At 42.6% G+C, this 288358-nt stretch overlaps 1 protein-coding gene across 1 annotated transcript; it reads left to right on the top strand.

Moving 5' to 3' along the window:
• The first annotated feature begins 47724 nt into the window (after positions 1-47724).
• Positions 47725-213593, top strand: MED13L (mediator complex subunit 13L). The gene is made up of 31 exons (XM_041488317.1): positions 47725-47855; positions 66806-67043; positions 126575-126659; positions 130987-131070; positions 167565-167710; positions 168832-169026; positions 169418-169609; positions 173186-173348; positions 174173-174277; positions 176541-177269; positions 177942-178164; positions 178604-178709; positions 179230-179354; positions 180486-180585; positions 183893-184113; positions 187171-187376; positions 189625-190571; positions 191223-191402; positions 192991-193214; positions 193801-193993; positions 195576-196023; positions 197309-197528; positions 199846-200034; positions 201451-201674; positions 202120-202262; positions 203451-203609; positions 204814-204990; positions 207103-207257; positions 209144-209305; positions 209609-209721; positions 210737-213593. Exons 1-31 carry the CDS (start codon positions 47784-47786, stop codon positions 210867-210869), a joined length of 6657 nt encoding a protein of 2218 aa, XP_041344251.1. The 5' UTR covers positions 47725-47783; the 3' UTR covers positions 210870-213593.
• Positions 213594-288358: the final 74765 nt, after the last annotated feature.

Below are 288358 nucleotides of genomic sequence, written 5' to 3'. Positions count from 1 at the left end.
AAAAGCTTAGAACTCTTTGTTAGATGCTCTTTATGTGCTGTAATTTGGCTGATTAGGAAATGCAATTTCTTTATTTTTGCATTCTAAATTTCTGAGATCTTCCCGTGAGTTTCTAGACAAGGGGATAAGAGTCAAGTTTCTATGTAGTTCTTTCTTCCCTCTCCAGTTGTTCCAGGTTTATTTGTATAGCCATTAGTTCAGTGACATTCTATTCTCTCCTCTTCTCTGTGAGGTTTGATACCTAGAGCAGGCTGAAGCTGAGCTTTATTGCCACATTTCCTGCAGCCAACCCAAACAACCAGTGGCAAACCCTTTATTTTTGAGCTTCCCTTGTTTTTTTGAGGTTTGCAAAATATTTGCAAAATGAAAGAAGGTCTTAAAAAAATTTCCAACTGGTTTGCTATGTTTTTATTCTTGAATTGATTGTGCTGGCAGTTTTCCATGTGTTCTTTGTCTGCTTTGGAGCCAAACGGGTTCACTTGTGTGGCTGACATGCGACTTTGGAGCAGCTGCCAGAGCCTTTGAATAGCTGATGGCTCAACCTATCCAGCCCCAAGAGATTTAGTGGAAACCATTTTTACTGCTTTTCACATACTCTCAAAAGTGTTTGGGAAATGTCACTTGCAGAAAGCATCCCTGTAATGACTCTCCAGGACACGATGGAGAGAGTGGCTTTTCCTGACAGTGTCACGGAGACTCCAGAGAACAGGATAATACTTAGACCAAAAAAACCCACTAAACCAAACCAAACCAAAAGAAAAACAAACAAACAAAAAACCCAAACAAAACCCAAACAAAACAACCAGATGATGGCTTTGCTGTTAAGAAGACAATATCAGAGAAGGTTGAGGAAAGAGAACTGCTGACAAGGAGAGTGAGCTATAGGTTTTATCAGGAATATCCTTAGGCAAGGGAATGTTGATGAGGTTGAAGCTCTTGAATTTCTATTCTCGTGTTTGGTTTTACTGTCCCATGACTGGTTTGATTTTGTAGCTGTGGAATGGCAACAGGGTGAATCTGGGGCTGAGATAGCGATATTTTACATGAAGATTTGCATGTGGTAGTGAAAACCAGACTGCTCTGTATGAATATACACATGCACACAGGTAAAGTGATGCTTAGAAGTTCTTTAGTGCCTGACTTCAGACAGCCCTGTGTTCCGTTGAGGTGTCTTCTCAGTAGTATGTACAATTATGTAACAGTTTCTGTTACTTTGTGTGTCGATCTGTCACTCCCACACTGCTCCGCTAAAGCCAAAGACAGTTGCTTCACACATGAAACTTGAAAATGTGAAATTTTAAACTCTTCATGGGTTTCAGACACTCATCTCTCCTAAAGATGATCATTTATTGCAAGCTATAGAAGTGTTTCTGGATCAGAAAGCTCTGCAGTATTAATGGAGTATGGAGAAGAAATTCTTTTGGCAGTTCTTCACGTTGATAAAGGGAATAAAATCTTTGTTTCATGCAGTCCAGGACTGTCTGGTACTGCAGTACTCAGGGCCACAGAACTGTTGGGCTGAACATTTTATGTGAATCAAGTGACAAGAAGATCCTGAGTGAAATGGAGCTGGCAGCTCCAAACAAATGGCCACACAACTGCGCCTGCAATCTTCACAGTGTGTTTTTGGGTTTTGTCAAGACAATCCCCATATTTGATTTCCATAATTTGTAAAGTTTCTTTTTTTATTTATTTATTTTTTTTTTTTAGCTTTTCCCTGTCTTTTGCAATGCATTAGTTACTATAGTAACTATGCTGGGAATGATATAGAAAGAGGCTAGTGCACCCTAGCAGTGAAATAGAAAGCCACTTTATATAATAGTTGGAAATTTATATCATGGATTTGAAAATACAGCAGTTTTGTGGTGGTTCCCATAACCACATATGTGGTATAAGTATATATAGTGCTTTTATGTGCTCACTGGTAATTACCCTCTGCTGCCAACATCCAAAGGATGGCAACTGGAATTCTACACCTCAGACAAAGCTCTCTGACGTCCACAGCCAAGCACTTCAGCACCATCCACTGTCACCTCCTGAGGAAGTTTGGTTATTATGGAAAATTGCACCGGTAGGCACAACTCTGTGTTACACTGGATTTAACATCCAACAATCAACCGGGGCTGCCACGGGGCTGTATCTGCACTGGTCACCCCAGCAGGGATGCATTCCATGCCTATATTCCATGCCTATATTCCATGACTGCGCTCCCATCCCGCTAGTATGATCACAGAGTCTGGGCTGTGATCCTATTATCTCTTTAGCTGCCCTGCTCTGAGTCAGTGTTTTCACAGGTGAATGCCAAACATTGCAGGAAGCAGAGGCAGAGTAGAAAGTATTCCTGAAGCCAGTTCTGACCTGTAGCTCCTGCATAGCTCCAGGAGACACTGAAGTATGAGCTATTTGTTGATAATGATGTATTACACACCTGGTAACTTTGGCCTCTTCTGGTAATAAAAGACTTTTTTTCTTTTTCAGGGAGCATATTTAAGCACAGCCTGGTGTAAATTCATACTTTAGTAATTGTGTTCCACCTATCCCTGGAGTTCTGAGTGAAAGCATTACCATTCATTACTTCCTGTCCGAAACCCAGGGCTGCCAGCTCTTGTGATTTTATGGAGTCTCAGTATAGCTGTATTTTCAAAAAGTCCCAGCTCCTGAAGCAATGCAAATATGTGAACTCTATTTCATTACATAAAGGGCACACTTCTGGTTTTCTCAGCTGGGGAAAAGTCTGAACTAGCAACTCAGTGCACTGTAAGACTGGGGGGAAAATGTAATTTAAAGGTATATCCTTTTTAACGAAGTCTCTAACTTAAGCATGACTGATAAGTTTTGGATGTTTGCACTTAATAACAAGGTATTGTTTGCTTATTTTTGCTGCCATGATTTACTTGGGTGCTTGGATGTCCCTCCCTCACTGGTAGAACATCCTTTCCATTACCTCATAAAAGAGTGAAGATTAAACTAGAAACCTATTTAAGAAAATGTTTTGAGATCTTTGGATGGAAGCTGTGAAAAACACATCTGTCCTCTTAAATATGCATTAATGTATAAAGCACATTAAAAATTCAGCCCTTAAAGTCTTCATCACGTGACCTGAATATCTGCTGATGTTTCTTTTGACTCTTGAAGGCAGATTCTCGAGGAGCTGCCTAATTTCTTACTTTAACTCCACAAACCCCTTCAGAGCTGCATGGTTCTTAGGAGCAGGGAGGAACAGGGAATAGTTGAGAGAGAAAAATGGCAGGGAAAGGGAGGAAAAGTCTGTGTGTGCCTGTGGTTCCACCACCGAGCTTTCAGGAAACAGGGAAAGCACTGGGCAGGGAAAAAATGGTGAGTAAATTATTTCCCAGCTACTGACTTTCTGCAGGTTTTCTTGGATTTGAACTCCTGGAACTGACCACTGACACAATACTTGGCTGATGGTCTCACCTCATCCACTCCTCTCCCCTACACTGGCCATAGCCTGAGTTTCATCATATCCCACATCCAAGCTTGTGTTTTTCCCTTGTGAATCCATTTGCTTACAGGATTCCTCACTGTGCAGTAGTAGGATGTTTATTTCCATAACATGAACTGTTGGATTCCTGTAACTTGGAGCCTGGAGAAGGGGGAAAGAGCGGGAGGGAGAGAAATGTTTCTGTACAAACCTCTGGCTACAGAGCCCAGTAACCTCTCCAAAGCACTGTCAAATCTCAGCCAACTTCGAGAAGGGTTTGGAATTGTGCTCTAGGCAGGCCTAGGAGAAATTTGCATTGTTCACATTATTGCTGGTATTCTCTGCTTTCTGAACAACAGCCAACAGGAAATTCCTGGGACAAATCTTTCCACTTTTTTTTCTTTAATAAAATATTTAGAGGGAAAAAAAAAAAAAAAAGAAGGGCAAGAGAGTGAAACAAAGCTGTACAGAACAAAGAAGGCAATATCAAACTCAAATCACAGATATGTAAAATTTTGAGCTTCCTTTGTGATTTTATTTTTTTCTTCTGAAGGATTTATGACTTCACGTGTGTTGTTCCTGTGACATCAGATGGTGTTGCCATGGGAACTATTTTATTGTCAAAAACAAAAGAATTTTGAAGAGTTCTTTAGCAGCACAGGACACAAAGTGCAGAGGATAAAGAAACTATTTTTGTCTAGATGATAAATCTGCTTTATTAGACCCACGATTTTTCAGCTCTGTCCTGCTAGAAGCAAAAATAAATCTGGCAAAAACAACAACCCTTGCACCTGTTAATCAGAGACTGAATTTTTCCCTACATGCAAAATCTTGGGAATTTCCTTTCTTGTCTCCCCCTCCAAAAGACTGATAGCTTCCAAATGCTTTAGCATATGAGGAGAAACAACAATCTGCTCATATAAGCTTTGCAGGAGCAAGTAACAGGAAGTTTGTGTTGCTGTGGGCTTGGTTGCTTTAAATTGATGAAGTATAATGAGCAGAATGAAGTACTGAGGATTCAAATTTTGCTTCTATAATACCTCCAAAATCGAATTTCATGACAGATTTCATAGTTCATGTTATTAAATGTAGAGCTCTATAATTTGTACTGAGACCTGCACAAATGATGAATTCAGTGGACCCATAGGCAAAAACCCCCAAAATACTGTGATTAAGCATGGTTAATACATAGAATAATGTTCAAACCCTACTAACAATGACATGGGATCAAGCTGCTGAAAACTAACAGTTAACATGGAGCAAATCTGGTAGTTTTAGATTAATAAAAATAGCAAGTGTGTGGTGTATGAGCTCACTGGTAACATGCACTGCCAAGTCCTACAATCCAATCTGAATGTGTATCTACACACAGCCCAGTTTTCCTTAAGGAAAATATCAACACGGGTTCTGAGAGAAAGTTGTTTGAGGAAATTTTAAAATTCCTTTCACATATGTATCCTGCCCTGGTTAAGATTCTGCAGCTGCTGAATTCAGTGCCCCAGCACTGTTGCTGTATTTCGAAATACAAGTGATCTCATTGCCATATATTTGCTGGAGTAAAAGGAATATGCACAAGGGGATAGGTAGGTTAAATGCCATATGGTTAACCCCAACGTTCCTGTTTTAAATGACTCCCCATCTTTGGATGGATATCAGCATTTCACAATATTTTGCTGATCTTTTCCTTTGTAATGAGGTAACCTGGGGAGAGAGAGAATTATAGTGACTGTAATTACTTCAAATTTATATCTGCTCTCTGTCCAATCCACCTCTACAAACGTATTCCTGTAGACCTAAACAGCTTAGAAGTGGATCTGAGGGAATATCAAGGATGCAGAATCCCAGCATGGGAAGGAGAAGGAAAGTGCTGCTTAAACATTGACACATTGCCAGATGTAGTGCTTTTTAACATTGGTGGAGGCTTGTTCACACTTGTCAAATCACACTGTGCTTGCTAATGTTGCATTTTCATCAAATATATTAGCTCGCTCTCTATTCCCACTCTCCAGCAATCCTTTTATTTTCATTTTTCCTTCCTTACCTTAATTCCCCATTCTTTGTTTTCCCTTTTTGCCCTCATGGTTATTTTCTTTCTTTATTTCTGCCTGACTCCCCCTTGTCAGCTGAGAAAAATCAGTCTGACCCAATCTCTCTTTTTTTTAAACACGTAGGTTAAGCAGATGCCTGCCTGCAGGAATTTACAGTCTCAGCCTGATGTACAACATGCAAGGAATACATAGGCTGATATTCCAGAGTGAAAGTAGCTGTTAATCAGCAATTGAAGGATGCATGAAAGAAACACATTTGGGATCTCTTAGGGAAAAAAAAAGGTAATGCAGTGAATGCCTGCCCTGAAGGAAAGGGATCTTTTTTTGGTGCACCAGTGGGTAGTGTCAGTGAAGAAACTGAGTTCAGACCTGAGGAGCATTTTGTGTGGAATACTAGGATGCACCAGAAATAACAGGCTACAATATCTGGGAGTTCCTGATAGGTGAAAAAGGGGGTCTTAAATTAATTGTGAAAACAAGCTAAGGTTTATAAAGAGATTTAATAAAAATAACATAGATTAGCAGAACATCCCCTCTTCCCTTTCATTTTAACTGCACACAAAAGCATCAGGATTCTCATTCCTTGGCCCCCTCAGCTCTTTTCCCCATTTCCCTGTCATGTGGAAAGATAAAAAGAGAGCATTGAACTTGGAGTGTCTGATTGGGTTGGACAGGAGAAATACTGAGAAGTCTTTTGCTGAGGGCAGGTCTGTAGGCAGGGAAGGAGAGTGAGGGGAAGGGAGTTGTCCTGAAAGGCTTTTTTCTGGGGTCTTATCTGTTTCCATCCAAGTGGAGGATGGCTGACAAATGCAGACACTTAAACAAGGCCAGTGCTAAAGCAGAGCATTGCCCTTCGGTGGTTTGGGAGCTGCTGCTGGAGGGAGAATGTGCAGCAGAACAGAATCCTCGAGGATCACTGAGACAGCCTGAACTGTGTAGGGTTTGCTGTCCAGCTGGCAGTGAGTGCTTTCAGGGGCAGAGGTCATACTGTAGATAAATAATTTTTAATTTTAATATGTAAACCTTTGTCTTCTTATGGTGCAAAATGCTAATGCTAAATCTGCTCTTCACATAGATAGTTTTTTAGACGCTCAAAGGGAGGTTTAGCCAAGGAAAGGTTTCATCTCGTGTTCCCCCAGTAGGGTCTTGGACAATACAAATATGCACATTTATCCAAAAACCAGCAAATGAGTTGCTGAGGAAGAAAAGCCAGTGAAGACTCAGTTGTACCAGCCTTGCTGTGCACCCGGCACCTTTGCTGAGTGGGTTCTGAGCTGGGGTTTGGGTTTTGGGGCCTTTGCTGGGGGGTTCAGCTCCTTATATTGCCCTGGGTCAGTTACATATCAGATTCAGGACTAAAGGTACTGACTGTGTAGTATTTCTGTGGCCACTGCTGCATTGGAAGCCCATGGAAAATTCTGTTCATTTATGCTGTAGAAGCAGAGAAAACTCCTTGATTCACCAGAATTAATGGAGGAAAAACTACAGATCTGCTCTGCCTCCATATCTTGTCATCTTTTCAATGGGTAATCCCTGCTTTTGTGCCAGTTTAGGTTGTTGCACTCACACTTAATGTGATGGAGATTCCTAAATCTGATGGTTCTCATCCACAGCCTAAACTGTAAGGTTTTGGAGTCCTCATATCCTATGCATAACAAATGGAATATATCCAAGTACTTCCTTAAACAGTCCCTTCTCTTTCTGTTGTTCAGGGGAGGTGTATGGTGTGTTCAGACATCGGCTTACCACAAACCATCCCTCTTTCCACTGTGTGTAATCTGAGGCTTTCCTGTGTTTGGGGAAAGATTTGCAGGGGACTTAAGGAAATTAAGGATGGTAACATGTGAGAAGGTACAGAGCTGCTGGGATTCCCTGGAATGGCTGTGGCTATGATAATGAACTCCTATCAAACACCACTGGCTAAACCCCTGCCTCTGTGATTACTTTTCAGCTGAAAGGAACTCTACCTGAATTAGTGTTTTGATTTGAGCAAGAGTGCACTTTTAAAGAGAGTCACCTCATCAGTTCTGCTTTCTCTGCATTGGAGTGGGCTTAAAATGCATTGAATCAGTTTATTTTGGAGGCACTTAAACACAAAATGTGCTTTAGGAGTAACACAGCCTCCAGCCAGGATGTAAATACCCAAACCAAAGATTAGTTTTGCAGATCCTCCTAAACCAAATACACAGCTGGGCTGCTCTGTGCATGGAACCAGGTTAAACCTAGTCCAAGCAGAATTACAGGGCTGAATTTAGTTCTTGCTTTGGTCCACTGAGGTGCTGATATTTTACAAAATTACTGACACTATGTAGCTAGAACTGGCTGCAGTTTAAATGTCAGAATTAAACGTAAAGATGAGGAACAGGAGAAACAAGAATGACTCCCATGGAATACATCAGTTCATCCCTGCATTTCACGTTGTGAGGAACCGTGTGTCTGCCCCTCAGCCTTGTATCAGTGTCAGATACAAGAGCTTCTGGTCACCTTTCCATACCACATCCCTGCACTGAAGTCAGCCCCTCTTTTCTCCACACAGGAGTACATTGGTCAGCTTAAAATTTGTGAAAATTCACTTATCAGAAAAGAATTAAAGCTAAAACTTAGTATCAAGAAATGGAAAGGGTAAATGGTGTGGTGTGGGAGTCACAAGTATGTCCCACATGCCTATGCATTCCCTGCAGATTTGGCTCCCTTCGGTTCAAAGGACAGGGATACCTGAGGGAACTTGAATTTTCAATTCCACCCATGCCCCACAAAGGTCTTATGAAGAAGGAAGCTGAAGGTAAATGTTCCTGGTTTTTGTCTCTGGGGTGGGGCAGCTCTTCTTTGCTGCAGGCTGTGTGCCATCAATTTTGCCACTGTTCTAAAAAGAGAAAGATTTTAAAACTTTCATCTTGGAGTCAGGGAACAGCTGGGGTGATTCAGATGCTCTGGGTCCTGTGGCTGGCCCTGATTTCCTAATGCTTCTTGACCAGCATGAACGTAATTGTTTGGTTCTTTTGAGAAGGGTTGTATTTGTATTTTTGAGAAGGTTGTGTTTGGTTTTATTTTTTAATCATTAATGTGCATCCCTTGGATCCTGTGTTGGATCGCTGGTTACAGAAAAAGAACCACTCTGAGTGTGGGTGCAATGATAAGAGATTACAGCCTGGAGATTACAGCCCAGACACACAGGGAGCGATGGGACACAATGGATTTATGGGCTGGAGCAATACTTGAGGAATCCTGTCAGAGGACAGGGGGCTCTGCCATATGGAGTGCTTCAGATGGGATGAAGGAACAAAGGAATTCTCACAGAAGAGCAGTGCTGGCATTGTTTTCAAATCCAGTTTTTGTTCTCCTTAGTCCTAGGACATTTCATGGTGAGCCAGTCTAAATTATTACCTCCTAATGCTATTGCTTCTTGCTGTGTTTTTGCAGGAATATTATGATTCTTAATTTCTATGGTCCTTTCTACACCAACGCAGGGATGTTTGGCCACATCATTCCCAGTGGTAGCTGATGGACTTGTCAGAGTTGGGTTATCTGTGTCTTTGATCTCTGATGGAATGAAAATACATTATTGACTAAGCTTTGGTGGTTTTAGATTCTCAGCTGAGAATCTGAACTCAGAAGAGTGTGTAGAAATAGAAAAGAGTTTTAGGGACCCTGTCTGCATGCAGGAATCATTTCTGGAATGTGCTGAGTCTTTTAGCTTAACACTTCTACAGGAAAAAACCTAGAACACTGCAGTTTAATTCCTTCAGACTGATTTATAAACCAGATTTTTAAAGCAGAGGAAAAACTCCAATTTAATATTTTTATATGACTACAGACCATTCAAAGTGTACCAAAGTCACAAATCAGATCCCAGAAACAGAGTTCAGGATTTTACTTTCTGGATGGCCTTTAGGATTCAGTTTTCTAGACTTTTCTACAATCTTGTAGTTGACAGAGAAGACTGGTAAGTAATTTCTTAATTCCAGGAGCTGTGTCTTTGTGAGAAATACAAAATGCATAAAATACTGCAAGACCAGCTCCCCACAAAAAGCCCAAAAATGTGATGTTTGAGTTACAACCATCATGGTTGCTGTAAATCTTGATTAAATTCTTCACCACTGTCTGGCTTTTACGCAGTCTAAATAATATTTTTTCCACCTAAGAGTAAGGAGGATGACATGGGGCTAGGGAGGAAAACAAAAGGACAGTACTATGCAAATCTTCCCTTAGAATTAATTTGGGTAAAATTAGTTTTGATATTTTCTCCCCTATCTTACACTTCTCCTGTGAAAAGGGGATGAATGCCAGGATTTCCAGGGTAGAGTACAGGATGGTGGATCAATGCAGGAGTCTGTGGGCAGCTTGCCAGTGTGTACCCCTCACTGTTCTGTAATCCTGTGATCCCTAAATCCTGATAAAACATGGGTCTTTCTCAGTGTGTACATGGGCAAAACAGGAAAGTCAGTGACAGAAAGCCTTCCCAGACATGGTGCTTCAGAAATTTGGATTTGACTGCAACCATGTGCATCACATTCAGTTCAACCCACTGGGCAACACTGAGATTTTTGCCTCAGCCTAAAAATTGTCTCCATCAAATAATGAATCCTTCCATTTGTGGGTGTTTTCCAGAAATCTTCTCAGAAGCCTTGCAATATGTGCAAGAGAAAAAATACTTGCCAGGCTGATGCTGAATTCCACCCTCAGCCAGTCAGAGCTCTCCAGCTGCTGCCCCCACTTAGCTCCCAGTCTTGATCTCTCTTGATTTGAACAGGAATAATTTGGCAATTGCCTTTAAAGGTGCAATTGCCATTTGAGATGAGCATCAAGTCTGTTTTTTTACATGACCTGTTCCTTCCTCCCTTGCTTTTAGCAGGAGTTGTGCAGGTGAACTCATACCTCTAGTGTTCCAGGAGGTTCCAAGAGCTCAGCAGTTGATTTTAGGCTCCCTCCAGGCATGGCTGAGCCAGCTGCCCTGCATGTCTCCTTAGCTTCAGGGTAGAGGCAGGAGAATGTTCCTTTTCTATCAGTAAATAGCACTCCTGAGTGCTTCCCGGCTGGTGGCCATAGTCCCCTGCAGCATTTTCATTGATTTTGCACAGTGCAAAGAGGGTAATTTCTATCTCAGAGAGCACAGGACTCACACTGGGTTCCTCCAGACTGGGAAGAGCCAGCAGTATGTCAGAATCATTAAGGCTGGAAACGCCCTCTGTGATCAAGGACTCCAACCATTCCCCAACGCTGCAAAGGACACAACTGAGCTGTGTCCCCAAGAGCCACATCCACAGAGCTGGTAAATCCCCCCAGAGATGGGGACTGCAGCACTGCCCTGGGCAGCTGTGCCACCCTGACCAACCTTTCCATGGAGAAATTTTTAGAATATCTAACCTAACCCACCCCCCATTCCACCAAATGAAAAAAACTCCAAGTTATTTATTTGTATTAATGTCCTCCATCTGCTTTCTGACTTGTATTTTTTCTAAACTGGATTGAGATCCTAAGGTCAAACACAAAATGAGAAATAAAGTTCAGAGAGTCTGGGGAAAGTGAACTTCACTGTGTATGAGAAAAATTAATGAAAATTTTGGTAATAACTGATTTATCTCTTTCACTGGACTCTTGCTCATCTTTACATTGCATCCCTTTTTCTGACCAGAATCAAAGTGTTTTTCTTAGACTCCATAATGTAATTTGAAGGACAGCTTTGCTGTGTGGTATCATTTACAAATGAAAAGGAAGATGATTGTGTCCGTTGGTTGTAAATTTGCAATGTTTCAGTTCCATCCCAGCTTTATCCAGCTGGTGCAGGTTTCCTGGGAGGTGCTGGCACCACACAGCCACTGCAGTCCTGGGATTTGCTCTTCTGCTGGACTGCCCTGGGGTCCCTCCCCACCACACACTTCTTACCCAGCCCAGTGCAGTGAGGCTTGGAAAAGAAACTCATCTCCTGGCATTCCAGGTTTGGAGCCTGAGCCTGGGCTCTTTGTTCCAAGCCTGTGTCTGCATGTTTGTCCTTTGTGCTCACCCACAGCTCAGAATGCTGGAGTGGCTGCAGCACTGCAGTTGTGAGCATCCTTTGGCACTGCAGGAAGCACCCGCTGGGGATTGCTGGATATTCAATCCACAATCATAAACCCATCCTCAGCTTAAGGCATTTGCTTTTGCTAACACCACCTCAACCCCCACTGAATTGTTAGATGTAAAACTGTTCCATCTCCAGCAACTACTTTTGTTGTCTCTTTTTCCTTTTGGCCTTCTGGTCCCACTTCATTTTTTATATCGTTCCCTGCTTTTTTCTTTTTATTCAAAGTTGCTCTGCAGAGTGGCTTTGTCCTGCGAAAGCAGTATGCAGGAGCACCCTCAAAATCTCCAGCTATGTAAAGTGTGTGCAAGGATCTAAGTTTGGGAAGGGTGTCCCGTCTAAATCATTATGTTTTACTTGTCCATAAATTTTCAAAATAAATTAATGAAAAGTGAATCAAGTTCCAAGTCTCCCTTCAGCCCCTTAGTTCCTAAATCAAGTTTATAACCACGTGTGACCTTTAAGGTGGAGGTGCCAGGCCCTTGGTGCCTGCAGTGGAGTGTAAATCAGGGGCTGCTCAGCTCAATTCTGCTCCTGTCCCTGGCTGCTGTGTTTTTCCCCTTTTCCTGATTTTCAATATATTTTCTGGTTTGGACCTTGAAAAATTTAGGTCATCATGGGCTGAAAGCAGAGGATAGAGGTGATATCTGATTTAAATATGATTTACTGAGGATTCAGTATCCAGTATAGGATTCACTTGTGAAAAGTGACTGATGGAAAAGATTTGTTAAAAGTGTGTGATAATCAGATGTTCTGTGGCACCACAGCCATTTTCAGGGTCCAGCTAAAGGCACTTACAGCATTCACAATTGGGTTAGAAGTGAACATTTTGTCAGCCAAAGGAATTCCTTGAAGTCATTTATTTACTTCAGCAAAAGAAGGAGATCCTCCTGAGGCTGCTACTTCCAGGATTCCTTCTCAAAATCACCCTGTCATTTCATTTTTTGGGGTCTGTGGGTGTGGGTGTCTCTGTGATGGAGAAATAACGTTCATGGAGCTTTTGTACCATTGGTGTAGAAGCTGCTCTGGCAATTCCCCATGGCTTGTTGAATGCCAAGGTAAATAATAGCCAAAGACATGCATATACTATTATTCTCATAATTTCCTGCTGCCCTAAGGCAGCAATAACTTACACACCCTATTTTCCAAATGTTTTTAATTTATTTCTCATGAGCAGAATTATCTCATAAGGAAAACTCCTCCCCTTTGCAACCAGTCCCTGTCTCTTCTTGTCCAGCTGCCATAAACGAGGTGACCAGTCAAGGAAAAAGCTTAGGGATCTCCTGCTCACTTGAACTCCTGGAAGAGAGCACATTCAATCTCCTCAACTCATTCTCCTTGCTGGTCTGGAGCTCTGGAATTCTCTCTTCCTAAGCCCTAATCCTGCATGCAATGCTGCCTGCAACTCTGCAGAGAGATTTCATCCCTTATAATCCCATCTTGTGGTTCTTATACAGCTCCTGCTTTTCTCTCTGAGCCTGGACTGGGATATCCCTGTTATTCCAGTCCCACCTCTGTCATGTGCACCTGGAACTGGATTTGCAGCTTGCCTTTTGCATCAGCCACAAAGCTTCTCCTGAGAAATAGCAAAACAGGGACAAAGCAGCCAGTTCTATGTTTTCTTAACATTGAGGCAGAAGCATTGTCATAGGCCTTCAGTTCTCCTCTGTTAAGGGATATCTTTGTTTTTCTAGTACTTTTTTTCCACTTGATTACGGTCTATATTGACTCATGAATTGGTTTTGAGAGTGCAGCAAATGATGTGCAGTGATGACTACATGATAATTGAAAATGTAAGAGAAGAGACAACTCAAAATAAAATTCTGAAGATTGGTTAAGCAAATAAAATTACTCAAAAATACCATAAAATTATTTCAGTGAATGCTTAGGTGAAACTACAGTTTGAAAAGGATGTCCCTAGGCTGGACTGTGATTCCACTTTGCGACTCTACTCCTGCTTGAATATCCTTTCACATGAAGCTCGGGAGTGGGAGAATCAAGTCCTGAAAGTACATTCATATTTTTCATCTTTCCTTTTAATTTTGGGGGCTTGCAGAATATATTTTGCATTTTAGCTGTGAATAGACTGCAGTGGAAAGGCATCTCCTCCATTAGTTTGCAGGAATCTTTGAAACAAAAAGATTATTGTGCTTCCATGCTCAGTCTTGGAAACTAAAAACACAGAAATAAACAGTGAAAATTTGTAGCATTTGTAGAAATGCTGCAAATTGTTATACGAAATAAATTACTGCTACAAACGGGTAGCTACTAATGTTTCTCTTCTCTACACTCATGTAGTTTAGCCTGTGAAGTGGTTAAGGGAGCTAGAAAGCAGGATTAGGGTTTTTTTAACATGTTTTCTCTTTCTCAGATGCACTAACAAAGTGTTGTGGTAACTGGGTTGCAAACACATCTGATATGTTACTGCTCTCAGGGGTACATGAAGTAAGCAGGTTTTATTAATGTACTGGAAAGTAATCAAGAAAAATAAATTTTCTTCCTCTTTCTATGCTATTTATTGTGTGCTCTGCCCCATTCTCCTCCCTGCAGCTTCCTGCGGTGAGGGACGTTCTGCTGCCTTGTCTCCTTCCAGCCCCAAAAGCTGCTTTTTCCCAGCAAAACATGGTGATGGTGGAGGCATGGCTGGATGAGGGAGAGGAAGGGCTGGGGACGAGCAGGGTGGGCACAGCCTGGGCTCTGTGCTCACCTCAGGGGATCCTGGCAGGCAAGGCTCTGTGTTCCTGCAGTGCTGCCTGCCCAGGAAATGGCATTCCAGCAGGAGCATGACACGTGGGATAAATCCATGACGCTTGCATCCATTCTTTGGAACTGAGAAGAAAATTTTCATGTGTTTTTTTAAAATAAGCCCTTTTTTTACTTTGTTCAGTTTAGGCTTTTATAGAACTCTTTTCTCCTTCTTTTGCTTTTTGTGACTAAGTTTTTATCCCGCTTTTTGCTTGGCCATTTTCAAGGAACTCACAAGGCTTTAATTCTGATCTAAGACATTTGCTTCTGTGCTAAATAAAGCAGCAATTAATTATTAAAACCATACCTTTTGTGGCTGAACGTTCTCCTTCATAGCTGTTAAACTCTAAGACATATTTTGCTTTTTAATTATTCATATTTTAAAATTTATTTTGTGACTATACAGTAAGTGTTTTGTGGGAAACTGGGAGAAGGATGGCTGCTGCTGGAGACTGCGGTGTGGGTCAGGAACAGTTCCAGCTCCAATACAATCTTTCTGGATGGCTGGCAGTGCCTAGAAATATCCCAAATTTCTGCTCAATGCCTGTGTGAAAGCAGCTGTGGTGTTATTAGTGAGCAGCTTTGGTACCTTCCTTTATGCCCCTCAGCCCCCTCAGGTGAGACCCCACCTGCAGAGCTGCCCTGGGCCCAGCACAGGAAGGACCTGAGCTGCTGGAGCAAATCCAGAGGAGGCAGCAGAATGGTCAGAGGGATGGAGCAGCTCTGCTGGGAGGAAAGGCTGGGACAGTTGGGATTGTTCTGTGGGAGAAGAGAAGCATGGGACAAGGGCCTGGAGTGTCAGGGCAAAGGGGAATGGCCTTCTCCTGACAGAAGGTGGGGTTAGGTTTCCTATTAGGAAAAAATTCTTCCCTGTGAGGGTGGAAAGCGCTGACACACGTTGCCCGGAGAAGCTGTGGCACCCATCCCTGGAAGTGTGTCTGAGGCCAGGTTAGATGGGGCTTGGAGCAACCTGGGCTAGTGGGAAGTGTGCCCGCCCATGGCAGGGTGGGAACAAGATGGACTTTAGGGACTAATCCCACCCAAACCATGATTCTCTTACAGGTCTGACAAGGACACTGCCCTTCAGTGTGTTCAGGGAGCAGTCCCAGAGATCTAAACTGTTCTGCAGCGCCAGAATAACCACAGGCACAAAGCAAGTGAACCAGATGTGCCAACATGGAGTGCCGGGTGTTCTCCTCCTCTCTCCGTGCTGAGAGCCCCTGAGCTGGAACAGTACAAACCCCACATCTCTGTATGAACTGAGCCACCATTGCTTTGCCCTAAGAAAAACTGGTTCTTTGTGATGAGAAAAATGGCAAATTTATTTGCTTAAGGTTTGAAAGATATTTATGAGCTTTGGTAAGGAGGAAATTTCATCTCTGAACAAAGCCTTACACACCAGGTTCTTTGTGAACTGCCTGAAGCCCTTTGCTGTAATTATTCATCTGATTTGTGCAGAGTGGATTGGGCAGAGCCTATTCCTCCCAACAAACTGAGCCTGACTGCTCCAGCAGTGCTCTTTAAGCCTTTGCCTCTATGCTGGAAAAGCCACAGGAGCCCAGGAAGGGGAGATCTGAACTCAGCTGGTGCCAGCAGCCTGGGCTGTTCAGTGTGGGAGTTACGGTGGCAAAGCCACAGCAAAGGGAAACATCTGATGGAACCAGACAGGTCACTGCTGAGTTACAGGGTCCCGTGCTGCTGACAGGGCCATTTTTTTTCTAATGAGACTTAAAACTGGAGCTCTGACCTCCCATTGTGTGTTAGCACTTTCTGCAAGGGATGAGAAATTTGGTAGTTGGCTAGATTCCAGCCCGCAGCAAGTTTTTATATTTTGCCTGCTGAGATTCCCTCTGCAGTTTCAGGGAGACAGAGTTGCAAACTCTCATTATCCTGGGGAAGGGGAGACCATCCTGGGGAAGGGGAGACTGAGGGGCAAGCTCTGCCCAAGGGCAGCTCTGATCTGAGCTCAGGAAGAGGACCCAGGGAAAGGCTGAAGCTGTGTCAGGGAGATTTAGGTTGGATATCAGGAAAAGGTTCTTCCCCCAGAGGGTGCTGGGCACTGCCCAGGCTCCCCAGGGAATGGGCACAGCCCTGAGGGTGCCAGAGATCCAGGACCATTTGGACATTGCTCTCAGAGACAGGGTGGGATTGTTGGGGTGTCTGTGCAGGGCCAGGAGCTGGACTGATGATCTCTTGGGATATCCCAATCCAGTTGTTAGCAGAGATACAGCAACTGTTTGACCTGTTCAAAAAGGGATGCACTGCCACAGTAAAGCCCTCTCTGAGTGTACACATGTGTAAGCAATGGTGGTGGAGAAGGAAAACATATCCTCCTCTTCTCCCACACTAGCTCTGCCTGGACTCTGAGGGCAAGCCTGCCCTTTTGAAGCAAGGATCGTATCAGTTCCAAACAAGAAATTATTTTCTTCCAACTGATTGAGTGATTAGGAAGGTGCATTTGTACCCAGCTGCCAGCTTTGGAAGGATTCTTAAGGAGGGAGGTTGTCCCCACAGTTTTGATGTAAAATTATTAAATTATTCCAGAAGTATAATTTTAATTTCAGCCTATGTCTCTTTAATGTGAAGAGCCAGGCACTTGTGAAGAGATTCTAAAAGTCTAGAGGCACTGAGTGAACAGCCCAGGGATCAGTAAGAACAGGCACTTCAGGAGAAGAGAGGCTGTGGGAATTTGTTCTTTAGGGCTGGATATGTGTTTTGACTGGGCTAAAATCGATTTTCTTCAGAGAAAAAAAGGCTTGATGGGAGTAAGACACTATTCCTGCACCCTGTGCTTTGCAAACAAGAAACCAAGCTGTCTTGGAAGATTTCCAACATGAAGCAAATGGGTGTACAAAATAAATGGAAGCCCAGTGCACAAGTTCAGGAGTCAAACAGATATTCAGACTCTTGCTGATCATAGGGATTTGTTCATTACCTTGGGCTTAGAACTATTGCAAGGCAAACACGATGCTGTGGCCATTGGGAATGTCTAAATCAGATATCCAGCTCAATGCCTTAACTTTTTTCATTTCTATTACTGGACTACTGGGACAAATTTTGTAAAAGTCTTGGGCATTGGAAGCCGTCTTTTGGCTAGCTGGTTTGCTTTCTCGTATTCTTTTAAAGAAGTCTGCTTCTAATTGCTGGAAGGGCTGCATTGTTTTCCAAACCTCCCTTGGGGGCCCACTTAAAAATTAACATGAATTTCCTCAGTGCTGACGATAGCATTGGGTGCTGGATTCCCTCAGCCCAGCTCTGTCTCTCTGGATGTGCTGAAGTCTCTGGTCACCATGTACTGGGATTTTCCAGCATCCATTTTGCCCATCAGACACGGCCTGGCTGCTGCCAGCTGAGCCTGAAGAGCAGTAGAGCTTCATGTTGCCAGCTCTTCCCACACATTTTGTGGTGCCAAAATTATAGAATCATCCTGATCAGCAGAGTGGCATGGAATAACCCATTTTCTCAGGTTAACTGTTTGACATTCCCATGAGTTCCTCTCTACCCTTCGGTGGAACTTCATTGGGTGACTGAATTTCCATACATAGGATCTCCTTGGCATGGATTCCTTCCATTTCAGTGGTTTTATTTCCCTTGTGTGTGCACCTAATTTTAAAGATCTTTCTCCTTGGGATGACAGAATACTTTCTTTATAGTAATTAAGAAATGCTTTTGAATGATTATTCTGGAAAACAGCATTTACCTCTCAGTGGAAATGATTATGCTACACTACTTGCTAACTGAAAACCAGGGATATTTAATATTCTGGAGACAAGAGAAGACCTGGGGTTTAGTTACAAGAGCACAGTGAATTTGGCAGGGACATTCAGTGTAATGCTGCTCAGACTGCCTATGAGAGCAGCAAGTCTGGAATGTGTGCTGAGCAAGTAAGGAATCAGAGAGATTTCAGCCCAAATTAATTAGCATTATGTAAGTGGAGAAAAAGCAGAAATTTAAAGGGGAGGGAGACATCTGTTATGTCTTTGAGTTTCCAAGCCTGCCTGCAAATACAGGCCTCCTGGAAAGACAGGAGGATCTCCATGCTCTGGAAACAGGGAGTAAGTGATGAGGAGCCACTGGCTGAAATCCAGAGGTGTGGTCAGTGCTAATCCTGGCTCTGTTTTATGAGGGACAGTTTGCTCTTGCAGCTCTCTGGGATTATTTATTATTATGCTATGATGGGGATTATATGGCAGCAAACTGACACCTCCCTGTCCTCTCCCAACAAATCCAGGCAGAAGTGGCAATGTCTATCAGACTGATGGGTTAAATTCCCAAACACTCTTTTCTGCAGAACAAGAAGTTTTCTGTGATAGCAAGAAATCCTTGCTGAGGAATGTGTTGTGTTTTCTCCGAGGTGCTGCTGGCAAAGGCACAGTGGCTCTGGAACACTCCTGAATATCCCAGGCAAAGCAGTGATTGCAGTGGCAAGGTGGGAGGTAATGTTCCAGCAATTTGGAAATCACTGTTGAGAGTTATGATGTTTAGCTAAGGAAACACTTCTCTGAAATAAGACATTAAGGCAGACTGACTCCTTCTCCCCCCACTGCTTTCCTCTGGTGGAATCTATTAAAGCATGTTGTGAGGAATAAAAGGAGTGAGGTCAGGTCAGGCTGCATGGCCAGGGAGGTCAGACAGGGTTAAGCAGGTCAGGTCACATTTCTGTGTCTTCTGTGGTTCTCCAGGAATTTTGGGGTCACTGCTGAGGAACTGCTATTTGACCAGCTGTTGGTAATTTGAGCATTACACAAGAGCAAGTGAAGTCAAAGATGATTCTTGGAGGTGAATGATAAGTAAAAAGAGGAATGAATGGAACACCAATACATTAAAAAATTAAATCCACCCATCTTTTGTTTTATTCCCATTTTAAATAAGCTGTCATGGTTAGCTGACCTAGAAACAAGGACTGTATATATTTCACTGTGTTTGAGAAATTTCACTGTGCAGCAGAGGCTGTGTGTCTGGGAAAGGAGGACAGGCAACTGAGATGTGCACAAGGTGTTGTTCTCCTGTGAAAATTAACTTGTCACTTCAAAAGTGGCTGGGCACCAAATATGGACAAAAGCTACTTTGAATATCTGCTAAGAGATGGAGCCGTGTTGAAGGGCTAAGAATCATCTTTATCCAGTAATTGCCAAGTATTTAATAGCTTTTTTTAAAAAGTATATTATTGTGAGGTGGCTTTCATCACCATTCATCAGGCTGGCAAATGGAGACATCGGGAGGTTAAATAACTTGCCAAAGGTCAGCACAGACCAATGGCAGTGATGGCAGCAGTACCTGGTGCTGAACCTTCCCTGCTGAAATTATTGGCTCTGAAAGAAAGGAAGCTCAAGGGCCATAAATTAACTGCTCTTGAATGATGGAAATGCCAGTGGAATCAAGTAAGAGGAGAAAAACCTGCATCAGCAGCTTAGAGAGGGGAATATAGGGATGGATTTCCTATTCCCAGGAGAATAGAAGAAGGTGGAGTAAAACCTTGTTTGTTTAGGAGTTTTATTACTTTTTTTTTGTTGTTTGAATTCTGACTAAGAATTTGATGCAGGTGTTCCTAAATCTCTCAGTCTTTGCAGGCCAGTCTCCCTATAAAGTTATGATTTCAGGCCTAAAAGTAGCAACATAGATGGAAAAGCAAATTCCCTTGAGATTTTTGGTTTATACGTGAGTTCTTCTCCACAAGAGATGCATGTGGTTCTCTATCCCCTGACATACTTCTTTTGGATCTCCTGCTCTTGAGTTCTCCAGCGCCAGTAGAGGTAATGCTGAGAAAGCTCCAAAGCAGTGGGGAGCAGAGGGAATCCCCTGTCCCTTCACATTCAGTAAGCAAAATCATGTTGTGCAAAAAAGAATTTTTTTACAGCCCTGCAATACAAAGTGAGTTTCTGGAAGACAAATTTTGTGTCTGTGTTACTGAAACTGTAAGGACTGACATCCCTGGTTATGTCACTCCAGGATTTCTACTCCAGCTCCGAGTTCCTACTCACTGCTCTCCTCTACCCACTCCTGCTTGGCAGTTCTTCCTCCAAGCATTGGGTTTGGAGCCATGACAGATTTCTGAACAAAACAGCAATTTCTCTGCACTGTGATTCCCACTGTGATTCTGCATTGATGCACCTGCAACCCCAGACTCTGAACATTTCATATGCCTTTGTGCAGGAATGGTTACTTGGGAGTTGGGCTGGAGCTGGAGCAGAAGGAGAAAGCCCAGCAAAATACCATGTTTATTAAAGCATTCAATGAACTTACAATATAAGCTAATTGTATATACCATAAAATTCTACTACTACAGTAGTTTTATAGGGAGTGAGTGTTTTAAAATCATTTATGCCTAAACACATTTAATTCATGACAGATTTTCTGGTTTCTGAGTGCCGAAAATGCTCCTGTTACAGAGAACAAAAAGAACCATAAAGCTGATACTACAAGAAATTTTTGATTTTTCTGCTTCACAAACAGGGGAGCAGCCTTATGTGGATATTTGGTGATGGAAGAGTTGGAAAAGCAGGGTTAGAGAGGTAAGAATTTGAAGAAGGGAAAGTCACTGCCTAATCCTGAGGCACAGATCTCCCCCAGACATTTCATCCTGCCAAGGCAGCTTCTCCTATAGTTTGGGGTCTGTGCTCAGTCTGTGCTCTGCCTCTAGAAAACATCTGTGTGAACTCTTTTTTCTCATCTATTTTGGAAAGAACAACACAAGTCAAAAGTTGGTGATGAATTCTGGTGTTTTCTACATGTCAATAAACCAACCACTTTAGTGTTTCCCTTTGGGTTACGATAAACTTGAAATGTAGATACTCCAGTCCCACTGTCTTATTTTCAGTGGCTCATTAATGATGTGTATGTTGGGTTTTCCTCCATAACATGAAAAAGAATAATTCATTTAAAAACAACACAGGCAAATGCACTCTTTTTATAGCAGGAGGGAGAAGGATAAGTGTCAGTCAAGACTAGTTCCAAATCTGTCTTCAACAAGGCCTCCTACAGAATCAGTGGTACTGGCTGTGTGCCATCGAGATTACTCAGGGCTATAACTCTTTAAACAGTGTTTGTTATGGATTTCCACAGGAGAGAAATTTACCAGGGAAGAACAAACAGATCCTGCTATCGGGTTTCCTTACGCTCTGAAGAAGTGCTCTGAAGTGTTCACAGTGTTGCCTCAGATTTTTCAGAGTAGTTTCACTTTCTGGCTGTTGTTTTATCCTGCTCTATTTGCGGGGATGTGAAGTAGCTGAAACAGCTCACCTGTTCCCCACTGGATTGCCATGTTTTCCAAGGGGGGCTCTTCCTCAGCCTCGGCCAGGGAGTCCAGCAGGGGTGAACAGAAGGCTCCAAATTCGCTCCAAAAAGGCCTGACTGTGGAGATGAGCCAGGCTTGGAAGTGCTTTAGCCTCTGAAAACACACAAGTCTTTAAATGTATACCAGTATTAAGCTTCAGAGTTATTCCAACAATTTCATTCTCTGGTTCAGACAAAGCCTGGGAAATATTTCTTCAGGACACAGCCACCCTCCAATCCCCATCACTGGGAAATGGTCTCAAGTTGCACCAGGGGTTGTTCAGGCTGGATACCAGGAAAAATTCCTTCACTGGAAGAGTGGTTGAACATTGGAACAGACTCTACAGGGCAGGGGTGGAGTCACCATCCCTGGAAATGTTCAAAAACTAAGTGGAGACTTATGGGCTCTTCATGATGTGTTTTAGTGAGCATGGGGGTCAAAGGTTGGATGTGATGACCTTGGAGGTGTTTTCCAAGCTTAACAATCTTCATCCTGACAACTTCCCTGCCTGTTCTTTGGAGTAGGAGTGTTGAGGTTGTGTTGTACATTCTGGGGGGGAATGAATCTCCCATACTTGTGCTTAAATGATGCAAAAAACTCAGTGTAAACTTGGGGATGAATTTCACTTGATGGCAATTCTTGATTTTATTATAACCTCAAAACATTTGTCTTATGCAGGAATTTCTCATATGGCTTGTCCTTGCTTTTTGGCTTCTCTTGAAAACAGTTGTGAAGATTATTCCTTTAGGTTTACATAATGCTGATTTCCTTGAGCATTTATTCAACATAAACCACAAAGGAACAAAAAAAGTTACTGCTCATAGACAAACCAAGTATTTTAATAATTTATAGTCTTTTAAAAAATGTACATCTGATTATTTTTGGGGGCATCCCTACATGACATTTGCCATTTTTACAGATGCTAGGATGACTTTTTTCTCACTTGAAGAGTGGTGTAGCATTTTTTTGGTGCTGAGAGGACAGAGAGATGGACAGTGGCAGTGGCAGTGGAGGGATGGGAATTGCAGGGACTGAATGCCAGTGGTGTTGCCTTTTGGAACTGTGGCAGAAGAAAGCACGGGGAAGAGAACAGGCTAAATGACAGTGGCTGGGTTCAGGCAGGGGTCAGGGGACTCCAGAAGGATTCAGGACTCCATCAGGAAACACAGGGACTGTGTAATATTAGAGACTGGAGAAATGTTGGGAACAAAGAGGCATCACATGAAACAAGATGGAAACTCTGTGACAAGCCCAGGGAAGGCTCCAACTTGGCTGGGTGCTTGGAATTTGCTCCTCTTTTCCCTCCTGTTAAATGTTGGGGCCAATGGCCACAAAGGCAGGGACCTCCTGCTCTTGGGTATATCTCTGCTTTTACAGTCCTGTCAAGCAGCACTAATGTAGAGAAGTTGCTGGGAGCTGTTCAGACAGTAATTAAAGCTGTACTGACAATTAAAAGGAAAAACTCAGCTATTCTGATCTCAAAAAGGAACTTAAAATAGAAGATAAGTCAGTTCAAACGTGTCAGTTAAACAGCAGTGCTGGGTCAGCTCCTGCCTGGCTTACAGACCTATTAAAATGTCCAATGAAGACATGGCTGCGACCAGGAGAATCCACTCATTGCATAAGGTAACCAAAGCCAGCCCTCAGATAAAACAGTGTGTGGCTGATCTTTCCATCCCACCCTGTTAATTCACTGATTTCAGCAGTAATGCTCTTGGCTCGAGCACCAAACTTGTACAGGAGCACAGGTCCTCTGTTCTCTGCCTGCATCGTGTGTGGCAAAGGGATCTGCTGTCAGGTGTCTCTAGTCCTTGTCTGAATCACAAGAGGCTTCTATAATCTCTCTGGGAATTTTGATACAATCTATTACCTACAGCCTGGTGTGTGAAATGGATTCAAGAGCGAGGCTGGCAGAATTAAAGCACTGGGTGCTTTAAAAAGGGTGAAACTTCCACCTTTCCTATAGTGTAGCTTCCTGGGAAAGTTCAGCCTTCCAAGGAGAAAACACACCTGTCCCATGGCTCTGCATGGCCAGAGGCAGGGCCACTCCTTAGAGTGTTTTGGGTGTCTGGAGCAATGAACATCAGAGCCCAGGGCGATTTGAGGACAGCCTACCTTGCAAAAGTGTATCCATAGAAAAGGGGAAGGATCAGAGTACATCCCTGAACCAGGTAGGACAGAAGACACTTTACCATAGTCATTCTTCTGGCAGCTGCATGTGGTACAGCCAATACCTTGCTGTGCTTCAAGGGCAGAGCAGACATTTGCCTCTGGAGGAGGATGTGCACATGTTGATCCCACAGGAACAGCTGCTTAATTAATAAAGCCATGAGGAAAATTCTGTCTGGCTTTTTCCTTGCTTTTCTGACTTCAGAGCTGATGAGGCTGAGGAACAGAGGACTACACAGAATCTGTTTGCTGCAATGTCTTGGGACCTTCCAGCAGCAGAAAACATGCTTTTTAATGGCTCTTTTGTAGGAAATAATAGTTGTGCATCTGTACAGAGTTCACTAGCACTGTGCCATTCCATACAGGTTTAAAAGAATCACATGGTATGCAGAGCTTGAAGGGATCCAAAGGATCATTGAGTCCAACCCCTGGCCCTGCACAGTCACCCCAACAATCCCATCCTGTGCCTGGGAGCATTGTCCAAATGCTCCCAGAGCTCTGACAGCCTTGGGGTGTGTCCATTCCCTGGGGAGCCTGGGCAGTGGCACTTGAGCAGCTCCTGCCATGTTAAAACCCCAGCACTGAGTAGCACTTGGGCCATGTCACTCTGCAACAGGAAAACATTAGAAAGTAGGTCGTGGAAATAATTGTGCTGGTTCCAGTATACAATGGGGTCGAAAGTTCAGAGGGAGCTGGGGAATGCAGAGAGTTTCTTCTGCCTGAGTGCTGGACACGAGGTGCTCTCTCTGAGGGGCTGTGGAAGGACGATTTCTCCGAAGTGGGATGTAGCCATCAGCTGGGTTTGATAAAAAATGCAAAATTTACAGAACCATTTCTTCCCAGGAATTTGGTGTCTTCCTTTTCCCAAAGTTCTCTGGAGCAGAGTGGGCAGAAAAAAGGTCTCTATATTCAGATGTGCAAGTCCTACATACTAGAAATATATCCAGGTTTCTGGACAGCTCTGTGATGGTTTGCTCATTCCCAGTTTAAGAATTTATGCACAGGATGAGGGAGAAAAGGAGAAAATTTGATGAAGGTCAAGTTTAATATGAATTTTGGGTTAGGAGCTGTGAGTGTAAATGTTTTTAAAGCTTTTTTTTTTTACTTACAGGTTAAATTGTCTTCGAATTTCAAGTGGGATATTCATGTGATATTTTGGCTGCTCCTTCCCTAGGGCTAGGACACAGAATCCAAATCCGTCCTGTGGACTTGATTCAAATCCAGATATCGTTCTGATGTTTTGATACAGGCATTTGTATCGATTATAGAATCAGAATCACGGAATGGTTGGGTTGGAAGGACCTTTAAAGATCATCTATTCCAAACCCTCTGCCCCGGGCAGGGACACCTTTCACTATCCCAGGTTGCTCCAAGCCCCACTCAATGTGGCCTTGGACACTTACAGGAAAGAGATAGCCACAGCTTCTCTGGGCACTGTGTGCCAGGGCCTCACCACCCTCACAGAGAAGGGTTTCTTCCCAGTATCCCGTCTAACCCTGCCCACTGCAGTGGGAAGCCATTCCCTGTGTCCTGCCTTTCCAGGCCCTTGTAAATGGTCTCCATGTTTCTTGCTGATCCCTTCAGGCACTAAAAGGCCACAATCAGGTCACCCCAAAGCTTCTCTTTCCCAGGCCGAACAATTCCAATAGTTTAACCCTTTCCTTGTGGAAGAGATGCTCCATCTGGATTCACTCCAGCAGCTCCGAGTCTTCTCTACTCCTTTCAAAGCAGAAACTCTTTGAAAACTCCCTGGGAACCCCAGGACTCCCCTCTGACCTTGGTGTCTATGGCACACAAATGACATAAACAGTAACTGGGAGAACTCGGGCTGTGGGAGGGCTCTGCTGCGTAGCATAAGATCCTACTGCTGAATCCTCCTGGCTCCTGACAGGTGCTGGTTTATGTGTGTCCCTACAGGAGGGATGCACATAAACCATCGTGTTTAATAACTGTCAGTGGATCACTCCTCCATGAAATAGCTTAAGTCCTTTCAGATCCTACTGCCTCCAGAACATCCTGCATCAGTGAATCCCACAGTTTCAATTATGAAGAAAAACCCATGTTTTGTCTGGTTTAAAACGGATTTAGCAGATTTCTTCACCATGGCTCCTTAATCATTGTAATGTGAGAAACAGCAAATAATAATATTTCATCCATTTTATCCATGGCACTTGGGATTTACATCTCTGTCTTCATTTTCTCTTCTCTGAGCTGAAGATAATGAGTAAGTCCAGATTTTGTTACTGATGCAGAGTCCTTGCCTGGCTTTGCTCTTCCATTTGTGTGCATGTGAAATGAGGGCAACACTCCCCACACCATAATTGGTGCTTGTAAAGAATTTAAGGACTATTACACAGAAAAGCTGTTATTGTAGCATTCCAAAGGCTGCTTATAAATTTATTCTCAGGGATGAATACAGGTGACTTGAGCATAATTTGGTCATTCTCATCCACAAATTGATTTTCTCACCAAATACAGGTATCAATTAGAGACACCAGCTTCTGCAAATTTGGTCATGTGCATAATTCCCAGGATGCACACCCAAAATTCTCTTGGCTGTGCAATATGAATATTTGCATGTAAGAAAGGCATAGAGTGAGCCCATTCAGAACTAATCAGTATTAACTGAAAGAAGAGTTTCCCACATCTTATTCATTGCCTGCCTCATGACTCACTGCTCTTGCAAGACATCCATCATTCCTGGACCAAATGAAAGGAGAAGTGTGTAGTATTTCTTAAGTCATTTTAGCGTAATTAAATTTTGATTTGTCTCTTTCAAAACCCTTTTTTCCTCGCTAAATCTTAGAAAGAGAGATTACTACAAGAGTTTAAATAGCAACTTTCAAAGTCCTACTGGGTTCTCTTCTGAAGGGTTTGTCTGTAGTTCATTTTTTTAATCTTGAAAGCCTCTTTTTCCCTTTCAGATTGTCTGTGCAGATCACTTTGTTTTACTTAATGTAAATACTCCAGCAAATTTCAGAACCAAATAGTGATAGACGTGATTAGAATCAGAGCTTTGTTAAGTAGCATGACAAGATCCTTTATTTCAGCAAGGGAGATCTATCACCTCGCTTGCAAATTATCTCATGCTGACAGAGTGAAATGTTCTGTAACCTGATGAAAACAGAACATGATCTAACTGTATTGATACAGGATGGGAGAAATGCACACCGTGTTCAAAACAAGTATGTCAGGAAGAGTTCCTTCTTCCCCTGTTTTCATTTTCTGAGGCAGAGTGAGGTAATTGTTTCTCTGATAGAAAAGTGCAGGCAGTGCCTGGTGGATAGGTGAGTTTTAGTTCTTTGCTTATTAATTGACAGTTCAGGGTCTGTATAACAGGGATGAGGAAGAGCCACCTCATACAGAAAACATCACAGAATGCCATCTTGTGAAATTGGACACTGAAAACAATGTAAAGGCCTTTTTTCAGGGGAACTGATGGATTGTCTACAGGGAATTATTAAGACTCTCCCTTCCCTCAAATGCTTTTGGTGTCAGGGCTAAATTTTATTTGCTGTTACACCAAATCTCAGATTAAGTCATTATCTACTTCATCCAAGTCATACAGAGTCTGGATTAATACAGGGGTTGTTGGGAGGAGTGTCAGCCTAAAGGACATATATATCAACAGAGAAATAAAAACCCAATGGTGAAACACAGCATCTCTGAGCATTGATATGGAGCAGAATTATCTGGGTCAGTGGTCTTGTTCACTTCTTTGCTGGGTACACTGGTTTGCTCAGTGGATGCCAGAATAAGTTGCAATTCACAGACTCAAGTGCCCACACAAAAATCTGTTGGGATTTCTTGAGGTCAGGCAAGGGGGAGCTGCTCAGAGCTGGCTGCTCACACACAGGATTTTACAAATGTATGAACAATATAATTTAGCACTGGTGCAGGTTAAAGGAATCACCATCTTCAAACCAAGGGAAAAGGAGGAGGGACTGCTCCAAGTGTTGTCCAGGCTGTCCTTTGCCACTCTCCCCACAGATTGTTTGATAGTGCGCTTGAGGCTGAAGCCTCTTGCATGGACTCACTGTACGCAATTTTCAAAGGCAGTTTGCATGCCAAAGCAAATTCTTTTTGAGTTCTGTGGTCATTGGCACTGCCAAAGCTTCCCCCTTACTGCTCCACCACCACACTCCTCACTCCAAGCCATTGCTACAAAACACATTTGTACTGGAGAAATTAATTTCCAGCTGAAACAGAACACAAAGCTTCTACCACACTTACTGGGGAAGCAGAAGTAGCTATTTTTCAGATCATCAGGTGTATCAGTAAATGTACCTACTCCTTGTCAGTGTTTATTAAACCTATACTTAAACTGGGCTTTGAAATGGCAGAAAATTATATGTTGGGTTTATCATTAAGGGGGTGCTGGGGGAGAGGAGGACAAAGCACTGTCTGGAGTAGGAATAAAGAAAAAGGAAGGGTTTTATTTTTCAAACACTGTCTGCTGCTGTATAGGTGGAATGGAATGTTCCATGGTCCTTATGCTAGTCTTGACCAAATGTGTTAATTCTGAAATTTATCCCAAAATTTGAGTGAGGATGTGTGTACCCACAACTTAAGTCTTGCTGTAATTTCAGCATTTAAATTTTATGTTGCATTCTCTTCTTGTCCTAAACTGACAGGAAATGTTGTACTGATATGACTGCATACTGTTCTTATCAGAATAAAATCTCTGCTAACTTTGTTGATTATAGTTTGCTCCTGAATGGTGCTGGCTTTTACCACATCTATAGTGAAGAGTTATTGTTACACATTAGGTCAAGCTTCTCAAGCAGTTTTGAAAATTAGCAACAAAATAAATATATATGCCCTGTGCCACCACTGCTAGTCTTAGAAATGTGTGGGAACAAAAATATTTTTAAAAATATCTTAGAAAAAAAGTAATTTTTAATTGCTCAGCAAAATGGCAGGGCAATTACTTGGTTTTTTTGCTTCTAAACTCCTCGGTTCTGTATTACCCAGATGATAATTTTCTGCACTTGTATAAAACAAAAATAGTTTTTCTCTAAAAGATGAGATTTGGCACTTAGGGCAAAATTCCCCTCTCCAATCTGCAATGCAGATGCCATCACCGCAGAGCAGATTTCCAGCGCCTTCCTGCATTCAACTGATGCAGAAAACTTCCCTGACCTCCATGGGAGCTCCATGGAATGGGCCACAGGGGAGAATATTCCCCTGATGTACCTCCCATGTCCAGAACCAAATCAGGACAAACACTGAATTCATGCTGGGAGGAGCCATTTTAAACTGGTTCTTCTGCAATCAGATTTCCTTAGAATAACTGAGCAGGATCTGGTGGAGAACCTGGGATTTTGGCGAGGCTTTGCACAAGTCTGTGAGTGGTTTCACTTCCTGAATCAAAGTGACAGCTCTGCAAACCTACGAGTGAAAATTTGCCATCAAACCCAAATCCTGGCAGTCTGTGTTGTGTGCAGGAAGAATTCATTTCCCCACAGTGCTGCCCTAAAGTTCCTTGTGTCCTTCCATTTCTTCCATCTTACCACTGTCCCCCCAACACATCCCATCTGTCACATGCCTAAGATAACATGGAAAAATCCTGCAGGGAGCAGCCCCTGGGATGAAGTGGATCTGAATCCTTTTGGTACTTGTACCAGGGAAGGTCCCTTCCCCTGTGGAGGGAGAATGTGTTAAAGCCAACCCCAGTTGCTGGCTCTGTGTGCCTTGAGGCAATGAAAGCAGGATTTTCTCTTTAAAACACTGCTAATTAGAATGAATAAATCTAATGAAATAGCAACAGTGAATATTAATTGAAATAACCTCACCTAGATGTAGTTTGAATTTTTTAGTTGCTTTTTTGGCTATAAAGTCATACAAATACATTTGTATATGAACATCTATGTCTGGGAAAGTGTGAAAAGCAAAAAAATCACAGACACTAGTGGAAATGTATTTTTATAGAAATTTCCAGCAGAAATATTTGTTCAGCCATGCTGGAATCAATTTCCTTCTTCTCCCTAAATCATTGTATTTGTGGAAAAGAGGGAGAAGAAAGTCACCTAGTCCAGGTTTCTGGACCACAGTTGGCAAACAATTGAAGGTACTGGATGAAATTTTGAAAAACAGTTTTTGTTAAAATGAGATCAGAGCCATCCTGCTAAGAATGAGTAGGGCCTGGACACATTAGTAGTTTTAGAAACTGTTATTTTAGTAGTTTTCAAATGTTGTTTCTCTTGGTGCAAGGACTGAAGTCAGTCCAGGGGAGCTCATGAAACAAATCCCTGACATTCAAATTCTTCCTGCACTGCAAACAGAAGGGGCTAAAGCCATGGAGGGAATTGGTGCTGAAAACGGTTCTGGTGCAGTTCCTTCCAGTTTTCCAAACCCAAGATCTTAACTCTGAAAAATGTATTGTAACATAAAACAAGAGATTTTGGGTTCTATGGGGAAAATAGGAAGACTTTCTTTGCATCTTATTACTGGCTAACTACTTAAATTTCTGTCTGACTTCTTAAAATTAATTTCCTTTATAGGACAGCAAATGTTAAATGTGGTATCACATACACTTTTGTCTGGAATTTTGCTCTTTATAGAGATGTTATTTTTAAATTTCTTGGATGAGACAAGAGGCCTTTCTGTTAAAGTGCCTCACTTGGTTCTGTGGTTTCTGTGTTAGGTTGCTCCTCTATAATTTTTTTCATAACCTTGGGCAAGTCACTTAATACCTGCATTTCATTCAAACCCAAACTGGGTGCCAAGAGCTGGAACCTGCCTGCTAAGTCTGCCTTCATCACAGACTTGTGGAGTTGCCTCAATAAGAAGGAAATTGCAAGATTAATTAATATCATGTGTTCTGAGACTAATTCACTCCAAAAATTTCATGTGAGATACAATGGGAATAAATTATCAATATTGATTTAAATACATGGTTGGTTTTAAAAGAGGAGGTGCTGTCTCAACTTCAAAAAAGGTTCTGAGAGGTTTTGCCTTGCTTACATGATTCATACATTTTAAATGCAGTATTGATCTTTGCCATTCAGTGGAAATGAAGGGATAAAATTCTCTTTTTCAATTGTAGAATAATACAAAAGGAGCCACAATTATTTCAAAGCTTTCCCTTTCTACGTTGTAATCAACACCAGGGCTAGAACACACCACAGACTGTGGTGTGCAATCTTATCAGCTGCAGTGCCCCAACTCAGAGAGGTCTTGTCTGATCCCCCAGGACAGACTCTGTCCTGTGGGAGAAATTCAGTGAAAATCCTGCTGATCAAGGTCTCTCGCAGGGCATGATTTCCCATCCCCTGCCTGTTACTGCATTACACAAGAAATCTCCAATTTAGCCTCTAATCCTGGCAAGCATTTCTTGGCCCACGTCGCTGTCCTTTCATGTTGGCCAAGTTAAGAGGGGGAGAAGGAGGAGGCTGAAGATGAGCCAGCTGGTTTTAAACCCTTCAGTGCATTCTGTATTCCCTACACGTGGAATAAAGACAAGCTCTGGGCCTCTTGTTTGCTTTCTGGAGAATGGCTGGGTCTTGGGGAGCAGAGCTCACGTTCTCTTCGACTTGTGTCTCGTGAGTGGTATAGTGCCTAAAGACCAGGAGGGATAAACTTGTGCTCCAAAGGAAGTTGGCAATAAAGTTTGCTCTATAAAAAGAAACCTGCAGTTAGGATCCAGTTTCCTATTCTGAGTAAAGGCAGGGTGTCGAGTCAGAAATTCCGACCCAGCGGGTCAGGAAGGATTCCAGGACATCTTGAATCACAACTCCAATGTTCCCTTCCTTTCACCCTTTGGCCCAAGTCCCACTGGGATTACTACTCAGAATTATTTTATTCAATTCACTCTGTGCCTGGTGCTTGGTGTGAATACACACTGTGTTTTCCAAAGGCTGGAGCTTCTCTTCATGCCTTAACTGGTTCCTCTTGATTCTCCTCTACTTATTCTGCACATGAGCAGCTCCCCCCTCCACTCAGAAGACTTTTTTGTACCCAAACCACAGGAGACACTGAACTCTACCCTAAACAATAAGTGGCCTTGCTGTTCCCGGTGTCCTTGTTCCTCATATTTCACTTGTATATTATTTGGGTGCTGATTTTATTCCATGCTTATTTCTTAATGAGAATTATTTTGCTAAGAACACAGAAGATTTTTTGGACATATTTGTATTAGAAACTTTTCTCACCTTTCTGGTTTTGTAATGGCCCAGGTAGAAAATAGGAAATATTTCCCATAGTTGTCATTCTCAAGTGGTGCTGGCTTCCAACTATAAGGTCACAAAAATAGTATAAGAAGCCATAAATTGTATGTACTGTATATAACATGTGGTTCTGTGATACTTTATGATGAGAAGAAGTGAAAATTTCAAATCTGTCTGGAAAGAAGACAAAAGGTAAAATAGGGAAATCACTTGTAATGTAGAATCACTTAAAGCTGGTGAAATGGAGCCAGTGGGACACACTTACCTGGATGGTTCTACTGAACATTTATTGAATCCCACCCTCCTGGTTTCTTCCCCCCAACAGGACACTAAATGAGCTGACAATGGGATTTCTTTCTCTCCACAATTCTGCAAGCAGCACATGCTAAGGATGAAATGTCCAAAGGTAAAGATAATTCAGTAATTAGCAAAGACAATAGACACCTAGAAAGAGAGGAAAAATCTAAAAGGTGCAATAACAACCTTAGAAGGAAAATATCCTTGCAAGTCAGTGGAATTCATGGGATGAGCCTATTCCCCATGGTTTCAGTGGTTCTGTGGTTCAAAGAGATGTGCTTGCACAGGGCCTTACCTGTCTTTAGGTAAAGCAGTCAGTGGCAAAAGAAGGCAAAATAAGTCTGTGCTTTACTCATTAGGCTTTAATAATTCTCCTCTTTTGCCCAATGTATCTCTCACAGTGCTGCACACTGGGCTATCATCAAAGCAAGGGTGGGGAATGCTCCACCTGGAACAAACACCCTATAATTTAGTACTGAGGTCATTTCCATGGGAGATGTGGGCTTGAACCTCCTCAGAGAGATATCTCCCATTTCCCTGCTACCAGAGTGACAGGGGACATTGTCCTAGTGTCTGCAGAGCATGTTTTCAAAAAGGATCACCTCAGCTACCTAAACTAGAGGGGAATGATCTTGGATGGAGCTCCAGTTCTGTGGGAGGTGAGCAGAGGGGGCCACAGAGGTCAGCACTTTGTACCTGAGGACCACGAGGTTTAAACCTTGCTGGAGGAAGGCACTTCAAAAACCTCCCTCCCTTCAGGGTTTCTGCTGACATTTTGTCTCTGTGTCCATCTGCTGAGGAACCAAACCTTCCCCATGAACGTGTGTGCCAAGGACATCCTGAGAGAGCCGTGCCTTCCCTTGGGCAGAGTGATGAACAAGCCTGACCCCACTGCAAGCTCTCCCTCAGCTTTTTCCCAGACAGATTAACATCTCTGGGGGCTCTCAGCCTCAGACCAAACCAGCCATCAGGTTCATGCCATCCCCTCAAACTCTTGACCCTTTGCTACAATTTATCAGGCAGGTATGAAGTGATCAGGAATCCAAGACACATTATTTTAAGTCAATTTAGGACATGTATAACAGACAGAGAGTTTGGACGATGGAGAATCTAGCTGGTTGTTTTTTCTTTGCCTGAGAAAGTCTGGATCAAAAATCCAATGCTGAGCTGCAAAGATTCAATTCCTTTACCCTCCAGGACAGTGGCTGTTATTTTCCTTATTTTCCTCATTTGCTGGGCAGTTGCCCACAAGGCTTCAAACTGAGAGTCAGCAGGGAATGCCAGGCTTCCCTTCCCTGCCTTGCTCCAGCACATGCAGGTTATTTTGGAGGATGACTCCTTTGAAGAAGAAATAATGAACTGTGTGAATCAAACATTTTCACAGCAGTTGAAAACTGGAGATTGGCAGAAAAAGGGAGCAGGCAAATATTAAAGACAGTGTAGCAATAACAGGCAGGGAGTAAAGAGAGAGATGGGATAGAAGATAACAGGGTATGGGGTAGAGCACACAAGATAAGCAGGAAAATTAAGATGAGGAAAGGAATGTGGAAAAATAGAGAGGTAAAGATTGAGAAATCTGTTTCACCAGGTAAGCAAGCTGAGCTGTCTCACTTTGGAAAAAGGGAAGGTTAGAACTGTTGACTGACCTCTGATGAAATCTAGCATGTACTTTCACAACCTCTTAATAAGAGCAGTAAAGTAGTTGTATTGCATAATGGTCTGAGAAATGGATAGTTGTAACACATTCCAGCACTCCAGCTGTGCTGTCACTGCCAGGACACCAAACTCCTCATACTGGGTGCACTGGGGGTCCGGGGGGGCTGCTGCAGGTGCTTTTCACAAGGCAGGCTGTGGCCAAGCCTCACAATTTTAGTGTTTTTCCCTGGAATCTCTGTTGGACTCCTACGTGTCCCTTAAATGCATGTTTCTTTCATCTGAGGTTCTCTTATGGAGGTGAAAGAAAAGGTTTGGTGACTGGGTTTGGTGTTTAGCACTCATGGCATAATTGAAATTTCGGGACTTGAGGCTGTCATAAAATTTGTCCAAGGAGTTGAAGGCCTGTGGCCAAACACTCACAGCTGATCTGCGGGTTTGTGGTGTGAATGTCCCTGTAAGTGAAGCCTGAAGAGCTGGGGCTTCCCCCTATTCTTATCCTGAAAAATACCCTTAAATCTGTGTCCCACAGACATTTGCAATGGCCTCTCTGTGCATTCCAGACTTTACAGCTGGCTCTGAGGTGGGGTGACCACACTGTCAAACCCCAAAGCCAATGGATACTTCCCAAAGGCAGAGCCTGAAAACTCCCAGGCTGTGGTTTGCTCCTGTGGTGGAGGAGCACACGGAAAGCATTTGTTAAGAAGTGATTCCACCTTCCCCATTGAGTGCTGCATTCCTTTATTCCTCCTTTACATCACATTTGCCTTGTCGTTGTTTATTTGGGCACAAAGTCTCCTGCACCTCCAATCCCATCACAAATCCTCTGCAGGAGAGTGGTTTTTTCCTCCTGATCCTGGAGGCGCTGCTGTGAGAACCTGTGAGAGCACTCCCACAACTCTGCCCCAAGCTGGATGAACCCTGGGCTCAGGGAGCAAACCCCAGACCTGGAGCTGCTCCGCTTTTCCCTCATGCAATCCCAAAGCTGCTTCAAACCCCAGCAAAATTACACTGTGTGGTGTCATCTCACAGCCCCTGCCAGTGAATGTAAATGGCATAAAGAGCATGTGGAACAGATGGAATGAGACATGCACGTAAAGAATTAAAGTATTTGTGAGGGAATTTGGCAAGGAGGTTGGAATGCTTCAAGCACTGTGTACGGGGGTGGAGGGAGGGAGACCAGGATGAGTTGTGGGGGCCTCCATGCTGGTGATCCATTTCCTTCAGAAACAGTATGTGACCTATTTCTGTATTTGTGCTAAACATAGCAACAAATATTCCCTTCTTCCCACCTTCCTTCGGGAAGCTTGACAACTTCTTTAGCTGGAGAAAATGTTTCCTTGAGGAAAAGCTGTGAGCTGCTTGATTTTGCATTGAAATATTAGATGAAAATAAAGAGAGCAAAGGGAAAAAGGAAGGTCTGGATGGGAATAGGATGGCCTGTTACAATCAGGGACAGTGCCCTCACCTGTGGGCAGTGCAGGGAAGCAGTGGGGAAACAATCTGCAGCTGTTAAATTCACTTACATGAAACGACTTGGAATTTTCATTTTGAAATGGCTTTATGGATAGGCTTAGGCCAATTATTTTAAAAATGGCATTTTAGGAGATTTTATATACACACACAAAGAGTGACTTTGAGTGGCTCACCAAACTGGAAAGAAACAGGGTGAGACTTTATGTAAAAGAGACACAGAAAAGCCTCTGGGAAATGGAATAAAAAGTATGGAATTCTGCAGACTTTCCTTTTACAATTGCTCAAAGCAAACTTGGTAGCTCACATTTTTGACCAATTCATTGCATAACCTTTATCTTGGAAGGTACCTCAAAGTTCATGATAGTGGCTTGGATTGGCTTTGAGCAGGGAGCTCTCCATGCCACAGGTAACACTCACACAGATCAGGGTGACAGTTTTGTAATCTCCAGTCCGTCTTTCTCAGAGAGAGGTGACAGAAGCTCTGAATCTGAGGGTAAATGTTCTTGTTCGCTGCACAAAACATCTAAATTCAGAGATGGGAAAGGCAGAAGCTTTCCTGCAGCCACAGGAAAAGCTGAAATATTAACTAAACAGATTTTTGAAGGAAAAGAAGTGATGAGTTTTGAACAATGCAGACCAGCAGTTTAGGATAAGTAAACACCTGATGGTTTTCATTAAATCCATAACATTTCTCGTGGTGCTACTGGACTTTAAAGGAAGCCCCCAGCCAGTGAGTTTGCCCCAAAAGAAATCTTGAAACAACAGTATGAATAGAAGATACCAGTCAGGTTTCCCCTGATAATCATAAAAGGCTCAAATTACCTTCCTTTCCATCCCCAAAGGGGGCATAAATACTTCATTTATGAGATTGTTTACGCATGACTAATCTATTTCTACTTGCTAATTGTAATGACTAATGTGTGTTACAAGACAAATATTAGCTTGTAATAATACCTGAACAAGTAGATTTATAAGCGTTAAGCAAAAATACAAATAATTAGCAGAAGCTGACTGGCATTATCGTCTAATTAAGTGTAAAGACACTTTCTTTGTGAAAGCAAAAGCCTGAAGATTTCTCAAGAAGCTGTAGGAATAACTAGGCCATGCTGCTGTTCTCTTGATAAAAGGGCAGGAGTCAGGTAATATTTAATTTTCACGGGAGCTGCATTCAGTCACGCTTCCCCCACTGACGTCAGTGCAAGAAAAGCACTTTCGGCCTGTTCCTACCTGCTGAGGCCATATGTCCACTGGGAAGAATTTGGCAGACATCTCCAAGTAGAAGTAATTACAAGAGACAGGAGCAGTCCAGAGAGCAGAGTTTGGGAGTTATTTCTGCACTGCCCAGCTCCCTGCCTACAGCTCCCAGAGAGGGAGTGCAGCTCACCAAGCACTGGGTGTGATACACAGACATACTTCTGGGCTGCTTTGTTTAAATTAAATGTGAAAACCCTCCTCTTTAAAAGTGGGTTCTCTTTAGGTGAGGTGGAACACCACCTCACTTATTCCAGCCTATGGAATATGTCTGCAATTTCTGGAGATTCCATTATAAGGGGCAGATGGACCAGAGGGATTTTCCAACTGCTACAATGTAAATTTTGTGTTCAGGTCAAAGCACCACAGCTCATATTATATATGAAAACTGGATATAAAGGGGCACCATTGAGTGTGGTACCTCCTGAAGGAACAATGAGGGCTTACAGGCCAGAAACTCCCATGGATTGTGCCCTCCTTGCCTGAGAGGCAGGACTGGAGGAGTGATTCCCAGACTGTCCTGGGTGGAGAGATAGCTGGTTAATCCCAGGCTGGAGCCAGAGCACACACAGGGAGCAGGCAGCACCAGTGATGGGAGAATTTGACCTCAAGAAGCAAGCTGGGGCAGAAGTGTGACACTGTGACACAGGGGCTGAAAATTGATGGCAGTTGGCTCCAAAGGGACAAATTGGCTCTAAGGGTACAAATTGGATTTTGGCTCATAAATGGTGTAATTACCTCAAAAATAGTATTCTAGAGTAACTTGTTACAGTAATAATGTAATCCTTCATTCACCATCTGTGAGTAGCACCTGAAACATTTGACCTGTATCACAGACAGGCAGCCAGGAGTCTTGCCTGAAACCACAAAGTGAGCTGAGGGTTGTGCTGGAATTGTTACCCAGCTCTCATCCTTCCAAATCCTTCCTTCCATTTTGACATCATCCAAGTTTTCAGTATTCTGATAAGTGATTGGAATAGTTCACACTGAGGGACAGGATGAGGATCTCCTCCCTGGCAGGTACCACAGGGACACGAGGGGTGTGTCTGACCTCCAGCCGCAAATAATTCCAATACCTGGATGTAGACTGGGAATGTACTCCTCCTGCAAGCCAGGGTCTGCACCCAGTTGAATCTTAGCAAAGATTTTGTGTATTTACAATGTAAACAACAAGAAAACAATGATTTGTGTGCCTTCATCCAGTCCATCATAGTGGCTTAATATTGAGACCTAGAGATTCAGTAGAATTGCTACTCCTAAGTTTCTCCTTTTACTCAAACTCTACAGTTCTGATGTGAGTTTAGATTTTACACAAACACATTTCTTCCAAATACGGATTTGGAACACCAACTGTGTTTTGTCAAAATACTGTATTAGCTTGAAGGTGTAGAATAGAATTTAGGCTCTGCAGAGCGCTGTGACTTGTAGCTTTGTCAATCATTTAAAAAAATCTCTTTAGCAAAAGCAAGCACATTTCAGAATAACTTTGTATCCATCAAGCCACAGATCAGCAAGTGCAAACAGCACTTGTTTCCAAATATGAGGAGGAGGGTTTGTTTAAATCAGCAGAGCTGGTATTTGTCCATTTTAGGTCCATGTGCCAGAAAACTGAAGGTCACCTTTGATTAGACTGGACCAGGATCCTCTGTGATTTCAGAAAATACAGGGCTCATGTGAACCATTCCATCAGGAGGTGAACCTTGGGGAGGCAGGGACAGCTCCTTGGTTTGCACCAGGGAACACTTTCCTGCCAGGACTGGGTCAGTGTTACCCTTTCCATCTCCTTTGCAAACCCACTCAAATTTTTAATTTTTCTTCTGCATAAAATCTCAGTCAAAGGATTTTCAGCCAAAATGATTGGCTGAGAGGGATTGCAGGTATTCATTCTGTTGTGTGACTTAAACAAGGCCAAGAGGCTGCAGGCTCCACACAGGAAAATAATAAATATCCTTGTGTAATTCATTTCTTCTTATGTCAAGGAAAGACAAACATTTCAGTTTCTTCCTGAAATGAGTGTCAGAAAAATCCAAAAAAGCAATATTCACAGGGCTTCAGGAAAACAGAAGGCTGAACAGATATCTCTAAACTGAAAGATAGGCTCCCTTTACACAAATATTTCAAGGCATGGATAGTTTCTTGAGTAATCAAGAAAGCAATTGATTAAATTAAAAGCAGTTGAAATATTTTATTGTATATGAGTATATTATCTTGTAAGGTGAATATTTTAAATTTTTGATAATAAGAGTGGTAGCAAAATAAGATTTGCTCTGTAATTCCATTGTAAATTAGGGCATGTGCAACCTTAAAACCTCAGAAAAATGCATTGTTTCTGTTAATAGGGCTTGGAGACAGGGATGTCAACACAGGGCATCTCTGGAAGTCTTATGGCTCTAATTCCTTTATTCCTTCTCATAATTTCAGAGAAAGCTTTCAGCACAACATTTATCTGCAGCTGATGGATCACTGAATGCTTACAGCTGAAGAAAATGAACATCAAAGATATCCAGTAAATTATTTTAATGGTTGGATCTTTACCAGAGTGAGCTTCGCCTTTTGGATGTTTTGTTTCCCATAAAAATACAGTTCATATATGTTCTGAAGGCAGAATTTAGCCAGAGCTGACTATTTGCTTTGATTTACATTTCTTATAAGTGAGCTGTGAGTGGACTTGACAGCTCCATGGCCGAAGGGAAGTCCTGATACCGAGGTTCCAGAACAAAAGGGCCTTAATGAGGTCACAGTGGTAACAGAATGTAAAACAGAACATTTCTTATTCAATCTCATTATTACTGATGAGACTTCACTGGGTTGTTCAGGCTCCAGTTTGGAATGGGGTGAGGGGAAGCAAAGACAGAAGGAAGAACAGATCTAAATGTGAATAATATAGAAATTATTACAAATATCCCAATGTGTGTGCCTGAGTGAAATGCAGGGACATGGCTATTTGCATTTTAGTCAGTACACCTGACACTGAGCAGCTGGTTTAGTCTGTGGGTGAGTTCTTTTCAGGGGTATGACCTGAACCTCAATCTCTCTTTAAATGGTGAAGTCCATGGCAGTGACATCTACTCCAAACCCTCTGATCTCCACCCCATAAGTGCTCGCTGACTGTACAGCTGCCCTCCCCTCTTCAGATCCCAAACCTGTGGAATGGTTTGTTCTCTTTTCAGTTTACAACATAGCCTTGTGCTCTCAGAAATCAAGATGTACAAAATGTAAGAGCACAACAATAAAATATATTTTAATGACAAGAAAAATAAATCTAGAGGGAAGAGAAGAGGATAAATTGGCAATTCCTATTAAACAGTGCCTATAAGGATCTGAATTTGAACAAAAGAATCTGCACAGTGGTTGATGATGGCCTGAAGCTCCAGAGCTGTTGCCTAGAAAGTGTTTTTTATACCTTTCCAGACTGTGGTAACTGTTTCCACCTATGGATATTTGAAGGAGGAATTGTTGGAAGATAACAGAAAGCAAAGAGCTGCATTAATCCAGACTCTGATGTGTCACTGATCATAGACAGGAGTCACAGTTTTTATTCATCTTTTTTATAACATTATTTGAGAATGACTTTCAAAAACCCCAAAGATTTCTTAGGACTTAAAAGAAAAACTTCACCTTATCTTTTCCCACCACAGGAAAAGAAAATTATCTTTAGAATTAAAAAAAAATATTTGGAGTGATGAATTTCATTTGTCATTCTTTTCCTGCACTTTGTCCACAAAGGCCATACTGGCAGATTAATTTTTTGTTTGTTTTAATTTTAAACTGCAAAGTAAACCTTGTAAGTTTGGCAGGAGAAGCCCTTAGATATTTCAGTGCAATACTTCTTAATTCTTGTTTTTATAGTCATAAACACCTTCTAATGCCAGAGGGGAAGAGGACTTTAATCCAGATAAAATAAGATTCTTAAACCCTGAAAACTGTGCTCAGATTTATGGGCCAATTTTAGTATTTGGGCTCCCATGCCAAAGCTGCACATTCCACATGTGCAGCTCAGGGTGTTGCCTGCCTGGCTGATTGCAGGGTCATGGCACACCAAGCTGCAGCACCCATCCAGAGTTACCCCACAACCTATGCCAACATATAAACTCCAAGTTTTGTTCTCAGAATGTGTTTGCCAAATGTTATTTCCATATTTACTTTGCCTTTTTGACTTAAATATTTTTTTCTCTTGTAGTATTTTTATCCTGTGTCTTATTTAACACCTTTTAATAAGCTGAATTCTTACCAAGCGAGCACAACAACATCTGAAAGATGAAATCTCTCTCTTTGATGGTATGAAACCATGACCCAACAGGCCCATCCTCTGCCTGCAGGGCTACTGGGAGCTTCATGTTAGATTATTAAATCCTTCAGAAACTCAGGTATGTTTATTCCTAATGCAAGGTATCTCGCCAAATCACCATTCTTTCCTCTTTTGAGTGCAAAAATAATTTACAATTTAAAAGTATTTGCCATTTAGCTCTGCCTAAATCACACTCCCTTTTTACTCCTGAGTAGTTTCAGTTGTCATTTGCTTCTCTCTGTTTTTCCAAGCAGCTCATTTGCTTTGGTTCTACAGAATATTTAAATGTCAAGTTGCAATAGTGTCTCACAGAAACCAACAGGACAAGCTGGAGCACAAAACTGTTCCTCACTTCCACTTGAAAATAATCTCTTTCCTCTGCCTTCCTTGCAAGGTCTTCTGGCCAGTTCTCTGTCCCACTTGCACCTGAAGCTCCCAAAGCCTCTGTGAAACACAGACCATTCTTATTATTTCTTTTTAAAAAATCGAGTGAAAACCTGCTCACAGGTTTTGACACATTTTGACTGTCAAATGGGTCAGCATATATGGGACTGCCTGAAGCTTGATTTTTAAATCTTATCTCTATTTCCAACAACTTCTATTTTTTAGCATTACACTTGCTTGAAAGTAACAGTTTGCATTTACTACTTGCTTCATCCCTACCAGTTATACCTGAAATGTCATCTAAATATCACAGAGATGTAGGGAAGGAATCAATCTATTCTGCTCCTGAACTGTTTTTATCCTTTCATCCACAGCCACATTTCTAGAGATTTTCTCGGATTCATTGCTGGCAGTTTAAACTTCACACAGACAAATTTAGCCATCCTTTTTTCCGGGCTGCCTCACACTTCCATCACCAGTACAGGCACCCAGCTACAAGCACTGCTCTTCAGAAGGAGTTGGGCACCTTTGGTACCTTCCTTTCTTTCACTGTTCCTTCTCTGTCCATCCCACTCCTCCCTGCTCTCACTGAGCTCCTGCTGCTCCTCCATCCGTAGCAGTCAGAGATGATCTTTTCTCTTTCTAGAAAGCACAAGATTGTTTATCTCCCCTTGCATGCCTCTGCTTCCTTTCCTGCCTCTCTTCTATCTTTTACAACCCAGAGAACAAGCATCTTCTAAGATAATTTGTCTGTTTTTTGATAAAAATATGGGAGCACATCTGCTCCTGAGTCAGCTTAGACATCTCATTCTTGTCATTAGAACTGGAGTATTAATTTAAACTTTTTCTCTTCTCACTTTCCTAATGATGTGACCTTCAGATAATGGAAGTCCTCTACAACTGTTTGCAGATTTCTTTCAACATTATCTTGGAGGTGGAAAAACTTCCCCAGATTGGCTTTCCAGGTCATTAATCTTTCCTCAAACTAGTCTGTAATAGGCACTGTTAGTATATGATCGAGACAAGCAAATAAAATAACTCTCAGGGAATTTTCATGTGTAGGACTCCCAGGAGGATGTGGAACCCTTGACAAGGTTGGCTGATTCAAAGACCATGGTCTGATCACTGGCAGGACCTAAACTATGGGTCCATGAACAACTGCTTTGCAAACAAACCTTTTACTGATGTTTTTAATTTTCTTCTAGAAGTACCCATCCCTTCAGAAAATCAATATGTTCTTTTAAAAATCAGATAACTTTTTATTTTTATCAGGATTAAATAAACCTGCTAATGTAGCTATTCCTGTATCTTAATAAAATTAAATGCAAGTATACAGGCAATCTGTATCAGTGTTTAAAAAAAGAACTATTGGGTATTAGTTTGTTTTGTGAATTTTAAAATTATTTTGATGTTAAAATTAATTGTTGTTAATTAAGCCAGTGAATTAGTTTGGCTGGTTTGGTTTTGGATTTTTTCCCTCTTAAGTCTCCAATTTGTGGAAGTAAAATTTTGGTTTAAGAACAAAATAATTTTGAGTTGTTGTTTATAAACTCTTGAAAAAAAATGTAAGTATTGAATGAATTGAAAAACTCTTAAGAACTTCATGCTATCTCATAAAAAGTGGACAATGAGACCGCTGAGAACATGCCTGGAGTGAGGCTACTCAGCTGTGCTGTATCACGAGAACATACAAAAAGAGATTACATAAACCATGGTCAAAATCTTCTAAAATTCTGTGACTTTTAATCCTTGACAATGAACTTGCTCACTTGAGTACAATTTATTTAAGGACAACCCAAGAGCAGGGGCAAACAGATTTATTTTTCGCTTTTTCCTACATGGAACAGTTGGAGATCACTTGCTTGTGTGGTATTCATAATTTGGTTATCATATCATCCTCTCCTCCCTATTCTTTCCATTACATGGGAGGAAAACACAGAAAACAGTAAAAATAATACTTGATTAAATGAGACACAAAGCAATCCTTAGTGGCACTGCAGCCACTGGACTTTGCTCCAGTGAGTAACCATAATGTTCAGCTAAAATGCATGGAAAAATATGTTTCACCTGGAGATGAGTTGTCTTTGTCATGGAATGTTCAGTGCTGCTGAGTTTTGACATGGGCAAAGCTTGGCTGAACTCCAGTTCTGCTCCTGGTGTGAGAAGGGCCAAATTCTACACCCAGGGACAGGAGAGCCCTGTCTGAGCCTGCTGCTCCAGCCAGCTGTGTTCCTCCAGGAAATGCTCTTCCCATGGGCTGGGTGTACAGCAAAGGGGCCAGACTTTGGGACAAAACAAAGCCAAGCCCCAGTTCACTATTCCATCTTTGCTGGAGCCTCCTGTGACACCTTTGTGTCTTCCCCCAAGTCTAGTTTGAAGTTTAAGCAGCACCTGCTGGTGAAAGCAAAGGCTATGGAAGTGCTGAGCCATCCTCCTGGAAGAGCAGGTTTCATCATTGCTCTGAGCTCTGGGTAACTTGTTCTAGAACGGAGTAAGCTGGGCTATCACTGTTTGGAGTAATTTTGTCAAGGTGAGGGCTGGCTCATTCTCAGCTCTTTTTGCTGAAGGCTGAGACTGACCCAGCTGATCTCCACAAGCTTGGGAACCTTCAGTGGCTAAACTTTGGAATTGCAAATTAATCCATTGAGAGCATTAGTTAAGACTGTATCTTCCCACTATGGAAAAATGGTTATTTTGTATAGTAGAAGCCCCAGTGTTACTCTTCATGTTAATTGACTTTTGAAAAGAGGTAAAAGAAAACAGGGAATAAAACTGGAATGCCCTGAGTTGAGGAACGCGTTCCACCACATACCATCTCAGGTAATTATGCACAAGGAAGTGTCACTTGTGTGTGATATCTGTAAGTGGAACGGTGCCTGTTTGAAATAGTGCTGCTGTCAGGGACAGCAAGGGAACTTCCCTAGTCTGGTACTGGGAAGGGAAGGATTAGGCTGTAATGATTTCCCTTCTCTGTGATAACTGAATGAAATATAAAGTCAAGTACCTGGCAAAGGGTACTTGAAAAGAAATTTTACCTTTTTTTCAGTTTAAAGCCAAAATGGACTTGGCAGCGCAGGGCCGTGGTCAAAATGTGTGACCAGTACTAATTCCAAAATACAAGAACCAGCTACTCAAATTCAGAACATTGCCACAAAACAGGTAATTGAATTGCATTGCATGATTTTTAGTAAAACTAAAGGAGGGGAGATTTAGACTGGATGGCAGGAGGAAATTGCTTATGGTGAGGGTGGGCAGGCCCTGGCACAGGGTGCCCAGAGCAGCTGTGGCTGCCCCACCCCTGGAGGTGTCCAAGGCCAGGCTGGATGGGGCTGGGAGCAGCCTGGGACAGTGGAAGGTGTCTCTGCCCATGGCAGGGGGTGGCACTGGATGAGTTTTAAGACCCTTCCCAACCCAGGCCATTCTACGATTTCACAATTTTTAATGTATAAAGTATTTAACATTCATAAGAGTACTGGAAGGTGGCCAAAGCAGCACAGCATGAGTATGTTAACATTTCTCCTCACAAAAATGGACCTGAATCATCAATGGACCCCACATTTTCCTGACAAAATAAAGCATAATAAGTCACCACTACTTGAATGATCCAGATAAGAGGAATGGTGCTGACTGGAAACACCATTTGGAGGCTAGGCAGCATATGGAAGGAACAAGAATTCTGCAGAGTCCAATCCTGCACAGTATTTATCTGGGTAAGCAATAACAAAATTTGCAATTCCAAAATATTTTCTATAATAAGAAATTTTTTTTTCCATGGTAATGGATGTTCTTTTATTCCAGAAATAGGATGGATACTTCATCAAATGGTTTGTTGTCCCTGGGCCTCCTGTCTCGATAGGATGGGTGTGTGGTGCTGCAGTGGAGTTACAAAAGCTGTACTATTTTAATGCGGAAGGATGTGGTTTGGGGTTGGTTAATACACATTGCTTGACATATTTACAAGTGTCAGATTGTGTTCTCTGTTTATAAGACTTGTGCCAAAAGGAAGGGGAGTAACATGGGCCAAAGTACTTCCCTGATTGCGGGTGCCAGGACGTAACAAGCAGTTTCAAGGCTGTGACACTTGGACTGAATAAATTGCAATTGTAACTGAACTTGAATAATTTGTATTTGAAAACATTTTTCCTCACAGTATAGGCCCAGTCTTTGCAAGAGAGAATTCCTGCTTGATGTGGCAGGGAAGGGATTGAATGGATGATGGATTTGTCAGAGGAAACACACACAGAGTAAGAACTCTGAGCTGCGTGGAAATTTTCTTTTGGCTTAAATTCTGTTTCTTACTCTGTGTACGTAATTCAGGTAAATGTGATGCTTGTTTGTGGGAGAGATTTGTTACTATGAGGTAAATCCAAACAAACTCCAGTCAGCCATTGCAAGAGATGCTAATCTTAATTTATTGCCAAGAAAAGTAAATTGCAAAAAAGACGCTTAAATGAGATTAAAATCATGATAAGGAAAGCTGCCATTGAGCACTGAGTAAGAACTTTTTCCACTGAATCACATCATTGAAAATGTGCTGCATTTCTCTACTAAAGCTTAAGCTGAAATGCTCAATATCTTCACCTGGTAAGCACCATATTTGCTTTCTACCATCTGTGGAACTCTCCAGCCAGGAAGAAACTCGGGCAGGTGAGCTTAAATCTGCTCCCACTGGTTCAAATCAACGGGTCATTGCAAACAATACCAACATTATTTGTGATGAATTATCTCTTTTAAACCGAGTATCTTTTTCTTGCATGGTGCTGACTTAAGAGTTGGACTCCATGATCCTTGCGGGCCCCTTGCAACTCAGAATAATCTGTGGCTCTTCTCCAGACCGTGAATTTCATTTGTTTATCTAACTCAGGTGTTTTCGAACTCCCTTTATAGAAAACTGACATCAGGCAATGTCCTCGAAGCTGTTTCAGGCGAGCGCGGGGCGGCCCCAGGGCTGTGCAGAACGCGGGGTTAAACTGGGCTGTGAAGGGGAGCTCGGCGTGCTCTGACGCGGCAGTGACCACGGACGAGTTTTGAGGCCTTTTAGAAATTACTTTCAGCGCTCTCAGGTGCTGGGGAAACCCTCCGGTGAACCGCGGGATGGCCGGGATCGTGATTGCCCCGTGACTGGCACTTCCCTCCCGCGGACGGGACAGGGTCCCCGTGCCACGGAACATCCCGAGGTGGAACGGACTCACCGGGATCATCCATCAGCTCCTGGCCCTGCCAGGGCCACCCCAAAGTCCCGTCCCGTGCATTCCTGAGGGCGTTCTCCGAGAACACCTGGAGCTCTGGCAGCCTCGGGGCCGTGCCCGAAGAAAAAGAAAACCTTTCCCAAATGTCTGGGCAGCACGTTTGTTCTTTTTGCTTTTCCTTGATGGGTAATAAGAGAATTCTGTGTGGTTCAGAGACAGTAAATGGTAACTTTTCTTATCCAGTTCTTTATTTATTTAGTGAAAAAAAAAAGAAGCCCCTTTGGTAAACTTGTAACATCACAGAGTGAAACTGTTTCCTTTTCCAGTGAGACACTGGTTTTCTTATGTCCCGTGGTACTTTGTGGCTTTCAAGTGGTCCCCGGGGAGCCCGCTGAGTGTCCGAGCCCCCTCTGTGGGCAGAGCCCCGCGCTGCTGTCCCGTCCCATCCCATCCCATCCCATCCCATCCCATCCCATCCCGAGGGTCGGGACCCGACCCGGGGCCCCCCCGCCGCTCCCGAGCGCCCCCAGCGGGCGGCGGGCGCAGCGCAGCGGCGGCGGGAGGCGCCCCGGCGCCGAGGCCACGCCCCCGAGCCCGCATCACGTGGTGCAGCGCGGACCAATGGCGCGGCGCGGTGCGGGCCCGGGCGCCATTGCTGTCAGAGCGCAGGAGGCAGAGCGGGCGCGGAGCTGCGGCCGCTGCGGGCACGGCCGGCACAGCGCGGGCGGACAGCGCTCCCTGCCCGGGCCGGGCCGCGCCCGCACCGCCGTCACCCCGCGGGCAGCGCCGACGAGGCGGCGGCGCCGGCAGCGGGAGCGGGAGGAGGAGGAGGAAAACACCATCCACGCACAGCCAGCGGCGGCAGCAGCGAGGGGCGGCCGGGCGGGGCGGGGAGGGGACACAGCGCCCCCCGCCCGCCGACGCCTCCGCACGGGGCCGGGACCGGGACCCCCCCTCGCCTCGCCCGCCCCGCGTCCCGCACGGACCCGCCGCCCTCCGCGCGACCCCCGACCGGGGGGGGCCGCACCTGGACGCGGAAGGGCGGCCCCGGGCCCCCCCTTCCCCCTCTTCTTCTCCCGGCCTGGAGGAGCGGGGGACGCGTCCCCCCCGCTTGCACCGGAGAAGGGCCTCCCGGCTGGAGGATTATCGGCGCGGGGGCGGGTAGCGAGGAGCAGCGCGCCCGCCCCGGCCTCGGCGCGTCCCCTCCCGGCCGAGGGGCCGGAGCGCGGCGGCCGCCCCGGGCAGTGACGGGGGTCGCCCCGGGGGTCGCCCGCCTTGCCCCTCGCCCCCCGGCCGTCCCCCCAGACATGCCCCGCCGTGGCGGCCCGGCTCGCCGAGGATCATGACTGCGGCAGCGAACTGGGTGGCGAACGGGGCCAGCCTGGAAGACTGTCACTCCAACCTCTTCTCGCTGGTGAGTGAGCGAGCGGGCGGTGGGCGGGTGGGCGCCCGGAGGTGGCTCCGCGCCGGGTTTGCCGGTCGGGAGCAGCTGCCGGGGGTTTATAGGCAGGGCCCGGGGCTGCTCCTGCGCTGGCCCCTCCCCCGGCCCGGTCCCCGTGTTTATTTTGCTCCTTAGCGTGGTTTGCTGCGGGTCTGTGTATCGCGCTCGCAGCTGGAGAGCGGGGAGGGGACGGCTCTGTGTCCCCTGCGCGACCATCTTCCCTGGGTAAACAGGCTCCTCTCCCCGCCTCCCTTGGCACTCCGTGCCCTGTGCGCTTTGTGCCACCGAACCGGGGGGTTTTCTCTCCTCTCACAATGACAAACGCCATTTCAGCAGCAGCGAACGCTCATGTAGTGTGATCGACTGTCGGACTTAGCTCTGGGCTCCTGTGACGGCGTGTCAGCTGCTGTTACAGCCTGCTCTCCTCTTTGCACACATCGTGCTCGGGGGCAAGAGGTTAAAAAAAAACAACCAAACCTTTTAATTTTTTCTTCTCTGAAGAACAACAGCGTCTGACAGTAGTGTGCCGGATTGTTTGCATAGATGCTGTCTGCCCATCTCACTGGGAACTTCCTACGTGGATTGCGTGGTTTAATGTTGCAGAAATCATGGTATCAGTTTTGGCTGGCTATAGATCGGCAATTTAAATTTAAAATACGAAAACAATTTGTGTGTAACGGCAAAGTCATTTGGAAATACTTTGCTTTATTTTACCTGGCACGCACAGGAACATTATCCCTTCTGGCTGGGCAACAGCTGAGTGATCGAGAGGGCTGCTGGATCGTCGGGAGCCTTCCAGTGCTACAGGGATAATGTCGGAGGGGAGGAGGGACTTGTTCCGTGCGTGGTGTGGTGGAGTTAAAACCTTGTGATGCAACTTTGGGGGTAGCATGTGTGAAAGGGTTGTGGTGGGTGCCCCCTCCCCGCAGCAGAGCTCTGCCAGAATTGGAGGTGGGTGCATATGTTCTTCTTCTGATAGAACGGAAGAGATTGTTTTTAGCTCCCTTATGAAAATAAGGAGAGAGGAGAAAAAAGGAAATTACTTAGAAATGCAAATGTTTAAGCTCTTTCTTTTATGCTTTTTAACGTTATTGTAGTGTATTTGTTATTTTGTCTCAGAGGGTTGCTTTTGTTTTTTTTTTTTTTTAATCTACGTGTGTTTGGTGTATATTTTGCTCATACCTTTTAAGAATGTGGAACAAGAGCTGTAGTCTTCCACTGCTAGAAAACTGCCCCAAGAGCTTGTTCTGTGAGAATGATACATTTCTTACTTTGGCTTTTTATTGAACTGGTACGTTATGTAAGTTTGTATCGGTGCTTCTGTTTGAAGGCATGTAGTAATATTTATAAATATGTAGCAGTGCTCTGTGTATCGAGATGCGGGAAGGGTGATTTGGGGATTGTTATGGTGATTTTGACTACGCTGCTCTTAGGCGGGGAGGAAAATAAATCGGGCAGCATGAAGGGAACAATCGTATCTGATTGTAGAGGGGAGGCAGTGGAGGGTTTGCTCCTCACAGAGTTGTGAAGTCCCCGTTCATTAATGCAGGCTGGAGTGTGTGTTTGGAGAGGCGGAACTTCTCCTGCAGTTGCAATCTGCAAATCTGTCACTGGTAAAAATAATTGTTGGCATGCAATTAGCATAAATTACAAAGTGAAGCTATTTCATAGTTATTGTGGTTTGGTTGCTTTTTTTCTCCCACCTGACTAGGCTAGGGAAATGTTCAATTTTAAATGGGTGTGTAATATCACTGAAATAAGTTAAACGAAATTCTTTTGCAAGTGGCTTTAATAATAATGAGTTTAATGTGCAACCCTTTAATCTCCCAAGTAATTTTGTGGGAGGTATCTGTGCCTTAATGTGGTGCTGTGTATGAAACTCTGGTTTTTTTTGTACTCTGGCTGTACAAAAAAAAAAAAAAAGGACTCAAGTAGTAGTATTTTTAAAGTACAGCCTATGTGAAAACTATTAGGAAGATTTATTTTATATTGTGTTAGGGTTTTTTTGGGATTTATGTAGCAGAGAAAGATATTGAAAATGGAAACACTGAAAATATGTGGCCAGCACCACTGACCCTTTAACCTCAGATTGTCATATTCATTTCAAAATTTATGAAGTGTTAAAGCTACAGTAGTCTGGATTAGTAGTTAGAGAAACTTTTGCTAATCATTTACTTTTTCAGTGTAACAGAACAAAATCTAAACCAGTAGCTGGTGGGAATCCATTCATTCTTTAACAGCGAGGTAGATTACAAATATTTTGAAAATTGATTCTGCTATTAGAAGTTGGGGGTTTTTCAACTGCAGGTTTTGTTTTGTGTGTGAATCACAAAGAAATGTTCGTGACTGGAGAATTACAGTTCTGAAATAATTATAGTCTACCGTGATACTGTTTGTTCATGGTTTAGTAATATTTCTTGCCAGAGACATTTGTTTTGTGGAAGCAGGGATGCTGTCTCCCTGCCCTGGAGAAGCCAGAGCTCTGTGTCAGCTCTGTCTGGTTGCTGTGGTGGATTTGAGTTGGTTTAACAATTCATGGATTTCTATTTTTCTGTCAGCTGTAGACACACTAGAGAGGTTAGGAGCCTTTGCTGCTTCTGAATCTTCTGATGGGAAGTGATTTCTTAAAGCTTTATAGTAACTGATTCTCTTTTATTGGTAATGTCCAGACACTGTGGAGGCACTCAGTGGCGTGGGCTCAGAATGCATCGCCTGAGGGGAGGGCACGGTCTGAAGTGAAGGTTTTAAAGTTACCTTTGACTGTGCAGGTGCTGGGGGTGGTGCTGGACTGGCAGAGCTGGGTTCCATGGAATGTCCCTCTGGATTGCAGTGCTTGGCAGCACCGGGTGTGCGTGGTGTTCCAGCAGCACAGGGATCAGCACCGCTCTGGAAAATGGGTTAATGCTGGTGTGCTCTGGCAGGCAAAACCCCAGCCAGCCTGCACAGACATCCCAGTCCTGCTCGAAGTGTGGAGCCTTTCCCAGTAAGGTGATGGAAGGGCTGGTTTGCATCTTTGTTGTCAGAGTACTCCTCAAATAATAACCTGTTTAATCTGCTAAGTATAATAGTCTTGCTCATTAAAAATAGACTTTCTGTCTGAATTTGCTGTTCCTAGCACAGCAGTAGCACAGCTAGGAAATTGCAGTTCCTAGCACAGAGGGTAGGAACAGCAATTTCTGTCTGAATTTGCTGTTCCTACCCTCACTCTGTTTTTGCTGTAGTCAAAATGTCTGCTGGTGCTTCTGAAAAGAATGTCTGTTTTGATAAACAGTATTTAATAAGCCATTGTATGGGCCTGTTTATCTAAATACTAATTAAGAGCTGTCTAATAACTATTTAGAGACAAAATGTTCTGAGGTAATATGCTTTGTATTAAAACTTCAGCCTCAGCTGGCAAGCAGTCTTCCTGTGAATAATCCTTAATCATAAAAGTAGTCTTACTGAAATTAATTTGACTTTTCCTGTGAGTAAGTGTTACTTGTATGACAGCAAGGGCTTTCATGAAGATGTTTCCTCAACTATCCAGGCTTTGCTGTCATGGTGGATCCAAAGGCACAAGTCAGTCTTGGGAAATTGGGGTGAAGTTGCATAACATTGGATATACTGGAGCTGGAAAGAGTACAGCCAAGGGTGTTAGGAATGACCTGAAATTTGGAGGAGCTTTCATGGGGTAGAAAGATTTGGTACTGTAGGAATCTTCATGCTGGAAAAGACATGATTGTGTTCTGGGGAAGTGAGACCAGGTTATAGAAGCTGCTATGGAAGATGTCCCATGTTCTTGTAGAAGTGCATTCCTACAGAAACCCGCTGCCAGAAGGGTCCAGGCAGTGGGAATTGTGTTTGCTCTTGTTTAAAAGGCAAAGTTGAAAACAGTGAAGGCTGTTGTTACTGTTACTTTTTGCAGTTCACATCCAGGAACTGAAGTTGTCCCCTTTGATCAGTGAGTTTTGTTGGTGTTTCCAGAATAAAATAAAAGGAGTTAAAGCAACCTGAGGTGGTGTTTGGCTTATTCTCCTAAAGGTTCTTCATGGCATCAGAAAGTGAAGGTTGCAGAGGCTGCTGTGAGCTATTCCTTGGTGTTGCATAATTGTCATTAAAGGACTTCATAGTAAATGTTGATTGCTCAATGCCTTCAGTAGTAGTGAATTAACCAGTAGTCCTTGCTTGTTGTGTTTTCATAAATGCAGTGCTCCGAGCAGTGGGCTGGGATTTTGGCATGCTGAATGTTCAGCACTGCACAGTGTTTATCTTGCTTGTTTGGAATTTTATGTAGGTGTGAATTTACATGCATAAATAATTAAGAAATGGAATTAACCTCTCAAGTTGTGCAAAAGTATTTGATTCTCTAGTTATCTTTATCCTGAGTTTTATTAGGTAACAAGACAGAAGTAGAGAGATGACATTAGAAAGCTTGTTCACTTCTTGCTAATAAAAGATTATTTCAGGTTTTAAATCACTTCAGTGGTAGGTTTTTATTATGTCCTGTCAGAGTATTTGACAGTTTAATGGGATGTGCCAGGGAGAAGGTTTGAAGAGAACAGACCCAGATTTGCAGAGACTGGGACAGTGACATTCAGCCAGTACCCAGGAGGGGTATTGAGGGATCTGTTGGATAGCCAACCTTTTGGGAATATTCCCAAAGAAAATGGGGGGTGCAGGAGTGACATTTGCAGCTCAGACTAAGTGTGCCCCAAGCTAATCAAGAAGAAATATTTGAGTGAGGTTTCCTTGAAATCCTGAGTATCTTGTGAATGTACACATGCCCTGGGGCTGGAAATCCTTCCCCAGAGACTGTCCTGATTCTGGTGACACTGTGAGCCTGGCTGTGTGACTGCTGTTGGGAACATCAGCACAAAAAATTAATACCCAAGTATCAGGGTAAAGTATTAAAAAATATCCTAGGTAACCACCTTAGGAACAGGAATTTTAATTTATTGTAACACTATCTGGAAATAGATTTTTCTATTTTTCTACATTTTTAATACAGAATTGACATCATAACCCCAGTTCTAATACACCCTCCCCACCCTGACTCATTTGATCTTGAATTTTTTTTGCCTTCTTCTGAGAGTGCTTCCTCATATGAAAGAATAAAGAAAGATCTACAGATATAACTTTTTAATCCTTTCTTCTATTATTTCCTTCTGGACAATGCAGTTCTTTTGAAGAAAATCTAAAGAAACCAAAGGTTTTGATCTTCAGTGGAAAAAAATAAGTGTGGTTCATATGAGATATATTTGCTGAGTGTGTTAACTTGAGTAACTTTGGTCATTAGATGAAGAAGAAATCTTTATGGATTTTGTTTTAATTTTTTAATCTCTCTAGTTCTCAGAAGCATTACATGAAAGGATGTGTGTGTATGCAGATGCACTGCTTTAAATACCAAACTCCATCAGTGGTAGGGGGCTGTTGCACTTTGTGGTGGGGTGAACACCTGAGCTGGTTTGAAGCTTCCTGTTCACTGAGTGAGAATGCACCTGCTGTCTCCATTTTCCTTGATCTCTCTATGGAATTAAACCTACCTCCCCACCTTCCCCAGTCCACTTTGGCATCGTAGTTGTGGCAGCACACTTTTACCAGGGTTTGGGTTTTGCTCTGATCAGAGCACGTTGTGCCTACAAATATTTTCTTGCATCCTGTGGCTGGAATGGTTGGCACATTGCTGCATTCCTTCATTGTCTCTCTGCTGTTACACCTGCTCCCTCTGCCTTTTATTTTTCCTTGAGTGCTGGCTCCAGTGTATGCCAGGATCACCTCATTATAAATTTATGTCCTTTGGTTTTTGCTAGTTGTTCCATGGTAGCTGTGGAAGGTGACAATTGATGTCCACAGACCTGCAAAACCCCTTTTCCTGAGCTTGTGTGGGATCCTCTAGACAACCCAGTAACACTGGATAGGTGGCTGGGCTGTTCCCACTGTTGTTAAGGCTGACAAGTGTAGTTTATACCAAACTTTGGAGTCTATGTGTGTTCATTTACTGTTCTGTGGGTGAGTCGTGTACTTCGTTGTGTAGAGTCTGTCACAGTGGCATTTGCATCTTGTTGGTGCCATAGTAACACAAATAATAAGCAAAAATACTGCTCTGACTGAAAACATGCTTGTTTTAGTATTAACTTGCCAGTTTTAAAAGTGCACAAGTGTTTCCAACAGAAGATCCCAACCCAAATCCAGAAGATTTGCTTATAAGGAGTGTGTGTTTACATGGGGGCATCTTTGTTCCTCAGACCAGGCTGTTCCACTGCTTTCATTTTGAGCTCCGAGTATTGCTTTAAAAATAGATCCTCTTTTCTTGAGTTCCCTGACTTCAACTGGTAGTTTTAAAGAGAAACCAGCTAATAAAAGTATTCTGCTCTGCAGACCTCAAAATATGGCTAAAGGCTGGTGTTGGGCTCCCTGTGCACACGGTAGTGGAGTGGGCACACAGGGCAAGGATAAGGGCACTGGGATACTGGCAGTGACAGCTTGTGTTGTTCCCTCCTGTGGCCCAGCTCGTTACAGAGCTGTGCATTGGTGTGATCCCAGTGCTGCAAAATGATAATGAGGGCTGAGCAGAACCTGCTCTGATACCAGGGAAAAATTTAGCTTTTCACATTGGGAGGGTTCTCAGCATTTCCTTATGTAGTAAGGAGCTGCCTTACTCAAAAGTGTAAAAGATTTAATCAGTCTTTCCTTTGGCTTGTGATGTGAATTTTCATTAATTTTGATGAATTCTGACTCTCACTTTCTACCTCAATCTGTAAAAATATGTTATTTCTCATTGAGTCATGTGTGGCTTAATCGATGAGCAGAATTGCAGTAGCGCATGTGGACGTGTGGCTGGAGCTTTTAGTGGCATCCTTGCTTTTGTTTCTTTGAGATGGGGAATTTTATTGTGTGGTGCTGTTGTATAAAGTGCCCTGAGGCAATATTTACATTTATGTGACTAACACAGATGAGCTCAAACATACACAATGACCTTGTCCCTATATTAAGGAATGTAATTAATCAGCTTATGAAAATAAAGAAAAATGGCCAGCTTTCTATTACAAAAGTAATAAGATGTGGCACTTGTATTTCTGTATCATTCTTGTGAGTCACTTACCTTAGCTTTCTTTAATCAGCCAGTGTTGCAGCTTAGTGTATTCTTGTTTATGAGAATTAAAATTACAGAGGAAAAAAATTGGGTTCTCCCCCCCCCGCCCCCTTTACATTTTCATTCCTCCCCCTTCACTCTTCCATGCCTTGGTGGCTCCAGATAGGTTCATAAATTCATATTTAAGCCCAGAGTGTGGAGCTGACCTAGTGAAAATCTTTTCCCCCTTCTCTCTCCCAAGGCAGCTCTGTTCCCCTCATTTCTCTCTCCCCACCACGTTTTGGCAGTGGCATGGGTTGAACGGAGATCAAAGTGGCTTTGTAACCACAATCCGTGTCTTAGAGAAGGAAATTTAAAGCTTGTTCAGTAAAACTTTATTTCATTCATCTTTTAGCTTTAAAAGAGCTATGCTGTGGTCAGGGCCTTGTGGTTGCCTGTTCTTATGACTCCATATTTGCCCATAAAATACAATATTTTGTGAGAGCAGAGGATTGAAAGCAAAATTTAAAGGAAAACTCTGCTTTACCTATTGATCAAGCATTGGCCAACTTCCAGTTTTTGATAACAATGCATTCATAGCTGACAGCTATGAGATGTAAATTTCAAAATGTGTTGGTTTTTTACATTATAGACTCCTTGCTTTTTACTTATAAGAGTCTCTGATTTAATAAGAAGTTTTCAAACCTAGCTTAATATATCTGCAGTCTCTCAGTGTTGGACTTTTATGAGTCTCACTTCATGTATGTCTACAATGTTACTGGATTTGTAGGTGGCTCTGGTGATACACAAAATTAATTCCAGGAATATTTTGTAGTGGCCATGTCAAGTATTTTTATAAAAAAGTAATTTCTTTACTGAGAGAAAAGGTGAATTGGTTAAATTACTTTATTCTGAAAAAGCTGTTTTCAGTTTTAGCCCAGTGTTTCTAGTTATTTAATTTTCCGTGTGTATTTTAATAAAATTTTGACTGGAACTCTCTGTGAATTTCCATAATTCCCTTCTGGCAGGAGGTGCTGGATTCTTGTTTTTGCAGGAATGACAGTGAGAGAGCTGGCAAAGTGAATCTACATGACCAGTCATGTAGTGGCTTTATTTACTACTTTCCATATTACAGAAGATTCATACGCCAGGATTCTCCAGGTGGTGGGTTTTGAAGGACTGAGGGATTTTGGCTGCTGCTGACGAGCTGGGCATTGCTGGGTGTCGGTGATGAGGACAGGGATGAAGAACCAGGGCTGGGGGATGGGGTCCTGTGCTGTTCCTGCCTCTGTCCCAGAGCAGGAGCCTGGGTTGGGCTCCTTTGGGAAGGGAGAAAGGTGTGCAGGGCGGGGATGGACATGGGTTAAAACCAAGCTTTGCTGGGCAGGGCAGGGATGGACATGGGTTAAAACCGAGCTTTACTGGGCAGGGCAGGGATGGATGTGGGTTAAAACTGAGCTTTGCTGGGCAGGGCAGGGGTGGACACAGCTGTAAACCCGTGGGAGCTGCTGTGCTGCTCAGATGTGGGGCACGGAAATGTTTTGAGTCCTCGGTGCAGCTTTTTGTGTAATGGAAGAAAGGGAACCACATTCTTTAACTCACTGTGCCAAAGTTTACTCTGCTCGGGTTGTTACTTCCTCCAGCCCACCCTCCCCCCTGCTTTTTTCTGCCCATATGTCAGATTACTTGGTTTGGGAAACAGCTGATAGTCCATTGTATGACTCTGATGTTTGACGTTTCCTTCCTCTTTCAGTTAAAAAAAAATCTAGAAAAGAAAGTTAAATTTGGAAAGAATTAGAGAAGATTCTTTTGTTTTCTTGCTGATTTGATTTTGTAATTTTTTTTCACGTGTTGGACTGCTTTTCGTAGTCCAGCTTTTTTTTTTTTAAAAGGGGACTTTTAAATTTGGAAAATAGGCAGTCAGTTCTGACTCTTTCTGAAGAAAGAAGGCAAACCTCATCATTCACCCTGTCTGAAAACAAGGGAGGGATACTCTGACTGCTGGCAAGTTGCATCTTTATTTCCTTTTTTTCTGGTGTGCTATTGAAGTTTGCAGTGGTAGTTTCCATTTTATTATCTGTTCTCAACCATCTACTCAGAAGTTAAAATATAATTGATTCCCTTTTGTGAAGAAACTATCTGAAGTGATGGAGAACTCAGAGATGCCTTTCTGTAGAATAGTGTCTGTGACTTGAGCTGTGGGGTGGGTCACTACCTTAACCCAGGGTTTGGTAATATGAAAAGAATTTCTTCAATTCCGTCTGTCTTTTGTCTTGGAGATGGCATTTTGCTTCCAGGCATTGTGTGATTCCATGCAGCCTACAGGGGTAAATGTTCAGCTTTGCCCTATGTAAACTTCATTCCGTGTAGAATTATTAAGGTTGGAAAAGAGCTCCAAGATCAAGTCCTCTTCTTCCCCTTTTCCCAGTAATAACACCCAAACCAAAGCAAAACCCAGTCATGTCTTGCTACTTTTGGTGCCATGAATAAATGTTTGGACATGGGTAGGGTTTGTGCATCCTCTGAACCCCACATTCCTGCCTATTCAGTTTTGTTGTGCAGATTTGCTTTCCTGTTTCCCTTTCTCACTCCTGGTGATGGGATTCTGGCACAGTAGCTTCCCATTTTTTGTGGCTGTGTTGGTGCAAGAGCCAGCAGGACACGTGTGTGGAAGTGCCTGGGTGAGTCTCACAGCCACGCTGACCTGGGACAGCGCTGCTGCCATCTTTGTTTCCTTATGTTTATGTCTTGAATATTTTAGGCTTGAAAATATCTTTTCAAGTGATGGCTGAGTCTCAGCCCTTTGGCTTCCAGCCATGCTTATCCCGTTATCCTTTCCTGTCTCTGGACTGGGTTACAGCCTTGACAGTGGAGGGGAGCTGCTGAGCCAGGCACCAGCGTGGGACCATGTTCTGAGTTTGCTGGATTGGTTAAGGGCTGCAGATTTGCTAACCAAAGCCTTCACTGAAGGTGAAAGATGTTGATATAACTCAAAGGTCTTTCATAAAAAATTCTCTCTTTAATTCTTTATTGTTTTTAAATGATTTTTAAAGAATTTTTGCCATTAGTCCTGAATGACTATAACTGCTTTATAGGTGGACATTGGGCCCTGGCTGAGGGTGGCAGCTCTGAGGGTGACCATTGAGTGCTTTGTGTGCTGATGAGATGTCAGTGGTACCTCTTGGTGCCTGGCTAAATGAAGAGGCATGGAACAGCCTTGTGGAATCATAATTTCACCAAAATGTCCTGTCTTAGTGGTGGCCAGTGTTTGTTTGGCCTGCTGGATTTGCTGAAGTGGATGTAGCTGCACTTCCCTTGAATTATCTCCCAAGCTCTCTGTGTATTTGGTTGAGAGGTTTCTTGAACCAGGCAGATGTTTTATAGACAAATTTGAAACTAGGACATAAGTTTTTATCCTGATACAAAAATTTCAGCCACCTAATTTTGGTTTGTGTCTGTGTTCTGCTAAATTAATTTGATATCTGGAAGAAAACCAGCAGCTGTTCTCTAGAGAACCTCTGTTTTCCTCTTGTAAACCAACCTGACTTATTCCTTGGATTATTTTTTAACTGTATGTATTTTTTAACTGTATGTATTTTTAACTGTATGGAATATATATTTTTTGACCATTCCTGTAATTCTTCTGGTTCTGATGTTGTGAAACAAGAGCTGCAATTTGTGATGAAGGTGCAGATCTACAGATGAATTGTAATGGCCTCAATTTCTGTGTCACCTTCTGTTTCTTTCATAAGAATGTCTCACATTTGGTTTTGTTTTGCCAACTGTTTTTGCAGTGGACTGGAAGAAGATACTTTCTCTTTCAGTGTGACAGTGTGTGCTCATTTTCCTTTTGCTGTGCTTGATTGTAGTCATCTACTTTAGTATTTAACCTTGAAATTCAGTGTGGGTTTGGATCCATATCAGTAATTTGGGTGCTTTTACCAGATTGCTCTTTCTTTTATGCTTGCCACTCAAAAAGCCTTTGTTGGTGACTTCTGCATCTGCCAGAGCTGCTGAAATTTGAGCATTAGTATTGGAGTCCTTTTATATTTTCCACTGGGAAAGATGGTACTTGGTTGTCACCTCAAATTCTTTTTGAGATGGGTCTGATTTTTGTTTCTTTGAAAGAAGCAATTAGTCTTTCTGCGTCAATTAGTCTTTCTGCGTCCTCTCCTGCATGGGCAAAGTCGCCCTCACGCTGGGGAGAAAGAGGAAAAAATACCTCATTTCTGTCAATGCTGTTTACTTTTTAGGCACAAGAGCTCATGCTGTTAGTTTGTGGCTTTTAATAATGTGAAATCTATTATTGTAGAAATGCCTTGGTTTGCTGGTCTTAGATACTGTGATATGGGATCTCAGATGTCTCCAGGTACAGAAGTCCATCAGGGAGATATCTGATAATAGGATTTTGGTTACAGCTAAATCCTTCTCTGAGACTTGCAAAGGTAAAAGATGACACACAAATGCCCTGACACTGTTGCTTGTCACAAACAGCTCTGGAGTAGGAGCATTTAGATAATCTGTTCCAGGGGGCATGAGGGAAGGAGGCATCATGGTTTGCAGGGATTTATCCAGCAGAAAGCTGTTCCAGGCACATGTGCTGCATGCACTGGCATGCTCACTTTCATGTTGGTTTTAAGAGCCAAGGAATAACAACAAAAAAAGGGTAATTTTTTCATCCTTCATTTTTAAAAGCTTGTTAGTGGCTGCCCTTTATCCCTTTTTTTCCAGCCACTTGACTGTGTGCTTATGCAGGGAGAGGATTAAAGTCAAACATGTCATTCTGCTGCTGCTCAGTTGCATACTAAGAGGGCTGAGGCTGAGTGCTGGGCTCTGAAGCACAAACCATGGCATGGTGTTTTTTCTGCTATGGGACACCCATTTCAGAATTAGCTATGTTTTGTTGTGCTATTTTTTGTCTATTCTTCATTTCAGAGTAAGTTTGGAGGACTTTGTGCAGTTATGGCAGTACTTGGCCTCACAGAAATGTCCTTTTGAAGCTCATTCAGTGCATGCAAGGCCTCTGCACTGCCATGTGATCCCTCCCTCTCACAGGGGCAGAAGGGATAAGCCCTGAGGGAAGGGAACACAAACCATTCCTTGCTTTTTTAAATGGAAAGCATGAAGAGGAGAATGTTAATATGTAGTTCAGGGAACGATCTGATTTCAGGAGACTGCAGGGCTGACATGGTCAGTCTGCTGTGGGTTTTCAAACCCCAGAGATCTTCAGACCCAGCAGAAAAGATGGGGAATGTCTGTGGACAGGTGCTGGCACTGCTCAGTGTGCTGTGGGAATCAAAGCCTCTTTCAGGGTGTACAAACAGTCTGTAAAGCTGTGAAGAAAATGAATTTTTAGTTAAGCAATCTCCTCTATTCCTTCAATTCACTTGACAGGGACTTAGGCAGATGTTTCTTAATATTTTATTTCACTGCAAGAGGGGGGATGGTGTTTGCCTCCCCCACAAGCAACACTTTGTTACAGAGTAGTTTTCAGTCCTCCTGTCCTCGTCCTTTTGTCCTTCCTTCCTAGTGAAGAGTATCAACATGACATAACTTTTATCTGGTATTTAAATGGCTGGAGTGGAGTGTGCAATGATATTTCGTTGCTGTGCGAGGATGATGTAGTGAAATGAGACACTGTAACCAAAACAGATGGTGCTAATCTTGAGTCTGTCTGCAAGATCTTACAGCATTTAATTAAAATGGTGGTGTAATTCCCATGACACCTTTAACTACAGTTTAAATTCTTGGACTATGAACTAAGAGCTTTCTTATGCAGATTTTCACTCATGTGAGTAGTCCTTAGTATGAGTCTCTGGTGGCTTCAGAATAGCTACTTACTTGAATGAAGCTCTCAAGATGAGACACTAATAAAACTGGCAAACATATATATGGCATTTACATGTTTTATGTTCCAATTTGAAGCATAAATTGTAGACTAAAGATATTTAGCAACTACTTTCCTATGTAGAAGCAAACAAAATTCTAGATTAGAGGAATTGTTTAGACTGAGCCTAACTTCAGAGGCTGGTAAATACAAAGTTTTAAGGTACTCTTGGCAGTTTAACATGTTCCCCTCGGTTGGAGGGGCATTTGATGAAAGCTTTTATATTTCCTTTGTTTAACTGAAATGTGTTCGTAGAAGTGATGAGGTGTGGTTTGGTTTTTACATTGCTTGCATTGGCTTTTAAAGACCGTTAAAGAAAGTTATGTTTGAAGCACTGGGCAGACCTGAATTTGTCTGAGTGGCACCTTTTAGGCAAGCAACCGGGAAGTATTTTTATACTTGGTTTTTGTTTTGTTTCAAATTAGAGAAGTGTGAAAAATAAAAAGATCTGAAATCTACCATGTTGAAATTCTTTGAGAAAGCAGGGTTGAAGCTGAGGGCCTGTGTGATTGATATCTGGTTCTTTTATTCATCATATGATCTTACCTCCTTTCCAATGTATCCTTCCTATTTTGAAAATACCAGATGATTTTCTACACTCTGCAGCCTGACTCTCTTAGCTTTTTTTACTTTTCTGTATGATTTGAAACAGAGAAAATAACACATTTATATACTTTCAGTAATTGTTTTTGATGTAGCAAAGCACAAAGTGGTTCAAAAATATCTCTGTTTTACACTTGATGTGGCCAAATACAAGAATTTGTCCAACTTTTGATACTCTCCCTCTTTCTCCTTCTGTCGTGTCTATATTATTGTATAATCTCTCCAATGGAGCTTTGTGTATTAAAATGGGTGGAATTACTCAAGTGATCTGGAGAAGTTAATTTAGAGTTGGCCTGTCCATTTCCCATAAAACAGAGGCCAAAAAGCATTTGGTGGAGATGGGAAATAAAAGAGGAGGTGGAAGATGGGTTTGTTTGTGTTCCATCTGCAAGGGCTGCAGAAGAGGAAAGCAGTCACAGTGGCTACCCAGCACTAATTATATCTTCAGGGTTGCTGGGAGCATGCCAGCACCAAGTTGTGCACTGTGAAATGTTACTGGGGAATTGTGATTTTTAGCAGCCTAAACTCTGCCAATCTGAGTGGAGCACGATGAGATCAGCAGAAGACCCTACCAGCCTATTATTGTGATTTAAGCCTGAAGGGGGAAAAGAATGAGAGCTTAGGTTTTCTGTCTCCTAGGAATTCACAGTCGTGGATGGTGTCCTGGATCCCTGAGCTGTGGCAGGTACATGTGGAGGTGTCTGTATTTAGGGCAGCAGGGTGTGAAGGAAAGTGCTAATTTGCTTTCTGTGTCTCTCTGCTTGTCTGTGTGTGCAGGGGGGATCAGAGGTTTGAGCACTCAGCTCATCTCTTTTGAGGCTGTTTCACTCTGCAGGGTGTGATGATGGTCGCTGAAACCTGAGTTTGTGTTCCTTTCCAAGGGACTTTGTGTGATCACTCTAAGGCTATGCATCTGAATAAAGACTTTGGCAATGCACTGTTTTCATTAATGACTATTTTTGGGGGATATTTTGAGTGGTTTTGGATGCCTGTGTGGAATTTGAACGCACTCTTCTACCCTGACAGCTGCTTTTGAAAACATCAGAAACAGATCTTCTTGTGTCTTGGGAATTACTCTGTAAGAAGTTGGATGTTAGTGAAGGGTTTGGGTATTACTGTTAGAGATCCAATTTCTGTTTCTTTACACACTTGGCCCAGTGCATTTAGAACTGGCGTCTCACAAATATTCTGTGTCCAAGTGCAGTTGCTGAACTTAGAAAAAAACTCCATTTCAAAACAGCCCCACTTATCTGAGCAGTTAAACCCTTCACAGCACAGTCCTCCATGACACATGTTCCTTTATAAACCAAAGCAAAAATCTCATTTAATGCATGATTTGCTAACAGTGTTGGATAATAATAAGTATTTGTAAGTTCCTTGGTTTTTTTGGTGAGGCTTTGTAGTTTTAAAAACATTGTAGCAACTGCAATAAGCCAACACTATGCATATGGGAAGAGATGCAAGAAACGCAGTCAGTTACATCACCTGGCGAGAGTTCTGCTTTGTTCTGCATTCATCTCTAGCCAGTTGTGTGTTAAACAGCATGTTCACAGTTTTGTCCTCAGGTTGGCAATTTTGGTTTCTATCTCAATGTTTCAGGCTGCTTTCAAACCAGCAGTTTTACTAATCAGAGCATCTCTGCCCTCCCTGACCTGCTTTGCTGTCCTCAGGCTTCCCGGTACAAGCATCTCTGTGGCTGTTTAATGAATCAGGTGTGGGGACTGATCTGAGTAGAGGAAAAAGTCGTTTAATCCAACCCTTCTGGGTTTGAGTCAGCCCAGCTCAGTGTGAATGTCTGAGCAGCAGCTGAGTGCTGCAGGGAAGGCACCCAGGCCAAGCCTGGTGCTCTGGCACCAGTGCTTGCTTGTGTTGGTTGAGGTGTACAGGAACAGCAGTCTGGGTGCGCTGAAGGTTGTGTTTTATCTGATTGGAGCTGTCCCTGACAGGGGAGATCCCACTCTGCTCTCCCTCCTCTCCTGGGGCTGCTCAGTGATTCCCTGGCTGCAGGGTGCTAAGCCTGGAAATATTTGTGTTTCTCTTGCTTTCTCTTGTTTAACTTGGTGAAGTGATCCCATTCACGGAATGATTCCATGAGCAGTATATCCAGTATCAGACTGGGACATGGAAATGTGTGGCTGGGGCTGAAGAGGAGGACAAGGCTGTGTTGGGTCAGCCTGTGCTCACTGCCAGTGAAGCACAAATGAAACCACATTTGGCTCTTCAGAGCAGTTCTCAGAACCACAGCCCACTGCTTGTCTTGTCTGTGCAAACCCTGCTACAGATGGAAGCCTCTTCAAACCAGGGCTGTTGGTTTGTTTAAAGAAATTAATGTAAATAAATCCCCATGTGGATGCAGATCTTCTCCCTATAGTGTGTTAAATACTTTACACAGAACATCAGTAGAGGCGTAGAACGTGTGTAAGTGTTTTGGGTGTAGTCTGCTCTTGTGTATCCCTTCTGGATTCAAATTTCTATTTGAATTCAGTTTTAATTAACATGAGGACACAATCCAGAAGTTCTGAGGGATTAGTACTGATGCTTACCTATTAAAAATTTAAACAGAAACAGACATATCCCAATACATGTGCTGAACCACATCTCTGCAACTCAAACTGGGAAACGATGTGTGAGAGCTCATTTAATGCTGCTGCTGAGTCCAAAGCCCCAGGACTTGTCTCTCCCTTTTTTTGGGAGTCTCTGTGTGTGTGGGTGGGCACTGGTGTAATCCAGGTTAGTAGTTTATCATTCCTCACAGTCCACAGAATTACAGACTCCAGGAGTTAGCGCAGAATTAAATTGGGTGCAGCTCTGCTGAGTTCGCTGTGCTTTCCTTGACTCTGTTTCGTCCCTCCTCTGGGGGATGTTGGGGTGATACCTCTGAGCTGGCAGGAAGCCACAGGAGCCTCTTTGCTCTTTGAAACAGCCGAGCTCTGGCTTTTGCTGTGTGGATCAAGCGAGTGCTGCTGTTGGGTAACGTCCTTTGTTCAGTTGGGTTTTTTGGTTTTGGTTTTCATCATCTTCCTGTTGGATGCTCTTTGTGACTTAGCATATGTTCTTAGCTGGTTATGGCACAAACATTTAACATCATTTTTTCACAGGTTGTCTATGCTGGCATTAATTCTTGGTGTTTTGTGGTCTGTAGTTACATTCATTGTCCTGCTCCAGAAACTCTGCCCATTCCTTTTCCAAGCTGTAGCTGGGGATGCATGTAGAACAGATGTAGATGTTTTGGAGGAGTGCTTTCTTAGACTGTTATTTAGTATATGAGGTGTTCCAGCACCCTGCTATGGAAAAAATAACTTTACTCCTTCCATTTTGCCTCTTCCTCCTGCATTCCCCTGCCTTTGTCATGCCATGAAGGTGGCACATGGCTGTGTATCTCAGCCACTCTGGACTATCTTTTCCCATTTCCTTCTCCATAGCTCCCAACCCTGTGGATGGCTGATCAGCATTTCTGTCTGAGTGCAAGAGCTGAGTGCTGGCTGTAGGGAGCCTCCAGCTGGGACAATCCAGGACTGGTGTCCTGCTGGCAGGATATAGGATGCCAGTCCCTTCTGCCTTGTGGAGCTAAAGATGACTGGTGGTTTAGGGGCCTGCAAACAATAAACCAAATATCCTTGCTGTTCAGTGTTCCATAGGTTTTTTTCCCCTTCTCAGTGCAGTATCGAGTGGCCATGTGCCTGGTGAGGCCTCTTCAGAGGTCAGTTAAATGGGCAATCTGGACAATCAGTGTTTGGGGAAATAGTCCTTGAGGCAGAGTCCCAAGAGCTGTAGCCATGGGCCAGAGCCCTGCTGTGCCAGGCAGTATACAGGAATGAGGTGAAACTGTTTTAGAGAATGTCTTTACAAAATCCAAGAAATACTTGTGGTTTTTGCCCTGTTGTTGGTATGATGAGCATCACCTTCAGCTCCTCAGCAGTTCACCAGCCAGCTCTTGAACCAGGCAGACTCCTTTCACCTACTGTGGTGGACAGAAGTAATTTTTAGAGTCTAAACTTGTAAATGGATTAAGTTTGTGGACTTGAAAAGGGAAATCCTTTTGTATGTGATGGGGAATTTTGGTTTTGGAGAAGAAGTTGAATGTCATTACACAGGTGATGACAATGGGAGGAATACGTGATCCGCAAGTCTTTTGTTTTCTTTAGGAGTAAAAATTCATTCCTGCAGTCAGTGTTTCCAGTGCTGGGTCTTTCCCTTGTCCCTGGCAATGCCCTCTTGTCAGATGTGTAGCTGCTGCCCTGGAGTGTTTGCACTCCTTGTGGCAGACCAGCTGGCTGTTCCTGCAGGAGCACTTGGGAGCTGAGCACCAGCTGCCTCTGGGCAGCCAAGGGAAGGTGTGAACACTGGAAATGGAGCAGTGGAGGGAATAGCAGCAGCAGGAATGTGGTAACAGGTAGAGAGTAGAGTACAAGCCCACTGTGAGCAGGGTATGCACACACCAGTTGTGTTTGATAACAGCCAGACTTTCCTGGGGGTATTCCCTGTCCCTTGCTGGAGAGTAGAGAGAAAGGGGAGGCTACAGCAGGGGTGGGGCAAACCGGGAGTGGAGGAAAATCTCAGAATCACAGAACACCCTGTGTTGGAAGTGACCCACCAGGATCATTGAATCCAACTCCTCGCCCTGCCCAGGACACCTCAACAATCCCGCCCTGTGCATCCTTGAGATCATTCAAACAGTCCTAGAGCTCTGGCAGCATTGGGGCCATGCCCATTCCCTGGGGAAGCTGTTCAGCGCCCAAAGAAAACCTTTCCCAAATGTCTGGATAGCAAATATGTTCTTTTCATTTTTCCTTGATGATTAACAAGAGAATTTTGTCTGGTTGAGAGGCAGCAAATGGCAACTTTCCATATTCTGCTTTTGTTCATTTGAACAAAATAAAAATAAAACCCCCATTTGCTAAACCTGTAATGGCACAATGTGAAACTGTTACAGCTTTTCCAGTAAGTCACTGGTTTTCTTAATTACTATGGTACTTTGTGACTTTCAAGTGACTAACTTTTGAGCTGACACAAAGCTCACGTGGCCACCAAGCAGCCTGTAGGAAATGAGCCTTATTTCCTCTCCCTGTTTGTTTTTTTTTTTTTCCTTTCTAACTTGTAAGATGACAATAAGGTTGAATGAAACTGTTGGAAATGAATAGAATAGAAATTAATAGAAGTGAGTCAGGTTGTGGTGAAAACCTAAAGGCAGGGGTAAGCCAGGTTTATTCAGTGCTGTTTCTAAATTCTTTTCCTTGAAGGGGAATAAAGGAAAATATATGAATAGGAGGATTTTTGAACTTGAATTGAGGAATTAACCAATGAAAATAAAACAAACTATGACTATAACTAAATTATGAAGTGATCCAATGACTCTTTTCTTCTTTTTTTTGTTTCCCATAGGCCGAACTCACGGGCATCAAATGGCGTAGGTACAACTTTGAAGGCCATGGGGACTGTGGGCCCATCATTTCAGCTCCAGCCCAGGATGATCCCATCCTGCTCAGCTTCATCCGCTGCCTGCAGGCCAACCTGCTGTGCGTGTGGCGCCGGGACGTCAAACCCGACTGCAAGGAGCTCTGGATATTCTGGTGGGGGGACGAGCCCAACCTGGTCGATGTCATCCACCGCGAGCTGCACAGTAAGCCACTCTTTGTTTCTCAATTGCATCAATTTTTTCCAGTGAAAAAGCAATTTTTTGTAATGCTTTAACTTGCTACCTTATGTGATTTTGTCATAATTCATGTTTTAAGACCTACAGGAAAACAAACCTGTAAGTTTGACTTTTTTTGCTGTGTGATAAAATACAAAGTGAAACTTGAACTCAGACCTGTAGTCAACATCATGACTTGGATTTTTGTGGAACCTCTGAAAGTAAATTCTAGTTCCTAGGAATGGTGTTAATAATAATAATACCCCAGCTCTGGCATAAGGTAGTAGCTGATGGAATAAATCACCTCTCCTGCAGAGTCAGGTGAACTCCATGGCACCCCAGGTAAATCTGTGAGGTCAGGACTTGCTCCTTGCTCGTGCTGCGGGATTTGAGCATGATCCAAGGCGAGTTGCAACAAGTGAGTGGAATAGGAGGCAGGAAGATGCAGGTAGGTCAGAGGTGACAGTGATGAGTTGGTGATTATAGGCTTTGTGTAACTGGGATTGTCCTCAGAGTCACCAGCATGTGGAGCCTTAACATGATCAAGTTACTTCTACTGTGTCTGTTGTGATCCTCTTTGGGTTTGACTATATGCAGTGTGTATTATTTTCTGTTTGGTGGTGTATTGTTGCTATGGCAAGTCTTAGTTTGTCTGAACTAAAAGGTGTTTTATTAGGCTGATGAATTTTACCTCTATTTTCACCTTGTGTCTTGCAAGAAAACAACTGAAGTTCACTAGTTCTGGAATAATAACAGTAGTTAAAAAAGCCCGAGACAATCATATGGATCAGGTTCTGGTTTCTTGCAATAATTTTTTATCCTTGTGGCCTTTAGACCTTCTGGTGACTTGGTGATAAAATTTGTTTCAAGTACACAGTATATTTTGTTTATCAAGTGTGCTTGAGTTGTCCCTTATCTCCCACCTGTACCCTGCACTGTTGAGTCCTGGGTTATGGTATATTCATTTCTTTTAATTCTGTTCAAAGCACTGTTCCAAACTTCCTGCTTTGATGGCTGCCAGATTGTTTATTTGGCACCAGAGCCTGTGAAATCACAGATATGAAGGCCTGGGTACCTTGGGGTGTGTTCCACGCAGGTAGCCCTGTGATCATGTATAATTAAAGAGATGGCTCACAAGTGCTGTGCTGAGCCATTCCACTGACATTCATTTTTTATGAGGCACCTGTTTTGAATGAGGGAATGGGTAATATTTCTACTTACCCAGCAAAGCTTTAATAATATATGCTTTTCTCTTAGTGAAATATAGTTTATTTAATATTTCAAATGCAGTAGATGGGACTTAAGTGTCTTTTTATTTGAGGGGAGTTGCAGGTGGTGCTTCTGTTTCTGTTGTAAATTGATGGAGCTTGTTTATATCTGACATCTCGGTTACAACAATGTGATGCTGCTTCCAGTGGTGGTGGTATGGAAATCCACTTAAATGTCTGGACAGCTGAACCTTCTTCTGCTGGGTGCAGTATGGGGCAGAGTATAGCAAAGCAGCACTGTCACACATTGTTTTCCTGGTTCAAAATTATATGGAATCACAGAATTATTTAGCTCAGAAAAGACTTCCAAGGTCATTGAGTCCAACCTGTGTCTGATCCTCCAGCCAGAGCACTGAGTGCCACATCCAGGTGTTCCTTGGACACCTCCAGGGACGGGAACTCCACCACCTCCATGGCAGCCCCAGCCAGTGTTTAACACCCCTTCATGCAGAAATTCCTTGGTGTCCAACCTGAGACTCCCCTGGCACACCTGAGGCCATTCCCTCTCCTCCTGTCCCTGTTCCCTGGGAGCACAGCCCGACCCCCTGGCTGTCCCCTCCTGTCAGGAGTTGTGCAGAGCCACAAGGTCCCCCCTGAGCCTCCTTTTCTCCAGGCTGAGCCCCTTTCCCAGCTCCCTCAGCTGCTCCTAGGGCTCCAGCCCCTTCCCCAGCTCCATTCCCTTCCCTGGACATGCTCCAGCCCCTCAAGGTCCTTCCTGAGCTGAGGGGCTCAGAACTGGACACAGCACTCGAGGTGTTCCTGCATCCAGGCTAGAGCCTTCAAATCAGTAACTTCTAAGTGGAATTCATGTGTTGTCATGTGTGTAAATCCTACAAGGATAGATTTCCTTGTTCTATATTAAAAGCACATTGAAACACTTGTAGTGACTTATCAGATATAGTTCAAAGTGATGTAAATTGTGTAGGTGTTGTACATTTTCCGCTGATAGAGCTGTTGGGCTCTGTTCAGTACATTTTAGAGTTCAAACATCAGTATTGACTAATATTGAGCCTCAAATTCTGCCAGAACAAGGCATTTATGTCCATTGATTCCTTGGGATAGGACAAAGGACACAGTTTGTGTTACTACTTCATGCAGCCAGAAGGCAAAAGGAACAAGTTTATTCTGCTTTTTGTTATAAACAGGCCACAATACTGAGCTATTTGATAGTTGAAATTAGCTTCCTGAAAATATAAAGGGCTTTTCCATGTGGGCATACAAACAGAAAATAGGAAAATTACTGAAGCAGAGTTTTCCTTGCCTGTCAGCTGGGCCAGGGTAACATGATGCCTTTTTCTGGTATAACGTGCTCAGGAAATGAGCTCCTTTGGCTTTAAATGCTGTTCCTGCAGGTTGGATTGTCACTGTGACTTAGAGTTCCATGGCCAGAACTTTGTTCTTGTGCTGTATTCACATTTTCAGGAGTACAAGTCCCAGGAATCTGATGCTGCAAATCCAAGAGGAAGACTAGAGTCTATCCAAAACATTGACATCTGAGATATAGGGGCTATAGGGAATAATGCCTGTTAGTAAGGTCATGAATTCTTATCATGAATAAAGTTTTGGATTTCTCTTTTCCTGCCTAGGACTTGTGCTTTGAAAGTGAAATATTTTAGTGATAATTAAATTTTAAAGAATTTAATTTTTAAATATTATGTTTTATTAATTCAAGTCTAAATTATATTTTTTAATTTTTTTTCTGGATAAGAGAGTCACTCCAATAGTGCTGTGTGATATTTACTACTTTCAGTAAGCAGAGGAAAAGTCCAAACTGAGGCTTTGTTTTCAGAAGCACTTCAAAAACTTTTGCTCATGAACTCTCTCTTCATAACACTGAAGATTTGGTAAACAACAAATCTGCCATTAGTAAAAGAATTTCAAATAGTCATAGGGAAAACAACTTAGTGTTGTAAACAGGAGGTATGAGGAGAGTTGTTTATGTAGTAGCTTTCCAAAACTGTGCATAATTAAATGCTGTCATGGGAGATTAAGTAAAAACAATTATTTGCAGAGCAGTTATAGATCAGTGGAGTGGTTGGATTAACCAAGCAGCTGGGAACTTCAGAGGTCTCTCTTGCACATTCTCCTACATTTCTTCTTCCTGCCAGCCTTGACTGTGGTGTTCTGGTTTTTATTGTGCTGGCATTTAAAACTGGACGAGAGGTTGAAGATCTTTATTCAATCCTGGGTGGAAAAAGCTGATTGGGGTGGGGTCAGTGAGTGGGGAAAAACCGGAGTGGCTCTGTAAATCTGAAAAAGTTGGGTGTGCTTAAGTTTGTTGAAGTTTGGTTTTCTGAAGGATAAATGGTATTTAATGATATTGCCTGGAGAGGTTTGGCAACTGTTCCAGCCACAGTACCTTTTCCTATAAATCCATTTTTTTGTGCATCCGACACAAGTGGAAGGAGAGGAGGGAGTGTCTGACTGTTGGCAGCGTTTTTGACAGAAACGTTGTGGATTTGCAAGTTGCAGAGCTCTCATTTGCATTTGGTGACCAAATACCATCTGGAGCATCATGGAGAATTTAGACTCAACTCTTGGGTTTTCTCTCTTCTTCCACCCCTGTCCTAGACCCTGTGGGTTCCACAGAGATTACAGGGAAGGGAGATCTGTTCCTCAGATCCCATCTTTCCAAAAGCCAAGAGCACTTTGCCCTGACATTTTACACCACTCCAAGAGTTGGACTTGATGATCTTGTGGGTCTCTTTCAACTCAGAATATTCTGTAATTCTCTGACAGTTTTGTCTATCAATTTATAATCTCTGTTCTGGATTTATGGATATATTCCACTTGGTCTGCTGCATTTGTGGTACAGAATATTGGCATTCTCAGGGATTATGATGTGTACCACTACTGAGAATACAGGTTGGTGATTGTAAGCACAGCACTGGAGGTGGACTCTGGAAGGCTGGCTGGAGACAAGAGCTTGAAAATGAATACGTTCTGGGTGTTTGATAGTTCTTTAGGTAAAACTACATCTTTCTGTCAGCTTAGTAGCTTGTGTGCCTGAACTCACTGATTCTGGTAGGTATTTGGGCTTTCCATCTATATATTGCACATGATCCATTAATTTCTGGAGCTGCTTCCCCAGAAAAATGATGCTATTTCAATTTCTGCTGTGTAGAATATAAGAATTTGGATGGAAACGCTTATGAAGAATAGATGATCTTGAATGAATTAGGCAATTCTTTCCTGAAAGATTATTGTACAGGATCTTTGCAGCTTGGTAAGTTTAAAAACGTAGCTGAAATTTGAGCTATGACAGGAAAAACCTGGAGCTTCGGCTCATTCCTGTTTATGAATTCTTGGCATATCGGGCTGGCGCAGCCGTAATCCCCTGGTGCTGATAAAAGTGAGGAGGGAAAAATGCTGCCTGTAGGAAGAGCTGTGTGCAGGGCACCCACATTAACCCATGTGGTTGTGGCCCAAAATTAATTTCTCTTATTGTTTCTCTATCTGAAATTTGCTGATTTTTACCTAGAGGAAAGCAGAACATTGTCAGATCTGTTTTTAAGGATCTTTCCTGAGGAGAACAACTTGCCCCAGAACTCAGTTTAGTTGTTTTTATTCCTGCTAGGAAGGGTTCTTGATGCTCTCTTATGAACTGCCAGACTTCAAAGTTTCATTTACCAGTCAAGTCTTCTAAATCAAGTCAATGTTTAACCTGTAAATGTTTAGTAGTTGGTGCTTGTCAGCATTTAGTAGGGATTAAAAGAACAACAATGGAAAACTTGGAAAAAATTACATTTTTTGTTTCCACTAGTGTAAAAGAGAATAAAGTAGTGAAAAATCTACTTTCCATTTCAATTTGGGCCTATTTAAGGTTCTTTCAGGGTACTGTCTTATTTCTGCAATTGTGAGAAAGTGGGAGCTCTGTCAGGAATTAGAGTATTTTCTAAGCTCTGTGTAGTGAGATACGTTAATTATTGAATGAGAAGATGTTCCTGTCTATTCAAACACTTTTTAAGTGTGTGAAGCAATGCGTGAAATGAAGACTGAGCCCCCTTGCTGTGAAATGGGTGTTCAAATGAGAATGCTCCTCAGTTTTCATTCTACTATGAGATTATGGCAGGGGGCAAGAAGGGAGGGAGTTGCTGGAATTGCATTACAGCTGACTTGGAGACTTCCTTGGATTTGCCCAAAGGTTGTTCCTGGGATCCCTGGGCTTTGGTGAAAGCATGGGTTGTGTATTACAACAATTTTCTGCACTCTGAGTAACTCCATAAACCCCAAAACTCTTGTCATGCCCAGTGGTACCAGGAAAGAGAGCAGCCAGGGCATGGAAAAGCAGTTCATGAACAAGGAATAAAGGATCTCAAATGCAAGGCTTTTGGAAGGCTTTCCATTTAAAAAGCAGCAATGAATATCAAGCAGCTGAGTACCACTTATTAATAATTTGAAGTGAAATCTGAAAATGGTTAATTGCCGGTTCTTGAGCGCAGAGTGGAATTAACAAGTAGGTTCCTGTGACAGAAGACTTTATTGGAATATTAAGTTACTGAAAAGTCTGTTTCTGGCTTGATTATTTTCAATAAGATAAGTAATTTGCATTTTCTTAATTGCCTAGCATAGATTATTCCCAAAGACATGAAAACAATGTTCAACTTTTCCATTCTTTTGGCCAGAAGATGGGATTGAAAAGTGAATTCCTACTTTCTCAGCCCGCAGAATTGTTCTGTGACCCTTATATCTGACACTGGTAATTGGTGTCCAGTGATTGCCAGTTGAAGTTCAGCTTAGACAAAATAAACTTTTTCTTTTAAGCAGGCATATTAAATGAGGTTATTATGCCATCATTTGGGATTAAGGAATTGCTTCATGGGAAAATGCCAACTCCTTTTATACACATGAAGTTGACAAGAGCCTTATTGTGTCTGGGCGAGATGTCTTCATTTTGTTTTGCTTTCTTTTAAAATAAATGTTCTTCCCACCACTTCTACTCCTTTTATTTGAAAGTTGGGTTTTGGGAGTCTTTAAAAAAAATTAAAACTGAGTGTCCTGTTTGGAATTCTGATTGCACTTACCTTTGCCTTAATTCCTCTTTCCTGCAGTGGTTTTGTCTCCACATGAACAGGGAATCTCAGTGTTCAGAGCAGGATCCAATGAGTACATGTGGCATTTGTGAATTCATTACCAATTCTAGTCAAGAAATGGACCTTACTGATCTGTGTGGGTCCATTCCAGCTCAGGATATTCCATGGATCATTCTCACATAGTGTGTTTTCCCTCTTCTTACAGCTAGCAATATCTAAAGCTAAAAAGTCTGGTCTTCATTAAAAAGTCTGAAATCTACCAAAGGGCCATGTGTAAAAAAGCCTAATGCTTTTTGTTGTTTTATTTTATTTGTATCACTCAAGAATTAATATCTTAATTCTGTTCATGGCTGGGAATTTGGAGGTTTTCCTGTTGATTGCAACAAATTACCTAATGAAAACACTTTAGAGGAAAGGCACTGATGGAAGGCAGAGCCAAGAAATTCTCTACTGAATCCATGTGCTTCCTCATAATCTTTCTGCTTTCCAAATATAAGCTCAGTTTGACTGAAATAGTTGAAATTTTGTGTAATTAACCTTTAGGTTTTATTTGCCGCACAATAGTTCTTGTTTTTCTGTGTTTTTGTGAAAAAAGGAGTTGGTAGTCCAGAGGCAATATTAACAGCTGCCTTCTGGATGGACATTTGATGGTCCTTTGCAGAACTGTGTCAGCAAGGCCAGACTTAGAGCAAATCCAGGATATTTAAACTGGGATAGAACTGTGGGAGTGGAACTGCTAGGAAAGCACTGGAAATCCAAAGCAAGGTTCCAATACCTGGGAATCCCTTCCAATAAAGCAGAGTGAGGTGTTACTAATGAGTCCAGGAGAACTATTGTGTAAAATGGGCTTGGCATTAACTGGAGTGCTGAAAACAAATCCAAGTCCAAATTTTGAATGTAAATAAAATTGATGTGTTACCACAGGCAATTTGGTGAACCACGTAATTAGGTTTTTTTCCATGAAAAATGAGACATTATGCTGCAGCTGCAGCAAAGCAGTATGTAAAGGATTTATATTCTAGTTATATGAAAATTAAACAATCATTAAAAGACTGCATTTTTAAAAGTGCTGCTCAGAGAGGGGACATGAAAAAAAATCCAATCAGTAGAATTTATTTTTCAGCAATGTATTGGGCAATATCAGCCACAGTAGTTGATGTTTTTCCTTTAGGGAATCTCTTTTTCCAGTGAAATGAACTCACTTAACTGTGTGAAGTAAATCTAAGTTAGCTTGAAGTGAAACCTGCATTAATAGGGCTCATTACTAATGTTTGTATTTGGATGTATTGAGTAATTCTAAGAACACAGGGTAAGCTCTACTGGAAAATTCAGACTTTAAAAATAGATGAAATGCCACCTTCTGAAGAAAATTATTAAAAAATTGCATACAATTGTATTTCAGTAATGGCATTTTTAGAATAATTAATGAACTTTAAGTGACAATGATGGTGCTGGATTGCAAACAGAAAACACTGAAACACAGCTCTGCTGATGTTAACACATCATTCCTCTTAAGAGAGAGATGGTTTTCATTATATGAAAGTCACTTTCTTTATAATGAAGTTCCTGTTAAAGGTCATAAATCTTACTACAGAATTCTTGTACCCCAAGCCTGAGACTGGTTTCATTTTAAGTGGGCTTCATTATACACCTGCACTTACTTATCCTGGGATTTGACTGTAATCTGTAGGACAAGTACCTTGGATACCTGGCAGTGTGTCCATGTGGCAATTCCCAGATGTGATCCATGGCTCGGGTGTCAGTGATCAGCCAGGAAAATGGGGGGAGAGGCAGCTTTGGAAACGTGGAGTTTGTTCCTGATGTTCATTGAAACCTCAGGGCCCTGAAACTGGAATATGGCCTTTCCAAAGAAGCAAACAAAACTATATTTCTGTGTGGAATGGAAAGGAGGAGCAAGTGGAAGACAACTGAGTACATGGGATAGGTTAAGAATGAAGGTGGGTTCTTACCTTTGCTCTTTGCCCATGGGAAATGGGGGTTTCAGAAGGAAAAGGCTGGAGTTGTGCTGTTAGTTAAATATTAGTCTCTTGGTTAAAAAAACCCCAAACAAACACACTAAGCACCTGCGAGCTGCAGTCACTCATATAATGATAAGTAGAGCTTTGAGTGGAACATTGATTTTCCAAGGCTGAAATGCTCAGTAGTTTGAAGTGAAGGTACAAGCCAAAGGAAAGGCACGCTGCAGGGTGGGCACAGCTGAAATGCTTTTGCCTGCTTGTTGATGTAAACCACGCTTAAATATGTCCTTGGAGCTGAGCAGAGGCAGCAGGAGCTGCAGCCCAGGTCTGGGTGCTGAGCCCGGCTCAGAGCAGCAAAGGCTGCGGTGCTGCTTTGGTCCCACCAGTGCCCTGCAGCTGTCCGTGCGCTCCCTCCGCTCAGGGCCGCTGGGAGCCCGGCACAGTTTCAGTTTCTGTTCCAGTGCCGAGGGCTGGGAGCTCCCTGAGCTGCCTCTGCCTCCTCCCAGCCCTGCCTCTGCCTTGGCACCAGCCCGGTGCTGGGCTGGGCCCTGGCACGGGCACCTCCGCTGTTCCCCGGTGTCCCGACAGCCATTCCTGCTCCCCCTTCCCAGCCCTGATCTCTCTGCTCCTCCTGGACGGTGTTAGCCAGTATTTGCACCAAATCCTGGGACATTTATTGTTTTGGAGTAGTCAGTGAGCCAGAGGAGTCAAACTGAAATGCTTCAGCTTTCTACAACAAATTGATGGGTGGATCGTACAAATAACCACGCAAAAGTAGCACCTTAAACTCCTGGAGAAATTGAAGTGTGAATTTACTATATTAAAGTGCTTATATTGATAAACTTGGGCTTAGAAGGAAGAGCAGAAGGTGGCAGGTGTGGCAGTTTCTAAGCAGGGAATAAATATCAGATTTGCAATAAAACATTTCTATTTTGTAGTTGTTCCATGACATTCTGGTTGCTTCTGAAACACAAGTAATAGAACACCTTTCCCACCAGGGAAACTTCCAGTCACAGGTGATGAAAGGGTCATTGTACAGGATTTTTTTTACTGGAATGGCTTTAAGAATTTAATACTTATTCTTTAAAACTCTCTAAAGAGATGGGAAGTATGGACAGTGTTATTGTGTCAACAGGGCAGAAGCAGGGCTTGGAGTCTGATGGCTTTATGTTTCTGGAGATCTGGAAGGAAAATTTCTTGGCCCCTTTGGAGTTTGACAAATTTATTCTATGCACTACTTGGCTACATATGTCAATGAAACTCCCTGGAATCTGTTCTCTAAGGCAGCTGAAGGGGAAGTGTGTGGTGTTTGTCGGCTCTGTCATTTTTTTCATCTCTTCTATATGAAAAGGATGTGATTTCTGATATTGTGTTAATGAGCAGTGTGACTGTAAAGCAAGCTTGGCTTCTGTATTTGAGTGATGTCCTCTGCTCTTATTAAGGGATGGAGGTGATGTAGGACTGTGCTGGGATAGAATGGTCAAGGGCTACACAATCCTACCCTTTCCAGAGATATTCCTGAGAGTTCTGCCACCCTAACTGGCTGCTGGTCAAGAGGAACCTTTGTTCCTGATGAAAGCTTTATAGGTTTTCTTTAATGTGCAGTTGGCTTATTGGAAGATAACATTTTATTTTTATTTTGTACTAACATTATCGTTTGAATAACTTACAAGTAACTTAAGGATTCTCTTGCCATTCCTAGCAGCCCTGAGTTGGAAGTCTAATTTGGATTTTCTATACAAAGCAAAGAAAGATTTCCATTGCTGCACCATACTAAAATAAATGAAATACTTCACTAAAACTGGGGTGTCCTGAAGTGATGTCACCATTGTTGCTGCTGCTTCTCTGCTGGTGTTGGTGCTTCCAGCTTCAGTAAGGCCCTCTGGTCCTCTGCACAAACCCATGGAATTTATACCCACAGGGTTTTGCAGTCCAAGTGCAGGAGTTCCCACTCGTTTATTCCTGTTCTTTGGGAAATAGTGTATTCAGGAACTAATAAGCAGGTGAGGTAAAGGTGAGAGTAATAAACAGCAGCGTGCTTGAGAGATCTCCCCAGAGAGCCTTTGTACCTGGACAAGCTGTCCTTGGAAGTGGAAAACTTCCAGACAGATATCCCCTGTCCCAGGTGTATGTGGAATTATGGCTCAGTCCCTCTCTGCCTTTTTCCTAAACTAAACCAGACTGCAGGAAGCATTATTTTATTACTATTTCTTTTGCTGTAAACCACAGTTAAGGCCTGGAAAGCGTGAAGAAAAATGTTTTGCCTGCAAGACTGTTACTTCTTAGTCTAAAAAGTAATGTGCTCTAGTACTGAAATTCCTAATCCCTCCCCTTCTGGGATAGGGGTTCCTGTCTGGCCTTGTCCTGGGAGGTTCTCAGTGAGTCTACAAAGGGGTAATTGGTGAGCAAACATTACACTCGGCACTGTTTGCTTGTCCTGTCCCAGACAGCTGTTGTAGGATGGCTGAGCCTGGAGGTGAGACACTGCTCACATTCAAGGGCTCAGATTATTGTGTGGGAACAGCAGAGACAAAAATCCTGGTGCTTAGAGGTATGCTAAATATATATTTGTATTAAAAAAAATTATTACTGCCTTAAAAATAAATGACTTTTGAGTTTAATATGAATTTACATAAGTACAGTTTTCAGTTCTTCAATGAGTTCTTGCAATTATTTTACACATTTATTTATTCCTGCCTAGTAAACATGCCAGCAAACCTGTGTTATAAATCTCCTAAAGAAACGTTAATTTGCTTCATTTTCCCTCTTCAGGTACTGACTACAGTTTACATTTTGTCATTAGTGCACTGAACAGGAGTTCCTGTAAGTTTCTGAAATTCAAAATGTTAAAATTAAGCATCAACCCCAAACTGCCACTTGCTGCCTCTTTGGGGTTCCTGCTTGTGCTCCCCAAATGCTGGAAGAAGCAACTGAATTTTAGTAGCTTCTTGTGAATTTATTTGCTTTATTTGACATGCAATCACTTCACTGAAAAAGTGGAAACCTTGGCTTACTGGTACATTGGGAAATCTGGAAGCTCTTCATTGTCCAAGATGCCATTTTCTGGAGCTGGCTGGATATCAGAGCTGTAATGCTGATGTAGCCAAAATAAGAGGGGCTGTGGAGGGAGCTGCCCACAGAGGAGGCTCCTTGATTCATTTCTGTGTGAGTTCAGAATCTTCCAGTGCTCAAACTGCTGAGCTTGGGAGTTGTCTGCTGTCATTTGTCTTTGTTTTAATGGGATTAAGTAATTATGTGTGCATTTTCTTTCAACTAACCAGCCTGATAAAAGCAGGCACAACTGAAGAGCCCATAAATTGTCGGCTCTTCTGTTCCAGCAGAAGTGCTTTGATGGCTCTGCAGATTTTACGTCTTGGTGCATATATTTAGCTGCCCTGCAAAGGTGAGTAAGACTAGAGAGTAGTTTTTGTAATCGATGAGCTGAGGGTCTCCCCTTGGGAACGTGTCTGGGGGAAAGTGGATCTCAGCTACAGGGCAGGTCTAAAGGAGAAATCCCTGGCACTTCCAAGCAGAAATAGAAGCTGTTCTCCCAAACACTGGAGTAACTTCATTGGAACTAATAATGTCTGGTATTGATATTTTGGCTGTATCAGTCTTGGGTTCAAATTTTGCTGCTGCTTTGCAAAACGTCTGCCTGCGTCCTGCAGCTGTTAAGACTCACTAGTTTTTTGTAAGTTTGACATCCATCTGATTTTTCAAGTAGGAACTGCTCGCTGTATCGTGGCATCTGCAATGCTTTGTGTTTAATGAATTCATCAGGTGTTTGCTATGTGATATCATCTAACCACTGAATTCTTTTCAGAACTTCATTCTTTCTGCATGGCGTGTTTATGCATTCAATTTTATCTTTACTATTAATTCAAATTAAGTCTTGGTTTGAGAGTTTATGTAATCACTTTAATGAAGTGGCTGTGCCTGTTCACTGCTTCTTGTTTATTTTAAATATTGGTCTGGGGAAGTAAAGGTTTTAATGTATTCCAAATTATAACTAGCAGTAACTATGCAATAGTCCTCTATTAATTCAGGTTTAAGAGCTCTGCATATAAGAGGACTTTTACACTATTGTGCTGTCTCATAATTTCATGTGAGAACAGGCTGCTGTTAATTTTTTTCCTGTTAGTCCATATGTGTCAGAGGCAAAATTTGTCATTCGTCTTCTGGCCTGAAGTTGTGTTGTCAGCAGGTCCACTTCTTTTCTGGAGTTTCCCTATGACAATTACTGTTGCTGCATTTTTGGGCTTGTGGCCACTTAATCCCAGGTATCAATTCAGATTAACATGTTAGGATGAGGAATGAATTACTGCATCCTAAAAATTACTTTTCTTGTCACTTGTACAGTTTGTTAGAAGCTTTCTGTGGTTACTTTGCACATGTTAAGTGGTCTTGGTTTAAGAACAGTGACCTATGATGGAAATCCACAACCTCCCAATGCCTGTGGGGCCAATAATCAGTCCAGCCCCCTTGTTTGCCTGTCTTACATGTGGAACTGTTGGTGTCCTGTCTTCCTCCTGCAGTGGACAAGTTCTGTGGGAATGCTGAGCTCTCAGATCCTTACACCCTCCCTCACTGGGCTGTCTGCAGTGGTTTGCAAACCAGACCAGTGGCTGCCCTTGCTTTGGGATCTGGAGCTGCAGATATGACTGGAACCAGGAACTGGGAGCTTTCTCAGCCAAAGCTTTTGTGTTCAGCTTTTCCCCCCTGGCCACCAGCTCTAAACTGTGAAGTTATCCAGGATGTGTGTGCAGGATGTGGGATGGAGGAGGAGGAGGGAGCCCTGGTTTAAGTGCTGTGCTGAACAAGCAGGCAATGCAGATAGTGAATGGAAGGGAAGGTTGGTTATTGCTCCACCTTGTCTCTGGGAGCTGGGAAAATTGGGAAAAGGAGACAGAGCTGGTATGGAAATGTTTTAAACCAGCAGATACCCAGTTTCCTCTCCCATTGCTCACACTACTCCCAGCTACGTCTTTCTGCTAATCTTCACATGATTAAGAATGTTGGATGGTGACACAAAGAACTCTACAAAGTAATGCTTAAGGACATCCCGCTGTGTGCATTTGATGCCACGTCTGGGATGAGATTATAAATAAATAAATGAAAAGGAAAAAGAATAAGAGAAAATACAACCCTGAAATCCCATGAACTGTAACTTTTTTAAAGCCTTTGAATATACAGTGCTTGAGGAAAATGGAAGAAGTTAAGTTATTTTGTACAAATATATTAGAAAAGAATACAGAATGCATTTGGAGTACAAAGACTCCCAGAGTTTTATTGGCTGTGGTTGTTGTCAGTGTTAACAAAACACACAGGCAGCATGGCCCCAGTCTGTCACTGTGACATGTTGAGCATTTGCAGATGTAAATCCCCATCATATGTCAGAAATGTGACATTTTGCAATCAAATAAAAACACACAGAAACTTGGGATTCACAGAACTTTCTGCCATGTACCATAACTCTGGCCATAGCTTCTGTTCAGCATCGCAGCTGCCCAGTGGATAAAGGGAGTTTTCAAAACCATATGTGCTGTGAAAATGGGGCTGCTTATGTAATGATAGTTTATTTAATGGGAGCTTTGCAAAGAATTGACTGTGCTGTGCGGTGTCCAAGAGGGTGAGACACAAAGGAAGTGGCAAGCACAGCCATCGTAACCCGAAATCCCATCATCAGATTTTTGGGGAAATGGATTCAGTTTTTCAGAAGTCAGTATTTCGTTGCTGCCAAAAGAACCCATTTTGTACATACCAGAAGGGGCAGAGCAATGAGAATTGGTGATTGCCCAGCATTTACTGTTCCTCAATGCAGTGTGATAGTTGGGTTTGTCACTCATCTGCAGTGGGTGCATTGCATGGGTGGCATTAGGTCCTGGTGCTTATTCCCCTCAGGAGGCACCATTTGTTGTGACAACAGGTATTTGTGTCACATGCCCTGGTTTGGGTGTGTGAGGGATGTGTTGCACCCTGACCTTGGTGTGCAAGCACAGCAAACGTGTTCAGCACGTGTGGCTGAGCTGAGCTGAGCTGGCTGTAGCCAAGTTCTTCCTCTGCAGGGTCAGGGGCAGCTGCCAAACGGCTGCAAATCACCCCTAAATGCTGAGATTCCTGTTTTTCAGCATGGCTTTGAGGTTTGAAGAGATGTAGCCACTGGAGGTGTGTAGGTTTTGACTGTGGATGCACATTTCTTTTGTGATTCTGTGGATTTTCTACTCTGAACAGCAGTGGTTCTGTGAAGGGCTGCCTGTGCTCCTGGCCCATCCATTAAGTTAGACCATCAACCACCCTTCTCTCTCTCTGAGTTAATAAATATTTTAACATTTCATCAATATTTATTAAATAAGAAACGACCAGCACTATGGAATCCAAATGTAAAGGATCTATCTGGAATAGAGTTGGGAAAAGATAAGAAGCCTTTAGTGCCTCTTGGATTCCTCTCTGATTTAGCCTTTTAGGAAACGTGGTAATGCTTGGCTTTGTGTTGCTCTGGTTTAAAACTAAACCACCGGATTCTCTGATTTACATAGCAGAAATTATTTTGCTATTATTCTATTTACATTAGTATTTCCTAATGTAAATTTGTGTGTATTTGTTAGGCAAGTGTATTTGTTAGGCAAATGAATTCCTTGTTAAATGGCTGGGAAGAGGATTTCGAAACACTGGGATTAGTTCCTTTCTTTTGGAAGAAATAGTTAACAAATAGGAAAATGCTCGTGGAGAGCCGAGTTTCTGGCAAGCCCCGCCGGTACAGAGTGTACCGAGCTGGAAATGTTGCCGAGTTAGCACAAACTGTCTGATATAAAAAGCACGTTTTTGTTATAAACACTGCCTGCTCAACAGAGTTGTTGGTCTTACAGAACAGCTTTAAACAGGGACTGTTGCTTTTGAGTAATATTAAATATTTGTCTTCTGGTGAATGTTTTCCTAGGAAAAATCACTGTAGATAGCAAACAAACCAATTCTTTTATTATCCAGTATAAGTGCATTTGAACTTCCTTGTTTTTATCTTGACTGTTTCACTTGCATTTATATGTTTTTGGAGGGGTTATTTTTCACTTGAAAAAGTTTTGGGTTATTTTTCTTCCAAAAAAAAGTATTTGTACAGGTGTCTTCAGACTTCAAAACAGGCTTTGTTCTTTCTGAGCTTTGTCTTGTTGTTTTTCTGGCTTTGTACTGACACTTTGTGGCTGTTTCTGTGGTGTTTCAAATGACAGGAGTCACAACAGCAATGGAAAATAGCAACTTAAATAAACATTTTCAGGAAGTATAAAGCAGGGTGAGTGTGTAAACCTTCCCCAGCTCAAACCCTGTACAAATGTTTGCTACAGCTCTGCCCTGGGAGTAGATTTATAGGAGAGAGATATGAGGCTTTTAGATTTATTTTCTGTGGCTTTTTTTAATAGGAAATGCTGTGAACAAGATGTCTCTAGACACTGTATTTTGTGAACGATCTGGTGAGCATTAACTTATAATAAGCATCAAATTTTCTTTTTATTATACAGGGTGATTGGTGTATTCTCAATTCTAGGCTGTGTCACCATTCCTCACTTGATCCTGCACTGTATAAATTACTTTTTTCCAGCTGTCTCTGTGTTTGCAATCAAGGAGGTGATGCCATCTTTTTTTGCCTTTTTTTTTTTCTTTTTTTTTCTTTTCCTTTTGTTTTGTGTGGTAGTACATCGTAAGAACAGGATGGAAAAAAGATAACTTTGGAGCCAAGTTCCTTTTTTTTTTTAGTTATGAGAGCTGGTGTAGAGTCAGGGATGATAATTTCCATCTGTGTGAAGATTTGTGGCTGCGTTGGAAGAAGAGCACAACACATTAATTTAACTTATCTCTTTAAAATTCCTCCCCAGTATCCCGTCTATCCCTGCCCTCTGGCAGTGGGAAGCAGCTCCCCGTGCCCGGTCCCTCCAGGCCCTTGTTTCATTTAGGTCATCTCTGAGTGTCCACTTGGAAGAAACTTTTTGGAGGATAAAAAAACATAGAGGGGCAGCTTTGGGTTTAGATCATAACTGAGCAATGTGTTTATCCTCTCCTTAACAACAAGGCAAATCTAATTACTTAATGCTTAACCAATGAATCAAAGCAAACCTTAATCCATGCCTTTTCTTTTGTGCAAATTAAGTGGGCATGTCATTATTTAAATATCCAACAAGATTCTGGAAAATTTGATTAAACCTGCTAAGAAAACCTTGTGAAATGCAGGAGAGGTGAAGGAAGAATTACACTGCAATTGAGCATAAATAATTATTTTTATCAAATAGCATTGCTCAGTAATGATGTGTGTGATTATATTTCTTTTTTTCTTTGCTTGTTTTGTTGGGGTTTCTGTTTTTACTTCTGTAAGTGTCAGTCTCCTGCTGTCTGTTCAGAGGAGATGCTGTGCAGTCAAATACTTTTTGAGTAAGGAAAAAAGGAACTTGTTTTGTGCTGATAATCCAGCTAGACATCAAGGGAAAAAATATCAAAAGGAAACTTATTAGTAGTCAGCCAATTTTGTTTGGAAATGAAAGATTTGGAAATTACAGGCCAGTCTGAAAGGAAGCTGGAAAACTGTCATTCTCCCTGTAAAACATGGTCTTTTTCACTTTAAATGCTGCATTTTGAGAGCCCCCGGCTGTTTGTCCTTGCACACTCACCCTGTGTGGATTCCTGTGCCTTGCCACTGGGTAAATGATTGGCAATGGGAAAATGTTACACAAGAAATACTTCGGAGTGTTAATTGTAAATCTAATTATTTCCTTCTAAAATGAACCCGAAGCAAATTTCTAGTAACTGTTATTAGGAGGAAAGAGAGGTGGGAGTATAAAGTAGCTGAAACTTGGGGTAGTTGAAAGGGGATCTGGTGATTTGGGCAGAAAGGAGACTTTCCACTGCAATTCCTAAGACATTTTGGAGGATAATTGAAAGGGAGATTTTGTTTCAGAACACTCCACAGCTTTATTTTAAATGTGTTCCATGGAGTCACACAGTCATTTAGGCTGAAAAAGACTTTTGAGATCAGGATATTTTGCAGCTTATAATGGAACAGCTCATGGGATCAGGTTGTGAAGCTGATGCATTTCTCCTCAAAAATAGTTTTAATTAAACTGTTTGAATTTTGGATCAAAAAATCTATTTGGAACAGTGAAGGAAATGCAGTTGTGGCTTCCTGGTGGGGGAATGTGTGGGCAGCAGTGGCTCTTGTGTCAATCAGTGTTCATTTAGTGTGTGAGTATAGATGGGTCAGAACTCGCTGCCTCTGGCACCCAACACACAGAAAGCTCACAACACCCTTCTCCCCCAACAGCTCACACCTGATTTGAAGTTTTCAGTTCCTCTCTTTTTCAATTTAATTTTAAAATTTAAATATCTTGAAATGTATTGGCCAATGTAATATAATTTCAGCAGTAGCCATGCATGAGTGTAAGAAAGGACTCCCAAAAGAACTCAGGGAAACTTTAAAGTTAGCAACAAAACTGAAAAATAAAAATTCCAAGCAATGCTTGCTACAAATTCTCTTGTTTTGCTACCAGTAATTTAGAGACTCATTTGCTGTTTTCTAAAATATATGAGAAACTACACAGGTAAGGGCTTTGCAAAACAGAAGTTCTGCCAAAGCATAAACAGTTGTGTATTTGTATCCCTGTGTGTCTGCAAAACTGGGAAGTCAGGATTATCATTCCTGTTTCAAGCAGGACCCAAAACTTACCCTGAGTTCTTAGTATCTGGACCTCTGTATGTGTTGACAGTGGATGTAAGAAGTGCTGATGATCATGCAGAGGAATAAAGTTGTTCTAAGCTGGGTTAGAAACGACTCCTTCCCACCCCCTTTCAGTGTTTGATGTAAAAAAAGAATCTGGTAGAAGATCTCTTCACTCATTCTGCCCCAACAAACCACAAGAAGAGAAGCTGTTTTTAACTAGATGACATATTTAGTAGTTGCCTTGCCAAAAAAACTTTTTCCTTTCAAACTGGAAATAGTTTTTTGTTCTGAAATAATGATCTTTATTATCTGCATCATTCTTTTTTCCTCTGAAGCTGGTCCCTTCTTCGTGGAAGTTTATTTTTGTAAGGCTTTTCCAGATTTAGGAACTGCATTTGATGACTCATAGGATTTTTTTTCCCCTTTGCTTTCTGCCAGGTAGGAGCAGCTGTATACTTGGTAATTAGTGTACTCTGCTCTTGCTTAACCACTGTTCTCTGACTGTATTCTGGCTGAGGGAGGAAAATGCTGCATTTTTCTCCTGTTTGTTTTTTGTGTTCAGTCTACAAAAGCCAGTTTTACCAAGCCCTTGAAACAGCCAGAATATTTAAATAGAGCATCGAAGTAAAAGGAGGGCTGTAGAGCTGCTGTAAATAATTCTTTTCCCCCCACTCTGTGTTCACTTTCTCTGAGCATGGTCATTCTGGACAGTATTGTAAGACCACAGAGGCAACAAAAAGCAGATGGTTACTATAGTTTCAGTGAATGGAGCCAGTTTTACTTGGCTGAAGGTATTTTCTAATTTCTGTCCTCTTGCCTAACGTTCATGAAAGGCCTTTCTGAACGCATTGAAGTCCTGACTGTTTTCATATAACATTTGATTTCTTTTACCTATAAAAGCACAAGGACCATCTCTGATGTTTTTAAGTACATCCTTATGCCCAGGGTTTTATTGCCACTGTGGTTGACTTGCATCTATGGAGAAGCACAACCACTTTCCTTATGCTTTGTCCAGAGAAGCTGTGGCTACCCCTGGATCCCTGGCAGTGTCCAAGGCCAGGTTGGATGGGGCTTGGAGCAACCTGGGATAGTGAAAGGTGTCCCTGCCATGGCAGGGGTGGCACTGGATGGGCTTTAAGGTCCCCCCAACCCAGTCCATGGTTCTGTAATTCAGTGACAAACAACACCTGTAACCATGGGCAGAGTTGGGTACACTTGCACTTCAGGAATCAAAGCAGCAGCCACAGCTTCCTCGTGCCCAGCTGGGGCTGTGCTATGGGAAATTAATTGGGATTGCGGAGGAAGTGATTAGATGACGTTTGCAGGAAGCTGCAATATGTCTGTGGTAATCTAGTGGATGATGGTGAGCATGAACCTGTGTTATGATTAAATAGACACTTGAAAATGTGAAAGTTTGCTGTTATTTCATTAAATGAGCATCTGTTGCAGCCTTGTTATTTTAAAGCTCATTTTACAGTGCTTAAATCTGATTTTTTTATTTTTTATTTTTTTTTGCAAATGGCTCAAAGCAAACCTTCCTCCTTGTCCATATGTGGGTTCTTATGTGGTGAGATCGTAATGTCTTTTGTGTGAAACTTGCTGTGTCCTGCCCCAATACTTTGTCAGGCCTGTGACAGCCGATTTGGTACCTGTGGATAGCTGTGAACCCGAGTGAAATTCCTGTCAATCGAGGGCCTCAGGAGGAAGAATACTCAGCAACAGCCTCCCCTTTACCAGGATGAAGGACCTGCACAAACATCAGACAGGGAGAAATTGCAAGAGATGGCCTTTGCAGTATCTGCAACATTTTCTTTTGCTTAATGTTTCATATTGAAGCCTGAAACGGGTAGAAGAGGTTTTGCAGAGCATAAGGGCTGACAGCAGCATCCCTAGGTGGGTCTGTGCATTTTGGCAGGGTCAAGCTCCAGCAGCAGGGGGGCTCCCAGGGCAGACAGCAAAGGAAAGGTGGCTGTGCTGCACATTCTCCAGCTGGAAGCAGAGGGAAGAAGGGAAGGGAGTCCCTGAATTCTGGAAGGCTTGTGGCTGGAAGGGACCCTGCCCGTGGTTCCATCCAGGGTTAAGATGCCATGAGGGAGAGGTGCCTCTGCCCCAGTGAAGGCACAAATGAGACCATAGGAGAACAAAACCAGATTTTATTTGACCCCCGGACTTGGGCACTTGTAGCCCTTGGTATGCCCAGGCCCCTCTCACAGTCCCACAGTGTGCCCACTGTGCCATGGTCCCTCTTGACGGCCTAACCTGCCCCCTGCAGAGCCCTGGCTTTGGAGAGTGGGCTACTCTGGGCACGAGCCTTTGGCCAGATGGACGCAGCCAGGGACTTGTGGGCCGTGGCTCCATGTGCAGCTGCAGGCTGGGGATGGGGGGTGTCCCTCAGGGCTCTGCCTTGGCCCTGGCGCTCTTTTGTGGCTTCCCCAAAGACACAGGCAGTGGATCAATCTCCCCCTCAGCACGTTTGCAGGGGATGGGGGAGCTGAGAGGGGCAGGCGCACCATGGCAGGATTTGGCCATGCACAGGAACCTGGACAAGCTTGAGAAGTGGGAGACAACCTCATCTGACAGCTTCATGAGGGCCCACAATGCCAAGTGCCCGGTGCTGCGCCTGGCCCGGGGCAATTCCTGAGTCCTGGATCATCCAGGGTAGAAAAGACCTTCAGATGTGTCCATTTGGTGCCACCTCCCTGGCTGCTCCCAGCACCTCCAGAACCAGCACTAGGCTGTTCAATTCTTTCCATACCCCCTGTGCCTTGTTCTGAGCCTCCTGTCAGGAGTTTAGTATTAGGAGAGACAGTGATATTTTGCAACGTCTCTGACTCTAATGAGATGTGACCAGTGGTGTTTTGGTGTTTGTTGTGTTTGTTTTCTTTTTTCTTTTCCCCACTCTTATCTCCCAACTGCATGATGGCAGGAATTTACTGCACTGCTCTGACCTCTGCCCTGCTGGCCCAGGCACAACCTGGAGTAACACTTTAGACTATGAGTAGTTCTGTAGTTGTTGGCAGACTCGTGGAAAAAGATTTTTTGTTCAGAAGCTGTGCCCAAAAATATTTTTCAACTTTTAATAAAACATTCATTATAAATTCAGGTGTTTTAATCAGAATTGCTGTTTACTATTGCATCACTGCAGTGCTTCCTTTCTGGAATTGCTGAGGTTTTTAGCTCATGGTTTGAGTTCTTAAGCCATGGGGAAGCAGAAACCCTTTGATATTTTTTAATTACTTTAGTAGCTGAGGAGTATTTATATGTATCCACACAAATATACATATTTAATATATAAGAAAAGCAGCATTTGATTGGAGTACTACGCATCTGTTATGCTTCAAATTCAATTAGCAACTCAACATCTTCATAAAACGCACCCAGGACTGTTCACAGTTAATGAGTATTTAATTTTATTAAGGTGTATACTTGGAGTGTGTGTGGGCATATGAATCCAGAAAATACTTGGATTTTGCTAATTGTACACTACTCATACTGTGTTTTAGAAATCAGATTTTAGTATTGCTCTGCACTGTGCTTCGTGACTTTGGCATTTCTCAGGTGTTCATTTTGGCAGTAGTTCTGTTTTCTGATCCTTTTTTCAGTATTTGAATTGGCATGTAGAACTGAGAGAAGTAAACAATCCCAACTATTTTAAATTACAGTTATGGTTTGTTTTTTAAGATTGGATGAAAATCAGCTTAAACCTCCTTTGTGCCAACACTGGAATAGCAAGTAAGAAAAGAATTACCATTTAAAAAACAGTGACTGTGAAGAATCTGCAAGTGAATTGTTTTGATTAATTGGTACCACCTTGAGCTGATGGGATTTTATATTAAAATTTATTCCTTACTTTAGGGAACAGATTTTTCCTTGATAGGTGTTATTGTGACTGTAGTAGTGCTTTTGCTTTAGAAAATTGTCAGTTTTGTTGTCTTTCATGGTCTTTGTAATATGCCAGCATAATTTGGCATGAATCCACCTGGATTTTTTCTTATTTTCTTGCTCTGTAAGAAAAGACAGAACAACTGGAATGGTGAAAAACAGGAGAGATGATGTGAGCTGGGAGCTGGAGCAGGACAGGCAGAGCCTGTGAGGTTGATGGCTCCTCAGGGAGGTCCCTGGTGATAAAAGGTTTGGAGGAGTGGCTGATCCCCTGAGGGCTGTGCAGCCCGTCAGAGGGACCAGGACAGGTGGGAGAGATGGGCAGAGAGGAACCTTTGGAAATCCCACAAAGGCAAATGCAGGTCCTGCACCTGGGCAGGAACAGCACCAGCAGAGGCTGGGGTGACCTGTGGGAATCAGCTCTGTGGAAAAGGGCTGCAGTGCTGGGGCAGGAGTGTATATGAATACATGGGGTGGAATTTTAGAAATCAGGTGTCCTGTTGGAGACCGAAGGCTTTGGAGAGCTACAAAGACACCAGAACAGTTGCAGCTATAAAAGCCAACAGAGAAAAATATTTTTGGTATAGAAAATGAGTGTTAAAGTCAAAGGCAGGATAGGAAAGAATGTGAATAAGGGAACAGAGATGACCCTGGTGCTTTGTGGTATAAACCTACTCAGAGTTCAGTTGTTGTCTTGAATTTTCCACCCACACCTTCCCCTATCTCAAAATTTGGCTTTAATAAATGCCGTTTATACCTCTGGCTAGAAGCCAGGTGGACACTTCTGAGAGAAACTGGTGCCAGGACAGGAAGATCCTGCAAAGGGTTGCTATTTCCAGTTAAAAGGTTGGTTAGACTCAAACACTGAGGAGGCTTTACGCAATCTGTGGGGAGGGAAACGAATGATTCAACAGTGTTTCCAGTTAAGAAAGTTATTAACTATTCCTGGCCTTGTCCCTTCATCTTCAGGGAGCAGCTGTTCAAATCCAACCAGGCAAAAGTTGAGCAGCTTATCTAAACCAGGTGGCATGAAAGGAACTTCGGTGTGCAGAAGAAAATAAGTTTTGTCTCTAGGCAAACAGATTGGTGCAGGGTTTATCCGTGGCTCTGTGCTCCTGGAGACCCTGAGAGCAGCCAGGTGCTGATAACTACCAAAGAGAGATGGGGCTGGGTCAGGCAGCCTGTTCCTGACCTAAAATCCAGCCTTTAGTCCAGGTCAGAACCTGAGATGGGGCTTTGGAATCACAGAGCTTGATCATTCTGTCTTGTACAGCAATCCTGAGATATTCAGAATTCATGCTTTTACTGCTGAGTCTGATTCCCAGCAGGCTGGGACCGGGTGGAGCATGGGATGCTGAGAGGATCATGACTCCAGTGCTGTTTGGGAATTCCTGTTCAACCCTGCCAGCCTGGCCTGGAGCTGCACACCCCACTCCTCACACGCTGAAATGAATCAAAGTTGTTTAGTCTGCTTGAGTAACCAGCATTCCTGGGGTCAAATAAAAATTCTCTGTGAAGCAGATGGAGCAGTTCAGCCTTAATTGCCCAGCTTGCTTCAGATTTCCACAGCTCACTTTTCTGTGTAACATCAGCTTTTGAAAAGTCAAAAAGAGAAAATAAATTAATAGATAATAACTAAATTAATAAAAAATCAAGACACTGAAATAACAGTTTTATTCCTGATACCCAGAAGGCAAAAGTTTTTTAAGGATCTGCTGGAGCTTCAGCTGTTTTCATACTTAGTCCTGCAGAGGATGTGTCCAGATCCTAAATATGTTAATATCCTGAAAGGGTGACACAGGGTTTTTCCTCTTGTTAAGACCTGGAAGACTTTGAGGCTTAAAAATAAAAGAGAGAGTAATGGCAAGGTGTTGTACTGTATTTATAGTGGTCTTTTGATAAGTAATAAAATTACAGATGGACCATGATAGTAAAATAACTTGCTGCAGGAAAAATTCCTCAGGATACCTGATTATTCTCAATATCTACTGCTGTAATTTAGTAGGGAAAGACAGACAACAAGCCGTGTCTGAGTAACAACATGTTAATGTTCTGCTCTCTTCCTGAGTCTGCTCTCAAAAGATCTGTGATTGACAAAGATAAAGGAATTTTAAGAGCTGTTTTGGTTATTTCAGAGAAAGCTTAAAAGGGAGAAAGGATTGGGGTGATTAGGAGGCTGTCATTGCCTATCATGTTCAGTGATGTCTATTGTAGAAAAAATGATAAATGTGCCCTTCTGGTGTTTAGATTGTCTGAGTCCCTCAGCTGTGAGTTGGGTTCCCATGCTGTTCTGCCTGTTGCTTGCTGGATGTGCTGGAACAAAGAGCTGGGCCCTTCATGAAACTGACCACAAATGAGTTCATTGCGTTTTATTGGGCTCAGAAAAAAAGGGATGAAATTCAGGTTTGATATAGAAAATGCTTCTTCCCTGAGAGGGTGGTGAAGTCCTGGCACAGGTTGCCGAGAGAAGCATAATAAATAAAGTTTCAGAATTCTTCATTTCTGTCCCATTCCTTTTCATAAGTTCCAGTTCTGTTTTCAGAGTGCCACCTTCTCAGCTGGTTGCCGTTTGTGTCCTGCTTTCTCTCCTGCCTTCCTTTGTCTGCTCTTCCAGTGTCTCTCTTTACCTGTGGCAGCTCCCAGCCAAAGACCATCCCCAATGTTTTTTTCCCCAATGCAGGTGCTAAAACAGCCCTGGATGAAGTTATGGAGGCTGGCAGTGAAATGTCTTTCTAAGATCTTGCTCCACTTGGGTCTTGGCCCCTTCAGAGCTTGGCCTTGAAGGGCAGGAACATCTTTTGCTTGCTGGAAGCTGGAATTCCAGCCCATTGCAGTGTGTGCCACAGATCTCAGAGGGCAACTGCTGAGGCTGCCAGGGCGCTGCTCCTGCCGTGCCTCCCAAGGGAGCTGTGCAGGGCAGGGTCAAGCTCCAGCAGCAGGGGGGCTCCCAGGGCAGACAGCAAAGGAAAGGTGGCTGTGCTGCACATTCTCCAGCTGGAAGCAGAGGGAAGAAGGGAAGGGAGTCCCTGAATTCTGGAAGGCTTGTGGCTGGAAGGGACCCTGCCCGTGGTTCCATCCAGGGTTAAGATGCCATGAGGGAGAGGTGCCTCTGCCCCAGTGAAGGCACAAATGAGACCATAGGAGAACAAAACCAGATTTTATTTGACATGGATTTTATTGCAGAAGAAATGGGAGTTAGGGAGCTAGAAACAGGAAAGAGGTCTTGGAGAGCGAGAGCTGAGAAGATGATCACTTGGACGTAGATATTTTTAAGGTGCTCTCCTGCCTTCTGGGATTCTAGAAGATGTGTGGATGTGTATTTTCATTTAATATTCTTCTTATTCCTCTTCCTTCCTCTTCTTTCACTTCTTCTTCCCCTTCTTCTTAATTGCTACTACTCTTCTTTCTTCTTCTTCTTCTTCTTCATAATATCCTTCTTATTCTCATTCTAATTAATCTTATTCACTTCTTATGCTTACTATCATTCTTATTTTTTAATATTCTTATATTAATTACTATTTTTTAATCTTCATCTTCTTATTCCTATTCTCATTCTTATTAAACTTATTATTTTTATCCTGTTCCTTTGTCTTCCTTTTCTCTACTACTACTACTTCTTCTTTATCTTCTTATTCCTATTCTTTTTTTACTGCTACTATTTCTTAAACTCCTAAACTATTTCTTAAACGGGAATAACAGTATAAGTCCAGGTCCTGCAGTCTCATCCATGGAGCAACACGTCTCGTCCGTGCCATTCTTCAGAGATACAATCCCAAAAGCCCAGCCTGGAGTCCTTTCAGGGTGATTTCCTGGGGAGGTTCCGATTCAATATCGGAAGCAATTTTTCTCTGTCAGAGGGGCATTGGAAGAAGCTGCCCGGTGGGGTGGTGGAGTCGCTGTCTCTGAAGCGTTGAAGTCTCGTGCAGATGAGGCCCTTGGGGACGTGGTTTTGCGGCGACGATGGTGCTGGCAGGGTGCCAGTGGCCCTGGGTGAGCGTCAGGGTCTCTTCCCACCTTGGTGACTGGGTAGGATTCCCTGCTGAGCGCCCTGGCTCCAGTCGCGTCCCAGGCGTGCCGTCTGGGGCTGGCCACTGTGGTGACTTCGGGCGTTGGCAGATGCCCCCGGGGCGCTCCAGGGCTGCCGGGGCAGCGGGGCCGTGTCCAGGGCTCCCTGGGGCCCCGGGCCAGCCGCCATCTGCAGGCCCCGGCTGGGCAGGCGCGGGCGCTACTCCTGCGGCTGATTGAACAGGCAGCGGCAGCGGAACAGCGCCCGCAGCGCCCGCAGCGCCCGCCTGAGGCGGCCGGGCCGTTTGCTGAGGGCAGCCGGCTGCTGCCTGGGGGCCTGCGCTGCCGGCTGGGGGCTTGAGGCGTCGAGAGGGCTGTGCGGGGCAGGCTCCGGGCTCTGTGGCCCTGCCTCGGACCCCGGCTGGCCCACGGAGGCTTCGCTGTACAGCGAGGGAAGCGAGGCACAGAGTGACTCCGGTGCCTGGCTCTCCACCCAGGCCTCCAGAGGGAGGGGCACTGCCAGCTCGTCTTCCTCGAGAGCTGACAGCCTTTGGGCGCTGCCTTCTACCTCGTAAAGCTCGAGGACGCTGACTTCGTCCCAGTCGTCCTCGTAGTCCTCCCACTGCACGGGAGTGGGCCCGAAGCTAAAGATGCTTACGGTTTCGCTGCTGTCCTGGGTGAAGTGCGTGCCGCTGTTGTTGTCATCCTCCGTGGAATCGTCTTGGAGGGCTTTGAGCTCTGGCTCGCTGCAGTCTTCCCACTCGGAGAGGTCTTGGGAGCTGCTGACCTCTCCTTGGGACAGCTCTGGCTCTGCCTCCCCTTGGCATTCCTGGGCAAGCTCAGTCTGGGTGTGGTATTCCCAGTCTTCATCATCCCCAGCTGAGGCCCAGTCCTCACTGTCTCTCTCTGCCAGCTCCGACTCCTGCTCTGCCTCCTCCTGCTGCTCACTGGGGGTCTGGGCTCCCAGTGGGCTGGGTGAGGGGCTGGCGGGGCAGTAGGGGCTGTGTGGAGCAGCTCCTGGGCTTTGTGCCCCTGCTGACGGCGCCTCCTCACTGAGGGCAGGAGAATGCGTCTGGTTCTCCTGGCTGTTCGCACTTCCTTCCCTTTGCTGGGGCAGCTCCTGGACTGTTACATTTTGCTGCCACTGGCAGGGCTGTTGCTGTGCCCCATCTCCCCAGGGCGCCCTCACAGCCACCTTCCACTGGGGCAGCTCTTGGGGACTCCCAGCTGTGCATGACGGCGCTGCCTTCGCTGCCATTTCTTGTACCAGCTTGTACAATTCACAGCCTGTCGTCCCTTCCCAAAGGTGAAACTCTCGAGCCTCGGTGTCTCCCCAGTGGTCACCTAGGTCAGTTTTCTTCTCGTCTTCCGTGATGACAAAGGGCCTCTCCTCCTCCCCAGTGTCTGACTGTGGCCAGGCTGAGGCACCCGCTGCCCCCACCAGGTGCCCGCTGAGGGCCTGGTCTTGCCCCGAGCTGGGCCGGGGGCTGGGTGACGGGAAGCCGTTGAGGTTTGCCTTGTTGTCTGCCATCTCTGCGGTCCTGTAGCACGGACGGATCCCGGGAGCCGCTTCCTTGCGCAAGAGTTGCTCTCACGGGACTGGGCACCCCAGGGCTCGGCACCCCTTATATACCCCCAGCTGTGGTGGGGCTCTCTGATGTCACAAAGGTCTGTGGGCACCATCATGTCCCACATCATCAAGGGCTCTCTGATGTCACAAAGGGCCACACCCAGTGCCCCTTCTGCAGTGGAGCCCTCTGGAAACTGCATGGAGGAGCTTAATTTCTCCCACTGTTTGAGTGTGTTTGGCCTCTGTGACAGAAGCCTTGTGATGCCAACGGTGCCGGGCTGTGCCCAGGCTTTGCTTGGGCTGTCCAGGCAGGGACACTCTTGGTAAAGTGGGCACTGGCTTGGAGAGCCGTCAGTGTTCCTGAACACAGACTGGTTTTACTCCAGAAATGTGGTGGTGCTAAGGTGAATCCATCACTGGGGAAGTCACCTGGGGAAGGCACCACTTCCCTCCTCCAGCTTCCCTAGGGAGCTCTGGAAATACCTGTGCCTTCTGTCCTAAAGGAGACTGAGATAAAACTCAGTGTTTGTTTTCAGTGGACTTACTTTACACCCACCCCTCCTCCTGTGCTCTTTATTTTCACGTTGATCAGAGTATTTCCATTCCAGCCTTCAGCTGCTCCAAAGTAGCCTCTAGAATTCCAGCAACTTCCACAAAGGCGCATCCATCCTGCTCTCCCCTACCAGGCCCTTCTGCAATGGACTTTGCCTTCTTAATTTTTTACTGCCCCAGAGCTGCATTTTAAGAACAAAAAGGAGGCTTTTCCTGTAGAGCAAATCCAATTTTACTGGGATGGCAACCCAGGATGACTGACAAGATTGAGGCCTGCTGGCTGAGGTGTGGATTCATTAGGCAAACTGCCCTTGGAGTTACATGGAATAACCCTTCTAGTGCAGCCTTGGCAATACTGTCCCCTGGAAGCTGTGTCCTTCTATTTATTGCAACTCATGTTGTCTGATAAGCATTTCTTAAGGATTTTAAGCATGGCAATTGCTTTCCTGGCCCTGAGAACAGTGTCTGTAGGTACTGAGACCCCTGTCATCATTTCTTGAAACTTGCAATTCTGCTGCTGTTATTTTGCTGCAGAAATCTCAAACAAATCCTCGAGATGAAGATGAGCGTGGTTTTACTTTCACTCTAAGTTTGCAGGAGGGCAATGTACTCAATTATTTCATTATTTCTACTTGGAATCACTCACATTTGGGAAACAGGTGCAGAAATATAACGTGTCTATTGGATTTCACCCTCTCTTGACTTTCATAACTGGAATGCTTAGTTCTTCTAATCCCTTTTCACTTTTCACTATGTTCTTGTAAAGGGCACCTTCCATTATCCCAGGCTGCTCTGGTCCCTGTCCAGCCTGGCCTTGGACACTTCCAGGCATACAGGGGCTGCCCCAGCTTCTCTGGGCACCCTGTGCCAGGGCATCCGTACCCTCCCAGGGGACAATTCCTTAACAATATCCCACTTAAACCTACTCTCAGATTGAAATTCTCAACCTCTTTCCCTCTTGCCTGTTGAAAAAATTGGACTGGCTCACCTGGGACAAACACAATGATATCATTTACTGGGAATTTTTAACTGTTGTTCGGTGTTAAAATTGAAAATAAGAGTTTGAACAGGCACAGACTTCATGGAAAAAGTTGGATCATCTTTCAGAGTTAGCGGAGATGGTCATGTGTAGGTGGACTCTTCAAAATGTAAATCAGGCTAAAATGAGCTGTTAAAAGCATACTGTGAGTAGGTTTTGTTGGATTTGTTTGTGATCAAATAATGCAGGCAAGGATTTGGGAAACATAAAAAGCAAAAAATCTCCTTTATGGATGGTTTTTGATAAGCCTCCAAAAAGTAATAACTGCTCCTCTGTAAGCTGCCCCTCCTGTAGCTCGGGATATTGCACACCTGTAGCTCAGGCTGAGCTGGAATCCAGCACAGGTATCCATATGGATGGCAGTGCCTTTTTGCAAGGCAACAAAACCAGTTTTCCATTCCCTTTATCCTCATGAAAAGTCGAGTATTGTGCTTGATGATCCTGCAGTTGGGAAAATGAGCTGCAGCCAGATTGGGCTGGGTTTTATAGGAAAGCTGTTTAATTATCTGCCTTTCTCCTGCCTTTATGGGCTCAAAAATGTGAGTTTGGAGGCATTAAGTGTTTTATTAGACTGACTGTTATCATTAATGGCATTACAGGTCAGTTGGTGCTGTTAAATCAAATTTGCTGCTCTCACAGTAGTTGTGCTCAATGCTCTGGAGCGGAGGCTGAGGTGAAGCTGAGGATAAACTCCAGTGCTTTGGGGAGTTTCAGACACTGGTGCTGCCTGAGTCAGGAATAGTCAGGGCTAGAAAGATATTCAAGTACTCTTGAACCCCTGTGCATCTTTTTAATGGTTTTACTTGAATGGTGAGAATGAGCTTTAATTTGTGGCCTTTTATTATTGTAAGCATTACTTCTTTTTTTTGTGGAAAAGAGTGATAATTTCTGTGATGTCAGAAGTCAATGATCACCTGTGCTGCTGCTTCTGTTTATGAGCCTCTGTTTACAGACTCTTTATTTGGTTCTTTGAAAAATACACTTTATTAACATAGTGACAACAGCCTGGACTAGTGGAAGGTGTATTTGAAAATAATGGTGTGTGTTGCAGAAACACCCTCATTGCATGGTGCAGCAGGTTTTTGACAGTGCTCTATGAGAAGCAGTTACAAATAGTTCAAGTTGAATTATTAATTATGTCCAGAGCAAGCAGTTGCCTGTTAATTCCAGTGAATATCTGAATTCCATTAATTGTTTTGAGAAATTACTAAAAAATTATTTTAGCCAATAATAATAATAATGTACAGTATAATTATGTAATTTTCAATGTAAATTCTTATACTTGTAAGTGTTGCTTAGTGCACAAGATGAATTGCTGCACAGTAATAATTTTCTGATAAAGAAAAGCCTGATAAAGAGCCTTTCTGTAGGTGCAACAACCAAACTCTTTGCTCTTGGATTGTGTTGACTTAGAGACTGGAATCACTCACTGCTGTGAATTGGCTGAGTGGGAATGGGCAGGCATTGGCAGTTCTGCCATTCCTACAGGAATACCTTTCTTTTGGAAGATGTTTCACTTCTGCTTTAGCTCACACTTTCAACTTTCCAAATTTCAGAAGTAGTTTTGTTACTGACAAAACATGAACTCCAAATGAGTATGAAAATACTAAATACCTCCTTTGTTTGCAGGGAAGATGGAGTAGAAGTATATGGAAGTGTGTGTCCTACCAGGGATGGTTTGTGTACAGCTTCCATCCCTGACAGGAAAATGGCAGATAAATTAAGTAATTTATTGTACAGGATGGAGTTGTCAGCCTGGCTTTAGGATTCTGTTCCCAAGATTCTTCCCTGTGCCTGCAGCAGAGCCTGTCAAGGAGTTGAAATGCTGAGTCCTTTGCTGTTTGCTGCTGCCTGTTCTGGGATCCCAAGTCTGAACTCATGGAAAGGGTACCTTGTGTTTCTTATAGAGCCTGGGCAAGGCTGGCAGCCCCACAGAGCTGGAAGATCAAAGCTCAGCCACCTCTTTTGGGCAGTGCCTGACAGTTCTGGGTGCCAGTGGCTGAGTTTCTACTGCAGGGAACTCCAGAATTTCAGTCCTGAATTCCCCTGGCAGCAGAGAGTGTGCAGTGTAACACACACTCTGCACTCCATGCTCTCCATGGAAGTCTTGGCTTAAATATTTCCTCCTTGAAAGCTTCAAACTCCATGTTCAGCAATGTGACATCTGTGAAATGCGGACTCTGATGTCACAATGCTAATGCAGCTTGGGAGGCTTTGCCATTCTGAGGTATCCTACATGAATTCCACTGAATTCTGCAGATCCTGAGCTTAACTGATGAGGTTTTAATATGGACATCAAACTAATTTGCCTCAACTGTCATGTAGGACTAATGACAATTATTTCTGATATTTTACCTGTGGTGCTGTGCTGCTCTTCAGGGGGAGCTGTAGCAGGCAGGTTTGGGGTATATTCCTGATTCCTTCTCTTGTGCAACCTCCCTTCCACCTTTTCTGCCTGTGTCCTTACAGAGGAGATGCTTGGAGTGCCTGTGGACAACAGGAGACCCCGAAGGCATTCATGTAGTCATTCATGATTTATGGGCTTGGCAACAAAGGTCTTATCTTTCTCCAGAAGTAAAAGAAAACAAAATGAACAGAAATGCCAGAAGATGAACAGTGGCATGTTTCTGCTTTTAAATCAAGGGAGAAATCAAGCAAACAAAACATTTACCACTAATCTATAAAACAGACTTTCAGCCAGTCTTAGATTCCTCATTTATTGTGCTCCTGTTCTTAGTATGTTGCGCTTATTATTCCTTCATAAAACAGCCGAGAAAATAATTTTCTCTATGTGGGTTTTTAAATGAAGCTCTTTTGCCCTATTATTTTTGCTTTTGTTTCCAAAACTTTACAACTCCTTTTTGTGAGAAGGGAGACTTTGGTGACCGCTGTTGGTTTGGTTGTGTTGTAGTTTATTCTCTGCTATAAACACGCCAGAATTTCCAGGCATCTTTGTACTTATTTTTCTTTGGGCAGTGCTCAAAAAAGTAAAAATGTTATTGTTTGAAGTGTTTCGGAGTTATTCCTGGCAGGGAATGGGCTTTGTCCCAGCCAGCATCTGCTGCCTGGAACTGTTTCCTGTCGGGAGGCCGGATCCGGGAGCTCCTTCCACACAGAGTGGGGCTGAGAGGCACCTGAGGACAGAGACCTCTGCCACTTGTGCCTGGCTGTAGGGCCACAGCTCAGCCAGCAGTGGCACTTGTGCCTTTTGAAAAGTGTCTGGAATAGAAAAATCCCTTTCCAATGAAAGTATCTTATCAAAGTGCTTGGGGAATTCTCGGTGGCTGTGCACAGCTGCGTTACCTTCACTGTCAAACACCACTTCCATACCTATGGGTTTTTTATGGATCCTGTGGTTTTTATTCTCTCCCAAGTTAGTCTTTCCTTTCCCTCTGCAGCAACATCTGGTTTTGATATAAAGACGAATAAAGTTGAACACATCTTCAGAGCTGTACACTCTATTGCAAATATCTTCAGAAATTTTCTACTGTTTGGTAATAAAATTTAGTTTGTTTTATAGAAAAATTCCTCTGTGAGTTTCATTTTATCAGAGCCTGGAAGCTTTATCTGATGGGGTGATATTCAATCATTTTCTATTTGATCCATTTTTATTGGTTATTCTTTCAAGAATTAGGCAATGGTTATTACTTGTACTAGGAGGGCTTTACCATAATCTACCGAAGTTATAGCATGTACTGTTCCTGTTGTTAAGAGAAAATAAATCTCTTACCAGAGTTGGGTTGTAGGTGTTTTTTTTTTTTTTTTCTTTTCTTTTTTTTTTTTTTTTTTTTTTTTTTTTTTTTTTTGTTATATTAATCAGCTGTGGTAAGAGTTGTTCTTTTAATCATTTCTAACAAGGTCATACACTGAACAATACCATCCATAAAAGGCTGCAGCAGCAGCAGAGAGGGTGTAGTCCTGGAGGTAAGCACTTTGTGTGATAGGTAATCCACTGGAGACAGCCATGTTGTTCATCATTCCAGGCATGAAAAAGCCATTAAATCCAGGGAATGAATGAGGAATGTGGCGCTGCTCTGGCTCCCTCTCCTCTGCAGACTCCGTGTAGGCAGGGCAGACTCTTTTCTTGCTGTTTTCAAGAGGCCATTTGCTGGTTTTTGTCAAAAAGAAAAGCCTCCCTCCCTCCCTCCCTCCTGTTTTTTTTTAAGCAAAAGCTCTCCAGGCCCTGTGAATTATTAAGATCTGTTAGCACAGTTGCTCTTTCTTTGGGAAATTGGCTGTCAGAAGTAGCAAGAGAGCTCTTAGAAGTCTCTTTGCTTTTGATTAAGTGGAACAGTTGGATCGGTAACAGATTCCAGATTTTATGTGACAGTTCCTCATTTCTGCACAACCTGTGTGATTCCAAGGCCTCCTTTGCCATGTGCCTGTGCGGCTCCCTGTGTATCCATGGAAATCAGGGGCGGGGCACACACACACACACACGCATGGTCACCTACTGGACACTGCCACAGCATTCCCTTTGCTTTTCCTGGGGCACAGAATGTTAACAATGCTCATGGAGATGCATTTCTTATGGCTGCTTCCTTAGGGAGCAGCCTCTGCAGTGATCCAGTAAATATTGTGTCACTCAGAGTAGAACATCATTTGTATGTGCCACCTATTAATGAAGTCATGGTACAAATTCCTTACATTTATGAAGTGGTGGTTTGGAAAATAATCTTTGGGAGAATCACCATGCACAGCCTCCCTACTTTGTACAAGGAGGGAAACTGGCAGTGTTTAATATTTTTGGAGTAGTCTCATTTCTTCTTTAAAGAGAAAACGATTTTTCCTCCACAAGTCCATCTTCTCCATCAGTTCTAACAAATGGATGCACTTGGTTCAGGTTTCTGTTGAGCCCAATTGCAAATGAACCAAGCTGTGGTACATCCATGCCTGAAAGGTAATGAATATGGATTTCAGTGGAAGCTTTTTTGAGAAATGTTTTGAAGTTTACCTCCTCTTGAAACAGGTTTTCAGCTCAGAGGATTAGCTTGCCTAATTAGCATATATTAGCATACACAACTTGCTGTATGGTGGAAGGAGATCTGTTCAGTGCAGGAGCATGGTACCAAACATCTTTTAAATGGATATTTTGTTCTTACTGGACAGTTTTGGCCTGGGATAGTTTAAAAAGCTGCAAAGCCTTCAAAGGGACAACAGGACATGGAGATCTTGGAATTTTCTGATTTCACTGCTGTCTTCTGGACAAACAGGGCTTTTGGGTTGGTTTTGGTCTCTGGCATATGGAGCACAGGCTGAGCTGCTGGGCTCAGAGGGAATGGTTAAGGGTCCAGTTGGCATTTTGGGTTAGCAACACCCTTCTCCAGAGTCAGTCCTGGGTTTGATGCCAGAGGTTGCACCTGAGATGGAGTAAAATCCTGTACTGACAACCACTTATAGCCTGAGGACAACAAAGCAGCTTTGGTAGGAAAGGATCTGGGCTCCTGGTGGACAAGGACCTGAATATGGATCAGTAGCAGTTCCCCTGTGGATAGTTCCCTGCTGCTCTGGGAATGGCTTATTCCTCACTCTTAGGCACTGGTGGGACCACCTGGAGCCCTGGGTTCCATGGGAACCCCTCAGGTGGGCAGGCTGTGGGGGCAGCAGGCAGGGGAAGCAGGGTCCTGCTCTGAATGTCCTCAAGGAAAATGAAAAACAACATAAAAAGTTACCTCAATGGGCAGAAATTTCCATTTTGGATCAGAATATTTGTTTCCAAGGAGGATGTTCAAACACTGGAACAAGTTGTCCAGAGAGATGATGGAATCTTCATCCCTGGAGATGCTCCAGACTTGTGTGAGCAGTGTTAGCTAACTTCTGATGTGGTTACAGAACATGGCCTCAGGAGGGTTCTGGGCTAAATTTTACTGTGATTCCTTTGCTTTTTAGAAGCCACCACCTCAGTCAAGAAGTGTCGTGGCCCAGACACGAGAGTTGTAGATGCAGACTTGGGCTGTGGGAAGAAGCTGCTTTGGTTTGGTACAAGATTGCTGTCAAGAGATTAGACACAAGGAGCAAATGAACATTAGCAATAGAATTTCCCTGCCAGGTGCCCTCTGTGCCACAGTGTGGATCTTCCCCCTTTTATTTCACTTGTTTTCTGAGGCAGGAACATTTTTCCTAGAGTATTTATTTGAATCTTAAAGAAATTAAAGTTCTCTGAGACACCCAATTTGCTATTTAGAGCTCTTGGAACATTCACTTGTGGTGATGCATTGTGCTCTGACCCTTTTTATATCCCAAAAAGCATTGTTCCCATTCCATAATACAGCCTGGAAGGAGGAGAACAGTGTTTACCATCCCTCTGTCCTTTCACTCTTCTTTTCTTCCTTTTTAATGGGCTTTCTGGTGGAATTTAGAACTGTAATTCCCTGCAGTACAGCACTCAGGACTCAGGATGATATAAATTGAATGAAAAGAGGTTTTTCCACTGGGTTATACAAAAGACACCAAACCAAGCCAAACACCAGAACTAGAAATGCCTGAGCCTGTCTGGGGGATGTTACCTGGTCACTGCCTGGCAGGGATGTGTGTGCTGTGCCAGATCTCCTCTCCACCCTGGAGAATGGATGCTGTTGGTGCCTTAATTCCCTGCTGCCTTCCTCCTCCCTGCTGGAATTTAAACATCAGGATGTTCTGTGATTTCTAATAAACTTTTAAAATCAGAAAGATACTTTGAGGGGCCCTTATTGTTATTGCTGTTTTGGTGGTGGTTACCAGTTAGTGTGAGATCCTGGGCTCCTTTTGTTTTCCACCTTGGAATTACATGTCATAAAGTTACAGGAAGTTGGTAAGAGGGAGCAAATAATTTGTGAGATACAATCAAGCTATGTTTTTTTAGCATGTTATCTGCTTCCTCTTTCAGGAAAATATTTCCTTTGAACTATCATCATGTAAAGGTCCTTCATGGGATTTTCTACTCTGAAAGAGCTCCTGCTCATGGGGAAGTTGCTAATTAGGCAGAAATGGGATTTTAACCTGCCTCATCTTTAAAGGCCAATTCATCCTGTCAAGTCTATGTTCAGTTGTGAGAGCACAACCATAAATCTTTTTAATGCGCAGCCAAGTCCTGGCTTTTCTTGTGTTGGATATTTTCACCAATTTCTGTGGGGCAGAACTGGTTGTTCCTTGCTTGCAGACAGATTGTTGAGTGTCCAAAGACTAGTGGTTTGGTAGCTCCAGTGGGATTGCTTGGCACACATCTGTGGGAGAAAAAATTACTGAAATTAAGGAGCAATTAATTTGTCCTTAAAGAGAAATTAAGGTAAGGAGTGGGGCTGGGTTTACGTAGTGCAGTCCCCAAGTTTAACGGAGGTCAGGGTTAAATAGAACCATATTTATGTGTAGATCCCAGTTCTGTCAGTACATAAGGATTTTGGAAAGGCTGAGCAAGAGATGAACCAGGCAAGGTGAAAGAAGGTTTTCCTGGAGGTAACACAGCAGGAATGCCCCTGGTGGTTTTAGGGAGGCAGAGAAAGTATCAGAGGGTCAGGCAAGCTGGAGCCATGATCCGAATTACCTTTGGAATGGAGACGTAAGAAAACCTCAGAACCCGTTAGGATCATTTGTTGAGTGGAAGGAAACTTGGAGCTGTGACCTGAAGTGCTGTTTGATTTCAGCTCAGGATCCAGTCGTGGTCTCCTGCTCTGGGAGTAAAACCATCTGCAGGTGGTGCCAGCGCTGATTCCGAGGGGCAGAACATCCCCAGCCAGCCAGACTCAGGTCTGGATCCCTCTTGCTATGATAAATAGATAAAACAGCTTAGGAGAGCTTTTGTTAAATCCTTTGTTACTTGGATATCCCTCTGTGCCTTCAGGGAAGCTGGAATGGTTTGTGGGGTAAAGCATGAGATTTATAACTAGAAATGTTGGATTTGGTTGTTATTCAGCTCCTGTGGGAACTCCCATGGAGGGAGGGCTGTGTTTCCAATGTTTTGTTTTATCCTAAAGCTGTTGGAGGGACTGTGTGTTTGAAAATATTATTATTATTGATAACATGTATATAAATTATTAAAAGAAAGGTTAGAAACTCCTTATACTTTATACAGGCACAGTGCATTGGACTTCAAATTGCTATAGAATGAGGTACGGGTAAGAAATTCACTTTGGAGTGACCCACAGAGCAGGTCCAAACAGTTCTGAAACCTGCAGAATTATTAGATGCTAATTAAAAAAAAAAAAAAAGGTCCCTTTTCTTAATGCATGGATTGTCTTCCCAGAACAGTCTCACTGTGAGCAGTGTCTGCACTGCAGTTCCCATTCCAGAAGCAGAGAACTCAGGGAGCGCCTGCAGTATTTACATTTACACCAGGGCTCAGACCACTCCTCCTTTCCCTCTGCTTCAGTTTTCTGTTCCAGCTTTGTCTCCTGGGCCCAGATTTTTATTGTAGCTCTGACGTCACATTGTGAAACTCCATTGGAATAAAGTGTGCCTGGTTTTTGGAACCTCAGGGCAGCCAATAACTTAAATTTGGGCAATGATGCCTTAGACTTACAGGAATTCCAGATGTGCTGGAAATCATCAAGATAGTGATGATTTCCTGTTTGTTGATTTATCTCTTTTCCATAGGTAAGCTTCAGATGAGATCCACAGGGAATATTTCTCTTATTGCTCCAGACACTTGTTGCACTGATTAATGGCTGTAAAGAATTTAATGAGTTGAGATAGAGGAGAAAGCACAAAGTAAATATGACCTCAAACCCTCAAATTAACACACAGATAATCTATGTATTTTAACTAATTTCAATAGCATGTGCCTTTATAAAAGATAGGCTGGAGTTGTGGCCCCAGGGAAAGGGTAAGGATATAAAACTTGAGCCATTGTTTTCTTGCTGTGATTTAACACCACCTGGGAGTGGTTTGATTCTGCTCGTTGGGTGCACAGCTGGATGTAAGAGGACAGCAGATTTTGGTGTCATTGCAGATGAAATTGCTGCCTGACAACCACCCAAATCAGTGTAATACTCGAAAATAATTGAATAATTAAATTTATTGTGTGTAGGTGGAAGGATAAGACACATCTAAGTCATTATGGAGTTCAAGAGTTATCTGGAAGTTCTGATTTGCTTCTGAGCTGATAAGGATTCCAGTGCTTTAGTGGTGCAGTGTGGATTACAACTTCAGATCTTAGTAATAATGCAATTTTCCTATTGCAAGCTGCAAGGAAGCCACAATTAAATAAAAACATCTAGTTTTGCTCTCCAGGAAAGAGAACATACCCCAGCTAATGGTGTCAGCTCCTCCAAGCCTTTGGGTGTGGGCAGTGCTGCTGAATGATCTCTCTTACCAAAACCAGGTTGGCTCTTGGGATGGAAGAGTGGTACCGAAGGAGAATGAATAATTAGTAGTTAGGTTTTGTTTTTCAGCAAATGAGACATTCATAAGTATAGTCATTAACACTAACCTAATAAAACATTTAAGATCTTTTTTCTCATTACATGAAGAAAATGTGAACCGCTACAAAAACTAAGCAGCATCTATTGAGTGCAGGTAAAAAATTAAAACCAGAAATGTGCAGTTTTCATAAATGGTTGTGTTTGCCTGCACAGAGGGGAGGTTCAGTGTTCTCCTTCCTTTTGATCTGTTCTCTTAAGGTTCAGAAAGCAAAAAGCCTCTGAGGGAGGTGAGACCCAGGTGTGGGAAGGACTTGCCTTGGTGAAATGTTCTTGCCAGTGCCTGGAATGCTGACAGTCCTCAGGTGCAATGATAACACATAGAGTTTAGTTTTTGTAAATTTACTTTTGACTAGCACACTGCTGAATTGCTGGCTGTCTTCTATGTATTTTTCTCCATATTTTTAATAGAGGGAGAAACATTATTTTATCAGTGTCTTTCTTTAAACTCCAAATTAGTGTAAATTAATCACAGTTAGTGGCTGCTGCTGCAGGAAGCACTGGCAGGATGGATGGCTTTTGTGTGTGTTTAATATGTTGATACTTCTTGTCAAATAGACTTTCTCCTACTGAGTGTGTTCTGAGTAATGGAAGATGAGAGGGGAAGGGAATTAAATCCCATTTATTCAGCAGTTTATTGTTTCTCTCTCTCATCCCTGAAACCCTCCGAAAGATTAATTAATGGATGACAAACATCTCAGCTTCAGCTATCCAGCTGAAATACATGATGGATCTTGGAGCTCATCATCAATTTATTATTAGCTTAGCTGTAACATGATAGGAAATAGTGCAAAATGGACAGAAACCCCCAAATCCTTACCCTAATCCTGATAAAATGACAAAGAATTGCTCCTAAATTCCTGTAGCAGTTGAGATCTTTCAGCTCTCCAGAAGTTCTGGCCACATTCCCAGGAGGAAGCAGAGCAAACAGGCAAGGGGTGGGGGGGATGTGGCTCCTGACTTTTGTCCTCGTTGTAACAGCAGAAATCCAAAGTTTGTTCTTACAAAGCACTAAAAATGACATAACATAGACTGTCCTTTTTAGGCCTGTCTGGATGCTCTGCAGAGCAGTTATTTATGCATTGCAGCTTTTTGCCACTGAAGCAGAATTGCAATATTTTAGATATTCCGGGAGCTGTTTTTAAGCCCTTTAGGCACCACAGAAACACAACATTTATTTGTAATTGCTGTGTGTGATCTGTGTCCAGCTTGTTTCAATGTTCTGGACAGGGACGTGTTGCTTACAGCATGTGAACCTTGAAGAACACTCATGTATACAGCAGAAATTCTGATTAAACACCAACTGATCAGGCAATTTATTATCTATTTCTAGATTATTTCCCCCTCAGCTCACATTCTGAGTGCTTTTGGAAGGCTTGGGTGCTTTTGCCTCTAGGAGAAGATGCTTCCAGCTGTGTTTGCAGGATCATCTGAATTTCAATCCGATCAGCTTCCAAAAAAGGGGGCCAATTCCTCCCAGCTGGGCTTTTCTGCCCCAGTCTTTGTCACTGCTTGTGGCTGCACCTCTCCAGAGGTCCCCGCTTGATGGAAAAGTGGGGATGCAAGAATGGGAGAGAAATAGGGGAGAGAAAGGTGATACTGAGAGGGGTCAGGCTGTGAGAGCTGGGGAGCGAATATCACCCCTGTGAGGGAACCACGTCCATCCTGAGCCCTGGCATGGATGGCACCCTGGGAAACTGCAGACCTTGGAATATTCTGAAGGCCTCAGTGCAGCAGCATTAAACTCAGAGTGAGGCTCAAGTGCATTAAACTTGGAGTGGAGGCTCAAGTGCTTCCCCAAAGTTCGGACAGAACTTCACTCTGCATCCCTGAATGCTGTGCCCAAATGTGCCTCAGCAACTCCCCTGTGCCCTGCCAGGCCAGGCTGCCCCACGAGGATCTCTGGCATAAACAGATTAAAAAACATTAGAAAGGGAAAAAGACCTAAATCTTCTAATTTTCCTTTTCAAAGTTTACTTTAATCTTCATTGCATGCAAAGGTTGAAACAATTACTGGTGTTTTGTCCCTTCCTGCAGGTCCCTGTAACTGCTGCACCCCTGGCATGTGTTTCAGCCAGATCTCAGTCTGGGTTTGACACCAAAATCCTGTAGTTCCTAATTTTTTGAATGATGCCAATCACATTTTGAGTGTCTGCAGTCTCTTACACGTGTGTGTTAGTCATGGATGGGAAAGGATGGAGTTCTTTTGTGTCTTTTTAAGATGAATGAACTCACTCTGTTTGGTCTTTATGGATGGTGATGCCAAAGCACAAATATTGAGTTACTCAGCTGAAGTCATCGCTTTGGGAAGAAGAGAAGGAATAGAACACAGGCTTTTTCATTTTTATTTATTTTTAGAGCCTTACCCATTGTTTCCTGTATTTTTTTTAATCTTTTAAGGTAGTAAGTCTTGTACAAAAAGCTTTTTTCCTTTAACAAATACTCTAAGTCATAAATATTCCATTGCTTTATTAAAAAAACCAAACCCCACCCAAAGGAAAAAACCCAAACCCACACAAAACCCTCCCACAAATGCAAGGCAAACCCTAGCAAATCTGTTTTTATTTGAAGGATTAGTTTCTGTTTCCCTGTGGCTGTAGCCCAAAGACATAGATCAGGACAGACAATGTGGTTTTGTGGGGAACAGAAAGAATAAAATTTCCTAGTATTTTCTTTGAAACCATATTTTCTGTTTATAAATGTTATAACATTTAAAATATTTTTATTTGATTTCCTCTCCCTCTTTTCAGATGGGGATATTTTCCTGCATAGTAAATTCAGCTATGTGTAGAAAAACCCTGGGTTTGAATTCTTGCAAGTTAAAAAGGTCTTGTTTTTCAGAAATCAACCCATTCCAGATTGGTTTTAACCTAGATATTTCAAACGTGATTTGGGTTGAGAGAAACAGTTCTGTGAGTGCTCCCAGCAAATATCTCATCCCTCTGGGCAGATGCCATTAAATAAACATGTGTTCACTACTACATAAGAACATTATTTTTCTAATGTGGCATATGCATGACAAGCACAGAAGGCTCAACTGTCAAACTTGGAAAAATATCTGTATAGCTAATTCTGGGCTTGCTCTGCAACCAGCTTTTGCATATGCTGCAAGTGTTGTTTTTCTGCATAAAATGCTTTACTTTTGCTTTTCAGTATCCAGTATAATCCTGGGAGTAGAATAAGCCATGAAGTAACAGAATGTCACTGCAGGCTTGTGAGGGACCTGGATCTCAGTAGAGTATGTGCTGGTAGAAGTTAGATGGTATTGAACCACTGGCCATGTCAATGTAATTCATTATTAATTCAATGTTATTGGGTAATTTTGGAGGGAAGAGTCTTTTCCCAGTATCTAACCTAAACCTCCCTGAGAGAGCTCTCCTTGAAGAGGGAAGATGAGTGCTTTCACTGTATCCTGAGAATTGATCAGGATTCATTTATGGAATTAGCCAGCCCTCAGACAGATCAGCCCACCCTCCTTCTGCTGACAGGTGCCCCTAAATGTGCCCTTTTCTCTGGCCAAGGTGTGTGTGAGCAGCATGGAAGCCTCTCCTTTGGAAACTTTCCCTGGAAAGCTTTTCCAAGCCTGCAGGGGATGAGCACCATGGAATGATTGCCTTTACAGGACCATGGAAACTGAAATAGAATTGTCAACTGGGGTTGCATTATTAACAGCATCTCCCTTTCCTGGATGCTGCACAACCATGATGTAATTAATTAAATATATCTGGACAGTGGGAATAAAGGATCTGGCAGAGGGGCATGTCTGGAGAGCAGGAGCAGATGCTGCTGTGTCTGGGGCCTGCAGAGTCACGGGGGTGGCACTGGGATGGAGTCACTGGGCAGTTCTTTGTAAGGGTCCAGGTGAAATTGTTTTAGCCACAAATTCATCCATGGTTTTAACATTGGCCGTGTTACAGACCCAAAAGTGATTCAGTGAAACTGAGCTGTCTGGAAGTTTTAGGCAGCACAGACAACAAAATAATGTGTGTCACCTGCCAGCCATGTGTGTTGGCTATAAAAGATCACTCATTTCTGACTTTGAAGTCATACATTTCCCCAAACTTACCCAAAATGATGGGCAAAAATAAATACAGCCCACTGCATCTCTGCTCAGTTACTTGTGTGATATATTTATATAATCAGTTGCATCTTTTAATAAATTTTGAAAAATTTGGGCTCACTTATATTCCAGACATGGTCGATTACTTTTTTAGGTTTAGAAAAATGGAAGTTAAATAATCACAATGCTGAGAATTGTCTGAGAATGATTGTTGTAGATTTTTCCAAGTAGTAATCACAGGCCCTGCTTAACCAGCTCCATATGGCCCAAGGCATGTAGGCAGCTCTAAGTGGGACAAAGAGTGTTGGAGTGGTAATGAAATATGCAGTAATCATCAGGGCTGTGTGAGCTCTTTACATTATTTCACACTGCTGCTTTGAAACAAAGAACAGGATGTGGCACATTTAATGCTTTCCCCTTGAGAATCTGTTGGAGTAAAGTTCAATTTTTAATTCAAAAGGCAAGGGAAACTGCTACAGAATTAAAGATGTGGATGCTGCCCAGATGAGCTATAAATAACTTATCCATGAACAGCAAACCCTCTCGAACAGTCATGAGGAGATAAATGTGCCCCTCCAACAGTGCACTCACCCTGAGCCCTTCCTCTCATATTTGGGTTGGGCTTTTTCTGCTGAGTAATTTCACTGTAAAAATGGCCCCCCGTTAAACTGGGAGATGCTGACGAGAGCTGTACCTTGCAGATAGAATCACAAGTGCCTTTTGTTTTGCTGTTCCATGAATCTTTTCTGTTTGTTTTGCTGTTCCCACTTTGTGCTGATGCCTAGTGCAATGTCCCCAGCCTGTGCTGCCTCAGGAGCAGAGGGACACCAGCCTTGGTTCCCTTGCCTTCCAGCATTATTTTTCCCATTGACCATCCCTGTCCAATTCCCTGTTTGGCTCCTGCTGCCAAGTTGCTGTATCCAGTGGGTTTGGTAGATTTTAAGGCATGTCCAAGTGTGGAGATTTCAGTAGTTGTTCACCAGCAGGATCATGGAAGATAGCTCTTGGATACAAACACCACACCAAAGAGCAACAGTTACTGCAGGGAGCTCCCAAAATGAAAATGTTGTTGTATTGAGATAATATTTCAATTTTCATAGATCGGAAATTGCTTCTGAGCTTCCTCCCTCCCATTCTCTTGCTTGGATTCAGATGTATCCTGGTATCTGCTGGGGAGCCAGCCAGGAATAAACAAACATCTTCCAGTGACAGGGTTCTGATGTGCACTGGTTTAATGTGAATATCTGAGTTTGGATCATTCCTTGGGATTAGGAGTACTTAATACATTAAGTACTTTCTTAAAAATTGTGTTTAAAAGCATCTGTGGTGCTGTCCATAATGTTTTCTTGAATAATGAATTTATTTAATGTTTTTAAAGGATGGTGTAGAGTATAAGACTCTTCAGTATATACATGTGTGAGTGTACATATATATTTGTGTATGTATATATGTGTATATATACATATATATATATATATACACACACACAAGAGTCTTATCTTCCTTTGATACACCAAAATAAGAGCTTATTAAACAGCAGTGGGATGAAGCCAGTTACTTCCACTTCTTTCTTAATTTGGAGTTTGAAAATGAGCCAAACGGGAAGTTAATTTGTTTTTTCCTCTTAGCTAATCTTGTGTGTATTTGACTGTGTAACTTTCACCAAAATTAGCTTATTTACAAATAGGCATGGGGCTGGGACGCTGCAGGAGGGAGTCCCTGGCACCTGGGCTGCTCAGCTCTTGGAAATGAGCACCTCCAGGGTTTGGGGTGGGGGGACAAGGAGAAGCTGCCTGGTACTGTCGGAATCTGAGCACGGGAAACAATGCAGGAACTTTGAAGTCTTCTGGTCTAATTTATGCCTGATGTCACGTGAAAATGCATTTAAAATATAGAGAGACCAAAAGGAAGTTGAGTAGGGTGTATTTTATTTTAGCTGCAGAATAAATGCAGCATTCCAATGGTGATGTCTTGGCAAGGAAAAGACATTCAGACCACTTCTGTGAAATGCAAAAGTGACAGCAGTGAGAACAGGGATCTATTGCCTTACAGATCTGCTGACAATTCGTGGGGAAATTGTTGGGAATGAGGAGAATTTTAGGTGTAAAACACTGCTCATCAAGCATGTTTTCCCACTGCAGTAGAATCTCTTGCCAAAACATACCCCAGTAGAAGTGAAGGACTGGTTAAATAATTTGTCTGTCTCTTACTGGTCTGTCTTGGAAAAGATTCTCATGCATGGTGAAATTATTTCTCTTCCCTGAACAGAGGAACTTTAGGCATTTTCCACTAAGGTTCTTGTAGGTTTTCATAACCTGATTTTATTTTGCATAAATGAAAAATATCAATGATTTTCCAGAATTACCCCCACTGATCTGACTTTTATTTCTTTCTTATAGCCCAGGTGAAACTCACCACTGTTATTGCTGAAAGTTAAGTTTTGGAGATAAAGGTTAAATACCAGCAGTAGAGACCTTTATTTTTGCATTTTTAACTAAAACAGAGGTGGTGCAGTTACTTTAGGCATTAATACCTCTCTAGCAATTTTAGTAGAAAGAAGCTGCATGTTGATAATTTCAGTGTGCTAATGCTGCAATTAAATAAAAAGAAAACACCACAGAACATAGATATTAGGTATTAAATGTGAAATCAAGATTTGTTTCTCATGTGATACTTTCTGTAAAATCCTGAGAATTAATTTAGGGGGAGCCCATTTCTACCATGATTATGTGGAAAGCTCAGGGAGGTGCAGGACACCGGTGGTGGGGATGGGGCACAGCTGGTCTGGGAGGTGCAGCCAGACACAAACTGTGCTCCCAAGGTAAGGGGCACAAGGAGTGACCCAGGGCATGCGTTTTATGTAAGACAGCTTAAGATGGTAGCTCAGAGCAATTACATGCAGAGTTATTAAACTGGGATTATCTCCCTGTTGCTACCCTCTTTAAACAACCCAGACATGTTTTGTGGAAATTTAAATGCATTGTAGCTGGGGTTTTATGCCAGCAAAATAATGTCTGGAGTTATTGTGATGCTTTGTGCTTGAAGGCAAAGGCCTCTTACAGGCCATGGGGGTATCACATCAACAAGAAGGAAAGCATAAAAGAAAATAAATTGTCAGTAGCATCAGTCATTGATCTGTTGGTTGTATTTGATAACTGTTATCACGATGAAGAATATATAATGGAGTACATTTCCAAGAGGGTATCTTTCCAGCTGTTTTATATTCTGCTTGAGGGGGGACAAGTAAGCAAACACAGCGTTTTATTAATCTTCAGCTGAAGCTTCATTTGCTGTTGGGTTATGTGTAAATGTTACAAGTGAGTGCAATTCTTTGGCCCAGAGAGATGGAGCTGGGTGGGGCTGTCAGGGTGCTGGGAGATTTCACAGGGGACTTTTCCCTGTTAATTTGCAGTGAAACTCAAGTGCTGTGATTTGTATTTAGCCATGGTTTGCAGTAGTTTGGAGTTGTTTTTTACATCCCTAGCGTGACAAAGTCAATTAAGTCTGGCTTTGCTGCTTCTGAGCTAAGTAGGTGAGAATTTGGGTTTGACTGTAGGTGTTCTGAAGTGCAGGATGTATCAGTGATGGAAAATCAGCTTATTTTTGTCCCACAAGAGAAAACTGTGGTAATTGCAGGCACTCTGTGGGGATGGAGCCATGTGTGTGCTTGGTTTTTGACACTAAAATTGTTGACAGAAAGGCAAAATGCCGATGTCCATTGCAGGATCCAAATGGCAGGTGGCACAGCCTGGCAGCAGATCACTTGTCCCACCAGGAATGATCCTGTGGACTCTCTGTCACACTGGCTCAGGGTCCTGCGAGTGCTGGGTCCTTGCTAGGGTGTCCAGGGGCTGTGCCAATGTTCTGGGCAGGCTGTGTCCAGTGGAGGCTGTGCCCAGTGGAGGCTGTGCCCAGGGCAGGCTGTACCCAGGGCAGGCTGTACCCAGTAGAAGTTTGTACCCAAGGCAGGCTGGGTCCAGTGGAGGCTGTGCCCAGGGCAGGCTGTACCCAGGGCAGGCTGTACCCAGGGCAGACTGTACCTGGTGGAAGCTGTACCCAGGGCAGGCTGTGCCCTGGCGGGGTTGGGGTGAGGCTGATGTGCAGTGATGGTGCTGCCAGGCTGTGCTGTGGCCCAGGGCACACCGAGAGCCCTGTGGGGCTCACAGATCACCCCACAGTCCAGCTCAGTCTCTGGAGAGTTCTCTGGGTGCCTCCTTCTGCATGACAGCCAAGGGCTTTCGTGGAGATGCAGAAATGGATGGTTGTTATTTGCTGAAATATTAGGGGAAATTAAGTAGGCTGAGCTGTAATCTTCTCATAGCTGCATTTTTAAACAGAAGTAGGTTTTTAAATAAAAGCTCAATTTATAATTATTTTTATTTTAGAAATAGCATTTTGTGTTCTCCTGTGCATTGAACCCCTGGGCTACATGCACAGAACCTGCTTTAGGGAGAAGCTGCAGAGTGCTGTGTGCAGAGCACTGTTCTTGGGTGGCTTTGCCTGGATAGCTGTGGGATGCTGCTCAGGAGCGTGCTTTGGGTGAGGAATTTGATGAAAGCCCTTCATGTTGCATCCCAGAGGCGTTCTTCCAACACCTGTGCTGCTCCTGCTCTTGTCTGATCCCACTGTCTGTTGTTCCAGCGTGGTGCTATGGTGTGTTCAGGCTGCCCTGTAGGGCTCGTTGACCTTCTCTTGCCCTTTGACCCTGGATGTTCAGTCTGTAGGACTGCAGGAGGCAAATCCTTCAAGGGTAATAAATTCTCAATATTACTGCTCACATAGCAGCTATTGCTCAACTGTTCAGAGCAGGGGGCCATGGCAGAGTTTCTGTGTTGGGTGGCTCCCCCAGAACAGGGACCCACTGGGTCTGGGAATTGAATTAAATGGTTCCAATCAAGAAGTATTTCAGAAGTCAGCAATTAATGGGGATCTGCAGACTTGGTTTCTCTGAAAACCTTGTAACAGCCTTCCAGGGCCTAAAGGGGTTCCAGGAGGGCTGGAGGGGGCCTTAGGACAAGGGGTGGAGGGAGAGGACATTGGGAATGGCTTCCCACTGCCAGAGGGCAGGGATAGATGGGTGACTGGGGGATGTCATTTGGAGGCTGTTTTGCCCTTTAAGCTCCTGAATTAAAAATAGTATTTGAAACTCAGAGTACAGGTGACCCCTGTGTTGCCTGAGTTGTTCAGATTGTCCCAAAATACCTGATGCACCAGTGCAGCTGCCATGGAGTCAGCAGGAGTGGTGCCATCACCAAGAAATGCAGCTGGTGAGAGGGACTGAGCTAACTGGGAGGGGGTCTATTCACTGGGTTTTACTGGCATCAGGAGCTCTCATAAGCAAGTGAATTAAACATGTTAAGAAAGTTGAACATCTCCCAAACTAGTAAAGCTGCAGTTACAGAACACCTTTTTAAAAAAGATGTCAGGAAACTTACTTTTGTTTTCTATTTGTTCAGCTATTCAGTAGCCTTTTAAGTCTTGGAGATATTGGAATGGTGAGCATGTCTTTTGATGAGTATTCCTCCTCCCCTAAATGGGTGGGGTCGTATGAACAAAAGGTATTTAATGAATTATGATGGAGAGTTAAAGGTGAGAGACTTGGAGGAACAGGTTAAGACTCCTGATTAGATGGAATGTGGAAGTGGAAGCCACAGACAGGACCAGGGAAGATACTCTTGGGTTGTTGAAGATGAGATCTGTTCTGTTGTCTGAACTGTGGGAGTGTGGGATGTTCTATTTCAATGGAAGGATGGTGTGCATCTATCCCATTCCATGTGCAATTCAAGGGAGTTTGGAAATGGGAGGAACACCTCACCACTGTAAGTGGATAATTTCCTCACCTTTGAATGAGTAGACAAGACCCCAGAAATGAAGGCCAGGTGTGAGACTTTTTTCTCCTGTTGAAGCTGCCAAAGGAAATGCTCAGGAGCTGAGGAGTGCCTGGGTTTCCTGACACTCCAGCCTGGAGAGGGTCAGACAGCACCAGGATTCTTCTTTGCCAGGTGCTGCTCCGCCTCTGGGTGCCCGTTTGTGACAGTGCAAGGGAGTGGGATGTGTTTATCCCTGTTCCCAGGCAGTTATTCCTTGGCAGGTCAGCAGAGGTGCCCATTCATTCCCCACTTGCTGTGTGTCTTTCAACTTAGTTAAATCCACTCTCAGCAAAGCTAAACTGTTTGGGAAAAAGATTAAACCAGACAGTTTGACTAATTGAAAATGAGGGAAATCCTCTGTGACTGTGAACACTGGGTGTGCTTTGTACTGTATTCTGCTTTTCTCTAAGCTAAATCATTCTTTTCTCTGTGTGTATATCTACAGATAAAGTAGATTAACTTGTTGTAATCTTAGCTACTGTTTTAATAAGGCAAAGGAACATTTTGTTACTGTTGATTCCTGGAGTCCTTGGAGAGGAAAAACTTCAGGAATACTTGTCAGTAATATTTTCTAAGGGCAACCCATAATCCTGATTTTTCAAAAATTAAGTACTGGCTATGGTCTATATGCCATGAATGGAATTGGTCAGTCAAAAACTATCTGGAATGAAAGCAAAAGCTGGGGCAAGGTGTATTGGCATTGCTGGGATGGTTGGCCACTGCCTGATAATTTAAAGTAGAGTTGAGAAACTGATGTTTCCAACAGAAAAATATATTTCCAACTGTGGTGAAAAGCTGAATTTCAGAAGTGCTGTTCCATCTGTTGCTGAGGAGGTCCCACTGTGCAGGTAACAGTCCAGTAAAAAATTTAGTAGGGAATTTGGAATCTTATAGGAAGCACTTACATAGAGAAACACTCAACAGCACTAAATTAAAATACACATTTATGTGCCTCTTTTTTCTTTGTGATTTGTACAACAGTTGCTTATTCTTAAATATGCTTGGTTAGATGAGTTCTTATTCTTCTCCTGCTTCCAAGCCCTTTCATTTTGTTTCTGCAATGAAGATGTAACAATTTATGACATCACATTAATATCCATGGCAACAGCCTGTAAAGTGAACAACATATTGCATTTGCATTGCAGAACCAGCAGTGAGGGAGACGGCTCCTGCTGAAATATGGATATGGGAAAGAACTCCAGCAGTGAGCACAGGGGATGCCTGGGAAGGGGAATTCTTTTGTAGTGGTCAAACGTGGTCAGTTGGCTCAAATTTTATAAAAGTGATCTTTGGAAGGAGTCCCAAGTGCAGAGGAGTCAGAAGTAGCAGTGCTTTTTTTGATTGAATAGACAGTTAAATCACAACTTTCTATTCCTGGGTGTTCCTCTGGGAGCTTGCTCATCCCCAAGGGAATCCTGCTCAATTGGGTTCTTGTTTGCAGCAATTCTCACAGGAGAGATCTTACAGAGCAGGTCTGGCTTTAAATTAATAATTGCTGTATATATGTTCAGCCTTAAAGATCATGAGAAAAGCTGAGTACTTGGTAGTCTCAGTCTGTAAAATCTTGTAGTTTAATTTATTACTACGTGGATTCCAAGGACTCCTGTATTTTAGAACAGCATTCCAGGCCTCAGTAATTTGTTTCTTCCATTCCCCATGCCATGTTGTGTCTACCTCATTATTTTTCTCCTGTAATACCTTTTGTTTATAAACATGAGTAAATAAACATGTTATTATAAATAAGAATGTTCTGCTGAAGAAATTGTTTTTCTGTCCCCATCTGAAAGAGCACCTGCAGTAGTCCCTGCTGAGAAGGGCAGGGCTGGGGAGGCAGAGGGGTTGTTTTCCTACACTGAGCTTTTGGTACCTGTTTGGGGCAAGTATCTGTTCAGCCAGCACAAATAATGGACATCAGGATTTTCAGGGATCTTCCAGAGCATTTCCCAAGGGATCACACATTTGATCAGATTATTTTTCAAGGAAGTTTCTCTGCTTTCAAAGCAGTTTCATATGGAGGGTTTTGTTTTAAAAGGAGCACTTTCACTGTCCCCGCTCCACACCGGCTCTCTCCTAATATGTTTATTATTGCATGTGGTCAATTTTTTTCCCCTGAAGTTTTATTTTTAGCCTGTGTGATCTTGGATCCTTTTCTTAATTGAAAAAGCAGCCTCTGGGTGAAGAGCCCAGACCAGGTCCCAGCCAGCTCCCTCTGCTGGCTTCCTCAAAGGACAAAAATAGATTTAAAAACCTGCTTTAAAACCTGCTTGACATTCTGCTGCTTCCAGTTCAGGCCCTTCACTGGCGGAGCTCAACACAAAACTGTCATTTCGCTTTTGCTTCCGTTCAAGTAGCAGCAAACTCCAGTAAACATTTGCTTAAAGAAGAGCACAAAGTATTTTGGCATGTTTTATGGGGAGTAAAGAACAAACAAAATGACAAAAATATGCTTGTTTTGTCTTTGAAGTCTGTTCTGCGTTTTTATTCTGTGCCTGTGGTTTTTGGAAGGCTCCTGGCCTCTCCAAAAAGACGAGAATATGAGGGAAAAGGTTCTCAGTGGCACATTTATAAAAAGATATTTCATTTACACTATTCTTCATCCCTCAACTAAAGATGCATTTTCTTTTTTTTTTAATTTCCAAAAATGGTTGCAAAACTGAGAGTATTTTCTTTTGAAAGTATGTTTTCCAAGTATTTTATTTACAAGCATTAGGCTGACCATAACTGTTTTTGTGCTGATGTTGGCTATTGCTCAAAACCCTCTGTTTCTGAAGAATATAAACCTTGTAAGCTAAAATTTATTTTCTAATTGATAAAAATCACAAGCTGAAAGTCATGTTTGGAAAGACCTTTAATGGGATCATGCTATGGTTTGGATTGGAAGGGAACTTTGCTACCCAAACAACCTGCCAGCAATATTAAATTTGGGGTTGCCTGCTGCTAACTCTTACTTTTGTATTTTTGGGGATTGTTGGTTGGGGTTTGGGTTTTTTGCGTCCTTCAGCTTTTGCTGCTGCAAGGTTTTAAGTACACAAATTGAAAAGTCAATTTTGTTGTTTATTCCTGTGTAAAATACAATGAATTCCAGCAGGGAGGTAGGAAAACAAGTAGTAAAATAAGCTTTAAAACATTAATTTGAAAGTATATACAACTTAGAAAAATATATATTTATTCACATCTTTTCCTATTTTCAAACAGTAACATGAAGGACGACTTATCTGTTATGTTCCATGTATAACAGAATTAGTGTTGTAGCTCACACGTACAACCTTTGGCTATTTTGTGTGGGGAACACGATGTGTATTTAACACCGGAAACTGCTCTAAAAATACTTCCTGTATCCCTTTCTTAAATCCAGATCTTGTTTTCTCACAATACAGTACTACAAGTAAGTTAAGGAAAATCAGATTTTCTAATGAAAGGTGTTATTTCTATAACATTAGGTTGGTTCCCCCCCAACATTAGGTTGGGGGGGGAAAAAAGGGAAGAAAATAGGAGCCTGGGGGCTGCAAATAGTGATACAGGACCAAAAACAAATGTGAGCTGAGGAAAAATAAGCACAACTCTGAATTTTTATGCAGAAGGGTAAACTTAAATTTGAACTGATGGAAACCCAAATGTTGACTTGGTTAAGTCAGCGTACAGCTGAGGTGGAAATACCAGCAGTTCTTGTTGCCAAAGCAGAGCCCAGCTGGGTGGAAGCGGAGCTCCGGGGCCTGGGGAGACTGGGCACGTTATACCCGGGATTTCTCCATAAATGTCTCCTTGGATGTGTCGGAGATCTCCAGCTGTCATCCTAACATATCGATTAAAGGCTGTGGCACGCAGCAGACGTGAAGCAGCGAGGAACGCTGCCCGGGCTGCCTTGCTGCGGGATGAGGACGGAGACTCATGCCGGGCCCGGCCGTGCCCCTCGGGCCGGGGCCGCGCTGCCCCCGGACGGCGGCGGGAAGCGGCGCCATGGCGGGCACTGCGGGCACCGCCATGTCCCCTCGGCCGGGGGCAGATCCTGGGCTCGCCCCGGCATGCCGCCTGAGCTCCCTGGGGATGTGGGGGTGGATCACCGGGAGGCACGGCCGGAGGGCGGGGTGGGATTGGGAACGGCACGGGATTGCAGAGTTTGAGCGGAATGGCCGGTCCGGAGCCGGGCGGGCGTTTCTGAGGCAAAGCCGTGCCGGCAGAGCTCGGGCCGGTGCCGCGCTCCGGACTGAGCTGTGCTCCAGCAGTGACGTCCTGCATTCTTGGGGAGTGAGGGAAGACTCCGGGTTCCTTTCGCTTTCCAAGTAGGGATTAATAGGGACGGCATTTTTCCTCAGAACAAGCTCTGTGTTACTCGGGGATGGCTGAACTCGCTCTGATTTCTCCGGAGAGAGACTCGCTGCCCTGGTACATTCCGTTACCTCCAGCAGAGCTCTGGGAACAGGGAATGCAGTCAGTGTCCCATCAGTGCTAGTAAACACCAGTTGTGCTTAGAGAGGAAAAATACAAGTCCTCCTCATCGCATTGATGTGCTGAGGAAGATCTTCCTGCTGCACAGGCACTGCAGGAATTCCGTATTCTTTGAACCTGGGGAGATCAAAAGGCAGAAGTGGGGGTTGCCGCTGATGTGTGGAATTGAGGGTCACACTGGCGGCAAGGCCCAGGTGGGCACTGGAAATAGAAGTGAAGAAAACGGGAGAATTGGAGGGAAAAGAAGAGAGCAAATCAGGTTTGGAGAGTACAGGTTGTTTCTGGGATTAGGAAACTATAATATACTTTTGAAAATTGTATTTTCCTTCAAAGTTTTTTGGGTTGCTTTTATGTTGCTTTGTGACAAAATACCTTTAGTGTCTTTATTCTAAAGAGCTGAAGATGTAATAGAAAATGAAAAGTTCAGAAATGTGAGAGGAAATTCTAGAAACTCCAAGGAGTAAAGTTAAAAAAATACTTATTTTCTATTGGTATCCTTAGCCTGGTACATTTTAGGAAAAGATGGTGAAAATCTCCCCAAACCTTTAGTGCCTTTTCACTATGGTCAGGTTGTGCTTTTCATTTATAGGAAATACCTCTGCAAAGAAGTATAAAGTGCCTTGGAAATAAGCCTGCTTAACACAAACACATGGTGGGACAAATGAGGCAGCGTAAATCAGGGATTGGAGGGATTTTCTGGCATGCGAGAGCAGGTTTCCCATTGCATACAACTTCCTGCTTTGCTTTGGGAAACTGTGTAAACCACACAAAATTGTGTCTTATTTCTGTTCCTTTTGCTCTTTCTGGTGATTGTAGAAAGCATTCAAAACAAAAACCACGCGGCAAATCCATGGTTTGATTTGGAATCTGTCCTGTCTCGGGAGCGAGCAGCTCAGCTCTCTGTACAGCTCATCTGCATTCCTACAGAGAGAGCAGACTCGAGCTGTAATTGCACAGAAATGCTCGTTCTGATTTCATAGATAATAATTTTGGTTAACCAAGCTGCTGAGAAACCTTCCCTGTGAAGATCTGGCTGTGGTGTGCTCCGGTGAAAGGCAGGAGAGGCCGTGCGGGAGCTCAGGAATGTGAGTGTGTGGGCCAGGGAGAGGATGTAACATTTAATGTATATTTTATAAAAAACAACTCTGTACCTACTGGGATTGAGGAAGCGATAAAAGTATTACTTTAAGTAGTGCTAACACAATCTAAGTGCAGATAGTTACCTACCATCTGTTTTTCAATAAATAGCTATTATGCTAATTTCTGTTTCAATGCGCAACAATTAAAGCCTCGGAGTATTCCTGTGATATTCAACAGCTGTTGCCTTTGAAGGTTTTATTTATCCTTCTGAAGTGCAACAATTTTAGTTTCATAGTCAACTCTGCTTGCAAGTGTTGGTTTTTATATCGAAAATTGCGGTGCATTGAGATGCAAACTCGGGCCGTGCCTGAGCAGCAATCTCCAGCCATGGTCTCCATTAATATTCTGATTTTCCTGGAAGCTGTTAAGAATACCTTGGGAGGATATGGATTGGAAATGCTTCTGTGCGTGTCCAGTAAATATTCCCTGTGTTTGGAAATGGGAGAACACAAATGAATCATTCTGGGGAGCATTTGCACTGTTTTGGTTCATTTTGTGATGAGCTGACTTGGGGAAGGGAGCCAAGATGGATTCTCAGGCCTGTACAAGTGAGCAGCACAATTTCCCTACGATCATAACCAGCACAAGGAAATTAGATCTCTAAGTGGGTTGAATCTGATTTAGTAATAAGTCAATTTAATCACTAATGACTTCAAACGCAGATTTTACAAGGTGATCAATGGCAGTATAGCAATGATCGATCAATGACGTTGTCTTTAATTGGATTTTTATGGGTATAATGTAGTTTTTCAGAATTAATGTACCATTGCATTGTGTTGTTACTCTCTTAACTCAATTTTTTAGGAGAAATGATGCTTCAAAATGCTCGTTGGTTTTTGAAATATTGTTTTAAGAGTACACTAATAAAAATACAGATGAAAAATTAAATGCTTGCTTTTAGTAATTTTATGTCTGATTGTGTTGGAGTTGTTTAGTCATGTGTTTTTAAAACATTGAAAAATCCTCACATCCTTCATATTTCATGGTAACGAGGAGGCAAAATATCAAAGGCTAGGACAGAGCATGTGCTGCTCTGAATGTGAATCTTGAGGAGCTGAGTAAGTCCCTGTCCTCAGCAGTTTGACATAGTAATCTTCCCTGGAAGTAATCTCCTTGTCCCATGTGTCCTGCTTTAATCTATCAGTATTTCTGCAGTGTGCAGCAAGAAATTGATTTTCAGTAATTTTAATGGCTGAATAACTGGTGCTGTCCCAGAGTGTTTTTTCATATTTGCAGTGGCCAATGTGGTAACTGAGGGCAGTGTTCTGGATAATGGGTTTCATTAGCTCTGATGCCTGAGGTAAAAAAGCAGTAGGTGGGAATAAAGCCTTGTTTTTGATGTCTAGACGTTCATTTCAGCTGTTGCTGCAATATGATACATTAAAAGGAAATATGTAACATAGCTCTGAGGAAATATGTATTCTTTGAAACTAATTCTGCTTTTAAACTGCACAAGGCAGTGTGACCTGAATTATTAAAATGTGGGTGGCTGGATTTCTTAAAGGTATAACTGTCTCTGCAGCGCCGGCACAGCCTTGACTTGCCTCCTCTCCTTCCTTCCTATATTTCTTTTAAGTAAAATATGTCAGTTTGGCCACTGAAGCAGAACAGAGATCTTATTATCTTTACAGTATCTCTGCTGGGAGACCTAAAATTATTGAAGTATTTGCTTTGATATTTTGCTGTGACTTCTCTCCTTGAAATTTTTATAATGGATCTTTTTTTTGAGAACATGGCTGGCTTCATAAAAATCGTTGGACACTTTGAAGACCTTAATATCTCTGACTTGAAAATAAAAAAGATCCCAAGCCAACTAATCTGCTCATTAATGTGTGTTTAAATTATAAATTTCCCGTGTAAGTCTAAATTGTTGTAGTTGCCTTTCATTCTTTTACCATCGGATCTGCAAGAACAAACATAAAAATCAGCACAAACATTTTATTCATTTTTTGAACCTATGAAAACAAAATCATAACAAATGCCTAAAAACTTTATATATGAAGGCTGTTGATTAATTCCCATTCTGTTTGAACACCAGCAGTGAGATTAACACTTCCACTGTAATCCATTATAAGTGTCAGATACACATTTTTCTTGTTTTGGATTTTCTGCTATTCTTGATAGTTTTTTTCCTGAGAATCCAGATTTTTAGAGACAGAATATTAATAGACTTGGTGGTTTATTTTGGGAGATGATTTCATTAAAAAAAAAAAAAAAAAAAACCAAAACATAACTACCGGAAAGCAGCAGGGCAGTGAGAAGAGGATGAGCTGTCTGTCTCCCTATGGCCCGGCAAGCAGTGACCCACAGTTTGTCCCCTCTGCTTTGCTGCCTCTCCAAACTCTTGTCCTCTGCTCTGACTTAAGGGAGGAAAATGTAGTTTGTGCTCTGTTGGGCTTTCTCTCACTAAAACATTCCATCTGTCCTTGATTGTTCCCCTAGAAGTCCTCTGTTTTGGAAGATACCTTTCACACCTGTTGTTCAGTGTTGCATTTGTTGGGTCTAAAGAGAAATGCCTCCAGGACAGGCCAGAGGTGTTCCCAAGTTTTGGAACCCGCACAGCACCTGTGTTCTGCTGGCTGTGCCTGGAAATGCTATCAGGAGTACGGGAAAGCTGAGGGGGGCTGGGGCTGAACATTTGAGTGCTAAAAGCATTAGAAATCATCATGTAGAGAGAGACTATTTCCTAGGCTTCAATTTGCTGTAAAGAATTTAAAATATTCTTCAAAATCTTAAATCTAGTTAAATTATAACTGTCAGGAACTTTGGAATTTATAGGGATAGTTTAACTTCTAGTGTTTAGCCAAGCTTTTTTATTGGTCACCATATGCATCCTGAAGTTGTAACTTGCTCCAGTCATTTCAACACTTTTCTTGTGGAGTCTGGATCAGGGAGCCAAAGAGCAGAGAGGAAGTGAAATGCTGCACTTCTAATTTTTCCTCCTCATTTTTATGGCATCAGACATATGTACATGCTCTTAATTGTAAGATGTACTTTTTTAGTAGGATAAAAAACCATTAAAGATAATTACAGTAAGTATAGTGCTTTAATATATATGGGAATTAAAGGCATTATTTATTATAGGAAAATTGTTATGGCAATGTCTTATGATAGAGTTAAATTTAATAGGGAAGTAATTTTATTTGCTTTTCATATATAATTTATGTGAATTCTGTGTGCTAAGAAAGGCAGTTTGGAAAATTGCAATATTGAGGGTTGATACCACTCCAGATTTTCCCCTTTTCCCTGTCCCACTCCACTGCTGCTCCTCAGCCGGTCTAACCACATGGCACACTTGACCCTCGGGACTTGGCTGCAAGGTTCACATTGCTTTTCCTAGGATTTTGGACACCCTCCTCCCAACCATTTCCTCTGCTGAGTGCAGGACAGCCATGGATGCAGCTGTGGTGGTGGGTAGGGAGGGGGTGTGCTGCCAGTTTCCATTCCCTCATTCAATCCCTCCTGCTGGGATGTGTAGTGCTTTCATGTCTGGGATTGTGGAGGAATAACAGGCTGGGGTAGCCCAGGGAAACTGAGCAGGGAAAAAGAATACAGGTGATGTCCAGACACAAAAGAATTCTGGATTAAAATTATCCCAACTCTACAGAATATTACATTCAGTGTAGCAGTGAAGCAGAATGATCTGATCTGAATTCTTCTGAAATGGCAAAATTGTACTTGCAGAAAATAGTTCTGAGAGATTATGTAAACTGTGACAGGGTCCTGTTAGTCTGCTGTGTATACCTGGGAGTAGGTAGGGAGTTAGGATTGAGAACTTCAGAACTGGTGGTGGGAACTTTCCTGTAAAATCAGACTTGATTCTTGTCTCTCCTATTTTGAATGAAGTTCCTAAAGCAGGGGCAATACCGGCAGTACAGCCTAGGATAGGGTGAAATTGCACAAGAGCTCACTGCTGTGTAAGAGTGAATTTATTTTGATTTTTACAGCTTCTGTCAACTTCATGATGTTGCCCAAAAAATTGATTTTTTAAATTTAAATACTGAATTTTCATGCAGGTGTGATCTCTCATAGTGTAACTAATCTGTAGATTTTCATATATTTGAGGATTATGAAATTTTAAAGTGCAGGACTCAACCTGCCTTGCAGCTTCTGGGGCTTCAGTAGCTCTGAGCTGTTGAGAATTTATACATCAATAGTTCTGGCCATGCACGGGGGTTTTGAGTCCCTCAAGCACAGTGTTTTACCCATGAAAGCCGAGGCCGTGTGGAGTTCTGTGCAGTAAATAGCCGTGGCCCATTACATCCTCGTGTCAGGGAGGGCTTGCAAGCACTAAAGGGCTGCAGTGGCTTCTGAGGAAAAGCTCCTTGGCTGCTGCTTGTGCCCGGGGGCACGGGTCTGTGTCTCCATTCTCCCGGCAAGTCCTGTGCTGCCCGATAAGGTGATTTTAGGTACTAACACCCGGCTTTTCCATTCTGCACAAAGAGGGGGGCTCTGTTACCGACATTAACATATCACAACACTGCACATGCAAAAAATACGCCTTTTCTTGTCTGAGTGTGTGAGTTACAGCTCCTGGAGAAGCAGCCGAACAGTGGCTCGAGGCTTTGAAGGCTGCTGACAATATTAGTATTTTCCATGGAGCACTAACTCCTTAGAAGCTTGCCTTTAAACGTGGTTGTAAACTATGCTGAGATAATCATCTCTGTGCGACAGACGCGCTGCTGGGAGGTCTCGTCCTGCAAATTGGCCTGGGAGGGGTGTGAAGTATTCAGCGCTAAGGTGCAGTAGAATTTTATGTTTGCACTTTTAAAGATCTGCCGACTACTCCTGTGAAATTGAAATGACAGAACTCAGACAATTAGCGAATTCTTACTCCTTGAAAAAGTTGTTTTATCGTCTGTTTTCACTCTGCGTCTTCTGGCTGAGTAAGATTTAGAATTGGGCATACCAGAAATAGTGCTACTCCTGGTAGTTTTAGCACCCAAAAGCCATGAGTAAGGACAGCAGATATTTCTGAGGGTTGTCTGTCCTTCAGGTGACTAATTCAGGCTGCACTCTACTCTGAGAGATAATTAGACTTACTTTTTTAAACTCTGAAATCTCTGCAGTTCAGTACTGAGTGTACAGGTTTTATTTTGGTATAAAATCTGCTGTGTATTGCTTAAAACTGCAATAGTTGAAGTCAGTACAATGGAGGAATTGCACTTGAGTGCGACAGCGAGAGGTTCAGGGGAGTTGTTTCATGTTGTTTCAGTTATGTAAATTGATTTTACACCTTTAATGATTCACTTTGTTTCTTGATTGTCGGCATCTGTGGTTAAGTTTTAAAGGATCTCTCAGCAGTGGTGGCAAAGAATGATCGTGCATTCCTCACCCCTGTACTTGAATACGGAATGCTACAAACAAATGGGTTTGCTTTTATGCTTTTGTGTTTTTTTTTTTTTCTTTAATTCAAAGGCTGCGTCTTCGGCAAGTAAAGATTAAAGCTGCTTGGGTGATATGGGTAATAGTTGAAATAGTTTAATGAAACATGCTACTTTGAAAATTAAAGCTATTGAAGATATGTTTTAGATAAATGTTTGTGTATCCCTATTCTGAGCATATTGACATTTTGTGTTTTTGTAGTGGTGGAAGAAGGATTCTGGGAGAATGGACTTTCCTATGAGTGTAGGACCCTGCTCTTCAAAGCAATTCATAATCTTCTGGAAAGGTAAGAAAAGCTCTAGTGCTCTCAAATAGTTCATTTTAATACTTAAAATCATACAGAATACCTACAGAGCAATTATATTATCATGGATCTTGAACTACATTTTTTAGAGTTAGACCTTGAGTCCAAGAGAACAGAATAGAGATGGATCTCTTAAGTCATTGACTCTGGTCATTCATCATAAAATGCTGTGCAAACGAATTAAACTCATACAAACAATAATGTTGATATGTATTTCTGCTCGGATTTTTGCTAAGGAGTTGTTTTAAAAGCAAAGAAGGGAGAGTTTTCACCTTCTTAAAGTGCTTAGTGAGTGTAATTGTATCTGACCTTCAGTGCCTTGATGAGGTTAAATGATACATATCTTAAAAGCTCTTAACTCTCTTTTCTCAATTATCCTGGTTACGTGAATGTTAAAATTTGACTACATTTGTGCACAATATTTAGGGTGAAGCTTAACAGTTCCTTGCTCTGATGAGCCATATATATTTTACATATATATATATATTACTTGACTGCAGAGTTATTCTGTGATTAGTTAATACACTTATGCCCTTTTTTTCCTTAATCCAGCTATCACTTTTTAAGATTACTGAAGATTATCTTGTTCTCTAGGCCCATTGAGGGGGACATGGTATCTTGTGCTATATAATTTTATTCTGTTTCTACAGTTCTTCAGGTCATCATTACCCTCCTGTATTACATTCTAGTTCTTACAAATTTGGATATCTTCTTACAATTAAACGTTATTAGACTGTTCCCACTTTCTTTGAGGTAATAATAATAATAATAATAATAACAACAACAACAAAATAGAGTGCACCTTTGTGTAGCGGTAATTTTGTAGAATACAGCCTTGGATATTTTTTCTTACAGAAAATAAGCAAATGGAGAACACTTTCATCTTGTCTCATTTAGTGTCCTGATTGCTTTGATGTAGATTTACTGGTAATGAGGTTTGCATTATGTTCCCGAGGCTGTATTTCCATGGGGTGACCGAGTTACCTGTGTGCATATCCGTGGGGACAAGGATTAGTTGTTGTATTCCCTGTTTTCTATCCTGTCAGTCTCTTCAGGGGATTTTTATAAGTTGTGGGCTACTTAGAATGAGTGGAAGCATAAAAATTAAATTCCAAGTCTAGGATGTTCATTAGTTCTTTTGCAGCTTTATAATATAAAATGGAAAATTAATTTGATATGTGTTTATTAATCTGTGGTACCCAGCCAGTTGACTTTTAAGTGTAAAGTGGCTAATTTTATTCTTTGGACCCCTTTAAACTTGTGAAATAAATTTAATTTTCTTAATATGTAATTTAATTGAAATTATTTGGCAGAGTCAGAAGAACTGTTCTATCCAGCTGTGACTGGAAAGTCTTTTTCTTCCAGCAGTAGTTGGTGAACACACCTCCGGTCACGTCCTGAGAAACTGAAACAATTCATGTTACGATAAACTGATATGATTCATGTTGTGATAATATGATACTATTAATGTTGTGATAAGATGATATATGTTGCGATAAGATGATGTGATTAATGTCATGATAAGCTGATATGATTCATATCATGATAAGCTGATACAACTCCTGCTGCAGTCCCAGCCTTGGACATGAGCATCTTCTCGCTCCTCTGCTGACTACAATTTTTACATTTTCATAGTTGAATTTAATTCAAGTTATCCACTTTTTATGTCTTTTTTTTTTTTTTTAATTGGTGTGCTGTACCAAATCTGAACTTAACATAATTATTACTTCATTTAAAGTAATAGCAACATGTGTGCAGGCTTTATTGAATAGCACTTCAAACTTTAAAGCCCTATTTTACCCGGTGTTTAGGAAAAGCCCCATTAATACAGCAGAAGGCTCGAATCCGTTTCTGGCCCATCAGTGCCGGGTGGTGCCGGCGGTTGCGGTTTTGCAGGGTTTGGGGTTTATTTCGTGGTTTGTTTTTTTTTTTGCTGGAGGCTGAGGGGGATCGGCCGTGGCGGGAAGGAAATGGCGGGAGGAGGAGCCGTGAGGGGGGAGCGGCCCCTCATGGAGGAGCCCGAGGGACCTGTGGGGACAACTGTTACCTGACCCTGGCAAAGGCAGGAAAAAGGGCCTTTACACAACTGATGGTGGGGTTTAATAATCTTTTTTCCCCTTCACCCTCCCCCACCCCCCCATGCTAATGCTCAGTTTATGTTAATTGGCAGTATAGAAAACTTTACAACATTTGAGGGATGAGTACTCAAAGTATTACAGTGTTGTTTTTTAACGATTGGTGTGCCCTTGACAGGTCATTTTTTCATGGAAAAATCAGAAATATAGGAGGTCAGGTGCCAGTGAAGTGCTGGAACAGCTGCACTGCTGAGGGAGGGATCGCCCAGCCCTGAGGAGGGAGAGAAGCCAGGACCTGCAGAGTGTTTCATGTCCTTATGTCATGAACTAACTGCTTTTTATGACCGTATATTAGGGGGTATTTTTATCGCAAGTCCATTGTTACAGCTCACTGTGAAAGACTAGTTACCTTTAGTGCTTGTACAGCAAAAACAACCATACTGTTGTTAACTGCCCACCCGGCTGCATCTGAGATTGTGCTGCTGCAGGCATGGCTCTGATTTTATATGGGATTATTCCTTAAATAACCCGTGATTTAGTTTAGCATGGAGGGTTGACTGATTTTTAAGGACAAATCTTCCCATGAAGACTTTTTTTCTAGGAAAGCAGCATTAGCTTGAGGCAGTTAAACCTGCTGTGGTGAGACACAGCGGTGTGGCATTGGAGTGTGTGTGATGGGAAGAGGTTATTACATTTTTTTGCTACTACAGATTATTTTCTTTAGGGATCTGATGTAAACTTCACAGACTTCCCTTTGTTTGTATAAAACATGCTGGCACTGACAGACTCTCTGATAGCAAATATTTCCTAGGGAAATAGTTGCTGAAGCTTTTTTTTCCCCACTTCTACTAATGTCTTTAGATCTCTGCTGCCTTAGCTTTCATATTCAGTTTAAGACATTGGTTATTCAACTGAAATGGATTATTTTTGCTTTAATTGAGAAAGTGCTGGTAGAATTTTCTTCAGCTTTAACTTTAGAAAGTCCTGCCAAGTTTATACAGAAAAATTAGGAGCATATTAGTATTTACATTGTCAGTTGTCCATTTCCTGTGTCTTCTAGGTATGCTTTTGAAGTGTAGATCACACAGCTTTTTTGAACCTCGCAGAATGTACTTGCCCAGAAAGTTTCATGTGATTTTTAGATCTTTTTTCCCTTTGTTTTGGCTAATCTCTAGCAGCTGCTATAGAAATAAACTATTGGAAAACTTAGAAGAGAGGAAAAATCCAGTTTTTTCATCTAAATAAAAAATACTGAATAGATGTGAAATGTATGGGCAAGGCTTGCATATTAGTTATAATGATATATAAACCACTAGCAACAAATAACCAGTTTTACAGAATTTTGGAAGCATATTATTTACCTTACTGAAAAATATGCCTTAATTATGAATTTCTGTGTGTGGTCCCTTGGGCAGCGAGTACATGCTTAATGTATGAGGCATACTCAGGGTTGGCAAATTGCTCCTGTGATTCATCTGCACAGGTGGACCTAGAAAGGCACCAGGCACTCCCGAACTTGTCCATTTAAATTGGGTATTGATCACTTTGAGTCCTCACTTTTGGGTTTTTTTGTTTTTTTTTTTAAGAGGAATATGCAGTTTCTAAAAAGAAACTGTGGACTTTCAAAGGGACCACAGAAAATGGAACTTATTGCTCTAATTTTGGTGATGTGGGAGTATATTTGATGAAGTGATGTTTCTGACAGAGGAAGCAGTAATTGTGGGAGTTTCAGCACCTGAAATCATGCTGGGGATCGTGTGAAGGGAAAATGGAATCCTTGTTAATATTTCCTTAGTGCAATTTTCTGTCATTCCTATACTGTGCCATTTATGTGTCAAAAACAAGGCAATGCATGTTCTTTATTGTCTGAAATCTGAAAGACTGCGTAGAAAAGAATCAGTACTAATGAATGGCCTTTGTTCAAGAAGAGGAGTGTGAAAAGTAGAATAAGGGATCAGTCAGCAAAAAGAGTAGCACAGAGTGGAAAGATTGTGGCAAAGGTGAGGGGAAAATGCATGTGTGAAGTTCAGCAACAGTGACAACATCATGACATGGGGCAGGGATTTTCTGTGACTGATGTGGGAAAACAAAAAGTGGAACACAAAACCTACAAACTTTTATTTCAGTCTGATTGAAATTCAGCTGCCTAATCCCTTAGAGTCACTGTCTTCAAAGACTCCCTTTAATTACGCTGTAAGTTGTACCTAGTAATTGTTGCTGTAATTGTTTTCTAGATGCCTGATGGATAAAAACTTCGTAAGAATTGGGAAGTGGTTCATACGGCCCTATGACAAGGATGAGAAGCCAGTTAATAAAAGGTAAGGAGATCTCCACATCAAGTCCTGCTCCTGTCAGTGTTGTGGATTGTGGGATGGTAATTGGATGCTGAATTTTGGTGGTAGTTTTCCCGCTTCTTTTGCCATGTAACAAGTAAAAACAGACAGCGTGTTCACATCAGTAATACATAGAAAGTAATTAAGTAAGTTTTCAGGCCTTGTTATGATAATTTAAGATAAGAAGGCGAGGTTGGTATTTATCCATTAGCTCCACAGAAATGTCACATTTATTAATATCTTTTGAGCAGCATCTGCCTTTTTCTCTCATTATACAACAGAATTGCAGGCAGTGACAACGAATTATTTTAATTTCTGGACACTAAACCTCAGCCTGACATTTTAAGCAGTAAAATAAGTCATCTATAGTTTTCCTGATTTATTTTCCTTAAAGATGCCACCCTCGGTACACGGCTTTCCCTGCTCAGGCAGGCTGACAGATCAGACCTATAGGAGTGATTAATGTGCTTCTCCCACAGCAACACAGCTATGGAACAGGGGTAGCTGGCTCCGCTGCTCGCTATTTCCTCTCGAGCTCTAAAGGTTACAATGTTCTCAGATCTTCTGGTACTTGCATTTATAGTCATCCGCTAAACAAGTTCTGTCAAAAATAATCTGAGTTAAGCTGAAACACAGATTTTCTAACGGGAATCATTTTGACAGAACTGGGTTAGGAAGTGACTAAACATGCAGTTATGCTGGGAGATTTGAAGGTAATGAGCAGTGGAGATGAAGTGGGGTGGCAACTTCTTCATCCATCCAGCACAGCTGCAGTCACACAGCGTCTGATGGCAGGGTGGGGACAGGTGGAAATCATCCTGCACATCAGACCTGTCTTTTCCCTCTCATCGTGATCTCACTGCAAGGTTTAGCTGCAGAAATGTGACAGTGCAATGCTACAAATCATTAGCTTCCTTCTGTAGCAAACTTGGTGCAAAGCAGCTGCTTACAAACCGTATTTGGTATTGAGAGAATGCAGGAATTAACCATGGATTTGTCTGCTTTCTAAAACCCGAAAGTGTTAATGTAGCTTGGAGTTACCTGTTTTGTTACTGTTTACTTTGTGGCTGACGCTGTGTGTGTGTAACCTTTGACTTCACATTGATCTAATGGCAAGGAGCCATGGAAAGGTCCAGGTTTTTCCTACCTTCCCCTGTCCTGGCTGTGCATAGCCACCTTTCTCCCTCGTGTTTTCCCTGCTGCTTTTCTGGTCATACCAACATCAGCTTAATTTTCTGCAAGATTAATTCCCTTAAGTGACGTAAGTAGGGGTCAATTCCAGTTTCTGGAAAAGAGAGGTAGCTCCTTTCAGCAAAAGCTGTTTGTTTTATCCACGTCATTGCAGCCTGAGTGCTCAGATTAAATGTGCTTGTGAGTCTCGTGCCTGTTCCTGGTGTGTATCAATTTAATAAATTAAGCATCTGATACAGTAGATGATGTCTGTCAAAAACAGCAGCAGCACTGGCGTGGGAGGTAATATCACCTTAGAATCCTGACAGATTAGTAAGTCCTGTGTATGATTTACATGTGTGTAACACAGATCAACCTGCATAGTGAGACTTCTGTAAGGGATAATTGTGTTTGTAAACAGAAGTGCAGTCTGCACATAAAGCAAGCTGGCCTGGAAGATGTCACAAAACCTGAGTTCATGTTAAACTGAGTTTGTGTTTAAAGTATTCCATATATAAATCTGACACTGAGGATTTAGGGTTGGAGGGTGCACTCCTGCTTTGGAGAAGATAATGTTTGTTGTTGGTTGGGTGGGGTGTTGGTTTCTCTGTTTATTTTTATAAAGTTCTTGTCACTATAGATCCTTTGGATATGCACCATTTCAGAAGTGTTTATTTAGCAATAATAATTATGCCTAATGTGAAATAGGTTTTCTGTTGTTTCAGGTTAATTTTTTTTTTGCTATAAATATGACATTAAATTAACTAATCTTCCTGAAAAGATTGCAGTAAAGACTGCAAAAATGGACAGTAAAGTCAATCGTGGACAGTAGCAACAAGTAGAAGGAGGCTTTGGGGACTAATCTGTCCAGACACCTTTTATTTAATCTTTTAAGCTTTCTCAGCATAGCACAAAAAGCTATCTTCACAAATTGATTCATGTTAATTCCAGATAAATTCTTTGTGAAGTTCTTGGTCTAAGCAGCAGCTTGTTCTAGATAAAGCAATAAGGAATACTTGCAGGAAAAAGAGGCCAACTGAGGATGTTTAGGTATTTTACCATAAAACCTTAATAGCCAAAAAAAGGCATTTTATAAAATATTACTTAAAGCCATGTTATTATATAAAGTAATAGAAATAAGTTGCATGTGTGTACAGTGATCAGATTGGAGTCTGGGAACTGGCAGTCCCTGTTGAAAACACCTGCTCTGTTCTCCTTGAGTGTGGGAAGAGATCTGTATGGATATATGCCCCCCTTGAAGGTGGAAACCAGCAGGTGTCTTTCTGCTAAAGAAATAGAACCATCTCTAAAGTCTGCTTTTCTCCTTTTTTGCTTGTGGCAGAGTTGCTCATCTCAAGTTTCCAATATCCAGAGTTACTGATGCCATTTCAGGAATACACTGAGAAGTCCTGGGCTGGGTGTAAATGAAGAGGGAAGGAGTTAAAAGTCACGGGCTTTCAAGGAGTAAAGTCCTTCAGGGCCTGTGGTTTTTGTGAATGGCATTAAAGGAGAAGGATGGGAGGGCTGTGATTTCAGAATGAAGTGGAGCATGGCAGTGACCGTGACCTACTTATGCTGAGATGTGAGAGGGGGGCCTAAGAACAACAGAGGGCCTGGCCTGCCTTCCCAGGCAGTGCTGGGAACTGAGTGCAGGATGAGCTTTCCTGCTCTTCCAGGGGGACTGAAGGAACAGCAGAGGGAGTTCAAGACAGATCCCTGTGTGCTTGTGTTTTGCTTTGCTTTCAGTGCAGACCAGATGCTTTTGACAGGAAATTTAGTGCAGAACTTCTGGGTTTCCTTTCCCAAGTATCTTCAGTATTATGTGTCACTTCCTAAATAATTCTACACATTTTATTGTCATCCTACAGCAGTGTCTAAAATAGGTTTCATGCTACTGATGGGAAATGGCAAACTTGATTATTTTTTCACAGAGCTTTCTAAAGGAGATCTGTATGTTTGAAGTTCACAGAACTTGTCTGATCTGAGGCATTGGTAGTGCCTTTCACTGTATGATGAAAATTCATTCTCACAGTCTATATGTTTTGGTTATTTTTTGCTTTGGAAAGCACCACAATGAAGTGTTAAACAACTTACGAAAAAGAAAAGAAAAAATGATGACCATCTTATGTAAGAATCTTTTCTGATTGTTTTAGTGATTGTTTTCTTAGTGTGTAGGAAATTCAGGGGGGAAATCAGTTTGTTTTGAACTGTATGAGCAGCTTAAGTTGCTAAGCTGTTTTTAATTAAATTCAATGTAAAGAGTACATGAAAAAATAATTGTTGCTTTTTGTAGCTTAAATAATTTATGGGTCATCCCCTCTTCCAAAAGCATGCTGGGTATTTTTAGCCTTAAGAAGAAAACTACTCCATTAGTAGAATATTTAGAATTAGAGCTTGTTCCTCTCCTTGTTACTTGGTGAGAAGGCTGTCAGGTAGGAACGGGGTTTAGGCAGCCCCTGTGCCCTCCATGAGCCACCGTGGTTGGGGAAGTGGCATTGGAGTCAGGCTGCAGGGACATGCAGCTCTTGGAATGCCATTCCCAAACAAGTTTCTAGCTGCCACTGTCCCATATTTGACAACCTCATGTGATGTGCTGGAACACAGACATCTCTTGAGTTATGAGTGCATGGGTACCTTAATAAATATCCAGAGCATTCCATGTCAGCTCTCCTCCTGTAGACCTAACCCAGGAACTTTTCCCTCTGTAACAGCTCAGCCAATGCATCCACAGCCAGTTTTGGTCAGTAGCTGTGTTCACTTCTATGTGAGCACGAAAACTGGGCATTAATCAGTGCCATCAAAATCTGAAGATTGCATACACTTAAAGCACTGCTGCCTCTCTCAGATCCTTGAAATCATCATTGCCTTCAATTTCCTGGGAGTAGCCATAGGACTCACTCAAGGAGTACCTAAATCAGTGATACCAGAGTTGACACTGAGCATTGCTGCAAGCTGCATTTGCTTTGCGCCATGCCAGGAACTCCTGCCAGTCAGGTCAGTGTCTTCACATGGAAACATCAGGGCTGGGGAGCCCTGGAGAGGAGCTGCTGTGCCAGGAACAGTGGAAGCACCAGAGCACCTTGGCTGAATCCTACGCAGAGCTTTGCTCCTGGCACAGATAATGTTTTCTGGCAAATGGCACTCAGGTGTTTCATTACATGGTGACATAGTGCAGTAAAAAGCACAGTAAAATAAGTTGAAGTGCTCTATTTAAATTTTTATGAAGATTTGAATTCCTCAGCAGAGAAAAAGTAACTGACTGTGCATGTGCAGTTTGCTGTGATGTAGCGAGGAGGGTTTTATTTCCTTGACTCAGAGAAAAAGAAGTCTTATACGTTATTTTAATTCTGCACATTCTTGTGTACTTGTATTTTATCCATCTTAAAAAATTCAGTAATGTGATCATATATGTGCCTTGAAAATGGTGTCTAGTGATGCTATAGTAATATATACGCACAGTATTGCCAACATCATTATAAATGAGGAAAGACTAGGCAGCAAAATAATAAAAATCAATCTGACAATTTTAAATAATGTATTCTTATTTCTGACTTGTCAAAATAAATGTGATAGAATTATGGAGTAATAAGAAATACTGTGTATTTTCCAATAATTCTTCATACCTCTGTAAAAATAAGCTTTTCTATTTCAGTTTAAGAGGCTTAGTTCCCAGAGAAATATTTTCATATTTTCAAGGTTTAAGTTCTGGAATGTTATGTTCATCTTTGCTGAGTTTCTCTGAGGATTACTTATGGTTTCAGTAAAACCGTACATCAGGTTGGTGTGTTATATCTGTGGCTGGTGTTATTTTAATTGGTAATCTTGTGTGTGCTAAAGCTGAATTAACTCTTACTGACTCTGAAAAATTGTGTAGTGTACCCAGTGTGACACAGTCTGCATTTGTATTTTAGCAGAAGGAGTAGTTCTAAAATAGAGATTTTAAAATAAGTGTTTCTATATGCATTTTTCAGGTAAAAGCTGCAAATATATCAAGGTGATATCCAAGGTGTTCTTGATATCAACATGTTTATGTGTATAGACTTTTCCAAGCAATTTAATATCATTTTATTCAAGTGTATTAATCTAATACCCCTAATAAATATAACATATTTTTATGTTTTATAGGCAAAACAGCAAAATATTATTAGCAGCTTAGGGTTACTTAAGGATACTATTAAGATGTTTTGGGAAAAGGCTATTCAAACATTACTGTTTTAATCACTATTATCTATTCTTATATATGCTATGGTAGTCTTGGATTATTTTGTGTGTTTGTATTTCTGGAAACTTGTATGTAAAATTCTTGATGGAAAATGTTAGCACACTGTGCAGGGAAAAAGCATTTTGGACTGAACATCTCAATGTTCATGTGCTTTATCACCAAAGTAACCTTCCAGATAAGCTATAAATTAAGGAGTATTTGGTATTCAGTTGTCTTTTTTTTAAATTTAATAATGAAAATAATAAACCAGTATTTTCTAAAAGCTGGTAAGAACCTTGCTGGAGCGTGCTGTAAAATTTCCACTGCCTGTTTGAACTGTGTGACCCAGTTTGCAGAGGCTGTGCCCAGCTGTGCATCGGGCCGTGGGGCCGGGCTTTGTGCCGTGTCCTTCAGGGGTGGAACCGAGCAGCTGGAGCCCAGCCTCGGGGCCCGGCCTTTTCATCTCCTTTCCTGCCTAAAACCATTAAAAACTCAGTAGCAAAGCAACCCCAGGCACCGATTCTTCAGATTCCTTGCCCCTTGCCAATCAGGATAACGTCCTGGGAACAATGGAAGGGCTCCCGCTTGGGGTCATTGGTGAGATGTCACTGGAGCTTCCAGTTTGCTTCATGTCCCTGCTTCAGCCCATTCAGGTGATGCTGTGCAGTGTCTTACCCTGCTGTTTGCTGAGGCCACAGACCTGAGCCAGCCACCTCAGATAAAGCAGCAGGGATATTGGTAGGTGTCCTGGGGCTGTCAGTCATGTCATGGCTTGTATTTTGGTGATAGAAGTGAGGTATAGAAATTGTTTATTCACAAGTGCCACCCTTGTCTTGGTAAGAGAGGTTCTGTGACTGGAGTGACCTCCTTGTCTGGATTATGTCAGTGCAGCTGCTGCAGCTGAAGGGGCACTTGCCCGGTGTGTCTGCTGTGCCTGTGTGTCTCTGGCAGCCAGCAGGCAGATCGGAAGGCGTCCCTCCCTTCACGCTGGATTTCCCAGCGGGAGGCAGCACTGAATAATCTGGTGTGGCAGAGTCTTGTAAAAGGATCTGTGCAAACTCCAGGTGTTTGGCTCCTCATGAGCTTCCAGCACAGGAGACAGATACTCCTGACCAACATGCCCCAGTCTGAAATGAATTGGTAGCAGAGTTCTCATCCCTTTCTGTAGGTATGTGCCTCCTAATGACAGAGTGGCAAAACTAACCTTTGTCCCCCAAAAAAGGAAAGAAGCCCAGAAGCTTCTCTCAACTGTTAGGTGAAAAGCCACCTTATAGGGCCTCAGGGACTTCACCAAACACCGGAGAACATCTAATTGGATAGAAGCCAAAAAGTCCCGCCTGATCAATCACGTAGAAAAGAACAGAACAAAAGAGAAGAGGGGCTTTTGTGAAGTGTGTCTACCAGGAGCACACCTCTGTACCTGGCTCGAGTTTTTCTGTTTGTTATTTTGCCTTTTATTAAACCTTTTTTGTTTCTAACACCGCAACAGAAGCCATCCTGCTTATTTTATGCCCCAAAGTAGTAGCTGAGCTATCCTTGGGTGTATTAAGTGTTTTTCTAGGGCTTATAAGAACTGGCCTGGGAAAAACAACTTAATACCTTTCTGTCCTGAGAAAGAAGAATTCCATCGTTCCTGCTGTTTCCAAAGGCCCTCCTGGGCTGTGTTTGAGCCAGGACAGACAGGGTGCTGTCACAGTGTCACAGTCTGATCTTTGTGAGGTACCTGATACTTTGGATTGCCTTTTCCCCTCTGAAATACTCGGAATCCGTCTACTTTCAGTGTGTGTTTGTAACTACCACCTCCTTGTAGGATTTTGAGGAAGCACATATCCAGGATATGTGTGTTAGGGTATGTTTCCATGTGTTTCCTCTTTTACCATCTCGGGGGGATGTGCTGGCACAGACTTTTGTGGATTCCAGTTTATAAGGCAGAAGAGTTGTCTCTGCAGTTTTGAAGTGAAGGATCTTCTTTACTGATTTAATTAATGTAAATGAACAAATATATGAAGTGGATCCAGTAATCTTTAACTTCTGGATGCTGTAAAACCTTTTCTTGTAGTTATTTTTTCTGGGCAATGTTATTTATGTATATAAGGTTACTGGAATGCCTGTGTATATTCTAAATATTTGCATTATTTAATGCAATTGATTATCTTCACACTTTCATAATTTAAAAATATATAGTTATTTAAATGATTGAAATATTTTGTACAAGGAGTGTACAAAATGCAGGTAGTTCAAGTAAATAAGTTGCCTATTTCTCTGTTTTTTTCCTTTTTCATGCCTTATTTTTATTTGTATAGTTTAGAAATTACTATCTTCATTAAATGTTTTTGGATGCATTTGTGTCAAATACTTGAACTTCAGTAATTATATATGAAGCCTGGCTTAATCAGGACTTGGTGACCAATTAGTGCAGTCCTACTAAAGTTTAAGCTCCTTTTCTCATTATATACTCAGTACTGGCACTGTGTGTAAAGGATAATCTAAGTGCCCCTGATGTGCTGTTAATGAGATTTGTCAGGGCTCCCAGTTGCACTGTCTGCCAAACACAAGTGTTGTCACTTACTGTATCAGTAATGAATTGACTTAAGGGCTTCTGTAGATATTTAGAGGCCTTAGTTTGGAATATTTAAATCTGTTGCAACTCTAATTGTAGGTGCAGTGCAGTTCTGCTCCCTGTGCTGCAGGAATCTCCAGGAACAGGAGAGAATGGCTTGCCTGGGTGTCTGAAAATTAAGCTGTATTCGGAGCTAGACTGATTTAAAATCCTTATATATAGTCTTGTGAGTTCTGCAAAAATAGTACCACTATGGGGTTTGTTTTCAGTCCAATTCAGTAAGTACACTTTCTCATATCCACAAACAAAACTGGTGTCCAAAGCAAAAAAAAAACAACTAAAAAAAAAAAAAAAACCACCAAAAAAAAAACCCCACAAAACAAAAACCCACAAAAAACCCCCTTCAATCTCTCTCCAAAAAAGGAAAGAAAACTCCAATTGAAAGCAATTCCATTGAATTATTTCTGTCATCAATAACACCTTTTTCATGTATTTTTCTCACACTTTTATATCACTTTTAAATGACTTAATCTTGAAGTAAAGCTTTGTTTTATAACAGTTATGTAGGTTCTTTATTCTCAAAGTATGTTTTCTGAGACTTATGTTCCCTTAAAAGTTTTTGCAAACCCTTGTTTTCTGAAGACTCAGACTAAAATGGTGGTGACAGGGGAATGGTTTTAAGCTGAAAGAGAGTAGGTTTAAATTAAATGTTAGGAAGAAGTTCTCCCCTGTGAGAGTGGGGAGGCGCTGGCAGAGGTTCCCAGAGAAGCTGTGCCTGCCCCTGGATCCCTGGCAGTGTCCAAGGCCAGGCTGGATGGGGCTGGGAGCAACCTGGGATAGTGGAAGGTGTCTCTGCCCATGGCAGGGGGTGGAACAATCCTTTAAATACTGGAAAATAATGTCATTTTTGTGCAATACCACGTGATCCATTAGGTGTTGTGCAACCAGGTCCCTTGTTTAAGAAATCCTCATAGGACAGGAATATAAATTGACTATTTTGTGACTGCTGTGCAGCAAAAAAGTTATGGAAATGCTTATTTTTAACGACTAATTGTCTGGAACCATGTATAAAGTTGAGCAAAAACTCTATTAGTCTTCTGAATGCCTGTACTGTTGTAACTTACTAAATGGTCAGATTGAATATAATGGCACAGCTTTAAAGTAGCTTTGGTAGAAATTTACTGCTGGTTTTGAAGACAGCAATCTTGAATGAACACTTGGTATATCCTGTATAATCTAAATAAGGCTGTATAAACCAGTTTCTCTGGGTGGGCCTCTAGCACAAACAAACCCATATCTGAGCAATGAACAGGGAGCTGTAGGCCAGCCTTTCCAAGGCTGAAATGAACATTGCAGAGGACCAGTCTGCTGATACAAACAATTACTCAGCAGATTCATCTTAAAATGCATCACCATTTGTGAACTCTGTTGGCAGCTAAGAAAGCAAAATTCTGAATTTTGGCTGCAGTATGTTGGGGAGAGGACAGAGGTAATGCTCACTGCTTCTCCCTTCTGTTTGCTTCCAATGGCTTGTTCTCTTCTCCTGCATAATCACTCTAACAAAACTCTGTCCTGAGCTCAGCAATATTTATTTTTAAACTTGTCTAGAATGGGAGGAGCTGCAGTTGGAGCAGTGATGTTTGGTGGGACAAACTGGGTAGAGTGGATTAGTAAATTAGTTGGATTAAGAAGCCACTGGTCATTATTCTTGGATGCTCTCCCTGAGTTGTAGCAAGAAGTACAGACTGGTGACAGGGCTTTTACTTCTCCTCTTTGAGAAATCTCATATGGTTAAAAAGAGCTTTTTCATTGAAAAGAGTGGAGCAGGAGGGGGAGGCAGGGAGAGGTTCTGACAATGGATGGGTGATCCATTGCTGCCATACCTCCCACAAACTGGGTTTTTGGGGTGAATTGTTGAAGAATTTTGCCCTTTGAAGGGCAAATCCTCAGGAAAAAGCCTCTTCTCCTCCTGCTTGGGATTGCAGGGCAGACCTTGTTCTTTCAGTTTGAAGTCTGCACAATTTGCATGTGGCCTGAGCCAGAGGCAGGGTGAGGAGCACGTGTGAGCAGCTCCTTTCTCAATCCCAAATGCTGGGCAGCTCTCAAGTGCTCTCACTTGGGCAGAGAAGTGACTTTTTATGTTCTGAGTGTCTGTACTTTGGAAGTTGAGAATTCCTGGACAAGTGACTGGATAACATTTTGGAAATAAGAATTGGATTCTCTAGCAGTGTGTGTATCTGGGCTGTCTGGATTCCTCAAGGTAGGATAGACCCACTTGTCTGGACCTGCATGTGGGCAGCCCTCTGCTTCACAGTCATGGCACACAGTGCATTTATGTCAAGATTTATTTCTAAAAAATCAATAAGCATAAAATGTTGTTGTAATAAATCAGACTGCATTTAGTCTCTCAATTCTGCCCTGTTAATAAAGCTAAGAGTGGATAACTCCTAAGGAGCAGACCTTTTTTCCAGGTGCCCAGCAAAATACTCTTCCAGCATTGCCAAACTAATCTTTGTCAATACTGTGCTTGGTGCTGCCATCTACTGCCATCAGGTCTGGGAATGCAGCAGGGATCAAACCGTGGCTTTTCTCTGTGGCAACACGTGTGGTCCAGGCTTCTTTGCTGTGATGACATCTCTGCAGATTTGCTGTTATAAGGCTTGGATGTGGATACTGTTCTTCTGCAGATTTGCTGTTATAAGGCTTGGATACTGTTCTTTAGGATGGGAAATACTGCTTCTGGGGTAGCTTATGTGAGTTACAGAGAGTTTGCACTACACAGGGAAAAGGCTCTAAGTCCTGACAACTGTGTGTGCTGAGATGCCTCAGTGAGCACTTTGGTCTGGCTTCACCTGCCCAGGGAATTGCAGATGAAGTATCCTGTGATCCCAGGCCATGCTTGTGGCAGTGCCTTTAAATCCTTGGTGGTCCCGAAGGAAAAACCCAACAGGAATTCCTCATGTATCACTGGATTTAGCAATGCCTGTGTGAAACTCACCTGTGTGAGACTTGCAAGATACTTTCTTCCTGCAGGAGTAGACTTCTCCCTTTTCCCTCCACCCTTTCTTCTTGCCTTGTTGTTCAAGTTTTATTTGGATTTCTGAGAACCAGTCCAGTTTTGGACTGAAAAACAGTTTTCTTACTGTACATTGTGTAATGCTGGCCATCTTCAAGTGCAGCAATGCACTGCTAGACACTGGAATATTTGAGTAAATGGAAACTTGCATGGAGGGCTGTTGCCTTCCCCTGGTTTCTGTCAGTCTGAATGTCATGGTGACAATTTTTGGAGTTTCCTCCCTGGAGGAGTGGAAGGGGGAAGGCATTCTGAGAGAAGTGGGAGTTACGGGTGCCTATGTGAAGGATCCAAGGATTTCCAGAATGTGGTCCCACAATTGATGATGTGACGTGGCCGAGTGAGAGACTAATGCTGATGGCCGGGATGTCTGCAGGCATGGAAGGACTGGGGAGCAGAATCTTGAAGGACAAGGTGGTAATGCAGAGGTAGATTGAATTTTCCACCAGGCAAGGGGATTTTCTGTCTCCTGAGGAAAACAAGCTGCAAAAATTACTTGGAGGGATCTCATCTCTTTTTAATCTCTTCATGTTGCCAGCTGTTAAAGACACGGGGAACTGCAAGTGTTTTTTGGATGATGATGTCAGTACATCTAATTATATAATTTCCATCTGCTGACTGGAAAGCTGATAGAGAAGAGCTGAAGGAAGAACATAAAATATCTTCCTTTGTTTTCCTTGTTGAAGGATCCAACAGTCTAAAATATGGAACTGGATGTCTAATGTACAGAATTCTCTCTTTTCTACATAATCTGAAAACTAGGAATGTGTATGTTTGCACACAGTGTTGCTGAAACCATGTTTAGATCTGACATTTTGGAGAGCAGTTCATTAGGACAGACACATACAGAGAAATTATTTACTGTCCTGCCCAGTTCCTAGAAAAAGATTTAATTTAGGAAGGAGTGGAAATGTTGCCTGAAGAGTATCAGATTCTGCCTACTTTGGCCCCAGCCAAGAGACAGATGTAGCATTTGGCCAAGTCAGATAAAAATCAGTGTAATAGTTACTCTGGGCATTTCAGGAAGCTGCCTACGATTATGTGCTTCTAATTTCTTAAACAGGAATATACCGAGATCCTAAATAATCCCTTACCATAAAAATTGTCTCCAGCAGTGGTCAGAAGGGGGACAGCTCAGGGAAGAGTCTTCAGATCATGTCAAGAATTCAGTTGTTTTTCTGTACGCTCAGTCAGGTTCCTGCTGGGTTTGACAATACAACTTGACATATTTGCATGTTTAACAACTGTTGATGAATTTTTCTTTTGTGCATTTAATTGAGTTTGAACCCACACAGAATTTCAGCCTGCATAAATACTTGTTGGTAATTAATACCATAGCTCATCTATGCAATGGGTGGAAAAAAGGTTGGGATTTTTGGTTTAATTTTTTAATTCATTAGTGTACTTTAGGGCTCCTACTTCTTGTCTGATGGAGACAATGTAACTCTCTAGATCCTTTTTTGTCTCAAGCCTTTTGATTTTAGTACACATCTGCTCTCTCTGTTCAGTTCATCTCCTTCACAATGAAAACTCCTTATGTTCTTTGTATGGAATTATTATTTTTGCCTCCTGTTCATTTTCTTTATTTCTATTGAATTTAATTTTGTGATTTCTTGGTGGGGTTTTTTTCCCCTGTTGGTTTTTTTTCTTTCCCCTCATCCAGTCTCTGATTTCTCTGAAGTTGTATTACAGTTCTTTGCCTTAAATTCTAGTTTTTCCAGTATCATAATCAGAGCAAAATTTGTTTCCATGCTGTTTGCCTTCTTCTTTTAATTTTCATTATTTAGCTGTAATAATTGTGATGTCTCTTTTAAATGCAAAGTTAAGTCAAGGACTGTGTCTCAATGCTAGAAGAAATCAAAGAGGGCTAAGTGATCTCAGGAGAGGCACTTAAGTAGCTGTAGTGTTTGTATAAGTGAGAGAATTAAAAGAACTAATTAAAGTAAGCTGGAGCACTTTATGAACTGCCCACACAGACCTGTTTAATACAGTTCAGTCCAAACTTGAGGCACTTGTATTGATAGTAAAAATTACAGAGAAAAAAAATATCTCACTGGTGGAAGCTAGCACAGAGAAAGCTGTTCTAAATGAAGGAATGATATATTGTGAACCAGTTGACTGGGAAATTCTGCTGGCCAGTGAGTTTAACTGTCCATTCCCCCAGCCTGTGCATTATTTACAGGGGCTAACACTGTCAGTGACACCAAATCTCTCTTCTCTTATAGTGGCTGTTCTTTGTAATAAAGGGTGCAGAGTAGCAGGATTTGCTGTTGTACTGCATTATTCTTAAGGCCACTCTTCTCACAAATCCATGATTGTTCCCGTTTGTGTCACACACACACACACACACACACTGGTAATTTCAACTGCATTTCCATTTCCCTTTATGTAGCATTTATGATCTTTGAAGATTCATTTTGGATGTAAATTACCAGTTCAAGAGTATAAAAAGAGAAATCTATTTAATGTTCCAATTTTGAATGACGGTTTTGCATGAGTGGAGATGATTTACTTTTGAGTTAAAAAATAAACCAGTCAATCCTTTTGCAGTACACTGTCACAATAGAGATCTTGAAGTAAGAGTGTTAGTTTGGTGGGGTTTTGTTTTGGTCAAGTTGCAAACTGCAAACCACTGTTTTGAGGGTGGACTGACTTTGGTTTATTGCATGTTTTCCTGAAAATTCTTTTGATTACATATTTATATTTAAGGACATCTTCATGTACTGCAGCTTTGTCATTTGTGTAGTATTACAGAAAAATCGAAGTCTCCTGGGGAACAGATGGGCCAATAAAGTCTCCCCCAAACCTCCATACTTATTTTAGAATCTATTTCTGGTACAGTGCAATGAACAGCAACAAAGAACTAAAAATAGCAGTGCTTTATTTTAGGCTGTCCTGATGCCTCTCTGCTTTTCTGGCAGCGTGCTTTATGTCACTGATGTGCTCGTGTGACCTGTCTGCTACTTGGAAGTGGATTTTTGCAATTTGCTCCCTGTTTTGGTCTGAACTGCTCTAATAAAGCTGGGCACACAATTTCCTTGCTGTAAAACTCCAGAGATTAAACAAGGAAGAAGTGACTTCCACCACCTCTGGAGCCAGGGCATGTTCTGTCCTCACCATGCTGGGTTACAAGAGCTTCGGGGATGCAGTTGGTTCACACTTCAAGAGTTTCTGAGATCTTTTGAGAAGGTTCAGCGATATTCTCTAAATGAAGACACTGATTATTTGAAGAAATAATGTGGACTAAAGTCTTTTAAAAATAACGCTATTTTCTGTAAATGTTAATAAACAATGAGAATCACACCTGAAGTCAAGTACTTAGGCAGTTGGCAATGCTGCAGTAATTTCGCCTGTCTTTATTCTTTGTGGATGCATCCTGCACTGGAATTCCACTGCTTTGTCTGAAAAAGTACTGAGCTGACTTTATTGATGTGATTTTACTGTTAAGCTTTTAAACATTATTACTTTTTCTAAAAGTCTCTATAAAAGCCAGTCAAGTGAATTTTTACATACTGCGTTGGTAGCGTGTTAAACCAAATAAATAAAGCAGTTTATAGTAAAAAGCACACTGGAAATGTAAACACGTATTAAGCAGGACAAAGATGTGGTTAGTTACACACACAAACCATCCAGGAGATCACAGAGAAGCAGCCCTATTTATTAAACAGTCAGATGGCACTGCAAAATAATATCGGTGTCATTGTGCCAAAAGCAGCAGATTGCCACCTGGGCTGGGTGAAAGAATCATCTCTGTGCTACTGTTCCAAAATCTGTAAGAGATTTTTATGTTGTAGTTAAAAATCTTGGGTTTGGAGGCAGTTAAGAGCATGTCTGTAATTTAATGTGCAGGTAGCTGCTTGTAGGGTTTGCTGGAACCTTCAGGCACCTACTTAATGTTTCTGTTAGTGGGAATTGGGCATTATTTGTTTCTTCGAGATCCTGCTTGGTGTCTTTTTCCCTCTAACAGCAACCAACTGCTTTTAATATCTAGCTCTGAAGTTGGTTTGTGATGTAAGTCCTATGTTCAGTAAGTAAAGGATATTAAATCCAACTGGAGTTCAATATGAAAGCTTTAATTTTGTCACTCCTGTTTACTTTCCTTTGTAGCTTCTCAAGTAATTCTTGTTAAATGAGTGAGGCTAATCCACCTGTTTCTGTGAGTGGCAATAGAAATACATATTTGTTGAAATGTTTCATTATGGATAGAATTATTTAGCTCTGCATTTGTGGTGCTGTTTGTGTGCACATAATCCCAAGCACAAATTTTATGCACACAGTTTCTGTCAGCATGTTAGAGAATATGGTTTGTGGGCAAAACCCCTGAGCTGACACACTGCTCTTCCTGGCTTTCTTGTTTCGAAACAATTCTGGAGCATCTGTCATTGTTTCACACAATTTCCTGTAAAGCTGCCTGTGGCAGTTGCACTCATTCTTTATTACCCAAGGGCTTTGCAAGCTATAAAATAATGTATCTGACTACCTAATAGCCTAATATTCGGCTTTCCCAGGAGAAGGGGGAGTGGAAAGCTGGTTTTACTTTCTTTTTTGCTGACCATGCAAACCTGACCCTCGATGAGGTGCTTTTATCTGTGTTGTCAGTGAAGTCAAAGGATTTCCTGTAATAATGGCTTTTCTAGCTAGGAGATGGCTCCTTCCATGCTCCAAAGAATGGCTCTGATCAAATGAGATTCAAGTTCTGCCTTAATACAAATGGCATATCTGCATGTGATTATCTTTTTAACAGCCCCTTGTTTTTATGCTTTGTTTATTAGTTGAGAGGCCCTTTATACTGAAATAAACTGTAAAAGCAATCCAAAAATGTGATGCCTATGGATGCTGGACTGTGCCTGTAGATCCTTGCTGCATATGCACACACATTACATCATCCCTATAGATAGAAATGTGTTGCTGCTCTTGTTTTCAACTAGATTTTTTGTTAAGGAGAATAGTTTTCAGATATTTTTAGTTGAAAACCAAAATGCTTATACAGAGCCTCTTTTCTGTTTTGTAGTTGAATAAATGAATATTTTTTTCTGTAGATTTTTTTCCTATAAAAAAAAAAAGAAATAACAGTAATTAGAATTAATTAAAATTTCCTAAGCCTAATGGAATCACTTTAAGATCAATATGTGGTGAACACTTCACTCTTAGTTCATTTTGCATGACAACCGGTCCATTGAGGCTACTTATAAAACCTTATTAAGGTATGTTTGAAAAATGAAATTATGCTTGTGTAGATTGGGGCTGGAAAACCCCAACCACAGACCTACTGTACCAGTACACCCTAAAACTTGGTGTTTTCAACTACGAACAAACCCCAAACACAACAGAAGACTTGTGCTAAAATATTAAGAATTGTAGAGCAAAGGAATACTTAACCACAGTTTAGGTTTCTGTCTTTCAAGTGAGTTTCTTGGAAATACAAGAATGTTGCTGTAGGTTTGAGGGAAGCCTTGTGAGTAATGACAAGTGAAGTGAACTGGTGAGGGCAGTGCTCGGGAGCCAGGCTTTGGGGGTGAACTCCTCCCAGGGAGCCCCACCAACACCCAGCAGTGCAGGGAGTTCTGATCTGGGGGAGGGCAGGGGCTGGGGACTGCAGTCTGGGGGCTCAGCTGCACCATCAGGTACAGAGGCTTGTGTGTGATGCCTGCTGGTTTGAGTGCTCTGCCTCCTTCCCTGCGGTTGGATTCCTTCAAGTTCTTATTTAAAAAATACTTGAGCTGCACATAATTTCAGACTATCACATTCCAGTGAAGCCATTGTAACCACATGATTGTTTAAAGCTATGTCCTGCCTTCCCTGTCTGGCTGAATTAGGGTACAGTCTTCATTTGTACATTCCAAACCCATGAGCAGCTTCAAAGAGATTATTTTCCCAGCCCAGTCTGCTGCCAGGGATCCTCCAGCCTTCTGATCTGAGTGTAGAACTGTGGCTCTGTTTAAAATTGGACAACTTTTGGCCTGCATCCTCAGGGAGGTGTTAGCTGTGTTTGGGATAGAAGATTGTGCGATGGGAGGGCTTAGCCAGCATCTAAGCTGCCTAATTCACTGCTGGACTTTCCACTTGCAGAGCCCTTCAGCAATCCTGAATGGGTATTAATAAAACCCCTCCTGCTGGAGTGACACATTTAGAAAGAGGAACTGTGTATTCCTGTCCTTCTGTCTTGTGCTAAATGCTTATATTCACATGTTTTTGGGATTAATGTATCTACTACCAGCCATGCACCTCTGCAAACTTGACACTTCCCACCATGACATGAGGTTCCAAAGTACACAGTGTGTACGGAAAACCTTGGCTGGGTTTCCTCACAGGATGAAGGGAGTTTGCTGCTTCCTCCCTGCTCCCCTGGTGACCTTTAGATTTTGCCCTGCTGATTATTTGAGATTGCTGAGAAATGGCTGTGTATGTAGCTCTGTATGTATATTTATAAATGCCATGGTCTCCTCACAGTTGTATTTCTTTTTCCTAATTGATTCCATGGGATTACTTTGCTGGCAGAGTGCACACAATAGAGCTTGCATTTCAAGGAGCACTTCAAATATTTAGTTGTATTTTTAGAAGCTTAATATTATGTGTCAATTTTGTGGCCAGGTAACATAGTTTTAGGTCAATATTTAGATTTTTCTTGTCTGCTACTTGCTCTGACCTAGTCTTCTTAACAGATAGTAGCATCTGAAGAATCTTAACAGATTTTATTGAAATTTTGTCTTTCAACAGAAGCATTAGGAAAACATTCCCTAATGGTTGAAAAATGTGAGCTGAGCTGTTCCACCCAGGCTATTTTAATATTGGTAGAGTGTTTGTTGTTGAAAGTTAGAAAGGAACTACCTAGTCCGATTCTTTTCCAAAGAAATAAATCATCCCAGTGCAGAGTTCTTATTTAATATCTGCCTCTCCACAGTCAGGTGTACTGAAGTGTTGTGTGGAGCAGTGACACAGGATTGGCCTCCAGGCAGTCACAGAAACCTCCCCTGAGGAAAACACAGGCACGGTTCTGTTGCAGAGCAGGGAGCAGACACTTTCTCCTGCAGTGGGGTGGGCTTTGCACCCACCCTGGTGCCTGCAGTCAGGAATGGTGCATCTTGCAGGACACCTTGGGTTGCAGGAATTAGTGAAGTTTATATTATTTCATCAAGTGCTGTCACTGAAGCAGCCAAGCCCTAGAAAGTGGTTGAATTCAACTTTTTTTTAATGTATATCTGGTTTTACTCAAACTTTTCCTTTATTCTGCTGAGAATCTTCTTTAAATATTGAGATTTAAGGTGGCCTCTAATAAAGGAATTATTGGTTTATGAGTTTTACCTTTTTTTACTGCAGGTTTCAAAAAGAAATCGCACAACCTTGCCCTGAAGTACAGGATGGGAATAGCATCAGGAACAATCCTAAATTTTTTTTTCTGGTTATGCTTTAATGTTGTTATACTTTTAACCACTTAATTCCATGTGGGAAGGGATGACACTTGTTTGTGTGTTACAGATGGAGAATACAAAGGTCTAAGGCAGGGTTGTCTTACACAGGCCAGCAGAATGAAACATAAACCTCTTCATCCTGCCCTCTGGAAGGGAAGGGTCAAATCCTGTTAGTGTTTAATCCAGGGAAGTGCTGCTGCAGAGTGGGAGCTTTTCCTGAGAGTCTAGAACTCACACCCAGATTTCTGTCTGCCTCCACGCTGCCAAATTTGGCTGCTTCACTTGCAGTCTGTGCTTCTGGAAAGAGAAAAATCAGAGAGAAGTCTGTTTCTTCAAGTGACCTAAATAATTCTCCTGCTTCCTCTGCTCGGCTCCGTGTTACTCCGTTGCCTGCAACATTAATAGGATCAGATAATATCGGAGACTTGTGGGTGTTTTTTCATAATTATCTGTTTAACCTTGTGATTGAGGGTAATGCATCTCCTCCATCTGTTACTAATTCAGCTGAAGTAAAACTAGTTTGTCTGTTTGGAGGCTGTTGGAGCAAACGCTGATGGATAATAGTGAGGAGCTATTAATAATGTCATTAACTGACTTGGTGCCATCTTTAAAGGTAGAAATGGTTATTGATGCAGGCCACCAGTCTGTATTCTAGATCAAAACATCTCAAAGCTCTGCTGATTCTGATGGATGTTTTGCAATCATTGCGTGAAGAAATTTTGTAGGTGCTGCTTCGACTTCCATATTCTAAACCTCGTCACCACACTTCACACTAATGAGCAGGCTGGGGAAAAAAGCCAAGAAATTAATGGACCATAGAAACTAAATTACCCTTTCAACCCTGAAGGAAGTCTTCCCTTGTGCTCAGCTCATGAACTGATCCCAACACAAGAAAAACAGAACCTGCTAAAGCCATTTGCTGGCAGTGTCTTACCTTGGTATTAAATCTATGTGTCTTCTTTCTAAATAATTTCCCTAGATTTAGATTTCATTCAGACTTCCACGTGTGATAAAATTTGGCATCTTTCTGAAATGATTTCCTCCCCTTCCTGCTCCTCTGAATTCCCATGGCTGCTGGAAAATTGAAATCCTTTCCACTTTATGGAGAGAGGTTTAGGAATGGAAATTTCAGGGCTAGCTTAAATTGCTATTGCACTACTTATCATCAGCCTTTATGTTATAGAAGGAAAAATTATGAGGAAAAACACAGTTAACTGCAAAGTTCTCATGAGACACTTGTTTTTAGGTACTTTGAGAATCTTGGTATTGTTTGGTTAGGAAAAAAGGAAGCTGTATGGAATCCAGAAAATGTATTTTCTCACTTGGCTGAACTTATCCTTACAGTTCACTTGTACTCTGTAGGATCAGTGTATGCTTTTTTTTTTTTTTTTTTTTAGCACCTGACAAGGTGTTTAAAACCCTAAGACAGATGTCTTGTTTTCAGCAGCACTTCACCCTTCCCACCTCAGATGCTGACTGTAGTGACCCAACAAGTAGGAGTACTGAAAAATCTCTCTCTGCTTAGGGTTTATGAAGAAATGAAAACCACCAAACCTGTCTGATTTTGGTGTAGCTTAAATTTGCAAAAAATACTGTATTCTAACAGTTCAAAGCAGGTCTTGAAAAGCTGTATTAACAGAAGAAGGGAACTCTTGAGTTATAGAGCTTAATTTCCAGTGGAGCTTTTGCCAGCATCGTTGTGTCTGTGAGAAGACAGGTGGGAACTCTGCTCCTTACATCAGCAAATGTTCTCAAGGGCTGGCTGTGCTTTGGTAGAATTTTTACACCTAAAAAGCCTCCTGAAGTGTTCCATGCTCATCTCAGCTTAAGCTGGGTCATTGTATTTGTTCTCTTGATGTTTTTGTGGGGCTTTTTTCCCAAGAAGAAATCAGTGAAATGAGTCAGAAGTGACAAGAAGTCTGGAATGAGGAGCTGCTTGTGAATCTCTGAAGTCACTCTGGATATTATTAGGAGTCCCAGAAAGAACAGCTTCCCTGGAAGCTTGGTGCAGGACTGGTTGTGTGATTGAAATGAGAATATCATGTTCCATCACTATGCACTCAGGCTTCCTTGTAGAAGGATCCATGGCACATTTAGCTGATAGTTTCCAGCCATTACAGAACTTATGCCTTACTCCTGCTGGGGTAAAACAACAGGAGATTCCTGCTGGATTTTGGATGAGATCTCCCTTTGAAGCTGATGGTGTACAAAAGTAATTTCATAAACACGTCATTCCATTTCCATCATGGAAATGTGTCTTCCTCTAGCATATACCTCTTGAAAGTTCCATTTCTGTAAAATATAAAAGTGTAGCTTTTAATGTGATCTTAGCAGTTTGTGTGTGATTCTGATGCAGACAGAAACAAATTGTCTCATTGCTGATACTTGCTGCAAATTGCTGGCCAGCTGAATAGAAAATGTTCACAGCTTCTGTCACTTAGGGATTATTGGCCAGTGTGACAAAACCTCTCACTTGATGGGTTTTAATGTTGATGAATGATATCTTTACACTTAATTTTTACATAAGGACTTTGTTCTTTGGTACTCTCAGTGAATTTTTTTTCCTCTGAAAGCATGTCTTAAAAATGTCTCAGTGTGTGAAAGAGGGAAGATGTAGTTCACAGAATGCATAAGAAATGTAGGTACTTGGATCTTCAGACCACTGGAGTACCAAGAGGGTGTGAAATCCTTCTTGCCTCTGGTTAATATAGCTGGGGGGTTGTGTTGGGCATGGGGGCCTTCCCTTCTTTTTGAAGTTTGAGTGATTCCTGTCAAATTCTGTTGCTGATGATTGAAGCACAATAACATTTCATAACTTCAAGCTGCTGCACTGCTGCTTCTGCTCGTTTGTGCTTGGGACATGGTGTGTGATCTTTTGCTTCCTCCAGATCATAAATGTTCTGCTCCTTGGTTTGTTTTTGCTTCATTTGAGTTCTCTGGGGACTTGATGAAGTTGCTTAATAAAGTTCATTTCACAGAGAAATGTAGATGGAGTTGTGTACCTAAGTCTAAATGGTTGTGTTTGACCAGAAGTTACATTGATGAGATGAGAATATAAATCAATTTCCTTTCCCGGCTCCAGTCTTTTAATCATCCAGCCTGCCCTTCAAGGCTCTCATTTATCTCATTAAAGTGCCAATCCTCTGTTTTTGCAGAAATTCTTTGAGTTCATTCATTCATGTACTCAGCCTTTTCTCTTCTAGGGGTAGGAATTAGATTCTCGTGGAGTCCTGCTCCAGTGAAAACTAATGAAGGAACAGATTTTTATGTATTTATTGGGTTGTGCTAATGTTTAAGTCTGCTCTAAGGGCCAAAACCACCGATACCTGAGAGGTGAGACCCTTGCCCTGTCAGCTGGTCAGTGTTGCCAGCCGGTGCTGCAGTGGGAACCGAGCTGAAGCAAAACCCTGTGTGAGGCTGCTCATTGCTTGTCTGTGTTCCTGTCCGCAGTGTTGGCCACGGCCTAAAGAGGTTCCTGCACCAATGCCATTATCTGTGCCTTGGGGCAGTTAGACAGCATGAATGCAACTTTGTGGATGTATCTAAAGAGTAATTTCCTACATCTGCTTTTGGATTTTGTTCTTGAAACAGGATGAGAGGGAACAAAAACCATTTTCTTCCATTTGGGCATTTTGCTTCATTGCTTACTGTAGCATTTTAATGAGAAATTTGAGAGTTTTGTTTTTGTTTTACCTTTTTGACTCCTAATTTGCAGTCATTTTGTTGAATGTAGAATGATGGCAGAACCTTCATTTATTTTGTTTGCTGAAACGAGATGTGTTGTTTCTTAGAAAACATTTCTTGAGCCAGTTGTTCAGGTGCTTTTTTAAACTGATTTGTCTCTAGCTTCTCTCATCCAGGAGCAGTAGTATTTTTCCTCATGTTTCCATTATGTGGATTTATTGCTGTATATAGGAAGTTGCAAAATGCTAATAGTTGGAAGTGGCATTTCTCTGCTTTGTGTAGGTATGTGGAAAGTTTTTCATTGCTAAACATTGAATTAAGACATTCAAAACATTTTGTTTACACTATTGTTGGGCTTACTGGACTCCATTGTTATTTAAGAGCAGTTTTCATTTCTGTTATGCCAGTGCTGTTTAAAATACAAACAGGCAATTCCATCAGTGACACAAGAGGTGCTACAGTGGGATTGTTTATTTTGTCTTCTCTGCCAAAAAGGAAGGTGCAGTTCCCAGGGATGTGCTTTCTGCAGTCTGTTCTTTGAGGGAGTAACAAAATAAGATGTAACTGTAGGCACGGTGTGTGGAACAAGCAAAGTTCCCAGCAGGAGTGCAGCAGATCCTTTATAGCTCATGACACATTCCCTGCTCTTGGATGTAAAGCACTCCTGTGATTTTCTTTGCAGCAAACACTTGACTTACTCTGAACCTACATTCACAGTACCTATACCTCAAAAAAACCCAAACACGGCAAACCCCCACAAACAAAACTACTGTACTCCACTTTCCAGAATAAGGATCTTGATGTTTCCCTCTCTAAAGATAAACATATTTTACAAGCTTCGTATTTTCCTTTGTTCTGTGTGTCCTTAACTCGGTAGCCTATTTTACAGGCTATGTTTTCTGCCTGCCCAGAAAGTGTCAGATCCATTCAGATTTTTTTTTCTCAGTGGACTACTAAGAGAATCTTCTCTTACTGATTAATTCCTTTAAAAATAATTTAAAATAAAATCAGGGCTAAGAAAATACTCTTTTAGGGTGATATTTGTGGCACTTTTAAGCATTCTTGTTGTATTTTGCCCATTTTCTATTAAATCTGTGGATTTTTGGGGGAATAATTTTCTCTTACACATTAGATTTCAATTCTGTAATGAAATGCAAGTGTGGCCTTGCCCTTGCTGTCATTCTCTTGATGAGGACATGTCCCTAGGCCAGTTCTGCCATTGCCAGGACAGTGAGGTCAGGGAAGTTTTTGAGACAGAATAAAGGATCTCAGTGGTACCTTTTTGTGTGATGTAGTCACTGCCATCAGTAAATAATGGTATCTCTGCTTCTCAAGACCTTCTGCAGCACCTGAAACATCTCATTTTACACTGGGAGTTTTGAATAAGTCACTGAGCATCAACAAAGAAGGCTTTTGTTTCACTGATGGGTAGATTGGGTGGGCAGCCTGGGTACTGAGGAAAAAGGGGAATAATTTGCATGTTTTTTACTTCATTCATCTTCAGTTTTAGCATTTCCAACCAATTCTACACAAAAGACCATGCACTATAAATAACCTTCACTGTGACTTTCCTCTCCTGCTCACCTGCATGTCCTTGTTTCTGGAATTGTCAATGTATCTCCTGCAGTGGCTGATTGTGCTGAAACAAGGGAGCCTGAGCCAGGCCTGTGTACAGATGCCTGACATCTCTGTGGGAACAGTGGTGAGATTTTGCAGCCTATTGTGCTCACACCCTCAAAAACCTGCTCGTGTTTCCTGATAGAGATCAGGCTGGTGACCAGTCCCACCGTTTACCAGAATATTTTCAAAAGGAAGCCACCTCCTCTTTCACAGGTCAGGTAAACACAGCATTGTGAAGACTCAGCCTGTCTTTAGGTGCCTGGAGTGAAAAAGAGCTATTCAGTGTTACCAAAAAATTTCTGTTTTCTGCTCTCAACTGTCTTGCCTTTGGAGCAGAGGTGGGTGCAGCTCAGGGCTGGTAGATCTCCCTGGAGAGCAGGTAGAGGATGGGGTAAGGCTGCACGTGGCACAGAACAGTTGTCCACAGCACAGAGGGGAGGATGTGCCAACACAGAGACAACGTTTGAAGAGCCACCAGAGACTCTTGTTGATGTTAAAAAAGAGGAGAGGAAATGGATATAAAATTCCTTTTCTTGTGGTTCCATTTATTAATTGTAGTGTGAGACAGTTTCTCTGGGCTAGACAGGAAAAATTTGGATCCTGAAGGTGCAGACTACACTGAGGGGTATCACTGTGATTTCAGTCTAACTCATTTCCCTTCTCCCATGTTCACTGCTAAGTCCTGTGTTTTCTCTGTTCCTGGAACCTTCAGGAATAGGATGGTAACAGTCATAGCTGTAGCACACACTGGAGTTTGAATGTCCAGAAATTTTGGCAGCCTGTCAAGTGACCAGGTTGAGGGAGGAAGAACCAGAATTGGGAAGAGGTTATTTGCTTTTCCTTCACCTTATAATTCAGTCAAAAATTAACAGTATTTAATTGAAAGCCTGAAGAGAATGTCTGACCTTGAGGAAAATCCTGCCAAATCTCAGTGACCTGTTAGAAATAATGATGTTTTAGGGGTTGTCAGAAGTAAGTTTTGTGAACTTGAACAGTTTGAACACTGTGGAGTCCATGTAAGCATGGCTGCTTTACCTTTTAACAGCTGAGTTTATGGAGCTCAGCTTTTCCTTGTGGGTGCATTCCCTTCCAGTGCTGAGTCTGCTGAGAAGAGGTCTAGTTGGCAGATCAGGGCAAGCTGTGTGTTTTTTCCTCTGCATGCTGTCTGTATGTGGGTTTGCACTGTGCACTGATGCTCAGCATTACACATGGCAGAGCAGTATCATTTCTGCCTGGTAATTAATAGGCTAATCCAGCTTTTAGAGCAATTTCTTTAGTTTTATTTCCATGTTTGGGTTGAAGTCATTCTGAACATCAGACAAACCTGTGCCACCAGCACAGGCAGCACCACAAAACAAGCCTGAAGGTTTGAAGCATTGAGTTGTGTCCGTGGGTGAGAATTCAGCACCAACAGGGCTGCAGCACATTCCTGCCTCAGGAATTGTTTGGCCTGGCAGAGATCCTGAGTCAGCACTCTGGCAGCACAGGCCAGGGCACAGGCCCTGGGTTTGCAGGGGCTGAGCCCAGTGAGGGCTGCACAAAGCTCCCACAGCTCTCAGAAGGGAGAAATCAGGAACTGCTGGAGGTGGGGCATGGATGAAGATCCTGGTTTCCCTGTCTTGGGGGGTCACTCTGTGTCAGTGGCCCACGGTGGGCGGGTGCTGGCCACAGAGCTGTCTGCTTCACTCACTTGGGTGGAGCTTCAGTCCTGCCAAGACACAGAATTGGTATTTCAGGCATTTCTGTAAAATACTTTTCACTGCAGAAATGTTTTCTGCAGTGGTGGGGTTGGGGTTTTTTCTTTTCATTTTCTGACAGAAACTTGTTCTTAATTCAAGAGGAAAATGAGGCAGAAAATAATTTATATTATAAGATTACTTGGTGGAACTGAAAACACATAATCTTACATTTGATATGAGAATAATTATTTTTCCTTCTCATGATTTTTCATGAATCGTGTTCTTGGAACATACTTTCTTTAGGTTTCAGATAATTTGTTTATTTGTCTATGTAAATGTTTAAAATGCAACAAGCTTTGCACTTATGTACAAAAATAATACTTTCATTTCTACTTGAGCTTAATGTGGTTTCAGGAGCTTTTTTTAGCTTATTTGAAATAATTTTTCTTTTCAAGCTTTTTTTCTTGGTTGAGCACCTTATAGAAGGGGTGAAGTTCCTGGTTCATTTTCAGATTTATTGTTTAAATAGAGAAATTCTACCTTCATTCTGATACCTTTTAAGGTGTTATTTTGTGAGACAATAAAATGTCCTGTCCCATTCCAATATTAGAGAGATTGTGAATGATTTTAATAGGAAAAAAACCTCAATATGTTGGGATTTTTCCCTCCTCTTAGGATTGTGATGCTGGAGGTTACTGGTTTGGTGTCCAATACCTCTGTTCCCCACCTGAGGAATGATTCCCTTGGTGACAAATCCAACTCTCCCTGTCTTTGACACTGAATTATTTCCATGTGCCTTGTAAAAAAAAAAAAAGAGAGGAGCAGTAGGTAGGTGAGGACTAGAAAGTAACAAAAAAAAAAAAATTATGTGTGAGCTGCAATTGTCATTTAAAGCTCCCCAAATATTCAGGATGTGACTGGGAGCTGGAGTACTGGAGATCAGGGAGTGAACACGGTTGACTGAATTGTGCATCTTTAATGCTTTGTGTCCCTGCTAGTGCAGTTCTTTCTCCATTCCTAGATGTGATTTGTGTGCCACCTGTTTCAATTGCAGTCACTCTCCAGGGACAGCAAATGGGAGGCAGCATGTAGGAGCTAAATTATTTGGAGAGGATTCAGTGATTGACTTAAATGTAAAGGGATTAATTGGTCTCTAAACTAGTCAATTAAACCGTACTCCAAAAGTGGAAAGATCACAAATGCATGGCAATGAATAAATTAATGCATTTTTCATGGTTTTAGAATTTTCTACATGTTGCTTAATTTGTTTTGAATCATAAAATTTATTCCATTAATTGTGATCATGCTGCATAATGGACGCATGTGAAATAATTTTGTGCAGCCATCCTCCTAAAGGACAGCTGGCAGCAGGCTTACAGCACAAATTTCAGTGTGCATTAGGAGGTGTTTACAGCCTTTGCAGGCTCTTTTACACACCACACAGCAAAGAGGAACAAATTTTCTCCATGCTGTAAAATGAAGTTCATATCCCTTAAAACTTTGTCTCTGTTCTGTGTAGCTCATTAAACCTTGTGCTCTTCCATAGAAGTGTGAAGGGCATTTTATGCTCAGTCCTTGGTGCTTGAGCAAGGTGTGCTGTGTGAGGAAATGTGTCGAGATTTAGGCTCTTGGCTTTGTTTGTCATTTGGGGGTGAGGGCGTTTGGTTTTTTATTTAATTTTATCAGGGTATAGTTGAGCATTATTTCCTTGCATTTTGCAGTAGTGCTGTTGTCCTGTCACATTTAAGGGTTCAGCTGTGAGTCCTGGGAATATTAAAGTTCTCCATCAGGATTTACCTCTCTTTGTGTTCTGTAATTGAAAATACCTGAGTTACTATTATAGATTTATAATCATGTAAAGATATCAGAAGGTTTGGTTTGTGGGAAGAAATCAATTTAGAGGGGGATCAAGTCTTGCAGCACTTACAAGTCCTGTTTCCAGTTGCCACTTCTAACTGGATGTGAGATGGTCAGAAGGTCCCCAGCTCCCACGTTCTGAGAGCAGGGCTGCTTCCTCACTGGAGAGCTCCCAGTTCTGGTGATCTCCTGCCAGAAAAACTAAACTTTGCTCACACTGGAGAGTGGGTACAGGGATTTAATGCCTGGAGAGTCTGAATTTCTTTTTAAAGGTTGTGTGAATCTGCGACATAAAACTCACAATTATAATGCTTTACTTCTCCTTTTCCCTTGGGGAGCCCACAGTAAGCAGCACAAATCAAAACTGCTTTAATAGTTTTGAGATTTTGAGAACAATATTCTTATTATTATTTCTGTGTTGAACAACCTGGGTAACCACAGTTCCCCCTGTTGGTGTACTTGCTTTGTGAATGAAACCGATAAATTTAATTTCATGTGGAGTGAACTTAATGAAAACAAGAAAGGGATGTGTGGCCCTTCTTCCCCTTCGGTTTGCTGTCTTTTTTCCCAGGAATCTCTTTTCTGAATGGCCTTAATCTAATATAATGCTACTTTAGAAAATAGCTCAGCCTCCGTGGGTGAAGGGGAGAAGGGTGCATTAACCTACATTAGCAGGCAGGAAAACCAAGGCAGCGCTGGCCGCGCAGAGCGAGGAGCAGCCTCGGCGGGGCTGGGCTTCATTTCCACAGCTCAGGCTGGGCAGGACGCGCCCGGCTGTGCTCTGCCTGCTGGCTGTGGTGGCAGAGCCTGTGTGCCTGTCTGGAGAGCATCCCTGTGACTGAGACTGCAGGAATTTAAATTGGGAGAGAGCAAATGAATTGTGGTGTCTGTTAACTTGTGAATTACTGGGCACTGTTACCATGCCAGTGCTGCTTAACTTACAAAGCAGGGAGCAAAGCCTGGCTGCTTGTGAGAAAATTAGGTCTTTGATTGTAAGAAACATCTATTTTTTCTTTTGTGACATTTTAGTTTTCATTAATTTTGAGCTTCATTTTTAGGATTTGTGTAGAACTAATTATCTTGAAAGAATTTGGAGAAAATAATTTTAAAACTTCATACAACCCCTCCCTAATTTAAACATGTGATGCAAGTAGAACTAAGTGTCAGTGGCTGCTTCACTTTCTTCCCCATGCTGTGAGCAGTCTGACAATGGTGTGATGTTCACGTATTATTTCCCTTTGTACCTCACACCTGCTAGTCAGGGTTCTTGTAGAGCATTGACAGCTGGTTTTGTTCCCATATTTTTAATTTTTTTAGCTCTCCCTAGCCTGGTCTGCAGAGCACTGGGCAGTTGTTCCAGCTCGGTGTTCCCAGGTGAGGGAATGTTTGGTTTCTGATGAACTCAGAGCTGTAAGAACACCACCGTGTGTTACATAAACAAATAACGTGACCTTTCAGACTCTGCCTCCATAATAGCAGAGCAGCCCTGTAAAACACACAGCAATGCTTATCCATGTCACAGTGTTCATTCAGGTTGCAGGGGTTTCAGAGTAGTCATTTCTGACAAATGGCTGTTGAGATCAAAGCCTTTTCAAGCCAAAACAGACTATCAGATGCATTGACTTCCTAGCTTTCAGAGCTAATTGTGATATAAATCAAGACAAAATTTAGGTAATTTTTGATAACTTGTTACTGATAAATATCTGTGATATTGTATGTTGATGCTCTTTTTAAATGTGCAGTTTTGAATCCAGTAGAGCACAAAGCAAATATTGGTGGCAGACTCAGCTGTGGCTTTGAGTGAATCTGTGCTACAAGGACATGTTAAAGTAAGGAATTGTCTGAAGCAATTACTAAGGGATCACTAATGACTTGTGGCTTTACTCCTAGAGCAACATTAATTTATGAAAATGAATCTCCCAACATAAATGTGGTTTGATACTCCCCCATACCTGAGTGTTAAATACTCTTTTTGTTTCTCTGCTGAACATGATTTAGTCACTGACTTCACACACAACTCCTGCAGTTCAGGTGTGAGACTGAAAACTGGGCTGACTTAATTTGTGTAAAGTTAGCTGCCCACTGATGGCCAGTGTGCAACACAAACCTTAGTAGAAAGGATAACATTTTTACCCTTTTATGAGGGATAGAGTGAAGCCTTTTTTTAAAGCTTCAGCTCTGTTTGGGTCTGTGACCCACAGACAAATAATTTTGACTGTGCCAGTCAGCCATCCAGCTGGAGCTGTGAGCCAGAGTAACTGATAGCTGTGTTATCTGAGATAAAACTGCCACAGAAAGCTTCAATTTAAGGGAACCCAGCATTTAAACTTTGCAGGGCTGAGCTGTTAAGGAAAGGTCAGTTTATGCCTTAGGCTGAAAAAAAAAGGCAATAGTTGGTTGGCGAACCTCCATCAGCGCTCGTCAGGCTCGTGCTGGAGTTTGGGGTTATTAATATTCAAAAGGATTTTTTCAGTCCTGATCTCCAGAGCACAACTGCTCATGACAGTTCTGAGGCCTGGATGGTATTTAAGAAATGCTGAGACTAAGAGCATAAAAAGAGGACTTTTTGGGAGATTCCACATAGAACTAAGATGTAACTTATTCATGTGCCATGAATTACTTATGGGGCACATTGAATATATGAGCTTATCTGCCTGCATTCTTGTTTGAAAGGGTATCAGATCTTTCATGGAAATGTATTTTCCAAAGGACCCATTTCAGACCCTGTGTGGAAACACAGTGCTTCAGACAGAGAGAGAGATGGCAGGAGGGTGATAACAGCAGGGATTTTAGAAGCTTTATATGCAATTTTTCCTGATGTGTTGGTATTTTGAGTATGCTAAAGCAAGAAATATTGCATGCATTCTGACAATCTTCTAGTTAATTATAATCCATTTTGTAGTTTTCACCAGCTGGTACTATTGTTTTTAGAATACCTGGTAATGCTGGTACAGATATAAGCAAGTTCCTGATTCCTAAGGACATATATCTTAAACAGCTAAGAATTTCCAGTGAAAAATATGTGTTTGTTTTGGCATTAACCTGAAAATAACTTTAATAACCTCCATGTTTCTTTTTTGGTATGCATTTATATAGTATTTTAAAGTCTATATCCTGTAGTACTGTAGAAATATGGTCACAGCAACTTCTGTGTTTTCTAAATAGGGCAGGATCCAGAGTCTCATCACAATGAATTTTAATTCATAATTAATATAATAAACTTGCAGAATCACTTTTTGGTACTGACATCTTAAATAATTCAAAATAGTTGCAGTTCTAAATCAGTACTGCTCTGAAGTGTGGCACAGATGTAACAAATAATGGACTCAGTAATCCTTAGTGCCTCGAGCCACATGGTGTGGTACAGTCCTGACTGCATCCCTCACCATCCCTCTGCCAAGGGAGGAATGTTCACTGGGATTTCACTGCAGGAATTTTATTTCAGAGATCCAGGAGACTGAATACTGAACACTGCTTCAATTCAGAGTAAAATATGCTTATTTCTATGTGTAGTTTCCAGGGCTGTTGCTGCAGAACCTGTTCCACCCTGCAGGAGCTGTGGGGTGAAGCTCTGCTTCCCTAAGGTGCTAACTCCTCAGCACTGACAGCAACACTGTCACTGTGCTATTTACTCACAGCCAAACCTGTTCTGCTGTTCTGCATCTCCAAAAATCCCAAACGTGGAGTTCTCCCAGCCTGAGACATCAGGATAAGCCAGGGTAGGAAATGGGAGCAGTTTGTCCCGTGTTCCCATCGAAGGTTACGGACGCTGGATGTGACCTTGCCTCCAGCACAGACTTGCTGTGGGTCTTGTTCCAAGTGATCCTGCAATGGAATTACTGCTCAGAATGGGTTGATGGGATGTGCAGCATTTCCCCTGGACTCGTGCAGGTACTGCTTTCTTACCCTGTCACACTGCAGAGTGATGGATGCATTGCAGGAATAACCCCCCATGTCCCCCAGGCTGGCAGCTCACCCTGTGCATACATTTATACACAGGGGAGGGTGGGAGGTTGCTGGAGATGGGATCAGGAAGGGAATCCTGTTAGGGAGGTGTGTGTTGGCCTTGGCAAGGGCTTTGCTGGTGACAACTGAGGCAGTGTTGAGACAATAAGTCTGTAACACAGCAAGTGTTTAGATAATGTTATCTAAATGCTCGCTGCATTGTGAAACTGTTATCTTAGTGCTTTACTTCACTACTGGAAATACATTAAAGGCAATTCATACATAGACAAAGTTTCTGTCTGTGCATCTCATACATTTTTTAAAAAATCCAACCAAATATGTGAGACAACAAATGGACTTATAGATACCATTATTAAAGATCTGGTAGTTGTGGGAACTCATGTTATGTTCCCTGCTCTTCTTTTTATTTCTTTGAGTTGGGGAAGAGAAAGAGATAACAAAATCAAGAGACAAGGAGTCATTGCCAAAGCAATATTATTTAATCTGCAGCTTGCCCTCCTGTATTCTTATTCTGTGCCACACAAAAACTAGTGACTGGGCAGAGATGTATAACCAGACATCAGTTTCCCTTTTTCACGAGCCAGCAGTGTGTTCACCTGAAGAAAAGTTGTTTCAGGTGCTGTGATACAGTGCAATAATTGCCCAGCTGGTTTCAGCTGGGTGTTCATTAGCCTTGGGACAAGCTCCAGCTGCTGGGCAGTGTCAGCCCTCAGCTCTGTTCTGGCTCCAGCACACAGGGAATTCTGGATCCAGTCAGGCAGGGAGTCCTTGTTTCCCAGGGATTGATGTGTGGAGTGACAGAGCCCCAAGCAGGCTCCAGGCTGGTGTTTCCATATTTCAGTGTGGATCTGTGTCTGGGGCTACAGCAGAGAGAACCTGGCTGTGGGGGCTCCATGCTGGTGCAGAAATGGGGGCTGGGTGCTCTTGGGGGGCTGTGGTGTCCAGAAAACTCTGGAATTGTCTCATGCCTGGAATGCTTTCCTTCTGTCTTTAGTTGCGGTTTTGAATGTGTGATTTCCCCTAAGGGCCAGAAATGGCCTGGCCTTTTTTGTTTGCTGCTCCAGGTGCTCCTCTGCTCTCTCGGTGTGTGTGAGGAAGCTTTCCCTGTACCACAGTGGCCTGGCAGGGTCCTGCAGCTCCTGCTGGACCATGGTGTGTCCTGGAGGATCTGGGTGCTCTGGGATGCATCCCTGCCCTCTGCTAAGGGGAGTGCCTGACTGGGCACTGGCACATTTAAAACCCCTCTGCACTGGGACTGAGGCTCTGCCTTCTCTCAAATCAAAGCAGGCAGCCTTTCTTCTCCTCCCTCAGTGGGAGCTTGTTCAAGTTCAGGCTTCTCTGGGGATATTTATTTCCAGGATATTTGAGAAGAGGTGATTTACGTACTGGACTGTTAATTTACTGTGGTGTTGGAGTGTTATTGGTGTAGGGGTGTCCAGGTGCTGCCATCTCCTGCCCAAACCCCACTGTGACCTGCTTCTGTCCTGTTGCTTTAGCAACTTGAAAGGAAAGTATTTTATTTTGCTCTCGCTTACTCTTCTGTTTCAAATTTGCCTTTTGATGCGCTCTTTTTTTGTAGTCCTCATCAAACTAGTGATTTGACAGTTTTTCTGCCTGTGCCTGCTGCTGCCTCTTTTCTGACATCAGACTTGATGAAGCTATTTTGTGTTAACTGTGATTTGAGGGCTTTCAGATCCCAGTCTTAACTTTGAGGAGAATTAAAGCAGCTATACAATTTATTGGTCAGAAAATGCAGTTACTCATACACAGTCAGTGGCTTTGTGGACAATTGCTTACAAGAGTGAAGGAGAAACAAGAGGTTGTCTGCAGCCTGGAGGGCAGAGTATGGGAGCTCAAGCTCCTCTGTGGAGAAATGAGTATTTAAAAAAATGCTCAGCCCTGAATTTTTTCTAAAAATAGGACAGATATGTACAAATATAGGATTCTTAAATTTTCGCTGTGTTTTTCTAAAGAACTTTCAGTGTCAGTCCTGGCATCTGGCTTCCAACTGCACTTTCCAGGTGTGTCAGAAGGTTGCAGTGTTTGGGACAAAGCAAGCTTAGACACTGTGCACTGCAAGAGGTTTTCAGGGAATGGTTTCAAGTCCTTAAAATAAGAAGGATAAAATTCATACCATAAAACTATTGTTTTAATATCCCTCTAATAAGAAAAAGAATCAGTTGTGTTCAATTATTTTTTTCATCACATCTCTTCCCCAAATCCCTAAGTAATTGTTCCTGGCGGTTTGATTTCCACATTTGTGGTACATTTTGAAATCTGTGGGGTGCAGTTTAACTTTATACAAGATATACACTAGTACTTATATTCCAAACTCTGTTAGGAATTGCAGTATCTTGGCATTTTTTTCATGTACTGTTTGAATGCAGAACAGCACAGGTTCCATTGGGTGTTTATCCAAACTTCCCAAAAAAAAAAAAAAAAAAAAATGCAAGCAACACCTGAATCCATTAGTTGTTCTAATGTGGAGTTTAAATGTAGTCAGGTTTTCATAATTCTCATCTGATTGGTTACATGTAAGTAAATGTAATATAATGTTGTTTCTTTAAGTCATTTATAGTAACTGAGGAATTGGCATTCATGCAGTTTATGGGAAGTCCTAAATATTACAGTGCCAAGGTATTCAGCTACATTTTTAGGCATCTCAAAAGTTATTTGAGGTAATTAAGGTCCCAGAGGAAACACCTGAAAGACAGCTAATGTCAGCTGCAGGTGATTAGGTGCCAAAGTGAAGACTTGATTTTTCTGTCTTACGGAGAAAAAGTACCTGTAATACTTAAAAGGACACAGATCTTTTGTTACAGAAGGTTATGTGACAGTGCTGTTTCTTTGTATTTCTGTTAATAGATGCCTTTTATTTAAGCAGTTGTTTTAATTTTAGCACACAAGTCTCAGTGAATGTAGTGGAGATATTGTTGAAGGTGTGTGCCAAAGTGTTCTGCTGGCTGCAGACCAGTGCTTAACATTTTTCCCACCTCACCTTTCATGCAGCCAGAATTGAAAATAATATATTTTCTGTATATGTTCTATACATTCCACAGGGGGAGATGACATCCTAGAGATGACAAGGCAGCTGTCAGGCACCAGGAAAGCACAGAAAGGTTTCTGAAAAAGTACCTGTAAAAAAGAGTTCCTGCATAGTGTGAGCAGAGCACTGGCACAGATTTGCACTCTGTTGTGGTTTGACACTGGCTGAAATGCCAGGTACCCAGGAAAACTGTTCACTCACTGTCCTCTGCTACAGCTGGGCAGAGAAGGGTCAAAAACTGGGCTCATGAGTTAAGGACTGGGAGAAAACGCTTTTAAGGGCAAAACAGGCTCAAATTTAAAGGTATAAAGTAAATTTATTATTAACAGAGTCAGAGGAATCAAACTGTGCCCTTTGTTCCTGATGTAATTTCTTACTGTGTGTGCAAAGTGAATATAGCACAGCTGTGCAAAATTAGCAATATTTTGTATTCTTGTACTTGTCCTGAGCTGGCAGCTCGAGGTGTTCCAACAGACTCTGAGGAGTAAGGAGATCATTTGGAAGCCATTTCCTGTGCCTTCCTGGTGGTTGCTGATAGTTTTATCATCTGATCAGAAAAGAGTACAGAAATGAGACTGATTAAAAACCTGCAGAGATAGTGGAGTGGCTTCTCAAAAGTCTGTCAACTTCAGTTTTTGAACTGGGTTGAAGTAAATGTAAATAAAATAAAAAATCAGTCTGAACATGATGTTGAATGTTTTTAGGAACCCTGGTCTGATCTGCATTTTGTGTTCAGTTTTTTGTTGGCACAAATTCAAGTGGATCTTCTAGGAAAACTGGATATTGGTAATGTTGGAAGACTCTGGTGAGGACCTGAACAATTTGTGTGCTTTGGAGCTTTATGTGATGTGAGCAGGTTGAATGTGCAGTGGAGCTCAGTGGTGGATCAGGTGAAGCCTTGTGCTGGGGCTGCGTGGAGGGCTGGCTGCTTGGAGCCGGGTGAGGTTTCTCCACTTGGATTTTATTCCAAGATCTGGCTCACATTTGTAGCCAGAGTGATTTCTTTGGGCTGGTATTTCAGGAATGGTGTGAGCTGTGCTGCGTGCAGGAATGTCAGAGGGCTGGGAGCACATGCCAGAGTGGGACAGCAGTGTGTGCTCAGATCAAACTCTTATTTGTTACTAAAGGAAACTTTCACCTGGGGACTGCAGGAAGTCCTCAGGCCTTGATCTTCATTGTCATTTCAGTAACCTTTTCTCTCCAGATTTTTCTTAGCTGAACTTTCTCTTCTGGTCTCTTTTTGTGGTTAGGATTTGAGGCTCACAGGAGAGTAACTTGGGCTACAGGATGACAAGTTACTCTGCCTGATGTATGGAGTCATTCAGAGATTTAGTGAGATTAGAGCAGCTCCCAGTTCTAGACCATCACTGCCTTTGTTTAAAACCAACTGGCAGCAGTAGCAGAGCAGTTGGTTGACTTAAAGCTGAAGTTAAATGGTTGTAATGCCTCTGGTTTTTCTTCTTGGTGCAGGTAGTGAGAGCTGTGTGTAAAACACGGGTCCCGTTAGGGCTGGCCCTGTGCCAAAGCCAACACCCATAAAACTGTGCACAGCTCTTGAACTGGACAGAAAAATCTCTGCACACTTACTGCAGCTCTGCACATTTTCAGTTGATTAAAATGAGGATTAAAAACATGAAATGTGCTTTGTTTTCTTTTTTTTTTGTGCAGCTTTGTAGCAAGGAATATTTAAGCAAATACTTTGCTGTGATGTGAGTCACTCTGTGGGTAAAATGAAAACATTTTCAATACTGTTCATTTCAAGTTAAATTTGGTCAGCAGTGGCAAATGCATTGCTCACCTTAGGTTGTTGACAACTTTCTGTAATGTTCACATGCTTTTGTATTTTTTAATTAAGATTCTCGTTAGATGTTATGCAAACATCTTTCCTATTCCTTTGTTGTTCCTTTTCAGCTGGACCTCTTTGTGGAGTGAACTTTGAAGAATTTCTAAAGGCCCATAATTTTATTGCTTGAATTCTGGTTAAAATCCCTTTTATTTGTAATGAAACAAGTAGGAAAACACATCGATGAGACAGCTGCCAACATTGTCAGTTATTTGTCTGGTGACAGATCCCTCTGTTTATATGATTACCAGCCCTGCAATGAGCCTCACAACAGGACAGGAGGGTGCGTGCTTGGCCTCCGAGCTCTGAATTTCCCTCCCAGAGCCCCTTAACCCTGATAAATGTTTCTTTTTGTCTCCTCTCTCCTGCAGCGAGCACTTGTCGTGTGCCTTCACGTTCTTCCTGCACGGGGAGAGCAACGTGTGCACGAGCGTGGAGATCGCGCAGCACCAGCCCATCTACCTGATCACCGAGGAGCACATCCACATGGCCCAGTCCTCCCCCTCGCCCTTCCAAGGTACGGCACGTCGGCCCTGGCGGGGTGGTTCTCCAGAACTTGCTATCTGTTCACATTGTTGGTAACTTTACATGCCAAACAAATCAATCATTTCAGTGTAAAAAGACTTAGTGTTTAAGGAAGTCAGTGCACACGTGTGGTTTTCTGACGTGGTCTCTCCGTGAATCCTATGTGGATGCAAATACTGAGCTTATTTAGTTCAGGACTGCTTTTCATTCATACATTAGCAACTATTTACTGTTTTATTTTAAAAACAAGGGGTGGGTGGGTGTGAAAATGTAGCAGAAACAATGAAAAACTTGAAGTATCTGTGACTATTTATTTGCCAGTGTAAGAAATTAAAATTTTGCAGAATTAAGTTGATGGCTTAGTAAATTCACAATGCAGTTTTCATGGGATGCTCTAAAAAAAAAGAGAAAAACATTAAGAATTTTGAGTCATTGCATTATGCTGTCTTTACTACACTCTGAAATTATAATTTCAAAGCAATTAAAGTAAGAAATCTTAGTAAAGTTCAACACAGAGTAAAAAAACCACCCAGAGACACATGAAATGATAATTTATAGAGATGTTAATTTATAGAATCTTTATTGAAAACATTTTGTGTCTACATGTAAAGCTTTGACAGAGGCTCAGGCACTTCAGTCATACATTTTATTTCAGTGAGCTGAATTCATGACTCAAATCAAATACAACTAAAAGCAAAATTGAGTCATAATGGAAATATCTGTTGTTAAGCAAGTAATTTTCCTTATTTGTTGTGACTCTTTTTATGTATTATCTATCCTTTTTAATGCTAAGAAGTCTCAAATGTCCCTGTCCTCTCTTCTTTCCATGAGTGCTCATCCCTGAATGCTGTTTCACTACACTGGGGTTGCTGGAATTTCATTTGCATGGAAATTCTGAACCCAGACTGCCACGGGGTCCTGTGTTAGCTCAGTGCTCTGTAGGTTTGGATTCACACCTGCACTGGGTTTTGCAGTGGCTTTCCCTGGACCCTTCAGTCCTCAGGCAGTGGAAGAGCAGCAGAGGCAGAGCTGGAGCAGCCCTGCTGCGGGACTGTTGCTTGTTCTCCTGCAGTGCTGCTGAGTCCTTCAGGGCTGCTGTTTGTTGTGTTGCAGTGCTGGTGAGTCCTTATGGCTTGAACGGGACCCTGACGGGCCAGTCCTACAAGATGTCAGACCCTGCCACTCGGAAGCTGATGGAGGAGTGGCAGTACTTCTACCCCATGGTGCTGAAGAAAAAGGAAGGCATGAAAGAGGAGGAAGAGCTGGGATATGACAACGATTTCCCTGTGGCAGTTGAAGTCATTGTTGGTAGGTTTCAATATTCTGCCTGAAGGATTATTTTCCTCCCCATGATTTGAAAAAAAAAAAAAAAAGTCATCTAATTAATCAGAAAGAGCCATTATAATTTTTCTATATTCTCTTGTAGCTCTCTTGACACCAGAACATCTGAGTAGTTCTGTCGCCTCAAGCTTTTGTACTCCCTGTATCCCACATGCCATTATTCACTGGATTGAGCTACTTGTTTCAGCTCTGTACTGGTTACAGAGGGCTGGATGTATATTAGCATGGAAATTCCTTAGCTCTTTGTATTTCAGATAATAAGTTTTGTCCAATTGACATTGAAAACAAGTGGAAGTAGCTGTGATTGCTGGATATTATCAGGTGTGTCTAAGACTTGTGGTTTTCCATCTCTCTGCAGGGGGTGTGAGGATGGTGTATCCATCAGCCTTTGTTCTCATCTCCCAGAGTGACATCCCAGTGTCACAGAGTGCTGCCAGTGCTGCAGGCCATATAAATGTGGGACAGCAGGGGCTTGGAAGCGTGAAGGATCCTGTCAGTACCTGTGGGATGCCCCTGACTCCCCCCACCTCTCCAGAGCAGGCTGTTATGGGTAAGCAGTGGGCTGGGGAGATGGGGTCAGACTCTGGGTTTTGCTTAGGTCCTGGGGAGTGCATGTGTGAGCAGGGGCTGGGTAAAGGCAGGCAGTGGAGGAGGGCTGGGGGAGGACTTTGCAGGTCTGTGGTGAAGGGAAGCCAGTGCTGTGAACACCCCTTTACACAAAACAGGGTGAATTCAGTTCAGCTCCCTTTCCTGTAGGTACATCTGTGTGCAGTGCTGCAAAGCAACAGAAACCTCTCACCACTGGGCAACCTTCTGCTTGAACTTGGAGGGTTTTTGAACCTGTTGGGCAGCACTTACTAAATTTCACAGAGCAATAGAAGTGTCAAAGACACAAAGGCCCTGCAAGTTTCTGTGAGACTGTGCAGCCAGATGGGGCTAAAGAATCCTTGTTATACCTCTCTGAGGAGTTCCCAAGCTTAGCCTGTATGGGATAGTTCTGTCACATCAACAGGGTCATTCCTGGAATAACAGAGTCATTGAGGTTGGAACAGATCTCTAAGATCGTCAAGTTCAATCTTTGAACCTTGATGCTAAGGCAAAGAAAACATGTCTGGATTCACTTGTCCATGATTAGAGCCTATAGATGAAAGTATTTAGTATTTACTGCTAATAAGTCAGAATATGAGATGTAAATTCACTTGGAATGGTGTTTTTCAAAGGAACTGAGAGTTAAAATAAGCAAGAAGCCAATTAACAACTAACTGAAGCAAGACAATCACCATTTAAATAACAATCTCTATTTGAGTATTGATGCATATTTTAATGTGCTATTGTATTTTTAAAATTTTCAGAACCCTGTTACACTTGTACAGTACATGGGAGGATTACAAGGGGGATTATATTTTTAGAATATTCATAAACTATATTTTATATAAAAGTGTTCATGTTGTTGAATCTGGCAGTCACAGCTTCTGTTTGATCTCTGCTATTGTTTGAGGGCAGTATGAATTTGTATCAGAGGGGTGCCTCTCCAGCAAACAATGAAAGAATTCTTATTTATCAAAAATCATTTCAAAAGACCTTGAAAAATGGGAGAAATGGATTGGAAAAGCATGTCATGCAGTCCAGAATCACTAATGGAACCCATAAACTGGATTAGTGTGAGGCACGGGAATAATACTTTAGTTCTGCGCAATGCTATTTAAAATGTGGGTTTAGTGCCATGTCCAGTTTGGAGCATCTAAAGATGTGGACAAATTGTCTGAAGTCCAAGAAAGTACAGCGAGAGTGATCCTGGATTTTGCAAACAGGATCTCCAGGAAAAGAAGGACAGAATTGAGGTGGTTTAGTCTAGAGAAGTGGAATTTCAAGCAGAAAAAGAATAGGCTTTTCTCTGCAACCAGTATGTAATGCTTTTCAGCAGTGGAACCAGTCTGGACTGCAGGGGTTGTGCCTTTGGTGAGGGGCTGCTGTGTCCTCCACTCACTGTACCATTACCTGCCAGAGGTATCTGTGTGTTCCAGGACTGTGCCAGGGATGTTCATGGACAAAAATTAGTGTGTGAGAACAAAGTAGTTTTGTCTGCTGTGCAGTTCTGTCTCCTGTTATGCTGTATATTGCTGTACTGTATAGTATAAAAATATTACATAATTATAGAAAGCAATAAATTAATGCATTCCAATGTAACTTGAAAGCCCTGGTAGTTCCTTGGTTATCCTCTCATGCCTCCTGTCCTTCCCTTCCCATGAGACTTATCCTTGTTTTCTTCCTGCTGTTGACACGTGATGCCTCTGTGTCCTTGTGGTGTTTGTCTATACACACATTCCTTCTCCAAAGGAGGGCACATTTGCCAATTCTGAAGTTCTGACCTGTTTGTTTTTTGATCATCTGTCAAGTTCCCACTTGTTGGAGAACGTTTGAAAGCCAGTGAAGTACATGGTTAGTGGCACAAGCCTCAGTATAGCCAGGGTTTCCATGTTTGACTTTACAAAAAGATAATCAGGGAAGATCTAACTGGAGAAAGAAATACATAATGTGAAGAATTAAAGAAGATGCAGGGTTAGGCAGCTTGTGCACCTTTTCAGAAGATGTGTTTTACAAATCACCTGGTGGCAAGCAGCAGGATTCCCTGTTAGCTGCAGTGATGTGCAGCACTGAGTCCCTTCAGCACTTCACACTTGAGGCTGCTTGGATTGCGTCAGCAGGAGGACGAAGTGTTCTGTACCCTGGTGTGACCTTGTGAAAATGCAGCAGATCCCTCCTTGCTGTTCCAGCCCGGAGCAGGGACTCCTGCCCGGGCCAGTGGACCCAAAGCTCCCTCTGCTGCTGCAGCTCAGCCTTGGCAAGAGGGATGTGCTGGAGTTCAGTTCAGCTAAACAGAAACACATTGCAGCACGGAAAAAGAAGCATCTGCTTGTACAATAGCTAGTAAAAGCTGCTGCATCACAGGAAGGAATGGAATGGAGAGAGTTTTCAGGCTCTCAAACATGTTGAAGTAATATCTTCATTTGTTATCTCTTTGATAACCATACAGAAAATACATACTGACAATATCATATGCTGTGTTAATAGTGTATCTACTGGTGATAAGCTGTTGGAAATTTCTGTAGTAGTGTAGATCTCAACTGGAAAATCTCACCAAAGCCAGTTTTGATTTTAGTATTTCAGTTCAAGCATATTATAAAGAAATGGCACAGAATCCAGAGTGGTTTGGGTTGGAAAGGACCTCAGCCTCAATCCACCCCCCTGCCATGGGCAGGGACATCTTCCACTATCCCCGGTTGCTCCAAGCCCTGTCCAACCTGGCCTTGGACACTGCCAGGGATGCAGGGGCAGCCACAGCTTCTCTGTGTCAGGACCTCCCCACTCTCACAGGGAACAATTCCTTACCAATCTATCCCTGGCAGTGGGAAGCCATTCCCTGTGTCCTGTCCCTTGTCCCCAGTCCCTCTCCAGCTCTCCTGGAGCCCCTTTAGGCACTGGAAGGGGCTCTGAGTTATCCCTGGAGCCTTCCCCAGACTGAGCACCCCCAGCTCTCCCAGCCTGTGTCTGTAGGAAAGCATCAGTGATCCATTCATTTCCTCAGTGAGGTTTAATTTTGAGTATAAAGAACTGATCCTGCTTTGAAATAGTCTACATAAATTATTAGTTTTCTTAATAGATGCTTTTAGGACCATCCATATTACAATAAATTTAGTTTTTAAAGCAACTCACCAACGACTATATAAATTCAAGTTTAAGATACAGGATAATAATTAAAAAGCTCTATCTTCACTATTTCTTACTGATCCAGTCCAGGGCTGTAGGGGCTATCTAAAGTACCTCCATTTATTAGGGAGTGTATTTTTTATAGATACACTCTGTATATTATATATCTCTATGTATCACATCACATGAGTACAGTGCTTGCACAACTCTATTGCCCATGTCTGTGGTAAACCCAGTGCCATCTTTGTTACCTCAAAGGGAGTGTTGCTTTAAATGTGTTCTGTAAGGCTGCTCTGAGCATTCCCCAGTGAATGTGAACATTGGTGTAGTCAGCAGCCTGCTAAGAGACTTCCAGGAAAAAATAGCAGGTGACAATATGAAGGACAGTTCTGACATTAATGCTTTATTTCTCTTGCAGGAGAAAGTGGCTGCTCTCAGAGCAGCATCAGCCATCCAGCTGTGCAGGAGGGGACAGTCACTGTCCACAGTCCAAAGAAATCAAGCAAGATTACTCCCAAATTTCACAACCGCATTGTTCACCGTGTGTGGAAGGAATGCATCCTCAACAGGGCACAGTCCAAGTATGGCAGCAGTCCTCATGCTTTGCTTATTTATAATACATAAGATACAGCTAAAATTGTCATAGTTTACATTAATATTATTCTTTACAGGGCTCCTTTGCCACCAATCAGAGCTAACGATGCCAAACACCATTATCAAAGAAAATGTTGTATTATCAAAGAAAATGTGTCCCTCTGTTCAGCTGAGAACTCCTAACACTTCCCATTGAGTTTGCAGTTGTGTACCCTAATTGTGACAGTCCTTGAGGCCCTAGGTTGTGCCTTCAGCCAAGTGCTCTCAGATTTAAAGGTGGCAGCTCCCATCTCCTGTTGTAGTTACTACACTGAAAGCTGGGTGACTGCAGAACACATTGTATATATTTGATATTTAGGGCTCTAAGGGGAGTATTTGTGAAGCCTTATATGAGTTGGACTAAAATTTCAATTGACAAGAGTGTATAAATTGATGTTAGTATCATGACCTTTAATACTGGAGATTTAAAGTGTATAATGGTATGGTGAGCCCTGAAATATTTATTTTTTCCTATATCCATGCAATTTCCTCATTTGGTGTGTCAGACTAATTTCCAGGAACAGTTTAAATGGCTTTCCCCTTGTTTCTTGTGCTTGGACTCCAGACAGAGTTTTCTGACACAGAGCTGAGACCTTCCTCCTACATAAATCAAACTGTAAATTTAAGGACTAGTGCAGGGATCTGCTGTCAATTTCAAAGGTCAGGTAGAAGGAAGTAATTTATCTGAGGGGAACATATATGAATGATGTACATTTTAAAAATTTTGTTCTTCAGAAGGTGGTGATTACTAAAATAATTTTCTCTTCTTCAGGAGGAATCAAATTACAGCTGCAAATTTGGAGGAGGAAGTTCCTAACAATAGTGTTTCATGGGATTTTGTGGATCCAGTCCAAAGAGTCAGTTGTTCTTGTTCCAGGTGAGCTTTGAAGAGAATAAGTATTTGTCATATTGTGAGAGCCCTGCTTAATTCAGGCAGAGGTACACTTACAGAAGGGAGTTATCTCAGCTTTAGGTGAGACAAGAGGAAATTGTAATATCAAACCTGTGATCACATTTAGGGGATGAATCTGCATCTCAGCCCACTGTCACTTGCAGGAGCCAATCCAAGTGGAAAAATCATGGTGCTGGGGCCAGGATTACTCCAACAGTTCCCATTCATAAGGAACTCATCCTGCAGCTTTTCAGAGCTGTGGCCTTTGGTTGAGTGGTTAAGGCTTGTGGTGAAGAGGGGAAACTCTTCCTAAGTTTGTGATCATCCTTATATTTGGAGGAAGAGGGGAAACATCCTACAAATCACTTCATGTGCCTCTGGTCAATCTGCCATGGCACCAAACCCACACAAGAGAATATTAAGCCTTTGCAACCTGGATACCCTCTGTCACTGGATCAGAAAGAATTCACAGCTCACTCAAATAAACACTTTAGGAGGTTATTAAAGTTATCTGTCATCTTTGTGTGGTTAGAATTCCAGAACTACTCACTCAGGAAAGGCAAACCATCATCACCAATATGCTTAACCATTCTTAAAACTATCGGAGAGATGTTTCAGGGCTAGAAAAAGCCCCCAGTTTGCAGTGAAGTAGTTCTGTGAAACACTTCTACTGAAATTCTAATTCCCAAGGTCACCATCTACTGGTAAGATAGGTGATAAAGTACCTTGACCAAAAGAAGTTACTCCTTAAGGATGCAGTTCTTCTTTGTGTAGTCAGAGGAAGGGATGAAGGGACTGTGCATCCTGTAAGGGTGGAATGATCAAGCTGGAGACTCCCTGCTCTATCCCTAGTGAGAGGATGATTTCTGCAGCTCTTCCCCCCTGAATATACATATTGGATGTATTTATATACTCAAGAATTTGGAACAGATAAATGTTTTGTCAGAATGCCAAGTGTTTCCTGTGGAAATCCTTGCCTGGAAAGCATGGGGATCGACAGTGGGCAGTGGGAGCCTGGTTCTGTGGATAGGTTCAGGTGCACTTGGAATTTCACACTGTCTGTTCATCCCTCCAGTGATAACTGCATCATGCTGGAGTTGGTGAACACAGCAGCTGGGAAATGGAAATACTATCCTTAAAATGAAGGCAGTATCTGATTTCAAACAGCAATAAGTACTTTCCGTGTAGCTGCAGAACCTGAGCAGCTACTGGCCTGTAGAAATTGTTTTAGTCATTTCTGTGCCCATTCCATTCCATGTACTGGCTAAATGTCAGGATATGATCTTAGATCTGGAGTCTCAAAGGGCTGTCTGGTACTCAGCATCAAATTCAGTCTCCTTCAGACCCAGCTTGGTGTGTGAGGAGCAGAATGTCTGAAATAATTCTCTGCAGTCAGTTAAAATACGGTGAATGATGGAGAATTAAGGCAATGAAATGTTACAAGAACATGCTTAAGGCAAATCTCCAGTTACCAGGGCATTAGCTGCACATTAGGGTGATTGCAGGCACAGACCATCTGCTGCTGCAGGGAATCTGCAGTGTGTCCTGGGAACAGCAAAGCCCTGCAGAAAGCTGGGATAACCCCACACAGCCTGGATGCTTCCAGGGAACTGGGACAGCAAGCACAAGTAGACAGGGTTGGGTGTCTCCAGTGTAGCCCACTTCACTTGTGATCATGTAGGTTATCTCTTTAAGTAAAAAGCACATTACATGTTTTGAAATGGATTTTTGTTGTCCTATTGTTCATAAAATAGGGATGGAGTGATTCATTTTGAAATGGTGTTTATTTTTAAACAGGTTTCAATGTTAAGCACGAATACATATTTCAGTTTCTGTTTAGCTTAATAAAATCAAATAAACAGCTAAACAGAAAGCCCCAAACAACAAAAAAGACCAGTAAAAGTATGGGTGGAATTATATCCCTGTTGTCACATCCTTAGAAATCATCATCAGTATGATGAAAATGATGAAAATACTTTTTAGCAGGACCTGAAACACTGAAATTCAGTCCTGTGCTTCTCAGTCTCAAAGATAATGGATACAAAGTCAAAAAAGCCATATGAAGCCAGTAATAAGATTGCATGTTACTGCATTATTTTCTAAAAAATATTTATTCAAACTTCCTCCATCAGGCAGAAATTAAAAGCCTGTTAAAAGATCAGGAGCAGACAGGAGGTTTTTCAGTGCTGCTCTCTGAGGTGGGTAGCTGCCCCCAGCGTGCAGTGAGTGGTTTCTCCTCCTCCTCCAGGCACAAGGTGTTCAAGCAGCGCTGCGCCGGTGCCTCGGGCCGGCCGCCCACGCTGCCCCAGCCCGGCTTCGCCGTGGGGACCGCAGCGGCCTCGGCACTGCCCCCTCCTGCCTCCTCAAAGCACAAAACCACCGAGCGGCAGGACAAGGGAGAGAAACTGCAAAAAAGGCCCCTGATGCCATTCCACCATCGGCCCTCGGTGACTGAAGAGCTATGCATGGAGCAGGACGCGGCCGGGCAGAAGCTGGGCCTGGCCGGGATGGAGTCTGCCTTGGAAGTCCCCAGTTCCAGGAAATACGAGAAGCCGCTCTCGCTACCTGCTAGAAATCCAAGCAAGCAGATTAATATGAATCCTATGGATTCACCCCATTCCCCCACTTCCCCTCTGCCTCCCACCCTGAGCCCCCAGCCCAGAGGTCAGGAGGCAGAGAACCTGGACCCCCCTTCCGTTCCTGTGAACCCAGCACTCTACAGCAGCGGGCTGGAGCTGCAGCCGCTGCCCAGCTTAGATGACAGGACAGTCCTGGTGGGACAGAGGTTACCTCTGATGGCAGAGGTCAGTGAGACAGCCTTGTACTGTGGCATAACTCAGAGCAACGAGGCCGTGGACGTGTGGAGGACATATAGTGTCCCTTCAAGTGACGATCCCGAGTTCCGGCCGCCGGAGCTGCCATGTGAGAGGTATGATGGCAGGATGGAGATCAACCCCGACAGCACTGCACTGAAAAGGTGAGAGAGCACTCTGAGCAGGGGAGCTGGGCAGTTCTAATCGTCACTGAACTCTAATTTCTGCTTTTCAGCTGAGAAAGGCTAAGGCTTCACCATCACAGATGCTGCAGAGAGCGCTAAGTAGTTAAATAGAAACAATCCAATGCAGGATGCTTGCCTTTTCTGTATCTGGCTTTCTGTTGGACCCTACAAGAACTGATCAGTCTCTTTGTAACCTATTTTTGTGTTTTGTGCTAGCCTAAAAATTACTGTAGAATTCTGATAATGCATTTTAAAAAATGCACCAGAGAAAGTAGTTAATGAAAATGTTTAGGAAAAATTAATTGAGGAAGAGTTATTGAGTTAAAAGACTATTGGGTTTGGTAATTACAATGGAGTTTGCTAGGCTGAAAAGGGTTTCAGCCTGAAAAACACAGCCTGGAAAGGCTGGACTTCAAAGTGTTTTCATTTATACAGTGACAAAATTGATTCTTCTTTCATTGTCCCGAAGTAAGTCTTAATAAAGTCAGGTATTTAATGTTTAAATGTATCCAATACATCCTTTATTTGAGGAAAAAAACATTTCTACTTGATCAAGGGGGATGGTATGTGCCATGGGCTGTGTTTGTGTGACAGCTGCAGATTGTGCTGGTTTTGTTTCATGTTGGCCTTGCTTGTTTATTTTCACTTCAGGCTGTTAGCACAACCTAATAAACGGTTTAAAATTTTGGAAGAGCAGAAGCCAGTGCAGACCCTGAACTATCTTGACCCCTTGCCTCTACTACAACCCCCTGGAGAAGGCTGGGGAGACACCAGTGATCCTTACACCTTCGAAGATGGAGACATCAAGTACAGTTTCACTGTCAATAAAAAATGCAAACTTGGGGCTGAGAAAGATCCTTTGAAAAAGAACAAGGTAGGGTGTAAATCCAGTGTTTGGCATTAATGGTCTTGTAGGATTTATCCTGTAGCACAGTGTTTGCTCTACAGCTCTCTGGAAGACTTGTGTCTGTTTCACAAAACAAAATCAGACATGTATATATTTATATTTAATTTTTTTTAAAAAAATATTATTTTATATTATCACCTGCATGATGCTTCTTATGTATCTTATCCTTTATGGAGTTGTTTTGGTGTTTGGCTGTGCAAGCAAACAATCTAAAAAATGTTTTTTTCCTGGAGAATTTGAGATGGTTAATTACCTGAACTGGCTGTTAGAGTTCAATGATGTCCATGGAATCCTTTGTAAATCTTATATTTAACTCAGACCCCTGAGTCTGGTTGGACACAGAAAAACATTTGTTCTTACATAGCTTAAATTCATAGCCATGAAATCTGTTCGGTTTTTTGTATAGTCAGAAGATGGGATTGGATCCAAGGAAATCCCCCCACCGGGCCATTCCACACCAGTTCCTGATGGAAAAGATGCCATGTCCATTTTCAGTTCTGCTCCTAAGACTGGTGAGTTAAAGCTCTTTGATTCAGTCTGCAAAGCAAAAATAACCTATATGCCATAACATCTGGAGGGAAAAATCACATCTGAACTTTTGTCTGTAACATCAGAGCTACAGACAGCTCCCAGGTTGGAAAAAACTTGATTTTCCTTGTCATTTTTATAAAAACAATGCTATATTTTTTAGCATATTAAATGAGCAGCAGCAGCTCCTTCCTTGTTTCTTGGCTGACCCTCGGTGGTCGCTGCTCAGCCTGCAAGGCTCCAGCAGAGCAAAGGCTCAGTGCTGGGGGGCAGAGGTGCTGTTGTGCTGCTGCTCGTGCCGTGTTTCGCTTGCCATGCCATGGTCGCTGCTCAGCCTGCAAGGCTCCAGCAGAGCAAAGGCTCAGTGCTGGGGGGCGGAGGTGCTGTTGTGCTGCTGCCCGTGCCCCGTTTCCCTGGCCGTGCCCCGTTTCCCTGGCCGTGCCCCGTTTCCCTGCCCGTGCCCTGTCTCCTGACTGTGCTCCGTTTGTTCCCCGGCGCTGGCAGACCCGCGGCAGGACGGCGCTGCCGGCAGGGCCGGCTCCGGCAGCCTCACCCAGGTCACCGACCTGGCCCCGTCCCTGCACGACCTCGACAACATCTTCGACAACTCCGACGAGGATGAGCTTGGGGTGAGTCCTTGTGGGGATGAGTGTTCTGTAGGCCAAGAAACAGATTCCTAGTGGGAATGATTATCCCTGATAGATGGGAGAGAGAGTTTCCAGGTAGGCAGGCTTGGCTTTTAGGAAGGACTGCTGGCAAGGAGATCCTTCAGGAGATCCGTCCTCCATGGACAGGCTGTAAGGAGCTTCCATAGGGAGAGCCATGCAGTTGCTTTACAAATCCATTATATCTAGTTCTGTGTCCTGAACTTCCATCAGAATTTTTTGTTTGAGAATTATGGTGGAAAAGATCCAAGTTTTATTAATTGGTGATGGGTTCTTTTACCTTGTCTGAGAACCTGCCCAAAGAAAAATAAATTCAACCTTACAGGATTCCAGTAATTCTCTGAGTCATGTTCTCTCATATTCCTCCAAGCACTTTATTTCAGTGCAAAGAGAAATAGTTGCTGCATGATAGGAAATACAGAGGAAAATGCAGATTTATATCAGTTAGGAGGGGCAGTAAATTGCCTGGGAAAGCAAAGATTTGGATAGTCACTATCTTTAAGCATAATCTAATACAACCATAATAATACATAAGGTGGTCTTAAAGTGACTTTTAGTAGATAACAGTGTTTAAAAGTCTTATGCCTTATTCTTGGCAGGACTTTATAAGTGCACCAATTTTCTTACTGTGGTTCCACATAAACTGCACTTCAGATGCCATGGCTAATATGCCAATCTACCAGAGAACTGTTCTGTCAAGATAAAAGATTACTTTATTCTCTGAAGTTGCCCTGGACAGCCCTAATGTTTTTCCTGTCTTAACATTTGCCTGTGTTGGGCTCACTCTGTCATATTCCCATTACTACCTGGGAGTAATCCAAACACAGAAATAAATAGAGCAGTCACATACATTTCAAGCTCAGGGCTTGTGATAACATTTTGAATATAATTTGCATGTGTATGGAACTATAAAAATGCACAGTTCTATGTATGCATCAATTTATGGGGGGATATATAGACAGGCAAATATTTCTTTTTGTTTTTAGTTTGAAAGAGGGGAAAAAATCCAGACTCCTTGGGGTGAGCGGGTGGGGTTGCTGTGCAGGGGCACTGAGGGGTGGCAGTCTGTGCTGACCGCAGTGTTTGGTGTTGCAGGCCGTGTCCCCAGCCCTGCGCTCCTCCAAGCTGCCGGCAGCGGGCTCCGAGGAGCGGCCGCTGGGCAAGGACGGCCGGACTGCGGTTCCCTACCCTCCCAGTGAGTACGGAGCTGCTCAGCTCACACCCCCACACTGGGCTCGCTGCACAGCCCTGAGGGTGCTCCTGTGCTGCAATTGCCAGGTTTTAATGAGGGCAGTGGTAATACAGGCATGGATTTTTAATGAGCCTACTGATATGTGAGGTACTCTTCTGTTGACATTGTTGTCTTAGTCTGGAACTATGGGAGGGATTTGTTACAAGTCTTCCCTTGGAAGCTTTCCCCTCTCTTCTATGCTCACTGTTGGGCACCTCCACCATTACCAAATCCCTCTTTAAGTATAAATCCTTCTACTTAATGAAATGGAAGAATTTAAAACCATGGCCATGATGGTGCAACCATCTTGGAAGAAAATTGCATTGAACATATGACAAATTAAAACTAAAATCACCTTCAGGGTTTAATCTGATTTGGAAGTGCATGATTAAAATCAAAGTGCTGGGTTCTAACTGGAGGCATGGTATGGACCTTTTATAGGTGGTTGTGGTAGTGATGCTTGTGCAGGCTCTGCACGTGGACAAGGGAGGTTATGGGAGTGCAGGAAACTTATGAAATTGTATGAAATTAGATTAAAACAACAGTTTTTTTTTTCCGAAGGACTGTGCCAACAGCTGTTGGAAATAGTAACTTGTACTCTGAGGTTTGAGGGCTTTGCTGCATTTCTTGCATTTCTTACACCTGACAGGATGGGACAGTCGGGGGGGTCTGCTCCCAGGGAACAGGGACAGGAGGAGAGGGAACAGCCTCAGGTGTGCCAGGGAAGGCTCAGGTTGGATACTGGGAAAATTCCTTTATTGAAAGGCTTGTAAAGCCCTGGCACTGCTGCCCAGGGCAGTGCTGCAGTCCCCATCTCTGGAGGGATTTATCAGCCCTGGATGTGGCACTTGGGGACATGGGTGAGTGGGGCTTTGGCAGTGCTGGGAATGGTTGGAGTCAATGATCTCAGAAGGCTTTTCTGACCTGAACAGATCCCTGATTCTATTGGTGTAGGTGGCATTTCTCTTCAGATGAAGGAGAAATGTGTCTGTGTTTGTGGGACAGGAGGAAGGTGAGAATTTTTGGTATAATAGTAACAAATCAAATTACAAATTACTTTGTGGTGAGAAGGAAGAGTGTTTGATTTCTGTGGCCACTATAAGCAGAAATCCAATCTCTCTGCAAATCATTCTTTAATGCCTTCTCATTAACTTCAGCTGGTAATGAGAACAAATTGAGGTGAAGAAAAAAACCAGTCTGAAGGAGATGAGTCAGAGTTTTATGGACCCATAAAAGCTGTGCTGATTTACTCAAATGTAGAAGTCTGAAGTATACAGAGATTGGATTTTGACAGGTTTAGTTGATCCATAGCTTTTTAAAATATGCAAAGCTTTTTCAAGCATGACACACATGAAAATGAATGATGATAGTTGCCTGTTGCTGTAGGGTTGGGGGATTTTTTGTAATTAAACTTTTTTATGAATCTGCACTGCAGAATTTTGCTAAGTGGAGTGAGCTGGAGGTGAGAAAATGATGTAGTGTGAAGTTAAACAGATACACTCCACTTGTAGCCGTGGCCTTGCCACCAGCTGTGGAGGCACAGCAGTGTCTGTGGGGAGTTGAAGTGCCTTGTACAGCATCATAAATTCATGCTGGCCACCCTTGATTTTCACCTTTATCCCTGTCCCCTTCCAGTGCCTAAAACACCTCTCTCTGCTGAGAAACAGAGGGAGTCAATCCAGCTGCCAGCCTGAACATTGTATTCCATACTAATGGTGGTGGAAAAGAGTTTCTTTGGTTATGCTGAACTTTTTTTCAGCTTTAATTTATCCTATATCAGGACAAGACTAAGGGCTTTTAAAGTCAGATACTGAGAGAGTGGAGAAAAAAGAATATGGGCAGAGTGGGAATAATTCATAGCCTGTTGTTTACTCTGCTGCTCCAGATTGTGAAGGACTGGGTTCAGCAGGGACAGGTATTACCAAAAGAACTGCATTTTGAGAGGACTGCCCCTATTTGAGTGGTATCCCTTTGTCTAAAGAGTTCAGTAGCCTGGCTGTGCCATCTCTGAGCACAAAAGCATCCAATGCAGGGTTGGCTCTGTTAAGGTAGAGTGGAGACACATCCTGAGGCTGCAGCATCCTACACAAATGTACTGTTAGTGCAGGTATTCCTAGTCCGTAGATAATTCTAATCCCACCACTAATTTCTGCCTTTTTCTGTTTGTTTTTGAGAACAGTACTTGTTACCTGATTGGATTTCCCCAACACAATGTTTATCAGTCAGAAACCCATCTGTATCAATTTATGAATTTTCCATAATCTTTAGGCTGCAGATGTTACTGAGTATAAGAGTGTCCTTGTGTCCCATCAGCTTGGGTATGGAAAATGGGATTGGCCATTAAATCTGTCCAAAAAAGTATCTAAGAGGAGACACTTTTGGGAATTCACCCTTCTCTAATTAGAGTGGTTAACCACTGATGGTTTTGTCCAGAGAAGATCTGTCCTAATTCAAGTCAGGAAAAGAGAGCATTTATGCTGAATGTGACACAAAATAAATCTGGAAGCTGTAGCTGGAAGGAGAATATGCAAGACTTTGCTGTGATTTCTGTTTGATTGCATTACACTGTATAGAGCATCTCTGTTGGGGTTGGTTGTTCTGCTTAAAGAAGAAAAATACACAATGGATGATTCCATTATGTTCATTTCCTGAGAAGTCATTTAGGAATCTTCCTGGCTTAATGTCTTGTGATGGAAAAGGATAATTTTGTGGCTTCTCTGGCACTGGAACTTCAGGATGCCTGGCAGTCTGCTCCTGGGCAGAACTGCTCGTGTTTGTGGCAGGAGTTGTGTTGCCATGGACCAGACAAGGCTGCAAAGACTGAGTGGAGAAATCCAGCTTAGGGCACATGAATTCCAGAGGCCTCCTGGTTTAGGGCTAGGTCAGCTCTGGCAAAGGGAGGAAACTCCTCTGTGACTTCTTAGAAACAGTCACTGGGGTGAGCTTGGTGTTAATGTCAATTCAGCTCTCCAGTTATGAAGGATTTATTAGTTGCTGGTAAACAGAGCATTTGTTTGTTCATCTACCAGGTTGTTGTTTCTGCTGAACAATAACCTTGCAGAATGTCCCTAGGAATTTGGGGAATTTACCCTAGGAGTTAACTTTTGCCCTACACTTACACTGCTGTCAGAACCCCAGTAAGTCTGGAGAAGCATTGCTAGTTTTTAGCTGATGAAATAAGAGCTAGCATTGAATTGGTCTCTTCTGTTTTATTGAATTTCCTTGAGAATTTGTATTTGAATTATTAACTGTATTATTTCATCCTCTTCAGCTGTGGCAGACCTCCAAAGGATGTTCCCAACACCACCCTCTTTAGAACAGCACCCTGCCTTCTCCCCAGTGATGAGTTACAAAGATGGAATAAGTTCAGAGACTGTGACTGCCTTGGGAATGATGGAGAGTCCTATGGTCAACATGGTTCCAACACAGCTGGCTGAGTTTAAAATGGAGGTGGAGGATGGATTAGGTAGCCCTAAACCTGAAGAAATCAAGGTAACATGCTAGAAATGTGGAATTTTTACAAACTCCTCTATGCACACTTAGATTTTTATAAACAAGTCTCATGTAGTGTGTGTAGCAACTAAGAAATATGAACTGGACCTGTGTAAAGAACTTGTCAACCCTGGAGCTGGAAAAATATTCTTCTCTAGTAGAAAAGCTTTTTAATTGTTTCTCTGATTTTAACTGTAGGCATTTTGTAATTTTATGTTTGTAATGGTTCTGGGTGTTCTCAGGAAACAAACAGTATTGTCTGTGAAATGAGCCCTGTGCCTAACAGAAAGAATGTCCATGTCTGGAAAAACACCACACTTGTGGCTAAGTAGCTGTTAAATGATATATTTCTTTAGATAATTTCTCTAGGGCACCTTTGCTGTGCCCCCCTCCCTGCTGCCAGGCTGGCACACAGTGGGATAAAGTGGTGCATGTAGAAAGGCTGCCTTTATCTCTCTGAAATGTTCCTTTTTTGGTTAGGGTTGAAACTCTCTGAGAAAGCCCAGGGGTTGAACTTGCTCTGTTTCTTCTTCAGCTGATGTTACTTCACAAGTTTTAAGGCCAGATGGGACCATTCTTATCTGACTTTCTATATAACACAGGTCAGGTAATGTCACCTAGTTCCTCCTCTCTCGAGTCCTGTAGTGTCTCAGTAAAGAGCTGTTTGTAGCTGGGGACTCTGGGTTCTTGTGACATCCCAGTGTGACCATTTCTCCATAGCATCCCATGGAGGGACCCAGCATCAGCACTGATATACATTGGTTGTGTCATTGTTCATCACAGGGTAAGAGCAGGGCACAAATCATTCTGCCTGTGTGTCCTGCATTACTGAACTTCTGGGCTGCCTTTTGTCACCTTTGTCAGAAGGTGCTGTTGCCATATTTCCATGCATACAGCCTGAGGAGATAAAAAATGCACTTTTTGTGTGGAAATGCACAGCTTGTTGTTCTGCAGCAAGCTGCTCTGTACACAGGGAATAAAAAGGGAGATGCCCACTCTAACTCTGGCTTCCTGGTAGTCCCCAGCCTTTGATTGTACAGCCTAATTCTTCTCCTTCAGACCCACTCTGTCCCTCATGTGCCACAGCCTGTTCCTTCTGTTCCAGCAGCTGTCTCTCCCCCAGCAGCACCTCCTTCCCTCTCCTTTGTGCCCATGTTGAATTGATTGAGGGCTGATTTTTAGGGCTCTGCATTGCTGAGCCAGGGACACACTTGCAGCTGCATGGACAAGAAGTGGCTGTGTGTTGGTGTGAGGATACTGATGGATGCCTTTGTTTAGTGTAAGTGATGTGGTCAGCTGTCAACCAGGACATTTTCCTGCCAGCAGGAATAGCATCCCTCAGGCAGACTGCAAGGGAGGCTGTGGCAAGTCCCACAGGGTGACTTCTTCCACAGGAGCTTTCAGTTTTGTCCCTGGGAGAGAAGGGAGTCCCTGTCCCTGGCAGGAAGCAGCACAGCGTGTGGGACAGCATTCCAGGGTTGTGCTCCCATGTTTTGGTGCCAGTCCAGTGTGTCCAGTCAGACCCCAGAATTCCCAGCTCATTCCCCTGCCAAGGTCTGAGCTGGCAGGGGGCTTGTCCCAGCAGTTCTGGAAGAAAGGGGCTTTGCAGATTTGGGAGGGAATTCCCAGTGTCCCTCCTGATAGCAGAAGCCAGCTGGACATCAGGACAGGGGACGAGTCTGCTTTGCTACTGCCAGATCTCTCCTTCCTTCCTCCCTGAGCTCTCCCTTGGAGGCACACTGGGAAGAGGCTCCTTCTCAGTGTGTGTTCCAGGACAGTCTCCATTGCCCATCTTGAACAACTTGCCCATAACAAGTTGTTATGCCACCACAGGAGTTAGAAATAAGTTTTTTATAAGGTTTGTAAGACTTTACCTTACCGCAGACCTTGCTGGTTTTTCTCTTCTGCTTGTGCAGTAAGTTGTTTAAGTATAGGATGACTTGGGCCTGGAAAAAAAAAAAAAAATTCTGTCTTGGAATTTGTTGAGCTGAAGGTTTTGGAGTGGGAGCAGATTTCAGGGCGTCATTGATACCGAAGATATTTTAATCTCCCTCACAGCCATTACAGGAGTATTAAAATACTTACTTCAGTTCTACTGGAGAACATTTCCAACAGCACAGTTTACTTGCTTCTGTGTGTGTCACACCTGCTCATACACACCAGTGGGGGAAACAAGCACTAAACCCATTGCCCCATTGCTGATCATCCTGAGAACATGGAAGGAGATTCCTTGTGCTGAGCATTCTGCAGCTGGAGATAGAAGTCCACACATTCCTCATCCCTCAATGCTTGACAAGGTGCAAGGGGAAAAAAAATGCAAAGCTCTAACAAGATGTTAAATACTGAGGCTGCTGTTACTGTTTTCACACTGATTTTTACTTTGCAGTAGTGCCTCAAGAGGACTAATTCTGTTCTCCTGAAAGAGCTGGAATAGCTCTAGAAACTCTGGGTGAAGTTCTTGTCATCACTCTGTGCAAGCAAATGTGACAGTCTCTGCAAGCCCAGCTGGGCTGTACTTCATTGATAGTTAATACTGTGTTTGCTGGATTGTTTAGATATTTGTATTTAATACTGCAAGTAATGATTGGCATGTGCAAAGTGTGCACTGTTATTGCTAAAGTGATGTGAACCCCCACAGTGGGGGTTATTTAGAGGCTGCCTCAAGGCACCTCAGGGTTCCTCACACTGTGACAGCCTCTCCCCACTGTCAGTGCAGAAGTCTTGCAAAGATCAATCTTTTAAGTGCCTAAATGAGGTGCTAAAAGTTAGGTAGTGTGAAAATTTCATAGTGCACTACTCATGTTTCAGGCACAGCTTGTCTGAAATGAGCCTGATCCAATTGTGAAACCTCCCGCCATAAAGCTGTGTAGCATCTTGGGATAACAGGGAGCCTCAGTTGAGTTTCCCTGAAGGAACTACTCTTGAATGCATTGTAGAAGGAATAAATGTAGTTAATTTTGGGGGAAAAAGGCCAAGTACAATAGATTTTAATTTTAAAAAATATCTAAAGAGCAGCCTGACCACATTTTTGTAACCAAGGTCACTTGGATGTTACAGGATTTTTCATATGTGCACAAAGTTCCATCATTTCAACCTTTCGTGGGCTCTTCCCTGTTTGCCCCACTGAAGATCCTGCCCAGCCAGTGCCTCCTACCTCTGAAGATTCCAGATGCCTGCATCTTCAGGCCTTCTTGGGCTGTTCCTCCGAAAATTGAGCAACTTCCATTGCCACCTGCAGCCACTTTCATCAGAGATGGCTACAAGTAAGTACAGCCTTGGAGGAAATGGGTCTGTCAAGGCCATGCCTAAAGCTGGGTAACTGAACTGGTTGTTTGTATTGACAGTGCTTTGACCTGCAAATGTATTTTAAACCTTTTAGGTTTGTCATTGACTGAGATCAAAACAGTTCTGATAGCAGGAACATTTAACACTGGCTTTGGCAGTCAGGGGTGTTACAGTGTCTGTCCACTCTCAGTGCTTTTAAAAGAACAGGAACATGCAGTGCCTGAATTAATGGTAATTTCTGACACAGGAAAATATTGTAATTCAACAGAAACCACAAGTGTTGGGGAACAAAATGAATGCACTGAGCCCATCATATCTCTGCCCTCCCATTTCCATGTCCAGCCTCCAGCCCGGCTCCCTTGTGTCACTTTGAGCTCCAGCCTGGTGATCTCTGGTCCTGATGATTCCATCTGCCATTCTGAAGGCTCTGGAAATGCTGACTGGGCCTGTGAGAGCTCTCCAGTCCGTGCTCCCATGGGAGCTCCTCTGAGCTCCTGTGCTGTCCCTGAGTGGGGCTGTGGTCAGACAGATGTTGGTCCATTCCTGTCCTGTCCCACCCTTCCTGATACCAGAAGAGGAGAGTGCTGTGACCTACAGGGAACCACTGACATTCATTTTCAAAGCTTGGATTCCTCACTTAGTTCTCAGAAATTAGCAATGTTTATGGAGGGAATTCATTGCTGGAGGTTTTGAAAGCTAGCAAGAATTGCACCATTAAATTAATAAAACCTTTTAAAAAGCATAGTAATAGCACAAAGGTCTCCTGCTGCACTACTTCACTTCTAGAGGAAGCAGTCTGTATCTTTAAATCAGTCTGTAAATCCTTTAAATCAGTCCTTTTGCAGCCCCAAAGGGTCCTTCAGTGTTCTCAAAAGAATTGCAAAGAAGAAATTGTAAACCCTTGATATAGTGCCTAGGGAGCAATTTAATTCTCAGTTTTTTTCATAATAGTAACTGATGCACCGGGCCTGAGCTGGTTATTAATTTCAGGTATTTGTTGGGGGAAAAAACCCTTTCATTTTCAATCTAATCCAATTAGAGTGAGGATTATTACTGCAGGCTTCCGACAGAGTGGTGATTGCCAATCAGGGTTTCTAGGTCACCTTTTCTTATTAGTCTGAGGCACGCACTCTGCTGCAGCTCCACAACTCCTTCAGACTCTGCTTCATTATTTTCCCCTCTCCTGCTTTGAGTTGGACACACATCAGTTCAAGGTAATAAAACAGTTGTAAGGAAAGAGGTCTTCAATGTTTTCCTTTTCAAGTCACTAATGATAGGTGGGCATTCAAATGCTAGTCCTTTCCAATGACACACAAAATACACTGTGAGAACAGAATAACATGGAAAAATCCTGTTTCCCCTTCCTTATCCAGAGACTCATTGAGATCTTACACTTTTTCCTCATTCGAATATGTAATTAACACATTACAAGAAAAGTAAGCAGGTTAGAAGTGATGTGGAAAGAGAAAAGTAAGATTTTTTTTTTTTAATTGGTCTCTTGTTACCTGTTTCTTGAAATGAGTCCTTGCAGATGGATGACAGATCTCATGGGAATGTACAAACTGTTCTGTGGTCACTTGAATTTGGCAGGAAGTGACAAAAACAGAGTAATAAAACTCAGTCATGAATGGAGATGACCCAAAAATAAGATTTTTAGCTTTACTGGACTAAGAGTTTGTAATGGAACATATCCCATTGTGCCATAGACTGTGTAATCTGAAATGAGGATTTGAATTTATAGAATCAGACATACAGAGTGTGTCCATGAGATGACACCATGTATCAGAGCCACATGTATGACTTTTGAGAGCTATTTCAAGTGATCATTTCTAAAATAAAGATTTCTATCTCTCTGAAATACTTTCATTCCTACTAATCTGTATCTCTTTACAGATAGTGGTGTTTAAAATAAAAGCTACTATTCTTTCTTTTTTCCCTCAAAATGTTGCAAACATTCTAAATCTTAACTTGATATCTAGAGATTGTTCTCAAAAGCATTTGAGTTTTAAGCCATAAGAATAATCTTTAAGAGGGTGAAGTAATACTTTTTATCACAATGATAAGAAACGTCATCTTGTGGTGAGAATTCTGAGTTCTGTTGAGAGCCATGAGTCAAGGTTATGACTTTACTGCAGTTTCAATGAATCCCTTCAGCTTCCACTATCTCCTTGTATTTAAAAATGAGCTTTGACAGAACGGGTCTCTGTTCCCATCCCTTCCCTGCAGCAACGTGCCCAGCGTGGGCAGCCTGGCGGACCAGGACTACCTGCAGATGAGCACGCCCCAGATGAGCACGCCGGTGACGCTCAACAGCACGGCCCCTGCCAGCAACAGCGGCGCGGGGGTGCTGCCGTCCCCGGCCACGCCGCGCTTTTCGGTGCCCACGCCGCGCACGCCGCGCACGCCCAGGACTCCCCGAGGCGGGGGCACCGCCAGCGGCCAGGGCTCCGTCAAGTACGACAGCACGGACCAGGGCTCCCCCGCCTCCACGCCCTCCACCACGCGGCCGCTCAACTCGGTGGAGCCGGGCACGGTGCAGCCCATCCCGGAGGCGCACAGCCTGTACGTGACCCTGATCCTCTCCGACTCCGTGCTCAACATCTTCAAGGACAGGAACTTCGACAGCTGCTGCATCTGCGCCTGCAACATGAACATCAAGGGCGCCGACGTGGGGCTGTACATCCCCGACTCCTCCAACGAGGATCAGTACCGCTGCACCTGTGGCTTCAGCGCCATCATGAACCGCAAGCTCGGCTACAACTCCGGGCTCTTCATCGAGGACGAGCTGGATATTTTCGGCAAGACCTCGGACATCGGCCAGGCTGCAGAAAGGCGACTGATGATCTGCCAGAGCAACTTGATCTCGCAGATGGGAGAGGGAGCCAGGAGGAGCCAGGAGCCTCCCATGAGCCTCCTGCTGCTGCTGCAGAACCAGCACACGCAGCCCTTCACCTCGCTGAGCTGCCTGGATTACATGGCCTCCAACAACCGCCAGACGCTGCCCTGTGTCAACTTGAGCTACGACCGGCTGCAGGCTGACAGCAACGACTCCTGGGTGGAATGTTTCAATGCCCTGGAGCAGGGCAGGCAGTATGTGGACAACCCCACGGGGGGCAAGGTGGACGAAGCCCTTGTCCGAAGTGCCACTGTCCATTCCTGGCCTCACAGCAACGGTACATGCACAGCTGAGCCTTTTGTCTCTGAATGTTTTGTGACCTCTGTAAATTTGTTTAGCTGTAACCCACATCATCTTTATGGGGGAAATGACAGGACTAAAAATATGCTAGAGATAAAGTAGATTTCTGAAAGCTGGTAAATTACATGTAAAGTACCAATAATCTAATTGTCCTCAGACTTTTTGGCCTAAATTGGGAATGTCTGTGGAAGTTCACAAATCTGAAGCAAATTCAGGTATTTGGGGGGAGGCAAAATTAGGGGCCCTTTTTGATTTTGGAGAAGGGCGTAAGCAGTCAGCAGAAAAGAATTGCTCTGTTTGAGTTAGGGGGGAAAAAGGGGAAAAAGTACCAAGCGGGGGGAAATATTATAATTAAATATTACTTGTTTGTATACTGAAGATATATAGCTCTGACATCTTGTGACCTGAGCTGGACACCAGTGATACTGAAATGTGTGTGAAAAGGCCTGTGGTGACAGCAATGTTTTTGAAAATGCCATGAAATGGCACATTGTATACCATCCAGCTAATTGGAGTTGTCCAAATTCAGTGTGCAGAGCAATTCAAAGAACAATCCACAAAAGCTGTTGCCATGTCTGAGGGATTGCTGTCCCTCCCTGAAGTGATTGCTGCTCCTTGTCCCTTGCAGTGCTGGACATCAGCATGCTCTCCTCCCAGGACGTGGTGCGCATGCTGCTCTCCCTGCAGCCCTTTCTCCAGGATGCCATCCAGAAGAAGCGGACAGGAAGGACCTGGGAGAACATCCAGCACGTGCAGGGACCGCTCACCTGGCAGCAATTCCATAAGATGGCAGGACGGGGGACCTATGGTACCTACACTGGGCTCTGTGCCAAGTTAGAGTGCAGCTTCCTAGAAATGGGCACTTTGTCCTGGAAATTATAGGAAGGGGCTGTTCACACAGCTTGGGGTGGGGGGTGGAGGGCTCTGCACAGAGGTTTAAAGTGCCTCCAAAGCCTTTGTGATGCCCTGGTGAAGATTTTACCCCTCCAGGTGATGCACATTTACAGGGAGCAGAAACTGTGGGGTGAGGAAGGGGGGCTGGCTCAGACCGAAGCAACCTGGCATAGACAAAATGGGAGCAGAGGGAGCTGCTGAAATCAGCCACATCATAATGGGAACAGAGCCTGTGTGAGCTCTGCAAATCCCGAAAAACTGGGAATGCTTTCTCCATGCAGGTTCCTGTAGCCTTAATGAGAAGTTTTCAGTATCTCCTGGCTGTAAGTGGCACTTCTGTAAAATGCAAAATAACAAACCAGATTTTGTGTGTGTAGGTTTGCAGAATAACGACTGACATTTCAATCTGTATTTCTTGCTTGCAGTTTATTTCAGGCTTAACCAGTGCAGTCTGGTTTAATGTTTTTCCTACCAGCTCCACCACACTTTGCTCTCTATTGGTATTTGATGTATTGCTGCTTTCCTTGGGGCTGGGACAAGTGGGGGTAACTCCAGTTCCTGTCTAAAGCTGTTGTGCCCCACCAGCAGCACTTCTAATAATTTTCCCAGCATTTGTAATTTGAAGAGTTAGGATTTACCAGTTGTTACCAGAGAACAGCACCAAAATTCCCATAGAGTGAAGAGCAAAACCTTTGATGGAAAGTCAGTGAATTTTACTGGATGCTGACTTTTTAATAAAGTTGAATTATATTCTGCAGGAACTACTGGGTATATTTTAGCTTGACATTTTCAGCAATATTTCTTCTACTGAGGCAGTATCTGGGAGACACCCTGTTACACTGGATAATAATCCTCTCTGTGGGGACAGCAGCACTTGGAGCGCATCCTGTGGAGAAGGGCAGGAGGCAATTTTTAGAATTATAACTTTGTGTAGTATTATATACCTGGGAATGAATTTCTCTAAGCATCAGTAATTTTGCACAACCAGGTGGAAGTAGATGAAGAGCTGTAAGGTCAGATTTTGTGTGTTCCTCTTATTACTTGTGATTGAACAGGAACTCCATGGCTATGGTTATGGATATGACAAAGGAAAACCAGGAGATGAAGCCTCGGGAAGGGCAGTACATGAGCTTGGAGTACACTGGGAGATGTTTTATTGCAGCTTTCTAGGAAAGTTTAAGTGGTGCTTGGATCAGCTCCCTCTACTTCGGCCAACAACTTTGATTATATGACATTCCTTAAGTACAATATAAATCTTCCCTCTCCTTTATTAAATATCTTTTCCAAGAAGAAGGGCTGGGAGCACATGGTTTATCAGGCATGGCACACCCTTGATAACCATTTCCACTCCATAATAAATGTGTAGGACACTCAGAACAGCAAGGGATGAGTGATTTCCAATATTCCTGTAAAAGAACCCACTTCCTGTGCCATCAGAGACCCACTTCAGTTAAACAAGATACTTTAACATTTTTTCTTTATTTGTTTTTTCTCCTGTGAAGGCTCTGAGGAATCTCCTGAGCCTCTCCCGATCCCGACGCTGCTGGTGGGCTATGACAAGGACTTCCTGACAATCTCTCCGTTCTCCCTGCCCTTCTGGGAGAGGCTCCTGCTGGACCCCTACGGGGGCCATCGGGATGTCGCCTACATCGTGGTGTGTCCGGAAAATGAGGCCTTGCTCGACGGAGCCAAAACTTTCTTCAGGGACTTGAGTGCTGTATACGAGGTTGGAGAGAGAGACCACACTGAATTATTGCTTCTTAAGTGTCATTGCTGTTCCAGTGCATGTCCCCTGGGAGAAATCTATGGGGTTTAAAGTAACAACTATTAGAATAAGGGTGGGGTTTTTTTTCATTTTGAGGGCTTTCTGCACTTTCAGAGTCCAAGAATGCTGTCTGAGTGACACTGGGATTCTCTGGGCATTTTGGAGTGTTTGTTGCTGTCTGCTCTTCCCAGTGCACATTCATTTCACAGAGGAGGGAGCAGTGGCATTCATAGAGCTGCAGCTTCCCAGTGATGGCCCAGCCAAGCCTAAAAGAAGTTGTTGCTTTCTCACAGTTGCTAGGCTGGGGATAAAAGCATTTATTTCTTTAGCATGTACTCCCCAATATGTCAGATTCCTTTGTAACCTTAGTTTTGCTGTGAGTGCAATTCAAGCCAACAGATAAATGTAACCTTTATTTTTAGATATTTATTAAGAAGCCCCTAGCTGTGTGCTGAGAATGAGGTGCTTAAGCCACAAGCCAGTCTCTGTAACATCCTGGGGTGGTTGGCATCTCCTTACAGGCATTTGTGCTTCCCTCCCCTGGCAGATGTGCAGACTTGGGCAGCACAAGCCCATCTGCAAAGTGCTGCGGGACGGGATCATGCGGGTGGGCAAGAGCGTGGCGCAGAAGCTGACGGACGAGCTGGTGAGCGAGTGGTTCAGCCAGCCCTGGGGCTCCGAGGACTGTGACAATCACTCCAGGCTCAAGCTCTACGCGCAGGTCTGCCGCCACCACCTCGGTGAGTGACACCCCACGGCTCTGGGCACTGGCAGGGGCATATCCAAACCCAGTGGGGGTTTGCTAAAGATGCAGATTATGGTCTCTTTAGAAGTTTAAAAGGTATTACAAGGCTTTATCTTAAATTCTTCCATGTTAAATTTGCCTGCTTCAGAAAGTTGTGTTGTTTGTCACTCTGGGGATTGTGTCAGAGATCCAAATTCTTATCTTTTTTAGAAAAGTCCATTTCGTATAAGGTGTTTGTGTATCACAAAGGTCACAGAATGACGGTCTGGTCTGGTTGGGACCATAAAACTCATCCTGTTCTACCCCTTGGAACCCTTCCACCAGACCAGGTTGTTCCAAGTCCTCTAAAACCTGGCCCCAAATACTTCCCAGGATGGAGCAGGTGTTCCACACAAGGCTGAAGGTGTCCATGGATCTGGTTTATTGCTCCTGATACATCTCATCACACCTGTGTGACAGAGCTGTGTCACGGTGGCCTCCAGTGTAAAGGTGTATTTATGGGAGAGGGGAGGTCATTGGGACTCCACAAAGGCAATGAGTTAACACAGGGGCAGAAGAGAAAGTGCTGGTGTCCTTGCTGCCTGGAGCCTCAGTCTGCTGTGTGTGGATCCTTGGAACCACATGACTCTGAAGGCACCTTCTCCTCTGGACTTCAAGCTGGCTTATTTCCCCCTGAAACAGTGACATTTTAACAGATCAGTCTGATTGGTTTTGTCTGTTCTGTATTACACCAATGTGAGGAGCACTTGTTTGGTGAGGGACTGTAGAACCTGAGTGTGGAAGGATGTAACATCTCCTGGGGTAGGATCAGCTGGCTTCTTCTGGCTGAGTCCCTGGAGTCATCTGGTTTCAGCTGGGGACAGACATGGCTGTTTCCTCCCAGAATGATCCAGAGTCAACATATATTGTTTATGACTCAAAATTGGGATCTTAGCACGAGACACAGGAATTACGACAAACTGAGAAATTTTTACAACACTACTGAAGTACCTCAGACTTCCCCACAGAAAGAAGCAGCATATGCACAGCCAGGTGAGGAACTGGGCTGCTCAGCTCACACCTGAGGCATCTGGCAGGGGCAGCATTGGAAACTTCCCTGCTGGTGATTTACACCACCTCGGGGAGCAAATAAATGATAAATATTCATTTATCACTGTGGTATCTCACAGCAGAAATCACTACATTGTAAGTTTGCCATGATTGTAGCTCAGATATAAACGACTCTAAGGTTTCCAGCCTGACAGAGATAAACTGTCAGAGACTGCAGAGCTGAGCACTGCACAATGCTGTTATTGCCACGCAGTTTGGCCACAGAGCACAAGGTGTCAGTACCAGCTTAAAGTCCCAAAGCCCTGCAAAGTCGGGCCTGGTTTTAAAGACAATTGATTCATATCACTTTGAACTGACACCCTGAGAAATGGATTCCAAAGCAAACATTGGTCATGGAGATTCAAGTCTCTTAACATTTGTGTACTCTTAGAATGTTGTAAAAGTTCAGGGAATGTCATCCAGTTTGCAGGTTGATGCAGGTTCCTTTGATCTGACTGTCATTAATCCCTCTTTCCGTGCCATTCCAGCACCTTACTTGGCCACCCTGCAGCTGGACAGCAGCCTTCTGCTGCCCCCCAAGTACCAAACGCCAGCTCCGAGCCAGCCGCAGGCAGCTCCCGGGAGCTCGGGACCCGCTCCCTCCAGCTCCTCCTCGTGTCTCTCGGCCGCCGCCGGGGCCCCTGCCACGGGCAGCTCCTTCAGCTCCACGCCCAGCGCGGGCACCACGAGCCTTCCGGCGGGGAGCGCGTCCTCCTCGGGCTCCTCGGTGCCGCAGCTGTCGGCGTCCTCTGCCACGCCCGGCGCCAGCCAGATGGGCACCTCCTCCACGCCGGGCTTCAGCGGCAATGCCGGCTCGGGGCAGAGCGGCGGCGCCGCGGGAGGCACGGCCGAGCGCTCGCAGGGCAGCGCGGGCCCCGGGGCAGACACCGAGCCGGGCCCCGCCCTGCCACAGCAGCAGCAAGAGGGACAGGAAGGGTAAGTGCTCACATGGCTCGGAGTGCTGCTCACTAATCCCGTGTCCTGTGCTCAGACAGCCTCTAAGCCTTAGGGAAACCCTTCCAAGGAGAGGCCCCTCTGACAGGTGCAGCACAGCCGAGCAGGTGGGAGCGGAGCAGGGTCTGTTCCTGTGTGAAGCACTCGCTGACAAAGGGGAGCTGGAAAAAACACCCCTCCCCTTTTTCATCACAAGAATCCCTGTCTGATTCAGCCGCATGGATGTGGAGCTGCCTTAGGACCCTCCACCTGCCCTGTCCTTGCAGCACCAGGAGCACGTGGGGTGTGTCAGGTCCTGTACCACACCTGTGGCTTGGCACTTGCAGATACCCCATGGAGCTGAGTGCCTCTTGCTCCATCACACGTGCAACATTAACAGATGCAAAATGCAGGCCATGAATTTTTTTTCTCTAATTTTTTTTTGCATTGCAGGTGTTGTTTTGCAAGCAGGCACACTGTGAGGTCGGGACACACAATTGTAGTCCTGTTACTTTAAAATAAATTTGGGCAGCACAACTTTTTTAAAGACTTCATTATGAATGGCCATCCATCACATAAAAATTAAGGCTTTTTAGCATTGTACGTTCCTGAGGCAGCATGTTTTTCATTACTCTTATAATAATGCACATTGCTGATGGTCCTGTGTATGGTGTGTTACAGAGAGGGAAATGCCCACATCCTGCTGTAGCTGGGCTTGTCCTTGAGACATCTGTGCAAAACACCCTTTGAGCAGCTGCAGGGGCTTCTGACAGAGGCTGAGCTGCTTTGATCACTTACAGATGTTGAGCCTTGCTCTCCTGGCTGAGGCACAGGAGGAGCATTTTACCAAGTAAGAAAATCTCAATTGCTCATTCTGTTGCCAGTGGAGCCTTCCCTGGACCTGAGCAGGACCCCAGGCTCCAGGAATTGCTTTGATCCTTCTAAACTCCTACTCTCTCCCTTCCACCTCTCCCAAAAGCAAACCCTAAACCGCACCAAAACCCAGACACACACCTACATGAAAATACACACCGCTAAGGAGTCAACTTTTCCATGTTCTTGAGGTATAATCTGGTCTGATTGCATTCAGTGAGATGCTGTTAGACTGTGGGGTACCTTTAATGCCTGACTAATCCCAGGTATTTCGGATTAGGAGCTGCTATGAGCACAACTCATCTCAATGCCTGTCCTCGTGGGTTTTAGTTTTGCTTCTGGACGTCAGAATTGCTCATGCTTTCCTTCCCCCTGGCCCCAGACACAAGTACTCACCCCGTGGCTCTGCCCGCAGCACGTCGGAGCGGGAGCGGATCGGGATCCCCACGGAGCCGGACGCTGCGGACAGCAATGCCTACCCCCCCGCCGTGGTCATCTACATGGTGGACCCCTTCACCTACACTGCCGACGAGGAGTCTGCCTCCACCAACTTCTGGCTCCTGAGCCTCATGAGATGCTACACAGAAATGTTGGACAACTTGCCTGAGAATATGAGGAATTCTTTCATTCTCCAGGTAATTCTGCCTTCCTCTGTATCTTCACACTGAGTCGCTGTGTCACAGCACACTTGTGATATGGACACTGTGCTAAAAGAGATAAATGAGAGCTAATGCATGAAATGTAGGTGGCATTTACAAATTATTTGGTTGACAGCGCAGGTCTGTATATTAAAACAACCCCTTGTGTTTGTTTTGATGAGGAAATTAATTAGAGCAGCCACAGTATCCCTGCATCAAATCTGTCCCGTGGTCTCAGCAATCCTATCTGCTCAATGCTTCCTGGAGAGGGATTTCAATTATTTAAGTTGTAACTCGAGTTGCCATTGCCAAAACTGGCCAGTTTCTCCTTTGATTACTTTACATGTTGAGTTGTTTGCTGTTTATGTTCCCTTGATTTATACTATTTAAACCAAAAGAAGTACGTGAAACCAGACATTTAATGTATAATATAACTATTGTATTGTTATTATCTGCTTCTTAAAAATAATTTACCATGTAACTTGGCATATAAAAACAGTTACTTACTATGGAATTGCTGAAGAATTTAATTTGTGCAGCCAGAGGCAGCTCTTGGCCTCTTGCCCAGGCTGGCTGCATTTTGCTAGGCCTCCTGTCACAGAGGCTGAGCCTCAATAAATGTGGGGGGAATAGGAGGCCAGAGGGCACAGGTAGGAACAGTGTGGGAAGGATTTCTGTGCACCTTATGCATGTCTGCTCACCTTGGTTTAAAGGTATTTCAAATTAGTTAAATAAAACTGGAAATTCTTGTGGTGTCTCAAGCTGGCCATGGAAAACTGTTGGTTTTGATAGTTTTGCCCTCATTGTCCCCTGAAAGGATGGGGGAAAATGTCACCAAAATATTTTAGGCTTGGGAATGAAATGAAAATCAGATCCACAACTTCATATTGTTAGGCTGCAGGCAACTGGTTGATCCAGACCTGGAGACACTAAATCCAAAGCAGCCACTGATACCACAGTGTCTGGAACATAAGAACTGTGTAATCTCTGCACTGCCATTGGAGCTGAGGCTGTAGCACACTGACCCTTTTTCTCAGTGCTGTTTGTTTCCACATTCACTGTGTGTTCCCCAAAATACATTTTGCCAGTTGAAGTCAAAACAGCAATTTTCTCTAAGTCAAGGGAAACATGATCCTGTTCCAGCACTGTATTCTCACAGCTGTACCACAGCACACACAACATGCAGTTACTTCAAAATAAATCAAACCCAAATGTTTGCAGCTTTATTACTGTTCCTGTACAGAAGGGGAAAGCCCAGCTCCTGAAATTTTTTTAAATCCAGGCTTTTAAAAACAGGCACATTTAGTAAGCAAAATGTGCTGCCAAGGTTCTGAAGGTTCAAGCAAGAAGCATAAAGTAGTTAAAGTTTTGTGACAGTTAAGTTTTATTACTACTGAAAATATTTGTTGAAAGAATCTGTTTGGGTCTTGTAGTGTTGGCAACAATGTAAATGTTTTATATTGACAGCTTCTGCTCCAAAGATCTCACTGTAACAGGAAAGACACTTTAACAGCCACGAGTTGGACTTGTAAAATAAAACCAGTAGATAAAAACAGTGAGGTTACAGGGATTTAATTCTAATTTTAAAATGGTTTGATCTGAAAACCGGGTTTTTGTCATGCTTTGTTTCCTTCTGAAGGAGTGTTGTGCCATTTCTCCTTCCTGCTCTTGTTGTGTAGTTGGGTCTTAACCCCCAAACTCATCTCCCAGGCAAATCTCCCTGTAGCTCTGGTTCTTGCCGTTTGAAACCTTGTGGGCTGCTTCTCTTGACTTTCTGAAACAAATGAAACTGAGCAGCAGATGAGGCTGCTGAGCTTCCACTGGGAACTAAATTGAAAAGGGGAAATAACCACACAAATCATTGTAACAGAATCTTAATTGTGCCCTCTACACCCCTCTGTAAGGATGACACCGTAGTGCCAATTTCCACAAGGACAGCAAACAATTCCCAGCCGTGAGCCATGGAGCCAAACCTGCCTGAACACAACGTTCAAGGACTGTGTGGTTCAGGCCACCTGCAAGTGAAGATGTTGCCAGAAAAACACTTATAAAAATTCAGGGTGTTTGAATACAAGTGTTTGGGTTTTATGGATTAAAATTCACTCTCATTGTGATGGAAGCAGTTTTGTCCCAGAGAATGCAGTCCCTGTCTGCTGCAGCCACTCCTGCCAAGGGACCCGTAATGCAAATTGTGGAGCATCCCAAAGTGTGCTGGGTGTTTGGTGACTAATGACTGTGTGGAGCTGGTTGGATATTAATGAGCAGCTCCTGGAAGCCTCTCAGCCCTGTTTTATTGTGTGTCTGAATTCCACAGATTGTGCCTTGCCAGTACATGCTGCAGACAATGAAGGATGAACAGGTTTTCTACATTCAGCACTTGAAGTCTCTGGCATTCTCTGTGTACTGCCAGTGCAGGAGGCCTCTGCCCACACAGATCCACATCAAGTCCCTCACAGGCTTTGGGCCAGCTGCCAGCATTGAGATGACCCTCAAAAATCCTGAGGTTGGTATTGGTGGCAAGTAAATCAAAGTCTGTTAATAAACTATAACCACTTTCCTCAAATATCAAAGAGTAGAGAAAATACTTGTTGGGGGATTTTTTTAAAGATATAGAAGACAATGATGATACAAAGAGAAAAGGCAAGCATTAATATTCCATATTAATGGAATAGAAAATAGTAACAAAAACATCAGGCTAACTTGCTTTCAAAACATTCTAAGCTTCTGGTTTTCACTCATAAAATAAAAGGTTAAAGTGTGAAAGAAGAGAAAATGAACATCGTTAGTTGGGATTCTGAGTCATTCTGTGGTTTCAGTCTACAGTGCTCCAACCAGAGTTTAAACCCAACCTTTATTTCTATTCACATATATATGCATATATATGAAATAAGTTCCTGTGCCTAATTGTAGATGTTATATTAATTCCCTGAGGTAATGGAGAAATCCCCCTCTTCAATGGGCTTATCTTTTATCTATTTTAAACTGTAAATATTAAACCCCTGATTCTGGAATTTCAGGGATTTCAAAGGAAGAATAATCCATCCTACTTTCTATGAATGTTTTGCATTCTTTGAAAGATAACTATGAATATTTTATTTAGATCTAATGGACCAACTAAACACTTAAACATTTACCTTGGCATAAAAAGCTGCTTGGGAGGATTTAAAAACCTACATGCAAAGCCAAACCTATTGGCATTTACTTACTGCATTTAATTAATCTCTGTTTATTGAATTTTATACATTTTCTCTCAGTCTGCACTGCAGACTCCCAAACTTTGCTGAAGAATTAAGAAAATACCCTGACTGTTTTTTAATTGTGGAACATGTCTGGTGAGGCCCCTCCTGTGTGTTCTCCAGAGAAGAGTTCCAAGGCAAAGATGGGTTTGGGGTGCCCATGTGGGAAGCAGCTCTGCAGAAGATGACCTGGAGGTCCTGTTGGACATGATGGATGCTCCCAAGGAGCAGCAGTTGGGCTGCCTTGGGAAGGTGCTGCAGCACAGCCAGGGAGATGCTTGTCCTCCTCCCTTCTGGGCTCCTCAGAACAAGAAACTCAGATACACTGGAGCAAATCCAGCCAAGGCCCTAAAGATGATTAAGGGACAGGAGGATCTGACAGCTGAGGGGATTTAAACTCCTGCCTGTGTCAGTGACTGGTCCAAAGACTGCTTTCATACCCTGGGTCCCCTGTACATAAAAAGAAATCTTTAGATAAGGTTTGAACCCATCAGCTTTAACTGGCAGCAGTGAATTGTCTATAACCCCCCTTTTCCCAATCTCCCTCCTGACTAGGAATGCTTTGAATTTCCTCATTGTTTCACGCTTGCCTGTCTCTGTACTCGCTGCCAGTGTGTGTGTGTGTGCCTTGTGTTCAGTAGTTTCTGATCTATCCCCTGATGGTTGTGCTGACTCTGTTGCAGAGGCCCAGCCCAATCCAGCTGTACTCACCTCCTTTCATCCTGGCCCCCATCAAAGACAAGCAGACAGAGCTGGGAGAGACATTTGGAGAGGCCAGTCAGAAATACAACGTGCTCTTTGTCGGGTACTGCCTGTCCCACGACCAGCGCTGGCTCCTGGCGTCCTGCACCGACCTGCACGGGGAGCTGCTGGAGACCTGCATTGTCAACATTGACCTGCCCAGCAGGTACTTACTGCCCTTGGCTTCTCCCATGGATCCATGTCTGGAGTCATCCCTCACCAGCTCCTTGCACGTCCCTTCCATCCCCTTTCCTGCTCAGGAGATCATGCTGGTGTTACAGTGAGAACATTTCAGTTGGCACTTCCAGATTTTCAGATCTGCATGGGGAAAAGTGACTGAGTTACACTTGTTTTACAATTTGTTTTAAATTTTCCTTGCTTACAAATCTTACCTTGAGGAACACCTGGTGTGTTGCTCAGCAGTTTGATGGCACTGCAGTAACAGTGCTGAAAGCAGACATGTAGTTTTCCTTGTTAGTAGTAATAAAAAGTAAGTTAGGGACTGCCCAGAACTCTGTAGGTAGTAAACAGTGACATAATTAGAGAGAACAGAAATCTGAATATTGTCCTTGATTGTCCTCTCACTGTTTTGTTTAATTCCTCCCCTGCAGGTCAAGGAGGAGCAAGTTGTCTGCCCGGAAGATCGGGCTGCAGAAGCTGTGGGAATGGTGCATTGGCATTGTCCAGATGACATCCCTGCCGTGGAGAGTCGTCATCGGGCGCCTGGGCCGCCTGGGCCACGGGGAGCTGAAAGGTGTGCAATTGTCAGGGCTGCCACTCCCAGCGTGGGGAGTGGGACAGGGACCCAGGGTGCAAGGCAGGATGGCTCTGAACTGATCACAAACCTTTCAAAACTGAGAGTGATCATCACATAACCACAGAATTGTTTAGGTTGGAAAAGCCCTCTGAGCTCATCAAGTCCAACTGTCCCCCAGTACTGCTGAAGCCACCACTGATGCATGTCCCCAAGTGCCACATCCACACAGCTTTTGAACACTTCTAGGGATGGGGACTCAGCCATTCCTCTCAGTTTTGCATCACCTGCAGCCTTGCTGAGACTCTGCCATCACACAGTGGTGTTAGATAGGGTGAATTTGACTTAACCTTCCCAAGTCCTCTCTCTGCTTCCTAGAACCATGACCTTACAAAAGGTAAACAAGGTGTGCCAAATTCTGTCACAGACAGGATAGACTGTAGTTTATTTTGCCAGAGTTTAGTGAGGGCAAACATGGATGGGAAGCCAGACATCCAGGCTTCCCAGGCAGGGCTCCTTAGGAGTTTATAATCAACACCAGAGTTGCTGAAGCCCTTTCTCTCCCTTTGTCCCCACTGTTGTCTTGATAGTGATGCCCACTTGACCAAGTAGATCTGAGTGTAAAGTACCTGGCAGAGAAATCACCAGGATCCTCCAAACTGGAATTTCATGGGCCATAACAGCATGGATTACAGGAGAGCTGGCTGCAGTCCTGCCCTGGCACTGTTCCTGTATTGGTTTCCATAAACCTTTCCTTGCTTGTGCCCTGAGTCTGATGCTACTCCCTCGTGTTGTGCAGGATTTGCACACTGTCCTTCCAAGGGAAGTTGGGGGCCTTATCAGAGGTTAGAGAAATTTCTGAACGAAGTTATCCTGACACAGAAATAGAGACAGGATTCAGTTGTGATTCTTCCACTTAAACATCACTAAGCAAACAGAAGGGTCTTGGGAAAAAATGTATTGAACAAAGGAAAGCCAACAGTCTGCCATGGAATAAAAACATTCCACAGGAACTCCTCAGGCACTCAGTTTGCAGGGCCAGACCTCTCGTGTGCACAGGAGTCAGTCCTGGAGAGTTTGGGATTAGGAAAATGCCAAGTGTTGGGAATGTTTTGCTGTTTCCAGGTGGGTGCTGGCTCTGCCAGCTCTGCATCAGCTCTGTCCTCCCATGATGCTTTTCCCTTGCAGACTGGAGTATCCTGCTCGGGGAGTGCTCCCTGCAGACAATCAGCAAACAGCTGAAGGAGGTTTGCCGCATGTGCGGCATCTCTGCAGCAGATTCCCCCTCCATCCTCAGTGCCTGCCTCGTTGCCATGGAGCCACAGGGATCATTCGTGGTGATGCCAGGTATGTTTTAGCCAGCTATGGCAATGCCAGAAAAACTGTTCTTTTATGACATTTCACACTTAGGCACATTAATCGTGGGATTTCTGTGAAGAACTTGACTAGCATGGCTACGTGTGGCAGAAAATAGGTTGAGCCAGCAGAATTCCCCAAAATACCATGGAGAGATGCTATGTGAGAGCAGTTTCCTGAGGGAAGGTGACTCTAGGCCACTGCCAAAGTGCTGATCTGTTCCCTGGGGAGCCCATGGGCTCAGGCAGCCCAGTTCCCATGGGCTGGAAGTGGCGTCACAGACACCCTCGTGCCTGGAGGAGGCGCAGTGGGAATGAGTAGGAGCCTATGGAAATGGGAATAAGAATAAGCCCATTTGCCTTCTTACATGCTGAAGTTATTTAGAGAGTTCACTTACAAGCAGCAGTCCATGGGCTTAAGTTCAAGTGAAATTTAATGCTGAGGTTCCCTTTGTTGTTTTACCCAAGCACGTACTTTTTAATGTATGTGGTGATGCATCCTTAACATATCCTTACAAACCACTCTGGGGTTTTTTAAGTTTAGAAAGAAAAGACTAATACAGAGCAGAATTAATTGAGCTTGAAAATTACTTATCATGTTGAATATTTTCAAAGCAGAGATTTTGTAATGTGAGAAAACAGATGGCAAATGAGGCTTTTTTCATATCACAGTAAAACACAAAGAAAGACCTAAATCCTTCAACAGAATTTTTTTTCCTTTACATCCTGACACATAATTAGGTCAACAGCAAGCAAAAATTAGGTTAAAATTGAATGTGCTGGTTAAATACTGCTGAAGAATGTGTCTCTGCATTGAGTATTTGCACCTTCCAAGTTAATTGTTCTTGGGTAATTGAGAAGAATAGAGCAGGAGGAGCGAGAAACTTTATTGTTGTGTGGCTTTATTTTTGTGTTCATATCGACCAAAGTGGGGTGTATTTCATAATTCTACAGAGATGGGTGTGAAAAATCAATTTAACTTGCTCTGATTAAGAGCCAGCAGAATGACAGGAGAGGTGGGGCGGGTGATCTTAATGTCAAGCTCTTGCAGCAATGTAATCTTCTGAAGATAAGGCCCTTCAGCCGTGTCTGTGCATTTGCAGAGCAGGTGGGATGGGCAGAGGTGTCCCTGGACACAGAGCACGTGTTTGGGAGGTGGTGCAGTGACCACCTGTGCCGTTGTGTTGTCCCCACAGACGCGGTGACGATGGGCTCGGTGTTTGGGCGCAGCACGGCGCTGAACCTGCAGTCATCCCAGCTCAACACCCCCCAGGATGCCTCCTGCACACACATCCTGGTGTTCCCCACCTCTGCCACCATCCAGGTGGCACCTGCAAATTACCCCAACGAGGATGGCTTCAGCCCCACCAACGGTGAGTGAGGGGAAATCCCCTGGGGCCTTTCCAGGGCGTCAGCAGAGCTGAGCTGGGCAGGAATGAACCCCAAGGGGACCGGGGTTCTGCACAGACCCCACACCACCCCAGCAAGGGAACCATGCCAGACTCCAGCTACAGGGGGGAGACCCTGCGCCCTCCCTGAGTGTATTTTCAGAGTCACGCTGGTTTATTCCCGAAGGGACAAGGACCAGCCAGTGCACCAAGTGGCACAGACCAGAACGTGCTTTGGCTTGTTGTGACCTGCTGAGGCCAACCACTGTTTCCAGTCGTGCTTCACATCGTGCTCTGCTGTGTGCAGAGCTGACATAAAGGAGGCACTTGTGGTTGAGTCAGGAAAATATCCCAACCTGAGATTTCCTGATGCCCCCAAAGTGCTTTTACACTGAACCTGCAGTTTGAGTCAGCAAGACTCTGGTTAATGCTTTATATCCAAATAAGCATTTTCCTGCTTTGTCCCAAATCCTTTAAATGAGTGCAAAGCAATTTAAACCAAGAGTAGCTACAAACACGTACAGTGGCTGTATTAATGAGGAGGGCAGTTGGGCTGGAGAGGAAGGCAGGGGTACTGCTTTGATCTGTCCCTCCTGAAATGTCCCAGGGCCTCTGAAGGGAAGTTGCCCCTCTCAATCCCTGTCCCAGGAGGCACTGGGATCCCTCCCGAGCATGACAAACATTAACCTGCATTAACCTGCCCGTTGGTGCTGCAGATGTTAATTAGAGTCAGGTACAAGAATGGCCTTTTCCAAAATGGTGTTAAATTTAATTTTCTTAACTCTGCTCTACTTAATGATTAAGCTGCTTCCTGCTGCCATTAGCCAGCTCATTTCTGCTCTAGGGGCCAAGCAGAGCATGATATTAGCTGTGGTTTGTTTACTGAGGCTGTAGGACACAAGTTAATAAACTTCAGTTATAACATTGCTCCAGCAATCCAGAGGTTCTCTTTGGGAGATGAAGGAAAACAACCACATGCCTGTTTCAATACTGGGGTTTCAGGTGACATTAGTTCAGGACACACAGACTTTTCCATTTTGTATGGAGTAAATTCATCTATTTCAAGAGAAATTGTTATTTATTGTTTATTATATGTAGGATGCATGACTTCTATTTAGGGCTTTGTGTTTTAGTATAAATTTGGTTACAATTCTAATTAATGCAGTTAATTCAGACAGTTCCCACTATAGCTGTCTACCCACTAAAATGTACTTTAAATGTTATTATACACTTGGATTTCTTTGCCTGCTGAGAAATCTGGATAAGAAAAACCCCTCTAAACCATATTGTGATGCTGTAAGTTTTGGCTCTGTGTTGATGGTGCCATACCCTTCTCTCCCATAACTTTCTCAGAGTATTGTAACCTGTGTGCAGATGATGAGTAATGGAATGCATAAGGCAAACACATCTTCCTTGTATCTTTAGCCCTCCCCCTCTATTAACATAAACCAAATTAATCCAGCCAATTACGCTAACGAGCTATGTGGAACTCCTGAGGTGAAAGTGGGATATGAAGGCTGCTTTGTTGGGGATCCTGGTGCAGTGTCTGAAAGAATCACGAGTCCTTTGCTGTGAGGAAGGCCTTGCTGTCCTCACAGATTCCAGAGGCAGTTTCCCTGGAGCTGCCAGGGCTGTTCCCAGAGGTTGGAGCTGGAGTGCAGCTCTGGGAGCCTGAGGAGCAGCACCTGTGGCAGCAGCACTGGAGCTGTGTGTGATGATTCCAAGTTTTAGGGGTTTAGTGTTTAGGGTTCCCTGTGACCAGCTACACAGAGGTCTCAGTTCTTCTGTTACAAAATTCAGTCTGGATTTTATGGAGTTGCTGCAATGGGAATTCTGTTCACTCTGTGGCCACTGCTAAAATTCATTATTCCAATAGCTGCCTGCCAACTCTCCCTTTCATGTCTGTGTGGTTGCAGTCAAAGGTTCTAAGGGGGATTAAACATTAAAATCATTATCTCTGCTTTCATCTATCTTGGGAGTACGTAAAAGAAAAAAGGGAACGTCAATAAATAAAGGGAAAGGTAATACATTATAAAAACTTTCTGGAGAAAAGAGTAGAGCACATTGGAAATGATTTTCCTTTCTTTTCCTTTTCAGATGACATGTTTGACCTTCCATTCCCAGATGACATGGACAATGACATTAGAATTTTGATAACAGGGAATCTTCACTCTTCACCAAATTCTTCCCCAGTTCCTTCCCCTGGATCACCATCTGGCACTGGAGTGGGATCTCACTACCATCACAGTAGGGTAAGGCTGGAGCACCATAGGGAACAGCACTTAAAATAAAATACAAAGAAAGATCCAAATCCTCCAACAAAATCTTTTTCCTTTAGATCCTGACACATAATTAGCTTAACAGCAAGCAAAAATTAGGTTAAAATTGAAGGTTAAATACTGCTGGAGGTGTCTCTGCAATGGCTGTTTGCACCCTCCAAGTTAATTGTTGGTGGATAATTGAGGGGGAGAGAGCAGGAGGAGAACAGCTTTATTTTTGTGTGGCACAGCCACAGCTGATGACCCTGCATAGATTTAATTTGTACTCATCCATTCTTTCCTGGAAAAGCCTATGGAATGTCTCTGGCATGAAGTGACAAGTCTTTGAGAGAAGGGAAGCTGTGACAGCCCTGTTCCCATGGATTTCAGGGGAGGCAAGAGGGAGAGAATTCTCCCAGTGATGAAACTCTGCCATGGAAACTCCGCAGGTGCTGGATGGTTATGCAGATGTTGTTTTCTTAGGAATATTTAGCCCAGAGCACACAGCACTTGGGAGTTATTTTTGTTTGAAGTGGTTTTTATAAAGTCAGTTCCAACATCAGTGATTACTTAAAATGCAAATTATTTTTGGTAGTTCATGTTATTTTTTTTGAATTGGCTTAGCTTGGATCAGGTTTGATGAAACTCTTTCACTGCTACATTTAATCATGTAAGACTGAGCTGTTCTCTTCAAATGGTTTCCATCACAATTAGGTCGAAATTTTGTGCTTTGCAAGTTTCTGTGAAGTTTTGTTCCAGAAGTATTAACTTTGAAGTAGTAGCATATTACTTCTTTACTAAATAATATTTTAAGATAAACAGGGTAACTTTTATACCATTTATGACATGTCAATGAGATGTCTCCAGATCAGAATTCTAACTCCTGAACATGACTGACTAAATGGTGGTAGTTTCACCCCTGGAAGTAGAAAGTCCTACCCGTATTTCCCTTGCAAGCCCTGCCAAAATACCTCAGTGGAGCTTTAATACAGTCAGTGAGGGAGAAATGCCTTCTGCCTCAGCCACAGAAATACTAATCCTGTATTTTGTAAGCTCAGCCCACAACCACCTTGTGTGGATTGTGCAACTCTCCCATCAAAGGCTCGATAACAGCACATTGCTGTCCCAGTTATTCCAAACTGGTGTGTTTGAAAACTTCTAAATTCTGCTGCCAAACCCTGCAGACATAAACCACAACTCCTCACTTTCTCTCTCCCCAGTTCCCTCAGCAATCCATTTGTCCCACTTCTATGCAGAGCTTGCTTTCAGTGGAGCTGCATCCATTGGGAGCAGCCCTGGAAGGTTCATGGCCTGAGCCCAGAGCCCTGGACAAGCCCCTTCCAGCTGAACCCGAGTAATTCCCATTAACCATTAAGCCAGGCCTGGTAATTGCAGTGTAATGTTTGGCTTTAGCAGAGCAGCAGTGTGTGATCATCCTCCCGTGGGCCTGGGGTCAGGGCAATAATTGATGGCTGGGCACCAGCCCCGTGTGCCGGGCTCCCAGTGGCCCCTGCTCCAGGCTTTTTTCCTGCCTTGGATTCCTGTCCAGACCCACTGGAAGGGATTGGGAGGGAGGGATTTGTAATTGAGCTGCTTTCTGTGCAGTGAAATCTTTGCCTTTTTTTCTTAACCTACTGACATTTATGGATGAAGTGAACTGCTCTCCCATCTGTTTGGGAATCTACTGTGCTTCTGAAACATAAGCCTGGAGAACCCAACTACAGGGGAATAAGGCAGGGCCTGGGTAACTTTGACTAAGATTCCTGACTGACTAAAGGAGGGCTCATTTGTCACAGGACAGTAATTGGCAAATGAAGTCACCATTGCAGGAGTGGGCTGTATTGACAACACCCCCAGAGCTGCCTTTTCCCTGTTTGCAGAGCCAAGGTGAACGTCTCCTCTCCAGAGAAGCCCCCGAAGAGCTGAAGCAGCAGCCTCTGGCTCTGGGGTACTTTGTGTCGACTGCCAAAGCGGAGAACCTCCCGCAGTGGTTCTGGTCCTCCTGTCCTCAGGCGCAGAACCAGTGTCCCCTCTTCCTGAAGGTCTGTCATGCTCCACATGGAGCACTCATTATCCATTGCTATTTCCATGCCTGTAAAAGCTGCAGTTGGAGTCTGTGGCGTCAGAGTGAACCTCAGACCTCCCACTCCAGAACTGCAGAACTCCAGTCTGTTTATTCAGAATTGTTACCATTAATTTGGAAATACATGTGGTCATGGGGGGTTCAACACAGAACTGCCAACTTCCCACACTGTCCTGAGGTGATTCACAATGGGTGTTTCTTGGGAATCTTTAGCAGTACCTGCTGTATGAGGAGTTCATTTTTGCTCTTTCCCTCTGCACAGGCCTCTCTCCATCACCACATCTCTGTAGCGCAGACAGACGAGCTTCTACCTGCCAGAAATTCTCAGCGAGTTCCTCACCCCCTTGACTCTAAAACTACATCAGATGTCTTGAGGTAACACCCTTTAGGTTTTCATTTCTGCCCTAAACATTTGGGAACTGAGCTCAGAGGTTTCAGAGTAACCTTTCCAACCTATCACAATTACTTATCAGCACTTTCTAGCCCTGCCGTGCCCTATGTCTTGGGGCATTTTGTCCTCCAAGATACCAGAGCAGGGCTTTGAGGGGGAATTCCATGGGTTTCCCTCTGTTGTGCACAATGATGCCAAGCAAACTCAGAACAGCTCAGCCTTGCCAGGGGGACATCATGGTTTGTCCCCCACCCAGACTACTCTGTTCCCCTGGCATCTAATCTGAGCTGTGCCACTCAGTATCTTACCTCACAAACCCAGTGGATTTGTAGGAGGAGATAAAAGCACTGATGCTACTGTGCTAGCATTGGGGTATAAAGGAGACACTGTTCCTGAATGCATGTAGGGTGTGTGTTTTATTGTTCAGGATGGTGTGGGGCCTGTTTACCTCCATCCCACCTTTGGGGACTGGACACAGATCTGTGTGAGGAGGGCACACAGTGTGGGACACCCCAGTGAACAAACATTAGCAAGGAACAGGAATGTCTAATCTAAGGAAATTGGGGGTGTACTATTCTAGAAGATCTGAATTTGCGTCCTCTTGGAGGACTGAGCTCTCACAGGTGTCCCAGGTATTAAGTAAAATGAGAATGCAGTGGACAGGGAAAGGATGAGATGCAACAGACACAAGTAACAAGATGAGAAATTGCAATTAGAGAGAGGATCACAGGAACAGTGTGAGCAAATACTGGTATAGGGTGCTCAGAGAGGCAGAGGTGTTCAATCCCCAAGGCATTTGAACCACTGTGGGTCTAGAACCTGTGTGTGTTTGGGAGGGCCTTCATGCAAATAGTTCAGACATAGCAAAGCTAAACCCTCCTGCTTTTCAGTGAGGTTCCTCCTTTGCCAACACACTGGCAGCTCTGTCAGGGTGTAGGTCCAGGAGAGCCCACTAACACCCCCCTGGGCAGGCTGTGATGTCTCTGCCTCGCTGTGCAGGTTCGTGCTGGAGCAGTACAACGCCCTGTCCTGGCTCACGTGTAACCCGGCCACGCAGGACCGCAGCTCCTGCCTGCCCGTGCACTTCGTGGTGCTCACCCAGCTCTACAACGCCATCATGAACATCCTGTAGGACACACACAAGCACTTGTTCTTCTGGCTGCTTCTCCCCTCCGCCCGGGAACGTGCCACGACCTGCAAAGAGCTCCGTTTGCTTCTCTTCAGACCAGTCCTGTGCTGTGCTTCTGTTCCTCCAAAAGCACATGTGAATTCTGCAGTGTTCAAAACTAAACTACCCATTAACATCTCTGGCAGCTTCAGTCCAAAATCTGGGAACATCCAAGAACAGTGAACACAGAGTAACCTCAAGCCAGTGTTAGTTTGGTGGCTCAGTAACTACTGGTCAGCGTGATTATTTTTTTTAATATTTTATTTTTTTAAGGAAGACTACAGGATCTTTTTGCATTAGGAACTGATAAAGACCCACGAGCAGTGTCAGCCCTCCAAGTAAAAACCACCTTGTAGTGACCAGTTCAGGTGTTTCGTTGTTTGATCGTCGTAAACTGGGACTTTGCAGGAAGAAAAAACCACAAACACAAAACCACACAGTTGTAGTCTCGTATAAATATTGGAGTTTTCTGTCTACCTGGAGTTCCTGTCAGAGTGGATTGGGATGAATGCATGCATTTGTTACCTGTCCATGTAGATATGAATGGTCTGGAGATACTTTATTTATTTTTAGGTTTGGGGAGGGGAGGGATTAAATTATAAAGGACCAGGAACAGTAGAAATACCTTAAAAATCCAGCTCCGTTCCACTGTAGGGTTATTTATCTACACACCTCTCACTCTTCTGACCTGGAAATCAAAAGAAGCTCATAACAATCAAAGTCTGGGAAGGAAAGCATGTTCTGGTAAGGAGATACTATATTTTAAGGAATTCTCCCCTGTGTTTAGCCTGGTTAAAGCAAGGAATGGCCAGTGTTTAATGAAGGATAACACTACCTAAGGGAGAAGAGTGAGAGGGAGGTAGGGAGGAAAAAATACTTTAAAGCCCAGTTCAGGGCAAGTGGAAAGTGGCAAATTATTCTATTGTAGAGCTATGATTGAAATATATTTCCAGTAAATTTAGTGATGCTAGAAAAGTATTTACTGAAAGCCAAGTTGCCCTTGAATTCTGGGCAGACTCGTCCATGTACATATCCAAAAATACGGTTTTTGTTTACACTAAATCAGTCACAAATCTGGTGTATTTTTTCTGACTATAGGAATATTATTTCAAAGAAATAATTTTTAAAAATTATATCATTAAATTAGTACTTGAAGTTACACCACTGTGGTGGCAAAGTTACTTTGTTTAGTGAAATGATTGCCATTGGGAAGGTTAATGGCTAATTGAAGTATTTTTATGACTCCTTCATTCCAGGCTCCCAGGGGTTCCTATTCCAGCCCCATTCCCTCATTTCTGGGGGTGCACTGGGCAGCAGGAGGGGGCCAGGGTCAGGCACTTGCATCAGGCTGGGTGACCCCTCCCCTGGCTGTGAAGAAAAACTACCAAGTTTAGAGTTCTTCCAAAAGACTTTCATGTTCTGGTTTAAAAAAATGAAATTCTATGATTTTAAAAAGTATTTTTCTTGAGATAATGTAACATTTAAAACAAATTATATAAAATAATAAAAGAAAAAAAAAAAAAAAAGAATTGCTTGTGTAATGAGAAGGTGAAGGCAGGAGAGGAAACCTGTAAATGGATTATTTCCTTCCCTGCTCCACCCCTCTGTGTGGGTGTCCTCTTTGCAATGTATAGGTTAAAAAAATCTGATATCAAACCATTTGTATCTAAGGTGTACAGTGTAAAATTGACTTTAAAAATATTGCAGTACTATTTTTTCTTAATCAGAAAAGAAAATTCTCAAGGCCTTTTGAAGAGCATAAAAAGATGAAGATTGTAAACTTGTATAAAAAATTTAACTTGGGGAGGAAAACAATGTAAAGTAGACATTTGTAATCTTTTACCATTTGGGGGTTATTTGTTCCCAGGATTCATCTGAACTTTGGATTATTATTTTGCTTATTGTTTTTAAATGGGCCGTTTTTATCCAGGGGTGTTTCTTCCCCACAAACCTGGTTCTAAGCAAAAATTAGAAATTAAAAAAAGGGCAGCAAGGAGTAGTTTTCATCTGGTGTCTTTTATTTAATTTTTTTAAGTTAAGAGAAGCTGGTGACATATTTATACGTTTTTGTGCAAAATAAATGAATGGCAATAGATTTTAAAGAAAAATCTTATGTACTTCAGTGTGAGAAGTTCTGTATAATATTTCTCTTAAATATGCATTATTTTACTTGTGAGTTTTTTACTGAATTAATCTGAAATGTACAAGCCCTGGCTTTCCTACAGAGTGAAGAAAGTTATTATTTTTTTTTTTTTTATTTCTAACTTTGGAAAATCATGCCTAAATCAGAATTATTATTACAGTTGTTTGAGCTAAAGGGAGCGGGAGGGTGGGGAATGTCCAGCATGCTTGTATGTATATTTCAGAACCTTTTTTAAATGTAAAAGCTGTACATTTCTGGGGAGTTCTGAATTTCTTTTTGTTTTCTTTTTTTTTTTTCCTCTGAGCATTTTGCAGTGAGCTTCTTTTATATATAGCTGACAATTTGAAAGAAAACAAAAAAAAATGTGAAGTTCATTTTAAATCTACAGTATATCGCTGGTACAATACACTAAAAAAGACTTTGATAAAAAGAAACAATAATAATAAAAGACCTCCATTTTAAATGTCATTCATATATACCTTGTGGATGAGAGCTATATACTTTTACACACTTTTTTAGATGAATAAATTATTGAATTACTGAAACTGTTGGTGCGGTTTTATTCTTGTATTGAGCTCTGAGTTTTGGCATTCCCAGGGAAGGAATTGCAAGGTGCAGATGCAGAGTTGTGAATGGAACTGGAATGGAATGTTTCAAACATGGCTGTTGTGAGGGGACAGTGGGTGTCACTGATGCCAAGGATGGAAAATCCTGCCGGGGTGGGTGGGAGCAGCCTGGGATAATCCAGTGCCACGGGAGCAGTGGCTGCTTTCCATGGGCTGCTCCAAACCCAGGGGTCCATCAGTGATGGATGAACTTCTCCATGTGCAGCAGGTGAGTCTCCAACAGGAGCTGTCAGGGGCAGGTCAGGCCTGGCCCCTCTCCCTGCACAGGGATGGGGACAGGGCCATGGTGGCTGCAGGACAGCCCTGGATGAGGGACCAGAGCCATGGCCTCAGGCTTCCCAGAGGAGCTGCAGAATCCCCAGCCCACAGGAGCTGGATTCCATGATCCTTGGGGGTCCCTCCCAGCTCAGGATACCCTGAGATTCTGTGCTAAATGTAAGTGCTGGGTGCAGGGCTGGGTTGGACTGTTGGACCCCAGGAAGTCCCTTCAGAACAAGACACTCTGGGATTAGCAGAGTCATTCCCAAACACAGAAGTGCCAAAAATGACATTTAATGAACAGAACAGCTGTGACATCCCAGGATGTGTGGGGTGGCTGGAGCCAGCTGTGCCACCCCAGGCTGCAGGGACAGCCCCTGTTACAGCTGGCTGGCAAAAGGGGATGGGGGAGTTTCTGCAGACTCTAAGCATCTCACAGCTGATCTTTGTGGCTCACTCCCTCAAAAAGTATCCTAAAAGAACTCATTTTCCATAATAGCTGGAGCCCACATGAGCATCCCATGACATCTCCAGTGACTGGATGGAGGAACTGCCACTCCTTTCCATGCCTTCTTAATGGCCAGTTGGGATTTCCTCAGTAGATGTTAATTCTTGTCCACTTGAATTTTGGTGCATTTTAGTTCTGAATTCAGATTGTTACAAAAATAGGCCCTAAGATTTTACCTTTTTTCTTAAAACTTTCAAGCTTGTATCTTTTACTTCACTGTACTACTGTAAATTATGGTACTAAATGACACAGTTCAATTACCCTGTCCAAGTTTGTACAGAACAGTTACATTTTGGTCTTTTCCTGGGAGAGCTGCAAGTACTTGCAATTACTGCAGAGCAGTATTTGTTACATGCAGATTACTTTGTGTCTAATTCACTGGCTTCATAGAGAAAAACCTACCAATCAAATATTCTGTTCCATGAGGCCTGTAAGGAAGACATGAACGAAAAAACTGAAATCTCAGTTATTTGTAACAATAACGGTATATCTACAACAAATGTGTGCAACACTGTGGTGATGGACTCAGCTCTTTAACTCCAGTAAAAAAATGCTTTTTAAGATTAGGCTGACATTAAACTACTTTTCCTTTCCCAACTGCCATCTCTATTTTTGGCAAAATGTCATGGCCACCTGAAAGCTGTTTCAGCACATGTAGACAGCATCAGAAATATTGAAGTAAACATGAGGTTTATGGGCAGTCTCTCACCATTTACAGTGGAAATGGAACAGCCCTGCATCCCCAAACAGGAAGGCTTTGGTCTTTGACAACAAAGCAGGATTTATAAAATGATGCAGCTTCCGCTTCCCTATTTTGACCCTGAACCTTAACCCTTGGACAAAGTTGAAGTGGCACTGCTGCTTTGTGCTTCACTGGCTGTTCCCCTTCCAGGTATCAAAGGAGCGATCCCACAGCACGTCCCACGGGACGTGGAAACCTCAGGGCTGTTTGCAACCTGAAATACTCTGCAGAGACCTGGAAGAAGATAGCCCCAGTGTCTGTGTGAGGCCAGCTGGGAATTCAGGCTGCCCTGAGCTGTCAGTGCTGGGATCTCACAGGAGCTCTGCTCCAGGCAGGGCAGGCTCCAGTCTGAGCCATTCTGTATGAGCAGTCCTGTTCTACCACACCAGGCCCTGTCAGCCACTGCAATCATGGACACACATCTCCAGTACAGCTCATAGAAGCCAAAACCATACAGCTCCTTTATCTGATAAACATCAGCTTTCCCTGTAAGAGCTACTTATTGAAACCTCTCAGAGTCATGGTTAAAAACTAGCTTAGCATAAGGGCCCCTTTGCAGCAAACCAGCAGGACATGGCACTGCTGGGGACTCTTTCTACAGGAACATGTTTTGTGGTCCTGCAACACCTGCTGGAATTCGCTGGCTGCTCCACAGGGTCTGGTCCCATTCCACAGCCACTCTCATGTGGCTCTGAGGATACTACAGCAGCCTCTGCTGTTGACACCTCCTCTGCTCCCCAAAGCTTTCAGCTCTTAGCCAACCCCTGGTACCCAGCCACCTCCTCTACCTTCACATCCCAGGAATGTGGGCCCCTTCCCACAGCATATGCACTTTTTCCTGTTGGTCAGATGTTTCATTTCAGCAATACCTGTCCCTGCAGAACCTCTGTCATCTACCCATCATCAGCTGCTCCCCGGGCAGTGATGCTCACGCCAGCTGGGCCCTTTTAAAAGACACAGCCAGGCCAGCAGGGAACTGCTGCAGCCCACGTGGCAACCAGGGCAGGGCTAGGGCACTCACAAGTGGAATTTATTTTTCTTACACACTAAATTAGACATATGTTTAAAAAACTCCTACCAGCCTGACACTCTCTTTGTTTTTATTTAAATATTTTGCCATTGGGAAAATGTCAGGCTGGTATAAATCTAGGAACAAACTACATCCTCAAATGCACTGCTGCTACTACGAGTGTTTGGAGAACTTTCTGCCAGAAGATTTGATATCCAGAACCCCCATTAAAAAAAGATTACACACACACAGAGCCCTGCAGGAAAAGCTCACTGGTTCCTGCAATTCTGTAAAACACAATCCCATGCATGAAAAAAAAACCCCAAAAATAAAACCAAAACCCCAACCAACCAAAAAACAATACCCAGAAAAACTTTTTTACCTTTGCAGTTGGGTGAATAAGAAGTCTTTTTAAGCCAACATTTTTTTAGTTGTCTGTGATTTCCCGCAGCCAGTGACAGCTGTATCATATCACATTGATCACATCTGTGCCATTCTCTGTGTGGGGTTGTCCACATGAATAACTGAATGTCACATCCTTGGTCCTCCAGCAGGGGTCATGTTTTGACGGCAAATGAAACTCCAGCTTCTCCCTAAACCAGGCTTTAAAAAACCAAATTAAACTGCAGAGCTACAGAGCTGGATCATTAAAGGTCAACCACGCGAGCAGGTGTGGGTTCATTGGTCAAAGTGCTCCACCCCACTTGTAATCAGTCTCGGTGGTAATTTCATTAGTGCCTGGGGAAAAGACAGGCCAGGAGAGGCAGGTGATGGGGCAGGGTGCGCATGGCAGGGCAGGGGGCTCTTAATCCCAGCAGGGTAATGGCCCATGGAAGTGCTAAAAGAACGGTGCTCTGAGCAGCTGCCTGGGCTCCTGGCTTCAGCAACATTTCAGTTCCAAGTAATTGCCCTTGGATTTCTTTCCCCCTGTTAAGCTGCGGTTGTGGGGAAGGGTTCTTCTGCCATGGCACACCCTGCAGTGCCCCATGCTGCCATGGCACACACTGCATTGCCCAGTGCTGCCATGGCACACGCTGCCATGGCACACACTGCATTGCCCCGTGCTGCCATGGCACACACTGCAATGGCACACACTGCAGTGCCCCATGCTGCCATGGCACACACTGCCATGGCACACACTGCAGTGCCCCGTGCTGCCATGGCACACACTGCAATGGCACACAATACTGCACCACCTCAGTGCCCAGGGACAGGCAGGGGACAGAAAAGGACCTGCATGGGCCCAAACCTGGTCTCAGGGTGACTTGAGCTGTAAACAACAGGGAGAGCCCAAGTGGAAAACAACTTGTGCCACCAAGGGCCCTGTTGCTTTTATGGCAACAGAGGGACAGAGGACACCCCTCTTTTGCATGGAGATTCCTTTCATCATCACTGGTTTGCCCTTCTCTTTGCACTTTATGTTGCTAACTTGTTTTTTGATGTTGGGCCCTTTCACTAGTGAAATGTTACTTTCATTTAAAAGAAATATCCCGCACAAATGAGCATCTCTTTCCACAAAACATAACCTTCCCTCCCTAAACAAATTCAGTCAGAAGTTGAGAGGATGTTTTTCTCATTTTCTCAGAATCTCTCTGCTTTTGTTATTTAGGTGTCTTGGATGAGACCCCTGTCCATTCAAGAAGCAAAAATCCTTTGTTATAGTCTACAGATTCCTAATCAGGGAGGGGTATTTGGGGTGACCTCTGTTCCATGTGCAGCACTCTGGTGTGGGCTCCTCCACCCCAGTTCTCTGTTCCTTTGGAGACTTGGAGATGGCAGCCCAGGGTGCCTGTGCAGGTGAGGGGCACTGGCACTCAGTGTTAATGCATAACCTCAGAGTGCCTGAGGCCAGCACTCATGGAATGGAACTGCTGTTCCAGGTTTCTGTGCAACTACTGCCCACCCCTTCAGCCTCCTGAGCAATGGCTTTGCAGTTATTAAGGGTGCAGTTAATCAGAAGAACAGCTCCAGATTTAATTTAAGCAAGTAAGGAAGGCACGCTAAAAGGATTGAGAGGAGAGGAAAGATCAAAACTCTAAAGCTCCCCAACCCATGTGGGATTTTGGGCAAACTGTTGGCTTTGCTGCTCCTTGACTGTGTAACAATCAATGCCACTGGCTCACTGGAGTTCTGGTTCATTTTAATGCTCTCAGGCAGCAGAATGCAGAGCATTAGTTTGCAAACTTTAGTTAAGATAATATAAAATTATTTAGGACAACAAAAACTACAGCCTTCTGCAAAGACTTATAGAAAGATCCCAGAATGTTGTGGAACTGGCCAATAAAATATCAGAAGTAATTGATAGTAAGACACACACACACAAAACCTAAAACATTAAGCCAAACACATAGATGTGGAATGGCCTCTAAACTAGGATACAGATCAGGATCATTCACTTCAGGAAAAAAGAAGTGGGATGTCTGAGCCAAAAATGACCCCAGCATTTGTAATGCCACTCAGGCAGCCCAAGCCCAGCCCAATGGCTCAGCTCCATTCTGTCTGCGGCATGTCCCCACCCCAGGAATCAGGCAGGACTAGAGGGCAGGGGAGAGCAGACCCTGAGCCCCTTCCCAGGACTGCTCCGAGCTCTGTGTGTCCCAGAGCACTGCAGGCCCTGTGGGGAGCTGGAGGCAGGAGTGCAGCCACAGCTCTGTGGGGATGTGCCTGATCCTTCCCTCAGCTCCCTTCGCTCTGGGCCACCTCACAGCTCCCAGTGGCAAATCCCCTCCAGACCCCACAGGATCAAGCCACTGCTTGCACACCACCTGGCACCTTCCAAAAAATGGCTTCATCCCAGGCCCAGTTCCAGCCAGAGGCCTGGGAAATGCTGAGATCCACTGGTGCTTCAGTAAGTTGGTAACAGGCAGGGGCTGCACCTTCACTTCCCTCTTCCAGGTGCTCTGATGGCTCATCTGTCTGTGCAACAGGTAAAAGTGCCCCGTCTACATCAGGTTTTTATTAAAGAACTCTCCTCGTTCCCAACCCAGCATGTCTGAGGAGCTTGGCTGAAATTTTAGCATCGTTAACACCCCATCAATGCTGTGTGAAACATGCCTGTAGGCCAACTCTGGGGAAGTATCCATCTGGAATCCATCCCTGGCGTGGATCAAAGTCACATGAGAGTCTGCCCCTGGACATTCTGGTGACTCTGCTGTGGGGAGAGGAGGCTGCAGGAGTCCTAAGCACTTGAGACAACTGATCAGGTCTGGCTGTCAGTAGCCCAAGCTCTGTCCATGAATTATGCTCATCTGACCAGAAGGAGCCAGGTGAACCCTCACTGCTTTGTAAGATGAAGCTTCCAGCAAGGAACAAGTCCCAGATGAAGGTGAAAAGTCTGAGTTCTTGTAGTTAATCTGAGAAGGAAGAAGAGCAGACATTCAGCAGCTGGCTGAACTAAGGAGCAAATCAGTGTAGAGATGGGACAGGGAAAGAAGATATTCCTACACAAAAGGTCCGCTTTGTCCTCTTGTACTTTGTGTCAAGGCAGCAGAGAATGAACTGTAAAATCTAGAACTCTTTTCAGAGCCTGATAAAAACCACAGGCTATAAATATATTACATCCCTAAAGCACTTCTGCAGTGCATCCAGGGCCTACACAAAAGTTACCAGGCACACTGATCCAGCTGGGGACAGTTTTCTTTGTTGGCCTGGACCAAATTCTGAACTTCTGCAGAGATGTGTGATATCCATGGACCAGAACAGCGCAGAGGAACGGAGTTTCATTTAGGACACTGCCTGATAGGTTCCCACACAGGGAGCTGGCTGAAGGCTAAATTATCTGCTTCAGAGAAGTGAAGAATTGATATGCTTGAACTCTGTAAGCTTGGAATTACTCAAACACCTCTTCTGACTTCAAGACTTTGGAAATAAATCAGAAGGGGCCTGATTAATGCCAAGCTCGCACCCTGCTCCCCCTAAAGGCTCAAGAATTCAGGCATGGCATCTTTGATCCAAGAGAAGACCTTGCAATTCTATCTGTTGTGCCTGTCTCTCAACAAATGGGCTCCTTTTCCCAGAAATTTTAACTCTGGCAGCACTTGGCCCCCAACACATATCAGCTGATGTATAGTGCTTGTCTGGACACATTTGGACCAGTCCTGACTCTGTGTCCCTTTCTTCTCTCCCCTGCTTTCCAAATAGCCATCCGTGACTGTTTACTTTGGCAATGCCTGCAAAAAAAATAGTCTCAATGAAAAGGCAAAATCCATTAGGAAAAGCCAGCTGAGTGCTAAAAGGCCCCTAATCAGTGGAAAGTTTAAAGAGCACCGCTCAGAGAGAGGCTGCGGTGCCTTTCCAACACCTCCCCAGCAATGTGTGAGGCTATGACATGTCAGAGTGAAGCCCCAAACACAGGCACGCTGCCAGGGGAGCTGTTTCCTCAGGGCTGAGCAGAGCCTGTGTCTGGCTGGGTGCTGGGGAGGGAGCTGCTGATGGAGGAGCAGCAGCATCACAGCAAATAACTGCAACCAAACTGGTAAAAGTTCACCCAGCTGCTTCCAGCCTCAGCTCTTAGCCAAGGAAAGAGAGAGGGCTGATCTCGGCTCAGCATTACAACTGGACCAAAGCAGGAACTTGGGGTCTAAGGGCCAGTGCAGGTCCAAGTACGGGGATCTCAGCAAAGACAGCTCAGATCTCAGAAAAGCAGTACTAGAAAAGCAGCTGCTCCTGCGGAGAAAGAAATGCCCTCAACATGTCTTGTCTGAAGCACTAAACTCAGCCAAGAGCTGAATATAGTTCAAGCTAAACTGCAATTGCCCCAAAACACCTCTCAGCTGTGCATTCCAGGTGAGAAATGACTGCTCACTTCAGCTGTATGAGGTAGCAAATGCTCCAGCCTGGGTAGATCTACTTGCTTTGAGTTGAAATTATTTGAAACCATCATCCAACATTTCACAAGTGCGCTGAATTACACATTTCAAAGCACCACAAAGAAGTCAACAAACCACTCCTTTCAGTTCCCCTACGAAGTTGCATGTTTTTCTTTCAGGGAGCAATCAAAATATTTGCAATGAATCTGCTGCTCTATGAACTGTGTTTTTAAAGCTTGACAATCAGGCTCAGGTTTAATTCATTCTCCTTCATCTTTCAGAGATTGATATGGAGTGTAAAGGAACTCAGGCAGAATTTGCCACTAGCAGCTTTATGCCACTAAAGGATGTGCACATCACAGTCCACAGGTGAGCTATTTTCTGTCACCTAAGATATGCAGACCCCTCCACTCTGTATGAAATTCTAAGACATGCTTAAAGAAGTGTCAATAATTGAAACTATGATGCTTTATAGATGCACTGAAAACCATATGAAGGAATGTACAAAAAGAGACAAAATTACATTTTATGCAGAATTGATGAGGGTGACGTTTAGGAGGTAAAAGTAGCCCAAAAAGTGTGTGCTTTCATATTCTGTTCATTTTTTTTTATCCCCATTTTTTTCACCTTAAAGGTTAAATTTATGACTTCTTATGTCTAAGCAGGACTAAGGTGTTGCTTTTCCTCACCTGCTGGGTGTAGATAGTGCCAGTGTCCCACACCCGTTCCTGCAAGGAGCAGCTCTCCCAGCCAGGTTCAGCTGAGGATGTGTCACTTGGGCAGCAAGTCTGGGAGCCTGAACCATTTGTAGCTCCAAAGTGTCTCTGGAACACCGAGGGTCATAAAAGCCCTTCTGAATGAGCACTTCACTGACAGTGTTCACCTTTAATGGCCTTTTTGTGAAGTTACAGCATGGCTTTTAGGCCCTTTTTGCAATTCATCACTTAATCCATACATGTTACTTTGGCCAAGAGCTGGACAATGGGGGCCCCGGTGAGTCTGGTTTTGTTATGGAGCAGCCGAAATGGCTTTTAACTAAAACAACGTATCTGAAGGAGAAAAATGTATTCACCTTGAATTCCCAAGGGCTTCAACTTACTTAAGGTAGCTCTGCAGACACTGGTGTGTGCAATCAATGAAATCAGAACTGCAGCCATGTAAGGATGGCAGAAAGGAGTAAGAATGTATATGCCTTTGCATGTATAAAATATGAGGGAAGGAAATGTACAGGGAGGAAGGAAACAGCTATCCTTGCAGCTAGGTCTGGAAAAGAGCATTTTTCTGATATGAAATTTTTCAAGAGAATATATAAAGGTATATTAGATTAGCAGGAAAGGACAGTTACACAGCCCTGAAACCAACTGGGGGACATTCTAAAGGACCTTTTAAAAATAATGTGTCTTCTGGTACAGATGAATCCTATAATCCATTTGTCAGTTCCTTTTTGAATGGGAGGTGAAAAGACGGTAAAACTTATTCCCCCCAGCAGTCTTCCAATGCTGCTGCACAAAGAACACATGGTTTGCCTTGGAACATGTAAGTCCAGGGTGATGTAGTGGCAAACAGGGGCCAGCTCAAACCTGCTGAGACTTGGATTACATCAAACTAACTTGCTTAACTCTCCCACTGCAACACTTTCAGGTCCAGAGGGAAGAGGTGGATACCCTTACTTGGGGGGAAAGGGGAAGGACTCCTCCTCTAGGCACCAGGAAGTGTGGAATTGCCTTCTGGCAGTGCTGTCAATCCTTCACAAAAATCAGTAATCCTTTATCACAGAATGGCCTGGGTTGGAAGGGGCCTTAAAGATCCTCCAGTTCCATCCCCCTGCCATGGGCAGGGAACCTTCCACTAGACTAGGTTGTTCAGAGCTCCACTCATTCCTTGACAGAAGCCCTTGGCTGCATGGAGTACCCTACTGAAATCCTCTTGTGATTCTTCACATGCTTCCTCTTTCCAGGGTGCTGACTATGTGAATTCAGTGGGAGCAGGGACACCTGGAACAGGGAAGGATTGGGCTTCAATGTCATAGAGGAAGAGCAGTATCCATATTATCACCTTTTGGCTCAGGTAGCCCAGGGACTTGTCACTTCAAGGTGGGGCCCTCAAAGGGGACCACTTGGCAAAGGCTAATCTTTATTTTCTTTTATTAATCTAAAACTTCAGCTGTCAAATTCAGGTTATTTTTTTAAATGAGAGGAGATTTTTGGCTTAGGTTCCAGTTAAGCTAATGTGGAAAGCTATACATCTCTGGAGGCTTCTAGAAGCACTTCAAAAGACTATAAAGTCTTGAGAAAGCCAGCAGGAAACACTATGGACATGGATAAATTCCACTACCCTTCTGTGGAATTTATCCCACTTTAATTTGGCTCTAGGCACCTAAAGTGAAGCCACAAATTTGGCAATCAAGTAAGTGGGTGGCCAGTCCAACACTTACAGAGTAGCAACCACTGACCTCAGTTAATTTTCTTTCTACAGCTGATCCCTTTCTACACTCAGCCATTCCACCCACGTCCTGATTTTTATCAGGCCTTCAGTCTTCCAAAGAATCTCCCTCAGAGAGCGAAGCAGGACGCATTCCCCCCCTGGACTTAAATGTGTAAGTGAAACCAAAGCAGGCAAGAGGAACTGGGCACCAGTGGCATTTGCCTGCGGAGCTGGAGCCGAGGGCCTGTGTGCAGCAGGGCTGCTGAAGCATTAGCTCCATTTGCTTTTTGTCTCTTAGCCCCCCACACCTGCCTGCCATTTAGCTGCCTCTGAAGGCTGGCCAAGGGACATCAGATCAAATAATAAAAGCCACATTGAAGCAGTGTTTCAGCTGAAACAGTATGAGTGGAGGCGAGATGGGGCTTGGAAAAGGCTCCCTCTCAAAGAGCCCACACATACATGCGAGAAGGTCATTAACTTGTGCCTTGTGCTATCTTTGCCGTCTCCGCTCCCTCTCTCTCAATTATTACATCAGAAGGAAATGAGAGAGCACTTTGCCAAATACTAATGGACTTGATGTTTTCATAATCTCAAGTGCACAACAATCAGAGCTGTTTATTTTCCAAAGAAGATGGGAACCAGGGGAGGAGGCTGAAGACTGTGCCATTCTGTTAAGGAGGGGAAAAAAACCCCTTATGGCCAAGAGCTGAGACTGAAAAACAAGCATCTAGGAACACTCTTGCTGTTACAAATCTAGCACTCATTTCTGGGGAAAAGGCAGTGAGAGTGCTTAGATACTGTCCTGTCCCACTGCGCACTGCACAGCAATTGACAGCAAGCATCCAAGTTGGCAGAACACTTTAAAAGTCCCACTTTAGCTTGAACTCAGATGATTTAGTCTGCTTTTTTATGTCTGAATATAATGATACCGCTATGTATCTGTTTCTGAAGTGTAGCAAGAACCATTCTTTTCTGAATGAAACATGCTCAGGAGACAGGATGTGACTGAGCTGACAGGAAGGGTCTCTGCAGTGACATGAAGAAGTCAGTCCTGTTTCTTGTTCTCAGTAGCCAGTTTCCCCATAACTTGAGCCTGTGTGAAATCCCACGTTTTGCTTACAAAGGGTGCTTAGCAGGATACTTGTGCCTCCTTAGATCTATGTTGGTGTACAAACACTGGAATTCACCCAAAGAGCTAGCTAGGACTGTGAGGCTTCTGTCGTGGAGTGACCAGGCTGTTCCCCTGGTAAAGGACTGGCATCCCATTGGGATGTGCAGAACAGAGGGCATTTGGTTTTACTAAGTGAGCCCAAGTCATCAGCAGGAAGATAAGGACATTTTGTGTTCTTCCCCGCTGCTCAGATTTTGGAAGCTTCTGCCTTTGACAGGAGTTTTAAATTCTCAGTACTCTCTGGAGTGTGGCAGACACCACTGACAGAAACCTGCACAGGGGTTGATGTGGGAATGATTTATCCAGTCACACCACAACCGACTTACCAAAGGACTCCCAAAGAGAGTCCTCCATTCACACAGATCACCTTTCAAACGTCGTAAACAGAAAAAAGGCTTTGTATAATTTGGGAGTCTTTGGGCTGAATTGGGGCACAACAACTTTCCTAGTGCGTGCAGGTGTTTACTGATCCCTATGATCCAATTCCAGTGCCAGCGTTTGTTCATACAGGCAAATGTTCTGGGCCTTTGACTGGGTTAAGAAGCAAAAAGGGCTCTTAACTACCACTGTTCAAGCATTTTTCACCCCCTTAGCAGTTAAATTCCAGGTACCTTCTACAGAAAAGAGCTTAGAATCTTGTCTCCTACAAGCTTAATACTGGTTTTGGGTGCAAGATCAGAAGTTTTCCTGGTAGCAAAACAAAGGGCTGCTTCTCTGAGGAATGAACATAACGAATGTCAAATAGGGAAAGTTTCTGGACCCCGTGTTAAAAAGCAAAAGGCTATCTCCAGATGGTGAATCGGACAAGAGCCAGGGCAGTGGAGGAGTGGGTGCTGCTCCTGTGCCGTCAGCTCCCGGGAGGTGTCGCCGCAGCCCAAGGCTCGAGGCGCCGGGACACACGGGCTGGGTCCTCACGTGCTGTGTCCCCACTGCCCCGGGGACACTGGCTGAGGGGTCGCCTCAGCCTCAGGCGGCAGAACCAGACTCCAGCGACACCTCCTGTGTGATGCTGCGGCAGCAGCAAGCTGAGGCTCCCCTTGCCCATCTCACTCCCACGTCCCCCGTTGTCAGCGCTCCCTGTGCGCACCTGGGGCTTCACCTGCAGCAGGGCTGAGGGCGAGGGGCTCTCCCTGCCGGCCCTCCCTGCTGCCGGCTGGGTTGTGTTCTGTGGGCGACCTCTGTGCTAAAGCCTAATAAATATTCAAAACCAGAGGGATTTTGGCTTTGTTCAGACAAAAAAAAAAAAACAAAAAAAAACCAAAAAAACTGAGATTATGTATATGGAGAGATCTGATAAAGAGCTGCTTTACTTGTATTAAAGAAGACATATTTAAAGAGGCTTTCACTGGTTGGTGTAGAATACTGGGACTGTGTCCTGAGAGTGGAAGGCAGTTTTGAGCATCTTGTGCACCATATAATTAACTTGATTTTTGGGCATCTTGAGTGCTATTAGACTCGAATGAGACATGAATGCAAGCACTTGTGTTTGTGGTCATCAAAGGTACCCTGTAGCTGTACTTGAAAATACAGCAGCCAGTGGAACAGAGGCTCAGCACTGGCTGGTCTGGCGCTGTTTGCAAAGTACAAACTGGGCACCAATGGACAATGTAGTGTGGGGACATATAGCCACACACATCAGACTGAGATGTTTTCTGTATACCTATGATGCAAGAATATTTTAGCAGCAAGCTTTAAACTTGTATTATATCCCAAATTTACATTGATTGTAAGTTGGTATACAGGAAGAGACTAATGTAGCTGAGATAGGAAGTGATGATTATCCCTCACATAAAATCTAACTGTATATAGGAATACTGAATGGGGATGAACTGCCTTCCTCTCAGAAAAAGGAAACATTTCAGACTGCAAAGGCCATACTTAGTGGGAGAGAGGTTAAATAAACCCCAAAGAATCCAAGAATGCTAACACAACCCCAAGCCTCTGGGGAATCACTCTAATCCTTTGGAGTTGAGAGCTGGAAACATACCTGAACTACGTCATGAGTAGAAAGTCCATCCTCCAAAAGGAATCAGATGTTCTGTGGCCCATGTGGATCCTCCCTGTATATTCACTTCTGTGCTAGTCCTTAGAATCTCATGGAAATCTCTAATTCAATGAAATCAGCCTTCTCACACTCCCTGGTGGAGTGTTCCTTCAGTCACAACTAAATGTTTCTTTACAATTCCCACCAGAAAAGGTGTGTTAATGACAAGGAGAGGCAGATGCAATCATCAAGGGCTGGGAACATGGGCAGCAGGCTTACATGCAAGTGTGTTCCAAAATATCTGAAAGCTGGACCATCTCATACCTGCTCTGGATCTATCCTCTCCCTGGCTCTGGTCTCAGGCAACTCCGCAAGGTTAGAGGATTTTCCCCATCAGTCTCTAACACTGTGTTTGTCCTTCACACACACTGGTGACCCCTTCAAAGCACCTCATTTGCTATTTTCAGATTCCTCCTAAGTATTTCTGGATGCACCATTCAGTAGTTCTCCTTCTAGGAGCTACACTTCCATTATTAGTGCTCTGAGATTTCTATTAACTCTGTCCCCCTTTTTTTTTCTCTCTTAAGCATTTAAGTATATAGCTCAGGCAGATACTTGTCTCACTTTAAGCAGTGCCAAGGGCTATTTAATGATTTAGGTTTATACAGTGCACACTGCCTGCTTAAGTACCTGTGATACATGGTAAAAGCACAAATTCTTCTGTTAGAAACAGGTTTGTGTTTAAAACAAAAGAACATGCACTCAAAGTTTTCCTCAATGACAGCCAGATGAAAACCTGTCCAGCTCAAATAAACCAGCTTCCAGCTCTCAAAACTTTCCTTCTCCTTTGTAGAAAGTGTAGAGTGTTAGTTTCTGGTTAAAACTTTTATCAGAATCAACAGAAAGGGACAGGAGTAGTGGTGTGGATTTTAGCCCTTTTGTCTTCATCTACTTAAGATCATAGTGGATTTTTATACATGTTGAAATTTTCCTCCTAAAATTTCTCAAGGCTGGAGAACTTGAATTACTGAAATATCACTGAGTGATTACTGCACCTCACTCAGAACAATTACGTCCCTGAAAATCTTGAAAACACTGCTTGTTTTTTTTTTTTTTTGGTTTTTTTTTTTTGTTTGTTTTTGTTTTGTTTTGTTTTGTTTTTTGTTTTGTTTTTTTACATTGGATCCTCTCCACTGTAAATCTGTGTCTGTAAAGATGCCCTAGAAAGGGACCAGCTTCATAGGTCTCAATGCTGGTGACAAAAGAGGTTAAACTTGTAAGCTACCAATGTAATTTCTCTTAGGATTAAATGACTGTCTCACCACTGAGATGGTCAAGTACCTGTACTGATAATCCCCTTTCTTACCGTATTGTTGGGCAGTGCAGGATTCTCCTGTTTGGCACATCTGTGCCTCAGGGTTAGAATTGTCTCATCTCTTGCTGGGGCTCCCCAGGCTACACCTCCACTTGTGGTCCTCCTGGACTGAAGTCTGGGGACAGAAGGGAAGGGCTGATCCAGCTGTAGGACATTGAAGTTGTTCCCATAAGCTACTCCTGCTGGAAAACAGAAGTTAGGATACCTTAGAACATGAATTCCCTATTAGAAAATATTAGTCTCAAGAGAGGAGAATATTATTTTAAATAGTTATCCCTCACCTGAAAACTTCGGACTTTGATGAGTTTTAATTAAAATACTTTGAATGAAGTTACACTTCTGAGTGAAGAAGGCCCATAGAAAAACTGGCTTTCTTTAAAAAGCCTCAGTACAAGAGTGGAAATGTGGAAGAGGCATTGATAGCTAAAGATGTAAAAGAAAAATGTGTAATGGAAGAAATGTAGGCAAATACTATGCAGCCTTTTGACAGCTTTGGAACAGTGTTGTCCAGCTGCAGCATCACCCATCAGGAAAAATATCTGAAGGTCACATTTTCAGCCTCCCAGAGCACTTGAATCTAGGGCAAGTGTTATGGGGACAGATCCAGGTCTGCTACTCCGTGTGGCATTCCTCCTTTTGTGCATCACCATGGTAAACAGAGAGGGTTGCCAGGAGCCTGGACGCATTGTTTGTGTCAGTCCCTCATCCCTCTCCCCCTCCTTCCCCAAATGCTTTCTCGGTGATTAGTTACTGAGTAGAAGGGGCTCCAGTTACCACGCAGCCTGCCATCCCTCCTCATTTTATTGGACTAATATCCCACCTGCGATGATAAGGTTTAAACTTGTTTAATCTCCCAGCTTAGCTGTGGTGTTTTAATATTTTTAAAATGGTTGTTTCAGAAAAAGGGGGATTTAAACAGGTTTTGAATAAATAATAAAAGCCCTTCTCACAGGTTGCAATGCAGGCCGGGAGGCATGAACCATTTTCATCAGGTCAGATTTCACGTTGGGTTATCCCAAGGTGGCCTGACTTTGTGGCTACGGATTTACAATGGAACAGTCAGATGCAAAGCAGTTTATGGAGGAGAAACTGCTTTAATAATGCATTTCCTGCTCAGCAAACAGCAGATACAATGACATTCATAGGGAATGGGAGAGTGAGCAAAGTCTCACAGGAAAGGAACCAGTTTCTCCCCGGAGTTTAATAACGTCTTTTGCTCCTACAATATATTTCAGGAGATAAAGATTGACCTGAGAGACATCAGAATGTACAGCTTTGAAGGGATAAAAAAGACAGGTTTGCACATCTCAGGCCTGATGACCTGGAGCTGCATCTGCGTTGTTTCAAATCTAAGGGAAGGGAAAGAGGTTCTCATTTCATGGTGAAACTTCACAGGCATAAACATAAGGCTCTTTGTCTGGAATAATTTGGACAAAGTGCCTTGTGTTGATGTGTAGAACACCTTGGTTTGTCTCTCACTCTTTGCTCCCTGGACTGGGAATGCTGTTTCCAGCCTCAAGAGGAGCACTGACAAGCTCCTGACTTCTCTGAGCCAAGCCAAAGTTGTAACACCAGGCCTCCAGGAGAGTCTTGCTCTCTCAGTCCAAGCCACCGGGATGTACAGGCTTCCAGGAGCACACGTGTAGGACTGGGACTGTAGAGCCAGAAAAAACAGGCGAGACTTCTCTAGCTTTGTTCAAGACTTCTGCACACTTAGGCACAACTTGTGTGGAAATTGGAGTAAAGCAAAGCATAGTAACTAAGCAGGAGTAGCAAAATGCTGCCAGAAAGGAGCCCACCGATCCATGGCTCAGTTCCAGAAGAGCCCAAGCAGCACCAGGTCGATGACTGTAGTGCTGTCCAATTCTTTTCCTAAGGCTGCAGAAAAGACAAAGTGGGCACAGAGCTGTTTTGTACAAATACTGTTTATATAATTTATGTCAAACACAGTACTTCAAAGTGATACCAGAAGGGAACTTGGCTGTGGTCAGCTTTGAGTGAAGGGAGAGCCATTGTGTCTTAAAAGATGGGTCATGCCAGGCTCTGAGCTTGTGTTTCCACAGATGAATTTGCAAGTGCAGCTCATAAGCAAATTAGCTCTGAGTAGCTCAGTTAGCCCAGATGGGCTTCTTCCTAACATGGTGGAGAAGGAGAGGGGGAACCCAAATCACTTTCTGGTTGTTAAGAGGATAATGCTTTCATTGGTGCATAAACCCCTCTCTGACATAGCTAAAATTACCTTTGAGCACCTAGCTCCCCCAAGAAGCTTTTATGGACAAAACAGCAAATAAGAGCAATTTACTTCACAGCCTATAATCATATTTCCCATATTCTTCCCTATTTGACATAACCACAGGGCAAAAACATGTAAAATCTAGATGAGATTGGGTAAATACATAATAATAACAAACCGCTGCCTCCATTACACCTTCTATTTGAGGGAAAAGAGGCTGTTTCAGCATGATTTCAAGCACTACTCTAGTTTTGTATCACCTTGAAATAGTGAAGTATTATCCCTATCTTTTTTAGCAATGCCATAGCAGTCAAGTAATAACTTGCTACACACACTGCTCACTCTGTGAGAAGCCCTGTGGGCACAACCTAAATACCCTCAACTGCAGTTTTCTGCCTCGACATAAAAGCATCCTTCCTCAGCAAACTAAACAAACCCCACACCTAAATTCTTTATGGAAAGATGTGGTATTGCAAGCTGAAGGCAATGTATGAAACAGGAAAGATATTTTAAAAGCAAGAGTGAAACAGTGAAATTGGGACTCGTCTACTAAAATGAAGGTTGGGAAAGAGCTGAATCTGTCAAAGAAAAGATATGCAGATTACTTTGAGGACTCTTAAAGGGGTGGGGGCTTAAAACATCAATATTGAAGTGAATCCTGAATGGCAGGACAAGTAAACATCCTTCCACAGGTTTGGAATATTACAGAAGAGAGTCATCCATCTCTCTGGTCACCTAATGCATATGGAAAAAACACTTTCTTCAAGGGTCCTGTGCTACCTAAAGAATTTGATTTTCAGTTCCTTGAATGTCAGTTTTCATTTGGAGGGTATGGAAGGGCAAACATACAAAGTTCAAACTTGTTTAGGAATGAGCTGGAGTTTAACTTTAGTAAAAGAAAGGTCTGGGCAAGTGTTATTTGGTTTTTAGCTGTAACATCACCTAATCAGACCACACTGCAGGAGAGCTCTGTAGTTAGTCTGCCACTAGATACCAGTCTGAATAAAAATCACCCCTGCTAATTGCCAATAAAGCAAAGATCAGTACCATATTTATTACATGTGACTTTTCTGAGGCAAAATTTCACACAACAGCACAGACTACTGTGGTGCTTCAGCTTTCTAGCTGGCATCTGTTCTTCCACAAGGTTTTATGCTCAGTTTTTCAGAGTGTACTAATTGTACTTGTCTGGTCATACAAATAAAGACAGATAATGGGGTTTTTGTTTTGTAGGTTATGTTTTTGGTTTGTTCCCTGCTATATGGCTACTGCTGAGCTATGCAACAAGAACATCACAGCGGGACAATCCCAGGTGAATCCCACTTCAGATGCTCACATGTATGATGGATACAGTTCTAGCTACAGAAACTAGGGGTCAATTCAACTTGTGGAAATTGGAATCTGCACAAGTGGGTCTAGAATGCTTCCAGTCTGGTCCGCAAACTATTTAGCAGGAGCCAGTATGGCTCAAAACAAAAAAGAAGCAAACCCAATGGAAACAGGCATTTGTGGAGCAGTAATTATTCCTTGTTTAAGTAGAATGTCACTGGAGGAAAGCAGTGTCTAGAATTGGAAAAGTGACAAGTGCTGTTCACTGAATTATTGCGGCAGAATTTTTGGCAGCTGCTTGTACTTGGGGTACCTAGCCTTGGCCATGGCTTTGTTGTGCTGGTTAACTGTTTGTGGGGCAGCAGTACAGGCTGAACCACTGATATAGCTGCCTGTAAAGGTCCATTTGAACCAAAAATAAAATTACCTGTTTTAGCTGATGATCCAGCCATGTGAATTGCTGTACTGCTACACAGCTGATTTCTAGCAGCTCAGAAGATAGTTTGGAGTAATGGGATGGAGGAATCCAGGGAAAGATCTGCTTCAGAGGAGTTTGCTGATGGTGGAAGGATGCTGTGGATATACCCTTTTAATTTTCAAAGATTTGATTTGCAAATCTCATACTTCAGGAGTAAATCCTATTCACAAAGATCTTGTTGGCTTCAAACAATCCCCCAAGAACTCAATTTGTAACAAAGAGCCAAGAATTAAGCTTCTGCATTAGAAGAGCACTTTCGTTACAGGTTTCATACTTAAAAATATATTAGAAACAAAGTATGTTTTTTGCACGTAAAACTAGCCCAGTGCCCTTTGTGTCAGACGCTCTGCATTGTTTTGAAGGAAGCAGCTGTTCCCTGCCAGCCCCCAGTGTCCTCAGGTGCAGGACACACATATAATTTGCTCTTATACCTCAATCAGTGAACAAGCAGAAAAATAGGACTAAATTAATTTCTCTCGTTCCTTTCCACTCTGTCCTATTTTTTACAAGAGCCTTTTAAAAATGTTGCTTACTATATGATTATGCACAGCAGGGGTTTGTAACAACCTCATCTTAACTCAACTACCTCTGCCCTTGCTGTGGAATGATTGGTTGCCTTGGTAATTTTCTCCATGTGGTGCTCAGGAGCTACAATTATAGTGCTTTTCTCAGTAGTGATCCTCTTAGTTCCCTTTCTTAGGAGTTCATGATAAGGAGATACAAAATGATATATATAATGGATTTTATTGCTCCAGGCTCCTATCTCCTTCAGCCCTGGAGGAAGCAAATCTGCACTATCTAAGCCTGTTTGTTCTGTAGCAAGGAGAAAAACCCTCTGTTTGTGTAGGATGAAGGACTGTGTTAGCTGGAGGTCACAACCAGGTGGGTCAAGCCTGGTGAGGTGATAACTCTGAGTCCCACATAAACCCTGAGGATTTGAGCAACAGCCTTTTGGGCCATTCCCCAGTGAGAAGGGAACATTGTTCTGTATTGCACTCCATAGACCTCAGCTCAAATGTGCTGTCTCTGCAAGTGAAGTGATGGCAACTTGAACTGCTGGCTCTGCAAACTCAGGCTAAATGCAGATGAGCAGGACTTCACACTGAAATGGGAGGGGGAGATGCCTCAGCCTCCCTCAGCTCAGCTTTATAGGCCAAGCCTAGTGCTAAACTACACCATCACATATTGTCTGTGTACATAGTTATGGACAAAAGTAAAACCTGTGTCAGCTCTGTGACATCAGCAAAAGATTCAGTGACAAAACTGACACTATTTCCTTGACTGCACTTGTTTTTCAGGGGTAACACGTGGGTTTAAAATAAATAAAAAAAATCTGTCCCTGAATTTGAATATGACTGGTAACAGAGAAGGAGCAAGGCCACCAAGTAAGCAGTCACATACTAGACCACTAGTTTAGGGAGGAATCTAAGGACAGCACTGAGGTTAGTTCTACCTCTGCTCTCTGTAAGCAGTAGATGGATGCACAGAATAATCACATATTGCTCAATTTACATGTGAGCCTCTGTATTGTGTGCCTCTGAGTACCTGAGGAAGGATGTGTGGTTTTCTTGCTGCTGAGGTTGGTAGGCTCCAGTTCGTGCTCAGGGAGGGCAGTTGTTCTCACCATGCACAAACTGTGGGGCTTCACAACAGAAATGCTTAATTGTAGCCGGCATTTTGGACACTCTCAGTGCCTGTGCCAGTGGGCACTTGGCTGATGTGAGACATCCCTTCTGACACAAGCAACGTGAAAACTGCAGAGGAGACTGAAATGCTGAACTGCTTGTTCAACAATTAAGAACCAAAAAAAAAAAAAAATTAAGCAGTCCTAAACAGTTCAGTTCTAACTGCTAAAACACAATCAATCAGAAGATAGGTTTCCAATTCCGTGCACATTGGTCTCCTCGTTTTCTCTTCCCCTGCCCCCTCTCCTGTCAGTATGACCGAGATGTACTCTGCTCTAAGAGGGCAGCCACCAGCAGCTGCCTGAGATGCCATCATTAATTAAAGTCTTGGTTCTAAAGTGCTGCTCAGATTCAGGAAAGGGTGAGAAATACCACCTCTGAGAGCCACAAAACCAGAACTATGTCTCAACCAAAATCACTGATGCTGAGCACTTCCAGGTAGATCACACAAATGCTTGGCATACACACGCCAAATTCAAATCTGACTTGAAGGAACAAAACTCCACCACCACCAAAAGCTCTTAATTCAACTTAAAAGCTACATGAAGAGTATAAGAAGGAGCTCTTCTTGCACTAGATACTATTTTAGTACCCCTTTTAAGATGAAACTAAATGGCAAGGTATTAATCTGATCTGTTTTGTTAGGTTTGACACTGTATCAGTAATTTGCCCATTCTGGACCACAGGAAGCCTCTGTGCCTATGGTTAAACAGCAAAGAGTATACACAGCTACCCCTGACTTTCTTGTCTGAACACAGGTGTGAAGTCCACGTTTGCCTTTTCTTTCAAGAATCAAGAAATCCAATAGAATAGTTGGAGCAGGTTTCTGCTTCAGCAAGAACTCAAGTTTGTTTTGGGTCAAACAAGGAATAGCATTAATCCTCCACTTAATTCCAGCCCCCTTCAGGGCAGAAATTGGCAGCAGTTTAATGTGATGGAGGAATGTTACATGTGAGCTCAGGACAAAGCAAGGAATGATGTCTCCATTGAAAATGCAATGAGACATTAATGGAGAGAAAACAATTACAGCTGGAATTTGGAAGGGTTGTCAGGTTTAGCACCTCTGTTCTTACAAAGACTGCTGCAAGATGTTTAGAAACCCTGCTGATCTATGTCACTACCTGCAGTGCTGCATTGACTTGGGAGTTCTTATCGTTTATTGCTCTGGAATTCTTTTTAAAATGTATGGAATCTGACAAGATATCTTGAGGTGGCACGCAAGCTTCAACTGCACTTCACTAAATCTCAAACAATCTATGGATCTTTACCTTGTTGCCCTTTTATTTTTCTCATGTTTGTTGCACAAAGGAAACAGCTTTTTATGTGAATGATGATTAATAAGCAACCCTGCTGAAGGGTGACAGAGCTGGTGCTAAGAACAGGGTCCTTTGATAGACACTTTAAAATGTGTTCTAACATGTGAAAATGATAGGCTGTCAAGTCACCATTCAGGTGTACACCGAGATAATAACATGCATTTGAGAAAAACGATAAGGTAAAATACACATTTCTACAGTATGAAGATAAATAGTGAAATACACACTTGTGTGCCTCCATGTAAAGTAAGGAGAAAAAAAGAAAAAAATCAATTCAGAGTGGAATTGTGAGTAGTATGGACATCTCTATTGCCTTGTGCTTGAAATATCATCTCAACTGAGTGTGTCTTGTTGTATTTGTGCTTGAATTAAAGATAAAAAGCATTTGCAGTGTCCATGCCATCAAATCTTCCTGCGTGGTTGAAGGCATCTCAGGACAGTACTCAGTTTAAAGGTTACGGGCATACTTTCAGTATGTGAATTTCTAGGCAGAAATAGAAATGGGATCTTTCTGGAAAATACCATAATTAATAGGAAGCTTCTAATGAATATGAAACAGTAGAATGTCTGGTTTGCTTGATATCAACAAGAAAAGATCACCTTTCTTATATGGGAAGAAAGTTGACAAGTAGCAACTGAAGTTGTGGACTACTGAAAGGATAGTTGTCTTTTCCTATTTTTTTGGAAGTGTACTGCAGCCCAGAATCCCCTTCCCTGATTGCTACTTTGACCTCTTAAGAACAAAGTGCTCAAAGCATTTGAAGTTTAACCTTAGAAACCTGCAGTGAATAACAGGCATTTTCCATTCCTGTTCATGTTACCATTTTCAAGCATCTGATAAATGTCAAGCCCTCTCCCTTTATAAAAAGTTTTTCTTTTGTATCAGGGAAAAACAAAACAAAACAAAACAGCAATGTGCAGAATGCCAGTGTGAACCATGAAGGCAACTTTCCTCACCTGAGCAGATTGCCCTGGGGAGACAGGGTAGATACCCTTCATGGAGCTGTTCCAAACTCTTCAAACCCAGCATCAAAGCAACAACCCTCTGGCTTAGAGGTGAGAAAATGATGCCCTGAGGCACAGCTTCTGTGTCAGGCAGATAGCAAGCAATGGGCTCGTAAAACAATATTTGAAGAAAGGTAAAAAAACATGAGGGAAAGGGAAGAGTTTCTTATTAGCTGCAAAGTAAGGCTTTTCGATCACAATCTCTGACAAAGAACAGCACTATTTGGACAGTAAATCATTGTGGCCCACTGAGGAACCTGTGCTGATAAGAGCCTGACAGGCCAGGGAAGAGGTTCAGGGCTTGCAGGGAAAATCTTTCATTCCAAACACACACAGCAGACCAGCAGAGGCAGGAGGAGCAGGTACAGGCAGGCAGTTCTGAACAGGAGGGTGAAATGGGATTTCTGCTCTTTCTACAGAGAGGAGAGGAAAGCCCCTCTCTGATGCTTTCACTTGGGAATAAAGAGGGCTGCCTTAAGATTAAGGTTCTTTTACTTGTGTCTTCTTCCCATCAGTTCTTGGGTCTAGTGACACAACTCAAAATGAAACTGAGTGTGTCCAGAGATTCCCCTCTGTGCTCTGGGCAGGCAGGTGTCAGGGGATGGGTGACTTGGCATGCTGTGCATTTCCTGTAAAACTTAAGACTGTTTTGGACCTGTTTACTTTATAGTGCATGAATATGATGTTCTTTCCCTTCCTTTTCCCTTCCCACTCTTGCCCTTGTGCACTTAGTTTTGTCCCCATAGCAAGAGAGAGTTTAATATGGTGTAATTTACATTGGCAAGAAGGAGGGAGATTAGAGGAAAAACAGATAATTGAAGAGTTTAAGCACTTTCTTCTTGATTCCTCAAACACTCTAAGTATGATGTTTACAATTCTGCAGTATTTCTGGGACATATCTGAAATCTGAAAGATCTAAATTCAACAGGTGACTGGAAAAGATAATAAAAAACCAAAGGTTTAATTAATGTTCATCAGATTTTCTTGTTCCTTTGCCAATGCAAGGACAGATGCCGAAGACTACACTATGCCCTGGACACTGACCTGCACATTATTCCATTTTAACTATACCATCTTTCCAGGGACTGCTCCACAGCATTAGTGTAGAACCATCCAAACACTCATATTACTCCTATTTTCCAGTGTTCCTCTTGTGTAACCATTGCTCTTAAGTTTCAGAGAGCTCCATACAAGACTGGATGATGATAAAGAACCCCCCAAGCAGTAATCTGCCCCTGAGCCCTTACTGCCAGTCCTGCAAGGGTATTATGTGCCAACAGAGCAGCAGAGAGGTTCAAAACACATTGAAGAGTCTATTTCTAAAATTTTAAGAGGTTAAGAGTTCATTAAGGCTATTCTGTGGTATCTAAAGACACAAATCAGCAATGCTGAGGTTTCCTCCCCTCTCTATTTACCTTCTACTGGTCATAGATTCTCTCTGCAGTCAACAGCTTGCTGCATCCTGGGGTTTTTTTTTCTGTATTTTACTACTGGTCCAGGTAACCTGGCATTCACACTCTAATTGCAATTCACTTGTGAACTTTCTTGGTACAGTTGAGGGAATGGGGGAGGAGAAAACATACATAGGTGTAGAAGCACTACACTGTGCTATGAATGCAAAATTGCATCTAGAAAGTATTAAACAGTATTTTGAAAAGGCAAGAACCCAACAAACAGCCAGAGCCTCCTGTCTTCCTTGTCTCCTGTGGAAAAAGGGGAATTCCGGCTCCTGCCATTAGAAATAAATTGCCAGCAGCAAGGAGGTACTAACTAGTCTGACACGGTACTTTCCCCAGGAGAAGAGAATCCTGTTATAGCACCGAGAAACATTCTCACCTCAGGCAACTGATCTTAACAGTTCAGTGTCTTAAATTTAGGGAGCAAGAAGGGAATGATGATAGGACTTGCTCTTCACTAAGGCACTTGCCTCGAGAGGCCTCTCAGTCCCAGTGCTGGTCCTTCTGTCAAGCACTTAGAGGCACCACAGCTCCCTAACTCCACTGATGGAGACTACTCAAATTGGGTAAACCTTGTAAATCTTCTCACTGGAGAGACAGTGTCTTGGAGCCACTATCAAATCACACAAGAGGAGTCAGATTGGATTAGATCACAGCTAAATCTATCCCAGCATCCTGTCTGTTACAATGGTCATTAGTAGATGCAAATGGAAAGCTTGTAAGAAACAAGGCAAGTATAAAGTGATCTCGTACCAACCCAGTCCCCCCAGGAATTAAGGATTAGATGACTAATGTTCTCATAACATGCTTTCACTGCAGTGAGACCCACCTTTCCTACCTTCTTGTGTCTGCTTTGAAACTGCCACCCTGCAGTCAAGATGTTTGTAGAAAAATGCATCTGTAATGTGTTAAAATACGAAAATTTCTCAGCAAAATTCCCCACGTGTTGACAGAAATTAATGTTGAGATGACAGAAGACTTCATCTGTAGGGAGGGGTTAAAACAAAGTTGAGGGCTTGACAAAGTCTTCATCTTTGGAACTAATAAGCTGGCTTAAAAATCCTCATTTGCTTTTTGACTGAACCCTGGATCATGTATCTACCTTAATGCACTGACACAAGGCTGTTGGATATTAGAGGACATAGAGATATTCTTGATGCTCAGGTTTAGTTCTACTCCATTTTTTAAAATAAAATATTTAGCTTAGGCACAAGAAAGATTTAAGTACACTGTTCAGACCAGTCAGAGAATTAGGTGTGGGTTCAGCTTACTTCAAACAGAAAGAGGGCATGAAACTAGGGTTTCTAAATTCTTTTTCTGTTCCAATTTTCTGGGCTGATCCAGGAAGTTACAACCATGTAGGGTTTTCCTAACCCAAATCACGTGTAAGTGAGTAGATAGCAAAATGTCCAGACAAGATCCTTCTCTTTTCAAAGACCAGATCCAGTGAAGCTGGAAGAGGACATATTGAGAAATTCCTTAAATACTCACAGAGTCCTCTTCTGTATATGGTGTCATACAGAAAAACAAGTTGCTACTCTTGGTGCTTTATAAATGTACCAAAATTCAGGTGGATTAAATAGTGCTGTATAACAACTGGGGAAATATAATGCTTCATAGTCAGACATTCAAATGAAAAGACCTAATTTTACACATCATTACCTCACTATCAGTTTCTATAATCTACCTGCCAATTAATCCCCCAGTGCGGGAGGCCCTCATTTGAGGAATGGAGTGTAATCCTATACAGTTCCCCAAGCCATGTGTGTGCTCAGGGATGTCTCTGGTTTGTCTCTGGGTCCTTGTACAGGAACACATGCCACAACTGTCCTGCAGACCCTGAGAGGCAGGAGCAGGTACAGCCCAGTCCTCCCTGAGCCTTGCCAAGGTCAGGATGCAGAGCCCCCGCGGCAGCCCTGACCTGTCTCACCACAGCACAGATACTCTGCTGTTCTGACAGCCTGGCAGTTCATCACCCAGATGAAAGCTCTGATCTCCCTGTTTGTCAGCAGAGCTGTCACAGGTGAAATTTTGCAGATTTCCCAAGGTAGGTGAAATATGACTGGGGGGCAGAGGCAGAGAGGAGGGCAGGGAATGTGCAGTTATTTAAATCTTCAAGATGTCTCGGGCACAGAGCTTGGCGCTTCTGCCTGGCTCTTGCCCATGACTCTACTGGGAGAGGCCTAAAGGGACTGTTCTTGGAATTCTCCTGATTGTCAGGGACCAGCTGCTCAGCCAATGGGCTACATATGGATTCCTCAGCTCTAGGAGGGAAAGATGTAAGCCCTGTACTGAGTCATCTTCTAGACTTTCAGACTTCTAATGTTCATGTTAAGGAGGCCCTTCCGAGCCTTAAACTTTTATTTTCTTATACACTACATGTTAATTAGTTGTCCATAAAGTCTTATATTTTGAAGTAGTTAGGTTTCTTATAAACATGGAAATTAGAATCCTGTATATCCTGCAGAGAGTCCTGGATATAGGGCTCTGAATCTGGTGGCAATTCCAATGTGTGGTTCAAAGCTCTCCTGTCAGAGTGCAGAATGAGACTTAATTTTTGATGTTGAGTTGTGAATAATAACAATGAACATCAGTTAGTCATGTTGTGGTTTTACAGCAGACACTTGAAAACAACCACAGACCAAAGATCATTTGAAGAACTCCTCAAAAAACAAGCAGCAGATGTCTTTGGAAAAGCCTAACCGTGACTGGTAGTGGAGGAAAGGGAAAGCTTACAGGTTTATCAAACAGGAAAACTAGTCACAGTAAAAGGAAGTGTAGCAGGCAGAACTCATCAATTTTATCTCTCTTAGGTATTCCCTAGCTAATCTCACTGGTATTCCAATAAGAATTTGACAATGTTCTACTTTCTCTGTAACTGGTCAAGCATTTAGCAAATAAACAGCAAACACTGGTGAGTTTCGTTAAACAATACATTTTCTTCCCTTTCCCATTGGTATTCAAGTAGATCAGTGGCATGCTGGAAGGGGAGAGAGCTTCCACCCTGTCAGTCAATTTTGTATTTAATAAATCCTACCTTTTTCTAAGTTCAGTTCCTTCCAAACAGCTAATTTTGCAATAGCCTGAGGATGCAGGGGGGGTCAATACTTTTTGCAGGGAAAGTCAGGGGTCAAAATCTGATACACGTACACTGAGTACTTCCATGTTCCCTGACATAATGTACACTGAATCTACTTGTATGATTCTAGCACCCTTAGTCCCCTCTTTTTGGTCTCTCCGATATCCATGACACAACACACTTTCCTTGTGAGGAAAACAGTGGTGAAAGTGATCAAAATAGATAATTTGGAAGCCTGTGCCATGTGTCAGTGCAGGAACTGTCTCAAGTAACTGAGTCACAATTTTAACACTATGAAATAATTTGGTTCTAACACATCTACTGCCCCAAGCTTTCCTAGGTGGACCTGTTTTGTTGTGTATGTATTCATTTTATAGCTTTGGCCAGTCAAGCATTGGACGTACAGTGCTCCTTTCCATGCAGTTCTGGGCTCTGACACTTATCCCAGTCACCAACTCCCTGAGAGCAGAGCAGGGTTTTCCCAAAGGTAACTCCAGTACACTATTCACAGCATTTATGTGGATATGGTCTTTACCTAACTAATGCCATCAAAGTGTCTCAAAGGAAAATAAAGCAGAACAGAAACAGCTCAGGTTCATATCATGTGCTGCTCTGAATAATGAGGAAAAGATTATGTAAAATGTGCAACCACTTTTTTTTTTTCCGAATTTATTTATCTATTTTGTATTTGGAATGAACTGCCCAACTGAACTATCTCTAAATGGCAGCAGAATGAGATTTCCCCAGTGTCCCCTACACGGGCATATGATGAATCTCCATTATGAAAATAAGCACTCCTTTCCACCAAACATTGTTTAAATATAAAAGAATTGGCATAGACAAATAACTTCTAGTTTATGTAAGCCAAGATTCTCTTACAGGCCCAACTGCTACAGATGAAGGTGAAACAAAATAAAAATTGATAGGACAACTTGCCCCAAGGAGAATTCTTCTTAATTGTGAAAAGTTAGAGAGTGGCTGAAAGTTGAGCTCAGAAGTACAAAAGGAAATATATATCAAGAAAGGGACAAATGCAGGGAGAGTCTTGCCAGTTATACAACCTTGCATAAGCTAAGCTAGTTTTTTCCATACAAAGTTTCTTGTATGTTGGCTTTTTATAGTCATGGGAACAAACAATCTCTGTGGTTGTGCCAGGACACCTCGGAGGGCAGCTTTCTCCCCAGCATCCATGTAACCCTGGAGCTGGCTGTGCAGGGTGAACGCTTCCTGGAGCATTCCCAGTTTCCCAGCATAGCCCATCAGGAGGGTCACAGTGGAGCTATGGTGCATCTGGAAGGGGTGTCTGGTTTCTGAGGCGAGCGGCAGAAGCGGGACCCCAAGGGAAGGCTCTGTCCCTGACCCCCTTTGCCCTCCCTTGTTCTGATCTTTATTGGGCCGTCTGCCTCGTAGCATCAAAGGCAAAAGCAGGCCCGTGATTTGTCCTACAACAGCTCTATAAAAAACATAATTGCCCAATAACCCTCTGTCTGCAAACCAAGCCATCTTCCTGTTTCTTCTCTCATAAAGACTATTTGACAAGCCTGTTCCATCAGCTTATAAAAACCTAGAAAGAGTAGCCTTCCCTAGAAAGAAACTTTACAGAAAAACAGAAAAGAAACTAATTTACTTATATATATAGTATGTGTATACACACAAATACACTAAGACTTCCACAACAAGTAAAACACATAAATCATGTAAAACAGCCAAGTATTAGCATGACAAGCAAAGGAATTATTCCTTCCTATAGTAAGGACGTTACCCTACATAGTGAATTTATAGTGTCAGAAATGTTCTGTAAAAAAACTGAACAAAAGTGAGGTGGGGGTGTGTTGCTGAACTAAATGGGGAATGATTTAAAAATGATGCATCAAGAATTATCCTGGATATCCTCACATTGCTGTGAAGCTGGATATGATCAGAGACCATTTAGAATTTTTTTTTCCTCTTTTTCTCCTAGAGCTTGTTTTCCCACATAATAACATTGTTGCAAGACTCACCAACAAAAATGATTCTTCAGCCTTCCTTTCAATAAGTACACAGATGTGAATTGTCCAGTCACCTTCTGGTTAGTGTAGGGAGTAGCTCATTCAGGTGACATTCTGTTCTCAAGCATCCTTGAGAAAATACAGAGAAACTTCAAATTAAATTGCTATAATTAAACTTTAAATTGAGACTGTTTTGTGCTTCAGCCACTAAAAAATGGTTTGAAGTAATCCTTTGAATAATCTTGCTCTGATGTTTTTGAAAGATCAGTTATCGAACAACTTGTCTGACTGTCACAGGTTTCATTTGAAATATTGGACACAGATATACAATTAATTTGATTTGTGGTGCTCAGATTTACACTCCTGGCAAATGCAGGAATATTGCATTTTAATTTACTTTCAATACAAAATAGTTGCTTTGATATGCCTGAGAACAAACGCCTTGGGATCTGTTCCTCCCAAATGATGTCAAATAAGAATTCCTCTATTAACATCAGTGGATGAAGGATCAGGCCTTCAAAACCAAAGAATTTATGACTCCTGCTATGGGCCAAATCTCAACGTGTTTACTTTATTACACATGCAATACTGTTGAAATCAATGAGGACAAAATGAGAAAGGTGATGCCAAAGCTAAGGGAAGGTCCTGACTTCAGATTCCGCTGCTTTAAATCCAGGGATGTTTCAGAATTCTCCAATTTCACACCGGTGTTTTGAGTAAGCAAAAAAACCTCAAATCTGGAACAAGGGTAAAACCACAAACTCTAAATGGCCCTTGCAGATAAGGCCACTCTGAGTAGATGTATACATAGTTAGGGTGTTGAATAATGCCTGAAATTTAGAAGTTTCAAATAATATAATCATTTCATTCATGGTACATAGGATGCCTCTTCACATATTTTTCCTAGCTTTTTTTTCAGTCTTATACAGGAATGAAATATTTCTTTCCCATTCAGTTATCTGTGCTCTGGTTCCTATTCACATAACTAATTATCTCTGTGGGACTGAATCTTGATTACAATTATCTGTCTCCAGAATTTTATATAGCTGTCAGTCGTTGCTGTATAACAGTCTGCTTCCAACACCCACTCTCTTGGTTTCTTATCATGCACTGGTTCATCTCTCTTCAGGGCCCTCCTGAGATTAGACAATTGAGTTGTCAAAAAAGAACCATTTTCCAAGCCTTCTCTACTTTTCCTGCATTCTTTCTCTTCAAGGTCATCTACACAGGGGACTAAGCCCTGCATTCCGCTAGCAGATTCTACTGCATCTTTTCAGTAGTTACACTCCTGAACTATCTTCTGCTCCCTCTGCAGGCTCCTTCCTTCCCCTTGTACCTAGTGGAGAAGCAACCTCTCTGCAACTTTTCACAAACTGGAAGGAATTAATGTTCCAAGGAGCTACATTCAGAGTGAACTGCTTGGTGTGGACCTGTAGCTCAAGGCAATCCAGTAGGCCTGTCTTACAACGTGAGATGGTGCAGGAGTCCTGTGTGTTATCTCAAATTCTGTAAGGCCAGGCTTAAAAGAACTAAAGTCAGTGTCTGCCTCTTTCTAGTGATACTTCAACTCTTCTCTCAAATCCTCTTAGTGCTCCCCCTATCTCCTCTCTGCATAGCTCTCTCCCTCTTAGTTCATCTAGGTGGTGAACACAAATATTCCTGGAACACTTTCAGCAGTAATGCACAAACACAGAGAATGCTGAGCCCACCCTATGATGGCAAGATGGCATTTTTGCTCAATGAAGATGTCAGGCAGAAACTCACATACAACTCACCAGAACAGTGGACAGAGAGTGACCAGTCATACCTTGGGCATTTCAGTCTTACTCTACCTACTTCCCAAACTGGGAATTCCTCCTTCCTCATGTCTCTGGTAGACTTCTGTTCAGCAGCCTCCTTCTCCCACCCAGTTTGTCTCAGGGACCCCCTAGTGATTTATTCTCCCCTCTGCCGAGGAAAGCTCTCAGCAGAGGCCGTGTCCATCTCAGAACCATGCCAGCACAGATACCTCCACCTGGGGGAAGCAGAGAACCACACTGAGATCCTTACTTTTGGAAGGTTTTCGAGTACTCTCCTGCTTCAGGTAGCTCCTAAATATGCCAAACTCTAGGCTTAAAATTTGTGCCAGGTCCAACACCAGCACTAAACAACCAGAACTTGGACCAAAACCACACATGGGAAGGAAAGAGACACTGGGTTGGTTGACGTCCTCATACCTCCAAACTATCAGTCTTGAGGGTTTCTCCCAAGGAAAAATTGGGACCCAAATGTGGGGTTTCACCTGTAGCTTTGAGATTAATGCAATACAGGGAGGTTACAAAAAGCAAATGACATGATATTGTACAAAATCATTGCTCCTGAAGTTGGCAGGTTAAGCTTGCCTGGTCCACCAGGTTGTAATGCTGTATGTGTATGAAGGTTGTATTACACAATTTGTATGATTTCTACAGTACTAATTCCTATTTCTATAGTATTGTTAAAGAAACTGTATGCCATTTGTGAGGATATATACCCTTAGGATGCGGTAATTATGTAGTATATTCTACTGATTTCTGTGAGAAAAGCAGAAAGGTGCTGGACACAGCACTAAGCATGACAGACTTAATTTTTGAGCAAAAACTAGAAATTAAAGTCTGCTTTTAAAAAATGAATTGACATGTCAGTGGTGAAAAAAAGTCCATTCTGACTTTTTTTTCCACCAGGAACGTATTGTATTTAGTCTCCTCCATAGATGCTGGTGTAGTAAAAATATAACTTGACTTGAAACATGAAAGAAACTGAGTTGACCACTGTGATACTGAAATCTGTGGCCCAGAGCCTTCCAGCCCAAAGTTTAACTTCAAGCCTCCCTGCTCAGCAACTGTTCACAAAGTTGTTTAAAATGAAGGTCTCAATCCTGCTTAGCAAATCTGCATGGTATAAAGTTGAGCTAAACCAGAGCCTTGTTAAACAAAATAGGGCTCAGTGGTGGCTTGGCAGTTTGCTCCTGCTGTACAGGACTGAGACTCAAAGTAGAAGCAGATTAAAAAAATTGTGGAAGAACAAAACTTTCCTCTTGTTCCATCACTCGGGCTCTTAGACATGTTGAAAAATAAACAGCCAGCAACTTTTACAGCAGCAGGACTTGGAGTGTGCTATTGGGAAACCCACTAAATCTTTAAAGGAGCTACACCTTTGGAAATATTTTATAGACACTCATCTCCCCAGCAGGAAAGCTAGTGCTGGAAAGAGACATCTTTAACAAATAAATAATAGTTTATTAAGTCACTTGTCTCCACAGCAGGAAACAAAGTGGGGGGTGGGAAGGAGGGTGGTGGGGTGACAAAGGAAGGGAAACAAAAAACGTTACCCTTGCAACCCCTCTGCTCCAACAGAGCTGTATTTATTTAAAACACTCTTCTCCTAAGACAGATGGAAAAAATAATTAACCCAGCCACCCACCCCTTTTATTAAACCCCTTTGTGACCACCAGGGATACGATTAACATGGCCACCATAAAAACCCAGTCCCCTACTCTCAAAATAAAGAGAAAAACACAAGCAAGAGTGAGACACCGTGCAGGGCAGGAAGTAAATTAAGAACCTGCCTTTAGGGCAGTGAAATATTTTTCTGAGTACCTGCTGGAAAATTTCACAGTGAAGGGGTAAGCATTCAGTTTATCTCAGTATGGCCTTGAGGACTCACTTCTGTGAGAGACTTCCTCTTGGGCAACCAACTTCTGTGGAAACTGTGTGGAAGTGCCATCACTCAACAGTGGAGTAGGGACGAGGACGCGGTGCCACTTGGGAGGACAAAAGGGCAATTTACAAATTGTCCCATGCTTTCCCAGTTTTGAAGCTTGCCCAGATCCTCTGGTGTCCCATGTGCAATCACAGAAATTCTTGGGGTGCTAGGTATCTATCTAAATTTTTATTCACTGGACTTTTCTATCATCTTCCTATTACTGCTTCAAGGCATTCCATGCCTATGGAAGGCCAGGCCAGATTTCCCGAGGGAAAGCTATCTTCATTTATACAGTGGAAGTCTGGATTTCTCTAGTTGTTTACACAGCACCATGGCAAATCCAGGTACATTGATCCCAAACAGCAGGTTTTTTTCTCTCTCTATTTCTGCCTTTTACAGTCACCTATACCTCTGTTTCCAGTTCAAACTAGCCTCTTGTCCAGAAGATCAAAGATGCTCAGGTCAAACAACCTTCACCCCTTTTGATGATTCTTCTGGCATCTCCTGAACTCCACAACCCTCCACATCATCAGAATCATATCAAAATCAAAAATCAAAACATAGGAATCGTATCTGTGGCTATACACACATGTTCTCATGGGCCAAGTGGCTACAAAACCAGATGAAAACAAATTAATAGAAGGTTATAGCAGGTTCTGTGTGCCCGAGTCTGCAGTTACAGGAGTCTCTACTGGGGGCATCACCACACTCAGATACTGACTTCGCTGTTCTACTTCCATGTTATCTTCAGCAATAAACTTGCCCTTTCTGAACATGTGTGTACTGACATTCACTCCTGACTGCAGCACTTCATTTGTTAGGATTACCCCAGGCAAGAGGAGATCAGCCAGAATCACAGTGTAGAAAAGGCTTTTCATCATAGCAGCCTGACTAGAAAATGTTACGTATTTTGTCTACCAGAGCATAATGCTGATGAGAAAGCATGCCAAATGTGGCAGTCTAGAACTACAAGCTGCCAGGGTAAAATGATAGTCATCTCTAAGGTTTAAGATCTGTCAGCTTCCCAAACCAAAGATTTCTATTCTGTGTTTGCCAAGGAAGCTCCTTGCACACTGCCATCATTATGTAAGGAAGCACTGAAAACATTCTGAATATCTTGTGAGAACATATTCAAAGAAAATATTCCTCAATACATTTTGATTTCAAGCTGACATGGGAAGCATTTTGCCCACCTTCTATTAACCACAGCCCTGACTATTCTGTTCTTTGTCCCTTAGGAAAAACTGGAAGCCTGAGGGCTTAATCAGAACCTGTTCCTACAGAGCATTAGTACCCCCTGTGCTGTGGTAGATGGTGACAGGGGGAGGATAAGTGGTACCAGCTCAAGAAAAGGATGAACAAATCCACTTGTATGGACAAAAGGTCTGCATTGAGCTGTCCCAGTGACAACTGTTTACAGTTTTCTGTAAATACAGAGAAGAGATACCTGGAGTGCAGGTAAAAGGAACACAGAACCCATACTGATAATCTGGACTGAAGTAGATGCTCCCATTTAATAAGGGACCATTTTAAACAACAACAACAAAAGAATAGTAGCACTGTATAGGTCAAAATCTCTCCAGACCCCTTGGTAGAATGAAGTTTTATTTAGAAAATGGTTTTAAAATACGTGATTGAGTAGGAACAGATGGATGGGGAGGTGGTAACTATGATACTATCCATTTAGGGCAACGGTAATCAAAATCAGAAAATTATACCTAATATTTGCTAGTCTCTAATTTCTTAGAAGAGTCAAACACTACAGTACATGTTGTTACAGATAATGGGGGGTTGATAACCAGGCTACTGAATGAGATTGCAGATATTAGGGAATGTTAGACTAGCACAGTGTGGTTCAGAAAAAGGGCACTGAGTCAGGAAACTGCATTTACTGCTGGCTCTGCCACTGGAGTGTTTTGAGTAAATAATTTTGTCTCTAGCTATGAAATGATAAGGACAAATGGGCTTTCTTTATAAGACATATATTGACATAAATGGATAAAAAGTGTTCAAATGAAAGATAAATGCTATTGGATAGCTGAGACTGGACTTAGAGGATTACTGGAAGGTACAGTCTAGTTGGAACTGGGGATATGATAACTGAGCTGGATGTGGAAGTCTCATAAATGTATCTTTCATAACTGTGTGGAGATGACAGTATCGTAACTTTAGTGTCCTGTCTGGATGGCTTTTATACAGCAATGTGCATCCTGTTTGGCAGAGCTTAGGATATCTTTACACAAATATTTTAATGCCTAGCTGCTACCTATCTACTTTAAAAGCAGTTTTAGTTTAAATGAATTTTATCACATTGTCAGGAGGGAACAGAAGTCAGTATCTGAGTGTTGGGATCAGAGGGAAAGAGTGACCTTGCCAGATTTTCAACTTCTGGTTATTGGCAGTCCAAGTTATTTCTCCTGCTGCTCTGACAACCAATCTGTTTGTCTGGCAAGCAGTCACAAAACAGTTGATGTGGGCTGGCCCTGCTCACTGGCATTTCATCATCACTTGTAGCATTCATCTGCTGCTTGTGGATATGGATCTCAAAAGAGAGATTTTGAGGGGTTTAATCCATTTCCTGAGTTCTGCCCATCAACAGTGTCTTCATTTCCTGCCACTTCATAAAACAGGCTCAAGTTACAGTAACAGACTTGTTTTGGGTTATTCTAAATAACTCCACTGAGCTGCTTCAAGTTTACACTCATGTGGGATCCTGCTGCAAAGACTATGGGGATTGATGGGAATCTTCATATCAGCCTTGATTCTTCACTGTTCAAACCCATCAAAATTTTACCATTCACTTGAATAGAAGCAGGAATAAATGCCTAAATAAGTGGTAGCTAATCCCTCACCATGTAAATTGTTCATGGATTGGAAAAAGTAACAAAGCAGTTAAAAAACTAGTCTGAATCCTGTACTGAATGAATGCCATAAATTTTGCATTTAAGTAATTTCATCTAATATTTAACTAAGAACTAATGGGTGCTGCTCTCTTGTTTTCTTCTGAAAGAAATCAATTTCTTAGCTCTATGGCAGTATTGTATGAAAAAGAATTACTGTGTACATAAAAATTTTCAGTACTTGGCTCTTACCTACACATTTCTGGTAGAGTTTAGCTTCTATGGGACAAAACTTTGCCTCATTAAAATGCTAACATTTCAGGACTATGAAGTAAACTTATTCTAGTTGTAGCTTGGAGGGGCATCAGGGACTGGACTGGGGATGCTAAGGAAAGCTGAACTGCATTAGGTCCATTGCTTGCCCATTTAATTTTAAATGGGTTTCTCAAAAAAGTTTCCCTGTTTGTTTATTGACATGATTTCCCTAAACAACTTTGTCTCACTGATACCCAGATCCACAATCCATTCATGCACAGGGCACTGGGTTAAAGGCATCTTCTGATGTGACAACTAGAGGGTTTTTTAGACAAAGTCGGGTTTATAATTTTTTCCCTGTTATTTGGCAGGTGAATAATGAAAGCAGATAATCTACATCAGCAGAATTACAGTTGACAGTGGGGGATTAGACAGAGAGAAACTGCTCAGCATTGACCATCTTCAATAAGAGTTGCTGTGCTGTCACAAAGTTGCTTGAGCTGGTCTTTAATTACTGTGAGGTAACAGACTACATAAGAGCACATGAACTTTTAAGATTTTATGGGACACAAAGTTTAGGTTTAAGTCTTTAACAGCAAGTGATTACAAAATTGAAATTCTCCACCTTATTTACATTTTAATTTCAAATAAAATAGTATTGTTCTGGTTCACAGTATGTTCCTGAGTGCTTAACTTCTGTACCACAGTAAAACGGGTTTGCTTGTACGTGAGCACGTTTAATACATTTCAGCGCTGTCACTGTCTCAACTAATACATATAATTTTGCTTTTGAGTTTATCCCACTTTTGACAGACAATTCAAAGAAATGGTCAATTGGGCCAGGAAAACAAAATCTTTCTTTCTGCTATTTAACCAAAATTTTCTGCTTAAGTGAACAAGCCATTTGTCTTGAATTATTGATAGCTTTTCACAACATAACAAACTTGAATTGAACATTCTTTTCTGTTCATTTTTTGTATCTCCTCTTGTAATGAAAACAAAGCTGAGGAGGCTGGGAACCTGGTTTGCTTATAGAGAATGTAAGAAGCACAAATGTGTGCTTTGGCATGAAGATTTCTGGCCTTAAGGAAAACAGAAGTGTTAGAAAGCAGAAAATCCTGATCCTGGAAGAAAATTACTTTATCTACTTCTGAAAACCTAGGGCAAATTTAATTAGCTGGCACAAGGGGACAAAATAAAATTCGCATATGCTTTCAAAGTACTGTGCATGGTCAGGTGTTCTAAAAACACTGTCAAGAGTTACTGTGATTAATCAATACAGTTGTGCTACTTGCATGAAAATGCATTATCTGGCAAAAGAATGATGATTTCAGGCAGACCAGCCTAATTAGTCAGAATACCTATTTATGTAGCCATCTACTTTATACCATAATAATAAACAGTAATAATAAATAATAGGTGAAAATGGATTCTAAGAACCTGACCAAATATGCATTTAGTTGAACACACTCTTTCCAATGACTTCATTGGCTTGAACCATTGTTCATGCTAGAATGCTGAAGAGTATTGAAATGAAAAGAGTTAGTAAAAAATATAGGAATTTGTCATTGGAGAGGATGTTGATGTTTATCCAACACACAGAAATCCTAAAACTCTGCGAGGCACTAAGTATGGTAATACATTCTTCCTTTCATTATGTGTCTAGTTTAAATTGCTGTGGCTCTGACTCACTGAAGCACTTAGCCCTCTGTTTGACTGCAGGAAAACTAAAACACATGACAGGTCATATTATGCGTATGCTAAAATGCTTTTGGAGATTCAAATTAGAAAGCTCCAAATTCATTACATTATCAGATTTCTGAATGCAAAGGGATACCATAAAATCAGGTATTTTTCTATATTTGTTTTCCAAACAAACATCATGGACAAAGAACATGAAAAAGCAAGTACTGAGTTTGGGAAACAAAGTGAGGCTGTTCGTGTACATCTGCACCTCTAACAGTGTACCCAGCCCCAGACGTGTGTATGACCAAGGAGAAGCCAGACACAGGCATTATGTGCTGGGTCTTTTTCTACTCTTTCTGCCACTCCCAGTTCAAGAAAATGTCTTTAAAAAGAATAAGAAAAATGCAAGCGAAGTTTGGTCTGGATTAAGAGCTCAGAAAAAAAATGGGCAAGGAAATTAGAACAAAGTGAAGCTCACAGCCTTAGTGATGACAGTTGATACAAAATCTTTTTGTAACTGAATGATCTGGACTTTGCAGCATTCTGATTCCCTCTGATAGAATGATCAATAATCTTTCCTCAGTCACTGTCTATAAAATAATAAAACCTATTTTTTTTCTGATTTAGATATTCAGATGTTACACTGTGTCTTGGCATACTACTATGAAAACATTCCAATTTTCTTAGTCCAAGAGAAACTACATGCTCAGATCTGGTTTGATTTTTAAATTTTCTTTAAAGCAGCACAGATAAAGAAAGATTGATGATTCTGATTGGATTCATAATAACAACAGGCAGCCCTTTACAAAACTCTCAAAGCTTATCTTGAGAGAAATCCCAGCATCCACACAATAGTTGGTGCTCCTGCTTTTGTCAAGTGTCTGAAATTTTAGCCCCTACTGACCTGAGTCATTTAATCACTGCCATGAAATGGACATAAGAATCAGCCAAATATGCAATTTATTTCTCCACAAAATTCCTAAAAAGACTTGTCATTTAGTTGCACTAAAAATGTGGGAATGGACAAGGTCAACAGGAAGAAATGGGAAAGGAAAAAAGTAAATAAAAAGCTATAGCTGCAACATTTTGTGAAAAGATGTTGCTTTGGTTGGTAGCACAGTAAGAGGCATGATGTGATAGCAGGTTTATTCATTTTTAATTATGGACATGGCTTTATCTGCAAGTCTTCCTCCCCCTCCACTAACTGCCCCCCTCCTTTTTCCTCCCATCCCCTGGGGCAGCACTGTGGTGGGGCTCAATCACTCTTTTATTAGTTGTGATATACTGTGGCTAATTCCCTTAATCTGGACCTTGCTTTCCTATAAAGCCCAGACCTCAGGTATTGAATTTCCCTGATCAAAGTGCAACCAGTGTGGGACACAGCAATCTCCACTAAACAGGGGAGCTTGGGAAAACTCGTAAATGGAGTCAAAGAAATACACACACACAACGCACTCACAAGATGGTGCAATCAATTGGTAGAACAATCATGTGTGAAATATTACTGGCTCCTTAAAGTGCTGGTTCTGGGATTTACTGCAGTGTATTAATCTGCTATGCTTAATGCATTGACCTTTCACCCCCAGCAATTCAGTAGACAGGGCTTGAATTGCCAGGAGCTGATACAATGGATTAGGAGCAGAAAGACCCCACCACACTCAAGTGCCATGGCAGCCCTAAAGCACACCACCAGCAACTTCTCCATCTTTCCTAACAGATACTGCCAGACAATGTGGCTACCACAGAAAGGACTGTATTGACAGCAGAATTTCTGGAAGGGGAGATAGTGGAAATAAGGCTTGTGTTTATTGTTATAAAACAATAGAGAAAGGCAGTCTGTGACTGAGTCACAAGACAGGGATTTAGAAGAATTGGTTTTATTCCGTGCAGTCATTCTCTCCTTGTGTGTGACCTTAGGCAAGACAATTCACTTCTTAGGATCGTGTCTTTCCTATTTGTAAACCTGGGATAATGGAACTTCTCTGATTTTCTCAGGGGCAGGCTTTATTCACTGACATTTGAAAGGCCCTTTAGGATCACAGGATTAAAGGTGTTATATGATATGTTCATGCAAAATAGTATGGTACTCTGTACATTAAATTTCCATCTGGATGAAGAGAATGAAGACAAGTTCCCTTCATATGTAGACCAGGAAACTCAATCATTAATCTAACAGTTTTCTCTTCAGAGTGCTCTGTTGAACCAAAAAGTTAACTCAGATCTAAAAATCAGTGAGTGCTATGCAGACTTGAGAAAATGTGTAGAAATAAATGAGATGGAGAGCAATGCCTATCTGTAATTGTGAGATAATCACATATCCTTTTCCTGCTTCCTTGGTCATTCAAAATCTCAACATTTCATGTACAGAAAACCTTTGGAATTCAATTTCCAACGTTAACTCTTCAATGTCAACTTTATTTATAATTAAACAAACAGTGCAACTGAATTTGAGAGGAGTGTCCAAAAACCCTCATAAAGGAGATTATTCTAAGTAATTGCTATCAAATGCCATTAAATTCTGAATAGCGTTAAGCCCCCTCCACCCGCCTGCACAGGCACTCTCATTTAGGATTAAAGGGACCTTTATTTGATTTGTTTTACTTCAATACAAAATAAATTAGGTTGACCTGAATTAAGGCCTCTTTGATACTCAGGAAGAGTGTCTACACAGGGATTTACTATGCTTTAATTGGTCCACTTCAGAAGTTAATTTGGATATTTTTCCCCAACATGCTCCGAAGCTACCCCAGAGTACATGTGTCATATTTATAAAATGGCAGAGAAATTCAAGCACAGAGCTCTGTGAATCTACACTCAGAATTTACTATTTCAGTAAGCATATTGGCACTGCAGAGTAGCCCTCAGAACTGGAATATACTTAAATGATAAATAGTGAGATTCACCTCACCAAACTTTGGTTGTCCAAAGTGAGGTCTCTACGTTTGTTACATGTCTTAACTCCACAGAAAGATGTGCAAACCTAGAGGATGACAAAGCCATCATGGTAGGCATCTCTGAGGCTGCTGTTACAGGGTTGCTGTAGATTCACATAAGGGGAAGTTGTCCCCAAAAGTTCACCTCATATTCCCTTGTCCTTAGCTGCATGTTTCCCCATGTTTCATGTGCCAGCAAGTATTCATACAGCCGCGGAACAAATCAAGTCGGGAAACTGATCCAACTCAAACCAGCTCTGAACAATACCAACAACGAGAAGAGAGAGAAAAATATGAGTTATGCATCTTGACTTAAGCCGGCTTAATTTTGATTGTGCGACCGTATCCAAAAAAAAAAAAAAACCAGGATGAATTCTTTTCCAGAGATACTTCTTTCAGTCTACCAATTATGTGAGCTTTGCAAGTTAATTTATAGCAAACACCTAACTGAAGACAACTGAGGAGAAAGAAACTTAGCCCCAAGAAATCGTACTTGTGCCAGCTCCTATGAATGGAACTACATGTGAGTTTCTGAGCAATATTTATACCTCAGAACTTGTGGTTAAGGGTCTTTCCTTCAATTTTTCACAGCAAACATTGAAAAGACAGTTGAAAACTCTTTTAAGTGCACAATTAATAGTACCTTAAAGGGACCTGGTTTTCAGAAAATGCTGGGAGCCAGTCCTGTGAAAACCATCACTCACTCACTGCTAACCAGTTTTGAGACTCTCGGCCATATCTAAAAGGAGTTGAGTTTGCATAAATTAACTTTAAAATAAATCAATACATATATATTTTAATCCAACCATGTGCACATCAATAAATAATTTTTGTATATGCAGCACTGCTTATCCTGTTACCCAAGGATCAGACAGCACATCATGTGTTTCAAGAGTTTCTTGACTCATGGTCAGAAGGCCTTAGTGCTCAACTTGAACAGCGTGGAAACCAGAACCTCTGAAATCATAACACAAGGACTTGGGAGTAGCAAAGGGCAAAAGAGATTAATAGCTAAGAGTTGAGAATGGATCTGAAGGAAAGGGATGTCACAGGGCGAAAAGGACAGTTGGGACATTTCTTTGCCCTGGTGGGTTTGTGGGCCCTGCGGCTCACTGCCTGACATCAGCCACTTGGAATGCCAGTAATATAACACCCCTGTGACACTCGTGCTCCTGCCGTACAGTTTTATTGCACTGCTTCCACTCTCTCTGGTTTATATCGGATTGTGTTTTCCAAAGACAGGCAATAAAGAAGGGAGGAGGGGAAGGGGGATTTATAGCCTGCTAAACTAAACTTCCCTGGGCTTGCTGTCCTCTGTCCCAGCCCTCCTCCTCTTGCTGCCCTGACTGGTCTGGAGGAACAGTGCTTACAGCAAGGTCTCAGGGTGTGAAGGACGAGGCTTGTCAGAGACTACTTGGGTTCTCTTCTTGGGAGGTCAGGGAGCACACCCCGGTCACCCACCAGCTCTGCTCCCTCAGTGTCCCAGGCACTGTGCCTGCTGCCAGGGAAAAGCATGGTGGTGGTGCCATACGCTAAGAATCTTGACTCGCATACTTACAGTTTGCCACACAAGTCTCACTGTTTGTGGAAGGATTGTGGAACAGCTAAAGGCTTACAAAAATCTGCCTCAATGCAGGCATCTTTGGCACTTCTGCTTCTGAGAAATGATTGCCAAGGTCTCTATCTCAGCTGATTCGAGCTGAGGATATGCAGCTGAAAACAATTGCAACTGCAGTTTCTGGAAGAGGGAGCTAAAATCCTGAAAGGCTGCCATTTAGACATATCTGCTTTGTGACAGGCACAATAATAGCACCATATGATTATGGCATTCTCTGTAAACATGGGAGGTGGGACAGAGGATATGGAGTTGGATTTGGGACAGGGAGAACCATTTCTACACAGCAAATACATGGTGAAACACTCATAAAAGGCACAAGTTCCTGAAAAAAAAAATTCAACTGACATGAAAATTCCACTTAGTGCAACACCCAAACTCCTGTGCTATTCAGAGTTTTTAAAACATCCAGTCTTTGCCAGTATTTCCTGGGAGATAGGATAAATAGATGGCATTCTTCTCTACTGGATTTTCAGTGTGATGTGGTACAGGACAGAGAGAATGAGAGCAAAGTAACTTTGTGACTCAAGTCACTGCATTCAGGTAACTGTGGTGGGGAGGTGGACAAACACCAGTAAAATGCAAGCACATGCACCATGTAAACAGTGAAATTACAGTGTGCTCTGCTGTGATAAAACTGTCAAGTGTCTCTGAACTGCCTTTCATCGACAGAAATTTTAAACCAGCTCTTACTAGTGTGATCTCACCGTGCCAGATGCTCCCCTCTGCTCTCTCCATCACTGCTTCCTGCTCACCTCCACCTCTGGCAGCTGCCCCAGCCATGGTGGGCAAGGGGAACACACCAGGCAGTGGAAGAGATTGCCTCAGCTTTCTGGGGAGTAGAACAAGTTGGATGGGATGAAATGCAGAATGATAAGTGCAGTCTGCAAGGGACTTGTGAAACTATGATGTTCAAATAGTTTCAAGACAGCACTGAACAAAGAACAAGAGAAAATACTGCATTGTGAGGAAAAAGTCAGCAGAGATGAGTGGTGTAATGGGACTTCTGAATGTACCACTTCTCTGAAAGCCTGCCTGTCACAGCTGCTCAGTCCAGTTCAGCTGCACACAACTGGACAAGTCAAATCATACCCATCAAAAACCACCCACCGTTTAGGTTAGCAGGTGGTTTTTCTACACTTGTTTTTCCTTTTTAATTTTCTCTCATGAACCAAAATGGTGTCATGCTCCATAGTGCAACATGTAAAAAAGAAAAAGGGAATCTGTGCTGGACACTGGTCACTTCTCCCATTGCACTTGTAAGCTAAGCCTGGTTTTTCTCACAAAAAACAGAAGGATGGTTCCAACTACAAGAGCTTTTTATTTCCTTCTTAGTTTTGTACAGAGGTAGCAACTCCTGTAAATGGTTTCCCTATAGGTCTTGAGGGTAAAACACTACTCAGGGCAGGTTCGTGTGTTTTTATGCTTTGTTATTATCTGTTGTAAGAAGAAAAAAAGCTCTAACAGGGCAGAGGGAGAAGACAAACCTGATGTTTAGAAAGCATCCACTACATTCAGAGAGAAGTCCCTCATCTCTTCTCTAGCTGTAGGGACAAGATCTTCTATATATTGTGCACTCATAATTTATTTACACCTCTACTCCTTATGCTTTGTATGTCTTTAGAAACTGGAACATAATATTAATAATAATATTCCAATTATTATTTAAATAAAATTCCAGCTTCATAAAGTCTCTGGGAGTGCAACCATGCTATTCTCTGTAGCGCATCACACAGATGTGCAAGGCTTGAAGCAGCAGCCAAAATTCTCAAAAACTCAGTGAAACACAAGCTAAGTATTAAAATAGGGTTTACCTTTTGCTGCAGTGACAGGGCATGTTAAATGCAAAAGTGTCTCCAGACCGTATTACAGACTGATAAGCAAAGACCACATCAGAATAATTAAATCCAACTTCTTTAAAAAGAGAACCAGCCTAAATTGGCTAAGGACTCATTTTCACCTGTTAGTTCCTGGAAGATCAACTACTCTAGACACTTCTAAATAAACTGGCACTACTCATCCATAACACATCTATTCATACTTTCTTAAATTCTCCCTGTTCAGAGCAAGAGATAAAGGCACCATTTACACTTCAGAATTACAGATTAGGTCTAAGTGGAAGTTATATTTGCTCATCCTTCACTGATCATCTACTCGGGAATTCATTTTGCTGTTTGCAAGTGAGAATGCGAGTATTCTTGTGGCGTTTTCTTTCCTCAGGGAAGTTTCACATTAAACTTCCTCTATATTCTGAAATATTTAGCACAACCCTCTGCAAAGACTCCTGACAAAACCAGTGCTCATTAAACAGTTACAGAACCTCAACTTATCTTGAATGCTGCCATGGTTTCCAGTCTGGCAATACACCAGTTAGAGCAGTATTTCCTGCCAGGTTTTCAGGATGTTAATCTGATATAAACATCTCTCCCACCTTCATGCTTTTATTTCCTGCTTGCCCTGAATAGTATTTAATGCATTTAACAATTGCTTCATCTGAAGTATTTCTAGTGAAATAAAAACAAATCCTGGACTCCTTCCTTCTCCATTTCTGCTGCTTATTAACCCAAGGTGATTTAGGACGTTCTTGAGCCTTATAGCAATTGAAATTTATTTTGGAGCTGTGTGCTTAGGGACATGTGGAAGAGGTTATTTGTTCCAAAGAACCATCCAGCAGTGATGACATCACCAACAAAACATAGTATCAGCTCAGTTGGTTTGCTACCAAATCACTGCCTTGAGTTTCCTATATGTGGTGGCACCTGCTGATATACAGGGTGCCTGTATATAACTGGCATATAGATTACTTATTTTGTTATAAATACTTAAAATTAGCTTTTGGACCCTTAAAATCTGGGTTTTTTTGCCTTCTTGAAACCTCTGGTCACAAAGATCTATTGTAAAGATGTTCCAACCCAATCTAAAGTGAAATGCAGCTCAGTCATGGCAGGGTGAACTCCCAGGCAGCTTTTTGACTGCTTCCTTAGCAGACAGAACAACAGATGACAGATTTGTGAATAAAGTGATCTAAAATGAGGATACTTTTCTGTAGACTACTATGCAGATGTAGTTGAGTTTGAAGAAATTCTGCTACAAGTAGATCATCTTATTTTCAATGCTGCTTCTAAAATTCCTGGCTTCCTCCTGAGACTAGCAGTATTCCTATTTTGCCCTTGGTTCTAGGCAACATATACTAGTAAAAACTATCCAGGGTGATGAGTAGACACAGTCGCTTCACTGGGGTTTTTCAACTAGTTATAACTGGGCTGCTCCACAATCCAAGCAGTGGAGTGTCAGACTTATTTTATGGAACACAGCACAGAGTCATAGAAATCAGGCCAGAAAGGAAGCCTAACAAATCTCCTAAGCCATCTCTTTCCCTGGGACAGCCATACTTGCAGTGTTCCTCAATGAGAAGTGAAGGATTGGGGTGGGACAGGATGCTTTTAACCAGCTGAACTACAGGTTACCTACACAATCTTCAGGAATTATTCAGCACAGCATAAGCAAAGCTGTATGACCCCTCTGGTTTTCATATGGGTTTTGAGCTTAAATACTGCTGATAAAATGCTGTAGGGCCATGCACTGCTGGATTGAAATGCATATAAAGGTGTCCAAAGTGGTTTTTTCTCATGGTTTTGACTCTCTTAGCATCTGATTCAGTGGGACTTAAATACCCAAGGGAAGATTCTGTCTGAGTACTGAATTAGGCTCTTTATAGTATTGAACCACTGGTAAGTGGATTGTGACATTATGAAATTTCTGATGCTTTACTACCTGTAAGTGTTAGTGTGCAATATTGCTTGTTGCAAATAGCTCAAAACCAGGCCACTGTGAATATTCCACCTGCAAATTCATCCCAAGTGAGCCAGTTACAGGACTCAGGTGACAGAAATACTGTACACCCACTGGTGACTGAACAGCACATTCCAAGTATGCCATGAACAACTGCTCATTCAGTGTGTGCTTTCTGCAGATATTCAGATATTAAATTCTCCCTTATCCAGGTACACTGAACATTTGCTGGCCCACAGAGTATCCTGCTATGATTAAGTCCATAACTCTTTCAAGATTATAGGATATGTTCATAAAAATATTACTCAACCCTTAGCTATAACAAGTACAGGAATGGGGTTCTGTGCTAGAGAAGTGGTCAGAATATTATTGGGACATAATGCGAGTAACAGGTGTGAAACAGTTATTTTCTACCTGGAAACTTGGGAGGGAGAGAAGATAAGTGTAAAGAGGGACCACACTTTCAGTGTAAGGGTGAGTGGATCACTTGGTGCTGTTGTTGTCTGAAGTCCAGTCTGCACTGAGTGAGGACCCACACACCTTTCTGGTGTGATGTCCTGAAGCCAGAAGTGGTCCCACTGCATTTGTTGTGATTCTGTTTTAATTTACACCCAACTGTCCTCTAGATCTCCTTCACTAGGATGATACAGGTAGTCACTGCTCACACAAACTCTAAGCAAACACATTCTTTTAACATGATCTTTCCCACACTTTCCCTTGGAAGCTTTTTCTTTCCCCTCAAAATGCATTGTTTCCTACTAATTCCTCTTCTCCATTCCCTTAACTTCAAGCAAACAAAGCAGATTGTGTCTCACAGAATAGGACAACATCACCTCTAGGGAAGAATAAGGCTCTCACATTCCTCTCCTACTTCAATAATTCTATTTATAGACCTTTTTTAATTCCTATGCCAATTTCTCATCTGTTATTTCTTTGCTCTTATTCACTTCTTATTTCCATCATGGATCAGAATCTTTCCTATATCTGCTACAGACTTCTTAAGGTGTCCACGTACAGTTAAAGGGTCCTATTAACAACAGAGATTGTTTGTATGACCTAATTAGATCTCCACAGAGACAGCCTTAATAGGGCCTTTTGGTTTTTTTGGATTGTCTGCAAAGTAATAGTGCAATGGCAGTGTTCATTTTGCTTGGCTGTATCAGGCCATATATCACATCCTTTTCCTTCCAGTCCTTCAAATAAGCTTGTCTCATTCTTATTTTGGTTTCAAATTATAGATTATAAATTTCCCTTCTCTCCACTTTTCCCTATAATTTGACCCCCAGCTGTTGAAACCACTTCGAGTGATTCCCCCTGCCCACCATCCACCCCACGGTTTCATATGAAAGACAGCCCTGGCTTTAGGAATAAATGACGTCCCTTGGACCAGCTGTGCCTAATAAAAATCCAACCTCCAACTCTCACTTCCCTTCCTCAAAAGGGTAAAACTGACTTGAAAGTGCTGATGATAAGATACATGGGAATACAAAATCCACCTTAGTCAATAGACCAAAGCTGTGCACTGTGACATCATCGTATCCAAAAGAAACTATTCTGTCAGTTCCTCCACTGCCCTATAACTACAAGTTATTGCACTTGTCCTAGAGACTGGATCTTTTTTCATTTAATTTAGCCTTGTTTAGTCTGGCAAGAGTTATTTTCATTCCTGAAGTGCCATAGCAAATGCTAGAAAATACCAGCTGCCCTCTAGGGTCCATTAGAATCAGTTCATGTTGTGAAAAACACTCCCTAGTACTGGATGGCCACTTGAAGCAGTTTTCCAGTAACCCTGTGGAATGCCTAACTGGGAAAACAAGGTGGCTTTCAGCTGGCAGCGAGCCTGCAGCACGTGCAGTGCACAGCCAGGGCTGGGAGGTGGCAGGAGCTGACACTGCTCACTCTTACCTGCGTGTCCTGGCAGGCAGTCCAAAGGCTGCCTGCACATGGCTGCGTGACAAAACGCAGCTGTACCAGAGCACATTTCAAACCACTCCACTGCCTGGGCAGTGAACATTCAAACCATCTTCTGTTTCCCTGCCTTTTCCTCTCATCAGCCAAAGCAGGGTATTTCTGTAATACTTAGTGTTGAGGCAAAAACAATTACTTGATTTTTTCCTGTTTCCTACTGGAGATTTATTCTGTTCAGAATTCCCAAAGTTCTTTAAAAATCTGCATCCTTCCTTCTCTTCACCCTTTTCTGTACTGTACCTTGATAGTTAGGGATATTTCCATAGACCTGTTTGATTGAGAACATTTTATGGAACTCTGATACATAATATTTTAAGGAGATTTCTGGTGTATCTGGGTATCAGACAATTTCAAGATACCACTCCAGTTTTTAGTTTTTAGTTCCATTTCATCTTTCAGCTCCTAAATGAAACCAGCAGATACAGGACCTAGAAATTATCTGAGAAAAATAGTCTGGAACCTTTTTCACAGTTCAGCGTGTTAGCTATGGAATAAGGAAATTTAAATGCAAATATAATGCTTTTGTTACTACTGTAGAGTGCAAAAAAGTTCATGATCAAAAGAAATAAATATATCAATGCTATACTCAAATTTTGAATCAAGGCTGCTCTTGCCTATTCCTGCATTTTACTAAGAACCTGATTCTGCTGATGTAACCAATCTCTGCCACGGAAAATTGAACAATTTCAATGATCTGGTGAGTCAACTACTTATGACCTTCCAGAAAGTTCTGAAGAGCTTATAGAACTGAACTCTTAATTATTCACAGGTGTAAGCAATCTAGGCAAGGCAGCTAGGAAACCCCAGCTTTTTCACAGCTCCCATGGTTCATAGAGCAACTCCCCAAAATCCTGGAGAGAGAAAACATCAGTTTAGTTTTGTCCTGAAACTGCTGCCTACTGAGTATTTTGTACAATGAATTTACCACGGGCTGTAATAACAGGGCCTCTGTGTGTTCCATTGGAAGAGAGTTCAACTGTCTAACAGGTCATATCATTAAAAAATATTTCTGGTGCTCAGCTAAAATGCAGTAATATCCAATGAGAACTGCAGCCTTGCTTTACTATGGATTATCAATGACAGTAAGTTGATTAAATAAAAGTTTAGAGAGAAACACAGGAGAACAAACTTCAGAACAATGAGAACCCCAGGGAGAATTTTATGATTTTCAGGAAACTGCCTCAATTACCTTCTGTATTTTTGCTTCATTTCAACCAAAATGACAGCATAGAGTAAACAAGGATTTTGATTCATAGAATATTCTGGGCTGGAAGGTACCCACAAGGATCATTAAGTCCAACTCTTAAATATATATGGCCTGTACAGGGATAGAACCTGAAACCTTGATGTTACTAGCACCAAGCTGTAACTAATTTCATTGGGAATCATCTAGATTCTTGTTACTTGCCTCAGTTTCAGCCTTCAGTATCATCTGAATGCTTCAACCTTGCTAGTGCCAGTGCAGACCAGGAGATGGGGAAAGGCCACTTAAGCTGTCACAATGAGAGAAGAAACCAAGGCATTTTCTGTCTATTTTCTGGTGACAAATTTATTTAATTAATTAGATTTATTTTATTTGATTCAATGCCATGAGCAAGTTTAACAGAATGCCACAAAGCTGAGTTTGGAAAATAATTGTCACCCTCATCTCCTACCTGAGGGTAGCCACATTCTCCTTTTCCAGGGTCCCAGTGCTGTGAGGTGAAGTCCTGGCATAGCATGCCCAGAGAAGCTGCGGCTGCCCCATCCATGGAAGCGCCCAAAGCCAGGCTGGAAGGGGCTGGGAGCAACCTGGGATAGTGGAAGGTGTCTCTGCCCATGGCAGGGCTTGGGACGAGATGAAACTTACAGATCCCTTCACAACCCGAACCATTCTGTGTTTCTCTAATACCCGAGACGGTTACTTCCTCAAACCTACCTGGGATGTCCCTGGCGCTGGAGGGTGCTCCTGGCAGGGCACGGGTGAGCAGCTACCTGCTGCTGCGGCGGGGCAGGGAGGGCAGGGCGGTGGCGGCCGAGCCGCGGAGGGACACGAGGCGCGGTGACGCGACCCCGCGGCTCGAGCGCGCGAAGGCATGAGGCGCGGAGGGGTACGCGACGCGGTGACGTGGCCCCAGGTCTCGAGCGCGCGAGGCCGTGAGGCGCGGAGGGACACGAAGCGCCGTGGTGTTGGTGGTGGTGATGCGGCCCCTCAGGGAGCGCTGGCGGCGGGAGGAGGCTGAGGGTAAGGATGTGACCTCGGAGCAGTGAACGCGGCTTTCACACACTCACGGGATAGTCAGGGTTGGAAGGCACCTCTGCAGATCACCCAGTCACACTCCCCTGCAAGGCAGGGTCACCTGGTGCGGGTGACGAAGGAACATGTCCTTTGAGGGTTTGGAACGTGTCCCAGGTGGGTTTGGAATGTCTCCTGAGAGGGAGATTTCAGGTGTTCCAGCTCTGCCACCCTCCATGGAAAGAAGTTCTTCCTCATGCTGAGGTGGAACTTCTTGTGTTGTAGTTTATGGTCTTTCTTTTAGGTATTGTTTGTGAAATGCTACAAATGACTCTGAAACTCTTGGTTTTGTGTTTCAGTATCAACAGTCAATTTCATGTTTGTTTCAATGACAACCTCTCTGAAGGTTTGGTTGTGTCCTAGTCTGCATTTCCAATACTATGGTTGTTTCGGTTTATGACTGTAGACAGTTTATATCAAAACTCTTTTATTCTTGTTCAGCAAATCCATACCTTTAGGGTGGCTTGATTTTCTCCTTAATTTCCACTGTGTCCTCTGCATCCTGGGATAAAATTGCTCCAGAGCCTTTGGTGGCTCATCTGGGCTCCACGCAGTAAGGCAGGACTGGCTTCTCCAGGAAATCTGAATCTATGCAGTCACAAATATGTTCTTAGTACAGTTATTTAGTAATAACTTTGTTGTTGTTTAGTAAAAACCCCATAGAACTGTACAGTAATAGAGCAAGGCCCCAGGGGGCTCAATTTCTCTGCAACCTGAGCTAAAAATGACTATTTCACAGCATGAATCTTTAAACAGGAGTAGAATAGCGATGGGAAGATGGAGAGATGGGGCAAGCCAGGTGTGACTGAACAAATTTATTTATGGGGGAAGCCTGATACTTGTATCCCATAACTTTCTTGAATCTTATTTGAAGTGACATAATCCCTTGTGTGTTAATTACCTGTCATTTCCACTGTAAATTAGGTTTGGATGGGGTTTTATGTATTAACTACAAAGTATTTGCTGCTATAAATACCCTGATACAATTGTATCACTGAATCTTCTGAGTGGAGCCACAGCTTTAAAAGAACCGTTTGTCTACATAGTTTTTAAGGATTTCCTCATGCCCGAGGCAAGCCCTGGAAGCAAATTGACTTTGGTTGTTTGCTTTTGGGTTTTTTGCCCATTTTTGAATTCATCCATATTAGGGTTACAGGAGTAACTCTCTACACCCAGTCAATACCCGTGTTCTTATGCAACTTTTAAGTATAGGCCAGGTTTCAGTTTCCTATTCTAAGCTATTGCTACCTGTGCTAGCTATGAAATAACTTAAAACATATTTGTCTGTAAAGCTGAATGGACATCCTTTGGATGGAAGTGGGAATTTTGGACTGAATTGTATGACAATGCAATTTCTAACCACAAAAAGAGGAAAACCCATTTAAAGCTGAAAGCCCAGTGTTTCTTGTGGCTCCCCGTGCAATTGTGGATTCATTATCATCTACTTGTGAGTTAAAAGAATTGTTAGAAAACTGAACTTCTGCATGGAAACTGTTTGAATTCTCACTTTTGCTTTAGTATTTGGAAAATATTTCTCCAGGTTGTTTGAATTTAGCCTCTACAGATATGTCAGTTGAAATTTATTTAAATTCTGATTCAGCCTCAGTTGCAATCTGTGCAAGTTGCTGTAAAACAAGGTTTAAAAGCATAGTGTCAATGGGCCCAAACATTTGCTATGCTATAGGTAATATTCTGATGCTATTCTTAAGGTGGGAATATCAGGTAAATAAGTACTTCAGTAATGTGAATGTTATGAACAAAGCTAAGAACAGCCCTTTTTTAGGTTGTGGCTGCTCCCACTGGGCGTCATTCCCAACAAAATGATAACAGGAATGGTTGACAAGGTTGTATGGCATCTCTGAACAAAGGACACCCCATCTGCCAATGGAGAAGTGCTGGTGGTTTTAGCTCAGCCTGTAAATTTAGTCTTAGCCTATAGCTGAGCGTGGTGATCGTGTCCTGGAGATCTCTGCTGGAAGAGCTCGATGCCAACCTGGGCTGGAGCCACATGGTTCCTGCTGTGAGCCATGTGCTGTCAGCCCGTTCCGAGGCAGAGCTTTATCCCTGTCTTATTCCGTATCTCCTGCCTTGAGTGCCTTGGAGTAGAATAGGCCCTGTGTGCTCCTGAGCAGGCACCGAGGCAGCCACAGTGCCCTACAGAGTCTCACATGTTCTACTGATTATCCAGCACACTTAAACTTTGAGTTATAAGGGTGACCCCAGCCAGTTGGCTGAAAAAAATATATTTGACATCATTGAAAATGTATGCTGCTGCTGAAGCATGGATTTTAATTTGAGGAAAATGTCGGCCATAATCTAGCATACATTAAAAAATATATCTTTTTATTTCCATATGGGTCACGTTAAGGAAAATATTAAAAAAAAAAAAAAAGCCAACCCTATTATATGAAGTCTCATTAAAGCAGCCTGGAAAAGTTTAGCCAATTTACAGGCTATACATCTTAATCTCCCCAAATTACAGGACCGATAGAAAAACGGGTGGTTGAGAGGGAAAGCGGGACCAGCAGAACCTGGCTGGGGGCCAAACAATGGATCAAGTAGCCCTTGCTTTCACTTGACTGCTACCCCTTGTTATTTAAAGAAAAGAAAGGATTTTCAAAGAAAGGCCTGGAAACGGCAAAGCATGGAACGTACTTCCTTCTCTGGGTGAAAACTAAAACCCAAAGCTTGGTTATTTTAACATGGTGTCTTGGCCCAGCTCTCTAGTGCCTGCACAGAGAGATTTTTGTGAACTCCTGAGAGAAAATTAAGTATCTGCAATTCTTCTGTAGTTTTTAGCAGACAGGTGGTTTAAGGACTGATTGTACCATCTTGGGTAGTGTTTGTGGGGAAGCCAAAGGTGGAATTGGTATAGGGTTGCTAAAGGATGCAGGGGAAAAAGGTAGGAAGCAGTGAGGTGTGAAATGGCAGAGAGGTCATTGTCACCAGTAAATTCAGTGCTCTTGTGTGTAAAACTATGCATGTACTGCTTTTGCTGCTGTTGCACTGTATGACAGGGCTCTACCCAGTGGCAAAGAGGTCTGTGAAGGGAGCGTGGAGAATCTGGGGAATAAAGATTAACACCTCTTGCATTGATCTAAGAGACCAGACACTCTGGAAAGCATGGAGAGGAGGTGAAGTGTCTGATGTGAGTTAGCAGATGTTTTAAGAGCCAGCAAAGGGAACAACCCTGATCAGCAGAAAGAGGAGGAAAAAAGCTACAAGATCTTGAGTGTTTGCAGATGATCCTGCTATTAGCTAAAGGCAAGGCTGTCCTAAAGCATCTAGAACAGAGTAGGGTATGACAGGTACTAGGTTGATCTAAGAGATGTGTTGTGTCTGTATTGTTTTCAGTGAATAAGAACTTGCACTGCAGCTCAGAGCAGAACTGTGTAGCAGAAATCAGTGGTGTTTTCCTCCTGCAGGAATGCTTGTAGCTGACCAGCCTCATCATCTGTTTCTGTGGAACCAAGAAAGCCAACTGGCTACCTGTGTAGATGGAGATGCTCACTGCTTGCCTCCCTGAGTGTGTCTGTACCTGTATTAACCTGCTGTGCATTGATGTATTTATTAGACAAATTATGGGTAACTGACAAAGCAGTTCTATACATTTTTGAGAAGACTTTATCTCCCTGAACCATTTATTTTATGCTTTTAGATCAGGGGAAGTTGATGGGGATATGTATTTTTCTGTGCTCTGGTAGCCAGTGTTTCACTATGGTATTCCATGAACTGGATCTTGAAATTTCCTGTCCCTGCCTTCCTATTCCTCAAACCCTCTGGCCAGGGATTGCCCCATTATCAACGCAACAACCAAAGGGAGGGGTTATGCTTTTTGTGTGGCCAGCTCTGGCTTGTTTGAGGAGTTTCCTGCAACTTGTTTGCTCCAGGAAACTTTGAGCTTGGCAAATGGGCTGCTCAGCCTGTTTTCTCATGGAGATGAGAGTGGTTTTTCATTTGTTTGCCATGCCCTACCTGTTTGTGCTTCAGCACTGTTTCTTTCATAGCACTCAGAAACGTTGCCCGCAGGGGCTGAGGCATTCTCTGTGCCTTCCATGTGAAATGGGTGCATGTGGGAATGTGAGTATGGGCATGTCTTGGAGGCAAGTTTATTAATACCACAGGAGATAATGGCCTTGGCAATATTTTGAAGCATCCTGCTCCATTAAATTATAGACTTTGTGGAGACAAAGAGATTAGGGAGAGCAAGGAAGATTATTTCACAAAGCAAAATATTATTATTGTAATTTGCTAGTCTTAAAAACTTTGCAGAATTCAGTGGGAAAAATTAGAGGCCTTAAATATGCTGAAGTTCCTACAGCTACACTTGATGACTGACTCACTCCACCTTCCGAGTTAGTGTCCAAAGAAATACATGTTTGTACACTGATATTGTTAAAAATATTTGTCATTGATCAGTGGTGTGTTTTGAAAAAAAAACCCAAATCCTTGACTTTGTTGAGGTCTGCTAGGATAAATAATAGTGCATATTTTCTCCTGATTAATTTAATTTTTTCCATCCCTATTTTTGTTCACGGTTTGTCTGCAAACAGACCATAGAACATCCCAACTATTCAGCTTTTATGAATTCCTTTCATCATCTTAAATGCAAATACTTCAAGACGGGGCCAGGATTTCTTATATGTTCCTACCATGCTTAATAGAACAGTGTCTCAGTCTGGACTGAATTTGGTTGTCTGGGCAATGCTTTTCCTGTGTATACTAATTTATTTTCAAAAGAGATTTTTTTTTTACCTGTTTCTTATGTACTCCATCTTTTCACAATTTCTTTTGTTAGAGTAAATGTCTAAGATTTTCCCAGCATTCCCATTGTATTTTCATGACTGCAGTTCCTTCAGCTGTTCATATTTATATTACACAGCTCTGCCATGGGCTTAGTGACTTTCATTTGAACCAAGCTCCTAACACCTCCTCTCAGGTAGGCTACAGACATCATAGATTCCTATGGATTTAATTTGCTCTTAATAATAATTTTTATTGCCCATTGCCATTCTTCCGTATGAGTCTGAATATCTGACATACACATAAATCTGGTCAAGGTCTTCTGACAGAAGGAAAAAATATACTTTGTTTATTAATATCTGCACTGAAAAGCTGAAATTTCTGTGATGTATTTTCTGAGATGCCAGGGAAAAGTGTGACACCGTGTTCCATGGGTTTTTTCTGTGATAACTTTCTTTTGCAGCCTTCTTTCCATGGGATTTTACTGAGGTAGTCACCAGTCCAGAGTTTTTGCTGTCCTCATTTGGAACCCCAGTGAATTCAGATGTATGAGCTGGCACATCTCTGTCATTTCCAGAATAAATCTGCACATAAGTGTCACTGTAGTGGTTCTGGGGCTTTATGCCACTCTTAGTTCTTACACCTTCTGGTGACTATGACTGATATCACTAACCTTTATCCTGTCTGATATTTGAGTGCTTTGTGCACCACAGCTCGTTCTTTGTTCTCACTGCAAAGTGTGTACACCTGTTTTGGTGCAGCTTCAAGCTACACCAAGGAATTTTAGTTTTCTATTTCTTCATCACTATAAATGGAGCCCTTTATTACAGAGCATTGGTCCTTTGCAGGTACAGTGCTCTCATTTTATCTTACCCAGAGCTCCTGAAATCTTCTGTCACACTGATACTTACTATACTCTTTTTCCCATATTAAACATCTTAACAAGTTGTTCAAGGCTACACCTCTATTTGTAGTTGTTTGCTTGAGCATCTGGGAAAGCAGGACTGTAAAACCTGGTGTGGGTGTATATATACACATACTATAGAAAGGGAAATTTTGAATTCTTAGAATTCTTTATTGTATGTGTTATATTTACTGCTAATTAGAATAACTACCCTGTAGTCTGCATGAAATTCCAAACACTGCTCAACGGCAATCTTGAGTATTCCCTACCCCTGAAAGTTGAAAGGGAAAGTATGCTTCCTTCACCTGCTATTTTAATGCTGACCTAATTTATTGAGGAAGCTTTTCCCTAAGGTGGAAAGCTTAAAAAGATTTTGCTGATTGACCACAGCTAGAACTGTCACAGTCTCCTGAGGTGGCTCTCCCTCTCCCCTGGAAAGGAAGTTCATCCAGGTTCCCCAAGGTGGGCCTATATCTTTTACAGTACAGATATAGACAACAATACCACATGGCTTTGCATACACTGATGGTGTTTTCCTCTGCCACGGAGATGAATACAGGTCATTTGGGCACAACCCACTAATTTAGGCAGGAAGAAAATAGGTAAGTATTTGTCTGACTATATCTTAACCTCTATTGTAGAGGTACCCCAGGGTCATGGAGAGTGTTTAGGGCTGATGTCTTGGTAAAATCTGGTCCAATTTCCACTCTGTTGCTGATCCACGTCTTTGTGGGGTTCGTACTCCTTAGGACTTCTTGTGAGTGTTGGTGAAGCAACACGTGTAGGGTGCTGGAGCAGCTGGTAGGCTCTGCTTGCGTCTGACCCAGTCCCTGCACCCTCTCTCCACAGACTTGTAACACCTTAAAATTAAAATGTAATGCCTTAAAATTAAAATAAAAAGTTTTAAATGATCCTGACCTTGACAGGACTTAAAGCAGTTATTTCCACTTGTGCTTGTACGTCCTGACTTGTATTTGGCAGCACTACAACCACTTGAATATGTGCGTGTTACTAAGAGATCTATTTGGCTTTTCTGTTCATTATGCTCTTTACTGCCTCCTTGTCATTCTAATCAACTCTTTGTTTTAGTCAAGAGAGGCATGAAAGAAGAAAACAAAACCCAGTTCTGAAAAAAGCTATATACTGAGCTCTGAGGAAACCCCTTTGATGCTAAAAATATGATGTAATGGTTTCAAGAACGAAGTATGTCCATATCGTACTTTCTGTTGTCTGGTTTTGAGGAGCTTATCTTGCCGATTTTCCCACCAATCATTTATTAAAAATAATTAATAGGGTAAAATTAAAATCAGAATTCAAAGTATCTTTGAGCGGACTTCAATATACCTTAAGCATGTGGGCACTTTTGAAAATTTGACCCTGTCAGCACATTCTGTGTCTTCTCTAAACCCCTGTCTTGCTTCTCTAGAATGTGAAGTGCTCCAGGGGAGAAGATACCAGGGTACATGTTTGCACAGCATCCACAATCCCAGGCTCTCATCCTCAGTGTTCTTAGTGCTGCTGTCATGTTACTGAACGTGCCTCCTTTGAAGTGAACATTTGCCAGGTCTCGCGGATCCGCTGCTGAGGCATCGTTAGTGCTGAGCAAACCCATTCTGGGATACCGTTCACCTCTGAAGCCGCTGTACAGGCCTCCCACTGTACCTAAATTGGCAGGGCTGGGACCAGCATGGCATGGACACAAAAGCAGCTCTATCTGTCCTGGGGAACAATGGAACAACCTTAGCTAGTGCTGCAAGAAAGCAGGTAGGGAATGTCTTTGTGCTGTGCTAATGCTGGGAAGTTAGCACAAGGAGTCAGGCATACAGCTCCTGAGAGCTTCTGGAAAGCAAGAGGAGTGAGTTTGCTTTCTTCCCTTTTTCTTTTTTTTTTTTTTTTTTTTTTTGTCAAAGTTTAAGTTGATTCTCTCATCTACTCTCTTGCCCCCCTTCCCCCTCTGCTCCCTAAGCCTGCTTTTGATTTGGTTTTATTGGCTAGTGAAAGGAATCATTTACTAGTCAAGGGCCAAGCAGTGACAAAGGAATGCAGGTAAATTAGTTTCAGTTCCTATTTCTCCCCGTCTTCCTCCTTTGGAATTTGAGCTTTAGAAAATAAAGTCCTTTTACCCATACTGCCCCCCTCTTTTTTCCTAAAAGGATTTCCCCCCTTCTCAACCTCTCTTTCAAGAACTTCGTTTTTGTAACTAAGAAAACCCCCATTAAAGTACCTAAAATGTCAAGGTGTACAACACATTCAATGAAATCCAACCGAAATGCGTTAAAAAAAACCCCACGACTTTCTGCATGCACCTTAAAAATGCAAAAATTAACTGAGAGTGTCATAAAGCTTGTTTTAATGAATAACTATGTACACACTGGAAGTTTTACATGCACATATATCATGCTTCAAATGCTAAAATGTAGTTAAAGTTTAAACATTTTGCAGAAGAAGATAAGCAAAAGAACTTGCAGAGAATCAACATGAAGAAAACCTGTATGTTCAGTCTTTCATCACTCAGTATTATTGAAGTATTACACACTAAGTAATAGTGTTAGCATTCAAACTGTCTTTTTTTTTTTCCTTTTCTTTTCTTGCTTTTTCCCCTTTGTAGCTTGTCTTTTGGGCAACTTGCTTCAAATATACCTGGATATTTCACCAACTGTACTCTTAAACAAAAATCTTTAGAGGTTGAGGTCTTATTTTTACATCACATTGGTGTCCTCGGTCAATAATGTAGTTCAAAATGCTCTGTGATGTTAAATAGTACATGGCATTGTGGTATTAATGACAGAAAAGGGTTTGTTTCTCATTGGTAGCTATTCCTGTTAGTTATTTCCAATTCCTAACATAGAAATAAAGCCATGATTTATCTTTTTTTCTTAGCGTAGCAAAAAGTTGTGTATTCAGTCTTTTAGTTGACTTCATAATTAGATACATTTTATGTTCCTGCATGCACAACATAAACTTGAAATACAAAAGAACTCAGTTCTGTCTAAACAACTGTAAGGTTTTGGACAGCAGCTGGAAGAAGCCAGGAAATGTAATTTAGGACTGATATTCCCCACTTGCCTCATGCTATTGTGAGTGTGTTTTGTGGGGAAAAAGCACAATGATGAGAGAGGTAAGATCACAACGTCAGTCCTAACACTGCATTTCCTGGCTTTTGTTGGTTTGTGTCACAGCCCTAAAAAATTGTCTTTAGTTTCCTCAAAAAGGGGGCAAATATATTTTCCAGAGTGGTGTATTATATACAAATGTAATTTGTCTGTCCAGGCAGAGCATTTGCTATTGCAGGAGTAGAATGAGAATTTGCCATGATTTTCTCAGAAAAATCTCTCCTGTATTTTCCAGCTGTGTTTAAGTACAGTTACTTTAGTTTGTAATTTCCATCTGATATTTACATGACTGTTGGAGACCAAAAAATTCCCCCTCCCAGTGGAGCAGTAGCTTTCATTAAACACCCACTAAAGGTGTTTTTACAAATGATTTCTAAGGTTCAGTGGTGGTCTGCTTTTATTTGATTTAGAGCCACTGAGTCAGTTTCTTTTCTCCTGGAGGGTTTAGGAAGTACAGAACTTGCTTGGAAGCTGGGAGGTCAGATGGAAAGAGTGAGATCTGCTGTGTCCTTCCCAGAACAATGCTTAGGTTGGATCCAGGAGCCACTGCAGTAAGAAATGCAGGTCCTGGTTGTGTCAGAACTGAAGGATGAGATTCTTGTGGTTGGTGTGGAAGGACAATGGAGCTGGTGTATATTCATAACTGCATGAGTGACAAGTTATGGTTGTTTTTATCTGACATAGCTGGATTTTTTTCTACTTCATTATTTTGTCAACAGAGTTTGAAATACTTTCACACGTGCACATTTTGTTACATTTGTAACTCCTTGGACAGTATATGAGGCAGATGCCTCCACTGATTCTATATTAAATCTTGTTTAAATTCTACAGATGCTTTAAAAGCATCACTGTAAGCACAAATAGATGTTTTTGCAGTTAATTGTCCTATATAACAGGATCATATCGAGGATGTACAATATTTGTACAGGTTCCCACTGGGAGACATTATTACGATTACTCACTTTAAGTAAACATTTTGAAATACCAAAATATTAGATTTATTTAATGTGTATTTAAATTTTCTTTAAATATATAAAGAAGAGGAAAAAATTATCAGAAATATCAACATTGCATGAAGTATCTAAGTTATCGATATGAACATGAAATATCCAATTAAGAATTCTTGAGCCCAATATGCTCTTTACATTGAAAACAAATATGTGTGCTAGTAATCTAAAACTTAAACAGTCAGATTTCCTGCTGCAGTGAGCTTCTATCCATTTTTCCCAAAAGAATGGTTTGGAAAAATGTTTATACAATATTAAGAACAGTGAAGGCAACAACTGGAATTCTATAACAATAAAAATTGTGCATATATTGGCCCAATTTTGTGATTGATTACACATGTTTAAATTATAAAACATTATAATGAAGTTATCTCTCTGCCTCTATAGCAATTTCTATCAGATAAACAAAAGTCTTGGGGTCAAGAGATACTCATGTCTCAAAAACAGAATGATTTATTTTCTGGTCTGCACCCTCCAAGATATTTTGCATAGTGAATGAAGCAATAAACTAGATTCTGATAGTCTACCCCACTTTAGATATATTTATTTCTCAGAAAAGTAACTGAATTTCACACTTTGAACCCAAATTGGAATTGGCAGTCATGTAATGCAGGTATTTAGATCTGTATATGACTACCACGTTTGTATTCAGTACATTTGAAAAACTGATCATATTCAAATATGACGGACTTTGCTTTATGTGCTGAGCACTTTCTCTGCTTTAGTGTGGTGCTGTTAAACATAAGAGTTTAAAAAACATGTGTGAAGTCTATAATTATAGGGGTTAAGCTACAAGGACAGAGCCAAGGCAGTTTGGTCATGAAGACTTTTACTAACTCCGGGCAGTTCTCCATACATGCTCCCACCTTCGCTATTTCCACAGGTAGCAGATTAAAATCTTTGGGAAGCGGCCAAGGTGAGACCCCAACTAAAGGGGGCTGAAGGGGAAAAGGGAAGAGCGTTTGTGAGAATCTGCGATCGTTTGGGAGCTCCGGGCCGAGACGTCGCCGTGCCCCGGCCCGCGGCCTCCAGGGGCCGCTGTGACACCACGAACCCCGGACCGTGGCTGCTTTAAGGGCTCCTTTAAACAACAACAAAACATCCAACTTTGAAATCCTTTTTGTCTTCAGATGTTCCAAACCAGGATTCCAGCAAAGGAAATGAAAAAGGGAAACTAAACGAGCTTTCCCCCGCCCGCCCCCCCCTCCCTTCTCTCTCTCTGGTTTCTATTTGTAATACTTTATTTCTACAACAAGCACAAACCACTAGAAAGGCAGAAAACAAAATATGAATTTTTCCTTCCTTTTTCACTGTAAACCTCTGTAAAAACAATGAAAAAATTTCTGGACTATATTAGATGGCATGTTTCTTGTTTCTTCTTTTTCTTTTTTCTTTTTCTGTTTTATTTTTTCCCCTTTCCCCCCTCCCTTTCTGTTACATTCACTGAGTTGTTTGCATTTTAACTTTGCAGGAGGAGGAAAAGAGGAAATAATGTTTTGTAGAAATATGCAGTAAGTACCACTACTAGGACTACACTAGAGGCAGCAACTGATGGCATGAAGTGGTTATGTTTTATGTCAAAATACATCCAAACAGGACAAAAAGTACTGGATTGGTGTTAAGAAGCTGCATCTATCAGACATGATAGCCTTCTAAAGAAGAAAAGGCTATGTAATATCCAAAAGAAAAATGGCATTTGCTGTATGATAAAGATTTAATTATAGGTCTCCATCAAACATTATCTTACATTCTGGAAACAAATAATAAATGATATAAAAGAATATAGTTGATGCATATATTTAATTAGGGTTTATTTACTGTGGGCTATATAAACACTTTTGTTTCTATTAGGGGAAGTATTTGTATCTGCAAGTTCTGCCTTGAACATTTCAAGTTAAAAACAAATGTTTTAAGAAAAGACACTAACATAAAACAGCCCAGTGTTGGCTTTGTGTCTTTGTAAATGTCTGTGGCGGTTTCTCCTTGTCTGAGGGAAAGAGCCATTCATTAAATTAAAAGTGAACCAGTTAAACTGGACCTTTCATTGAAGAAAGTCTCCCAGTGATCCGTGCTTTATTTGGTGGATTGTCTTACAACACAAATAAACCAAGGGGTTTTTTATCTTGGGATCTAAAAATACTAGAAAGAAAGGAAATCCAAGCAAGGCAGAAAATACTAGGAAATAATTTCCCATTAAACAGACCCTCTGCCTCCATATATCTCAAATCATGAAAGTACACAAGAGAGAAGGGCTCATATTCCTTTTTCTCTCAGGTTAAAAGCCAGTGACAGAGGAAATCAAATTCAAAGGTACCGTCAATGTTTGCAGTGTTCAGAAATAGATAGAAAAGAAATATACACTGTAAATCCATCACGGCTCTTTGCTGGCAGCTAACTGCTAAATGCAGATGATGTTGCTGCCTCTGAAAACCATTGAAATAGGATCCTATGTGCATAAATGTTGTGTAAAATACATGGATATTTGGGGCAGGTTTGAAATAACTTTTATTTTTCTGAACAAAATTCTTGGGCATTTGTTTAGATATCTCCTTTGGCCGACTTAAATCCACACTTCACATTCTCTTTTTCCTTTCAAATCTTATGCATAGCTTTACAAACCCTGGTTAGGAACATTGTGTGATAATGAGCAACAAAAAAATCAGTATGGTTTGGAAGAACAATTACAGTAAAAGATGGGAGACACTTTAAGAAATACCTTTTCCTTATGGTTTTTTTTTTTTTTTTGCTGCAATTGAAATCTTGGTGGTTTTATTTATATTTTCATTTTTTGTAAGACATTTGCATGGAGAATTTTCAAAAATAACCTTTTTTTATAATTGTGTACTTAATGAAAAATGGGCAGAGTAGTGGACTCTGAGATACAGAATTGAAATTCAGAGTAAAATGGAGTCTTATACACTGAAATTGCATGAATGCACAGTTGATTAAATTTTGGAAGGCTGTTAGTGGTTTGATGTAATTTTTACTTTTGAATGGTGAAACTCAGATGCTCTAAAGGAGTCCAAAGATGTTCTGAAAGGTCTCTTGGTGCTCATGCTGATGAGCAGCCAAAGGCACCAATTCCCTCTGCATGTTGTTTACAGGCACATATATTTATGTACGCAGACAAATTTTATCTTCTGCGAACACTGAAAATAGCTTTGCCTTTATCTTTGCTTGTCAGCAGCATCCACACATAAATATAGCACATCTCATAAAATTTCTTTTGCACCCACAATGAGGCTCTAATTAATTCTAGATATAATTCCATAGCATTAATTATTAATAAGTATTAAAACAATTAAAAAAATAGAGCCATTCTCAGCATTATGACTCTGACCTAGCATGTCTGGGATGAAAGAATGCACAGAGATGATAAATGCATTTTTTTGTTTTCTTGAGATAAAAATGAAACAAAGCTAAATGAAATGAAACAAATTGTCACCAGGCTGCTGTAATAGGCAGATCACTTTTCTGTGCATATGATTTTTTGTTTAGTGATATAGGCATGATTGTCCTGATATGTAAAAAATACTTGCCAGTAAATTTGCTCACTTTTGTGAGTAGTGTGACCAGTTTTTTAAAAAAATAGATATCTGCATATATTCATAGGCACTTTAGAGAGAAAATATTTGCAAGTTTAACCCTACAGAGTCTGGTGATGTCTGTGTGTGAAAAGTTCATGATAAAAGCATGGACGGGGAAGGAGGAAAAGATCTGTTCTCTTTTCCTCACTGGAAGTCTGTGGTGTGCAATGCTGGGAGCAACTGTGTAAATTTTTCTGTCTCTGTAGGTCTTCATCGAATGAAAGGGGTGTGGAGCTTTGCAGCTTCTGCCCGCGGCTTCTGCTCAGCCATCGTGGGAGTCGCTGCTTCCTCAGAGTTGCCTCCTGAGAAGGTACTGTAGCCACTCTGGATAGGATTAAATATGATACATTCTATCAGTCACTACTAAAACGCGGCTCCTTCTAGGATAATACAACCAGACTAGCTCTGAACTGCAGGAATACATAATAACCCGTGTCTTGACCCTTTCCCTTCTATGGGACTTGCAAGGCAATTCAATGCAAAAAGTAGCAATGAAGTGCAAAAAAATACCTTTAACAATCTGGTTTAGTAGAAGTTGGAAACTAAACTAGTACTAGCAAGGCCTGATTTAAAAAGTTTTGGCTTGTCTGATGCCAAAAATAAAGTATGTTTCTGACTGCGATCTGATGTTAGGGGAGCACATTTTCTAAAGGCTTCACTTCTCACCTGGGCAAATAAATAAGGATTCAAAATATTTTCTCCATCCAGGACACATCAGATGGGTTTAACTCATTCCAAAAATCTGTCTAGTCACCCTAAAAGGCAGCTTAGCTGTTCTGAAAATCTGACCATTTGTGCAGAATGGAGCACAGTGCGAGCATGTTTACGTGTGCCAAAAAAGCACACGAGGACCATCCATGCTGGGCTGCCAAGGGCTCCTTTTTTCAAGTGGTGATCATTTGTAATCTGTGCCCTATAACTGTCAGTGTGGGCTACCATATATCTGAATTGTCCTGAAATGTTGTTTATAAATGAAAAGGAACTTTGTGCTCTGCCTGTTTGCCCAGGATTTCCTGACATTCAACAGCCTTTCTGGAATTGTAGTTTTGCTGCAGTTGCTGAATATTCACGGGTATGGGAGAAGCAGCTGCTCTGTTGAACTCCTTTGTAGGTTGTCTCACACTGCACAGGGATCTGAGCAGGCACCGTGGCCCAGCTTGTCTTGGATTGTGGAGAACACTTGGATTGCTTGCTGAGTCACTCCACACATGAGGTCATGCTGCTGTCTAGAAGCCCTTTCTGTCCAACAGTCCATATTGAGAATGGTTTACAGCAGTAGTAAGAGAAAATTTCCAAATGCTTTGCACACTTGAACTTCAGACAGTTTCTCATCCTCATTAAAGCTGGTGAGTGGAAGTGCACCAATCCTCTTCTGGCATACGATTGTTACTCTCTGACGGATACAGATCAGAGGGGTTTGGTGTAGCTTAATAGTTGTGCTTTGAAGAAATGTTTGCCTTATACAGTTAAAAAGGAAAAATTTGTTTGGGTTGTAAAGGCCTAAAGGGCATAATCTGCACTATCTGATCCATTTGCCTTATGAGCTACTACACTGAAGCACAAAACAGCCACTTGATTTCTTAAGCACCCGAAGGGAAGGAGAGGCAGGGGCTGGAGAGTGGAGGAGAGGGGAGCAAACAAACCCTGGCCAAAGCTTTCACCACAAAAGTTTCATTGTTTTAATTTAGAAATAGTTACACACTAAAAAGTTGCCAATTTTTTTTCCAGCATTTCCATTAGCACATTTAAATCACAGTTGTTGGAAAGCTTGGTACAGGTAAAAATATACTTCTCATAAGCTCTTGGAGAACAGCGAGGGAAGTAAAATAAGTAACAAAACACTTTTCCTTGATTTCCCTCCACCCCCTTCAGCAAAGTCACCTGAAAATGAGGGGATTAACTATTACCAGTCAATAAGAGGCACTTTTGAAAGAGGAAGCATTGCTATCCAGATTTGAGGGAAATGAAGCGTTTATTGGAACAAAAATATAGTCTTTGTTCACGTTACTTCATTGAATTGTGTATTCTCTTCTAAAAGCATCAAAAGCAATTGAAGAAAATGTTTCATGCCGCTTTCTTTTACCACTCATCTTTTGTTTTCCTGTTTTACCTTCTTTTCTCTTTTTCCATCTTTTTCATTAAATTACTAACCAATGCTTTACTAATTAATGCCAGCTTAATTTAATGTTTAATGACACTCCGTCTGTGTGGGGAGTTTGATTTCTTTTTGTGATTCTGGCCTGACCATTGAGATTAGCAGCATCTGTACAAAGCTGTGGAGTCCCTTGGGGCACTGAGCAACACTTTTTTTTTCACAAAATCAAAGTGACTGGCATGTAGGGTTAGTAGAAAGTATCTCTTCATAAAGTGACTGCAAATGCTTTGCAGCTTTCTGCATCAGCTGATATTTACTCACTTTCTTGTACATTATTAAAGATGATGGAGTTAAATACAACATTATTGTAATACAGCTGCAAATTGAGCGGGGAAAACTATTTTTAAGAAAAATGTTGACAATTTTGTCAAATCCCATCTATCAATTTTCCATAACTATTGATATAATTATACCTGTCACTGGAAAACACTAACAAATATTTCACATGAATATACTTCAAGCTGTAAGTTGTTTACAAACAGTTTTCAGAGACTTTTTCTCTTAAGTATTAAAATTTTTTATCCCACTGGCCATCTAGATCACATGGTCCTCTTTCTGTTCCATTTTGGTTAAATAACTCAGAACAAAGGAATGATGACTGACAAGTTTTAAATGTCACTGCTGAATGAGTTGGCTATACCAGACCTGTCCAGAGAAGCTGGGCTGTGGTGAGCTGGTGTCTGAGGCAACCAGGTAACTGCAAAGCAAATCCACACAGGCTCATGGTGGCTAAAAAGAGCACTGGTGCAGGACTTGCTTGGCTCATAAGCATGCACTCACTGGTGTCATAGACTTCAGTGTTTGTTGTTTCCAATCATATTATTTCTTTTGTATATTTGTTTTTTTCTGGTGGGATTGGAAAGGAGGTGTCTCTTTCAAATGTGTGGTGAATTTGTCCATCATAGTCTAGCTCTTAATGACTTTATGACTCCTCCTGCAATGGTAAGTAAGTTTATCCTCTACTGGCACCATCCTGCATCATTTGGATGAATACAGAAAATTAAGGAACATCCTCACAGTTTTCCTGTGAGATTATGTATTGAAGCAGAACTTATTTAGGACACAGCTGAATTTTGACATTTGTTTCCATTTCAGAAGAAAGACTTGCAACATGATTGTCTTTTTTTGCATGGTAACATGCAGGAGTAGGATGCAGATTAGATGTTTAAGGGAAGCTAAGAAAATACATATACTTTCAGACACATATATGCTTTTTATATGACTTTCACCCATTGCTTCATACAACCACTATTTACATTTGGAGCTAGTGGTTTCTCAAATGCTCAGAGCCCACAATTGAGCCCAGATTTCCAAAAGTGCTTGGCACCCAGCAGTTCTCACTGAGACATTTTTATGGCCAGATAATCAAAATTGCTCAGCATGGTGGAAGCTAGGGAGTTTTGAAAATCTAGCCATTTATTTTAATATCCAAATGGAGGCTGGATTCTTCAGGAAAGCTGGTTCATATATTACTATTCCTATGACTCTGTATTAATCCTGTAAGTACTTTTTTTTCTCGTATGGACATATACTCTATCATATATGTGCCCACTTAAAGACTTTCCCACTCATTCTTCCATATAAATTGTAATTACATTAGTTTCATTGAATTTCAGAAGTTGTTGGTACCATATAAATGAAGCAAAATTCAAATGAAAATCAGATCTTGTAATTACACGATTTTTCTACAAGCATTTTTATTTTCAGGCTTGACTTGGAAATGAAATAAAGACAAGAGATGCCCGTTTCCAGGTTAGGAAGCAAACAAAACCAAATTGTAGAGGGTGAGAGTTTTTTAGCTGAGCTGCTTTTTATAAAGCACTTTGACAGCTGAAAAGAAAAACATTGAGGTAACTTGTAAAATGAATAACTTCAGCTATTACATTTGCAATTTTCCACTCAGTGTTCCCTGTCCTACTGCGCAGAGAAACTTGGTAGGACGTAATACCCCAGCAATAATAGTCAGCTTTGACTTTGTACTCTGCAGACATTAACTAGCTCACCTCACACCCCTGCGAGGTAAGGAAATGGTGTGATTGCCACCTTGCCTCTGGCACAGCAAACACTAGTTAAAGTTGAGGTTTGCCAAGAGAACTGCTGGCTGTGTTGTTCCTTTCTCATTTCTCCTCACAGTTGCAGAACCACCTCTTAGTGCCCCAAGAGGTGTACTTTCTCTGCACCATTCCACACACCTGATCCTTATCAACGGATGTGCTGTTCTATTTGTGACAATAAAGGATTATTATAAATATTTTATGATGGTTGAGATATTTCACAGCTGCCCACAAAAGGTTTGTTTTACTCAGGCATTTGTTAGATGTGAAGGGCAATTCCTGTACTTTGTATAATTTCAAAATGTGCAATTAATAGCAGTCTCCATGCCTCACAAAGTAATTTGGAAGAACGCTTAAGGAATGTTAGAATGTCTCCTGTGCTGCAGGAGGGGCACCTGGATGGAGAGTCAACAGAAGCCATGACTGAGACAAAGAAAAGTGGGGGATTTTGTGGGACCTGTGTCATGTGAACCTCCTTGTTCCTCACACTGGCTGCTAGGAGCTCAGCATCCCCGTAGGAGCTGACCTGGTGCCAGGGAATTTTGTAGCACTCAGCCTCCTTTTCTGAGGGATCCAGTCTCTATGAGTGAAGGAAAGCGTTGCAAGGTTGGGTGTTCCAGGTGAGGACTGGTTCTCTCTCCACATGCTGCCCGGTGCGGAGGTGTATTCTCAGTAGCAGTATTCTCATACCAGAAGAATGCCTTAAATTGGATCCTCTGAGTAAAAACCAGCTTCCAGTGCATTCACCTGCAGGCTTTGTTCTACACAGCTCCTATTGAACACCATGGTTCCTCACTACTTCCCATCTGGAAACTGACCTTTTTTTTGCTAAAGGCTGAGCAGAGCTACCTTTTCAAGGGCACCCAGGTAATTTTCCCCAGGCTCCATATACTGTTCCCTTGAGCAACACACATGAGTTTGAGACTTACTAAAAATCAATAGATAGAAGCCCAATTCTTTGAATAGTACCTGTCTCTTACTGATTTCAGTAGAGATGGATGTATAAATATGTTTAATATATTGGACTATGGCATGTCTGAATTAATAGTTAGTGAGGTTTTAAGCATTCCCTCCGATCCAATTTTCCTTGCTATATGCACTCTATGCCTGTTAGCTTGGCCACCAGCTCTTCTCTTACAGAGACCAAAATGCACTGTGGAACTTCTGTTTACAGGGTTTGGTTAACACTTTTCTGGGAAAGCATTAACCTTGGGATTGTCCCACTCTGGTCTCTTCTTACCCCATGAAACATATTTGTCTACTATCCTCTCTCAGCTGCTTGTAAGCAGTAAAGTCAAGGTACAGGCCTGGGGAGAGGTGGGTTGTTTGCAAACCTATATCCAAAAGGACTTCATTTAGCTAATGGTAATCAATAATGTAAGTAACTGTAGGGAGGAGATAGGTAAGAAGTGGCTTGTGTGGTGTGGGCTGATGAATTCAAAAGGAATTTGTCTTTTAATTACTTTGCTGCTTTTGAAAATGTGTGCGTAAGTCTTTCCTTCAGACAAAAGGAACTTAAGCCTTCAAACAAAGAGATCTCTGACTCACTCAAGGCATTATGACACTAACTGCTTGCAAGCTCATTCTGCTGCTGGATCTGCTTCCTTAAACATCTTGTTAAGAAACCTTTGCCAAAAATCGTATTTGAGGCTGGCTTAACATGGTGGTAAATGAACTCTTTCATCTGCTTTCTTCCAGCAACAAGTGCTAGCTTAAAAGGAGGGTGCTGAAAAGGACAAAATAAATGCTATGTCAGTACACTTATTTTTAATAGCATTACTGGTAGTGGCTGGCACTAAAATATATTAGAATCTTTTGTACTGTTTGCTACAAGAGATCCAGAAACCAGTATTAATGTCTGCATACTTTGTGACAGCATCTGATGTTCTGAATAACAGGGATGATAGTAGTCTCCAGGTCTCCATCCCTCCCTCTGTATAAAAAAAACCCCTGAACCAAACAGTGTTGCCTATTTGACAAGTAAACACACTGATGACTGACAATTTTTGTCATTAAAAAAAGACTTCAACCAGTGGCCATTTCTTTGGGGGTCATTAAAAATCCACTGGCAACTGCATGCAGATTAGATTTACAGCTTGAGCTTTTGCTCTTGTACCTTGCGTCCTTTTGCCCTTTCCAGTGGAGAATTATTCACTGTCTTATCTAAGATGTTTAATTCCCTGGTGGGGTAAAGCACAGACAACAGCTCCTGGAGGAAAAAGTAGTACAGTGATACTATCCACCTTAATACATTTATTTCCAGCTCCTCTTGCACTGTTGTCCTGTTTTCTGACATCTTTTCCTACTAATAGAAGAAGACAAAATTAGGTTACAAGATTGCACCTGAAGCCCCAAGCTCAGATCTTTCAGTGTATAACTTTCATGTAATTTCAGACAAGAATCTGTCTTGTGTATAGTTTCATGCAGTGTTCAGCCTGCAAACTGAATGATTTAATTGCCCTGCAGGGTATGCAAACCAAATAAAGTTAAGTCCACGTGAGCTACTGTCATCTCTTTTGGCTTGACAAGAAAAAGTGATGTTAGTTTTGCATCTGCCTTAGTGTTATTAAATCTTTCAGTACTTTGGGTGTGTCATACTTTGGAATTTCATTAAAACCTTATCATTAACTAAAGGGTCATATTGCTGGTCTTGATCATGGTAGAGAATAGCCTGAAAGTGTGTTCCCTAAGTATGGTAACAGCTGAAAAAAAGAGGTAGGTGAAAACAGTCCCCACTTTGTTCTTTTGGAATCCAAAAGTACTGCTTGCTCTTCATTTATTTTTCTCTTTGTTTTTAATATCTTATGACTAACTTTCAAAATCATGTAATTGTGAATTTACACATCAGTTTTGCAGATATGGGAAGGGGCAGTTCTAAATTCTATGTAGTGGACTCATGCTGGGGAGCTCCTGACTTAGTGATGGGAAGTGCCACATTGACTAAAAGGTTCACTCTGGAAGCAGATTTGTGCTATGGAGAATATAGACATTACTTGGCATTTGAGGTAGTGTGTGTGATCAGGATAGCTATGCCTGTAAGATTGCATCACTGCAGGCATTCCCTTTCTGCTGGGCATCGCTGGGAATGCCTTGGATTTGGTAATTCATGGAAGAAAAGCCTGTCATTGCTCTCTGTGCCACAGTGTTTACAAGCCCAGAATCAAGCCTCGTAAAATGAGTCCCTTCTCCTGTTGAGCAAACACACCAGGGCCTTCTGCTGCCCTCCCTTTCAAAGTAACATCACAGGCCACGCTGCTCTGGCAGAGCCTACCTAAGCCTTTTGTTTCAGCTAAACGCACACCTGCCAAGGACAACATGAAGCTTTACCAGCCAGTGTTTCTTCAAACAGTGCTCTTGCCCTCCCACATCCTAGCCAAAGAATACTTGTGTGTTGCTGCCAATTTCTGCCAACGGATACAAGCAGTGGAGAATGCAGGAACTGTCACAAAGTCTCCAAAAAAACAAGGCTTGACATATTTTGGCCAAAAAGAAATCCATAATCCCTAAGAAACAAAGATTGCATTTCATGGAAATCAGTTTAATGGGAATGAAATGGCAGGGAGATGTAATTCATATTCAATGGGATGTATATAAAGTAAGCCAAAACAGTTTCTAGCAGAAGGCAGGTCTGTGATCTTAGTCCCATTAGGATACCTCTGGAATGTTGCCCATTTCTGCAGTGGAGTTGCAGTGGATTTTCATGAGACTGACACCAGCATCTGGCCAACGGGAGCAGCTCATCTGACCTGATCCACTGGTAGCTGAGGTTGCTGTGTACCTCATTGGGAGCATGTCTAGATTTTCAGATAGCATATTTCCAACCACAGTGTCTTTTCCAAACTCTCTGTTTTTGAGGGTAATCAGCATCTGCTTTAAGAGTATTTAATGGCTCTTCAAATGGGAACAGTCCACTGGAAAGGCAACAATATCTTAGAAGAAATGACACATCTGTTGAAGAGTATAAAAGATTTTCTTGTTCTGTAACTTGGAAATTTCTTCACTGCTCAGGATTCTCTGGGTAGAAATAACATCCAATACAATTGCTACTTTCTCTTTGTTCCCTCAGAGTATGGATTGTGGAGTGTCTCTTGAGCTTTTTTCTGTTTATGAATATTGTTTCTGTTACAGCTTCTATATTCAGTAAATGGGCATGAGGAGAAGAACACCCAAGATTTAAAACACTTAGTGAGGGAATGATAACTGTGTGGTTGTTTTATTGTGTCCTACTCATTTTTCAAACTACTACATAATCCTTAGTAGAAACCCCAAATGAATTTGTTTGATTAATTAATGGGCTGGCTCCTTAGCAGGTATGACTTGTAGTTAATGGAGCCATAATAAGGCTATGCTGATTTGTACCATGGATCCAACTCTTTGAAGCAAAGAACTATAAAGTATTGAGTATTCTTTGTGGATGTGCAGAATTAAATATTGTCCATAGGGTGTGTGTGCATACATATGTTAGAATTTATGGTTTTGGGCCCTAACTTTCTTTTTGTTGTGTTATAAAGAAAAGGTCTGAGAAATTCCCTTCTTACCCCACCTCTAAATGCTCAGCAGTTCTTTCTGAGGTTTATATTATATTGTGCTGGGCTCCCCCCCCCCTCCCCCCCCCCAAATAGTTCAAAAATATCACTTCAGGATTCTCATTGTCAAGGTTTTATTTCAACCACCAGAGATTACAGGCAGATTTAGTAACAAGATGTTCAGTCCCCTTGGCCATAATGTTCCTGGGCTTCAGAGTAATTTAAAGCAGTCTGGGTCTACAGTTTGAAAACTTGAATTCAAGGATCTAATACAAAACAGATAATAAGCAGAGGGCACAGAACTGTGCTACATTATTCTTCACAGCACAGTGACCTTGGTTGGTCTTTGCATCCTTTATATTGCCCAATGGAAGATGTGATAAACTCCCGCATGGCGGGAGAAGGTTGGGGTACAGAAATTCCTCTATGTTGGATGACAAGATCCTGTAGTTTTTAACATCTACACATGGTGTCTACATTTAGGAAGAGTCAACAGCACTCCAAGTTGATCTCCGAATTGGTAGAGTTCTTCAAAATGGTGTTTGTAGCTAAATTGAAAGTAACTTGAACTAGGCTTTGACAATTATTGGTTTCAATGACCATGGGAAGGGGATAGGAGATGAAGTAGATGTTCACCTTTTCGTTCTTAGAAAAGACACTCTGGTGTTGGTATAATCAGCAGAACACTTGGCCTTCCCTTCCCCCTGCATCAGGACCACTGTTCCTTTGCACAACTTTTATATTGAGCATAAGGACCAATAAATAACAAGGGAGCCTATAAATAAATACAGCTGTGAGCCGACAAAGGCTTCTGACAAATGATGTTTATTGAATTTCTCATGTGTGGTCCAGTTTGAATCCAACAGTGGGGCTTGCTATGTTTTTGAAAGTGTATTTTGTGGCCAAGCTTAGGATTGCCCTCTGTTGGACTAAGGAGATCTCTGGCTAGCTGAGGAAAGGAGAGGAATGGGTGAAAACAAGAGGTTTTTTTCAGTGAAGCTAGGCTCAAGGTATGAACTTTAGACAAATGAACCCAAGATCTGCTGGTCGTTTACATGAGAGGGTTTATGAGAGAAAAAAATATCAGTGCAAAGTGCTGGCTCAGATAATGCACACCTCCCCTCAACAATTCTGTCTGATGCCATTGTCCTAGAAATGCAGTAATCCATACCTAGATTTAAGTCCATTTTATGGTAGCCTTCAAAAATGGTAGTCAGGTATGTATGTAGGTATGGGCTGTTACGGGAGGTGTTGTATGGACAAGAGCACAGAAAGCCCCAGTCCCAAAGAGCTTGAAGTCTCCCACTTGAGCAGAAGTTCCAGGTCTGCTGGGTGCATGGAGTTCATTGAATCTCACCCATAACCACCATGGGAGCTCTAGTCAGGTAAATTGACAAAGCATTAATTACTTCAAAGGAGAGCTAATGAGGCAATAAACCACAAGGGTGAAACTCAAATGGTTTATGGTGCCATTAGTAGACTGAAATGGAATTATAATTAGAGCAGGGCAAACGATTCATAGTCCACAATTTATCCAATGGATTTAGTGCTTGTTTCTGTTCATGAATTATGCACAAGTAGGCATATTTTAGGAATGTATTCATTGTTTTCAATTGCTCAGCAACCACTTTATATGGAGAGATTTCTGCCAATATGAGTAGGCTTGTACAGTTTGCATCTGGTTTCTCTTTGCTTGGGGGCTTTGTGTATATATTTGTGCTCTGCAGTGGCTCAGTGAAATACTATGGTGTTTCTACTTCCTGGAATGTTATAGAGAAACACGTTCATTGTACTGGGATATGTAGCAGTTACCTAAATTTGAAGGAAAACCCTTTTTTGATCTTCAGAGATGGGTTTTTTGCTTGATGAACAGTCCTTCTGCAAATAGCTCAGGAGTAGGGCAAGACTTGCTCAAACATCCATCCCTAAAATTAATAAATTTTTTGTGTCCAAATGAAAGTGTGGTTCAGAAATAATGAAACATGCTCAGGAAAGCTTCATTCCACTGCTTAGATCTTGACTTAAGTGCAGAATAATTCAAACATTTGTTGAGTGACTGTCTTATCTTGGGCTTTGAGGTGGTGTGGGGTTGAGCTCAAAATTCCTCTTGGAGCTCTTCCAGTTTGCATAAAGTACTTGTATAATATAAGGGATGATCCTCTGTTGTGGGACATCTTTCCTGTATGCTATCATTCATTTGGGTTTATGCAGGGAAACAATGCTGCTGAGAGTTGTCTAAAGTTTGGAAATGACTGCGTACACTCTCAGATGCTCCTCGTCCTTGCATGGTGTGTTTGTCTCCATCTGGCTGTGCACATACTAGTGTGTCACAGCCTCTACTGGTGACATCCAGCTCCCTCACAAGACAAAAAAATATGGGGATACTTGGGAGTGTCCAGTCCTCTATCCAGTGAGAAGTTCTGGTGTGTTGGATTCTCAAGGCAAAATGTCTTGGGCACCAGTCTGTCTTTCTCTTACACAGCCCTGTTCTCTTCTATGAGGAACCTATTCAGAACAGACAGTATTAAGCCACAAACCTTTACCTTCTCACATTGCTGTATCCTCTAGCATGGCAATCAAGCATTTGGTTCTTCTCTCAGGTGACTGAGAAGTTTAGTTTCTTGGAGTGGGGATGCTCTGTGCTGCCCAGTGGTCACCT

Source organism: Pyrgilauda ruficollis, unplaced genomic scaffold (genome assembly GCF_017590135.1).
Source record: "Pyrgilauda ruficollis isolate IOZ18807 unplaced genomic scaffold, ASM1759013v1 scaffold9, whole genome shotgun sequence".
NCBI lineage: Eukaryota > Metazoa > Chordata > Aves > Passeriformes > Passeridae > Pyrgilauda > Pyrgilauda ruficollis.
Note: the sequence above shows the minus strand (reverse complement) of the source record. Positions and strands in the feature narration are given on the sequence as shown.

Excerpts from the sequence above, each read along its gene's own strand:
- MED13L (XM_041488317.1), top strand. The coding sequence starts at position 47,784 with ATGACTGCGGCAGCGAACTGGGTGGCGAACGGGGCCAGCCTGGAAGAC. Across the intron at positions 174,278-176,540 it reads GTCAGTTGTTCTTGTTCCAG|GCACAAGGTGTTCAAGCAGC; the intron begins GTGAGCTTTGAA and ends CTCCTCCTCCAG. Across the intron at positions 190,572-191,222 it reads TTCCTGGCCTCACAGCAACG|TGCTGGACATCAGCATGCTC; the intron begins GTACATGCACAG and ends TGTCCCTTGCAG.